This window comes from Dreissena polymorpha, chromosome 1 (genome assembly GCF_020536995.1).
Source record: "Dreissena polymorpha isolate Duluth1 chromosome 1, UMN_Dpol_1.0, whole genome shotgun sequence".
In the NCBI taxonomy this organism is placed as follows: Eukaryota; Metazoa; Mollusca; class Bivalvia; order Myida; family Dreissenidae; genus Dreissena; species Dreissena polymorpha.
The window spans coordinates 66142869-66431226 of record NC_068355.1 but is presented as its reverse complement, the minus strand read 5'-3'; the positions used below and the strand labels follow the sequence as shown (position 1 = coordinate 66431226).

General features: G+C 35.9%; 6 protein-coding genes, 2 long non-coding RNA genes and 1 pseudogene across 65 annotated transcripts; 6 read left to right on the top strand and 3 right to left on the bottom strand.

The window, feature by feature from the left end:
* The first annotated feature begins 7318 nt into the window (after positions 1 to 7318).
* On the top strand, positions 7319 to 15876 carry LOC127879345 (putative transporter SVOPL). The gene is made up of 8 exons (XM_052426157.1): positions 7319 to 7415; positions 10632 to 10709; positions 11485 to 11678; positions 13266 to 13355; positions 14810 to 14875; positions 14966 to 15031; positions 15122 to 15187; positions 15850 to 15876. Exons 1-8 carry the CDS (start codon positions 7319 to 7321, stop codon positions 15874 to 15876), a joined length of 684 nt encoding a protein of 227 aa, XP_052282117.1.
* Positions 15877 to 23617: 7741 nt separating this feature from the next.
* LOC127833437 (E3 ubiquitin-protein ligase TRIM37-like) lies at positions 23618 to 43228 on the bottom strand. The gene is made up of 7 exons (XM_052358707.1): positions 43128 to 43228; positions 42650 to 42690; positions 41730 to 41843; positions 39509 to 39622; positions 35645 to 35759; positions 30052 to 30194; positions 23618 to 24425 (listed from the first exon to the last, which is right to left on the bottom strand). The coding sequence occupies exons 4-7, from the start codon at positions 39560 to 39562 to the stop codon at positions 24291 to 24293; spliced, it is 447 nt and encodes a 148-aa protein (XP_052214667.1). The 5' UTR covers positions 39563 to 39622; positions 41730 to 41843; positions 42650 to 42690; positions 43128 to 43228; the 3' UTR covers positions 23618 to 24290.
* An 11754-nt stretch (positions 43229 to 54982) lies between these two features.
* LOC127879199 (uncharacterized) lies at positions 54983 to 59054 on the bottom strand (annotated as a pseudogene).
* Positions 59055 to 67597: 8543 nt separating this feature from the next.
* On the top strand, positions 67598 to 169274 carry LOC127833134 (E3 ubiquitin-protein ligase TRIM37-like). 3 transcript variants are annotated; one of them, XM_052358370.1, is made up of 25 exons: positions 67598 to 67751; positions 96654 to 96755; positions 97193 to 97233; positions 99789 to 99902; positions 101379 to 101466; positions 102176 to 102298; positions 106006 to 106129; positions 115145 to 115278; positions 127454 to 127645; positions 129485 to 129561; positions 130384 to 130614; positions 131118 to 131181; positions 133568 to 133625; positions 137724 to 137884; positions 144595 to 144677; positions 146033 to 146158; positions 146532 to 146635; positions 148806 to 149006; positions 150106 to 150303; positions 151207 to 151359; positions 155077 to 155259; positions 155405 to 155590; positions 156243 to 156474; positions 160571 to 160622; positions 164396 to 169274. In XM_052358370.1, exons 1-24 carry the CDS (start codon positions 67680 to 67682, stop codon positions 160593 to 160595), a joined length of 3072 nt encoding a protein of 1023 aa, XP_052214330.1. In that variant the 5' UTR covers positions 67598 to 67679; the 3' UTR covers positions 160596 to 160622; positions 164396 to 169274. The 3 variants fall into 3 exon arrangements, with proteins under 3 accessions (XP_052214330.1, XP_052214329.1, XP_052214331.1); XM_052358369.1 differs by lacking the exon at positions 160571 to 160622; XM_052358371.1 differs by lacking the exons at positions 155077 to 155259; positions 160571 to 160622 and having other exon boundaries at positions 155408 to 155590.
* LOC127833445 (uncharacterized) lies at positions 80639 to 82042 on the top strand. The gene is made up of 3 exons (XR_008027416.1): positions 80639 to 80832; positions 80995 to 81176; positions 81821 to 82042. It is a non-coding gene; the product is annotated as an uncharacterized LOC127833445 (long non-coding RNA).
* LOC127833468 (uncharacterized) lies at positions 122586 to 123675 on the top strand. The gene is made up of 2 exons (XR_008027428.1): positions 122586 to 122740; positions 123550 to 123675. It is a non-coding gene; the product is annotated as an uncharacterized LOC127833468 (long non-coding RNA).
* A 419-nt stretch (positions 169275 to 169693) lies between the features above and the next one.
* LOC127833244 (putative transporter SVOPL) lies at positions 169694 to 247197 on the bottom strand. Of its 50 annotated transcripts, none has more exons than XR_008027369.1 (17): positions 247103 to 247197; positions 237560 to 237719; positions 236493 to 236662; positions 235986 to 236084; positions 235002 to 235073; positions 226490 to 226528; positions 198747 to 198871; positions 197629 to 197692; positions 197205 to 197330; positions 194095 to 194226; positions 185680 to 185833; positions 182225 to 182302; positions 181182 to 181375; positions 178273 to 178362; positions 176041 to 176154; positions 174910 to 174998; positions 172976 to 173113 (listed from the first exon to the last, which is right to left on the bottom strand). XR_008027369.1 is itself a non-coding variant. In XM_052358575.1 (16 exons), exons 2-16 carry the CDS (start codon positions 237618 to 237620, stop codon positions 173176 to 173178), a joined length of 1545 nt encoding a protein of 514 aa, XP_052214535.1. In that variant the 5' UTR covers positions 237621 to 237719; positions 247103 to 247197; the 3' UTR covers positions 173154 to 173175. The 50 variants fall into 50 exon arrangements, 12 of the variants coding, with proteins under 12 accessions (XP_052214568.1, XP_052214535.1, XP_052214525.1 ...); XR_008027330.1 differs by having other exon boundaries at positions 173055 to 173113; positions 174910 to 175120; XR_008027368.1 differs by lacking the exon at positions 172976 to 173113 and adding an exon at positions 173147 to 173237.
* LOC127833232 (uncharacterized) lies at positions 202423 to 213702 on the top strand. The gene is made up of 3 exons (XM_052358404.1): positions 202423 to 202672; positions 208574 to 210300; positions 210572 to 213702. The coding sequence occupies exons 2-3, from the start codon at positions 208590 to 208592 to the stop codon at positions 210751 to 210753; spliced, it is 1893 nt and encodes a 630-aa protein (XP_052214364.1). The 5' UTR covers positions 202423 to 202672; positions 208574 to 208589; the 3' UTR covers positions 210754 to 213702.
* A 2928-nt stretch (positions 247198 to 250125) lies between the features above and the next one.
* On the top strand, positions 250126 to 282620 carry LOC127833171 (zinc finger protein Xfin-like). 7 transcript variants are annotated; one of them, XR_008027259.1, is made up of 7 exons: positions 250364 to 250461; positions 253893 to 254206; positions 255122 to 255385; positions 259443 to 259645; positions 267251 to 267436; positions 268864 to 280879; positions 281144 to 282620. XR_008027259.1 is itself a non-coding variant. In XM_052358373.1 (6 exons), the coding sequence occupies exons 2-6, from the start codon at positions 253896 to 253898 to the stop codon at positions 270840 to 270842; spliced, it is 2943 nt and encodes a 980-aa protein (XP_052214333.1). In that variant the 5' UTR covers positions 250126 to 250245; positions 253893 to 253895; the 3' UTR covers positions 270843 to 282620. The 7 variants fall into 7 exon arrangements, 2 of the variants coding, with proteins under 2 accessions (XP_052214333.1, XP_052214332.1); XR_008027258.1 differs by having other exon boundaries at positions 281045 to 282620; XR_008027257.1 differs by having other exon boundaries at positions 281012 to 282620.
* The last annotated feature ends 5738 nt before the right edge of the window (positions 282621 to 288358 follow it).

Genomic DNA, 288358 nt, shown 5'->3' with positions numbered 1-288358 from the left:
ACCAACAAAAACTGCATTTAAATCGGCGTTTTCTGACAAAATACTGATGAGATTTAGCTCCCTGTAGTAATCTGTATCATGTACAACGGCTCTCATAATATTGGCCCTTCTGATTGGTTGCTAAGATTTGTTATTATGCGCATGTGCTTGTTCTTATAATAGTATCTTAAAGGAAAAAGGTAAGTCTTGCTTATGTTGTTCTTAAAATATGTTTACATTGTCTTCTAAAATAAGCACCATATACAGTAAAACATTTGATAAAGCTACTGTTGATTCATGAACAAACTAACATAATTGTGTGTTACGTAATTTAAAAATCATAACATTACCCTGGAATAAACATGACCTAATCACCAATAAACATCGGATATCATGAGAATGATCGTCGTAATAGTCATGGATAACTCATCATCATAACCTTAAAATTAATTATTAGACTCTTATTCCCATTCATCTTGGAAATTTGGTAATGTCACGCCCATATTTAAGAAAGCTGACCCCTCCAAACCTTTTAGCTATCGGCCAATTTCCTTGCTGTGTTGCAAAGGAAAACTCATGGAGCGTTGTGTCAACAAACAAGTTTACAACTACCTTATCACAAACAACATTCTCACACACTTCCAATCCGGATTCGTGAAGGGCGAGTTTACCATAGACCAGCTAACTTATCTGTATAACGACATCTCTAAGGCTATTGATAATGGTAAAGAGGTCCGAGCAGTTTTTGCGATATATCGAAAGCATTCGACGGAGTGTTGCACCACGGTTTATTATCTGAATTATCTTGTGTTGGTATAAATGGATCTCTTCTGGGCTGGTTTTCTTTCTACCTCTCTAGCAGGAAACAACGAGTTGCCGTCGCGAATACATCTTCTTCCTTTCCGTCGGTTACTGCCGGTGTCCCACAACGATCCATTCTCAGTCCATTGCTCTGTTTCGTATATATCAACAACATTGTTAATGAGATCAGGGCCAACACCCACTTATTCGCTGACGAGTCTTAATATTATTGTTGAAAATCCGCAAATGTCTGCCCACGTTTTAAACACTGATATGTCGCGAATTATTACCTGGTTGGTCTCTTTTGTTCCAGCAAAAACAGAATATCTCCTATTTTCACGTTAACGTAAAACACACTAACACCCTGGCATTTTAATGGACGACGGTCCAGTTACGAAAGTCATGCTCCACAAGCATATTGGACTTACCCTTTCAGAGAATGTAAAATAGACAATTCATATCTGTATCATGGTTTACGTGGCAGCGAATCGGCATCCTCAGCTCCTTAAAGTGTTTCTTATATCGCAAAAGCCGAGAGCGCATGTATCTTTCATGCATCTGACCCCTCTTGGAGTATGGCGATGTCGTGTAGGACAATTGCTCTAATGAACTAAGTAACGAAATCGAGGCTGTCCAAAACGAGGCTGCAATGATCTTTATTGGCGCTACCAAATTATGTAGCCTTGATTGTCTCCTAATGGATCTTAAATAGGAATCCCTTGCCGACAGAATAAAAGAAAATCATAAATTAAGCCTCTTTTATAAAATGAAGAACAACATAACCTTTTCATACCTTAGTAACCTGATACCCGCACAGTCCGATCGCCCATATTCGCTTCTTAGTAATAACGATATTCCGGAAATATTCACAAAGACTCAGCTGTACGGGTCTTCAATTCCCTCAACTATCCGGTTATGGAATTCTCTTCCATCGCCCACACGAAACGCCACTACGATAACTGCACTCAAACATAATCTCACAAACAGAAAAAGCACAAGATCGCAAAATCTTAATAATATCGACCATCGAAAATCGCAGATCCACCCAAAGACATATATGTATTGATTGGTCTTTTATCCACCGCTGCCGTTTAGTCTAGGTTGAGGTACTCTAAACTACGACTCTAGCCGTAGAAGTATCACTAACATTCCTCTTTGCCCCTGTGTTGCAGAAGAAACGCCATCCCACTACTTATTGGAGTGCCCAAAGTTTGATAACTTACGTAACTCTTTCCTTTCAAATATTACGTGTCAATTGAGGCTAAACAATCTAGTATTTGGAGATTACCGGCTATCTTCTGAACACAAAACATATCTATTTAATTAATTTTTCAGCCTGCCCAAGGCTTCGTTGCAGCAACAAATCGCTTTGACACAAAGACAGTGGTTCGGAAAGATTCCCCTCCCCCTGATCCCCTATAGACCAGTTGACGAGTGACGTCACGCACACCTGCAAATATTAGACTCCGCCCACTGGTTGGCAAAAAGAGGTGAAACTCATATAAGCGCATATAGAGAAGGTTGAAATAATCATCGTTTTTATTGATAATCATGCACTATATCGAATATATATTATACTAACTATGTCTGAATAAAACATGAGCGTGCAAGGAAATGCATTTTTGGCACGATTATATTGTTGTTATTATTTGTTAAACTATAAACGAACTCGGGAGTGGAACACAATTTACGAACTCGGTATGTGGTTAACATAAAAGTTTCTACTTGGCACATCTTCGCGACCATTTTTTAGATACAAAATTCTGAGATATTGAAATTATTTCAGAATAAATCAACTTTAATGAACTAACACAAATAAGGATGTAAACAAACAGCAAATAGATCGACTCTATGTACGCAACATATAGTAACTGATTTGAACATTTAAGCCTGTAAAAACCTACCACATTAAATAAATTCTGTTGATAAATGTAATTATTTTTATTTAATTATTCACACCAAGTTTGACACCATTTGTTTCAGCGTTTTTAACCCGGTGTTTTAGTGCACCTTTGTTCATCATAAACCGATTATCTCGTTATGATCGGATACTGTCCAAACAATTACAAAGAACACATGGTGTCATACATCCAGGGACCTATTCTTGGGTCTCTGCATAAACCACATGTGGCATACAAGTGTCTGGTCATTAAACACAATTCATGATACCTCCATGTCATCTCTCGGCATATTGAGCGATCATCTTAGCAACAATTTAAAGCCAAAATACGAAACAGTTGCTTTAATAAAATATTTTAACATTTAAAAAAAATGAAGATATTTGTCCGAAATGGATTAACAGGAACTAGTGTGTATATATATATATATATATATATATATATATATATATATATATATATATATATATATATATATATATATATATCTTTTTTTTTTTGCAAACTCATCTGAGATATATATAAAACCAATCTTTTCACCAAGTTTCATGATGATTGGGCAAAAAATGTGACATCTAGAGTGTTCACAAGCTTTTTTTACTATATAAATATAAGAAAACTGCCCCCCTCCCACGGCAACCATGTTATTAAACTGACCTGAACCATTTTCGAACTCAACTCTCGTATCAAGGAAACAAATGTTCTGACCAAATTTCATGAAAATTGGGCCAAAAATGTGACTTCTAGAGTGTTCACGTGTTTTGACTATATACATATAGAGAAAAATGCCCCGCTCACTGGCGGCCATGTTTTTACACCGATCTGGACCATTTTCGAACTCGTCCAAGATATCAATAAAACCACTGTTTTGACCAACTTTCATGATGGGCAAAAATTGTGACTTTTAGAGTGTTTACAAGGTTTCTCTATAGCCAAATAAGGAAAACTGCCCCGCCCACTGGCCGCCATGTTTTTCAACGGACCGGAACCACTTTTGAACTCAACCTTTATCATTAAGACAAACATTTTGACAAAGTTATATGGAGATTGGGCAAAAAATGAGACTTCTACAGTGTTTACAAGGTTTTTCTTTTTCTTGACCTAGTGACTTTGTTTTTGACCCAGCATGACCCAGTTTCAAATCGATCAAGATATCATTGGGACAAATCTTCTGACCAAGTTTCATGAAGATTGGACAATAAATGCGGCCTCTAGAGTGTTTACGAACACATGTAGACGGACGGACGGCGGATGGACGACGGACAAAGACCGGTCACAAAAGCTCACCTGAGCAATCAGGTGAGCTAAAAATCCTGGTTATTATTTTTTCAGGATTTATTGAAATATGGCAATTTGAAGTCAACGGTGCAGGGATTTGTACCCTTATGAGCAATTTATTAACACATTTCTTTAAAGGTATGCCAGTGAAAAAGTTTTTGCACCGAAAATTGTATCAACTTTTTCAAGCACGTCCAACTTTTTACATCATCTTGAGTTTCCGGGGGTGTACTCAATTGAGTTGTCCAATATATGTTACAACATCTAAAACTTTCTAAGAACTTTACAGTTGGAAAATAGTAGAATCAATCAGAAGAATTTCATTAACGTCTTCTTTTAAATTTACACAATCAGACTATTTTATTTCAACAAAATCAACACATAAAAATTAATTATTGAGAAGTTGTTTATGCATGGTAAGTTCTTAATAGTAAAGGACATTTTAATCATTTTATTTAAATGAGCTCCATAATTTCTTGTAAAGAGATGCAAATTTGAATGTCATAGTGCATATTGTTTTATGAATTACATTATTTGCTAATATATCTTTTGTAAACACACTACAATTGTCAGTTCTGCGTTTTAATTAAAACAAAATCAATACTTTTTGTGTGTTAAATTGCTATCAGATATTATGCACTGTTGCACAGAGGATAAAATAATGCGTAGACAATCATGAATGGTCTCTGTTGGAATCATGTCATATCTTATTAGGGAAATTTTAAATGAGTTTTATTATAATTCAAATATAATTCTTAAAAAGGGCTGATAAATCAAGTGAATTGTTGTTTAATTGTATTATCTTTATTTCCCGGAGTTCTCATAATCTTTATTTCGCGGAGTTATCATAATAACATAACTATGCAATCTAAACAGATTGGTGATGGCAAATCATGGTAAATGAATCTAGTATGTACACTCATTATTTGTTCAATTCTTAAAGTAATTCCGTGCTAACTATACATCTCTTTTTATAACGAGATAGGGAGGCCCATATATATGGGATTTTGACGATTCAAATGATGAAATATTTAAAAAGCATTTATATCTGAGTAAATAAAATAAATTATAATAATTATGTCTACTTATTTAACGTGCTCTATCAGGCCTTTTCCGCCCTATGCCACGGGTCCGAATATTGGCCCCATTCCCAATGCAAATCTGATTGTTTTTCCCCAATAAAAAAAATCCCAATTCAAAAAAAAAAAAAAAAAAATATCTTTTGTAACCCTCAAAATATATGTTTACCTGATCCAGTGTAGAAAATAGAAAAATATTGCATAATTAAATTATCTAAAAATAAAAAATAATAATAATTTCAAAGCGGCGCAATAGGGGGCATTGTGTTTCTGACAAACACATCTCTTGTTTTTTTCAAACATGGTTAAAAAACACAAGTATTTATTTGAATTATTTTATTTTTGAAATACCGTCCAACAATCCCACCCAAGAATCCCCCCACCTTTTTTTTGTGCATTTTATGAAGATAATGTAATAAATGACCACACCCCCACACTCTACACCCCTCTCCACTCCACCCCTCCATCCTTTGTGATTGAAATTGAGATAGGTCCTTACACATTTAAAAAGAAAAATAGATGAGCGGTCTTTCCCCGCAAGGCGGTGCTCTTGTAGTAAAATGTTTGATTAATTAATTCACTAGTGTTAACTTTTGGAACCTTGGACAAAATCTTTTGATGATAGAAATAAATGCTCTAACTTTTCATTTAAAAGAAGGGAACTTATGTAGATATTCTTTGATTTTTCAGATTCAAGCTCATGTATATATCTCTTTAAAACATTAGACTATTAACACTCAGATACACGCTTTTACGCCTTTTTGACTCTTTTCCAATCTTATTTTGGACCTTCTTTTACTTGATTCAAGGTTTAAAGACTTCATTGCAAACCATGAGGTATTGATTTTACATTTTCAGTAAAATGTTAAAGAAATTAAAAGTGTAAACTTAAGCAACTTTGGAGAACACTTCATTTTAATTCAACACAACTTTGATTCTTATTCTACTCACAACTTTCACCACGAATCATTAGCTTATGCCATGGTCCAGTGTCCGTCGTGCGTGCGTCCGTCCGTGCGTCTGTGCGTTAACTTTTCCTTTAATCATCTTCTTCTCCTAAACTACTGGTCCAATTCTGATGAAATCTATCAGGAATGTTCCTGGGGTGAACGTTTTCAAATGTGTTCATATTATGCCCCTGGGGTCTAATATGACCCTACCCCGGGGGTCACAAAATTGAAAATTTGTTATTTTGTGAAAACTTTCAAAATCTTCTCGTCCATAACCATTGGGCCTTGGGCTATCAAGTTTGGTATGTAGTGACATCTAATAAACCTCTACCAAATTTGTTCAAATAATGCCTCTGCGGTCATCTTTGACCCTGCCCCGGGGGGTCACATAATTGAATAAAAGCTTATAAAGCACCTATTTTGTGAAATCTTTAAAAATCTTCTTGTCGAAAACCATTCGGACTATGGCTACCAAATTTGGTATGCAGTTACATCTTATAGTCCTCTACCAAGTTTGTTCAAATTATGCCCTTTGGGTCAAATTTGACTCTGACCCGCGGGTCACAAAATTGAACATTATATACGCTTATGTCTTGCTTATTTTGTGAAAATATTCTTGTCATTAACTCTAGGACCAAGGGCTACCACAGTTTTTATGTAGTGAGATATAGTAGTCCTCTACAAAGTTTGCTATAATTAGGCCCCTGTGGTTAATTTGACCCAGCCCAGGGAGTCACAAAAGTGTACATGTGCTAAAATAGGGCCTATATTTAAGTATTTGCACATGCCGAGAACATTTGTTTCAGACTTTTTTTCAGCAGTGGAGCGATACAGGACCATCATGGCCCTCTTGTTATTGATTGTTTTGTGTTTAAAATGAAATAACCATCACTATTTGTTAATATATAAAACTGAGGAAAGGAACCCTACCAGCTAAGCTAATGTTTCAATCTCACGAACCATGATGTTTGTAACTTACTGTATCTTGGAAATACATTCTGGAATATATATGTTTAAACCATTTCAAAACAAGGGAACCCTTAGACTTTAGAGCTTTTTTTCGATTTTGATGATTCAAGTTCGTTTCAACATTTGAAGCATATAGTCGTATACAGACTTATATTTAATGATAATTACTGTTAGGTACTTTCTTCATAAATTTCAGCCAAAACAGGCTTATACTTTATTATTATTAGCTAGCATTTTCTTAATAAATTTCATTCAATGAATCTTTATTTTATGTTGATATTTTAAGCATTTTCTTTACAAATTTTAGTCAAAACAGGGAAGCCCCAGAGACTTGTTTTCTTGCACGTACTGTGTAACGACCCTCATGGTATGGATTATGTGGTTTGGGACAGCCCTCTCCTACTACGGAATGGTACTGGCCAGTGCTGAAATCCTGCAGATAAAAAATGCCAACCAGTCGGGTGAGTACACCCAGCTTAATGCATTTGTGTAAAGTGTCATCCCAGATTAGCCTGTGCTGTCTGCACAGGCTTTTCAGGGACGAAACGTTCCTCTTTTGTGGTTTTGTATGCCCCCGGATCGAAAGATCGGGGGTATATTGTTTTTGGCCTGTCTGTCTGTCATTGTATGTGTCTGACTGTCACAAACTTAAACCTTGGTTAAACCTTTGCAATAACTTTTGCAATATTGAAGATAGCAACTTAATATTTGGCATGCAAGTGTATCTCATAGAGCTGCACATTTTTAGTGGTGGAAGGTTATCCTTCAAGGTCAAAAGTAAAAAACCCAATTCAAAGCGGCCCATTAGGGGGCATTGTGTTTCTGACAAACACATCTCTTGTTTTTGTTTACAGCAAGTCACTTCTAATCGAAGATCCAGTTAAGGTGGAAAATGGCATCTCTGATTAGTCAGTGTGGACTGCACTGGCTTATCTGGGACAACACATTATGTTCATGTACTTATCCCCATTTTGCCTGAGCTTGGCTCATTAAGGATATCTGGTGTGAAATAACATTACCTATTAATTGATTGAAATAGCACTCTTGAATGTGAGTCTTTAATTCTGACATGCTGGAAGAGGGGGTCAGTTTTGTTTTGTTGGGAAGACTTTGTGTACTTGCCAGTGAATCAGCAATTAAAACATTCTAAAACTCAGGTAATGTTGCAATTCAGAAAATCTTTTTGTCTGTAAAGCTGATCTGTCAAGTTAGTAAAAGAAGTTAATGTGACAATCTGAGGATGATTTTACAAAGCTAACCTTATTTTGCATTATTCATAGTGCCCTTGAAAGGCCCTTGCATAGATGGGAGTAGTCAATTAAGTGCTGTGATGTTACAAAGCAAAACTGCTGAAGTCTGTAATGAATGGACAGCTGTAGTATTTGTTTTTCATGTAATTTTGAAATCTAAATGATATGTAGGAATGATATTTAAAGCCTGAACGTTGTTGAAAGAATTTAACAGTCTCGAAGTTTCTTTGTTTTTTTTTACATTCTGAAGGCTCTTGGTCAAAAACACATTACTTGTTATCTTTAGGCACCTCTCATTCTAAGGAATAGTCCATGCTGTGTATGAACACATCGCTTTTTATCTTTAAGCACCTCTCATTCTATGGAATACTCCATGCTGTGTATGAACAAATCACTTGTTATCTTTAAGCACCTCTCATTCTATGGAATAATTCATGCTGCGCATCACTTGTTATCTTTAAGCACCTCTCATTCTATGGAATAGTCCATGCTGTGTATGAACACATCATTTGTTAACTTTAAGCACCTCTCATGCTATGGAATAGTCCATGCTGTGTATGAACACAGCATTTGTTAACTTTAAGCACCTGTCATTCTATGGAATAGTCCATGCTGTGTATGAACAGATCATTTGTTAACTTAAGCACCTCTCATTCCATGGAAAAGCCCATGCTGTATATAAACACATCATTTGTTAACTTTAAGCACCTCTCATGCTACGGAATAGCCTTGCTGTATGTAAACACATCATTTGTTAACTTTTAGCACCTCTCATACTATGGAATAGTCCATGCAGTGTATGAGCATATCATTAGTTAACTTTAAGCACCTCTCATACTATGGGATAGTCCATGCGGTGTATGAACACATCATTTGTTAGCTTTAATCACAACTCATACTATGGAATAACCCATGCTGTATAAAAAAAATCATTTGTTAACAATAAGCACCTCTCATACTATGGAATAATCCATGCTGTGTTTGAACACATCATTTGTTAGCTTTATGCACCTCTTATACTGTGGAATAGTCCATGCTGTGTATGAACACATCATTTGTTAGCTTTGATCACCTTGAATAGTCCATGCTGTGTATGAACACATCATTTGTTAGCTTTGATCACCTTTCATACTGTGGAATAGTCCATGCTGTGTATGAAACATCATTTGTTAGCTTTTGATGACTGTTCATACTGTGGAGTAGTCCATGCGGTGTATGAACACATCATTTGTTAGCTTTGATCAACGTTCATACTGTGGAATAGTCCATGCTGTGTATGAACACATCATTTGTTAGCTTTGATCACCGTTCATAATATGGAATAGTCCATGCTGTGTATGAACACAGTATTTGTTAGCTTTGATCACCGTTCATACTGTGGAATAGTCCATGCTGTGTACGAACAGAACGTTTGTTAGCTTTGATCACCGTTCATACTGTGGAATAGTCCATGCTGTGTATGAACACATCATTTGTTAACTTTGATCACCGTTCATACTGTAGAATAGTCCATGCTGTGTATGAACACATCATTTGTTAGCTTTGATCACCGTTCATACTGTGGAATAGTCCATGCTGTGTATTAACACATCATATGTTAGCTTTAAGCACCGTTCATACTGTGGAATAGTCCATGCTGTGTATGAACACATCATATGTTAGCTTTAAGCATCGTTCATACTGTGGAATTGTCCATAAGCGTGGAGAGATGCTGGTAAATGTTGCCTTGATCAGAAAAAAACAAGGTTAAATGCATATTCTTAAAGTGTTCTTGAAGATATATCTACACAGTTTATGGGAGTATATGCAAGTTCAATGTCAACTGTCTATTCTTGCAATACAAACCAACACATGGATTTGAAAATGGAATGTTATATAAAATTATGTAACATTCTCTATATGGCACTATCATCAAACATGTTTGACATCAGCTTAATTAATAACTACCAAGCTTACACAATCCTTACAACTCTACTTTTGTTTTGTTGAAGCATCAAAATTTTGTTTTCGATGTATGAACTGATCTGCACAGATTAATGAGGTTTTCCAAACAGTGTACATGTCATCTTGACATGAAGTCTTTTTTGCCGTACAGCAAAACACTATTTGCAATTTAATATAAACTATTGTAAATTTTAGCGTACTTTTTTTCTGAACTTTTATATAGTGGTGTTTATATATCAGAAATTGATTCTCACCGATTATCCAGATTAGCTCAGGCTAATCAGGGACAACACTTTTCGCATTTATGGTATTTTTAATAATTAAGGAAGTCTTTGCTTAGCGAAAATTTAGTTAAAGTGTTACGTTTAGTCTCTTATCAGCGTATGCAAAGGCTTATCTAGGAAGGCACTTAACACACATGCATTATGCCCTGTTTTCCCTGAGTGAGGCTCATTTAATGTGACAAGATAATCTTTAATTCAGGTGAAAAGTGCAAGTGTAACCTTCTCAAGAAAGATGACTACACCAGCATGATTGTCTCAACACTAGGAGAATTCATTGGTAAGTTTACAGCATGATTGTGTCAACACTAGGAGAATTCATTGGTAAGTTTACAGTATGATTGTGTCAACACTAGGAGAATTTATTGGTAAGTTTACAGCATGACTGTGTCAACACTGGGAGAATTCATTGGTAAGTTTACAGCATGATTGTGTCAACACTAGGAGAATTTATTGGTAAGTTTACAGCATGATTGTGTCAACACAAGGAGAATTCATTGATAGGTTTACAGACTTGGAATTGACTTGTACTCATGAAAAGTACTGGTTTGGTTGATAACTGCCTGTAACACAGGCAGCAGCTGAAACTTAGCTAAGCAGTTTGTATTGTAAAATTATACATTTCCGCAAAGTTTATAAAATCCCACAGGTACTTTGTTGTTAAAAAAAGTATTACCTATTGTGCTATTGTTATAAGTTTGTAAAACAACTAAACACATTATTATTTAAATAATTTGAAACTGCCAGCTATTCGAAGCCTGAACATTTGCATTGTGTTTTTGGAAAGACTAGACTAAATGCATGTGCCTAAAGTGACATCCCAGATTAGCCTTTGCAGTCTGCACAAGCTAATCAGAGATAACACTTCCCTCTTTTGTGGAATTTTTTGTTTATCCAGAAGACATTCTAAAGGAAAATCAATTGTAAACAGAGGGTGGTGCCCTGATTTGCCTGTTCGGACTACCCATCCAATCTGAGATGACGCTTTACACACAAGCTTAAAGCCCAGTTTTTCCAGAACGAACCTCCATTAATTTGATATGTAAACATTGCAGCCCTTCCACTGCACAAATGTCTCATTGATCTCGTGGGAATTCGGTGGACAGGGGCTGTCAACCTGTTTGGGTGCGGTCTTTTCTTCATTTTTCTTCAACTGCCAGTACCCATGACCGTGTTGACCGGCTTCATCTTCCTAGTCAGGGGTTGCTCTGCAGGGATGTTCAACTTTATCTACATTTACACATCTGCGGTAATCCTATAAGGCCCGTTCTGAAAAAACTGGGCTTAATTCATCTGCGTACAGTGTTGTCCCAGTTTAGCCTGTGTATTAATGGATTTTCGCTAAGGAAAGACTCTTTAAATAAACTATTGGAAAATGTTCTCCCTGATGAGCCTGTGCAGGCTACACAGCTATTCTGGGACGATATTTATGAGTAAATAATCCCAGTTTTCACAGATGAGACTCATTCACTCATTGAAGGTGATTGTTGAAGGTGTAATAAAAATGGTGCTGGAATTTATTTTCACTTACCGAAATTAATTTATATTTTGGGAATTTAAAAAAATTGTCCAAAAATGTAGATGCAAAAATATTCAGACATTACGGGTGTCAGCAAATTAAGGCATTGACAATCGGATGCGGGTTTGTAATATGTACATTGTATTAACAACTAATATCATCTGCTTATTAAATACCACGCCATATAGTATAATTTACTTTTACATATATTTGCACTTTATTAAAAATAATTTCTCATGCTCTTTTGTACAGAAAGTTACTCAATTGCTTGTTTTTACCAAACGTGTTCAAAGATGATCTTTTGATCGACCGATACTCCAGTAAGAACCCGTAATTAATGCACTTCAATAAAAAACTGAAAATGACCGATACTCCAGTAAGAGCCTGTAATTAATGCACTTCAATAAAAAACTGAAAAAGTATTAAATCTTTTTTTGCTCTTAAGTCGTAGTTTAACACCTTCAACTGTTTTTGTAGTAAAAGGGGTGCATAACATTCTAGTGCGTTTATTATTTGTCACAGTTATCACATTGGGGTGAAACCATTGTTTATTACCCATATACATGGTTATTTTTCCCAATGATGCAACTGATATGGTCCATTGTCCAAGTCATGCACGTGCTAGGTTTTATGACTATCCGGTCACACAACATATACCTTGTTTCCACTATAGAGGCCAAATTTAATGCTCACATTTGATGAAACATGGTCAGAATGTTTACATTGCCAGCACCTAGGCAATGGTAAATGTAGACCACATGCACCCTCAAACTAGTTCACCAGGTCAGATCTCGTTACCACTGTAGAATCCACATTTATGACTAAATTATTTTCAAACATTGTTGGTAAGTTGAATTCACTTCATTTGCATCCAAAAGCTAGATATCTCATGAAAAACATTGTTACCACTTTCATAGCTACATCTATGACCGAACTTATCTGACAAAATATATCTTAATGTGGGTCGAGTTAAGTGGAATACTAGTTCAATCCGTCATTTCTCTGACAATGTGTGTACATTATACTCAGGTGAGCACTCTTAGGCCATCATGGCCCTCTTGTTTTTTATTGTTTTCAGAAACATGGGTTTTGATTATTTTTGCTTTCACAGCAAGTAAAATTACATTATGTTAGAAGCGCATGATTCCACAAAAATCAAAACTAATTGACAATATTGAAATTACCAAACTCATATATATTTCTACTTAAGCCCCATTGTGTCACACCGGTCTTACTGACCATAACAATAACAATAACGTAGTGACGTAGCCATCTATGTATAGAATGACTAAAGCCCATCTTGCTTTCCCCCACCAGGTGTACCCAACCACTATACGAACTCTGGGCATAGGAGCCGCGTCTTCCTGGGCTCGAGTAGGTGCCGTGGTGACCCCTTTCCTAGCACAGGTACCTTGAGAATGCTTAGTTATGAATGATTTATTTTAACTCTTTTGTGCCCTTTTGTCATAGCTTCAGTGGACTAACCTGGTTTATATTTGAGTCTTGTTCTGGGAAAACAGGGCTTAATGCATGTGTGTAAAGTGTAGTCCAAGATTGGCCTGTGCAGTTCACATAAGCTATCAGGGACAACACTTTCCAATTCTATGGATTTCTTTTATTGTTTTAAGGAGTTCTCCTTTAACTAAAAACCCTGTCTAGGAAGACATTGTCATCCCTGATTAGCATGTGCCTAAAGTAGCCTGTGCAGACTTCCTGTTTTACCTGACCGAGAGTCATTCATTTTTTGCGAGCTTGAGTGTACTTAAGGACCAAAGCTGTGCATTGATTTGTCCCTTTTAATTTTATGTATGGTAAAGAACCAGTATTAGTGTATTTTGAAGTTAGTGAGATTTTACTTCAATAGATTTTTATACCCCCGCAAACAAAGTTTAGGGGTGTATATAGGAGTGAGCTTGTTTGTTTGTCGGTCGGTTGGTCCATATTAAGTGTCTGTTCTCTATATCAAGCAGTTTTCATCTGATCTTCACCAAACTAAGTCAGATATTGTATCTAGATGATGTCTAGGTCAAGTTCGAATATGGGTCATGCCGGGTCAAAAACTAGGTCACAGGGTCACTTATTGGGTTCTAATCATTGAGCATGGTGTCCACTCTCTAATTCTAGTATTTTTCATCCGAACTTCACCAAACTTGGTCATATGTTGTATCTAGATGATTTCTAGGCCAAGTTCGAACATGGGCCATGTCGGGTCAAAAACTAGGTCACGGGGTCATTAAGTGCGTTTTAAACATTGAGCATGGTGTCAGCTGTTTTTTGTGAAGATAACATGCAAAATATTCTGTGTCAATACAGCATGAGGTGGTATTCGTCACGTCTTTGACAAAACTCTAGTTATAAAATGACTGTTAGACTAAGAATGTGACATATTTAATTACATTTTTTCTAATCCTAGAATTTTAGCCCCTGTCGCATAAAGAGTTCCATCTTGCACAAAGATTCTATCTCATCAGGGAATGATCCTTTGCTGCCAGCTTTTAATGCATCACATATAGAAATATGTTTTTAGAAAGACAGTACATCAAACATTAAACTTAATGTGCCTCATTCTGGGAAAACAGGGCTTAATGTATATGCAAAAAGTGTGAAGTCCGCACGGCTAATTAGGGAAGACCCTGTCCGCTTTTATGTCATGTATCTCCTAGTGCAAATCCAAAAAGTGTCTGTGCGGACTGCACAGGAATATCTGGAACAACACTTGATGCTAAAACTAGTTTCCAAGAGCGAGGCTAATATGTGTTAAATATTCCTGCATGAATCTCTAGGTGCTGTTGGACACTTCCCTCACTGCTGCAGTATGGGTGTATGGCAGTATAGGCTTCATTTGTGCTGTATGTCTCTAGGTGCTGATGGACACTTCCCTCACTGCTGCAGTATGGGTGTATGGCAGTATAGGCTTCATTTGTGCTGTATGTCTCTAGGTGCTGTTGGACACTTCCCTAACTGCTGCAGTATGGGTGTATGGCAGTATAGGCTTCATTTGTGCTGTATGTCTCTAGGTGCTGTTGGAGACTTCCCTCACTGCTGCAGTATGGGTGTATGGCAGTATAGGCTTCATTTGTGCTGTATGTCTCTAGGTGCTGTTGGACACGTCCCTCACTGCTGCAGTATGGGTGTTTGGCAGTATAGGCTTCATTTGTGCTGTATGTCTCTAGGTGCTGTTGGACACTTCCCTCACTGCTGCAGTATGGGTGTATGGCAGTATAGGCTTCATTTGTGCTGTATGTGCAGTATGACTTCCTATAGAAACCAAGGGCAGAGAACTACCAGTATGTATAAGACTTCCGTTTATGCGCCTTTTTTTATGGAAACTTAAGGGACAAATCTCCTACTAACAAAATATGCTGTATGGACCAACAGTAATCATAGGACAAAAATGTGATTCAGTATAAATGATGTGTGTCATCTTAAAGAGCTCTTAAGAGAGGAGCTTTCCTAAAAAATGAATAATTTAGTGCGGGCGAAAACATAATTTTTTATAAATAATTGTATAAAGTAATACACTTGTGAAAATTGTTTCATGAATACTTCATTAAAACCTAACCACTAAGTGAGAATAATCTAAAATGTTGTTTAATCCCATCGATCGATTGATGATAACCTAAAATCAAGAAATCTATATTTGTTTCTTCCAGCAATCTGTATCAGTTGAAGTGGATTAGCTGCCTCAGTCATTGGGTATATTTGTTTCTTCCAGCAATCTTTATCAGTTGAAGTGGATTAGCTGCCTCAGTCATTGGGTATATTTGTTTCCTCCAGCAATCTGTATCAGTTGAAGTGGATTAGCTGCCTCAGTCATTGGGTATATTTGTTTCTTCCAGCAATCTGTATCAGTTGAAGTGGATTAGCTGCCTCAGTCATTGGGTATATTTGTTTCTTCCAGCAATCTGTATCAGTTGAAGTGGATTAGCTGCCTCAGTCATTGGGTATATTTGTTTCTTCCAGCAATCTGTATCAGTTGAAGTGGATTAGCTGCCTCAGTCATTGGGTATATTTGTTTCTTCCAGCAATCTGTATCAGTTGAAGTGGATTAGCTGCCTCAGTCATTGGGTATATTTGTTTCTTCCAGCAATCTGTATCAGTTGAAGTGGATTAGCTGCCTCAGTCATTGGGTATATTTGTTTCTTCCAGCAATCTGTATCAGTTGAAGTGGATTAGCTGCCTCAGTCATTGGGTATATTTGTTTCTTCAAGCAATCTGTATCAGTTGAAGTGGATTAGCTGCCCCAGTCATTGGGTATATTTGTTTCTTCCAGCAATCTGTATCAGTTGAAGTGGATTAGCTGCCTCAGTCATTGGGTATATTTGTTTCTTCCAGCAATCTGTATCAGTTGAAGTGGATTAGCTGCCCCAGTCATTGGGTATATTTGTTTCTTCCAGCAATCTGTATCAGTTGAAGTGGATTAGCTGCCTCAGTCATTGGGTATATTTGTTTCTTCCAGCAATCTGTATCAGTTGAAGTGGATTAGCTGCCTCAGTCATTGGGTATATTTGTTTCTTCCAGCAATCTGTATCAGTTGAAGTGGATTAGCTGCCTCAGTCATTGGGTATATTTGTTTCTTCCAGCAATCTGTATCAGTTGAAGTGGATTAGCTGCCTTAGTCATTGGGTATATTTGTTTCTTCAAGCAATCTGTATCAGTTGAAGTGGATTAGCTGCCTCAGTCATTGGGTATATTTGTTTCTTCAAGCAATCTGTATCAGTTGAAGTGGATTAGCTGCGGTATATTTGTTTCTTCCAGCAATCTGTATCAGTTGAAGTGGATTAGCTGCCTCAGTCATTGTTTATGAAGAATGCTCTTATACATTAACACATGCCTTCCAATTTGTGGTGCTCAACTTTCTAGAAACAGGACATAAGTAGAGCTGGAGAAATGACATTATCTTTGGTTATTGTAGCCTCAATCTGGGAAAACCTGGCTTAATGCATGTGCACAAATTGATGTCCAAAATCAGCCTGTGCAGTCTGCACAGGCTGATCAGACCCCCGTTTTGTATACGCTCGATTTTCATTAAGAAGAGACTCCCTTTAAACAAAAAATTACATAGAAGCGGAAAGAATAATAGTTAATTAGTCTGTGCAGAGTGCACAGGCTAATCTGGGATGATATTTATGCACATGTTTAAGCCCTGTTTTCTCAGATCATGGATAATTTGTAGTGCTCTACAATGATCCACTTCTGCAATAGTAAAGACATTCGGTGATACGAGAAAACTTTAGTACTACCATTTGCATGATTAAAACTGTAGAATGATTCTAGTCACGGTAAATTTCAAATTTAATTCTTAGGAAATTTAATTGTATTGTGGGGGAGATTGATTTGCCAGTGGCATTATAGATTAAAAGCATAAATGCTTAATGGCATAATGTGATGTGCTTGCATTAAAAATTATTGAATACAAAACTGTTGGTACATATAGTACAGTATTATATTAACAACTATTTATGTAAAGCTTTAATGGTTAATGGTATACTTTGATTTGCTTCTATTTGAACTTTTTTAATACCAAAACTGTGTGTACAGTACAGTATTATATATATAACTTCTTAGGTAAAGCTTAAATGTTTAATGGCTCAATCCAATTTGCTTTTATTTAAAATGATTCAATACCAACTTTGTTATAGTACAATGGTAAAACTATATATACAACTAGTTATGTTGATAACTGCCAAAATTATTGTTAAAAGGAGCAAAGACAACTATTCATTACAGAGCCTGATTTTGGGAGTTTATTGCACAACTGAAAATTAGCAAGTGTGTCTCTAGGAAAACTGGTCTTAATGCATGTCACTAACAATTAACGTCAAAATTAGCCTGTGCACTTCACCCAGGCTACTTAGGGACTACACTTTTCTCTTATAGAATTGTTAGTTTAAAAAAGTCAATTAATTTAAAATCTATAGTTTAGGCTTAAAGTTTTGGACTGTGCAGACTGCACAGGCTTATCTGGAATGATGCTTCATGCATTAAGACCGGTTTTTCCAGTGTGCAGCTTACATGTTATTTAATACTTGCATGAAGAATTCACATGTGTACGATATATTGAGAATTTCATGTTTTTACATACTGATACTTGCATGAAGAATTCACATGTGTACGATATATTGAGAATTTCATGTTTTTACATGCTGATACTTGCATGAAGAATTCACATGTGTACGATATATTGAGAATTTCATGTTTTTACATACTGATACTTGCATGAAGAATTCACATGTGTACGATATATTGAGAATTTCATGTTTTTACATACTGATACTTGCATGAAGAATTCACATGTGTACGATATATTGAGAATTTCATGGTTTTACATACTGATACTTGCATGAAGAATTCACATGTGTACGATATATTGAGAATTTCATGTTTTTACATACTGATACTTGCATGAAGAATTCACATGTGTACGATATATTGAGAATTTCATGTTTTTACATGCTGATACTTGCATGAAGAATTCACATGTGTATGATATATTGTGATTTTCACGTTTTAACATGCTGATACTTGCGTGAAGAATTCACATGTGTACGATATATTGAGAAATTAACGTTTTTACATGCTGATACTTGCGTGAAGAATTCACATGTGTATGATATATTGAGAATTTCATGTTTTTACATACTGATACTTGCATGAAAAATTCACATGTGTATGATATATTGAGAATTTAATATTTTGTCATGCTGATACTTGCATGAAGAATTCACATGTGTATGATATATTGAGAATTTCATATTTTTACATGCTGGTATTGATAATTATGTTAACACATCCTTGCATAATATACTAGTCAAAACCTTTGTTTCGTATAAAAACGACCAATGAGACCAGTTACATTAACATGTTCTGTATATGTGTGATCTCCAATTACTTGTTGCATAATTCTGTTTCTATATTTATCAATATTATTATTTTGTATTTTAAGTGGGTAACTTCGTTCGTCTCTTCTGTAAAACTTTTCCCCTATCAAGTCTGAGCTGTGGGATTGGATATCAAAAACTTATTTGTTGTGATTTTTTATATACTAGTGCAAATGTTTGTATAATGCATTTTATTCGTGAGTAAATGGCAATAGATTAAATTATACATGTATAGCATGTTCTTAGCCTTGGTTTTGCATGGTTTTGTTACTGACTTGTTGAATAAACATTTTATTTATGCTTCTTGTTTGATCTGTATTTTAAAACTGTTTGTTTTTAAATGCAATAAATATAACGGTGCAGTGTAAATACAGTAAAAACGAACACCTCACAATTATGACCAACACACCAACTTGCTAAGACCATTTTCCCTTCTATATTTCAATGGTTGTTACACTCGCTTAGCCAACCAAGCTCTTTAATCAGTTGTTGTTTGAAAAATAAATATTATCTTGATAAAAATTGCATAGAAGTTGTATAAACAAATCTTCAGAAAAATACATCAAAGTTATGTATTATCATGCAATTAGTGCACATTAATTCCAATTGAAATAGAAAGCATCTATAAATATTTTTTTTATTCCAGATAATAATCTTGTCTTGCTTGTTATGGGACCACGGGATATTATTGGCATTTTTGAAAACTAAGATGTGTTTTCCAAATTTTCTTCAAACAGAACAGAAACATGCGATTAGAATAAAAATAACAATAATCAAGGAGTACCAACAAGTGGAGATATGAATTTCGAATGCCCTGGCATGTGTGCAATGTTTTAACTTAAAATCTACGTTTAATAAAGGAATGAAAACAAACACAAAATAACAATATATATAAATCAAGGAATATAAACAAATCTGAGAAATAAAGTTCAAATGCCCATGCATTTATGCAATGATTTCACTATACATTTAAAGTAGAAATCTTGAAAACAATACAAAAGAACACTGATCATGTATGTACAATGAGAAACATTCAAAAGCTCAATTATAATGTAACAAACGATAAGAAACATTCAAAAGCACAATTATCATGTTACATATCACGAGAAACATTCAAAAGCACAATTATAGTTATGTATGATGAGAAACATTCAAAAGCACAATTATAGTTATGTATGATGAGAAACATTCAAAAGCACAATTATTATGTTATGTATGATGAGAACCATTCAAAAGCACAATTATTATGTTATGTATGATGAAAAACATTCAAAAGCACAATTATAGTTATGTATGATGAAAAACATTCAAAAGCACAATTATAATGTTATGTATGATGAAAAACATTCAAAAGCACAATTATAATGTTATGTCTGATGAAAAACATTCAAAAGCACAATTTTAATGTTATGTATGATGAAAAACATTCAAAAGCACAATTATTATGTTACATATCACGAGAAACATTCAAAAGCACAATTATAGTTATGTATGATGAAAAACATTCAAAAGCACAATTATTATGTTATGTATGATGAAAAACATTCAAAAGCACAATTATAGTTATGTATGATGAGATTTATTCAAAAGCACAATTATAATGTTATGTATGATGAAAAACATTCAAAATCACAATCATAGTGTTATGTACAATGTGTGTTCACAGTGTTTACAACATACCACATCTTAACAAACACATGAAATGTAGAAACGAAGAGAAACATACACCAAAACAAAGTATTATGATATATATACATGTATATATAAGGAAAATTACATGGCTCTTGTGCTCCGATGGTTTGTGTAGCACAAGTTTAATAAGTTACATTGTATTTCATAAGCCTGCAGTAGAATAGGAATAAATTTCCATACAATCAGCAAATGAGATACAAACTGTCAACACATCATAGCCATGAAATATTCTATTTATTATACACCTTCTTACAAAGAAAAACATTTCATGTCACTAGAGCAATAAATTATCACAGGAGTTTGAAATTCTATCCATAAAGCAAATCAAATGCCTAAATAATAAAAAAAATATACCTCAAAATAGGCCCATTTTTAGAAAACAGTTTTTTTTTCATTTGGTATTTTTTCACACGAAAAAGTACAATGATTTGGGAAAAACTAAATAATATATCACTCTTTTATACTAAATAAAAAGAAAAACAAGCACATTCATTTAATTGATATCCCCCGCCAATATACATCTGAACACGAAAGTTTTCTGGACAGATGGACAATGCCAACGTGCATCATCCTCTTATCCATATATATACTCATACCAAGTTTCAATGAAATCTGCCAAAGCACTTCCAAGATATGGCTTCAGACACAAAAGTGCCGGCCGGACGGACAGACGGACAACGCCAAAACAATATTCCTCCGCCTATGGCGGGGGATAAAAACATGAAGAGGGATTTTTTTAATTGGGAATATTTTTAATATCGCATAGGGTATGGGTCAATCTAACAGGAAAAGCCCTGGCTAATTGACTTGATTATATTTGAACCAATCAGGTCACTCAATTAGGAAAGGATATTTTATGGAGATCATGTCAATTGATCTCGATGATGCGATCATGCACCTTGAGACGGCCATCTATATAACTACGGTACCATAAATCCTTCACAATATCAAAATTGCGTCTCCTAAATGTGCACTCATACTGCTTAGAAGGCATTTACATAATAATTATCAGTTTTCAAACACTAAAAAAATATTCACAAAAAACAGCGTCCACAAATTTTGACAATATACTGAAAACATTAATGTTTATATAATCCATACTGTACCTAAAGTCACCAATGAAAATCAATGAATATTACCACACCAGTAAGTGGTAAATAATTACGTATAATTTTGCAATGAATTTAAAATAATTCGTTGTGTTTCATTTTGTAGTACAGAAAGATATTCGAAGGTTGTACTTTGACCACAGGGTAAAAGGTTTAGCATCTAATATACTGCAGCAATTTTGTTTAAATTTAACCCAAACAAAAACTGTGGATATTGAGATTTCAGTGTTTTTCACACATCAAAATATGGCACAAAAAATGTGTTCCAATTTTTTCACACTCTAGCATGAACATACATCTATAGATAATTGAACTGTAATTTGACACTTAATGAACAAAAATCAAAATCAAATGGTACATGTGTGGTACTAATGGATATTACCCAGTTTTTCCTTGCATGATACACATAAACAAGAGATGTGTTTGTCAGATACACAATGCCCCCTACTGTGCCTCTTTGAATTATTTATATATATTTTATTCATTATATCCCTTTAAAAAACATAACTTCCCTTGTAAAAATGATCTGTACCTGCCAAATGATAAATAGAAATTATCTCCCTTTAAAGCTTTCCTGTGACCTTGAAGGATGACCTTGACCTTTCACCACTCAAAATGTGCAGCTCCATGAGATACACATGCATGCCAAATATCAGGTTGCTAACTTCAATATTGCAAACGTTATGGCCGATGTTATAGTTTTCGTACGGACGGACGGACGGACAGACAGTTCAAATGCCATATGCCACCTTACCGGGGGCTTAAAAACAACGAATGCATTAAGCATTAAGCAAAACTTGTTGCTTCCTTACTATGACACCTCCATTAATCTGGTTGAGCCATTCATTGTCTTTACCAGTATACACGCCTATTTACCCAAATAGTGCATATGTTACATAGAGAATACTAGGTTAGCGTTGAATACAGAGAAGTTTATGTTGCGAGGCTTAGAACGCCGGAAGCGCGAGCCTTGAACTTTGCGATATGTGTATGGCTTGTTGTACATTCTTAATATTTAAGTTAAATGTCAAAAGTATATGCTTTGGTTATAAACAATGCACATTACACGAAAAAAGGAAAATGTGATAAATTGACAATTCAGATATGTCGACATACAGTACATGTAGAAAACATGTGAAATAAGTCGCGTTTATAATAAATCGTCCAAAAAAATGGGGAAAATGAAGCAATAAGTATGTCAATTTATGATGCCATCAATCAGCTGATTCATTATACGGATGGCGAAAAATTATGTCATATGACTAGATTTAAAGGTTGATGGTCGTATAATTTTGAGCTTAAAGGGGCCTTTTCACAGATTTTGGCATTTTTTAACTTATTCATTAAATGCTTTATATTGATAAATGTAAACATTGGATCGTAAAAGCACCAGTAAAAAATCAAGAATAAAATTAAAAAAAGGAAAAGAACATTGCCCGGAACAGGTTTCGAACCAGTGACCCCTGGTGTACTGCCAGAGTCCAGAAGTAAAAACGCTTTAGCCTACTGAGCTATTCCGCCTAGTACACATTCTTGACGTATTTTATTCCTTATATAAGCAATCTTCGTAGTTTCACAAAATTTAACGACAAAAACAGAACTCTCCAAATAATTCAATCCTTTCGCGTTGAAACGCTTTATAATTTTTAGGTTTTAAAATCGTCAAAAGATGCATATAATGGCTATATTAGAGCATGGTAAATGTTCAGTATTACTGTTTCCTCACAAATATCAAAACTAAAACGAAAATTTGCGGATCTGAAACAACTTTTTTCAATTTTGTCAATTTACCAAAGCGTGAAAAGATCCCTTTAAGTTTTGTCGACTATGTTTCTTATGAAAAACCATTCAGTGGTAAAGTAAATATAAATAAAAAATAACAAAACAAAAATCGTGTAATTTTATATTTTATTTCAACATTTTTTTTGGTGAATATGTCATATATATATTTTTCTGCAAAATATGCACATTTTCTTCTAATGGGTGACCTTATAATTCGATCAATGAACCAAACAATATCGACCTTATTTTAGCGCATATCGCATGACGTCATTTAAAAAGTAGTCCGTGCACGCGACAGGTATATTCCACAGTGTTGAATACAAGAAAGTATATTCCACAACGTGTTATACCGTCAATGTCGCGGTGAAAATGGGATAAAATCCAATGACTTTTAGAATTCATCTACCAGGTTTTATAACAGTCATAAGGTCGTTAAACACATGTGTGATGTGTCACTGGATTAATGCAAATAGGTTAATTACAGAAAATTAAGTGACATCAATGAAATAAGCTGGATATCCGGGTCTCCGTGGTGTAATGGATATGGTGTCCGCCTAGCGACCGAGAGGTCAATCCCCACCGTGGGAGCGTTCTTTAGATCTCTCCCAAAGACACTCAGTACTGGTTCTAGGCCCAGGAAACGGACTCGAGAGCGTTTATATAAGCCTAAGGCTTTCGATGCAATCAAGCTAAAATAAATAGGTATAGATGAAGCTGGATATCAAAAAAATTTAAGTCACACAAAATGATTATTTAACTTACAAAGAGGGTGAACACAAACTTACAAGTGTACAATAACTTAAACACATAATAACATACTTCAATAATTGTGTACCCAAAAAACCAAAACATTTAACTAAACAAAAATTATCCCTGTTCTAATCAATATTCAGTCCATAAATGATGAACACATTAAACAAGATAATTCCGCCGTACTTTTTAGCAGGGAGAGCTATAACTGGAGTGTCATGTTCTGGACTGGTTGCACTGCCCACTGGCCCCTGCCTCTCAGTCTGAAATGAAAACCAGTCTGTAAATGGAGATTCATAGTCCAATTAATATTGTGGCAGAGTTTCAAATATAGTTCTTGTTAATCGAGTATACAGTATGAAATAGAGTATGAAATAATGTTTAAGTTTTTTTTTTATTGAGAAAGAGGACAACCTTTAACATGAGCACCGCCTTGCGGGTGCAGACTGCTCATCTTTTTTCTTTTTAAAGGTGAAGGGACTCTCAATTTAAATCACAAAGGAGGGAGAGGTGGAGTGAAGAGGGGTGTATTGTGTGGGGGTGTGGACATTTATTACATTATCTTCCAAAAATGCGAAAAAATTTGTATTTTTTTAATCATTTAAAAAAAAAAATTGGGTGTGAGGTGGGGGGTATAGTGTGAGGGTGTGGTGGTCATTTGTGAGATGATCTTAAAAAAAAATTAAAAAAAAAATGGGGTGGGGGGATTCGGGGGGAAGGGGGGAGGATGGGCACGGGGGTTGGTTTGGGTGGAGTCTATTGTGGTATGTCAGGTAAGAGTAGTTTTGTCAAAGTATCAATCAAATCTAATCATAAATAAAGAAGTTATCGCAATTTTAGCAAAATTTAATATTATTTTACCTTGAGAGTCAAGGTCATTCAAAGGTCAAGGTAAAATTCAACTTTCCAGGTACAGTAACCTCATGATAGCATGAAAGTATTTGAAGTTTGAAAGCAATAGCCTTGATACTTTAGAAGTAAAGTGGATCGAAACACAAAATTTAACTATGTATTCAAAGTTTCTAAGTAAAAAAAGGGCCATAATTCCGTAAAAATGACAACCAGAGTTATGCAACTTGTCCTTTTACTGTCCCCTTATGATAGTTTGCGAGTGTTCCAATGAAAGCAATATCTATGATACTTTAGGGGTAAAGTGGACCAAACCACAAAACTTAACCAAATTTTAAAGGGCCCATAATTCCACCCAAATGCCATTCAGAGTTACATAACTTTGCCTGCACAGTCCCCTTATGATAGTTAATGCGTGTTGCAAGTATGAAAGCAATAGCTTTGATACTGTAGGAATAAAGTGGACCTAAACACAAAACTTAACCAAATTTTCAAATTTTCTATGTATAAAAAATGCACATAATTCTGTCAAAATGCCAGTCAGAGTTACATAACTTTGCCTGCCCAGCCCCTCATGATAGTAAGTAAGGGTACCAAGTTTGATTGCAATAGCATTGATACTTTCTAAGAAAAGTGGACCTAAACGCAAAACTTAACCGGACGACAACGCCAAGGTGATGACAATAGCTCATAATATTTTTTCAAAAAATAGATGAGCTAAAAACCTTCCAGCCAAGTGCGACAGAAGATGCCAAAAGCCTGTACATGACAGGATTAAAACACTGAAAGAGCTGGAGGAATTGAAACAAGAGCTTGTTGAGAAACACAATGTCCCCTTCTGCGCCGCTTTGACGCCATATATTTGACCTTTGACCTTAAAGGATGACCTTGACCTTTCACCACTCAAAATGTGCAGTTCTATGAGATATACATGCATGCCAAATATCAAGTTGTTATTTTCAATATTGCAAAAGTTATAACCAAGGTTAAAGTTTTGGGACACACACATACAATGACAGACAGGCCAAAAATAATGGAAAAAAAATGGAAGCTGACACAAAAGAAGGACAAAAGAAAGCCTGTGAGTTGAAGAAGCAATAAGGAGAAAAGAGACTCAGAAGAATTTCAAATAAAGAGAAAACATTGGAAGAAATCAAAGGAAATTGCGAGCAATTCAGAAAGCATCTTTGACTACCAGCATTCCATTCATGTACAACAAACGCCATGTCAATGAAGAAAGTTTTTTAAGTTCCTCCACAAAGGTGGCGTACTGTAAGTTCAAGTTTTCAAAAATTCAGGCAAGATGCATTTGTGTGCCCAAAATGTTGTAAATAGACTGTGTTATTTTAATAATTTGTTTTGTATTTAGACAACATGTTCTAACTTAAAAAATTCAACTATCAGAATATAATTAATAATTTTATAATACAAACAAATATATGTATTTTCAACGTTTCATACTTTTTAAACATATTTTTAACATATGATGCGTTAACTATCATGTGCTCAATTTTTTTTGTTTTAAAACACTTTTTTATGTAGAGGTATATTGATTTATTGCAGAATTGATAGTCTTTTTATTTAGTTGTTATTAAAACTTGATCAACAACGTTAAATATATGTTGATTAGAAATAGTTTATTACATAAACCAAGCATTTAATACGCAGTAAAATAGCCATGGTGACATTCGGGTTCTATAAGCCTGTAGACAATTGCTGATATGGGTCAATCATTCCAGACAGTGATCAAGTAAAAAAGTAATCCATTACCAAACTAGAGCTTTGTCACAGAAGTGACATATATTCCCACATGCCGCATTGACACAGACTATTTTGCATGCTGTCTTCACAAAACAAAAGAATCTAATTTATGGCGATTTTTTAGCATTATTATGCCATTATTATTTATGGCCATTCTGACCTTTGAACTCTTGAATTCTTTCGCATGACACGCCGTCCAATGACTGTGGACAAAATTAATGTACAGGTTCATTTTTAAATCTCACAATAAATGACACAGTTATGGCCTGGACAAGCTCATTTATGGCCATTTTTCACTTTTGAACTCGAAGTGTGACCTTGGAGATATTAATGTAATTCTTGTGTATGACACATTATCCAATGATTGTGCACAAATGTACCAAGACATTTTAAAATCTCACAATGAATGACATAGTTATGGCCCGGACAAGATCATTTATGGCCATTTTTGACCTTTGAACTCACAGTGTGACCTTGACCTTGGAGATAATGACGTTATTCTTTCGCAGGACACACCGCCCAATTATGGTGAACAAATGTGCCAAATGATTTTAAAATCTCACAATGAATGACATAGTTTTGGTCCGGACAAGCTCATTTATGGCCATTTTTGACCTTTGAACTTGAAGTGTGACCTTGACCTTGGATATATCAACGTAATTCTTTCGCACGACACACCGTCCAATGATGGTGAACAAATGTGCCAAATGATTTTAAAATCTCACAATGAACGACATAGTTATTGCCCGGACAAGCTCATTTATGGCCATTTTTTATCTTTGAACTCAAAGTGTGACCTTGACCTAAGGGATATCGACGTCATTCTTTCGCGCGACACACCGTCCAATAATAATGAACGAATTTGCCATATGATTTTAAAATCTCACAATAAATGATAAAGTTATGGCCCGGACAAGCATTTGACCTTTGAAATCTAAGTGTGACCTTGACCTTGGAGATATCGACGTACTTTTATACACGACACATCGTCCCATGATGGTGAACAAATGTACTAGGTTATTTTAAAGGGATCTTTTCACGCTTTGGTAAATTGACAACATTGAAAAAAGTTGTTTCAGATTCGCAAATTTTCGTTTTAGTTATGATATTTGTGAGGAAACAGTAATACTGAACATTTACCATGGTCTAATATAGCCATTATATGCATCTTTTGACGGTTTTAAAACCTAAAAATTATAAAGCGTTGCAACGCGAAACGATTGAATAATTTGGAGAGTTCTGTTTTTGTCGTTAAATTTTGTGAAACTACGAAGATTGCTTATATAAGGTATAAAATACGTCGAGTATGTGTACTCGGCGGAATAGCTCAGTAGGCTAAGGCGTTTTTACTTCAGGACTCTGGCATGACTCCAGGGGTCACTGGTTCGAAACCTGCTCCGGGCAATGTCCTTTTCCTTTTTTTAATTTTATTCTTGATTTTTTACTGGAGCTTTTACGATCCAATGTTTACAATTATCAATATAAAGCATTTAATGAATAAGTTAAAAAATGCCAAAATCTGTGAAAAGGCCCCTTTAAAATCTAACGATAAATGACATAGTTATGGTCCGGACAAACTCTTGGTTTAAAACAAACTAATTGACCCCGTGACCTAGTTTTTGACCTGGCATGACCCATATAAAAACTTGACCTATACATCATCTAGATACAACTTGTGACCAAGTTTGGTGAAGATCGGATGAAATTTCAGGACAGACCGACCGACCGACAAAGTGACTCCAATATAGCCCCCATTACCAATGGTAATGGGGGTATAACTAGTCCATATGTTACGTTTATTGCAATGGTAAAATCTAACTTATCAAATGAGTAGTTTGATAATATTTCTTTACAATAAAACCTGTTGTAGGTTTGTGTGAAGAACATTAATATGATCTCGAGCTATTGAGGCGAAACTGTTATTCTATTTTAAGAAGTGACCTTGATAGCCCCAATTTAATCTCATGCTACATGTAGCTATCCTTGTAAGATTGCTTCATACAAAGCGTCATTTAGATTGGTCCATACAAACTAAAGTTATTCCATGCCCTACAGCCTGCCATACACCAATCTAATATCTTCATTGAAACCTGGTTAATCATTATCGATGCATTAATTACATTAGCAATTCAATAATAAATGTAATTCATACAAAATTGTTTTAACACATGATATATGGTACAAAACCTAACCAGAAATTATCTCACTAAAATTGTTGTTGTCTCCTGTTTGGTCGAACACGAAACATGGAATATAACTAAAACACATGCAAAATTTGAATTAAAATTGTAATGGAAATCTGCCATGAGCAATTACCTAACAGCCCTTTAATTTTGCACATATTGACAAGGCTTTATTTGAACTCCAGAAGGAGGCAGTTTCAGTAGCCGTTTAACAAATATGTTAACAGGTGGCAATAGTGTAATAGAAATGGTGTCTGTCTTGCGATCAGGTTGTCATGGGTCTGATCCCCTCTGTGAGAGCGTTCTTTAGTTTTCTCCCATAAACACCAAGTACAGGTTCTAGTCTCATGAAATGGACTCGAGAGAGTTTCAAAAAAGCCTTACGCTTTCTATGCATTAGAGATAAAATAAATAGGTTCAACCTAACAAATATGTTCAATTTTCCATATGTTACACCTGGATTTCCCCACCCCACCCGAAAGATCCATTATCATTAAAATAAGGTGCAACGACTCCATTACCAAGATGAGAAACAAATCTTTGATACACTTTCAATCATCAATTATACCTCGTTCATTTAAAACTGGACATTATGCATGTGCTAAAAGTCTTTTCTCAGATTATCCTGAAAGGAGGCCACTTCCCACTTTATGGATGTTTTGTTTTAAAAGTCTCTTCTTTACGAAAAATTCATTAAATGCCGAAGGTGTTGTCCCAAATTAGCCTGAGCTGACTGCACAGGCTAATCTGGGACAATACTTTAAGCACATCCAATAAACCCTGTTTTCCCAGAGCAGGCTCATCTAGTTTCTATCATCATATTTTACTCGTCACTACCTGCCTGACGACCGTCAGGAACTCATCACTCTTGGCAATCGGGTTGATCTTGCAGGAGTGTTAAGTCTAAAACAGTCCGCACAGGCTTATCAGGGGCGACAATTTCTGCTTTTATGGAATTTTATGTTTAAAGGAAAGTCTCTTCTAAAAGAAAACACAGTCTTAGCGGAAAGTGTTGTCTCTGATTAGCCTGTGAATACTGCACAAGCTAATATGGGATAACACTTAACACACATCCATTATTTAAGTTTGTCACTACCTGTCTGAACACTGTGAGAAACTCATCACTCTTGGCTATGAAATCAGTCTTGCTGCTGTTGGCCACCTGACTCTCGATCTTTTGAATCGGGTTGTCCAGGACCTCCGTCTCCTGGGTCAGCTGTTGCCTCACAAATATCATAACTAAAACGAAAATTTGAGAATCTGAAACAACTTTCTTCAATTTTGTCAATTTACCCAAACGTGAAAAAGCCCCTTTAAAGTGTCGTCCCATATCAGCCTGTGAAATCTGCACAGGATTATCTGGGATTTTACTGCCTGCCTAGAATGGATTTTTTTTAGAAGCCAATTCCTTGTAAGGAAAAATTCCATAAAAGCGTAAAGTGTCGTCCCTTATTAGACTGTATAAAAGTGTAAAGTGTCGTCCCTTATTAGACTGTATAAAAGCGTAAAGTGTCGTCCCTTATTAGACTGTATAAAAGCGTAAAGTGCCTCCCTTATTAGACTGTATGGACTGAAAAGGCTTATTTTGAGAGACAATTTAAGCCCAATTGTTCTCAGATGGCACCTTAGTTGTTTGTTGTTGTTTGTGTATTTGTCAATTGAACTTAGCTTATGATTTAATCCGTTGAATGTGATTTACCATCCCTCAATGTCAGTTATTGACACTTGAAATAGAATAACGGGGAAAATGGCTGTAGAAATTATTTCAAGACCATAATACGTTATGTTGATAGGTCTGGGAATGAACTTGTAAACCCTATAATTGATATTTGTCTGCTTCGCCAATTGAGCTAGCCATCTAATTTTAATAATTATGTTAACAAACAAGAGCTGTCAGAGGACAGCGGGCTCGACTGTTCGAGTGCTTGACAGTGTAACGTAAGCCATCATGGGGAAATTGTTCATATTCTATAAGGTAAAGGTAATATAGTCATATTCTAAGTGGAAGAGGACCATAATGGAAACATATTGATCGCTTATGTTTTGAAGAAGTTGTACTTTATAGACGATTCTGAGTTCAGGTATATTTTCCACAATCTCTTGAACATTTGTACAGACATAAAACAAACTGATAAAATTTATTTCAAATTTGATAGCAGTAGCTTGGGTGGGATGGTTGGACGATCCTACAAAAATGAAGGAAATAAATATTTGTGGATTTTTTTACCATGTTTCAAAGAAGAAAACAAGAGATGTGTTTGTCATGAACACAATGCCCCCTATTGAGCCCATTTGAAGCCATATATTTGACCTTGAAGGATGACCTTGAACTTTCACAACGCAAAATGTGCAGCTCCATGAGATACACATGCATGCCAAATATCAAGTTGCTATTTTCAATATTGCAAAAGTTATTACCAAGGTTAAAGTTTTGTGACAGACACATAGACACGCAGAATGACAGACACACAGTTTGAAGTTTGAAAGCAATAGCCTTGATACTTAAGAAGCAAAGAAGATCTAAACACAAAATTTACCAAATTATTAAAAGTTACCAAGACAAAAAAGGGCTATTATTCCGTTTAAATTAGGGATGGTAACGATTATCCGGATATCCAAATACTGGTCAAGTATCCGAATAGTAAAAGAGGATCCAAATACTTGATTAAACGATATTACACCTTGTGTTATTCACACTATGTGCCTCATCGTTGACAGACTGACATTAATCCGTTAATTGGTTGTTGCTCAGCGAATGCCCCTGCCAGTTCCCGATCATCTGGGTGATAATGGTTGAGTTGCATAATTGCCAACTTGAGCCTCCGTTTTTTGTTGTATGGTCCTTCCTTCCCGATAAGTGACACCAATTGGCTACTTGGCTTCAATCGACGGGTGCAACAGTATGGAAAAATCATCTCTGCCCAATGAAATAAAAGTTTTTCAACTGGTTAATCATGATTTATCTGTTATAAAAAAAGAGTATAAAAAAGTTGTGTTTGTCATTATTGTTGTATCAACAATCTTTTGAACTGATTACTGAGAGATATTTTTGTGAATTTCTAAACGTTTATAATCGTAACGAATTGCGATTTCCCAATCTGATATATGTCGCCAGTTACAGCGAATGTTCGCTATCGTTCGCTATTGAACGCTCGGTTCGCCGCGAACGTTAGCGAACTGAAGCGAACCCTCTCGGGAGGTAGTTCGCTAGCGAAACCAATCGTTCAGTAAGACCGAATCGGAAACGATCGACCATTGGCGAACGTTCGTTGTAACTGAACACACTACCTAAGTATTCTGGCAGTTCCAGCAACATCGGTTCCGTCTGAGCGTGTATTCTCGTCGGCCGGATTGGTACTTACCAAGCAAAGGAACAGACTAAATAGCGACTTAGTTGATGCAGTTATTGTCACGAAGAAAAACCTTAGGTCAGTGAATCTTAGCGAATAAAAATGAAATTAAATTGAATGTATTAAATGAATGTAGAATTTATATATCGTTGTATGCTCGGTTTTGTGTTGTTGTTTTTTGACGCTGTAGTTTTTAAAAGAAATTACCGTGTACGTAATTTTCGACTTTGATATTGTGTCACGTAATTACACATTGTTCGTTGATAACACACAGTAACAACCAAAGTTCATTTCTGATTTCATCGCGATTTATTTATGTCGAATATTTCTTTTAACACAACGCTTGCTAATGTACACGAAATACAATTTTACAGCGCGGCAGCCAACATGGCCGCCACGTCAAGAAGACGTGACAACTCTCCAAGTTCTTTTCAAATCTAACCGCAGATCCCCCTATTAACTAAACACTGCATTTTATCACCAGGATAATTTACATAAAATCTACTTGTAATTTCCATTGGTCACCAAGGTCTGGGCTTATTACGGATTGGTTGACTTATTAGAATGTTCTAGAAGGAACAAACTATTCATGTATTTACTTGCTTGCCAAATTCACTAAAATCTAATCAATTTATATTGGTTAAGAGTAATCCCGTTACGTTCGTCAGTACTATAACTTTTGTACCCCAGACAATAGGTGACCTTTTCATCTGTGCTGTTCGTTGACCATGCGTGTTACTTATAATCTCGTATCTATATGCTGACTCTGGACTCATTGTGTTCTTATTTGGATTTAATTTTAAATCAGGTCTGACATTCCATTTTATTGATTCCAATTATACCCCACCCTGAGTGTAAACGCATTTGCGTTCTTACTTTAAATAAATCTTAAATCAGGCCTTAGTTTTGCAAATACCTCCCAAGATGTATTATTAAATTCTCAAACTTCATCTTAACATTGCATATACATATTATTGAAATATCCCCTTATTAATTTCCATCATAAAAATAAACTCATAAGAATAAACGATATGTTATAAGCTGTTACATGACAATTGCTCTCATTAATAAAATAATTTAAATAAAGAAATCATATAAATGGGTTATATTGTTTGTTCTTCCGTGAACAGAGCATATTAAATAATTTACAGTGTTGTGCTGATAGTAAAAGACTTTTGTTGTTTACTTACAAAAGAATACGGATATCCAGATATATTCGAATAGCGGATACGGTTATCCAAATACCGATTTCGGATACGATTCCCATCTATAGTTTAAATGCCAACCAGAGTTATGCAAATTGCCCTGTATAGTCCCCTTTCGATACTTAGCGTGTTTTCCAAGTCTGAAAGCAATAGCTATGATACTTTATGAGTAAAATGGACCAAAACACAAAACTTAGCCAAATGTTAAATTATCTAAGTATAAAAGGGGCCATAGTTCTGTCAAAATGCCAGTCAGAGTTACATTACTTTGCCTGCACAGTCCCCGTATGATAGTAAGTGTTGCAAGTATGAAAGCAATAGCTTTGATACTTGAGGAATAAATTGAACCCAAACACAAAACTTAACCAAATTTTCAATTTTCTAATTAAAAAAAGAAAACATAATTCTTACAAAATGCTTGATACAGTTGTCTGCTCTTGTTTATAGATTGTGGTCATGTTGGTAAAGAAGTATGCAAAATATAAAAGCAATATGACAAGGTACATAGAAAATCTTTGAGGTGGTACGCAAACTGTAACATAGATTTATCAATAATATGCATATTCTAAGTGGAAAAAGAGCCATAATTCTTACAAAATGCTTGTTACAATTGTCTGCTCTTGTTTATAGGTTGGGGTCATGTTGGTAAAGAAGTATGCAATATATAGAAGGAATATGTCAAGGGACAAAGGAAATATTTAAGGTGGTACGCAAACTTTAACATTCCAACGCTCACGGGAACGCCGACGCCAGGGTGAGTAGGATAACACCACTATATGTATTTCATATATAAAAGTCAAGCTAAAAACACACTAGAAATCAAAAGAAAAATCAATCTGAACATTCAATTTAAGATTAAAATTCCCTAACATACAAGTGTATTCAAGATATTTGCATACCATTTAATTACACATGTTATCATACAACTTAAGTTTAGATATTTTCATACAATTTTAGAAGAATATATGTTTAACAAGAGCATAACGGGTGCCACACTAGGCTGCGGGTGCAGTTTTGAATAAATGAAAGCTTGTCAGAATTATTTTTTTTAAGAGGTCACAGTGACCTTGACCTTTGACCTAATGACCCCAAAATGGGTGTGGCGTGTTGAACTCACCAAGGTGCATCTACATATGAATTTTTAAAGTTGTAGGTGGAAGCACTTTGATTTTAGAGCCAATGTTAAGGTTTTAGCACAACGATGGCGGACAACAAGCTGGCTCTGACAATACCTCGGGTTTCCTCCGAAAACAGCCGAGCTTAAAATAACCTCAATTGAAATCTTTTCATACCATTTAAGATATACAAATGCTCATATACAACTAAAGTTTACATCTTTTCATACCACTTAAGATGAGTACATGCAAACATATACCGTAATTTTCGGACCCTTAGTTTTCGGACACCCCTTTTTTTAGTCAATTTTGACATACTGGTTTTCAGCCATAATTAATGACTCTTATTTTTCAGACAGTATATTTTAAAGCGCCAATTTTCTTGATTTCTACCCTGTTTTCCCTTATCTGGGACCCTTGGATCATGGAGTTTTACAACCGGAATTAAGGTCATAAAAACCTTGCATAGAATGCCCCGAGGGCCATGGACCATAACAATTGCGTCATTGAGTAGATTACCATGTACGGTATACTGGTTATAAACAATTGTTTCCCCCAACAGAAATTATATTGTATTTAGGTATCAGTAAGGTTGTTTTTGAAAACGTTTTTATATACCATTTCAGGTAAAATATTGCAAATTAATGAACTTATTTATTTAAAGCAGAGAAAGGTGAGTACAGAACAATACAATTATTACAAATTTATTAATTGGTTTTATTGCAATATAATAATTAACATACAAACATAATATATATGTCTCTAAATTTTCAGACACTCGTACTTTTAAAATATTTTTTGGACACCAATTTTATTATTATTTTTAAGTGTCCGAAAACTTTGAGAAATTACGTAAACTTAAATTTAGATCTATTCAAACTTCTTAAGAGTATAACATCTAATCTACAACTTAAATTAAGATCTTTTCATACCACTTACAATGTAAACATGTTAACAGACAACTAAAATTAAGATTCATTTCAGAGATCTTAGTGAATATGGCCCAAGCTGCTTCTTACCCAGAAGAGTGAGCATTTTACGTGTACTCTTGAGTTGTGACTCCAGGCGGGCTATCATCAACTCGACTCGACAGCCCTCATCTCCTGGGCAATCTTCACACTCGATTTTTCGCTCCTGTCAAAGGAATAGGAAATCTGGGCTAAATGCATGTGCGTAAAGTTTTGTTCCTGATAATGGACGACAATCTCCGCGTTAAGGCATTTTTTATTTAAAATCTTTTCTTTGGGAAAATCCACTTAAGGCAGAAAGTGTCGTCCCTCATAAGGCTTTACAACTGCACAGGCGTATTTGGTACAACAGTTTACCCACATGCAATAAACCCAGATTTTCCAAAAGAGCTGAAATATTAAAAAAAAGTTGTGTTAATTAATTACTGCATAACATATCACATTTGCAAGCAAAAATTAATCAAAGATATTGTGGATTCTTTATGCTACTATGTTATAGTTTCAACCTTTCCTATGTATTCAGCTACCCACATATTTTGGATTTTAAGACATATGACTGATAAAACAAAAAACCGTCGGAGACGGGTGATGCTCCCCAAAGTTTTTTTTGTCACAATATTGCACTATATATTCAGATAAAAGGAAACGTCTTGAGGGGCATAACTTTGGACAAAATAATAAGATGGATGGTTTAGCAACTTAAAACTTTCAAAGGGCCATAACTCTCTAAATAAATCATCTAACCATAACCCACAAATAACATGCGCATCACCTCAAGGTAGTTAAGCTTCCCATAAAGCTTCATTGAATTCCAGTCAGTAGTTGGGGAGAAATAGACCCAACAAGAATTGCACTATATGTACAGTTTATAGAAAATTTCAAAGGGCCATAACTCTGCGAAAAATCATCCGACCATCACCGGCTGATAATATGCACATCTCCTGTTGGTAGTGAAGCTTTCCATTAAGTTTCATTGAATTTCCGTAATAAGTTGCTGGGAAATAGCTCGGACAAGAATTGCACTATATGTACAATGGAAAATTTCAAAGGGCCATAACTCTGTGAAAAATCATCCGACCAGAACCGGCTGATAATATGCACATCTCCTCTTGGAAGTGAAGCTTCCAATAAAGTTTAATTGAATCCCGGTCGTTAATTGCTGAGAAATAGCCCGGACAAAAATTGTGCACGGACGGACAGACACACGCAAAAACATTTTGGGGGAGCATAATAAATTATGTAATGGTTAAACAATATAGATGCATCATTTTTTAAATTTTGTAATTAGCAAAAATTGCTGCACATGTTGTGTTAGAGTCATTAATTGCCAAAATATTCATTCAGTTTAAACCTATTTATTTTTACTTGATTGCATCGAAAGCCACAGGCATATTGAAAGGCTCTCAAGTCCGTCTCCTTGGCCTAGAACCAGTACTTAGTGTCTTTGGGGGGGGGGGGGGAGATCTTAAGAACGATCCGACAGTGGGGATCAAACCCGTGACATCTCGATCGATAGGCATTCATCATAACCATTACACCACGGTGACTTTTATGAATTTATGAGAAGATGTATTGAAATATTGATATCACAATTATGACACAGTTTAGTATCTTATACCAAAAAGGATGACTCAACAGATTAATTGGAAAGATATGTAAAAGTTGTTGCTAGAGTGCCTTCTGTAATTGAGTCTGTTAATAATGAAATATCTTAAGAGTAACTTAATGAGCTTTGATTTTGCAGAAAAAAACACTTTATATTTAAAATTTAATATCTTACTAGTGTTGAAATTTTGTTCATTAAGTATTATGAGTAAATTAAGTTCATAAGGGGCTAATTATATTGACATTAAGTTTTGAGGATTCGTAAAAATTGACATTTAAGTTGGATCGTAATTTTGTTTCTCTTTATAATGCTTGATAAATAACTTCCGACACACCAAAATCCACAAAAGTTACTGTTCCTAAAGAATATTCATTTCAGAGTTTATTGACTGTTTTTTTTCCTGACTTAAAACTCACAGTAAATAGGCAGTAAATAGGCTTCAGCACCATAATCCCAAAGCCAGATATGATTTATTTTATTATGTGGAATATGAATTTAGATATACAGTAGACTCTCTGTAATCCGGACGGTCTGGGGACCGGCCTGATCGTCCGGTTTTCAGAGAGTTCCGGTTTACCAAGAGTAGACATATTGCCGAAAAATACATTGTGTACAAAATCATATAAAAATAAATAAAACCATATACATTAACATGTACCATGTGATAACTGTACTCATGTGATGTTTATGTTTAAAGTATTCTTCAAAAAATGTGTTTTTATTCGATTTAAAGCAAAAAAAACATTCCATACCGACTTGTTTTGATTCATCCCAAAGTGAGCGTGGTGCTTTATACATGTACGTATATGTACATGCTTACGTGATATTTGTCATATAGGCGAGTGAGTCGTGTTCGAGCTCGCTATAAATAGCACTGAATTAATTAAGTTTCATTTGTTACAAATAGGAAGCGCCAAACGTCATAGACAATTTTGACGAATTACGACACAAATACGATTTATTATTCAAGGCATAAAACATTTTACAAAACATACACACACACACAAATCTCAGCAAGTCTTGTCAAAAGCATTTAAGCGTTTAAAAATGGCTATAAGATCTTTTCAACTACCCGAGAAGATCACAAGAGAGTGATCGTCGCAACGGCATGCATTAATTTTGTAATTAAACTGTTTATCATAAGCTTAATAAAGCGATCGCCTCAATCACTTTTTGGTGTTTCCGCATGTCTATATTAGACATTCACAGGTTGTCTTACATTCTTTAATCGGACTTCAATAGCTCGTAACGAATTGACAACTTTATGGTATGTTTAATCCGATTATCGCTAAATGCGCGATCTGAATGTGTGACACCGCACGGGCCGTGCTGACTAGGTATTGTAATTTACACGCCTCGGGAATCTTGAGAATTTGGACCGTCCTATGTATTCAATGTATTTTACGTTAAAAATGACGAAATTCAAGGAGATATCCGTCTGGTTTCCGGTTTTGAGAGAATTCGGTTTATTCAACATTTTTTAACAAAGAAATAGAAGGCAAAAATACAGGAGTGGCCCGACTGTTCGGAATCGGGAGATTTCCGGTATTCGGAGAGTCCGGCATAGGCAGAGTCTTCTGTAGATAAAAACATCAAAACACCAACTTTTGGCAAGATTTACCAATTTGAAAAGTACTTTTCTTTCTTAAAATGATTTTAAAAACCTAATTTGCATCGTATGAAGTTCGTGAGTAGTGGAATACAATATATCATTGTATTTTTCATGAAATGGGAGTCTCTTCTAAACTAAAATCCAGTTTTGGCAGTAAATGTTGAACCAAATAAGCCAGTTCACTCTGCACAGGCTTAGTCGACCCTTCAACTTTCGTGAGTCTAAAATGAGTCCTGACATAATGCAGCCCCTGGCTGAGGGACCTCACAAACATCGAAATACACACACAACCTGAAAGGCCCAAAGTCCCTAAACTAAGACACAAAGGAATTGACCTGTTCTGTGCAGCCAAAGATATCATAAGAATCTTCAATGTTCTAACCAAATTGCATAAAGATTGGATATTAATGTGCCTTTGAGTGTTAACAAGGTTTTACAATCGCCATATAAAAATTAATGCCTCTCCCCCTGGCCGCCATGTTTTTCAACAGACCGGAACCATTTTGAAACTCATCCAAGATGTCATTGAAACAAATCTTCTGACCAAGTTTCATGAAGATTGGAAATTAATGTGTCTTCTAGAGTGTTAATAAGGCAAATGTCCACAATGCATGATGGACAAAAGATTATCACAAAAGCTCACCATTGAGCTCCTTGTGCTCAGGTGAGCTAAAATATACAGAAACTCGTCACATACCACGTCTTGTATGAGCTCAATGTTTCTACGCCTGTTTAAACTCAGTTTCTCCATCACCTGCCTCACACGCTCATTGTACTCGTTGTCCACTGGCTTGAACGTGTGACCTGAATGCTGGAGAAAGACAGTTCATTATAATTTGAGCGTTGTTCTGTTAAAACAGGGCTTCATGCATGTACGTGAAGTGCCGTCACAGATTACCCTCTGCAGTCTGCACAGGCTTATCAGGGAAAAACCCTTCCCTTTTAGAGTATATTTTTTTAAGGAAGTCTCTTCTTAGAGAAAATTTCAATTTAGACGGAAAGTGTCATTCCATATACTATGATAATCTGGGGTGACACTTTACAAACATGAATTAAGCCTAGTTTTCCAATAGCAAAGGCTCATACATAGATGATTTTCACATTATGTTAAGGTAAATTATTGTAAATGTATAAACTAGTTCAACCTTCAGCTGGACAAAAAAGCCCTCAACACACACACATACAGGCAAACACACAGACAGGGTATTTATCAGTATCGGTCAATTTGGCAATTATCATTGTAGACAAATAAAAATATGTATAGCATCAACTTGAACCTTAATAAACAGATGTCATATTAAAAATGACCATGCTAAATATGCTAGTCAGGAATGTTACTTTATGCTTTATGATATTTATCATTTACAGGCAGTCTCATCTTAGCAAAAATAAAGTGTATGCGGAAAATGTTGTCCCTGATAAGCCTGTGTGGACTGCATACGCTAATCTGGGACGACACTTTACACACACGCATTAAGCCAGGTTTGCCCAGTTCAAGGCTCACGTGTCTGACATTCACCTTGCCCTCCCACAGCGCACACTGATGACAGATGCACTTCTTACAGTTTACACAGAACACACTTATCTTATCCTTGTGTTCACTGCAGCTGAAATATGCAACAAAACACTACATTTCAATCGCATTCTTATCAGACTGATTATGTTAGCACTAATCACATGTTTTTTTTCTATCTTTGGACGGGTCCGGTAAACGAACCCGTTCCCAATGACCTACAGACCCGTTCCTAAAATAAATCAAACCCGTCTCAATTTCCAAAAAACATACAAAAAATCCCAATCAAAGTCCCGTCCCAATTTCCAAAAAACATAAAAAACAATCAAAATTGAGTAAGCAGTCCCCGAAAACGCCAACTTGACATATTTCAAGACCGTTTTAACTTGCGGTCGATTCGACTTCTCAATCATTGACTGGTTCAAACATTTAACGTTACTTTCGTACATTAAATACGTGTTTGTTATTGCAAAATATAAACCAGTCTGAATTTTCTTATGCTTTTGGCAATATTCGCCATTAGTCACAAAAGTAAGTATTACAGAAAGAAATAAAAGCCTAGTGAAGTCAAAAGCAAATTGTTAAGCGATTTTGGCTTTGAAAAAAGTTCGGCGTCTGTTTTTCCACCCATTTCACTCAGAACACTGCAACAAAAAATTGTCGAGATGACAGTAGCCAAATGCTGATTGACGACGAGTTATTTCTTCTATTTGATATTAAATTAATTTAATTTAATACTGAGAATGTGTTACGGTACGTTTTAACTTGCAGAGCTTTTTTTATTCAGGGAATGGGCAATGCTTTTGCAAGACTGTGAATAAAAGCTTAGCTTGCTTTCCTGTGTCATTAAAAGCTGACAGAAGTGAAACAAAGTCATTAAAATACCATTCTTCAATTGGTAGAAGTCAAACTTGATTTTTCCCAATTGAAAGATTTCGCGACTCTTTTTTCCCAATTTGGTGATTTCACGACGCAATAAATCCAAATGGCATGGGTACCGGACCCGTTCCCATTTGGGTGAACAAAATCACTGGTTACACATTAATATCAGGTCTGGACTGAGTTTTATTGAAAAGTTCAGATTTTTGCATTTTTTGCATTGTCAATTACTCTGCTTTCTAAAGTCAAATGGTATGTTTACAAGTATAACTCATCTATCCCTGTATAATAATTGAACTGCAATCTGAGAAAACTAGACATAATGCAGTTGAGGTCCCAAATCTAGAGCAAAACTTTTACCTTTATGGAAATATTTTTCAAAGAAAGTTTCTTCTAATCAAGCATCCAGTTTAAGTGGAAAGTGCCTTCTCTTATAAGCCTGTGCAGACTGCAGACTTACATCAATTAAGCTCAGTTTTCTCAGAACAATTGGCTCAAATAATTTTTGAATTATGAAGGTTCATACATGTCATTCTCTCCCTCGTTTTTTGGTGGAATCGTGTGCTGTAGCAGATCTAATTGCTGGGTCACTTCCTCCGCCCAGCGACAGTTCACGAGGTCAGTCATGTGCAGAGGTGCCCTGCAAACATAAGAAACTTTGGATTTTGACCCTTTAACACTTTCATACATATTTTTACACATTTGTAGTCCTTAGAAAGTTAAATTAAATTAAAGACCTTTCTTACTTGATTAAAGTTTAAAAGGCTTCAATTCCGACCTTTAGATACTGATGAGCAGCAAACAGCATACAACCTGAACAGACTGCGAGTTACTCACAGGCTGTTCTGGTTTTATGCTATTTGCACATAGCCATTTTCACATTGCCTCTGAGTGGGAAAGTGCTAAACACCATTAAAACAATGATTGGAAAAGTGTGAATGTGTACTGTTTTGGTTAAGAAAAAGTTACCTCACATACAATTGTTCTTTTTGTTGCAGGCAATTAATATTTGTTGGCTTGTCTATATTTTACATAAAATACAAATAACACTTGTCACAAATATACATGTATATTCATGCAAATATATTGCAATAAAAGTTACAAACAATTGTTATATGGACACAGTGAATAGATGTTTAATTCCCTTATGCAACCACATCTAGAGTTAATGTATACAATCGAATGGCACATAAACAGGGATGTAACACCATTAACCTGTCATCATGACAAATTGATTTATATTTCACAACAAGTTTATTTTAAAACAAAAAATAATTTTACACAACCATGATAATTAATTACAGTCTTCTTAGTGAGTAGCAATATAAAACATTGAATGGATCAAATTCTGTTATTCCAAATAAATGCAATTTTATCACAAGGTTCTCATGTATGACAAGTTGTCAAAACGTTTTAAAGAAGACTTTGCAGTATTTGTTTACCCACCTACAATGTGGACACTGCATTCTCGTCTCTGTAAGCCATCTCTGTAACAAACAAAAACAGTCATGACATTCATTTAACTTTTAATTTTGTTTGCTCCAAGTCAATATTATTTAGCAATGCAGATATGGCTTTGTAAGCAATTATAAATGTGTTCCCCTTTTTCAGTTTTGTCAATAATTTGTTCCCTAAAATGGAAGCCAGGTCCTTTGCCAAAATAAAGAAAAAAGCCCTGAGTAATATAGCATTTTAAGTTAATTTCCAATTAACACTTGTTATATCTAGAAACATATTCACAATTTGTAATCCATTTAAGTTGCTTTCAAGGCAAACAGTAATTCAGAGTTTTAATCTGAGCATCATTCTGAGAAAACTTGGCATAATGAATGAGAATAAAGTGTCGTCCCATGGATTGCATAGGCTACTCTGGGACAACACCCAGAACGTGGCCCCTTTTAACTCCCAACTGCGACATACATACCCTTATGCAGGCATAGCAGCAGAGTTTGGAACAATGAGGACACAGTCTGGCATCTCTCAATTTTTCCATACAGATGAAGCATCTGAACACTTCAGTCAAACTCTAAAATATATCAATTATATATTATAATAGGATAAGATTTCAGTCAGGCGTGACCAAAATATTTATATACTTATAATTAAATTTTATTCAATAGTATTTTAACTATAAAATACAACAAGAGCGCCGCATAGTGGGTGCCAACGCTCGGCTGCGGTTGCAGTTTTGAATAAATGAAAGCTTTATATAGGTTGTGGCATGAAGAACTCATTAAGGTGCAGCTACATATGAAGTTTCAAAGTTGTAGGTGGAAGCACTTTGATTTTAGAGCCAACGTTAAGGTTTTAGCACCACACCGACGTCGGACAAGCTGGCTATGACAATACCTCGGGCTTTCTCCGAAAACAGCCGAGCTAAAAATCATATGGAAATTAACATAACATACATGTAACCATAATAACTTTAATGCCAATTTAAATAATAAATCACAAAATAAACTTTTGTACTGGCTTCAAAACTTATGCAAAACACAATGATTCAAACAAAGTCACAACACACTAGAATACAATGTAGGCGTTTTTTAAGCAATTTTGGAAAATTGCTACTTCAGGATCAGGAATTGTTCTGCACAAAAAGTCAAATGATTTGGGAAAATATAATTTATTATAACACTTTTTAATAAGTCAAATTATAAGAACAAAATCATACAACTTTAATATAGTCACATACTTTGTTAGATGTAATAAAACAAGGGCTGTTTGTAAAACATGCATGCCCCCAAATGGGCTGTCAGTTGTAGTGGCAGCCATTGCGTGATTCCGTTTTTTGTCACTGTGATCTTGACCTTTGACCTAGTGACCTTAAAATCAATAGGGGTCATCTGCCAGTCATGATCAATGCACCTATGAAGTTCATGATCCTAGGCCTAAGCGTTCTTGAGTTATCATCTGGAAACCATTTTACTGTTTAGAGTCACTGTGAACATGCATGCCCCCAAATGGGCTGTCAGTTGTAGTGGCAGCCATTGCGTGATTCCGTTTTTTGTCACTGTGATCTTGACCTTTGACCTAGTGACCTTAAAATCAATAGGGGTCATCTGCCAGTCATGATCAATGTACCTATGAAGTTCATGATCCTAGGCCTAAGCGTTCTTGAGTTATCATCTGGAAACCATTTTACTGTTTAGAGTCACTGTGACCCTGTCCTTTGACCTAGTGATCTGAAAATCAATAGAGGTCATCTGCAAGTCAAGATCGATGTATCTATGAAGTTTCATGATCCTAGGCCTAAGCGTTCTTGAGTTATCATCCGGGAACCATTTAACTGTTTCCAGTCACTTTGACTTTAACCTTTGACCAAGTGACCTGAAAATCAATAGGGGTCATCTGCAAGTCATGATCAATGTACTTTTGAAGATTTATGATCCTAGGCCTAATCGTTCTTGAGTTATCATCCGGAAATCATTTGGTGGACGGACAGGACGGACCGACCAACCAACCGACAAACGGACAGACAGACATGTGCAAAACAATATACCCCCTCTTCTTCGAAGGGGGCATAATAAAATTGAGATAATAATCATCATTTATATAGAAAATCCTTTTTTTTTACAAATTGCGATATATTTTTTTTTAATTGGGATTTTTTTACCACATTGCTTTAAGAGAGGGTCAGTTTACAAATACCCTAGATTCATCTCATGGTCATGTGACCACCAAACCAAGAATATCAGCTTGGTATGTGGTCACAATCACCACAGATATGGCCTAGGGATCCAGTTTATATGGCAATGTGTATGCTGTTGTTTTTTTACTAACATGTTAAATGATTAGAGATATTACTTGCCAGCTTTAGGCTTATTCTGAGTAATAAGGAAGAGATCTCAGATTGGGTGTTTATGTCGCATACCGGTATGCAGTCATATGTAATTTAACTTAATTAGTCAGATTTTCAATGATTTTAATGCTTAAGATGTGTTAATTTACAAACAGCTATAATCTGTATTTGATGATATCTGATAAAAATCAAATGATTAACATGGAAATTCTTATATATTTAAGTGCCTTTTCAATCGCACTGAGATACTTTGAAGATGCCATAAAGTTTGAATGGCGTTTGAATGGCACCAGGGTTCTCGCTGGGTTAATAATTATGTTCTATAGCCAGCCATTTTTAAAATGTTGTCTCCAATCTAAAAGAAATAGAACCATAAGCAGCTATTCTTAAAATATAGTTTGAGAGATGGAATAGAAAATTAGTTTTTGTCACTTGTTTTTGAAAATTGAAAGATATTATCTCTACTTTTTTAACTTTTGCATTTGGCGACAATTGCAAATGGCGGAAGATGCCACTATCTTACCTATTATAAGGGTACTTTTATTAATATTTTCATCCTGTGTGCATTTCCCTTAACTCTCGATTTTTCGAGAAGTATGTAACTACTGAATATTACTTACTAATAAAATCAAATTATTATTTATTTATTTGTAGATGATTTTTTGGTTTACTAACGCTTTCACGATACAGTTGATTGGTGTAGAACGGATTTTATTCAGTGACGGATAGGTTAAAAGTGTTTTGCAAAATACATTTATTTATGATATTCTAACTGATAGTTTTCTTCGGATTGAAGCAATAAGGCTTTCATTTTCAGTCTATTCATGTTTCTGTTGATGTGTGTCAATTTCAACAACTTTTTCTTTTTTCGAAAGCAAAACAAGGTCACGTTATGTAGTACTCACCGTTTTTGTGACGAGACGTTAAGTGCAGACAAATGGTTTAGTGAATTTTGCAGATTTTGTTTGTAAATATAATGTTCATTGCTGTAATATTGTAGTAAAGTATGTCCTTTACAAAAGTAAGAATGCTCTCCTGTGTGTACCATAACAAGGGCTGTTTGTAAAACACGCATGCCCCCCAAATGGGCTGTCAGTTGTAGTGGCAGCCATTGTGTGAATCCGTGTTTTGTCAATGTGACCATGACCTTTGACCTAGTGACCTGAAAATCGATAGGAGTCATCTGCCAGTCATGATCAATGTACCTATGAAGTTTCATGATCCTAGGCCTAAGCGTTCTTGAGTTATCATACCGAAACAATTTTTCTGTTTCGAGTCACTGTGACCTTGACCTTTGACCTAGTGACCTGGAAATCAATGGGGGTCATCTGCCAGTCATGATCAATGTACCTATGAAGTTTCATGATCCTAGGCTTAAGCGTTCTTGAGTTATCATCCCGAAACCATTTTTCTGTTTCGAGTTACTGTGACCTTGACCTTTGACCTAGTGACCTGAAAATCAATAGGGGTCAACTGCCAGTCATTATCGATGTACATATGAAGTTTCATGATCCTAGGCCTAAGCGGTCTTGAGTTATCATAACGAAACCATTTTTCTGTTTCGAGTCACTGTGACCTTGACCTTTGACCTAGTGACCTGAAAATCAATGGGGGTCATCTGCAAGTCATGATCAATGTACCTATGAAGTTTCATGATTCTAGGCCTAAGTGTTCTTATGTTATCATCCCGAAACCATTTTACTGTTTTGAGTCACTGTGACCTTGACCTTTGACCTAGTGACCTGAAAATCTGTAGGGGTCATCTGCCAGTCATGATCAATGTACCTATGAAGTTTCATGATCCTAGGCCTAAGTGTTCTTGAGTTATCATTCGGAAACCATTTGGTGGACGGACCGACAGACCGAAGGACCGACATGTGCAAAACAATATACCCCCTCTACTTCGAAGGGGGCATAATAATATTAAACCTGTGGATCATAGTACATTTTGACAAGGGCTGTTTGTAAAACATACATGCCCCCCATATGGGCTCTCCGTTGTAGTGAGAGCCATTGTGTGAATATGTTTTTGTCACTGTGACCTTGACCTTTGACCTAGTGACCTGAAAATCAATAGGGGTGATCTGCCAGTCATGATCAATGTACCTATGAAGTTTCATGATCCTAGCCATAAGCATTCTTGAGTTATCATCCGGACACCATTTTACTATTTCGGGTCACCGTGACCTTGACCATTGACCTAGTGACCTGAAAATCAATAGGGGTCATCTGATTGTCATGATCATTCTACCTATCAAGTTTCATGATCCTAGGAATAAGCGTTCTTCAGTTATCATCCGGAAACCATTTTACTATTTCGGGTCATCGTGACCTTGACCTTTGACCTAGTAACCTGAAAATCAATAGGGGTCATCTGCGAGTCATGATCAATATACCTATCAAGTTTCATGATCCTAGGCATAAGCGTTCTTGAGTTATCATCCGGAAACCATTTTACTATTTCGGGTTACTGTGACCATGACCTTTGACCTAGTGACCTCAAAATCAATAGGGGTCATCTGCGAGTCCTGATCAATCTACCTATCAAGTTTCATGATCCTAGGCCTAAGCGTTCTTGAGTTATCATCCGGAAACCATTTTACTATTTCAGGTCACTGTGACCTTGACCTTTGACCTCGTGACCTGAAAATAAATAGGGGTCATCTGCGAGTCATGATCAATCTACCTATCAAGTTTCATGATGCTAGGCCTAAGCGTTCTTGAGTTATCATCCGGAAACCATTTTACTATTTCGGGTCACCGTGACCTCGACCTTTGACCTAGTGACCTCAAAATCAATAAGGGTCATCTGCGAGTCATGATCAATGTACCTATGAAGTTTAATGATCCTAGGCCTAAGCGTTCTTGAGTTATCGTCTGACAACCACCTGGTGGACGGACCGACCGACCGACCGACCGACCGACATGAGCAAAGCAATATACCCCCTCTTCTTCGAAGGGGGGCATAAAAAATAAGCGTTAGGGCTGCAACACGTGATTTAGTGAATAACGAACATGTGGTGACCCATTTTCAGGAATGTGAGGTCGTCTCAAACTACATATAACACCCCCCGAAACCCGATATGATGTGAAAAGTTGGACGTGCTTGGAAAAGTTTCCGATAAATTTTCCTGACTTTCGGTAGGGCAAGTAATTCAAGTTCTTTTATTGTTTAAAGGCATTTTTTCATTAAAATATATGTTGGCATATGCAAAAGAGGTATTATCGTGTATGTTAGAACAAGAGGGCCAAGATGACCCTAGTTCGCTGACCTGAGAGGAGTCGGTTCATTCAATGTTTACCTAAAGCCAAACTTGACCTAGATATTGACCAGACAAACATCCTGGTCAAGTTTCATCATTATTGAACCAAAACTCTGGCGTATGGAGCGTTTTTGTTTTTGTAAGATTTAAAATGGTGACCTATATTTTGAGTTGACCCCCCTTACCAAAAATCAAACTTTGCTTACAAAAATAAATATTATGACCAAGATTAATAAAATCTGAAACAAAATTGTGACCTCTGGAGTGTTAACAAGGATTTTGTATAATATAATAAAAATTAGGACAATCTAAGCGCAATAATTATGGCATTCATTATGTGATTTTGCTCATCATCAAACTTGACTGAGATCTTTCAGCAACTTTGATAAAGAATGCTTGAGAAATGTGAATGCTAAAGTGTTTACAAACCAAATGTGGACGGACGGACAGCGGACAAAAACCAATCCTAAAACCTCACCTGAGCAATCAGGTGAGCTAAAAAGTGTGTTTCACCGATCTGAGCCGTTTTCCAACTTGTCCAAGAAATCAATAAAACCATTGCATTGACTAAGTTTCACGATGATTAGGCAAAATATGTGACTTCTATAGTGTTTGATCACAAGGTTTCTCTCTATATACATGTAGTCACATATATAGGAAAACTGTCCTACCACCCTGGCGGCCATGTTTTTTGACCGATCGGGACCATTTGCCAATTCATCTGAGATATATATATAAAACCAATCTTTTCACCAAGTTTCATGATGATTGGGCAAACAATGTGACTTCTAGAGTGTTCACAAGCTTTTTTTACTATATAAAAATAAGAAAACTGCCCCCCCCCCCTCCCCAACGGCATCCATGTTATTCAACTGACCAGAACCATTTTCAAACTCAACTCTCGTATCAAGGAAACAAACGTTCTGACCAAATTTCATGAAAATTGGGCCAAAAATGTGACTTCTAGAGTGTTCACATATTTTCACTATATACATATAGAGAAAAATGCCCGGCCCACTGGCGACCATGTTTTTTTTACCGATCTGGACCATTTTGGAACTCGTCCAAGATATTAATAAAACCACTGTTTTGACCAACTTTCATGATAATTGGGTACAAATTTGGACTTCTAGAGTGTTTACAAGGTTTCTCTATAGCAAAATAAGGAAAACTGCCCCGCCCACTGGCCGCCATGTTTTTTAACGGAATGGAACCACTTTTGAACTCAACCTATATCATTAAGACAAACATTTTGACAAAGTAACATGGAGATTGGGCATAAAATGTGACTTCTACAGTGTTTACAAGGTTTTTCTTTTTCTTGACCTAGTGACATAGTTTTTGACCCAACATGACCCAGTTTAAAACTCGATCAAGATATCATTGGGACAAATCTTCTGACCAATTTTCATGAAGATCGGACAATAAATGCGGCCTCTAGAGTGTTTACGGAATGTGAGCGGACGGACGACGGATGGACGACGGACAAAGACCGGTCAAAAAAGCTCACCTGAGCAATCAGGTAAGCTGAAAATCCTGGTTATTATTTTTCAGGATTTATTGAAATATGGCTATTTGAAGTCGACGATGCAGGGATTTGTACCCTTTTGAGCACTTTATTAACACATTTCTTTAAAGGTATGCCAGTGAAAATGGTATCAACTTTTTCAAGCACGTCCAACCTTTTTACATCATATCGAGTTTCCGGGGGTTTACTTAATTGAGTTGTCCAATATATGTTACAACATCTGAAACTTTCTAAGAAATTTACAGTTGGAAAATAGTAGAGTCAATCAGAAGAATTTCATTAACGTCTTCTTTTAAATTTACACAATCAGACAATTTTATTTCAACAGAATTAACACATAAATTTTTTTTTATGAGAAGTTGTTTATGCATGGTAAGTTCTTAATAGTAAAGAACATTTTAATAATTTTATTTAAATGAGCTCCATAATTCCTTGTAAAGAGATGCAAATTTGAATGTCATAGTGCATATTGTTTTATGAATTACATTATTTGCCAATATATCTTTTGTAAACACACTATAATTGTCTGTTCTGCGTTTGAATTATAACAACAGCAATACTTTTTGTGTGTTAAATTGCTATCAGATATTATGCACTGTTGCACAGATGATAAAATAATGCGTAGACAATCATGAATGGTCTCTGTTGGAATCATGTCATATCTTATTAGGGAAATTTTAAATGAGTTTTATTATAATTCAAATATAATTCTTAAAAAGGGCTGATAAATCAAGTGAATTGTTGTTTAATTGTATTATCTTTATTTCCCGGAGTTCTCATAATCTTTATTTCGCGGAGTTATCATAATAACATAACTATGCAATCTAAACAGATTGGTGATGGCAAATCATGGTTAATGAATCTAGTATGTACACTCATTATTATGTTCAATTCTAAAAGTAATTCCGTGCTAACTATACATCTCTTTTTATAACGAGATGGGGAGGCCCATATATATGGGATTGTGACATTCAAATGATGAAATATTTAAAAAGCATTTATATCTGAGTAAATAAATAAATTATAATAATTATGTCTACTTATTTAACGTGCTCTATCAGGCCTTTTCCGCCCTATGCCACGGGTCCGAATATTGGCCCCATTCCCAATGCAAATCACATTGTTTTTTCCCCAATTGAAAAAAAAAATCCCAATTCCAAAAAAAAATAAAAAAAAAATTTTTTGTAACCCTTCAAATATATGTTAACCTGATCCAGTGTAGAAAATAGAAAAAATTTGCATAATTAAATTATCTTTTGCCTTGAATTTGTTTTAAAAACAGTAAAATATGTTAAATTGATTATTTAAGACTTTCCTTATTTTCCCCAAAATCCGGCGTTTCGTGCGATTTTTCCACTCAAAAAAGGCCAGGCCCTTTCCCCAAAATCAGATAAAAAAACCTGCACTTATCACACATGTTTATAAGATTTTGTAAAATTTTAATGATATGTTATCAAATAATTAAGTAACACAATACCTTAAAAGTAAATATAACATCATTTTACATGTACATGGGCTGCAGGGTATTACGGGACGCGATATTCTGCTTCAAATATGTATAAAATGCCCGCCAGGACCAGTCATATTTGTTAATTTGCGTCCCATTTGACGCACAATCATTTTGACGTATTGGTTTTTGTAGTATCAACTCTGAAAGACAACTGCAGTGCATAATTTTAAGGATGAACAAGTTGTCTCGCTTGTTGATTTATCTACCAATCGTGCATCTGCTGTTACTAGTTGCAAAGTTCCAAATTGAGATAACATTGCGTAAATGTGAGCTATTTATGTCGCTTTGAAAGACAAGCTTACCGAGGTTACGATAGCTTATTATCTGGCAAGCAAGATAAAACTGTAACAAGAGGGCCAAGATGGCCCTATATCGCTCACCTGAAAGGAGTCGGTTCATTCAATCTTTACCAAAAGTCAAACTTGACCTAGATATTGTCCAGACAAACATCCTGGTCAAGTTTCATCATAATTGAACCAAAACTCTGGCATATGGAATGATTTTGTTTTTGTAAGATTTGACCTGATGACCTATATTTTGAGTTGACCCCCCTAACAAAACATCAAACTTTGCTTACAAAAATAAATATATTATGACCAAGATTCATAAAATCTGAAACAAAACTGACCTATCAATAAAACCAATGTTTTGACCAACTTTCATGATGATTGGGCAAAAATTGTGACTTCTAGAGTGTAGAGGTTTCTCTATAGCCAAATAGGGAAAACTATCCCCCCCCCCCTGGCAGCCATGTTATTCAACTGACCGGAACCATTTTCGAACTCAACTCTCATATCAAGGTCACAATGTTTTGACCAAATTTCATGAAAATTGGGCCAAAAATGTGAATTATAGTGTTCACATGTTTTCACTATATACATATAGAGAAAAATGCCCCGCCACTGGCGGCCATGTTTTTTCACCAATCTGGACCATTTTCGAACTTATACAAGAGATTTAAAAAAAAACAATGTTTTGACCAACTTTCATGATGATTGGACAAAAATTGTGACTTCTAGAGTGTTAACAAGGTTTCTCTAAAGCCAAATTAGGAAAACGGCCCCGTCCACTGGCGACCATGTTTTTCAACGGACCAGAACCACTTTTGAAATCAACCAACATATCATTAAGACAAACATTTTGACAAGGTAACATGAAGATTGGGCATGAAATGTGATCCACAAAAATCAGTGAGGATGCAAAATTCAAATGATGGGAGTCCCAATGATGCCTCGAGATTTCTAACAAAATTTATTTTTTTTAATTTTGAAGATTGCAGAATAACTTACTGATAATCAGTATGCGGGTTTTCAACAGCTTAAGTGTAAAGAACACAGTTTTACGAATTTCTTTAACAGGTTACTTTAATATTTAAAAAAAATGTTTGGACTCCTTTCAATTTTCGAACTCGTACATTTGCAAGTCATCGAGTCCCAGAACTTGTTTATGGCAGTTTGTAAAAAATCAATGCTGACAATACAGATAAATTATTAAGTTAAACATTTCCAAAGAGTTTTGTATCAAGTAATGAAAATAAAATACCGTTTCAATGAATTCGTTTTTGCAAATCTACGAACAATATATATATTATCTATTGTCTGTTATGTAAGGTGATCATAGTCAATGATCGTCTATGATTTAAAGTTTCACTTAATTGTTACATGTACTTTTGTCTTTGCAATATGAATGCTGTTTTATGCATCTATATATGTCCATTATGTTAACTATATATATTGTCCGTGATATTAATTAACCTGTGATCCTAGTCAATGATTCTCTGTGATCTACTGTTTTTGTTTTCCCATTTTTTTTTGTCAGTGAAACCTCATTGAACCTCATATTTGCTGTTTTTTTGCAGTAATAATAATAATGTTAATTTTGTATCTGCTATGTTTGTCTGTGATCCTAGTCAAAGAATCTCTATGATTTACAGTATTCGTTTTGCCAATCATTTTTATCAATTAAACCTTATGAGCTCACAGAAAGTGTTTTTATCAAATGTATTCTTAATAGAATTTCCCAGTGCATTCAAGTTATTTCAGCATAAATCTTCGTGATGATTATGACTTCTTTTTTATTTAAACACTAAAACGTCGTCACTGAGTAAGATTTACTGAATGATAACCTATCTGTTGCTGTCTTACAAAATTCCAACGCACTTTTCACATATTATCAGATAAAGACCAAGATGATCTGGTAATGGCTGAATCAGTGTACCATGAAACTTGCACTGTAAACAAAGAATATTTGTCAGAAATTTTAAAAAGCTGGCATGCTCTTATAGAAAAGACATTTGTCTTTGAGGTTTAATGTTAAAATTACTGAATGCGTAATGTATACGTTGAAATGTGACAAGGAGTCCTTAGCTATCTGTTGTAAACCAAACAACTGTACACATACCGTAGTTCTTCATGAATGCTATGAGCTTTTTATGGGAAACATATGTACAGCTCAGTGTTCTTCCTAATTCAACGAAATTTCATTTCAAAAGAATATGTCTCAAGTTTGTCTATAAAATCGAATTCAATCAACCTAAAACACAATACCTGTTACCTTTGATATCAATTTGCAGATTGAAACTTTGGATTACTATCATTATAATCTGACCACTTAACATCAAATTAGTTGTCTTAATAAATTTTGCGCATTAGTTATATATCCTACCGCAACCCAAATTTGACGACACCTAAATTTGACGATGTTCTATTTGTGTTGATTAAATGGCTGATTATTGTCTAGGAATCATTTCAAAGTAATACAGCTGAGTTTAAAATTATTATTTTGTGCTTTTAAACATTTCATTATTTCTTTCATTATACGTTTGTGTATATTTATGCCAGAAAATTGTTTGTTGCTAATCTTATTGATTAAAGAACCACCCAGATTCCAGGCGGGAGACTTGACATGAAGAATGCCGTAACCAGTTGCAACTCCCAGCGTCACGGAGGGTCAAAAGCTGGGAGTTGGAATATTGCAACTACACATACCGAACAGGAACTATCCAAAAAGTGTTATCCGAATATTATAACATTGATCATATACCTCTATTGTATTGTGATCGTTTCCGTGAGCATGCATATTATTAGATGGATTACTCGAATTTCCAGATGCCATCCTTTATGTTATAATAACATTATGGTTCTCCAATCTTACTTTTGTTGGTTGTTGCTGGTTTTTTCAAGTTTTTTTCAAGTTATGTACTTGTGCAAAAGGTTTACAGTCAAAAAGGCCCCAGTCAAAACGGCATCTAGTAAAAAACAGTCAAAACGGCCCACTTTGGTCAAAACGGCCCCGAAGACAGCATTGTGTCACACCGGTCTTACTGACAATAACGTAGTGATGTCACCATCTATGTATAGAATGCGAAGACAGTTTTTAAGTTGGTCAAAACGACCCCATCGTGTAACAAACAACTTTGTTCAATATTGTATTTATTTGAAGATATGCATAATGAATAATCAAACATAACAATTGTTAAACATAATAAGTATCAAATAGTTTATAATAATTGTCAAGAAAGAATGAAAAATGAGGTATATAAGTAAGATTTCTTTGAAAAAATGAGTAAATTCTATTTGTATCAAGTACATTCTAACATAACAATTGACAAGAAAGATATTTATGAGTAAAAATATGAGTATTTTTTTTAGTAAAACATAATAATTATAAAATAGTTTCTAATAGTTGTCAAACATTATTATTGACAAGGAAGAAAAAAATAGAGATATATGTATGATTTCTGTGAAAACAATGTTCTATTTGTATCAATTACATTCTAATAGTTGTCGAACATAATAATTGACAAGAAATAACGAAAATGTTTCAGTTTTTCACACTAGCAACACTGTAAAACAAACACACAAACGCCCAGCTTAATCAATATCTTGATTGATTTCAGACATTAATATGTTCATAACTCATTCATTTCAACTTCCTCTGGTCTCTTGGGTAACACTGGTCTGTAGAACGTACTGCACCTCTTCAAGAGGTCACTCGTGGACAGCGTCCCGGCCCTGTATCTGAAATAACAACATTAAAGCCATGATACATTTCGTAAAACCATACTTGAAAGAATTAGCTACAAAGAAATAAGAATTATTTTTAAAGAACGAAATTACGCTAAATGAAATACTGTTATGTGTACCAAACTTTTATAAAAAATAATACATCAATAAAATTGTATTTTGATATCTTCTACTTACTCTTCCCAAGCAGCAAACAACTTGGCCTGAATCGACTGACTGGCTTTCCGCTGGATCCTCTGCAGCTGCTGCTCATTGACAAACGCAATCATGTTCTCTACTTCCATCACCTCTTTGTGGATGGTTCGGATGAGGGTATAGAGTGGTGGAGCGCAGCCAGTCCGACGATTCAGGCGTCTGTGCCAACCTAAAAATATATAACAGTTAATGAGAGTATGAGCATAATGTGTCCATACGTGATAATAATAATAATAATAATAATAATAATAATAATAATAATAATATGTAAAATAAAGAAAAAATTACCTTCCACTTCATTGTTGGTTCGCACTGTCTGTCCATATAAGGACCAGGACTTGACTGGCCACACCGTTGAGTTTATCCATGTGTTGGACATGTACTCTAACAATCGTGTGATGTGCGGCGCCGTGTTCAGTCCGCTCATCATGTCGAATGTCGGACGAATGTGTTCCGCTGGTAGAAGCGGCAGGCAGAGCATCTGTCGAATGAAGGCATAAGTGCCGGTCTCGCTCATGTACTCGGTAGTCAGCCCTAGGCTCTGTAATTTAATAAAATAAAAAAGTCAACACAACTAGACATTAGTGAATAATTCGAAAATGTGACATTAGAAGCAAACAACCGGAAATTATTTCATTTTAATAAACACCGAAATTATCCATATTAAGTGGTACTAATAAAATATGGAATTATTACCTGAACATGTCTGAACACGGCCTGGCCCCAGTGAAACGCACAGCCTTTCATCCGAACACCTGGGAACACCTCGCGACACGCCTTCCATATGGCAGCTTCAAAAATCAATCACTATCTGTTGCACAGCATTTACTTCAAGGAGGGACCGGATCGCCTACAATATTTGATGTAACAAACTTGAATTCAGATTTATTGGACTATGTTAGAAATCCATTAATCAATTTTCAACATACAGTCATTTTAAAATTAATGTTGTTAAATTTGTAAATATTAAAATAAAAAATTAAAAATATTTACATACAACGAGAACACTCGCATAATCCTTTGCCCGTTTACCTGACATCAGCACGTAGACGAGTGGTACCTGTTTGGTATTTGTGCTTCTCCGAACGAATGCATGGATCGTGAACAACATCTCAAAAGGCTTTCTCATGGACTGGAATGAAACAGAAAATTAATCATATAATATCAAGATTATATTCGTATCAATGTGATGCTAATTCGATTTTCAGTAATATTGTCTGGAGTAATGCTAATTTATCATTATTATCGTGTTATATACACACCTTAAATGTACCGTCCATGTACCACGTCTTCGATTCTGCTAACAGCTTCAGTTGTGTTTCTTTAGCAAATACGATGTGTCTACGATCATCGACGACGAGGTCTCTCTTCATAAAATCTTCGGGTATGGCGTCACTGTTAAGCTGAACGAGACAAAAATGCAACAAATGTATCTAGATGGTTCACTGCGTTCATAATAATAATTTACCTTATTCATTTCAGCATACACTTTTTACAGAAAATAAGTACCAATCGAATAATTTACCTCAAAGTTGAGATCCGTTGACTCTTCTGGTCGTGTTGCTTCTCTGGCACGGTTAACGCGTCTTGCTAGTTGGTCATTGTTTATCGGGTCAACGCATGGCCCTGCACCGCGAACGCTCTCTACGACTATAGTCTTCGCCGACTTGTATGGGTTTAGAACTCCTTCCGTTTTGGCCTAAAATGAAATAATCGCTTAATTAATGACATGCGTGTGCTTTCCATCTGACTGGCTAATCATCATCTGCAGAAAGTTCAATCTTTCGTTAGTGCAGATGTAACTTGTTTAGTCGCATCTGGGGGTGGCTATGCGCCTTGGTTGCGGGGTTGTACGTGCCACCCTTTTCTGTTTCAACGGCAACACACACTTGTGACTTGTTTTGCACCGAACACCGCCATCTGGTCGTCGCATTCCTGCGTTCCTGAATGTCAAAAACATCGCAGTAAGTAATAATTAAATTACCATATATATGAACTTTATTCGAATATTGTAATTCAATTAATTAAGGTGCGCACTATACAACCATTTTTAAACGTGCAAAACGTGAAAGTAAATTATGTATTTATTAACATACCAATTAACTTTAATTGAATAATGAATGGCAATTAATTTAAGTACATGGTATATAACACCTTTCACACATATTACATACAGATATATTACCCCTGAAATAAACCGACAAAGGTGTGAAAGAGACGTTGAAAGTGACAACCGTATAATCAGATAATGAAAAATAAGACATTAATGCTTAGCTAACTTCCGTTTTTTCTGTATAAACATAAAATATGTTTCATCATTTGTTTATGTACGCATACCTCCAACACATATGAGTATCCGTGGCTGTCCTAGAGGAGGTCTTTCCCCTTCTGGGAGCCACCGGGTATCAACGTGAAGGTTACTGCCACGTCCTCAACATGGTCCCTCGGTACTGGGGGATCAAGTAGAGACAATTTAGAATTATTATATAATAAGGCGCAATCAATATTTGTATGATATGTTTGTATGTACGTAAAATAAAAATTAAATCCTTTAAAGTTGTAATTGCAGACTTTACTAAGAAAATAACAGAAGTACATTTCATATATATTTTTTCTTCTGATTTTCGAATTCGTTTTGACTATATGTGGGGCCGTTTTGACTAAATGTGGGGCCGTTTTGACTATCTGTGGGCCGTTTTGACTAAGAGTGGGGCCGTTGTGACCAAATGTGGGGCCGTTTTGACCAACTTAATAACTGTCTTTGGGGTCGTTTTGACCAAAGTGGGCCCGTTTTGACCAAATTTGGGGCCGTTTTGACCAAGTTTTCGGTCATTTTGACTAGGCGCTGTTTTGACTAGCCTCCGTGAAATACGGATCAGTGTAACCTTCGGCGCCCGAAATTAAACGTTTTAGCTTAACGCGTCCCACAACAAGGTTTATCGAATATTAGTTAAACATATTTATAGGTTTAGAACAATACATTATAAAAGTCATGTGCACATCAAGACATAATTTAACCAATCATGGATAAGAAGACTAGCATCTTCAATGTTAATTTTAGTTTTCCACCATGCTGGAGTTACAAGAAAAAAAAGTAATATGGATAGTTAACGATGATATTGTAAAGCCAAACCATTAATTGGCGTCGCACTGAAGTGCGGAGACTCGTATGTAATACGTTTTTTTCGCTTATGGGAGGAGAAGTAATTTTACGGATCAATGTATATATTTTTGGTGTCAGAATATCTTGCATAGTGGTGATTTTTTGTGTAAATTAGGGTAAATACCGGTAAGTACTGCATTTGTGCCTATTACATTTACTACAACATTTATTGCCAATAATGCAAAGCTAATTCGTTTAGTTAATAACTTATCACAGGGACTGGATAATAATAAAATATCACAGGGACCGGGCAAATACGCGAACCGGTGAAACTTTCTGGTTTTGTATTAAAACAAAACATAATCAAACTATATTTATTTTGTGGTTTTTCTAACAATAGTGCAGACTTTTGCTGATCGAGTTTTTGGTTAACGCGTATTTTCTTTTCTAAGAATTACAAGACAACAGCGATTTCACGGTTATATATATATATAACCGTATATATTAGCCAGTTTATATATATATATATATATATATATATATATAACATATAACAAAGTCTCTATTAGCCTTGTTGTATTTAAACAAAAACGCTGTATTATTTTTTGCCGAAGCTTTCGACCTCACGGTCTTCATCAGCGGCCTTTTTTATTTTCAGATGTTTTAATATGAACGGAAATGACGTCGTGCATTTCCGGCGTCAACGTTGTTTACGCGCCCTTTTATTAACGTTTATTCTTGCACGTTGATGCCATATGGTCGGTATGTCCTTAGTTTTGACTTCCACAATTGTTCCATGGTTTTGCGGTACTCGTCCGACCCGCTGAGTTTTTCGAGTCCCATTATTTGGAAATCATCCATGGAATGTCCGTCAGTGTAGAAATGTTCAGCTACCGGGTCACTGTGCTGTGTGCGAAGACGCGACAGATTCAATAGATGTCGCTGGTACAGAGTTCCGCCGGTCTCTCCCACATACACGAACCTGCGACAGCGACGACAGTTGACCGCGTACACAACATTGGATGATTTGCAATCAACATTGTTTCTGACGCTGTACTTCCTGCCGCTGGGATCTGTGAAATATTCCGCCTTCATCATGTGCGCATCTCTGCGCCCCACAGGGCCCGCTCATATTGGGTTTTCGGAAGAACATCCTATTGTGTTTTTTGTGCACTAGGATGTCTTGCAGGTTGCAATCCAGCCTTTAACTGTCAGGGAAACATCACTTTTACAGCAAAACAACAAAAGTAAAGTAAGAAGATGCACACTTAAAGGAGTAAGCAATCATGAAGAAAAAACCATTTATCTGCGGCCTTAAACTGTCATACAACATAGGAGATATATCTAACAAATAATGGCTTTAATAAACAGCCTTGTTAAAAGGTGAAACGTTTGCTTGCAGCCTAAAACTGTCAGTTAAACATAAATTGTACGGCAAAGCAACACACGATAAAATAAGACAATGTACCGGTAAAAGAGTAGGCAATCAATAATATAGTATAATCCACGATCCGCGCACTAAACCGCCAGACAACATAGGAGATATAAGCAACAGATACTTGCCTTAAACAGCAGCCTTATTAATAGATGAAAAATTACCTGCAGCCTTAAACTGTCAGGTAAACATAAATTGTCAAGCAAAGCAACGAAAATAAATATAAAAAAGATGTACCGGTAAAAAGTTAGCAATAATATAGTAAAACAATGGATCTGTGGCCCTAAACCATCATGCATAGGAGATATATACAACAGATATGGCCCTAATTACAGGCCTTTGTTAAAGGTGAAAAATTACCTGTATAAATAAGAAAGTAAACAATAATATGTTATACAATGGAGCTGCGGCTTTAAACCAACAAGATGACCAAATAGATGTATACAACAGATTTTGGAATTAAGACCAAGTACAGGTACCTGTTAAGAGGTGAAAATGAATGTGCAGCTTTAAACTATAAGGTTAACCTTAACTGTACAAAAACCTGATGAAGCAAAATATCAAAATGGAATGGTTAAGTAGTAAGGTATCATGAACCCAGTGTAAAACAATGTAGGGGCTGCCTTTAACCATCAGACAACATATGAAAAGTATTTAACACATATTGGCCTTAATAAAGGGTATTGGTAAACTTTTAAATACAATCTGAACCCTTTACCTATCAGGTAAACATAGATTGCACAGCAGAACAACAAAAGTAAAAATATGTACCCATACAGGAGTAAGCAATCATAAAGTAAAAGAATGGAACTGCATTCTTAAACTATCAGACAATGAGATAAAAAAAAAACATTGCCTTAATAGCAGACCTTGGTAATAGGTAAAAGGTTACCTGCAGGGTTAAACTGTTGGTTAAACATAAACAGTGAAGCAACACAACAAAAGCAAAGTAATAATTGTAACACATAAACAGGGAAAGATATAATGTACCGTGTAGTACAACTATGGAGCTGTGGTTTGGAACCGACATACAACCAGCATTGGCATGAAGTACAGGTACCAGTAAATGAGAGAAAGACCATTGGAACAATAAATTGTCAGTTAACATATATACATAATATGAAAAACCTTGACAAAAGTAAGATTCAGAATGTACTTGAAAAAGAGCGACCAATCAAAAAGTAATAAACAATTGGGCTGCAGATGTAAACTGGCAGACAGTTAAAAAGACATATACAACAAATACTGTCTCGGAATACAGGCAATGACGAAAAAGGTTAAAGACTACCCGCAGACGTTGGATGTTGGGTAAATTTTGAAAAGTCAATTGACACAACAGAAATGAAATAAAACAGTGGTAAATATAGCTATCGTGCAGTGAGTGTATAAAGAGAATTGGTATGAGTAGCGCCAGTCCCAGACTGGAAATATCCTTTGATGGAATAAAAGAGATATGGGAATAGTGGTACATTTAGCATAGAAATGATTGTCAAAATGTATTGTAACAGCCGCCGAAGATTCATGCCAACTCCTGAACGGGTGTACCGATGTACCAATAATCCAGAGGAATAGCTGTGGGAATAACCATATGGAACAGCTCGGGTAACAAGCCCGTGATTTAAAACGTGAAAGAACTGGGCTAACGAGTATCGCTTACGAGTAAGCAAAGTAAAAAGGGTTATGGATTATGATGGAAAATATATATGTAATTGTTTCGAGGACAAAACCTAGGAAACGTATTGATCTTATTTGGTGCTACTTAGTGGAGCATGATTATTTACATATGGGTTGTGGCAGATCCCTGTGGGGCGACATTCCCTTTAACTCAGAGATATGAAAAACTAATATGCCCAACAGTAGCTTCAAAATCTTAGACCCAGAAGCATCTTTTGGGAGATGAAGATTATCGGGCAGAAGGCAATTTTATTCGTATAGTACGCCAGCACACAGGTTTATGAACCCCAGGAGTATCATCAGGGTATTAATCAAATGAATTGGTATTTTAACAAGTACCAATGGGAAAGATGTGTTGACACTAGATTTGTTAGAATAACTACCCGTAAAGATTTGCATATACGGTAAAATTGGCACATACCAATCAGAAAAACAGGGAAAATAAGTTAAAAACTTTGGTCATAAGAAATAGAAATAAGTTTAGTTAGAGGGGTAGAGTAAACCCCAACGATGCCTGACTGGGCAGAAATAAAAAGATAAATATATGCATGGCATGTCCAGATATCTGAATCAGACGGAACATGTAAGAAGTACAAGCATGGCCTGATCTGGTACCCAACTTAGGTAAAATAGCTCCTTCGTAAAAAAACTATAGAACAATATCGGCCTAAACTGAATAACTAAAATCCTGCAGAATATTGAAAAATATAAGCATCTACTGAACTGAATAACTAAAATCATGCATAAATTTAGTTCCTTCGTAGAGAACTATAACCTCAATATCGTCTGAACGGAATAACTAAAATCAGAAAGAATACTGAAAAATATAAGCAAGGGTTGCATAAAACATAGTTCCTTCGTAGAGAACCATAACATCAATATCAGCCTGAATGGAATACTGAAATCAGTTTGTTTGAATATAGAAAAATATATGCACAGCCTAAATAAATATAGTTCCTTCGTAGAGAACTAAAATCTCAATATCGGCCTGAACGGTCCAACTAAAATCAGGCTGAATATTGTAAAATATAATAAGCAAAGCTTGCATAAACATAGTTCCTTCGTAGAGAACTAAAATATCTATATCGGCCTGAACGGTCCAACTAAAATCAGGCTGAATATTGGAAAATAATAATAAGCAAGGCCTGCATAAACATAGTTCTGCGTAGAGAACTAAAATATCAATATCGGCCTGAACGGTCAAACTAAAATCAGGCTGAATATTGGAAAATAATAATAAGAAAGGCCTGCATAAACATAGTTCTGCGTAGAGAACTATAACATCCATATCAGCCTGAACGGTATAACTAAAATCAGGCTGAATAATGGAAAATATAAAAGCAAGGCCTGCATAAACATAGTTCTGCGTAGAGAACTATAATATATTGTTCTGCGTAGAGAACTAATAATAACAATATCAGCCTGAACGGTATAAGCAAAATCAGGCCAAATATTGAAAAATAAATAAGCAAGGCCTGCATAAACATAGTTCTGCGTAGAGACCTATAATAACAATATCAGCCTGAACGGTATAAGCAAAATCAGGCCAAATATTGAAAACTAAATAAGCAAGTCCTGCATAAACATAGTTCATGCGTAGAGAACTATAACAACAATATCAGCCTGAACGGTATAAGCAAAATCAGGCCGAATATTGAAAAATATAATCAAGGCCTGCATAAAAATAGTTCCTTCGTAGAGAACTATAACATCAATATCAGTCTAAACTGAAAAACTTAAATCAGGCATATACATACTTACCGGTACTTCGGAGAGAACTAAACCATTAGTATCAGCCTGAGCTGATAACTATAATCGAACATAACATTAAAAATGTATAAGTATGAAATGAGAACTAAAAAACTGAAGTTCACTAGATAAAACACAATGTTCTGAAGAGTGAAATCTTCCTGTTTCTAGCCGTAATTGTTCGTTCGAGTCCTTCGTGGTTTAATGTAGTGTTCAATAGGAAGGGCTGGAAACGTGCCTTATCGCCCCATTTTGTAGTACTTGTACAGGAAGTGCCAGCCAGTGGACAGGTCCTCTGTATTGGGGTGTTGAGAGGTAGGCAGGTTTAATGTAGTGTTCAAAGAAAGGGCTGAAAACATGCCTTATCGCCCCTTTGTAGTACTTGTACAGGAAGTGTCAGCCAGCGGACAGGTCCTTTGTATTGTGGTGTTGAGAGGTAGGCGTGGCCTGAAATGATAACTAACAGCATGCAAATATTATAAAACCAGCAGCATACAGAACAGATGATTAAAATCATTTAAACTTGGTATAATATTGAAAATATAATAACAGATTACAAAAATTACATTAATATTGCAAAGAGATTATAAATAATTGTCTCCAAATCCTATTGTAAAATATACTGTGAGTCGAAAACATAATCAAATGTTAAGAAGAGCCGCTTTTTCATAATTCATACAGTATATAACCCATGAGTTCAAGATTGTGAATATGATTCACATTGTTCATGACTAAAGTACATAAAGACACATACCGGTAAATGATAGTATATTAAATAGCGAGCATGGCTTTTAGTGACAATAACACTTGAGTGTGTTTTAGAGATAGATACAAATACATATGTCTTGCTTATAATGAGCACAAATGTTATACGTACACAAATACTTGAAACCTGAAACTTGCTAATTTGATGAAACACCTATATATATAATTATATAAATCAAAATGTGTTTACAAAACATATACTTGTACATACAATTGATATTAAAAAAAATAAAGATTGATAGATATTACTCTTATGAAGCATTAATCAAAGTATAATAATGGAAAATAGTTTGATAAATAAAAATGTAGAAAGAAACTTCAGCAAGGTTTTGGCATCATAAAGACACGGTTTTTCATTAATTGAAGGATACGTGAAAGGATATTTCTGTTCTCTGGCTCGGGCTGTGGGATTCCGCAGCTACCCGTCACCTTTACGGACACTCGTTGGGTATAACCTTATGTGAACTATTGTGACTACAAGTCACAAATAGACTGACCCGATGTGACTACAAGACAAAACTTGAAGGTTAAAATTACAGTGTGACTATAAGACACACCACACCACATACAAATAATATATATATATATGAATATGAAGCTTTTATAATATTAAAATTACTTATAGTTTTTAGTAGTTACAGACTTTACAAGGATATGTTAATGAAAATATTACAACCAAATAATTGCCATAAAGAAAACATTAACAAAAATAGCACAACAAAACACATCACAAGAATTTTAAAATACACACGTTGACCATATAAAGGAGGTATGGTAATATAGACTAAAATGAAAGGGTGTTTTATTGTTTATTTCATAAAAACGTGATGACATGTGTTAATGTGACAGTGGGAACCCCAGCTAAACTGATATAACAAATGTGTCGTAAATATTCATAAAGTATAAGCCCAGGCTGAACTTAAAATTAAATAAGCCAATAATAAATATACAAGATGTATAGAGCTGACCCGAATTGATCATCATTCTTAAAAAGGCAGAAAAATAATAATTTAAACAGCCAGAACTTAAAGTCAGGCACAAATGTTAACACGATATTTGAATACTTATCTGAACAGAATCAGTATGACTGATACAGGGCAGCGACAACTGTGTAGCTGACCAGCATAAAAAAGTGACTGGCGATATGCGCTTATTACGCTGTGGGCGTCGCCATCTTGGAAACCTTTCACGGTAGACTGCGTAAACGTCGCAAAGTTTTCTGCACACGGCACTGATAAGCATGTATACTCGTTCAACTGCCCTTTAAACTTAGTATCACACGGGATAACACCATTGGTGTAAGTCTTCGTACAACGAGAGATGATCCTTCACATCAACGGAATGAAACGGCATCATATCATATTAAAATTAATCCTTGGAAGTATCGCTTAAAAGCGTTATTGTTAATTTCGACCATATTGGATTGCCACGTTAGTCTAGAAGGATCCAAAGGGCCACAATGGCCAACACTGTGACCCCACACTGAGGTTATACACAAGTAATTAAATATAAGGCTTGAACCAATATAATGTGCAACCATTAAGAAATCGTAAAATGACATAAAATCTTTTATGTGTGCATAAAATATTATAAAATTAAATGTCTACATCAAAGCAAAAAGTTAACATAGAACACAAATAAAATAATTTGATTCTACTGGGGCTCGAACCTTGGGCCTCTAATATGTGAAGCGAGCGTGTAGCCACTACACTACGGAACCGCTTGAAAAATCACCTTCTAACTAAGATATTAATAAGTGACTGTAGTGTAACGGTTATCATTAAAGCAATAAACCGTGAAATCGCTGTTGTCTTGTAAAATTGAAGAAAATACGCGTTAACCAAAACTCGAACAGCAAAAGTCTGCGCTATTGTTAGAAAAAACACAAAATAAATATAGTTTGATTATGTTTTGTTTTTATACAAAACCAGAAAGTTTCACCAGTTCGCGTATTTGCCTGGGCCCTGTGATCTTTTATTATTTCCCAGTCCCTGTCACAGGTGGAAGTAACGTACCCTGGATAGTATTTTTTATTTTTTTTATTTTTTTTTGGAGCCCAATATATTAAAGGGATCTTTTCACGCTTTGGTAAATTGACAAAATTGAAAAAAGTTGTTTCAGATCCGCAAATTTTCGTTTTAGTTTTGATATTTGTAAGGAAACAGTAATACTGAACATTAACCATGCTCTTATATAGCCATTATATGCATCTTTTGACGATTTTAAAACCTAAAAATTATAAAGCGTTGCAACGCGAAACGATTGAATAATTTGGAGAGTTCTGTTTTTGTCGTTAAATTTTGTTAAACTACGAAGATTGCTTATATAACGTATAAAATACGTCAAGAATGTGTACTCGGCGGAATAGCTCAGTAGGCTAAAGCGTTTTTACTTCAGGACTCTGGCAGGACTCCAGGGGTCACTGGTTCGAAACCTGCTCCGGGCAATGTTCTTTTCCTTTTTTAAATTTTATTCTTGATTTTTTACTGGTGCTTTTACGATCCAATGATTATATTTATCAATATAAAGCATTTAATGAATAAGTTAAAAAATGCCAAAATCTGTGAAAAGGCCCCTTTCAAATAAATATATAAAATCATGTTTAATGAGAAAAAAAATGACAAAGAGCCATGAAAAAAAATCCCCACCCTCTGATATTGGAATCGTTATGATTCCAATATCAGAGGGTGGGGATTTTTTTTCATGGCTCTTTGTCAATTTTTTCTCATTAAACATGATTTTATATATTTATTTGAATACATTGGGCTCCTAAAAATATATATATGAAAAATACTATCCTGGGTACGTTACTTCCACCTGTGGTCCCTGTGATCAGTTATTAACTAAAAGAAATAGCTTTTCATTATTGGCAATAAATGTTGTAGTTAAAGTAATAGGCACAAATGCAGTACTTACCGGTATTTACACTAATTTACACAAAAAAATCACCACTATGCAAGATATTCTGACAACAAAAATATATCCATTGATCCGTAAAATAACTTCTCCCATAAGCGAAAAATAAACGTATTACATACGAGTCGCCGCACTTCAGTGCGACGCCAATTAATGGTTTGGCTTTACAATATCATCGTTAACAATCCATATTACTTTTTTTCTTGTAACTCCAGCATGGAGGAAAACTAAAATAAACATTGAAGATGCTAGTCTTCTTATCCATGATTGGTTAAATTATGTCTTGATGTGCACATGACTTTTATAATGTATTGTTCTAAACCAATAAATATGTTTAAACTAACCTTGTTGTGGGACGCTTTAAGCTAAAACGTTTAATTTCGGCGCCGAATGTTACACTGATCCGTATTTGGCACAAGTACATAACTTGAAAAAACTTGAAAAAAACTAGCAACAACAAACAAAAGTTATAAAATAGGTTGATTGGAGGACCATAATGTTATAATAACATAGGATGGCATCTGGAAATTCGAGTAATCCATCTAATAATATGCAGGCTCACGGAAACGATCACAATACAGTAGAGGTACATGATTCGAATATACTATCCAATGTTATAATATTCGGATAATACTTTTTGGATAGTCTTGTTCGGTATGTGTAGTTGCAATATTAGAACTCCCAGCTAATGACCCTCCAGGACGCTGGGAGTTGCAACTGGTTACGGCATTTTTTATGTCAAGTCTCCCGCCTGGAATCTGGGTGGTTCTTTAATCAATAAGATTAGCAACAAACAATTTTCTGGCATAAATATTCACAAACGTATCACATACATATATATCACCAATACGCAAAATTACAGGGCTTTTTTTCCTTCTTTGAAACTGCCCGTGGACGGATATTTTGACATTAAGACACCCACAATTCACAAATGTAACATGGACGCAATTTTTTTACAAGAAAACAGACTTTTTGTGCTCAAAACTGTCAACAACAGACATTTCACAATTTAAATAAGTTTCGTTTCACAGTTTTTCATTGCGATTTTGCAATTTTTGTTTATAAATCGTTTAAATGGTGTCGTTTCAATTGATTACAATCGTGAATGGATTAAAATGTTAAAACCAGTGTATATTTGTTTACGCGCGGCCGATCAACCTCACTATTATCCAAACAAAATTGCGTCGCGCAACTCGCGGTACTATGCAAAAATGATAAAAAACACACCAACTAATCCAGATTAATTGAAATTTGCGATAACCATAAAAAAGCTGAATACTTCTAGAGAAGGGTAAGTGTTTTATTATGAATTATTAAAACGGACATGGATTAAATTATGAGAAAAGTAATTCGTTTGCAATTATTGTAAATATTGGTTCAAAAAAAGTCTAATTGTGATCCATTCACATGAACATGTTCAACAGTTTCATTATTATAATGTTCTGGGAACGATTTATTTTAATTACGATACCAACAATTTCTTAAATGAAAGTAGGTTTGTCACTCGATATACTATATTTCGGATATGTTAAATTTCGGACATCTAAAGAAAGTGATATTTATGTGTTGATTTGTTGTTGATAGTTTGTAAAAATAAGTTTTGTGTTATTTCAGACAACAAGAATGAATGGTGGCAAGTATCCTGGGCCTTTCTGTCAAGAAATGGATGTGAAGATTCAGCGATTTTTTTTGTCCAATACCCGTACCGGTCCAATTGGGAAAAATTGAGCTGTGAAAATCTGAAAATTGGGAAAAAATCGAGTCGTGAAACGCTCAAATTGGGAAATTGGTGTATTTGATTTAATGGTCCCAAATCCTTTAAAATTGATTCTAAGTGTTTTCAAGCTGTCAATATTATATTTACCTAGGTTCAAATCACAGGTGGTTAGCGTGTTGCTATGATATTGCCCAGTTCAATAAGTGATTAGCCTCCCCTGATGAGTTGTCGTTCTTAAATTGATTCAACTTCCGGTTAGCAAAGAATTCCAAGATAGCGACGAACAATGAAGTAGAGTGTGACATAGTTTTTGAACGGTTATCAGTGCGTGAATTACGATTATATCTGAAAGATCGAGGCGAAAATGTATCAGGAAATCGACCTGAATTGATCAAAAGAGCCAGGGGGCTCTTGAAATTAGGAAAGAGGACGCTAAAAGAGATTGAAATCTCGGACAACGTAGATCATGATGTTCGTCAATGTCAATTATTTACAACGCCGCTCGGAGAGAAATTACCCACACCGTCGGATATAAAAGAATTCTGGGATGAGAATTTAGATAAAGTTCCAAATTTTCGTAAAGAGGACTTGTATAACTATTTGGTATAAAGCAAATCAAGGACTCATGACAAGGAAAATAGGAATGCCAAGCGTCAATTGAAAGCGGCTGTGTTTTACGAAGACAGACACCAGATTACCCCAGAGTGTTCACATTGCTATGTCCGAGCAAAGGTTATACCATCCCTTCCAACAGACAATAAGAAAAAAGATTACGATGCTTGGGTCTGTCTGGCTAAGATGTCAGGAATGGTTCATGCTGCTGGCTGCAACTGCACTGCTGGGTAAGAACTAGGATAGAGTAAGAGTTAGACTATCAGATTCATGTAAAAACCATTAAGATTCGAAAACATATATATACCCATGTAGTTTGCATAAAATATATCTTTGTTACACATTGCTTTAAACAGTTAAAAGTTTTATGAAACAACTTACAACATACATGTACATGTAGATGCGAACTATATTTATTTGAAACTTTAATATAACCTGAGATATATTGTTTTAAATGCAACTATCTGGCCACTGACGTTTACATGTGATGATTTAATTTTTTCAATTGACAAGAGTTAGAGAAAAGTAAGAAATTGATAATAAATATTATGTTTAATTTCATTTCAGAGAGGGCGAATCATGCAACCATGTGGCAGCGCTGCTATATGCATTAGTTGACATTACAGATAAACAGAAAGATGGAACAGGAGCATCAACCTCAAAACCATGTAAGTGGAATAGGCCTCGGAAACGAAAACTCAGTCCTCAGAAGTCGCAAAACATTCCTTTCAAAAAAATTAAATATGAAGAAAAGACTACTGAACGTGAACCCAAACACAAGCAACAACTGAATACATGTACAATGGACTGTGTAAAACCGCTGAATCTTCATTTGCTATGTCTTAAATTAAAGAGCTGTGCCCCGAATGCAGCATTGCTGCTAAGTATGGAGACTGGAAAAGAAATTGTGCAACAAGCAGAGGATTTAAAACTTCCAAATTTGCATACAGTCCCATATATGTATCGTGACAGTGTAAGCATAGAGAACCCAGTCTGTAAAGAAGTGTTCCGAAACCATATGCAGAGCTCCAGATAAGGTTTTGTGAAATTCTTAAATTACTACCAGATTTTCAAAAAGAATTCTTAACTCTGAAATTTTATTCTTATTGTTACTTAGTTTTGGAAAATAATTCTTATTTTTTATAAATGACCTAAAAATAAATAATAATGGTTATTTTCATGCAAAAAAAATAAAATAAACATACTAGCAACTTTATTTATACGAGTTCAACAGTGTCTTCAGTAGTATACAATTTTATTTTTCAAATACCTTCATATTCCCAAACTGTGCTTAGATTGCATGGCTTAGATGAATTTTTACATATTTCACAATTAAAACGGGTCTCCCCTTCAATCTTTTCAACGATTAGCCACGGGACTTGTCCCTTCCACTCGTTCAATGTTTTTGTTTGTGTTTAAATTTGAATCCGTCGTGTCACGTTTTTGTTTAGCTTTTCCGACTGTGTCGAAAACTGAACATACAACATCGTATAAGATCATTTCTATAATTTCTTACTAAACATTTAACTTCGGCTCACTTTGCGTACAATATGTTAAAAGCGTCTTTTTTGGACGCTTTGCAGTTTTTTAGGACGCTCTCTGGGCGCCGCCATTAATTGTTTTTTGACAGATAGACTGTATACGCCGCTTTTATTGGAAAAAAAAGCGCTTTGTTTAACAAACCCGATAACCATTCTATATAAGCACCACAAAGATCTTTAATACGCGAAAAGAACTCAATAAAAATCGATACGAACCGATGTAAAAATAATATTCGTAACTTGATTTTGTAATTCTTTATGGTAAAACAAGATTTTAAAATAAATACGTAACGGACTTGAAAATAATTCGTTATTACGAAAATACGACCCTTATCTGGAGCTCTGCATATGTCATCATTACATATAACAAGCGAGGACTGTGTACGAATAGAAAAAATGACAAAAGGTCAAAGCAAGAACGACACATGGATGGAAGCTAGGATAGGGCGCATTACAAGTTCTATGTTTGGGACTGTATTCAAGAAGAGAGTGGATACAAAACCTGATACTATCATAAAGAACATCATGAACTATTCTTCATTTGATACTGAAGCTACAAGGTGGGGGAGAAACCATGAAGCAGCAGCACGTCGAGTTTACCAGAATATCATTCAGACATCACATCCTGGATTGAAGGTTTTTGGATCTGGACTTGTTATTAATGTAGATCACCCACATTTAGGGACAAGTCGTGATGGTGTTGTGGACTGTTGTGAGAAATGCCAGGACAGGTGTGGTGTTTTGGAAATTAAATGTCCATACAAACATAGGAATGCTTCTGTTTATGAGGCCTGTCAAGACAAATCCTTTTGTTGTTCTGTGCACAAAGGAAAGATTTCATTAAAAAAGACACATTCTTTCTATTACCAAATCCAAGGTCAGATGGCATTGACTGGACGACATTGGTGTGACTTCTTTGTTTGGACATTGAAAGGACATTATGTTGAAAGAATTCCCTTTGATGCTAGTTTCTGGAAAGAAATGTCATCAAAGTTGAATTTGTTTTACGAACACTATGTTGTTCCAGAATTCTTTACGGAGCGTATTAAACGCAGAAAGGAACTTGTGTGAATGGATTCTTCGACCAATAATGTGAATATTCAAACTGTGCGAATGGATTGATTCATTCATTGAATTCATATTGCTTGTGACACTAAGAGTTGAATTTGATAAAAGACAGTAAATAAGACAATTGATCATTCATTCTTCATATGTCATTTGAATATATTGGGGTCCATTTATTAAATATATTCTGATTTCTATGTATGTTTTCAACACATAATGTGTTGTTGTTTAGATTTTGTTTTTAAATGCTGGAAATAAAAGTTGGTATGTCCTAATGTGTGCTTTTATCTTGCGTGAATACAACATTCATCTTAATATCATAAGGTTTTAACCTTTAGCATACACAGATGGCCAAATAAAAAAAAGTATGTGTTACACGCAGGTTTTGCAAGGTTAAGTCTTGAAATGTAGCATTCCATAAAAGCACTTATAATAATTTAAGTTAAACTCATAACAAAAATCCCAGCTTAGCACAGATATCTTTAATTGCATGAAACACATAACTTTTTGTTAGAGCCTAATCACAAAATATCCAAAGAATGGTACTTGTATCTTTATTCATTATCAATGCAAGCAACAAAAAATAAATTAACAAAACATATATAGCGCGTTAAATATTCAAACACACAATGAAATGTTGCGAAATATCACAAGCATGATTAGAATACTTCTTTAACCCTTTCCCACTCAGAAGCGAAGATAAAATCGCTATGTGCAAACAGCAAAATACCAGAACAGCCTGCGAGTAACTCACTGTCTGTTCAGGTTTTATGCTGTTTGCTGCTCATCAGTATCTAATGGTTGAAAATGAAGACTTGAAAACTTGAATCTAGTAAGAAAGGTCTTTAACCCTTTGCATGCTGGGAAATTTTTTGTCTGCTAAAATGTTGTCTGCTGAATTTCTAAAATTAGCATTTTCTTCGATTGTTTTTTAAAGAATACTATCAGAATAGCAAACAGTTTGGATCCAGATGAGACGCCAAGTCTGTGGCGTCTCAATCACGATCCAAACTGTTTGCAAAGGCCTTCAAAATTCGGTTCCCGCACTGAAAGGGTTAATTAAATGTAACTTTCTAAGGGAATACAAATGCGTCAAAATATGTATCTATTAAAGTGGTAAAGGGTTAATTCATTTTTTTTTAAATTTGATAAAACTTATGATTTTACAACCAATTATTTTGAATAATCATTGTTTTATTGTCTTAAGGGGATATCAACAGCTAGAAACTGTATTTTATTTTCTGAAAGTAATACATTTAAAAAAAACTCGATAAGATTTAATTGAGTGTTGTTCCTTGATTTTTATTAATTGTGTTCGTTTTTGACTACTTGCTGTTACACTGTTGATATGCTCCTTAAAGTTTTCACACAATTCAGAATTTAATCCCTTGGAACATCCCTTCATTAAGAACTAAATCAAAGAATTAAAAGACTTGCAATAGTAAAACAAGTGTTTATGAACTTTTTAACTGTGTCAAAGCATTTAAGTCATTGAATGCAGATTTTTACACATGCCATTACAGAATTTCTCATTTGGTGATCCTGTATCAAGGGAGGGTGAACATTTGACAAGGCAGCACATATCTTGAGTATATGCGATGCTTGTCTTGACATTGTAATCGGCATAACCCCTTGAAGTATGCGGAAATTCTTTAATCTTTCCATGGCATGTTCCACATCTATGCGAAGATTGGCAATTCTTCTTGTTTCTTCCACCTGTCGGCGATTAAAGCGCTGAAATTTCATGGGTGGAATTATTAGGTGTAGCCCCCTTGGGGTTGTCAAGTCCGATATTAAGAATCCTTTGTCCGCCATAACTGCATCTCCAGCCTCACAGAGTTCCAGCAGACCACTTTGAATAGTGATTTGTTTGTCACTTATACCACCACTCCACAAATCTGATACAAATGTTATCACACCAGTGGGACTAATTCCTATTAAGGCCTTCCATGTCATGTGTGATTTGAAGTGTGAGTACAGTAATGTTTTGGCAGCCAATGATTGTGGATTTTGCGTGTAAAATTCTGTACAGTCTATTATTACTCTACAGTTTGGGTACTTCTTAAATTTAGCTGGCATATTCTCTCTTATAAATCTTCTAGATATCCATGGTATCATTGATGCCAATTTCACACTTACATGTAGATACATGATCCACTGCTTATTAATGTTTCTGCAGGTTGCTTTTGAAATGCGGAATCTGTAGGCCAAGTCTTCTAAAAGCAAACCAAGTCGCAAGCGCATCAGAACTAGCAAAAATTCATCCACCAGTCGAAGCGTTCTAGGCCATCCCTTGTTCTCCCCATTTCCTGATCGGTTGGTTCTTTCCTCTGCATCGTCCAGTTCGCTAAATATTGCATCGAAAGCTGCCTTGTTTGGCAAGCCGGTGTAAAGCATACACATGTCGTCACTTACAATGTCTTCAGCTACCAATTCCGGTTTGTTGCACTGAATCCCAATGTCTTTTTCAATACTACAGTTATTCATATCAGTCTGTGAAGATGTGTCACATGTCAGTTTTTGGAACAATGATAAGCTGAGATCTGTCTGTGTAGCCATGTCACACATGATCCAATCAGTTTGTATAAGCTTTGGAAGAGTCTGTGTCACAGTACATGTTTCCTTCACAGAACTAGTTATATAGTCATGCATTTGAACTGACACATGCTCTGACACAAAACAGGAGTTCAGGGAAGTGTTTTCATAGCAATCACTATCCCGGCTATCTTCGTTTTCTTGCAGGATTGCAGATGCCTCTGTTGTGTAACTTTCTTCCTCAACCTAAAAATATAAATATAAGTAAAAAAATAAATTTCATGCTTAGAATTTCAAAAAAGCATTCAATATTAATGTATCTTTATTTCTTCAATGTGTTGAATGTCAAATTATTCTTAGTTCATGTGTGATTTATACCAGAACTTAATGAAAACACATAATGCTTACAGTGCAGCGGAACAAAATACATAGTAAATTTTGTTATCCTAGTGTTCCATCTATTTTTTAACACTTGCAAAAGCAAAAAGCATGTTACTGGTGTCGGTTTTATACACACTGCGGCCAATCTTACTTGTGACCCTTTTGGTCTGCCCCCTTTTTAAAAAAGCAATAACATTTAAAAAGAGTATTAAACTAGCAAAACCTTTTTTAAATGATTAAGATTTTGATTCAGAAATTTTGAAAATTATTCTAAACAGAACTATTTAAAGAGAGATTATACAATTTTTATATGTGTTAAATTGTAATATATTGATACAAATATGTTATAATAACACACAATAGGCAAGAAAATGATACATTAAAGAAGAATTTCATAAAATGCAGCAAATACAAAATAATGCCCCAAGCCGATTGCGACGAAAATATTTTGTAGATATTTTCCTACAATAACCGAAGCATTTGTCTTTTTAGTTAGTGTTCGTGTGTCGTATGAATCGATATCGCTGCAAGAATTTTAAATGAACTGTTAAACTAAATTTAGATTCACATTGTACATGCATGATATACATGCTGGCCAATTTGCCTGTACAGTTGTTTTCGATTTCAGAATTAAACATCTACCTTATTTCGCATTTTTGACACATGTTATTCTTATCTTATATTTTAATTTAAATTCAAAAATGTGTATAATAAGTTTTTTACACATTTCATATAAATTCATGAATATTTGACAAAATAGTTTAGTCCCTATTTTTTTCAAACATAACATATCTTTGTTTTTAAATTTCCAAATAATTACATAATTTATTGAAATAAAGCCGGTTTCTCATAGAATGCATTTTTTGATAGACATAGTCCCTTTAATAACCATCAGTCTGGTCACTGAAAGTAAAAACAATTTGAAGAATAAGAATTCACATACCTCCGATGTTTTAAAGATCTTCTGCTTGTTGATACTGGGAATTTGGTTCTTGCTGTTGTAGACCCCATCGACAAAATGTGCTGAACACAGCCGATCGTTCTTGATCTTCAAAACGAAGCCAGTGCTGACAGTTTTCAGTCTTTTGATCCATAGTTTTCTCACTTTTTCGTCGGCTGGAAATCTATGCAACCTCACTTGTTTCCCATCTACTAATTTTCCCCGAAAATTACTGCAAATACAGCAGTAATTCCGTTTCTTCTCGGTTGATTTGTGTTCTAGATTCGATAAGTCGTCCATTGCGCAATAATTTGCTAACCACCGGAAATTGATGATTTATCTCCTCAGCGAAGAGCAGTAAAGGGGGGTAATTTTCAGGGGCGGTAACAACAGTTATTGAACTGGCTAATTAATTAGTGAAAACATCATTTTGAATGATAAATAATTTCACAATCAAATATATATATAACAAGGTATGCAACTCAAAATCACCCCAAAACGGGGTGCATCGCTTTGAACAGCCATATCTTCATCAATTGTGCAGCGATTTTCACGATCTTGGTCTTATTCAACGCAGAAATGAATTTCCTTTCTGGAACTGTATATGTCCTGCAATATTTTTACAAATGCTGGTTCAACTTTTAAGAAATAATACGATACACAACTCGCATGACCCAGTTGACAATGATCATGCAGTCTTTATGAATGAAATCTCCAGTTGTAAAGACACACCTCCACATTGGACCAATGAAATCACTCGTTTGTTTAAAATGTCAGTAAGTTGAAATGTATGTAAACAAAGGTTTCAAACAGCGCTAGACAGTAGTTAGTCTTGATGCATAATGTAACGACAAGAACGGTAATAATATTTTTTCATACGTTTTATTGAATTATGGTATCGAGGTACATGAACTTTGGAGGGAAGATGCCCTTTACTCTGTGAAGATTTCAGTCTTAAAGACTGCATGATCATTGTCAATTGGGTCATGCGAGTTGTGTATCGTGTTATTTCTTAAAAGTTGACCCAGCATTTGTAAAAATATTGCAAGACATATACAGTTCCAGAAAGGAAATTCATTTCTGCGTTGAATAAGACCAAGATCGTGAAAATCGCTGCACTATTGAAGAAGATATGGCTGTTCAAAGCGATGCACCCCGTTTTGGGGTGATTTTGAGTTGCATACCTTGTTATATATATATTTGATAGTAATTTTTTTTCATAAAATTTAATTTTTCATTATAATATGATTATTTATCATTCAAAATGATGTTTCCACTAATTAATATCATAGCCACACGCTAACCACGTGTGGTTCAAACCATAGAGCTGCACAGGGAAACTAACAAAATGTTGCATTTTCCAAAAAAAATAAATATTTGTTTAACCTTAAATTGGGAATTTTTTTTGCCGCAATTGGGAAATTTGTAGTTTTTTCGTAATTGGGAAAGTGCCGTTTACTGGTACTTTATAAAGAAGGAAAAAAATCGCTGCAGATTATTCATTTCATTGAACCTTATTCATTTCATTTAACCTGTAAGTCAACCCCCACAGCTGACAGAAAACCTTCTAACAATAGGTGTTGTTTTAAAATTTGTGAAATTTGATAATAAGCAGAAGTTGATTTATAATTATACATATGTACAAATGACCAAATGTAACTTTTAAATAATTTGAATTTAGATGCTTTATTTTTAACCAGGTTTTTAACCAGGTTTTCCGAAGGAAAAAACTGGTTATTAGATTGGCGAATGCGGGCGGGCTGGCTGGCGGGCGGGCGGAACAAGCTTGTCCGGGCCATAACTTTGTCGTTCATTGTGAGATTTTAAAATCATTTGGCACATTTGTTAACCATCATTAGACGGTATGTCGCGCGAAAAAATTACGTCAATATATCCCAGGTCAAGGTCACACTTTGAGTTCAAAGGTAAAAAATAGCCATAAATGAGCTTGTCTGGGCTATAACTATGTCATTCATTATGAGATTTTAAAATCATTTGGCACATTTGTTCACCATCATGGGACAGTGTGTCGCACGAAAGAATCACGTCAATATCTCCAATGTCAAGGTCGCCATGACTAAAAATAGATTTATTTTAAAACAAACTTACAAAGGGGGTTAATTTTGTTTGTTCATTTAAAAAGTTCAGTTTGAGTTGTCTCCCTTTATCAGATTTTTTTTCACAATGAAAACCTGGTTTTGTGACAATTTTGTCCCTTGTCTTATGTTTGATTTATTTTTCCTTTTAGATGATATACATTTGTGTGATACTAGGTTTATATATAAATAATTCTGGAACATTTATGCAGCATACTCAGCGTTTTCATTAGGATTTTTTGTAGCAGGCTTTTGAGTTATTTGAGGAGGCCAACTTGTGCGAGCACCGAAGGTGCGAGTTGCTAGGGGGTCCGGGGGCATGCTCCTCTGAATTTTTGTTAAATAAAGGTGCCAAATCATGGCCTCTGAGCGATTTTGGGCACATACTGTACATGATTTTGCTCATTTAAAATAAGAGGATATTTATGTGAATGGCAAAGAAAACATAAAGTCCTCAGTTTACATCAACTCTGCAATTATCAAGATTTTAATTAAAACAGATATAAATGTATAAAAAAAACATTAAAAAGGTAACACCAATTCGACTTTTAATAATTAATTTTACAAATAAAACAGAGTTTGATGTAATTCTAATCTGATTCTGGGTCATATTCCTTTGATGCCAGGTTAAGTTTTTGTATGGCTATATCGACAGCTGTCTTAATCAGGCTCAGACCATCATTCCCCTCAGTAACATCGGTTTGGTCCCCAGCATCCACAAGTGTAAGAACTGGTGCTGATGCTGAGGCCCTTGGCTGCTTCGGGGGAATCTTCCGCCTCTATTTTATGTCAAGCCACAGCTTGACTGCTGAAATAATCAATATGGAAATGTAGCATGTTTTTTTTAGATTGAATTTTACTTTTGAACTTAAATTCAGATTAAATTTTACTTTTGAACTTTATTTGTTTTTAAAGAAGAGTATAAATGGCCCATTTACTATAGAAGACAATGTGCAAGACCATGGATGACATTAATATTTTGTCAGAAGCCCTCTGGAAAAGATGCATAAAAATTGGGCATAGGTTCTCCTAGCATAGCAATTTTAAGAAAGATTTGACAGTTGCAGATTTCCCCCCCCCCCCCCCCAAAAAATCGAGCATAGGTTGCCCCAGCTTAGGCAATCGTAGGATTTAAATATGTCGCAGAGGAAGCTTCTTTTGGTCAATATTTTCCAATACAAATTTGGACATAGCTAAACATTTCAGTGCCAATCTAATATAATTAGCAAACTCCAGCCTTAATCATGACAATATCAGGAGAGTTTGGGGCTCGAGATTTTCATTTATCCTAATGAAAGACTCTTCTCCTGTAAAATGTGGTTATAAATAAATCCACTTACCATTCGGAGGTTAAAAACTCTGCGGAGAAACCAAACATCGGCATGATCGGAACCATCAACGAAATTTGTCGAAAATAAAACCGAAATGTAACAGGAAAGTGCATTCATCCGGAGGTGCCGGTAAATGATAAACGTTAACAAAACTGGAACAAAATAACTTCAACAGCGAACTATCGTTCTTACTCGAAACACAAAAGAAAAAGTCATTTTTTTATATTTTTTTAGACATGTTGACATTGTCAATTCGTGACCTTTAATCAAAGTCTTACACTCATGTTTCCCGCTTCGCGATTGGACAATTATACCAAAACGATCAATGAGAAAACAGTTAACATATATCGGTTACGGTTGTTTACTTCAATTTCAGACAGTTAGTTTATAAACGAATACTTAATATCTTGTCATCGTCGTGAGCATTCAGGGCTCCCCCTGGCCCAAAAATTTCTGTAGCAAACATTTTAGCCAAATGGATTTTTTTGTAGCCAAATTTTAGAAACTGTAGCCAAAGTATTAGCAAAGCATTCGGAACCGCTCGTTGTAATTATAGGCTACAGTAGTGTAAAAGAAGAAACTAAACAAAGAAGCTTTAATATGTTTATTACTATAATCATCATGTGTGCATAACAAAAGAAACACAGTTGTGCATCAAAGTACACATTAGTCATAGCCGACACTACAGCCGCTTCACTTTTGGATATTGCTGCAGCCTGCGCATTTGTCATGGATGTTTTCAAACTAGACGCTTGTGAGGCCTCTTTGTGATCTGAAATAAACAAAATCAAATATGCTAAATTTCAAAACAAAAAGCTCATTTTGAAAAGTGTCAATATATATTTATTATGAACATAAATTATTATTGTTATTTTTAATATATTATTAATAATATAAAAAATATTCATGTATATACATTTTAATATTAATGATTGTCATTCTTTTTTATTACATTTAGATTTTTCGTGTTTTGAAATGTCTTTTTTCAACATACTACACCCAGAAGTGAATGAAGTTGATATTTGAAACTGTATGCATATTTTGCAATACATAGTTTTTGATTTTGCATTATAATCTAACCACATGAATTCCTAAATCCAAACATCTTTAAATGATCTTTAATCAGATTTGGTTTTTTTTTTAGACTGCGTCATTAGATTCATCAGAGTCCAAAGGACGCTTATTGCCTATGGTCGCCATTATGGCAGTCACAATTTCCAACACCTTCGCCGTAAATGTCAAGGGTTTTTAACCAGGTTTTCCGAACTAAAAAACTGGTTATTAGATTGGCGAATGCGGGCGGGCTGGCTGGCGGGCTGGCGGAACAAGCTTGTCCGGGCCATAACTATGTCGTTCATTGTCAGATTTTAAAATCATTTGGCACATTTGTTCACCATCATTGGACGGTGTGTCGCGCGAAATAATTACGTCGATATCTCCAAGGTCAAGGTCACACTTTGAGTTCAAAGGTCAAAAATGGCCATAAATGAGCTTGTCCGATCCATAACTATGTCGTTCATTGTCAGATTTTAAAATCATTTGGCACATTTGTTCACCATCATGGGACGGTGTGTCGCACGAAATAATTACGTCAATATCTCCAAGGTCAAGGTCACACTTTGAGTTCAAAAGTCAAAAATGGCCATAAATGAGCTTGTCCGAGCCATAACTATGTCGTTCATTGTCAGATTTTAAAATCATTTGGCACATTTGTTCACCATCATTGGACGGTGTGTCGCGCGAAATAATTACGTCGATATCTCCAAGGTCAAGGTCACACTTTGAGTTCAAAGGTCAAAAATGGCCATAAATGTCCCTTGAGACATAACCTTCATATTTGGTATGCATGTGTATATGGACAACGCCTTTCCATACGCACACAAATTTTGACCGTCCGTCCGTCCGTCCGTGTGTCCGTCCGAAAACTTTAACGTTGCTCATAACTTTTGCAATATTGAAGATAGCAACTTGATATTTGCCATGCATGTGTATCTTATGAAGCTGCACATTTTTAGTGGTGAAAGGTCAAGGTCATCCTTCATGGTCAAAGGTCAAAAAAAATAAATTCATGTGCATCTCATGGAGCTGCACATTTTGAGTGGTGAAAGGTCAAGGTCATCCTTCAAGGTCAAAGGTCATTTTTTTTTTTTTTTTTTTTCACCATCAAATTACCAGTCTGCCAAAGGCTACAACAAACCTCTACTTACAAAGTTCTCATTTTTAACCAGGTTTTCCGAAGGAAAAAACTGGTTATTTGATTGGCGAATGCGGGCGGGCTGGCGGGCGGGCGGAACAAGCTTGTCCGGGCCATAACTATGTCGTGCATTGTCAGATTTTAACATCATTTGGCACATTTGTTCACCATCATTTGACGGTGTGGCGCGCAAAATAATTACGTCGATATCTCCAAGGTCAAGGTCACACTTTAAGTTCAAAGGTCAAAAATGGCCATAAATGAGCTTGTCCTGGCCATAACTATGTCATTCATTGTGAGATTTTAAAATCATTTGGCACATTTGTTCACCATCATGGGACGGTGTGTCGCACGAAAGAATCACGTCAATATCTCCAATGTCAAGGTCGCCACGACTAAAAATATATTTTTTTTAAAAACAAACTTACAAAGGGGTTAATTTTGTTTGTTCATTTCAAAAGTTCAGTTTGAGTTTTCTCCCTTTATCAGATTTGTTTTTCACAATGAAAACCTGGTTTTGTGACAATTTTGTCCCTTGTATACCCCTTCATCTATCGTCATTCACAATTGTAACGCATTAAGCCTTTAATCATTACAAACATTACGAACTTCTCGAAATTAAAATCAATTATTAACTTCTTTACTTACGTTCATTGTGTGACTAAGTTGATAATTCGCTAACGGCTTTTACTCAAATTGATTGGAATCGGCAGCAATCTTTAATCAGATGTTATTGTTTATTTAAGCTGATAAGATCGACGGTTACACCAGTCAGTTTCCTTTGTCTCGATATCCGGTTTCTGACAGGTGTTAATGCAGACTGCGAATCAATTTTGCGGGTCAATAATACGGCGATGTATTGAAGCACACAGTCTAAAGCTGAAAGAGTTTACTATCTGGAATGGCATTTGTCAGGAAAATAATTGTTTGGCAAAAACGTCCAGCAAACAATTTTTTTCCTGACAAAAATCGTTCACCGTACGTTTTCGCCAAACGATTATTTTATTCGCCGAATTTGCTAAATTTTCGCCATTGGCGAATCTGGCGAACGGCAGCGGAAGCCCTGAAGATTTTTTTTCCCGAATTTGAGCCGGCCCAAATAACATTTGAGGCGGTCAAATCGGCCGCCGGCCGCCTCCTAATGAAAACGCTGCATACTGTTAAATTACTGTTAACATTATTATATTATGTTGGTAATCTGGTTAATCAAGTGGAAAAAATGTTATTTATATAAAAATTAATCTTACTAAGACTTATGAAGGTACTTATTGTTATTTATGTATTAACATACTTCAAGTAATAAAAATATAGTCAATGCCATTATTCATTAATGAAGTAAGGTTCCTTAAGTGATTGTTCTTATTAATAAAGTTGGAATAATCGGCCTTTTTCACCGCAATAAAGTGGCGACAACTTTTGTTAGGCCAGTGAAAACCCTGAATATAGTATCAATACAAGGAAAACATTATTTTATTACATTATTATGCCCCCCTGCGAAGAAGAGGTGGTATATTGCTTTGCTCATGTCGGTCGGTCTGTCGGTCCGTCCACCAGGTGGTTGTCAGATGATAACTCAAGAACGCTTGGGCCTAGGATCATGAAACTTTATAGGTACATTGATCATAACTCGCAGATGACCCCTATTGATTTTGAGGTCACAAGGTCAAAGGTCAAGGTCACGGTGACCGGAAAAAGTAAAATAGTTTCCGGATGATAACTCAAGAACGCTTAGGCCTAGGATCATGAAACTTCATAGGTACATTGATAATGACTGGCAGATGACCCCTATTGATTTTCAGGTCACTAGGTCAAAGGTCAAGGTCACAATGACCCGAAATAGTAAAATGGTTTCCGGATGATAACTCAAGAATGCTTATGCCTAGGATCATGAAACTTCATAGGTACATTGATCATGACTCGCAGATGACCCCTATTGATTTTCAGGTCACTAGGTCAAAGGTCAAGGTCACGGTGACCCGAAATAGTAAATTGGTTTCCGGATGATAACTCAAGAACGCTTATGGCTACGATCATGAAACTTCATAGGTAGATTGATCATGACTGGCAGATGACCCCTATTGATTTTCAGGTCACTAGGTCAAAGGTCTAGGTCACGGTGACCCGAAATAGTAAAATGGTTTTCATATGATAATTCAAGAACACTTATGGCTAGGATCATGAAACTTCATAGGTACATTGATCATGACTCAAAGATGACCCCTATTGATTATCAGGTCACTAGGTCAAAGGTCAAGGTCACAGTGACAAAAAACATTTCACACAATGGCTGTCACTACAACGAGAGCCCATATGGGGGGCATGCATGTTTTACAAACAGCCCTTGTTTAGTGAAATTTGCATATTATTTAAGTGTTATACATGCTTTTACTAAACTTATGCATTGAGTTCTGAATTTCACAATTTGTACAAGTTCGCGACTCGTTTTTCACAATTTTCAGAAGTTCGCGACTAATTTTTTTCACAATTTTGAAAAGTTCGCGTCTCATTTTTCACATAGTGAGGGGGCCATAAAAACAGGACTGCTTTTTAAAATCAGGAAAAAAAGCCCTGAATTAAGACAACTTATATGATGTGTGGTCACATAACAATGATAGTAATCCAAAGTTTCAAACTGCAAATTGATATCAAAGGTAACAGGTACAGTACAGCCAAAGCGGCACAAACATAATCCGCGGCTACGCCACGGCCAGATTATTAGTCCGCGGCGGCCGAATCGTGTGTTCACGCGGCGTATCGCCGTGGCACTCGGCATCGATCCGCGCAACGACGCCGAGTCTGTATTAACCTCGCGTACTTTCGCGGAGTAAATCCGCCGCATACGTACGCGGCGGATCGAGTGAAAAGATATCCACCTACATGTACATACATGTATGTGTAGCGTAGAATTAATTACGCGCAACTGTTTATGTTTCGTTCGATTATCATTATTAAATTTGTAATCCGAAACACACTTCCGAATTTTAATGCCAACGCGTCCTTTGGCAAATTCTAGCGTCAAATAAACAGTCCTAAAATATCCTTTGTTTCATAAAAAGCGCGCAAAAATTATGCAGACATGTAGAACGTCGTTTGGAAAGTTTTGGTGTATTTTGTGTTGTATAAATACATGAACATCACAATCGCGTGTTCAATGGAGAAAAAAAACGCCCTGATTAGACGTTATTTCATCATCTCTATAAATAGTAACAAATGCCAAAATGTATTTGATACTTAAGGAAATATCGAGAATGTTTGTGTATCGTAAATATTTATCAGCATTTGCTTTAAAACTGGAATATACGGGATTATCGGGTAATTAGTAGCGATATTAACTGTATAATATGAACAAAATAAAACGTGTTTATATACGCATATTTAAACAATAGTTATAAAAAGCTGATAATTAACAAAACTACAAATATGTCGTCACCGTCTTGATTATTGATGTGGCTTCAAACTGCTAATTTTCTCAGCTAAAATATAATAGCGGAATCAACATGCAATTTATTTATAAATCCACCATATGCTGGAGCCTTGACCACTTGTATGTGCGAAAACATAATTACATGACCTTGTTTATGTGTGAAATACATACGCTACGGGCGGGAAACAAACTTAATAATTGGCCAGATACATTAACTATGCTTACATGTATATGCTTATACAATCCGCGCACAATAAATTTATTATGATTTTTATTATTATTATAATTGTTCTTTCAAAATTTGTTAACTACATGTAACTAATAATTTTTAAAAGATTTTTTATTTCATGATGCGCATCGACTCGGCATCATGTCGCGGATCGCGGCATGCCTCGGCGGACAGATGCGAAGTTTCGCGGCGAAATGCGACTTGCCGCCGCATACTGACGCGGCTTCAACGACTGACGCGGCATCGACTCGGTTCGCCTTGCCGCCGCGGATCGCGAAATACGTTTGTTCCGCTTTGGCTGTACTGTATTGTGTTTTAGGTTGATTGAATTCGATTTTATAGATAAACTTGAGACATATTCTTTTGACATGAAATTTTAATCAGGAAGAACACTGAGCTGTACATTTGTTTCCCATAAAAAGCTCAGAGCATTCATGAAGAACTACGGTATGTGTACAGTTGTTTGGTTTACAACAGATAGCTAAGGACTCCTTGTAGTATTTCAACGTATACATCACGCATTCAGTAATTTTAACATTAAACCTCGAAAGACAAATGTCTTTTCTATTAGAGCATGCCAGCTTTTTAAATTTTTTGACAAATATTCTTTTTTTACAGTGCAAGTTTCATGATATACTGATTCAGCCATTACCAGATCATCTTGGTCTTTATCTGATTATATGTGTAAAGTGTGTGGGGTTTTCGTAAGACAGCAACAGATAGGTAATCATGTAGTAAATCTTACTCAGTGACGACATTTTGGTGTTTAAATAAAAAAGAAGTCATAATCATCACGAAGATTTATGCTGAAATAATTTGAATGCACTGGGAAATTCTATTAAGAAAAAAAATTGATTAAAACACTTTCTGAGAGCTCATAAGGTTTAATTGATAAAAATGATTGGCAAAACGAATACTGTAAATCATAGAGATTCTTGAACTAGGATCACAGACAAACATAGCAGATACACAATTAATATTATTATTATAACTGCAAAAAACAGCAGATATGAAGTTCAATGAGGTTTCATTGACCAAAAAAAGTTGGGAAAACAAAAACAGTAGATCACAGAAAATCATTGACTAGGATCACAGATTAATTAATATCATGGACAATATATATATAGTTGACATAATGGACATAATTTATATATATATATATATATATATATATATATATATATATATATATATATATATATATATATATATGCATAAAACAGCATTCATATTGCAAAGAAAAAAAAGTACATGTAACAATTAAGTGAATATATATATAGTTGACATAATGGACATAATTTTTATATATATATATATATATATATATATATATATATATATATATATATATATGCATAAAACAGCATTCATATTGCAAAGAAAAAAAAGTACATGTAACAATTTAGTGAAACTTTAAATCATAGACGATTATTGACTATGATCACCTTACATAACAGACAATAGATAATATATATATTGTTCGTAGATTTGCAAAAACGAATTCATTTAAATGGTATTTTATTTTCATTACTTGATACAAAACTCTTTGGAAATTTTGAACTTAATAATTTATCTGTATTGTCAGCATTGATTTTTTTACAAACTGCCATAAACAAGTACTGGGACTCGATGACTTGCAAATGTACGAGTTCGAAAATTGAAAGGAGTCCAAAATTTTTTTAGCTCATCTATTTTTTGAAAAAAAATTATGAGCTATTGTCATCACCTTGGCGTCGGTGTTGGCGTCGGCGTCCTGTTAAGTTTTGCGTTTAGGTCCACTTTTCTCAGAAAGTATCAATGCTATTGCATTCAAACTTGGTACACTTACTAACTATCATGAGGGGACTGGGCAGGCAAAGTAAGATAACTCTGGCGTGCATTTTGACAGAATTATGTGCCCTTTTTATACTTAGAAAATTGAAAATTTTGGTTAAGTTTTGCGTTTAGGTCCACTTTTCTCAGAAAGTATCAATGCTATGGCATTCAAACTTGGTACACTTACTTACTATTATGAGGGGACTGGGCAGGCAAAGTTAGATAACTCTGGCGTGCATTTTGACAGAATTATGTGCCCTTTTTATACTTAGAAAATTGAAAATTTGGTTAAGTTTTGTGTTAAGATCAGAGCTCCAGATAAGGATTTCGTCTAAAGGGTATTTCACCCCCTGATATTATTGTCAATGCGTATTTTACTCCTTTGTTTCAGCCATAAAGGGTTAGAAATATTTAGGGGTATTTTCCATTTCCATAGAAAACGGAAAAAGTAAAAGGCGTGTTTAATCTAGAAATAGTATTATTATTTGTTATTTATATTTTTAACTGCAAACAGAATATATTTAAAAAGACGATATGAACAGACTTTTTTTTATAAATATTCCCGCAAGTTGCTTAAAACGTCCCTTTTCGATCCACAAGCATGATGGGCCGCCATTTTTATTACAAGCTTATTTTGATTGACTTACTTTTGATTCAAAGGTTACCTTACACTAAAAACTTAACTGGATTATTGTTAAACCAGTTACGCACTTTAATCGATTTAAAATACGTACCAAGATTTGTAAAGCGTTTTGTTACGTACTGGGCCGATTTTTAATGCGTTTTTTTATTTTTTCAATGCGTAAATACGCAGATACGCCTCTTATCTAGAGCTCTGGTTAAGATCCACTTTATTCCTACAGTATCAAAGCTATTGCTTTCATACTTGCAACACATATTAACTATCATAAGGGGACTGTGCAGGCAAAGTAATGTAACTCTGACTGGCATTTTGACAGAATTATGTGCCCTTTTTATACTTAGAAAATTGAAAATTTGGTTAAGTTTTGTGTTTTGGTCCACTTTACCCCTAAAGTATCACAGATATTGCTTTCATACTTGGAACACTCGCAAACTATCATAAGGGTACAGTAAAAGGACAAGTTGCATAACTCTGGTTGTCATTTTTACGGGATTATGGCCCTTTTTTGACTTAGTAACTTTGAATATATGGTTAAATTTTGTGTTTCGATCCACTTTACTTCTAAAGTATCAAGGCTATTAAGGCTATTGCTTTCAAACTTCAAATACTTTCATGCTATCATGAGGTTACTGTACCTGGCAAGTTGTATTTTACCTTGACCTTTGAATGACCTTGACTCTCAAGGTCAAATTATTAAATTTTGCTAAAATTGCCATAACTTCTTTATTTATGATTAGATTTGATTGATACTTTGACAAAACTACTCTTACCTGACATACCACAATAGACTCCACCCAAACCATCCCCTGTGCCCTCCCCCCCCCCCTAATTTTTTTTTTTTTAAGATCATCTCACAAATGACCACCACACCCTCACACTATACCCCCCCCACCCCACCCCCCCCCAATTTTTTTTTTAAACGGTTAAAAAACACAAATATTTATTTTTATTATTTTATGTTTGAAATACCGTCCAACCATCGCACCCGAACCCCCCCCCCCCTCCCCCCCCACTCCCCCCCCCCATAATTTTTTTTGTTTTTTTTTTCGCATTTTTGAAAGATAATGTAATAAATTCCACACCCCCACACTATACACCCCTCTTCACTCCGCCCCTCCCTCCTTTGTGATTGAAAATGAGAGTCGCTTCACCTTTAAAAAGAAAATAGATGAGCGGTCTGCACCCGCAAGGCGGTGCTCTTGTTTTAAATATTAAAGTAACCTGTTACAGAAATTTGTAAAACTGTGTTCTTTACACTTAAGCTGTTGAAAACCCGCATACTGATTATTAGTAAGTTATTCTGCAATAACTCAAGAAAAAACTTGTCAACACTGTAGAAGTCACATTTCATGCCCAATCTTCATGTTACCTTGTCAAAATGTTTGTCTTAATGATATGTTGGTTGAGTTCAAAAGTGGTTTCGGTCCGTTGAAAAACATGGTCGCCAGTGGGCGGGTGGTTTTCCTAATTTGGCTATAGAGAAACCTTGTAAACACTCTAGAAGTCACAATTTTTGCCCAATCATCATGAAAGTTGGTCAAAACATTGGTTTTATTGATATCTCGGACAAATTCGAAAATGGTCCAGATTGGTGAAAAAACATGGTGGCCAATGGGCGGGGCATTTTTCTCTATTTGTATATAGTGAAAACATGTGAACACTCTAGAATTCACATTTTTGGCCCAATTTTCATGAAATTTGGTCAAAACATTGTTTCCTTGATATGAGAGTTGAGTTCGAAAATGGTTCCGGTCAGTTGAATAACATGGCTGCCAGGGGGGGGGGGGGGCAGTTTTCCTTTTTTGGCTATAGAGAAACCTATACACTCTAGAAGTCACAATTTTTACCCAATCATCATGAAAGTTGGTCAAAACATTGGTTTTATTGATAGGTCACAATTTTGTTTCAGATTTTATGAATCTTGGTCATAATATATTTATTTTTGTAAGCAAAGTTTGATGTTTTGTTAGGGGGGGTCAACTCAAAATATAGGTCACCAGGTCAAATCTTACAAAAACAAAATCACTCCATATGCCAGAGTTTTGGTTCAATAATGATGAAACTTGACCAGGATGTTTGTCTGGACAATATCTAGGTCAAGTTTGACTTTTGGTAAAGATTGAATGAACCGACTCCTTTCAGGTGAGCGAACTAGGGCCATCTTGGCCCTCTTGTTATAGTTTAATCTTGCTTGCCAGATAATAAGCTATCATAACCTCAGTAAGCTTTTCTTTCATAGCGACATAAATAGCTCACATTTACGCAATGTTATCTCAATTTGAAACTTTGCAATTAGTAACAGCAGATGCACGATTGGTAGATAAATCAACAAGCGAGACAACTTGTTCATCCTTAAAATTATGCACTGCAGTTGTCTTTCAGAGTTTCTTGTTGATACTTCAAAAACCAATACGTCAAAATGATTGTGCGTCAAATGGGACGCAAATTAAAAAATATGACTGGTCCTGATTGGCATTTTATACATATTTGAAGCAGAATATCGCGTCCCGTAATACCCTGCAGCCCATGTACATGTAAAATGATAAGTTACATTTACTTTTAAGGTATTGTGTCACTTAATTATTTGATAAAATATAATTAAAATTTTACAAAATCTTATGAACATGTGTATAAGTGCAGGGTTTTTTATCTGAGTTTGGGGAAAGGGCCTGGCCTTTTTTGAGTGGAAAAAAGCGCACGAAACGCCGGATTTTGGGGAAAATAAGGAAAGTCTTAAATAATCAATTTAACATATTTTACTGTTTTAAAACCAATTCAAGGCAACAGATAATTTAATTATGCAATATTTGTTCTATTTTCTACACTGGATCAGATTAACATATATTTTAAGGGTTACAAAAAAATATTTTTATTATATTTTTGGAATTGGGATTTTTTTTTTAATTGGGAAAAAGACAATCAGATTTGCATTGGGAATGGGGCCAATATTCGGACCTTTGGCATAGGGCGGAAAACGCCTGATAGAGCACGTTAAATAAGTTGACATATTTATTATAATTTATTTTTATTTACTAGATAAAAATGTTTTTTTAATATTTCATCATTTGAATTGTCAAAATCCCATATATATGGGCCTCCCCATCTCGTTATAAAAAGAGATGTATAGTTAGCACGGAATTACTTTTAGAATTGAACATAAATAATGAGTGTACATACTAGATTCATTAACCATGATTTGCCATCACCAATCTGTTTAGATTGCATAGTTATGTTATTATGATAACTCCGCGAAATAAAGATTATGAGAACTACGGGAAATAAAGATAATACAATTAAACAACCATTCACTCGATTTATCAGCCCTTATTAAGAATTATATATCAATTATAATAAAACTCATTTAAAATTTCCCTAATAAGATATGACATGATTCCAACAGAGACAATTCATGATTGTCTACGCATTATTTTATCATCTGTGCAACAGTGCATAATATCTGATAGCGATTTAACACACAAAAAGAATTGATTTTGTTTTAATTACAACGCAGAAGTGACAATTATAGTGTGTTTACAAATGATATATTGGCAAATAATGTAATTCATAAAACAATATGCAATATGACATTCAAATTTGCATCTCTTTACAAGGAATTATGGAGCTCATTTGAATAAAATTATTAAAATGTTCTTTACTATTAAGAACTTACCATGCATAAACAACTTCTCATTGCAATTAATTTTTATGTGTTGATTCTGTTGAAATAAAATTGTCTAATTGTGGACATTTTAAAGAAGACGTTAATGAAATTCTTCTGATTGACTACTATTTTCCAACTGTAAATTTCTTAGAAAGTTTCAATTGTTGGACATATATTGGACAACTCAATTTAGTACACCCCCGGAAACTCAATATGATGTAAAAAGGTTGGACGTGCTTGAAAAAGTTGATACCATTTTCACTGGCATACCTTTAAAGAAATGTGTTAATAAAGTGCTCAAAAGGGTACAAATCCCTGCATCGTCGACTTCAAATAGCCATATTTCAATAAATCCTGAAAAATAATAACCAGGATTTTTAGCTCACCTGATTGCTAAGGTGAAGTTTTGTGACCGGTCTTTGTCCATGGTCCATCCGTCGTCCGTCTGTCCACATTTGTTCGTAAGCACTCTAGAGGCCGCATTTATAGTCCGATCTTCACGAAACTTGGTCAGAAGATTTGTCCCAATGATATCTTGATCGAGAGTGATACTGGGTCATGCTGGGTCAAAAACTAGGTCACTAGGTCAAAAAAAGAAAAACCTTGTAAACATGTCTCTCCATGTAACTTTGTCAAAATGTTTGTCTTAATAATAAAGGTTGAGTTCAAAAGTGGTTCTGGTCCGTTGAAAAACATGGCTGCCAGTTTTTTAATTTGGCTATAGAGAAACCTTGTAAACACTCTAGAAGTCACAATTTTTGCCCAATCATCATGAAATAAGTCAAAACAGTGGTTTTATTGATATCTTGGACGAGTTCCAAAATGGTCCAGATCGGTGAAAAAACATGGCCGCCAGTGGGCGGGGCATTTTTCTCTTCATGTATATAATGAAAACATGTGAACACTAGAAGTCACATTTTTGGCACAATTTTCATGAAATTTGGTCAGAACATTTGTTTCCTTGATACGAGAGTTGAATTCGAAAATGGTTCCGGTCAGTTGAATAACATGGTTGCCGTGGGGGGGGGGGGGGGGGGCAGTTTTCTTATATTTATATAGAAAAAAAACTTGTGAACACTCTAGAAGTCACATTTTTTGCCCAATCAGCATGAAACTTGGTGAAAAGATTGGTTTTATAGATATTTCAGATGAGTTTGCAAATGGTTCCAATAGGTCAAAAAACATGGCTGCCACGGGGGTGGGGCAGTTTTCCTTATGGGACAGTCCGACTACATGTATATAGAGAGAAACCTTGTGATCGAACACTATAGAAGTCACATATTTTGCCTAATCATTGTGAAACTTAGTCAATACATTGGTTTTATTGATTTCTTGGACAAGTTGGAAAATGGCCCAGATCGGTGAAACACACTTTTTAGCTCACCTGATTGCTCAGGTGAGATTTTAGGATTGGTCTTTGTCTACTGTCAAAGTTGCTGAAAGATCTCAGTCAAGTTTGATGATGAGCAAAATTACATAATGAATGCCATAATTATTGCCCTTAGATTGTCCTAAATTTTATTATATTATACAAAATTCTTGTAAACACTCTAGAGGTCACAATTTTGGTCATAATATTTATTTTTGTAATCAAAGTTTGATGTTTGGTAAGGGGGGTCAACTCAAAATATAGGTCACCATTTTATATCTTACAAAAACCAAAACACTCCATATGCCAGAGTATTGGTTCAATAATGATAAAACTTGACCAGGATGTTTGTCTGGTCAATATATAGGTCAAGTTTGGCATTAGGTAAACATTGAATGAACCAACTCCTCTCAGGTCAGCGAACTAGGGTCATCTTGGTCCTCTTGTTCTAACATACATGATAATGCCCCTTTTGCATATACCAACAGGTATTTTAATAAAACAATGCCTTAAACAATAAAAGAACTTGAATTACTTGCCCTACCGAAATTCAGGAAAATTTATCAGAAACTTTTGCAAGCACGTCCAACTTTTCACATCATATCGGGTTCTGGGGGGTGTTATATGTAGTTTGAGACAACCCCACAATCTTGAAAATGGGTAACCACATGTGCGTTATTCACTAAATCACGTGTTGCAGCCCTAACGCTTATTTTTTTATGGTACACACAGGAGAGCATTCTTACTTTTGTAAAGGACATGCTTTACTACAATATTACAGCAATGAACATTATATTTACAAACAAAATCTGCAAAATTCACTAAACCATTTGTCTGCACTTAACGTCTCGTCACAAAAACGGTGAGTACTACATAACGTGACCTTGTTTTGCTTTCGAAAAAAGAAAAAGTTGTTGAAATTGACACACATCAACAGAAACATGAATAGACTGAAAATGAAAGCCTTATTGCTTCAATCCAAAGAAAACTATCAATTAGAATATCATAAATAAAAGTGTTTTGCAAAACACTTTTAACCTATCCGTCACTGACTAAAATCCGTGCTATACCAATCAACTGTATCGTGATAGCGTTAGTAAACCAAAATATCATCTACAAATAAATAAATAATAATTCGATTTTATTAGTAAGTAATATTCAGTAGTTACATACTTCTTGAAAATCAAGAGTTAAGGGAAATGCTCACTGGTTGAAAATATTAATAAAAGTACCCTTATAAAAGGTAAGATAGTGGCATCTTCCGCCATGCTTATGGTTCTTATTTTTTTAGATTGGAGACAACATTTTAAAAATGGGTGGCTATAGAACATAATTATTAACCCAGCGAGAACCCAGGTGCCATTCAAACGCCATTCAAACTTTATGGCATCTTCAAAGTATCTCAGTGCGATTCAAAATGCACTTAAATATATAAGAATTTCCATGTTAATCATTTGATTTTTATCAAATATCATAAAATACAGATTATAGCTGTTTGTAAATTAACACATCTTAAGCATTAAAATCATTGAGAATGGCTGACTAATTAAGCAAAATTTCATATGACTGCAGACATTCCCAAAAGTGTCGGACCGTCGGACCTGACCAAGGTTTTAAAGACAGGTCCGATTGAAAATGCCATGTTGCCGGTCCGAATGTCCGGGAAATAATTCAAGAAGAAAAGTTGATTTATTTTTATAGAATTAGTTCCAGTGTGAGATCATTTGAGAACGAATATTCCTGGGCATTCCGGAAATTTGCGCTTGGTACCAATTTCGTTCGGTCTTTTATTTATCGATTTCTAATTGGTTAGCGGCTGGCAAAGAATGAACGGTAACTGACGAAACCTCTTCGCTACTTTCTGAAAATCTTACGATTCTGCGAAATGCTGCTAATGTCCGCCATCTTGAAATTTTAAGTGATCGATTTTTAGCAATGTTAAGCACTGCAGTAGCATATTGTAAAGCATTATGTTAACCAAATTATATATTGATTACATATTTGCTAGGTTACTGGTTACTCGTTTACATTTTCTACAATCAAACGATATGTATAAAGCACATTTTATTATATGTGCAAAGCATGTACATGTTATCGGACTGTCGTATTCGGATACAGTATGATTAGTCAATTTTAATTTATTTTCGACGTTCTTTATAACATTTTTATAGAATTACGATACACATGCGGTGATACGGATGGTATGGTTTATAATATTTCGCATTGTAGTCACCAGAAATTGCAACTTGAAATACTACAAAAAAAGTACAATATAAAGCTAGGTCACGGGGGTGTCCCCCATCGGGACCCGTTGGGGTCCTGCGGTCCCAGACCCCTAGCTTAATTTTCCGGATTTCAAATTTGGGTCAATTGACACCCCTGGAATTAAGAAAACAAATATGTAACCATACAACTTATGGACTTAGGAAAACAACCAACACTTAGTATTAATTGAGCATCTGAGTTGTTGCCGAACGACATAACACTTAACTTCGCAAATATATAAATACGATATATATGTTTGTACATTGATGTTTCGGTCCTATGAATCCCAGTCCAGTCCTGCAAGTTATCTAAGACTACCGGATGGATGTCCTGAGGACTTAAAATACTTTTGGAAATGTCTGTGACTGCATACTGGTATGCGACATAAACACCTAATCTGAGATGTCTTCCTTATAACTCAGAATAAGCCTAGAGCTGGCAAGTTGTATCTCTAATCATTTAACATGAATGTTAAAAAAACTTCATACACATTGCCATATAAACTGGATCCCCAGGCCATATCTGTGGTGATTGTGACCACATACCAAGCTGATATTCTTGGTTTGGTGGTCACATGACCATAAGATGAATCTAGGGGTTTTGTAAACTGACCCTCTCTTAAAGCAATGTGGTAAAAAAAAATCCCAATTAAAAAAAATATATATCGCAATTTGTAAAAAAAAGAGGATTTTCTATATAAATGATGATTATTATCTCAATTTTATTAGGCCCCCCCTTCAAAGAAGAGGGGTTATACTATTTTTGCACATGTCTGTCTGTCCATCGGTCGGTTGGTCGGTACGTCCTGACGGTCCACCAAATGGTTTTGGGATGATAACTCAAGAACAATGCCTAGGATCATAAATCTTCAAAGGTCAGGTCACAGTGACTCTAAACAGTAAAATGGTTTCCAGATGATAACTGAAGAACGCTTAGGCCTAGGATCATGAACTTCATAGGTACATTGATCATGACTGGCAGATGACCCCTATTGATTTTAAGGTCAAAGGTCAAGGTCACAGTGACAAAAACGGAATCACACAATGGCTGCCACTACAACTGACAGCCCATTTGGGGGGCATGCATGTTTTACAAACAACCCTTGTTTTAATTACATCTAACAAAGTATGTGACTATATTAAAGTTATATGATTTTATTCTTATAATTTGACTTATTAAAAAGTGTTATATTAAATTATATTTTCCCAAATCATTTGACTTTTTGTGCAGAACAATTCCTGATCCTGAAGTAGCAATTTTCCAAAATTGCTTAAAAAACGACTACATTGTATTCTAGTGTGTTGTGACTTTGTTTGAATCATTGTGTTTTGCATAAGTTTTGAAGCCAGTACAAAACAAACTTAGTTTTCAGCAAATACTTTTTTTGGTGCAAAAGTTTATTTTGTGATTTATTATTTTAATTGGCATTTAAGTTATGGTTACATGTATGTTATGTTAATTTCCATGTATACATGTATATATATATATATAAGCTTTCATTTATTCAAAACTGCAACCGCAGCCGAGCGTTGGCACCCACTATGCGGCGCTCTTGTTGTATTTTATAGTTAAAATACTATTGAATACAATTTAATTATAAGTATATAAATATTTTGGTCACGCCTGACTGAAATCTTATCCTATTATAATATATAATTGATTTATTTTAGAGTTTGACTGAAGTGTTCAGATGCTTCATCTGTATGGAAAAATTGAGAGATGCCAGACTGTGTCCTCATTGTTCCAAACTCTGCTGCTATGCCTGCATAAGGGTATGTATGTCGCAGTTGGGAGTTAAAAGGGGCCAGGTTCTGGTAGTTGTCCCGGAGTAGCCTATGCAATCCATGGGACGACACTTTATTCTCATTCATTATGCCAAGTTTTCCCTGATTGATGCTCAGATTAAAACTCTGAATTACTGTTTGCCATGAACGCAACTTAAATGGATTACAATTTGTGAATATGTTTCTAGATATAACAAGTGTTAATTGGAAATTAACTTAAAATGCTATATTGCTCAGGGCTTTTTTCTTTATTTTGGCAAAGGGCCTGCCTTCCAAATTAGGGGACAAATTATTGACAAAACTGAAAAAGGGGAACACATTTATAATTGCTTACAAAGCCATATCTGCATTGCTAAATAATATTGACTTGGAGCAAACAAAATTAAAAGTTAAATGAATGCCATGACTGTTTTTGTGTGTTACAGAGATGGCTTACAGAGACGAGAATGCAGTGTCCACATTGTAGGTGGGTAAACAAATACTACAAGGTCTTCTTTAATACATTTTGACAACTTGTCATACATGAGAACCTTGTGATAGAATTGCATTTATTTGAAATAACAGAATTTGATCCATTCAATGTTTTATATTGCTACTCACTAAGAAGACTGTAATTATGCCCCCCTTCGAAGAAGAGGGGTATATTGCTTTGCTCATGTCAGTCGGTCTGTCGGTCGGTCGGTCGGTCCGTCCACCAGGTGGTTGTCAGACGATAACTCAAGAACGCATACGCCTAGGATCATGAAACTTCATGGGTAGATTGATCATGACTCGCAGATGACCCCTATTGATTTTGAGGTCACTAGGTCAAAGGTCAAGGTCACGTAGACCCGAAATAGTAAAATGATTTTCGGATGATAACTCAAGAACGCTTTTGCCTAGGATCATGACACTTCATAGGTACATTGATCGTGACCCGCAGATGACCCCTATTGATTTTCAGGTCACTAGGTCAAAGGTCAAGGTCACAGTGACAAAAATCGTATTCACACAATGGCTGACACTACAATGGACAGCCCATATGGGGGGCATGCATGTTTTACAAACAGCCCTTGTTTATTATTACTTTGACAAAACAACACCTGAATATCACAATGGATTCCACCCAAACAATACCCCCACGCCCCTACCAGAATCCTTTCCCCCCCCCCCCAACCTCACCCCCCCCCCAATTTTTTTTTCAAACATCCCACATGATACTCCCCCCCATCACTCCCCCCTACCCCCCCCCAATTTTTTTTAAACATCTAATAAATTGGCCCCACCCCACATTATACCCCCCTCTCACTCCCCCCTACCCCCCACCCCCCTTCCCCCCCCCAACCCCCTACCCCTCCATCCCCCCACCCCCCCTCGCCCCCCCCCCCCCCAATTTTTTTTTAAAACATCTTATAAAGAACCCCACCCACATTATACCCCCCTCTCACCCCTACCCCCCCCCCCACCCCCACCCCCCCCCCCTCAAAGAAATAATTTTTTTAACATCTTATAAATTACCACACCCCACATTATACCCCCCTCTCACCCCCCACCCCTACCCCCCCCACCCCCCCACCCCAATTTATTTTTAAACACATAATTAATTACCACACCCCACATTATATCCCCCTCTCAACCCCCCACCCCCCTCTCAACCCCACCCCCACTACCCCCCCCACCCCCGATCCCCCCCCAAAAAATACTCTTTTTTTAATTAAACATCTAATAAATGACCACACCCCATTATACCCCCCACCCACCCCCACCCCCCTCTACCCCCCAACCCCCCAAACATAAAAAAACAACATCTTATCAATTACCACCACACCCCACATTATACCCCCCCCTCTCACCCCCCAACCCCCCCCCCCCCTCACCCCCTACCCCCCCACCCCCTACCCCCCCAATTTTTTTTTTAAACATCTAATAAATTACCACCACCCCACATTATACACCCTCTCACCCCCCACCCCCACCCCAACCCCCCCCCCCTTTTTTTTAAACATCTTATAAATTACCACACCCCACATTATACCCCCCCTCCCACCACCCCTTACCCACCATTCTTTTTTTTTTAAACATCTAATAAAATTACCACACCCCACATTATATCTCCCTCTCAATCCCCCTACCCCCCCCCCCCCCCGGCCCCCCCCTTCAAAAGAATAAAAATATACCCCCCTCTCACTCCCCCCTTGATCATGACTGGCAGATGAGCACTTTTGATTTTCAGGTCACTAGGTCAAAGGTCAAGGTCACAGTGATTCGAAATAGTACAATGGTTTCCGGATGATAACTTACATTAGGTCAAAGGTCAAGGTCACAGTGACAAAAAACGTATTCACTTAATGGCTGCCACTATAACTGACAACCCATATGGGGGGCATGCATGTTTAATTATTATGGTTGTGTAAAATTATTTTTTGTTTTAAAATAAACTTGTTGTAAAATATAAATCAATATTAGTTATGATCTCACGTTAATGGTGTTGCATCCCTGTTTATGTGCCTTTCGATTGTATACATTAACTCCAGATGTGGTTGCATAAGGGAATTAAACATCTATTCACATATAACAATTGTTTATAACTTTTATTGCAATATATTTGCATGAATACACATGTATATTTGTGACAAGTGTAATTTGTATTTTATGTAAAATCAAGACAAGCCAACAAATATAAATTGCCTGCAACAAAAAGAACAATTGTATGTGAGGTAACTTTTTCTTAACAAAAACAGTACACATTCACACTTTTCCAATCATTGTCTGGTGTTTAGCACTTTCCCACTCAGAGGCAAAGTGAAAATTGCTATGTGCAAATAGCATAAAACCAGAACAGCCTGTGAGTAACTCGCAGTCTGTTCAGGTTGTATGCTGTTTGCTGCTCATCAGTATCTAAAGGTCGGAATTGAAGCCTTTTAAACTTCAATCAAGTAAGAAAGGTCTTTAATTTAATTTATCTTTCTAAGGACTACAAATGTGTAAAAATATGTATGTAAGTGTTAAAGGGTCAAAATCCAAAGTTTCTTATGTTTACAGGGCACCTCTGCACATGACTGACCTTGTGAACTGTCGCTGGGCGGAGGAAGTGACCCAGCAATTAGATCTGCTACAGCACACGATTCCACCGAAAAACAAGGGAGAGAATGACATGTATGAACCTTCATAATTAAAAAATTATTTGAGCCATTTGTTCTGAGAAAACTGAGCTTAATTGATGTAAGTCTGCAGTCTGCACAGGCTTATTAGGGAAGGCACTTTCCACTTAAACTGGATGTTTGGTTAGAAGAAACTTTCTTTGAAAAATATTTCCATAAAGGCAAAAGTTTTGCCCTAGATTTGGGACCTCAACTGCATTGTGTCTAGTTTTCTCAGATTGCAGTTCAATTATTATACATGGATAGATGAGTTATACTTGTAAACATACGATTTGACTTTAGAAATCAGAATGCAGAGTAATTGACAAATAAACCTTTAATCTGGCATTTTGATGTCACACCTACATATACATCTGTTGTATCGTTTGAATGGACATGTATACTTGAATTATGTACATTGTATTATTAGGAATGCCAAGTAAGTACACCGAGTACATGTAGCAAATGTGAAAATGCAAAAATCTGCACTTTTCAATAAAACTCAGTCCAGACCTGATATTAATGTGTAACCAGTGATTTTGTTCACCCAAATGGGAACGGGTCCGGTACCCATGCAATTTGGATTTATTGCGTCGTGAAATCACCAAATTGGGAAAAAAAAGAGTCGCAAAATCTTCCAATTGGGAAAAATCAAGTTTGGCTTCTACCAATTGAAGAATGGTATTTTAATGACTTTGTTTCACTTCTGTCAGCTTTAAATGACACAGGAAAGCAACATAAGCTTTTATTCACAGTCTTGCACAAGCATTGCCCATTCCCTGAATAAAAAAAAAAGCTCTGCTAGTTATAACGTACCGTAACACATTCTCAGTATTAAATTAAATTAATTTAATATCAAACAGAAGAATTAACTCGTCATCAATCAGCATTTGGCTACTGTCATCTCGACAATTTTTGTTGCAGTGTTCTGAGAGGAATGGGTGGACAAAACAGACGCTGAACTTTTTTCAAAGCCAAAATCACTTAACAATTTGCTTTTGACTTCACTAGGCTTTAATTTCTTTTTGTAATACTTACTTTTGTGACTCATGGCGAATATTGCCAGAAGCATAAGAAAATTGCAATAACATACTCATATTTAATGTACGAAAGTAACATTAAATGTTTGAACCAGTCAATGATTGAGAAGTCAAATCGACCGCAAGTTAAAACGGTCTCGAAATATGTCAAGTTGGCGTTTTTGGGGACTGTTTACTCAATTTTGATTTTTTTTTGGTATGTTTTTTTGGAAATTGGGACGGGATTTTGATTGGGATTTTTTGTATGTTTTTTTAAATTGGGACGGGTTTGATTTATTTTAGGAACGGGTCTGTAGGTCATTGGGAACGGGTCCGTTTACCGGACCCGTCCAAAGAAGGAAAAAAAATCACTGGTGTAACATATTCATTATTTTTGCAACATGTGATAAGTGCTAACATAATTATTCTGATAAGAATGCTATTGAAATGTAGTGTTTTGTTGCCTATTTCAGCTGCAGTGAACACAAGGAGAAGATTAGTGTGTTCTGTGTGACCTGTAAGAAGTGCATCTGCCATCAGTGTGCGCTGTGGGAGGGCAAGGTGAATGTCAGACACGTGAGCCTTGAACTGGGTAAACCTGGCTCAATGCGTGTGTGTAAAGTGTCGTCCCAGATTAGCCTATGCAGTCCACACAGGCTTATCAGGGACAACATTTTCCGCATACACTTTATTTTTGTTGAGAAGAGATTGCCTGTAAATGATAAATATCATAAAAGCATAAAGTAACATTCCTAACTAGCATATTTAGCATGGTCATTTTTAATATGACATCTGTTTATTAAGGTTCAAGCTGATGCTATACATATTTTTATTTGTCTACAATGATAATTGCCAAATTGTATGATACTGATAAATACCCTGTCTGTGTGTTTGCCTGTATGTGTGTGTGGAGAGCTTTTTTGTCAAGCTGAAGGTTGAACTAGTTTATACATTTACAATAATTCACCTTAACATAATGTGAAAATCATCTATGTATGAGTCGTTTCTATTCGAAAACCAGGCTTAATTCATGTTCGTAAAGTGTCACCACAGATTATCAAAGTATATGGGATGACACTTTCGGTCTAAATTGAAATTTTCTCTAAGAAGAGACTTCCTTTAAAAAAAATATACCCTAAAAGGGAAGGGTTTTTCCCTGATAAGCCTGTGCAGACTGGAGAGGGTAATCTGTGACGGCACTTCACGTACATGCATGAAGCTCCGTTTTAACAGAACAAGGCTCAAATTATAATGAACTGTCTTTCTCCAGCATTCAGGTCACATGTTCAAGCCAGTGGACAACGAGTACAATGAGCATGTGAGGCAGGTGATGGAGGAACTGAGTTCAATCAGGCGTAGAAACATTGAGCTCATCAGTCTCATACAAGACGTGGTATGTGACGAGTTTCTGTATATTTTAGCTCACCTGAGCACAAGGAGCTCAATGGTGAGCTTTTGTGATAATCTTTTGTCCATCATGCATTGTGGGCATTTGCCTTATTAACACTCTAGAAGACACATTTAATTTCCAATCTTCTTGAAACTTGGTCAGAAGATTTGTTTCAATGACATCTTGGATGAGTTTCAAAATGGTTCCGGTCTGTTGAAAACATGGCGGCCAGGGGGAGAGGCATTAATTTTTTTATATGGCGATAGTAAAACCTTGTTAACACTCAAAGGCACATTAATTTTCAATCTTTATGCAATTTGGTTAGAACATTGAAAATTTTTATGATATCTTGGGTTGCACAGAACAGGTCAATTCCTTTGTATCTTGTTGAGGGACTTTGGGCCTTTCAGGCTGTGTGTGTATTTCGATGTTCGTGAGGTCCCTCAGCCAGGGGCTGCATTATGTCAGGACTCATTTTAGACTCACGAAAGTTGAAGGGTCGACTAAGCCTGTGCAGAGTGAACTGGCTTATTTGGTTCAACATTTACTGCCAAAACTGGATTTTAGTTTAGAAGAGACTCCCATTTCATGAAAAATACAATGAAATATTGTATTCCACTACTCACGAACTTCATACGATGCAAATTAGGTTTTTAAAATCATTTTAAGAAAGAAAAGTACTTTTCAAATTGGTAAATCTTGCCAAAAGTTGGTGTTTTGATGTTTTTATCTACAGAAGACTCTGCCTATACCTGACTCTCCGAATACCTGAAATCTCCCGATTCCGAACGCTCGGGCCAGTCCTGTATTTTTGCCTTCTATTTCTTTGTTACAAAATGTTGAATTAACCGAACTCTCTCAAAACTGGAAACCAAACGGATATCTCCTTGAATTTCGTCATTTTTAGTGTTAAATACATTTAATACACCGGACGGTCCAAATTCTCAAGATTCCCGAGGCGTGTAAATTACAATACCTAGTAAGCACGGCGTGTGCGGTGTCACACATTCAGCTCGCTCATTTATCGATAATCGGATTAAACATACCATAAAGGTGTCAAGCCTTTACCACTCTATTGAAGTCTGATTAAAGAATGTAAAACAAACTGTGAATGTCTATTAAATATGTGCGGTAACACCAAAAAGTGATTGAAGCGATCACTTTATTAAGCTTATGATAAACAGTTTAATTACAAAATTAATGCATGCCGTTGCGACGATCACTTTCTTGTGATCTTCTCGGGTAGTTGAAAAGATCTTATAGCCATTTTGAAATGCTTAAATGGTTTTGACAAGACTTGCTGAGATTTGTGTGCGTGTATGTTTTGTGAATGTGTTATGCCTTGAATAATAAATCCGGTGTCCACAACAATCGTATTTGTGTCGTAATTCTTCAAAATTGTCTATGAAGTTTGGCGCTTCCTATTTGTAACAAATAAAACTTAATGAATTCAGTGCTATTTATAGCGAGCTCGAACACAACTCACTCGCCTATATGACAAATATCACGTAAGCATGTTCATGTATGTACATGAATAAAGCACCACGCTCACTTTGGGATTAATCAAAGCAAGTCGGTATGGAATGTTTTTTTGCTTTAAATCAAATAAAAACACATTTTTTGAAGAATACTTTAAACATAAACATCACATGAGTACAGTTATCACATGATACATGTGAATGTATATGGTTTGTTTTATTCTTATATGATTTTGTACACAATTTATTTTTCGGCAATATGTCTACTCTTCGTAAATCGGAACTCTCTGAAAACCGGACAAACAGGCCGGTCCCCAGACCCTCCGGTTTACAGAGAGTCTACTGTATATCTATATTTTATATTCCACATAATAAAATGAATCATATCTGGCTTTGGGATTATGGTGCTGAAGCCTATTAACTGTGAGTTTTAAGTCAGGAAAAAACAGTCAATATACTCTGAAATCAATATTTTTTAGGAACAGTAACTTTTGTGGATTTTGGTGTGTTCACCCAACCATGAAATTAAAATTTTCAACAAACATTTGTGTTGGAAGTTATTTATCAAGCATTATAAAGAGAAACAAAATTAAGATCCAACTTAAATGTCAATTTTTACGAATCCTCAAAACTTAATGTCAATATGATTATCCCCTTATGAACTTAATTTACTCATAATACTTAATGAACAAAATTTCAACACTAGTAAGATATTTAACTTTAGATATAAAGTGTGTTTTTTTTCTGCAAAATCAATGCCAATTAAGTTACTCTTAAGATATTTCATTCTTAACAGACTCAATTACAGTAGGCACTCTAGCAACAATATTTTTTACATATCTTTCCTATTAATTTGTTGAGTCATCCTTTTTGGTATAAGATACTAAACTGTGTCATAATTGTGATATCAATATTTCAATACATCTTCTCATAAATTCATAAAAGGTCACCGTGGTGTAATGGTTATGATATATGCCTATCAATCAAGATGTCACGGGTTTGATCCCCACTATCGGAGCGTTCTTTAGATCTCCCCCAAAGACACCAAGTACTAGTTCAAGGCCCAGGAAACGGACTTGAGAGCGTTTCAATAAGCCTAAGGCTTTTGATGCAATCAAGCAAAAATAAATAGGTTTAAACTGAATGAATATTTTTGCAATTACCGGGGTAATGACTTTAACACAACATGTGCAGCAATTTTTGCTTATTACAAAATTTAAAAAATGATGCATCTATATTGTTTAACCATTACATAATTTGTAATGCTCCCCCATAATGTTTGGGGGGAGCATATAGTCGCTGCTTCGTCTGTCCGTGCGTGTGTCCGTCCGTCCGTGCACAATTTTTGTTCGGGCTATTTCTCAGCAATTAATGACCGGAATTCAATTAAACTTTATGGGAAGCTTCACTACCAAGAGGAGATGTGCATATTATGAGCCGGTTCTGGTCGGATGATTTGTCACAGAGTTATGGCCCTTTGAAATTTTCCATTAACTGTACATATAGTGCAATTCTTGTCCGGGCTATTTCTCAGCAACTAATGACCCGAATTCAATGAAGCTTTATGGGAAGCTTAACTACCTTGAGGAGATGTGCATGTTATTTGTGGGTTCTGGTTAGATAATTTATTTAGAGAGTTATGGCCCTTTGAAATGTTTAAGTTGCTAAACCATCCATCTTATTATTTTGTCCAAAGTTATGCCCCTCAAGAAGTTTCCTTTTATCTGAATATATAGTGCAATATTGTGACAAAAAAAAACTTTGGGGAGCATCACCCGTCTCCGACGGTTTCTTGTTTTATCAGTCATATGTCTTAAAATCCAAAATATGTGGGTAGCTGAATACATAGGAAAGGTTGAAACTATAACATAGTAGCATAAAGAATCCACAATATCTTTGATTAATTTTTGCTTGCAAATGTGATATGTTATGCAGTAATTAATTAACACAACATTTTTTAATAATTCAGCTCTTTTTGAAAATCTGGGTGTATTGCATGTGGGTAAACTGTTGTACCAAATAGGCCTGTTCAGTTGTATAGCCTTATGAGGGACGACACTTTCTGCCTTAAGTGGATTTTCCCAAAGAAAAGATTTTAAATAAAAAATGCCTTAGCCCGGAGATTGTCGTCCATTATCAGGAACAAAACTTTACGCACATGCATTTAGCCCAGATTTCCCAGAACAAGGTTCAAGTATTAAGTTCAACATCAATTTCCTATTCCTTTGACAGGAGCGAAACATCGAGAGTGTGAAGACTGCCAAGGATGAGAGGGTTAGGGAGATACGGAATGCTGTCGAGTTGATGATAGCCCGCCTCGAGTCACAACTCAAGAGTAAACTGCTCACTCTTATGGGTAAGAAGCAGCTTGGGCCATATTCACTAAGATCTCTGAAATGAATCTTGATTTTAGTTGTCTGTTAACATGTTTAGGCCAGCATTATTTTATTATCTGTTTTACAGGAGCGTCCGACCCTATTTTTCGACAAATACAAATTAAAAAGTAAAAGTCACTTTCATTTTTAGCTCATCTATTTTTTGAAAAAAAATTATGAGCTATTGTCATCACCTTGGCGTCGGCGTTGGCGTCCGGTTAAGTTTTGCATTTAGGTCCACTTTTCTCAGAAAGTATCAATGCTATTGCATTCAAACTTGGTACACTTACTTACTATCATGAGGGGACTGGGCAGGCAAAGTTAGATAACTCTGGCGTGCATTTTGACTGAATTATGTGCCCTTTTTATACTAAGAAAATTGAAAATTTTGGTTAAGTTTTGCGTTTAGGTCCACTTTTTTCAGAAAGTATCAATGCTATTGCATTCAAACTTGGTACACTTACTTACTATCATGAGGGGACTGGGCAGGCAAAGTTAGATAACTCTGGCGTGCATTTTGACAGAATTATGTGCCCTTTTTATACTTAGAAAATTGAAAATTTTGGTCAAGTTTTGTGTTTAGGTCCATTTTATTCCTTAAGTATCAAAGCTATTGCTTTCATACTTGCAACACTTACTAACTATCATAAGGGGACTGTGCAGGCAAAGTAATGTAACTCTGACTGGCATTTTGACAGAATTATGTGCCCTTTTTATACTTAGAAAATTGAAAATTTGGTTATGTTTTGTGTTTAGGTCCACTTTATTCCTACAGTATCAAAGCTATTGCTTTCATACTTGCAACACTTATTAACTATCGTAAGGGGACTGTGCAGGCAAAGTTATGTAACTCTGACTGGCATTTGGACGGAATTATGGGCCCTTTATACTTAGAAAATTGAAAGTTTGGTTAAGTTTTGTGTTTTGGTCCACTTTACCCCTAAAGTATCATAGATATTGCTTTCATACTTGGAACACTCGCAAACTATTATAAGGGTACAGTAAAAGGACAAGTTGCATAACTCTGGATGTCATTTTTACGGAATTATGGCCCTTTTTTGACTTAGTAACTTTGAATATAATGGTTAAATTTTGTGTTTCGATCCACTTTACTTCTTAAGTATCAAGGCTATTGCTTTCAAACTTCAAATACTTTCATGCTATCATGAGGTTACTGTACCTGGCAAGTTGAATTTTACCTTGACCTTTGAATGACCTTGACTCTCAAGGTCAAATTATTAAATTTTGCTAAAATTGCCATAACTTCTTTATTTATGATTAGATTTGATTGATACTTTGACAAAACTACTCTTACCTGACATACCACAATAGACTCCACCCAAAACCATCGTCCGTGCTTCCACCCCCCCCCCCCTATTTTTTTTTTTTTTTTTTTTTTTTAAGATCATCTCACAAATGACCACCACACCCTCACACTATACCCCCCCCCCCACCCCACCCCCTCCCCAATTTTTTTTTTTTTTTTAAACGGTTAAAAAACAAAACTATTTATTTTGATTATTTTATGTTTGAAATACCGTCCAACCATCGCACCCAAGAATCCCCCCCACCCCCCCCCTCCCCCCACCTGAATCCCCCCCCCCCCCCTAATTTTTTTTTTTTTTTTTTTTTTTTTTTTAAGATCATCTCACAAATTACCACCACACCCTCACACTATACCCCCCCCCCCCCACCTCACCCCCCCCCCCCCATTTTTTGTTGTTGAAACGGTTAAAAAACACAAATATTTATTTTTATTATTTTATGTTTGAAATACCGTCAAACCATCGCACCCAAGAATCCCCCCCCCCCACCCACCCCACCCACCCCCCCCCCCGATTTTTTTTTCCCTTTTTTTCGCATTTTTGGAAGATAATAAATGTCCACACCCCCACACAATGCACCCCTCTTCACTCCACCCCTCCCTCCTTTGTGATTGAAAATGAGAGTCCCTTCACCTTTAAAAAGAAAATAGATGAGCGGTCTGCACCCGAAAGGCGGTGCTCTTGTTTTTATTTACATTTCACCCGCCGACCTAGTATTTTATCCAAAACTAGAAAAAACAATTGTGTAGATTGCCGAAAGTGTTGTTCAAAATTTGTTTATAATACGGGTTGTATGGTTGTGCCAATTTGACTTGTAAAGCGTCAGCGATTTTAATTGGCTATTGCAGCCAATACCACACGCTATTAGCCAATCGGTGAGTACCGGTATTTAACAAATGATTTTCATATTGCATTTCCGAAATGGCGGACATTAAAATAAACGAGACAAATGTAGCATATTTTAAAATCAAATTAATTAAAAACGGAGCAGAAACAATTTCAATTAGAAAAGATAATCTTCAGAACACTATTGTTGACATCATGCCCATATTATGTGATACGAAATTCAAAATAATAATGAGTTTTTGCAGATGATGCAGAGGTGTCACCATCGATAACTTTCGGTGTGTTTAAAAGTTTTGGGTAGGTTTAATAAATATGCGTATTTATTAAAATGCATATCCTGTAATATTTTTATAGATAAAATTCAGCATCCCGAAAATGTCCAAGAAGTACTACTTTACGTTTCGTTATAATGAACATGAGGACTGAACCACAGGTACTTGCATCAATAATCCCATTCCCCACCCACCCATATATATTCTTATTTAGAAAAAAAGTATGCAACACAGCTTCTGAAGAAAAAAACATTGGGTCCCTATGTTTGTATGTCGGTCAAAGTCACAAGAAAGTTTTATTTATTTTTCTTGGCATTATTTTTCAAAAATGAGTTATTATTTAGCAGAAATATGACGTTCTGTCAACTGTAAATAATGTTTTCATACTGCCAGATTTGTACTGTAAGGAATGAAAATAATTTTATCACACCTCAGGCTCTGTTGATAAATGTGCTCAGAGCCCTCGTTTGGCCGTTTTTGGGGCCAAAATTCGGCCCCAATCCCACCTTAAAATAGTATACTTTTTTCCCCTATTTCACCTAAACATTCCCCCCCCCCCCCCCAAAAACATTTTTTTTCAACTTTTATACCTATGTTGCCAGCTGGTATCTTGCTATAAACCTTTATTAAATGTATATTTATGTAAATTACATTAAAATAGAGCAATATTAAGTGTTGAATGATTGGTGAAAAGATCTTGTAAAATTCCCCCTTTCGCTGAAAACGCCGTGAAATTCCCCCCTCTAAAGGCCCGACCCCAATTCCTCAAACTTTAGCAAGGGCCCTGGTGCTCAATCGGCTCTATGTATTTGTTCCAAGGGTTATTATTATCTTCACTTTTATATAGCTCTCTCTGTTTATTAAATATCCAAAACATGTTATTGCTGTTTTTCCTAAAAATAATACAGACAACACATTCCATAGAAATTTTCATTTGAACTTAAACTGTGAATAAGAGAATAACAAAATAATATGTGCACAAGTTTACACCATTTTATTTTGACAATACTGTGAGTCTTTTACGAAATTTTTAAAATAAAATACTATTTTAAAATATACAATTACATAGTTCAAAAGTTGTGTTCTATATATAATTAATCTTGAGAGTAAGTTATATACAGTCAGCAGAGTCATTCTACTAAAACAATTTTAATCCCTGCTACATGTGCTATTTAATTCTTTATACGGCTTTCAGTTAAGAAAATGTTCAATGAAATAAATCTAGGTTTCTAGGTATATTGTGTCTTTTACCTCAATATTTTGTTGTGGCTAATGTGAAGCCAATGGACATGATACAAAACCTACGAAGATTACCGCCATACAATGTCACATACAAAATAATTAATACCTAACCCATGCGTTTTGAGAGAATAATATTGTTTAACTCTTTATTATATAAGTAAATATTAAGCATGTGAAACAAGGACAAGTTATTTTTAACTCCAAATGTATGATTTGATCACACCTAGAAGAAGAAAACATTAACATGTTACACACCAAATATTGAACCCCTGACCCTTGCGGTGTCTGTGTTGTTAGGGATTATCAAAGACATTAATCTATATAAATCAGTTGACCCCTGAAGCGCAAACAGTTTTGACCACGGAGACATGCTTTGAGGAAACTAAGCAAAGAACCACTATATGGTTGCCATGCAACGCAACAAACCAAAGGGCATTGCGGTTTCAGAGAATGATTATATTATTTATATTTATAAGCAAAACAGTAACCCCTAGGGAGGGCAAATTTTCTGCATGATTTGAACAAACTTCAAAGAGAACCCCATAACGATGTTACACACCAAATATTGTAGTCATGCCTCTTGTGTTCACTTTACATATATAAACACTATAACTCTCTCTGAATATAAAATGAAATGCAGCACATGTTTTTATAAGTCTGTAACTCACGGTTTCTTAAATAAAATATTCACATTTTATGTACTAGAACTTTCACTACACAAAGTTTGGATCAAGATCAATTCAAGCGCAGTCTGATCAGGATCCAAAGTGTTCGCTTAACATCTTTAGAAGTACTGACTGAATGACAATTATGTTGAACAGTTTGGATCCTGATCAGACTGCTCTTTTGGAGCCAAAATGGTCGCAATCGCCCTAAGGTCCAATTTCCTGTTATGTGGCTCATTTTTTCTCATGATATAAAGCAAGTCTGTTGTATATTAAATAGTATTTTTTAGTGTGCATATTCCATCCATGGATGAAAGTTACAAAGTTGGTTGTTATTTAAAGCTTAAACAATTAAAAAAGTTTTCAATTCTTTTTTATTTAAGTCAAATGCATGCTATATTTGTTATAAACATACATATGATTAACACTCAACAAAAGCTTAACGATCACTATAATACACTACACACCTGGCATGGTTAATGGTCTCTTTTGAAGCAATATAGTATAATACATGCGAAAGGTGCTTTTACATATAAATATATATAAAAATATGTTTACTATTATTATAAAAAGCTTCTACAACAGTGTAATAAGATATATAAAACACTTAAAGGTTAATGCAAGTATACATAAGGTTAAATTGGCTTAATTTTAAATTTTCAAAAATAAAACAAATCAGTCTAAACAGTTTTATTTTTATTATTTTGGTAGACTGCTCACTTTTCATGACTTTATTTTTATTTATTCCCCCGAATATGCTGGCCTAATACATTGTAAGTGGTTTAAAAGATCTTAATTTAAGTTGTAGGTTAGAAGTTATACATCTTAAGTAGTTAGAATAGATCTAAATTTAAGTAACCGTAATAACTCAAAGTTTTCGGACTCTTAAAAATAAAATTGGTGTCCAAAAAATATTTAAAAAGTACAAGTGTCCGAAAATTGAGAGACATATATATTATGTTTGTATGTCAATAATTATATTGCAATAAAACCAATTTATAAATGTGCAATAATTGTATTGTGCTGTACTCACCTTTCTCTGCTTTAAATAAATACAACTTCATTAATTTGCAATCTCTTACCTGAAATGGTATATAAAAACGTTATCAAAAACAACCATACTGATACCTGAATACAATATAATTTCTGTTGGGTGAAACAATTGTTTATAACCGGTATACCGTACATGGTAATCTACTCAATGACGCAATTGTTATGGTCCATGGCCCTCGGGGCATTCTATGCAAGGTTTTTATGACCTTAATTCCGGTTGTAAAACGCCATGATCCAAGGGTCCCAGATAAGGGAAAACAGGTCAGAAATCTAGTAAAATAGCGCTTTAAAATATACTGTTTGAAAAATTAATTATGGCCGAAAACCAGTATGTAAAATAATACAGAGTCACGAAAAATAATTATTTTGACTAAAAAAGGGGTGTCCGAAAACTAAGGGTCCGAAAACTTAGAGTAATTACGGTATATGTTTACATGTACTCATCTTAAGTGGTATGAAAAGATGTAAACTTTAGTTGTATATCAGCATTTGTATATCTTAGATGGTATGAAAAGATCTTAACTGAGGTCATTTTAAGCTTGGCTGTTTTCAGAGGAAACCCGAGGTTTTGTCACCACCGTCGTCGTGCTAAAACCTTAACATTGGCTCTAAAATCAAAGTGCTTCCACCTACAACTTTGAAAATTCATATGTAGATGCACCTTGATGAGTTCTACACGCCACACCCATTTTGGGGTCATTAGGTCAAAGGTCAGGTCACTGTGACCTCTTAAAAAAAATAATTCTGACAAACTTATTTTAATCAAAACTGCACCCGCAGCCGAGCGTGGCATCCGTTATGCTCTTGTTTAACATTTATTCTTCTAAAATTGTATGAAAATATCTAAACTTAAGTTGTATGATAACATGTGTAATTAAATGGTATGAAAAGATCTTGAATTAACTTGTATGTTAGGGAATTTTAATCTTAAATTGAATGTTCAGATTGATTTTTCTTTTGATTTCTAGTTTGTTTTTAGCTTGACTATTATATATAAAATACATATAGTGGAGCTATCCTACTCACCCTGGCGTCAGCGCCCTCGTGAGCGTTGGAATAAAGTTTGCGTACCACCTCAAATATTTCCTATGTCTCTTGACGTATTGCTTTTATATTTTGCATACTTCTTTACCAACATGACCCCAACCTATAAACAAGAGCAGACAACTGTAACAAGCATTTTGTAAGAAATATGGCCCTTTTTCCACTTAGAATATGCATATTATTGATAAATCTATGTTAAAGTTTGCGTATCACCTCAAAGATTTTCTATGTACCTTGTCATATTGCTTTTATATTTTGCATACTTCTTTACCAACATGACCACAATCTATAAAGAAGAGCAGACAACTGTGTAAAGCATTTGTTAGAATTATGTTTTCTTTTTATACTTAGAAAATTGAAAATTTGGTTAAGTTTTGTGTTTGGGTTCAATTTATTCCTCAAGTATCAAAGCTATTGCTTTCATGCTTGCAACACTTACTGACTATCATACGGGGACTGTGCAGGCAAAGTAATGTAACTCTGACGGGAATTTTGACAGAATTATGGCCCCTTTTATACTTAGATAATTTACATTGTAACATTTGGCTAAGTTTTGTGTTTTGGTCCATTTTACTCCTAAAGTATCATAGCTATTGCTTTCAGACTTGGAAAACACGCTTAGTATCGAAAGGGGAACTATACAGGGCAATATGCATAACTCTGGTTGGCATTTTAACGGAATTATGGCCTTTTTTGTCTTAGTAACTTTGAATATTTTTTTAATTTTGTGTTTAGATGCACTTTACTTCTTAATTATCAAGGCTATTGCTTTCAAACTTCAAACTGTGTGTCTGTCATTCTGCGTGTCTGTGTGTCTGTCACAAAACTTTAACCTTTGTAATAACTTTTGCAATATTGAAGATAGCCACTTGATATTTGGCATGCATGTGTATCTCATGGAGCTGCACAATTTGGGTTGTGAAAGGCCAAGGTCATCCTTCAAGGTCAAATATATGGCTTCAAAGGGGCTCAATAGGGGGCATTGTGTTTCTGACAAACACATCTCTTGTTTTCTTCTTTGAAATATGGTAAAAAAATCCATAAATATTTATTTCCTTCATTTTTGAAAGATCGTCCAACCATCCCACCCAAGCTATTGCTATCAAGCTTGAAATAAAATCTTATTAATTAGTTTTATGTTTTTACAAATGTTCAAGAGATTGTGGAAAATATACCTGAACTCAGAATCGTCTATAAAGTACAACTTCTTCAAAACTTAAGCGATCAATATGTTTCAATTATGGTCCTCTTTCACTTAGAATATGACTATATTACTTTGACCTTATTGAATATGAACAATTTCCCCATGATGGCTTACGTTATACTGTCAAGCACTCGGATAGTCGAGCCCGCTGTCCTCTGACAGCTCTTGTTTGTTAACATAATTATTAAAATTGGATGGCTAGCTCAATTGGTGAAGCACACAAATATCAATTATAGAGTTTACAAGTTCATTCCCAGACCTGTCAACATAACTTATTGTGGTCTTGAAATAATTTCTACAGCCATTCTCCCCCTTCTTCTATTTCAAGTGTCAATAACTGACATTAAGGGATGGTTAATCACATTTAAAGGATTAAATCATAAGCTAAGGTCAATTGACAAATACACAAACAACAACAAACAACTAAGGTGCCATCTGAGAAAAATTGGGCTTAAATTGTCTTTCAAAATAAGCCTTTTCAGTCCATACAGTCTAATAAGGGAAGACACTTTACGCTTTTATACAGTCTAATAAGAGACGACACTTTAAGCTTTTATACAGTCTAATAAGGGACGACACTTTACACTTTTATACAGTCTAATAAGGGACGACACTTTACGCTTTTATACAGTCTAATAAGGGACGACACTTTACTACGCTTTTATGGAATTTTTCCTTACAAGGAATTGGCTTCTAAACAAAAATCCAATCTAGGCAGGAAGTAAAATCCCAGATAATCCTGTGCAGATTTCACAGGCTGATATGGGACGACACTTAAAAGGGGCCTTTTCACGTTTGGGTAAATTGACACAATTGAAAAAAGTTGTTTCAGATTCTCAAATTTTCGTTTTAGTTATGATATTTGTGAGGAAACAGTAATACTGAACATTTACCATGCCCTAAAATAATCATTATATGCTTCTTGTGACGATTTAAAAACCCGCAAATTATAAAGCGTTGCAACTGGAAACAAATTAATAATTTGGAGAGTTCTGTTGTTGTCGTTATATTCTGTGAAACTACGAGGATTGCTTATATAAAGTATAAAATACAGTAGGCATTGTATTCTGAAGGATGGCCGAGTGGTCTAAGTGGATACTACTTTTACTCCATGACCCCAGGGGTCAGTGGTTCGAGCCCTGCTGAGGGTTACCTTTTTTTCTTTTTAAAATTTTATTCTTGATTTTTTACTGGAGCTTTTTATATCTAATTTTTAAATTTATCAATATAAAGCATTTTATGACAAACTTCAACACATGCCAAAATCTGTGAAAAGGCCCCTTTAAGCATATACAATAAGTCCTGATTTTGAAACTGCACGACTCAAATGTGTTTTCTGCCTCAGGCCAGCGAGGTCAGCTGACCCAGGAGACGGAGGTCCTGGACACCCTGATTCAAAAGATCGAGAGTCAGGTGGCCAACAGCAGCAAGACCGATCTCATAGCCAAGAGTGATGAGTTTCTCACAGTGTTCAGACAGGTAGTGACAAACGTAATGGATGTGTGTTAAGTGTTATCCCATATCAGCTTGTGCAGTATTCACAGGCTAATCAGAGACAACACTTTCCGCTAAGACTGTGTTTTCTTTTAGAAGAGATTTTCCTTTAAACATAAAATTCCATAAAAGCGGAAATTGTCGCCCCTGATAAGCCTGTGCGGACTGTCTTAGACATAACACTCATGCAAGTTCAACCCGATTGCCAAGAGTGATGAGTTCCTGACGGCAGGTAGTGACGAGTAAAATATGATGATGGAAACTAGATAAGCCTGCTCTGGGAAAACGGGGTTTATTGGATGTGCTTAAAGTGTTGTCCCAGATTAGCCTGTGCAGTCAGCTCAGGCTAATTTGGGACAACACCATCGGCATTTAATGAAATTTTCGTAAAGAAAAGACTTTTTTAAAACAAAAAATCCATAAAGCGGAAAGTGGCCTCCTTTCAGGATAATCTGAGAAAAGACTTTTAGCACATGCATTATGCCCAGTTTTAAATGAACGAGGTACAATTGATGATTGAAAGTGTATCAAAGATTTGTTTCTCATCTTGGTAATGGAGTCGTTGCACCTTATTTTAATGATAATGGATCTTTCGGGTGGGGTGGGGAAATCCAGGTGTAACATATGGAAAATTGAACATATTTGTTAGGTTAAACCTATTTATTTTATCTCTATTGCATAAAAAGCGTAAGGCTTTTTTGAAACCTGTACTAGTTGTATATGGGAGAAAACTAAAGAACGCTCTCACAGAGGTGATCAGACCCATGACAACCTGATCGCAAGACAGATACCATTTCTAGTACACAATTGCCACCTGTTAACATATTTGTTAAACGGCTACTGAAACTGCCCCCTTCTGGAGTTCCAATAAAGCCTTGTCAATATGTGCATAATTAAAGGGCTGTCAGGTAATTGCTCATGGCAGATTTTCATTACAATTTTAATTCAAATTTTGCATGTTTTTTAGTTATATTCCATGTTTTGTGTTCGACCAAACAGGAGACAACAACAATTTTAGTGAGATAATTTCTGGTTAGGTTTTGTACCATATATCATTTGGTAAAACAATTTTGTATGAATTACATTTATTATTGAATTGCTAATTTAATGCATCGATAATGATTAACCAGGTTTCAATGAAGATATTAGATTGGTGTATGGCAGGCTGTAGGGCATGGAATAACTTTAGTTTGTATTGACCAATCTAAATGATGCTTTGTATGAAGCAATCTTGCAAGAATAGCTACATGTAGCTTGAGATTGAATTGGCAAGGATAGCTACATGTAGCTTGAGATTGAATTGGCAAGGATAGCTACATGTAGCTTGAGATTGAATTGGCAAGGATAGCTACATGTAGCTTGAGATTGAATTGGCAAGGATAGCTACATGTAGCTTGAGATTGAATTGGCAAGGATAGCTACATGTAGCTTGAGATTGAATTGGCAAGGATAGCTACATGTAGCTTGAGATTGAATTGGCAAGGATAGCTACATGTAGCTTGAGATTGAATTGGCAAGGATAGCTACATGTAGCTTGAGATTGAATTGGGGCTGATCAGGTTAATATCAAGGTCACTTCTTAAAATAGAATAACAGTTTGGACTCAATAGCTTGAGATCATATTAATGTACTGCACACAAAACTTCAACAGGTTTTATTGTAAACAAATATAATTAAACTACTCATTTGATAAATTAGATTTTACCAATGCAATAAACGGTAACATATGGACTAGTTATACCCCGATTACCATTGGTAATGGGGGCTATATTGGAGTCACTTTGTCGGTCGGTTGGTCTGTCGGTCTGTCCCGAAATTTCATCGGATCTTCACCAAACTTGGTCACAAGTTGTATCTAGATGATGTATAGGTCAAGTTTGAATATGGGTCATGCCAGGTCAAAAACTAGGTCACGGGGTCAATTAGTGTGTTTTAAACCAAAAGTTTGTCCGGACCATAACTATGTCATTTATGGTTAGATTTTAAAATAACTTGGTACATTTGTTCACCATCATGGGACGGTGTGTCGTGAAAAAAAAAGCACGTCGATATCTCCAAGGTCAAGGTCACACTTGAAGTTCAAAGGTCATATGCTTGTCCGGGCCATAACTTCATCATTTATTGTGAGGTTTTAAAATCATATGGCAAATTTGTTCATCATCATTGGACGGTGTGTCGCGTGAAAAAATGACGTCGATATCTCCAAGGTCAAGGTCACACTTCTGAGTTCAAAGATAAAAAATGGCCATAAATGAGCTTGTCCGGGCAATAACTATGTCGTTCATTGTGAGATTTTAAAATCATTTGGCACATTTGTTCACCATCATTGGACGGTGTGTTCCGAGAAAGAATTACGTTGATATCTCCAAGGTCATGGTCACACTTTATGTTCAAAGGTCATAAATGGCCATAAATGAGCTTGTCCGGGCCATAACTATGTTGTTCATTGTGAGATTTTAAAATCATTTGGCACATTTGTTCACCATCATTGGCCAATGTGTCGCGCGAAAGAATTACGTTGATATCTCCAAGGTCAAGGTCAAACTTTGAGTTCAATGGTCAAAAATGGCCATAAATGAGCTTGTCCGGACCAAAACTATGTCATTCATTGTGAGATTTTAAAATCATTTGGCACATTTGTTCACCATCATTGGATGGTGTGTCGCGCGAAAGAATTACGTCGTAATCTCCAAGGTCAAGGTATCACTGTGAGTTCAAAGGTCAAAAATGGCCATAAATGATCTTGTCCGGGCCATAACTATGTCATTCATTGTGAGATATTAAAATGTCTTGGTACATTTGTGCACAATCATTGGATAATGTGTCAAGCAAAAGAATAACATTAATATCTCCAAGGTCACACTTGGAGTTCAAAAGTGAAAAATAGCCATAAATGAGCTTGTCCAAGCCATAACTGTGTCATTAATTGTGAGATTTAAAAATGACTCTGTACATTATTTTTTTTTACAGTCATTGGACGTCGTGTCATGCGAAAGAATTCAAGAGTTCAAAGGTCAAAATGGCCATAAATAATAATGGCATAATGATGCTTAAAAATTGCCATAAATTAGATTCTCTTGTTTTGTGAAGGCAGCATGCAAAATAGTCTGTGTCAATGCGGCATGTGGGGGTATATGTCACGTCTGTGACAAAGCTCTAGTTTGGTAATGGATTACTTTTTAGCTCACCTGAGCGATAGCTCGGGGTGAGCTATTGTGATCACTCACCGTCCGGCGTCCGTATGTCCGTCCGTCCGTCCGTCTGTCTGTCTGTCTGTAAACAATTTGTAAACATCTTCTTCTACTAAACCATTGAGCCAATTTCAACTAAATTTCATGTGGAGCATCCCTAGGTCATGGGACAAAAGAATTGTTAAAAAAAATTTGATCACATAACCAAGATGGCCGCCATGACCATATATGGTAAAAACCTTAAAAAATCTTCTTGTCAGAAACCGCTCATCAGATTTTCAAAAAATTTCACAGGGATGACCTTTGAAGGCTCCCCTGAAAAAATTGTTCAAAGAAATTTGATTCGTCAAAAAACATGGCCGCAGGAGCTCGTTGAACTTTGCATGTTTATTCGTTTTTGCCTATTTTGTGAAAACTTTCAAAAATCTTCCACATTTTTCATGCAATCTGTATGAAATTTGGTCAGAATGTTTATCTTGAAGAAATCTGGGTTGGGATTGTATTTGGGTCATCTGGGGTCAAAAACTAGATCACTAGGTCAAATAATAGAAAAACCTTGTGTAGACAATAGAGGTTACATTTTACATCCAATCTTTATGAAATTTGGTCAGAATGTTTGTCTTGATGAAATCTGGGTTGGAATTGTATATGGGTCATCTGGGGTCAAAAACTAGGTCACAAGGTCAAATAATAGAAAAACCTTTAACAGCATAAATAATTGTTTTTCACTAAGTGTATTATAATAATTTAAAAATCAGATTAAAGAGAATAAAATTTTCTTTATTATGGTTTTTATTTCATGAAAATCCATAAAGGATAAGTGTTATTAATCGTTGCTTAATTATTGAACAATGCGAAATATCGGTATTGATTTTTTTCCTGACATGCAGTCCCAGATATTAACCGCTTTCAGCTGTAGACTGTGCTTCAATACATCGCCGTGTTATTGAGCTGAAAAATTGATACGCAGTCGGCATACACACCGGTCATCGAGACAAATTACTGATGTGAAAACAAATTGTACATGGTAGCGGCTTAATTAAACAATTACATCTGATTAAAGATTGCTGCCGATTTAAATCAATTTGAGTACTTTTTGCATATATTTAATGCCGAATGGGAAGCTGTGTTTAGACTCAAGTTGACAAAAATGGCAACGAGATACTTGCCTGTTGGATATAAGGTGAAAGATCTTGAAGGTGCATAAAATAAGTGGCGCTGGGAATGGTTAGAGTAACCCTGGGTTATATCGGACACGCGGGGTTTATCGGACAACCACAAATAGTCGAATATTTACATACAATACGACCTCGCATTCAACCGTTTGAGCTTTGTTTACATTCTATAAATACATTTTCATAGAATTATGTAACCAATTATCCGATTGGGTGATAGAATAAATCGGCAATTTTGATTGGAAGATGAGAGTTTGTTTGGAGAGACATCTCCTCTTCACCTTGGCGAAAATCCGAGAATCGGGAACATTTAAAACGGTCATTTTACAAGTAACGGTACGCTGTGAAATGTGTGAATCAATACCGTTGTGAGAAAACGAAATATTTAAACGAATATATTTATCTTCTGAAAAACATAATAAAACTTTTACAATCATTACGTGTATTGAAAAAAAACACAAAAAAACTTAAACTGTCCGATAATCCCCAGGTAGTAAATGCTTCGAAAAATGCTATCGGGGTTTATCTGACACCAAACTTTGGCATGACCTATAGAACTGAGGTCTGTTTTCTATAGTTTTATTAGATGAGCTCAAGAACCATTATGGCTTCGTTGAAAAATAGCGACATTGGAAGAAACAGACCATTAACTAAAATACAAATAAATAACAATGTATATTGTGTATATGCGCACTTTTCAGATATGCCCAAACATGGAAAAGATATGCGATGTAAATATGCCGTAAATTCGCAAATATATACATAAAGTATCACTACAAAATACAAATTCACCGATGTATAGACTTTTCACAGCTTATCATCACCATTAAGCCCAAAAACGTAAATACATACAACCAACAACTGTCCGATTTAAGCTTTTAAAGGTGTCAGATACAAGCCTTAGGACGTCCGGTTTAACCCTAATGCGTTGATATTTATAAAGTGCAATCTCATTGGTTGACTAAAAGGTTAAAAATACATTTGAACATTCCATACTGTTGCATGACAGCTATCGTACCAAGAAAACAATAGCATTCCGCTTCGAATAGTGAGTCATCGAGATTACGCTCTCTTTTTCGGCGTAAGCTGTATTAAGCCAGCTTTTCACCTCTCCTGACCTTTGTAAGTGCCCAATAAAATTCAAATAAAATTACCCGCGGCTAGGTACGAATGAATACACTTCATTTATTCCATTGGCTGATTTGAGTATTCCACCAGAACATTGGAAACATATCCGCGTCTTTGTAACACTGATTTACTGCATGAAACAATTTTATTTCTAAGGAAAAGGCTTAATAGATAGAACAGTTTTACACTCAATTCTCGACATCAATACAGTTTGTGCGTTCACCTTTTATTTTCAGAGAATTACCAGCGCAACGCGTTTATATTTAAAGGCTATGTTCTCATATTTAGTACTTTCTTCCATATTCTTGTCAACATGTTAACATGTAAAAGTATAAAGAGCAGTGGAAGCGAGGCCTCACTTTAATACATTGCATTTCAACCCGGGTCAATTCGCGGCCAGTGTATGAATGTCAGAGTTTATAACAGGTCATCACCGGAGTTCGCGGCCAGTAAAATAATAGTTATATAATAAATACGCTATCCGTGAACTAGGTGACCTGGAATTTTCTTTAGACCAGAAATATGTAGATTCTTAATGTGTTTTCAACAATACAATGATAAATATTATTTTTGATTAATTTAACAATAATTATTCCACCATATTGACCAATGTATTAAGCATGAGCGCGATGATTATCGATACTGTTAATAATCGAATCAAATAGCAATGCCCGACAAACAACTGAAACAGATTTGTTCGAAGAAAGCGCCTATAAATACGGATACTTCTCGTGTGGCCGGTTGACTCGGTCAGCTGCTGAAGTGTGCGCGTCGCGACCGAGGCGAGAGTCGCCCGCAGAAGATTTTCTCACCTGTACATATTTCCTTATAGAGGGGAACTTCTGCGGGTGGCTCTGCTAATCCAGCAGAGTCCGTCACCCTCGAGCCGGACGTCTTCCACACTGCTGGGATTGCTGTCTTCTCCAAGATGCAGCGGACTTGTCACCCGCTGTTTATCGTCGAGAGTTCGCCGGCCCGGACCTGCCAGAGGTCCCGTCTGAAGAGGGCCGGGGACGGCGGGACAGCGAGACCACCAGTGTGGGGGACATACGGGACGGACCTGGGCCTGACATACACCCAAGAACATCGAGGGGGTGGCTTTAAAGAGGGACCCCGGGACAGCGGTACTCAGTACGCTCAACGCACTGGGGAAACTGTCTCGGGGATGAAGACGACGGCTGATGACAACAAGTGGGCCATAAAGGCGGAGCTGTGTGCTGCAGCGGTGCTGCGTTCAGACATGAATTTGTCTTTTGAGATTGTCTTACTACCAGTGCACATTAAGGTCTCATTGGCCACCGTGCACTGGTCTATTTGGATCTAAATTATTTCTTTGGCGAATACCCGGGAAGCCGGGGTAAATTTGACCTACTTTGGCTCTAAATTAATCTTTCTCCCCTGAAAGGTCACAGGGGCAGGTCGGGCTACTATAACCTCGTGAAGAGGCCAGTAGGACCTGTAAATAAACTCTGAAATACACACAGTGGCCGGTTGACTCGTATGTTTTAATTTCACTTCCATTCTTCTTTTGGTTTTCTGTTTTGTATCTATAGGTTTATGACCAGCAATATGTAATAATGTAAAATAAGCCGCGAAAACTCCGCGAAACATCCCGTACTGCGTGTGATGCAGCTAAGAACTGCACAGAAAAAAGACATTCGCTATCCTTGATCTCATTCATTAAACTATCAACGCCGTATATCTTTTTTTGAAGATATTTCTTGTTCCTGGATGTGTCCGATATAACCCAGGGTTACGCTACACGAGAAAGACTACGCTGTAGTCTACAGGCGGGGAGTGAACTGGTTGAGAAAAGTGGAAGCTTGTGGAAAAGCGATTTGAGAAGTTTGTAAGAAAATCCTAAATTATCAGTCTTGTGGGAAGAAGGCATTTCGTCTCCACGCAGAGGACCCTAATCACATAAAGAATATAAGAACCATCAAGACCAACCAGGTAGGGTTTTTACTTTTTTTAAACTAACACCCCGAATTTGGTCGTATTTTCTGTTGCTAAAGTTTATTGTTTAGTTTTTTTTGCATCAAAAATCGGCAAGATAGATCTAGCAAATTTGCCAATTTTTTTTATTAATAACGTTTGATTCATTGATTGTGAGCTTTTAAAATATTTTGACCTTTGAATAAAGCATAAAACAGGAAAAGAATTTTAACAGTAATTGAAAATACGATCAAATACGCCATTTTTGCTGACTGGGACAGGTGTTTTTTAGTTAAATAAAATGTTTTATTGTCCCCAACATATGAGCCCAGCAGCAAGAAATGTTTTTTTTTACTTTTTGTAAAACAAATATGGGCAACCTGCCGTAACCCAAATTCGACGATGTTCTATTTTTATCGATTAAATGGATGATTATTGTCTTGGAATCATTTCAAAATAATACAGCCGAGTTTAAAATGATTATTTTGTGCTATTTAACATTTCATTATTTCTTTAATTATTTGCTAAATATTGCTTCATGTATCCATTACATCGTCGAATTTGGGTCACACCGGGATACAATTATTTAGCATTCAAACAAAACGATTGGGATAAAAACTAGGGGAACCCATGCTGAAATTTTCAATTTTAACTGTTGAGCAGAAGCCACCATACCAGATTTTCTTAGGTGAATGTGGAGGCTTCTGGAAGCATGATTCTGTGAATATAAATGGTGACAAACATTTGATTCTGCATTTATTAAACATGTATTATTGACTTTTTAAAGTATGTGTGAAAAATATAATAATTTGTAACGACTGTTACAGGTTTGACCGGGTTCTTCAAAAGCAACACCTGCAGTCGAGTCCATGCCAGACAGTGGGTGCATGTGAATGAATTGCCTTTTGACTAACTTTTGTGTGTTCCTTATCAAATACATGAAGATTTTCAAATATATGTGTATGTTGTTTTTTTTAAGAAAATAGAATCACCAGAACAGGTACAGGCACCCTTTTAATGCGTCGAATCCAGGAGCTTCCGGGGGCCTCCGGCCCCCTTGTCCCCTGGACCCACTGAGGGCCCTGCGGCCCCCTGGCCCGCAGCTTTAAGTTCAGGATTTTCAAAATATCCAACTTTGACCCCTGCAAATGCTTTGCTAAAACTTTGGCTACAGTTTCTAAAATTTGGCTACACAAAATTCCATTTGGCTAAAAAGTTGGCTACAGAAATTTTTGGGCCAGGGGAGCCCTGTTTGGATTGTATTTGGGTCATCTGGGGTCAGCAACTAGGCACTAGGTCAAATAATAGAAAAACCTTGTGTAGACTATAAAGGTCACAGTTTTCATCAGACCTTAATGAAATAGAGTCAGAATGTTTGTCTTGTTAAAATCTGGGTTGGGATTGAATTTGGGTCATCTAGGGTCCAAAACTAGGTCAGATTTAAAAAAAACTTTTGTAGACAGTAGAGGTCACAGTCATTAAATCTTTATGAAATTTGACCAGAATATTAATCTTGATGAAATCTGGGTTGGGATTGTATTAGGGTCATCTGGGGTCAAAAACTAGGTCACCAGGTCAAATCATAGAAAAACTTTGTGAAGACAAAAGAGGTCATAGTTTTCATATGATCTTAATGAAATATGGTCAGAATGTTTATCTTGATAATATCTGATTTTGGATCGTATATGGGTCATCTGGGGTCAAAAATTAAGTCACCGGGCCAATTCTAGTAAAACCTTGTGTAGATGAAAGAGGTCACAGTTTTCATCACGTCTGAATGAAAGTTTGTCAGAATGTATTAATTAATGAAATTTGGCTTGGGATTGTATATGGGTCTAATAAAATTTAAGTTTATGAAGCAAGGTTAGTCAGGTGAGCGATTCAGGGCCATCATGGCCCTCTTGTTTACTTGATCACTGTCTGCAATTATTGACCCATATCAGCAATTGTCTACAGGCTTGTAGAACCCGAATGTCACCAAGGCTATTTTACTGCGTATTAAATGCTTGGTTTATGTAATAAACTATTTCTAATCAACATATATTTAACGTTATTGATCAAATTTTAATAACAAATTGATAAAAAGACTTTAAATTCTGCAATATATCAATATACCTCTACATAAAAAAGTGTTTTCAAACAAATAAAATTGAGCACATGATAGTTAACGCATCATATGTTAAAAATATGTTTAAAAAGTATAAAACGTTGAAAATACATATATTTGTTTGTATTATAAAATTATTAATTATATTCTGATAGTTGATTTTTTAAAGTTCGAACATGTTGTCTAAAAACAAAACAAATAATTTAAATAACACAGTCTATTTACAACATTTTGGGCACACAAATGCATCTTGCCTGAATTCTTGTAAACTTGAACTTACAGTGCGCCACCTTTGTGGAGGAACTTAAACAACTTTTTTCATTGACATGGCGTTTGTTGTACATGAATGGAAAGCTGGTAGTCAAAGATGCATTCTGAATTGCTCGCAATTTTCTTTGATTTCTTCCAATGTTTTCTCTTTATTTGATATTCTTCTGAGTCTCTTTTCTCCATATCGCTTCTTCAACTCACAGGCTTTCTTTTGTCCTTTTTTTGTGTCAGCTTCCATTTTTATGCACCCAGATCAAATGATCGAGGGTATATTGTTTTTGGCCTGTCTGTCTGTCATTGTATGTGTGTGTCCCAAAACTTTAACCTTGGTAATAACTTTTGCAATATTGAAGATAACAACTTGATATTTGGCATGCATGTATATCTTATGGAGCTGCACATTTTGAGTGGTGAAAGGTCAAGGTCAAGGTCAAATATATGGCGTACAAGCGGCGCAGTAGGGGACATTGTGTTTCTCAACACAGCTCTTGTTTCAATTCCTCCAGCTCTTTCAGCTCTTTCAGCGTTTTAATCCTGTCATGAACAGGCTTTTGGCATCTTCTGTCGCACTTGGCTGGAAGGTTTTTTAAATTAGCTTAAATTAGCTGCAAGAACGAACAACAGCTGAAAATCAGCCGGGTCTACCTTCCTGCCAATTTTCATTAATCATCAAGACCAATCCATTGTCAGCATTCACCTTTACTTGGGTCAAAATTGAGTTGATCATTAAATGTAGATTCTTCGGCTACCATCCATTAGAAGTAATGATGCTGTTCTGGGGAACAAGTGCTGATGAACCAAGTTTTGTTGTATCAATTTGCCACTCTCTGGTAAATGTTTTGTAAGAAACTCACATAAGCAGTGGAACCCATCCAGCCATTTGGCATCACAGTGTAAGTGACATCTGGTAATCCTGAAAACCTGACATCCAGAATTCTTTACCTGGAAATAATAGCATTGGCAAAAGGTATTCACCATAGGCATTGAACCCTGCCATTACGGTAATCTGAATCGTATTTGATGTCACCACTTGATAAACATGAATCTCACCTGTTAATGCTAGTTACAGTACTCTACCAGTATTGGCAGCCAGTGGAAACCCAGTTTCATCTGCATCGTAAATTCAAAAAAGGTTCTTGAGGAGGTCTTTGTAGTCAAGGATTTCTTTCTCAACGTAGTTTTCTACACCTGTAAACCAACTTTCACCATATCCAGTGTGAAACTGACTCGCTGTTGTCGCAAACTTGCAAAAGGACATTTCCAGATGGCGTCTTAGAAATTCTTTCTTCATTAACAGATAACCAATATGATACATCCAATAAGCGTATTTCACAAGAAGTTGTTCCTAGTCACCTGGTAGAACTGTCTTTTGTCTCACAGGTGTCGCCTGGTCTGGACCCACCACAATATTGTGTTTAGCTGCGTTGTTTTCAGTATACAATACGCGTTTAAAGCTGCCTTTGGACCCATCTTACGGATTCGAAAGCTTTCCAGTGCCATAGCCATTTATTCCAGGGCATACTTTAAGTGTTTTCTTTAGTGATTTTGGGTGGACATCTAAAAAAATAAGATTTATATTATTACTTGAAATCCCTGATGTATTAGTTTAAGGATTTATTTTTATTTGATTTATGGTGAAGGGAGAGGGAGGGGAGGCGAAATTAGACGCACCTCATTTTTTTAGTGTGTAAATATAGATCTGTGTTAAATGTTTAAACCACTGTTTTTAATGTAATTTATTTGCTGTTGGAAAACTTAAAGTATAATTTTGGCGGTAATTTGTTTCTCTTTTCACTTGAATGTACTTCATGAAAGGACCAAACATGGGATGCCTACCTTTAAACAACAGGTGAATAATCACACCAAAATATTGATGGGAGAAGCTGTCAGTTGTAAGCAAACAGTAGTGGTAGGACAACAAATTGTAAATTACATCATCAATGACATCATACAATTCAAACTATGATGACATACATTAAGTGCTTACATCACTTTAACATTTAATTTCATATCAGAGGTTCAATAATACAATAAGGTTAATAATATCTTTGTTTCAAATAAGAAGAATACTTAATTACTTGATAGTTAAAATAAATTATGTACATCACAAACGGTTTGGTTTAGAAAAAAAAAACAAATATCGCAGACAAGAACAAACACCTGAGGGTGCTGTCCTTCGACTGCTTGTGTTTTAATTAAAGTAAATTAGTAAGTAAAACAATTTAAACCTAGTTTCATGGTGATGGCATGTTTTTTGTTATAATAATTGTCAACAGTCATGTTCATCATTTGTCAGGCAGTTTTCATCACGTTATTATTAAAAATAAGCTTGTTTAAAATGAATATTATTTCAGATGCACCGACGCCCCATGGCGTCCTTTGTCACTGCCCCAGTTCCCACAGATTTCACGAGTGAGATCGTGCCACCATACGACTTAAGCACGTTTGTTATGAACAACTTCAGCGCCCTACAACAACGTGCTGACCCGGTTTACAGCCAAGCCTTACAAGTCAATGGTCTTAGCTGGCGACTCAAAGTCTATCCAGTAAGTCAAGATTTTTTGTAAATCTAGTTTTTTGAAACATTGAAACTGTTTATTGTCCCCTACCTGTTGTACCGGAGGGGACTTATGGTTTGCGCTCTGTGCGTCTGTCACACTTTTGGATCTTGCGATAACTTTTTAAGTTCTTCATATTTTTTTCATGAAACTTGAAACATGGATAGATGGCGATATGGAAATTATGCATGTCATTTCATTTTGTTCCTACGTCAAAAATTCTGGTTGCTATGGCAACAAATGAAAAAAAAAATCTGACAATGGTGGCGCCGGTAGGGGACATATATTGCTTGGCAATAGTCTTGTTTTAATCGAGTTTTACTCTGCTCATATTGTAATTACTGATAACATTTACCTCTCTGTATTTACCTCTCTGTATTTACCTCTCTGTATTTACCTCTCTGTATTTACCTCTCTGTATTTTACCTCTCTGTATTTTACCTCTCTGTATTTTACCTCTCTGTATTTTTTTCTTTGCACTAAGGTTGTAGTAAGAAATTATGTACAGCTTTGTTTTTAAGTATTTAAGAGTACATAAACAAGGGTTTTGTCAAGAACAGTTTGCCTTTTTTTTATAACGGTTGAAAGTATTGTCCCTGATAAGCTGGTAAAGACTGCACAGTCTAATCCAGGGCTTAACACTAAGGCATGTCCGAACGACATTCACTGCCTGTACCTAGGTCCGGGCTAGCCAATGTCCCAGTAACATGCCCGACCGGTCGTGTGTATTTTGGACTGGATTATGAGTTCTATATCAATAAACTGCGTTTTAAATAAGCTTTTGAAAGATGCAAAAATCTTAATACAGTATGATCAGATGACAATTAAATCCCAGATTGAAGTCCGAGACTACAAACAGATCATAACTCGAAATAGATTTGGAACCTCCTGATTGCAATCAAAAAGAGGCCGACAATTCAGAAAATCCCCGGCGGTTTTCCTGGTAAAACACGTCAGTACCTATTTTTAAACGGAATTCCGATAGATACGGTTTTGATTGGTTACTTGAAGTGACGTGTTTTCTCGATAAAAATACGTTTTAAAGTAAAAGCCGGGATCGCCCAGGATTGTCCGGGATCGATGAAGGTATAAAACTCGACATAAACACAAAGTTAATATAAAATTATTATTTTTTTATCAATTTTAAATAATTGTAAAATGTTTGATTGATTAGAAGTGTTTTGGCAATCTTTTTTACACAATTCAATTAGCAAAACTAATATTAATGGTAGATCCCGGCTTTTAGTAGAGAGTTAACCTTGTACAATTGTTACGACTACCGTAACACGTTATTTGTTATTTTGCGACACCTAAGATTCACTCACGGTTTGTTGTCGGACGGCAACCGGGGCAATCTATGTAAAAAGGTTTTAACATTCATGTCATTGTTTAAGTTTGGCTTTACGGATGGAGATGGGGGTTCCTCGGATAAGAAAAAAAAGAAAGGGAAGGAGGAAAGTAAGAAAAAGTATGAGGAAAAAAAAACAAGGAAATTTCTCCCGAAATGGCGTGAAGATTACAAATAGATGTCTTAAGTAGATGAATATTGAATTCATAAGCATTAGTAAGGCAAGCTAATAAGAATGATTGAATCATAATTGCGCATCTCCACGCACAAGAAAATACAAGTTAAATGATAAATATAAAGGTTTTGATAATACTTTGGTCGGGGCACATGAAAGATTGGTCAGGGCTAGTAGGTTCTGCATTTACTAGCCCGAATGGGCTAGTTTAAAAAAAGTTAGTGTTAAGCCCTGTTATCTGGGATGAAACATAACGCACATGCATTAAACCCCATTTCATGCAAGTTTGACTCATACGTTTCAGGACGGCAATGGTGTTGTCAGGGGAAACTACCTGTCTGTGTTTCTGGAACTGTCAGCTGGTTTACCGGAGACTTCCAAGTAAGTGCACACTTGAGGCTTGTTCTGGGAAAACTGGGCTTAATGTACATGCGTAAAGGTTTGTCCCAGTTTAGCCTGTGCAGAATGCATAGGCTAATCAGGAAAGGCTATTTCCAGTTTTGTGGAATTTTTTATTTTAAGAAAGTCTCTTCTTAGCAAAAATCAAGTTTAGATGGAAAGTTTAGTCCCTGATTAGCCTGTGCAAACTGCACAAGCCAATCTGGGATGACACTTGAGATGCATGCATTAAGCCCAGTTTTCTAAGAACAATGGCTCAGTTTTACACTTGATCAATGATCAGATACATTATTTCCATAATTTTATCCTGTTCCCATGTGGTGACTGAACATCAAACTTACTCTAAAATAATCTTTACAGTGGTTTAAAATATTAAAAGAATGTCTTTTTCAATGTTAGATTCTTGTCCAAGAAAAAAATTAAAGGCTTCTTTACTATAATCAGTACACAAGATTGATACCCAAATCGAAATACAGTTAATGTAACCCCCGGTTGTTGCATGGCTGCCCTTTATTAAGTGTATTTTGTTCATATACATGTTTATAGAACACAAATAAAGCATGTGATGATGACTTATGGAAGGTGATACATGAGTTGCTGAGTAAATTTTTACCACAGAGTCTTAATTTGGGAGCATCCAACAGTTTACTGATATCCTTGACTCCATGTGTGTTGTACCGTGGCATGAAATTTAAGTGTTTATGAACATGACTCTGACTATGTCATCTATCTGATGGCATTGTCATGCAGATATGAATTAACTTTCCTCTTATTTACCCCCTTCCCTATATCAATGTCATTCAGATATGAATACCGTGTTGAAATGGTGCACCAGTCGTCAAGAGATGCCAGTAAGAACATCGTCCGTGAGTTCGCCTCTGACTTTGAGGTGGGAGAATGCTGGGGATACAACAGATTTTTTCGCCTCGACCTGCTTGCTACTGAGGGCTACCTGAACACGGAAGTTGATTCCCTGACCTTGAGATTTCAAGTGAGACCTCCAACCTTCTACCAGAAATGCAGGGATCAACAGTGGTGGGTGCATTTTAAAGTTTTTAGCGCACCTGAGCACAACGTCCTCATAAAAATGGGCATAAAATATGAGCCTAGACATTAATAATTAAAATACTTTTGTAATCTTCTATGAATAATTTAGTTCCTTCAGGCCTCAAGTGAGCATCTTAGGGCCCATGGCCCTTTTGTTTTTGTGTGTGATCTGAGCTATGAGTGAGTTGCTTCTGTGTTTCATAACTGCATTGATTTGATGTGAAAGTTTGCATTCTGTTCTAATTTATCTGATTTTGCCAAGTTTCTAAGTGTTTGTAGATAAAGTGTTAGGCATCTAAGGTTGAGTAAAGAACTGTAGTAATTGCAAAACAATTCTGTATTACATATTAGAGTATACTTTCGCACTTTAGTTAAAGTATCATTATTGAAATGCTGCAGTTTGTGTTGATTTAATACAGTCTACAGTGTTTGCATGTTGTGTTTTTTTTCATTTCTAAATTTGATTTCATGTGTCTTTAATTCATATCCAGGTACATACATCAGATAGAAAATACGAACTCCCAACTGCAGAGTCAAAACAATGAGCTCAAAGAGGTAATGTACATTTGAACCCCCAACTGCAGAGTCAAAACAATGAGCTCAAAGAGGTAATGTACATTTGAACTCCCAACTGCAGAGTCAAAACAATGAGCTCAAAGAGGTAATGTACATTTGAACTCCAAACTGCAGAGCCAAAACAATGAGCTCAAAGAGGTAATGTACATTTGAACCCCCAACTGCAAAGTCAAAACAATGAGCTCAAAGAGGTAATGTACATTTGAACCCCCAACTGCAAAGTCAAAACAATGAGCTCAAATAGGTAATGTACATTTGAACTCCCAACTGCAGAGTCAAAACAATGAGCTCAAAGAGGTAATGTACATTTGAACTCCCAACTGCAGAGTCAAAACAATGAGCTCAAAGAGGTAATGTACATTTGAACCCCCAACTGCAAAGTCAAAACAATGAGCTCAAAGAGGTAATGTACATTTGAACCCCCAACTGCAGAGTCAAAACAATGAGCTCAATGAGGTAATGTACATTTGAACTCCCAACTGCAGAGTCAAAACAATGAGCTCAAAGAGGTAATGTACATTTGAACTCCAAACTGCAGAGCCAAAACAATGAGCTCAAAGAGGTAATGTACATTTGAACCCCCAACTGCAAAGTCAAAACAATGAGCTCAAAGAGGTAATGTACATTTGAACCCCCAACTGCAAAGTCAAAACAATGAGCTCAAATAGGTAATGTACATTTGAACTCCCAACTGCAAAGTCAAAACAATGAGCTCAAAGAGGTATTGTACATTTGAACTCCCAACTGCAAAGTCAAAACAATGAGCTCAAAGAGGTAATGTACATTTGAACTCCCAACTGCAAAGTCAAAAAATGAACTCAAAGAGGTAATGTACATTTGAACTCCCAACTGCAAAGTCAAAACAATGAGCTCAAAGAGGTAATGTACATTTGAACCCCCAACTGCAAAGTCAAAACAATGAGCTCAAAGAGGTAATGTACATTTGAACCCCCAACTGCAGTCAAAAAATGAACTCAAAGAGGTAATGTACATTTGAACCCCCAACTGCAAAGTCAAAACAATGAGCTCAAAGAGGTAATCTACATTTGAACTCCCAACTGCAGAGTCAAAACAATGAGCTCAAAGAGGTAATGTACATTTGAACCCCCAACTGCAAAGTCAAAACAATGAGCTCAAAGTGGTAATGTACATTTGAACTCCCAACTGCAAAGTCAAAACAATGAGCTCAAATAGGTAATGTACATTTGAACTCCCAACTGCAAAGTCAAAACAATGAGCTCAAAGAGGTATTGTACATTTGAACTCCCAACTGCAAAGTCAAAACAATGAGCTCAAAGAGGTATTGTACATTTGAACTCCCAACTGCAGAGTCAAAACAATGAGCTCAAATAGGTAATGTACATTTGAACTTCCAACTGCAAAGTCAAAACAATGAGCTCAAAGAGGTATTGTACATTTGAACTCCCAACTGCAAAGTCAAAACAATAAGCTCAAAGAGGTTATGTACATTTGAACCCCCAACTGCAAAGTCAAAACAATGAGCTCAAAGAGGTAATGTACATTTGAACCTCCCTCTGAAAAACACTGTTTTTTTTTGCATTTGCTTTAAGTGTGGTTACTGATTAGCTTGTGCACTCAATACAGGCTAATCAGGGACAACACTTTCAGCTTAAACTGGAGTTTTTTCTGAGAAGAGACTTGCTTGAAATTGAAGAAATTATGAATATGCATTTACTATTCATCATGTTAAAGAGTGTAGTCCCAGTGAAGTAAAGAAATTCATCTTCAAATGTGCTTGGAAAAAAGCTATATTCTAATGCTTGGTAGAGTGCTGACTATACTTTGATGCAGGTTAGGCAAGAATTTTATGTATTTGTTAGCACCCCTTCAAAGAAGGCAGCAGATAGCAGTTGACTGTTACGTCTCTACGCCTCACAAGTCAATGTCACACTTCGAGGTTAAAGGTCAAGTTTTACCATAAACAGCTGAGACATTCATGTCTTAGTAATAACTTTACCAATTACTGAAACATCAATTTATGGTCAATATATTGATGTTTTTTAAATAAATAGCCACTAGTAACCACCATCACAAGACAAAGTGTCCCCTGTAATACCTGACTCCCAACCTCAAAGACCAAGGACACTTTTAATACAGGAACATTGAATACAAGTCCAAAGTTCTTACTTACAACAATGACTTTTTAATGAAGATATTATATGACTGTTCAAACAAATCACTAGATATATATTTTAATGGAGTCACAAATAATGATTTACAAAATTCTATTTTCCTTTCTGCAAATTTTATGAAGAACATTTTTTTAGCCCAGATAAGGGGAAACTCTCCTAAAAAAAATAAATAAATACTGTTGCTTTATACATATAAATGGTTTGTATTGTAGAGAATCACCCTCGAGGTCCTCAGGAACAAACATTCCAGCAAAAGAGGAACAAATAGAGGTACCAACACAAACTGGGCTTAATGCTTTGTTGTGAAGTGTCATCCCTACTTAGCCTGTTTGGACTGCACAGGCTTATATGGGATGGCACTTTACCAGGCCAATAACCAGATGACAATTTCTGCATAGATTTGATTTGCTTTGAGAAGAGACTTTCTTAAAAAGAAAAATTCCATTAAATCTGAAAGTGTTGTCTCTAATAAGCCCTTTGTACTGCACTGGCAAATCTTGGATTACTGACACTTTAAGAACATACATAAGCCAGATTTTCTTAGAAGAAGGCTCATCTGAATACAGTCAAACCTGAATTCAGCGGTCAGTCAAGGGAAATGACCAAAGTGACCATTGTCCACAGGTGACCGTTGAATTCAGATCACAATTTTAAGATGGTTGGTCAGTTTTTAGCTCACCTGTCACGAAGTGACATGGTGAGCTTATGTGACCGTGTGATGTCCGGCGTCCGTTGTGTGTGCATGTGTGCGTCCGTCAACAATTTGTTTGTGTAGACAGTAGAGGGCACAGTTTTCATCCAATCTTTATGAACTTTGGTCAGAATGTTTATCTTGATGAAATCTGGGTTGGGATTGTATTTGGGTCATCTGGGGTCAAAAACTAGGTAAAAAAACTAGGTCACATAATAGGTCAAATAATAGAAAAACCTTGTGTAGACAATAGAGGTCGCAGTTTTCATCCAATCTTTATGAAATTTGGTCAGAATGTTTATCTTGATGAAATCTGGGCTGGGATTGTATTTGGGTCATCTGAGGGTCAAAAACTAGGTCACTAGACCAAAAACTAGGTCAAATAATAGAAAAACCTTGTGTAGACATTAGAGGTCACAGTTTTCATCCAATCTTTATGAAATTTGGTCACAATGTTAATCTTGATAAAATCTGGTTTAGGATTGTATTTGGGTCATCTGGGGTCAAAAACTAGGTCAAATAGTAGAAAAACCTTGTGTAGACAGTAGAGGTCACATTTTTTATCCAATCTTTATGAAATTTGGTCAGAATGTTTATCTTGATGAAATCTTGGTTGGGAATGTATTTTGGTCATCTGGGGTCAAAAACTAGGTCACTAGGTCAAAAACTAGGTCAAATAATAGAAAAACCTTGTGTAGACAATAGAGGTCACATTTTTCATCCAATCTTTTTGAAATTTGGTCAGAATGTTTATCTTGATGAAATCTGGGTTGGGATTGTATTTGGGTCATCTGAGGTCAAAAACTAGGTCACTAGGTCAAATAATAGAAAAACCTTCAACAAGTTGTTTGTGTGGACAGTAGAGGTCACAGTTTTCATCTTATCTTTATGAAATTTGGTCAGAATGTTCATCTTGGGTCATCTAGGGTCAAAAACTAGGTCACTAGGTCAAAAACTAGGTCACTAGGGCAAATAATAGAAAAACCTTGTATAGACACAGTTTTCATTAGAGCTGCAACGATTCACCAACAGCTAGATTCGATTTCGATTTCAGACACTCCGATACAGATTTTTTCGATTCGATTCATCTTCAAAACGAGTTTTATCATATATTCACTCTTCTGCCTCAAAATAAACATTTCTTTTCAAAAGTGTCGCATACCAATATATCTTGGGCATTTGTCAAATTGTGTGTTTGTTTGATACATTTTGGTTGGTTCAACAGTGTTTTAAAAACTGTTGAAAGTGTGTAAAGTTAACATTTGTAAGGAATATTTTGCAAGAAACTGCCAATTGTTGTCAATATTTCAATAAAACACATAAAAAAGAATAGCAAATTAGTACTCAATTTTAATATAAAAAATCTTCTGACTAGAAGATTGTGTTGAATACACAATAATATAAAATTAAATAAATAATCATAAGAACATCTGCAATCAGTGGAGTGACAGTACTATCACTATTATACTTATATCCAAAACCGCTACAAGCATGCCTACCATTTAGCTGTGACAGCATCATCTGTTACCTGTAGGACAAAGCACATTCTCTAATAAACTTAAAAAATTCCCAACAGAAACAGAAGTACTTTTTTTGCTGGCGACTTGAGTAGTTGCACTTGTGCTACCTCTTAGTCTTGCTCAATTAACATTATGTTTGCATCCGTGAAGCACAGTTTACACTTTGCTTTATCGGGAGGGCTACCATCCCAAAACCCAAAATACTGCCACACTTTTGATTTTAGCTTCTTAGGCGCATCTGATAATTTCAATTTGTCGGCCACAACTTGTTCAGCCATTTTGACGCTTTTTCCGAAAGTAGACCGTAACGCGCTTATTGATTGGATGACTTAAGTAATAAGCAGTCAATCGCGCGGGTCGTAATTACAGGTAAAGATAAAACCTACAACTTCCTGTATCAAATAGTCAGAATACAGCGAGCTTTACGTATCTATGTATATATTTGTCTATATGTAAAAGAATCAAATCGAATTTGGTAGGTTTAGTATCGTAATCGAATCGACGCATTTCGAACCGATTTTCGATGCATCGGTTCGAATCGTTACTGCTCTAGTTTTCATCCAATCTTTATGAAATTTGGTCAGAATGTTTATCTTGATGAAATCAGGGTTGGGATTGTATTCGGGTCACCTGGGGTTAAAAACTAGGTCACTACGTCAAATAATAGGAAAACCTTGTGTAGACAATAGAGGTCACAGTTTTCATCTTATCTTTATGAAATTTGGTCAAAATGTTTATCTTGATGAAATCTGGGTTGGGATTGTATTTGGTTAGTCAGGTGAGCGATTCAGGGCCATCATGGCCCTCTTGTTATTATTGCTTCGTCGTTACCCCACCCAGTCATTTGCATACAGTGTAAAACAAATGCTTATTGCCGTTAACTAAGCATAATAACAGAATTAACTTACATTGAATAATACAGAATAATATCTTATAGATTGATTTAATTTCATATTGTTAAACTAAAGCAATGACTTTATCAACACTAGTATAATTTACTCATGCATCTCGTTCATTCAGTAAATAAAGCTTGTCACATGCCATTGACGTCACGTCCGTTTAAGTCTAAAAAGCGGATTCGCTGTCATAAACTGATAGTACAGTCTAACTGTACCGTTCTCATTCAAAGAAAAAGACCCAAAACTGTTTTTAAATTTATTCGTTCGCACACATCACACAAACAGCATTTTCATTCAACAACCTCATACAAAATACAAACATTCATTCATTCTTTATAAAAAAAACAACATAGCAACATCATGCACAAAACGCAAGATAACTTATCACGCTAAAAACTTCAAAACACACACAACCGTTATCACTCGCAACAATCAAAACAAATCACTCCACGCTAAAAAAAGTAGACGGACAAATAATGTGCTGTATATTTCATTTTCGCGACTTGAGACGACCGACGCGTGACTGTTGATTTCAGTTCAAACATGAATTTCGGAATGGAATATAGTGGCCATTGGCCGTTATGGACAGGTTGCCGTTATTTTCAAGTGTAATATATATTTTTTTTTGTCGGGAGATTCCAGACTGACCGTTGTCTGTAGGTGGCCGTTAATTTCAGTTTCAACTGTACATAATAATCTTATACACTACGTCAAACACAAATATTTTGATCTCCATGTTAGTTGCTCAATGTTGTGATATTACAAAGGTAGGCATCACATCAACATGGCATCACAGGTCTACGCAAGAGTTGCATAGTTGGAAATATGTGGTCAACCATGATGATGGCATGAATTATGATATGAAGCAGAGTTGCATTTAGCATTCAGCATATACATACTGATATATTTTCCCCATCAACGTTTACCTTTGTGTGGAGTAAACCAATCCAAAGAGCAGATACACATACAAGCATAAGAAAATATATGTGATTATTTATTGAAAAATATTGTTTGTTATCTTCATTGATAGGAAAACCTGCTGGCCAAATACAAATTGGCTTCAAACACTGCAAAATATGCTACTACTAGCCTACTAGTCTAGTTTAGAAAATATTTGACAATGAAGCATATGATAAGAATTTCTTATAAAAGCAATACTAAATAGCATGTGTTCCTGCGAAAATTCAAACTGCCAATTTCATTGTAATGTTTTGGCTCCTACCTAGATTTAAAATGATGCTTGTTTTGCCAATCACAGATTCACCCATTCCTGTGGACGCCAATTTCGTGGAGAGTCTGTACACAAAGTATTGCCATGGCAACCAGCCTGTTGCTGAGGGAGGGGGCTCAGAAATCGAGATTGAGCACCTTGCAGATGAAACCGACAGCGACTCTGAGGGGTCAGAACAGAGTGAAGAGGTATTGTGAATGTTTAATGCCCACCTGAAATATATGTTATTTTAGTGTAAAGATATGCGCTGTGCTCTGTGAAAAGGGGGTTTTAATGCATGTGCGGAAAGGGTTGTCCCAGATTAGCCTGTGCAGTCTGCATTTAGTCATTTTATTGGGTAAATCCTGTTCTTGGTGTCTTAGGGGGATCAAAGGAATGCACCCATTCTAGAATCATACTCATGACCTCCTGATCGTTGAGCATTATTACAAAATGATAAATAGATCTAACAGTGTCATGTGCAATCGGATATTAAATCATTTAGGTAAAAGAATTTTTGTAAAAAATATTTTGTAGCATTATCATTAACAGATTGTCTAAGGTAATGGTATGGGTAGCTGTGTTTTAAGCTCATCTGACCACAACAATTTCAAATTTGGTCACATGATGTCAACAAGTATGTCAAAAGCTTCAATTAACAATTAAGAAAAAAAATCTTGTGAACAATGAATCAACATGAATTGCTTGAAACATGTTTTTCCCCCAACAATGGTGAAGGGATGTAGAATTTGGTGTTTTCAGTTCGTTTGTTGGTCACAAACTTTTCGCAGCTGTATCTCAGAAACTGTTCAAGATTTAATCATGAAACTTCATGGGTGTATACATATTCACGAGGAGAAGTGCCATGTGTAAGAATTTTAACCCTACACTTTCTTAAATACAAGTTATTGTCATTTGTTGGTTTTAACTTTTGTATTACACATGTATGTAACTTTTCAGGGCTTAGATACTATTGAAAATTTCAACATGAAACTACCTGTTTTTTAGGATTATACCATACATCAAGGGGTTTGCACCCATCAATTAACAATATGTATTTGGTTGGGGATATCAATTCAAGGAATTTGCTTATTCTCTATGATATCTTGACCAAGTTTGAAAATTGTTCTGGTTTGCTGAAAAACATGACATGACAACTTGAAAGTGTTGTAATGGATGTGAAATGCACTTGTCCCCTTAGGATTTAAGTCTGCCTTGATTGATGTAAGTTATGATTGTCTCTTTGCAGATTTGATCTGTGTGATGTGTGATTTTTAACCAGGTTTTTAACCAGGTTTTCCGAAGGAAAAAACTGGTTATTAGATTGGCGAATGCGGGCGGGCTGGCTGGCTGGCTGGCTGGCTGGCGGGCTGGCGGGCGGGCGGAACAAGCTTGTCCGGGCCATAACTTTGTCGTTCATTGTGAGATTTTAAAATCATTTGGCACATTTGTTTACCATCATTAGACGGTGTGTCGCGGGAAAGAATTACGTCGATATCTCAAAGGTCAAGGTCACACTTTGAGTTCAAAGGTAAAAAATGGCCATAAATGAGCTTGTCTGGGCCATAACTATGTCATTTATTGTGAGATTTTAAAATCATTTGGCACATTTGTTCACCATCATGGGACGGTGCGTCGCATGAAAGAATAATGTTGATATCTCCAATGTCAAGGTTGCCACGACTAAAAATAGATTAATTTTCAAACAAACTTACAAAGAGGGTTAATTTTGTTTGTTCATTTCAAAAGTTCAGTTTGAGTTGTCTCTCCTTTATCAGATTTTTTTTCACAATGAAAAACTGGTTTTGTGACAATTTTGTCCCTTGTTTAAATAGGGCTGGAGCCTGTTATGATTGATGTAATTTGTGACTTTCTCCTTGGTGATTTGTATTATGTGATTACAGTAATAACTCGAAGTTTTCGGACACTCTAGGTTTTTGGACACCCCGTTTAGTGACCAATAAATATTTTTTGTGACTCTTACCTTTCGTACATCAATCATTATTTACTCTAAAATTTTTGACAGTATATTTTACAGCGCTATTTTGCCAGATTTCGGCACTGTATTCGCTTATCTTGTGAAACTTGGATCATATATTTTTATGCCCCCCTTCAAAGAAGAGGGGGTATATTGTTTTGCACATGTCGGTTGGTCCGTCTGTCGATCCGTCCACCAGATGGTTTCCGGATGATAACTCAATAAGGCTTTGGCCTAGGATCATGAAACTTCAGGTACATTGATCATGACTGGCAGATGACCCCTATAGATTTTCAGTTCACTAGGTCAAAGGTCAAGGTCACAGTGACTCAAAACAGTAAAACGGTTTCAGGATGATAACTCAAGAATGCTTAAGCCTAGGATCATGAAACTTCATACTTTTTAGGTACATTGATCTCGACTGGCAGATGAGTCCTATTGATTTTCAGGTCACTAGGTCAAAGGTCAAGGTCACTGTGACTCGAAACAGTAAAATGATTGCCGGATGATAACTCAAGAATGCTTACGCCTAGGATCATGAAACTTCATAGGTACATTGATAATGACTGGCAGATGACCCCTATTGATTTTCAGGTCACTAGGTCAAAGGTCAAGGTCACAGTGACTCGAAATAGTAAAATGGTGTCCGTATGATAACTCAAGAATGCTTACGCCTAGGATCATGATACTTCATAGGTACATTGATCATGACTTGCAGATGACCCCTATTAATTTTCAGCTCACTAGGTCAAAGGTCAAAGTCACAGTGACTCAAAGCAGTAAAATGGTTTCCTGATTATAACTCAAGAATAAATAGGCCTAGGATCATGAAACTTCATAGGTACATTGATTATGACTGGCAGATGACAACTATTGATTTTCAGGTCAGTAGGTCAAAGGTCAAGGTCACAGTGACAAAAAACGTATTCACACAATGGCTGCCACTACAACTGACAGCCCATATGGGGGCATGCATGTTTTACAAACAGCCCTTGTTACAAACGAATTAAGGTCATTCAACCTTGGAGACGCATGCCTGAGGGCAATGGACTATAAACTTTGCGTAATTGGGTGAATAACCATGTATACCAGTAAAAATAATCTCTTCACCCAACAGCATTTTAAATGATAGCTTCCTATTGAGGAAGGGGTATGTTTAATTGTTTTACTTTTTTGTTCTGTATCATTTCAGGCAAGAGTTAACAAAGCTGTAAAGTTGTATTTATTTCAAAGTAGAAACTCTTTTGTGAATTGATTTCTTGCTTTTTATGCCCCCGGTAGGGTGGCATATAGCAGTTGAACTGTCCGTCAGTACATGTATGTCAGTATGTCAGTCTGTCCGTCAGTCCGAAAACTTTAATGGTCATAACTTTTTCAATATTGAAGATAGCAACTTGATATTTGGCATGCATATGCATCTCATGGAGCTGCACATTTTAAGTGGTGAAAGGTGGAGGTCAAGGTCACCCTTTAAGGTCAAATGTCTAATATATTGCGTCTGTCCGTCCTTACGAAAACTTAAACATTGGCCATATGTTTTTATTGTTGAAGATAGCAACTTGATATTTGGCATGCATGTGTATCTCATGGAGCTGCACATTTTGAATGGTGAAAGATGAAGGTCAAGGTCATCCTTCAAGGTCATATGTCAAATATATGGCGTCTGTCCGTCAGTCAGAAAACTTTAACATTGGCCATAACTTTTTCAATATTGTAGATAGCAACTTGATATTTGGCATGCACGTGTATCTCATGGAGCTGCACATTTTGAGTGGTGAAAGGTGAAAGTCAAGGTCATGCTTCAAAGTCATATGTCAAATATATGGCGTCTGTCCGGCCGTCCAAAAACTTTAACATTGGCCATAACTTTTTCAATATTGAAGATAGCAACTTGATATTTGGTATGCACGTGTATCTCATGGAGCTGCACATTTTGAGTGGTGAAAGGTGAAAGTCAAAGTCATCCTTCAAAGTCATATGTCAAATATATGGCGTCTGTCCGTTGGTCCAAAAACTTTAACACTGGCCATAACTTTGTCAATATTGCAGATAGCAACTTGATATTTGGCATGCATGTGTATCTCATGGAGCTGCACATTTTGAAAGGTGAAAGGTCATGGTCATCCTTCAAGGTCAAAGGTCAAATATATAGCATCCCTCCGTCCGAAAAGTAACATTCGCCATAACTGTTTTATGCCCCCAAAGGGTGGCATTTAGTTTTTTAACTGTCCGTCAGTCCATCTGTGTGTTCGTCAGTCAGTCTGTCCATCCGTCAGTCTGTCTGTCCGTCCGAAAAATTTAACATTGCCCATAACTTTTGCAATATTGAAGATAGCAACTTGATATTTGGCATGCATGTGTATCTCGTGGAGCTGCACATTTTGAGTGGTGAAAGGTCAAGGTCATCCGTCAAGGTCAAAGGTCAAATATTGCAATATTGAAAATAGCAACTCAATATTTGGCATTCATGCTTATCTCATGGGGCTGCACATTTTGAGTGGTGAAGGGTCAAGGTCATCCTTCAAGGTCAAGGTCAAATTTTGCAATATTGAAGATAGCAACTTGATATTTGGCATGCATGCGTATCTCATGGAGCTTCACATTTTGAGTGGTAAAATGTCAAAGTCAAGGTCATCCTTCAAGTTGAAGGTCAAAGGTCAAAATTGTTCAATATTGAAGATAGCAACTTGATATTTGGCATGCATGTTTATCTCATGGACCTGCACATTTTGAGTGGTGAAAGGTCAAGGTTATCCTTTAAGGTCAAGGACAAAGGTTAAATATTGCAATATTTAAGATAGCATCTCGTTATTAGGCATGCATGCAAATCTCATGGAGCTGCACATTTTGAGTGGTGACAGGTCATGGTCATCCTTCAAGGTCAAGGTCAAATTTTGCAATATTTAAGATAGCAACTCGATATTTGGCATGCATTTGTATCTCATGGAGCTGCACATTTTGAGTGGTTAAAGGTCAAGGTCATCCTTCAAGGTCAAAGGTCAAATATATGGCTTCAAAGCGGTGCAGTAGGGGGCATTGTGTTTCACAAACACAGCTCTTATATTTCAATTTAATACAAATTTTCTGACATTTAACTTTCGTGTATAAATTTTCAGACACCTGTAATTTTTAGCTCACCTGAGCACAACGTGCTCATGGTGAGTTTTTGTGATCGCCTTTTGTCCATTGTGCGTTGTGCGGCGTCAACATTTGCCTTGTTAACTCTCTAGAGGCCATAATTTTTTTTCCAATCTTCATGAAATTTGGTCAGAAGATTGGTCTCAATTATATCTTGGATGAGTTTGAGAATGGTTACGTTTGCTTGAAAAACATGGCTGCCAAGGGGCGGGGCATTTTTCCTTATATGGCTATATATGGCTATAGTAAAATCTTGTTAATACTCTAGAGGCCACATTTATTGTCTGATCTTCATGAAACTTGGTCAGAAAATTCATCCCAATAATATCTTGGACGAGATCCAAAATGATGCCGGTTGGTTGAAAAACATGGCTGCCAGGGGGCGGGGCATTTTTCCTTATTTGACTATAGTAAAACCTTGTTAACACTCTAAGAGGCCATATTTATTTTCCGATCTTAATGAAACTTGCTCAGAAGATTTGTCCCAATGATATCTTGGATGAGTTTGAAAATGGTAACCTGTGCTTGAAAAACATGGCTGCCAAGGGGCGGGGCATTTTTCCTTATATGGCTATTCATGTATATGGCTATAGTAAAATCTTGTTAACACTCTAGAGGCCACATTTATTGTCCAATCTTCATGAAACTTGGTCAGAAGATTCATCCCAATAATATCTTGGAAGAGTTCGAAAATTGTTTTGCTTTCTTTGGTTGAAAAACATGGCTGCCAGGGGGTGGGGCATTTTTCCTTATATGGCTATAGTAAAACCTTGTAAACACTCTAGAGGCCACATTTATTTTCCGATCTTCATGAAACTTGGTCAGAAGATTTGTCTTATTGATATCTTGGATGAGTTTGAAAATGATTACGTTTGCTTGAAAAACATGGCTGCCAAGGGGCGGGGCATTTTTCCTAATATTGCTATAGTAAAATCTTGTTAACACTCTAGAGGCCACATTTATAGTCCGATCTTCATGAAACTCGGTCCGAAGATTCATCCCAATAATATCTTGGACGAGTTCAAAAATGATACCGGTTGGTTGAAAAACATGGCCACCACGGGGGCAGGGCATTTTTCCGTATATGGCTATAGTAAAACCTTGTTAACTCTCTAGAGGTCACATTTATTTTCCGTTCATCATGAAACTTGGTCAGAAGATTTGTCCCAAAGATATCTTGGATGAGTTCGAAAATGGTTTTGGTTGCTTTAAAAACATGGCCACCAGGGGCAGGGCATTTTTCCTGATATGGTTATAGTATAACCTTGTTAACACTCTTGAGGCCACATTTATTGTCCAATCTTCATGAAATTTGGTCGGAAGATTGGTCTAAAGGATATCTTGGATGAGTTCGAAAATAATTATGTTTGCTTGAAAAACATGGCTTCCAAGGGGCGGGGCATTTTTCCTTATATGGATATAGTAAAATCTTGTTAACACTCTTGAGGCCACATTTACTGTCTAATCTTCATGAAACTTGGTCAGAAGATTCATCCCAATAATATCTTGGACAAGTTCAAAAATGATGCCGGTTGGTTGAAAAACATGGCTGCCAGGGGGCGGGGCATTTTTCCTTATATGGCTATAGTAAAACCTTGTAAACACTCTAGAGGCCACATTTATATTCCGATCTTCATGAAACTTGGTCAGAAGATTTGTCCTATTGATATCTTGTTATCTCAGGTGAGCGACTCTGGGCCTTTCAGGCCCTCTTGTTTTATATTCTCCATTTCTTAATTTTCGGACTTGAAAAAAAAAATGTCAGAAAACGTAGAGTTATTACAGTAATAATTTTCTCTTCAGAGATTGAGCATGGTGGAGAGCCAAGAAAGTGAGCTGGAGGAATATTCTATCATTGAGGAGAATGACGTTGATGAAGAAAACATGTGAGCTACGTGTTGTGTAACCCTTTCCTGCGCAGAAGAAAAGTGGAAATGGCTATATTAAAACAGTATAAAGCCAGAATAGTCTGTGAGAAACTTGCAGTCTGTTCAGGTTTTATGTTGTTTGCTGCTCATCAGTTTCTTGCGGCTTGAATTGAAGCCTGTAAACTTTGACATTTTGATAAATCCTTTACCACACAGATTGGCACTTTGATGCCTTTGTAGTCTCATAGAAAATCTAATTTAATTTAAGACCTTTCATAATATATTAAGCTTTGAAGGCTTCATTTGAACCATAATTAACTAATGAGCAGCAAACAGCCCAACACCTGAACAGACTACTAATGAATCCTAGGCTGTACTGGTATTATGCTGGTTGCATCAAGCCATTTTCACTTTGGTTCTGAGAGGGGAAAGGTTGAGGTTGTCTGCCAGTAATATGAGAAGTGCACACACAATTAGGAGACATATTTAAGTCTATACCATGGTTTTATACTGGTGTATGGATAGAAATGATCCTATATGGTTTGATACTGATGTATCGATAGAAATGATCCTAAATGGTTTGATACTACTGGTGTATGGATAGAAATGATCCTATATGGTTTGATACTGATGTATGGATACAAATGATCCTAAATGGTTTGATACTGGTGTATGGATAGAAATTATTCTTTATGGTTTTATACTGGTTTATGGATAGAAAATTTAATGATCCAATATGTTTTTACTGGTGTATGAATAGAAATGATTCTTTGATACTTGTGTATGAATAGAAATGATCCTATATGGTTTTTACTGGTGTATGAATAGAAATTATTCTATATGGTTTTGATACTGGTGTATGAATAGAAATGATTCTATATGGTTTGATACTGGTGTATGGATAGAAATGATCCTAAATGGTTTGACACTAGTGTATTGATAGAAATGATCCTATATGGTTTGATACTGGTGTATGGATAGAAATGATCCTAAATGGTTTGATACTAGTGTATGGATACAAATTATCCTAAATGGTTTGATACTGGTGTATGGATAGAAATGATTCTTTATGGTTTTATACTGGTGTATAAGCCTGTGCAGTCCTCACCGGTGAATCAGGACACTTTACTTCTAAATGGGATTTGTGCTAAGAAGAGACTTCCTTTAAATGAAAATGCTGCCATAAAAGCAGAAAGTGTTGTCCTTGCCTAAGCATGTGGATTTAAGTTAGCCTGTGCTGCCTCCACAGGCTAATCTGGGACAACATGTTACACACATTCATAAAACCAGTTTTAACAGAACGAGGCTTATATTATTTGAATCCACCATAAAATCTTCTATACACAGTGTTGACATACTGGCATGCTCTGTAGGTGCCTGGATAACGATGTTGATGACATACAGGAGGGTCATGAGGTCAACAACCTGGACCGGGAGACTGGGGCAGCCCACCTTCCCCTCAACAGTGCCATGAACATCCTGGAGAACAGGGCCTCCAGGTGAGGGATAAATGCATATGCAGAAAGTGTCATCCCAGACTAGACTGTGCAGTCTGCACAGGCTAATCAGGGACAACACTTTTCCCTACTATGGTATTTTTGTGGTGCTGCCAAAATGTCCCTCAATAGTATTATGAACATTCTGGAGAACAGGGCTTGAATGTGATTGAATTTTGCTGTTGCCATGTAGTTGTTCTTCTACACGAGTCACATTGATTAATAAGGTTTTAAAGGAAGTTGAAAATCATGGTTATCAGATTTGAGCGGTACTTTCTGCCTTTGTGAATGCTTATATGACCTAATAAAGAATATAAATCAGCAAAGAATAAGGCTTGTTAAAGCATATTCAGCATATGATAATCTTGTCTGTCAGGAGTGATGATGAGACGATGCTGCTACAGTTCCTTCAGGAATCTGAGAACCCCTGGCCCCGCGGCAGACGGAATGTCCTCATGAGACATAATCCCTCCAGTTCAGGTACGTCATGTCCTCATGTACAGAATGCTGGACTACAGGCTCAATTGGGGCTTTGCCAGCTAGTACAGATGTACAGAGGGTTTGACTACAAGTCCAAGGAGTTGGTGTTTTATTTGTGTAGATTTTTATGTCCCCCACTATAGTAGTGGGGGACATATTGTTTTTGCCCTGTCTGTTGGTCTGTCTGTTGGTCTGTCTGTTTGCGCCAACTTTAACATTTTGCAATAACTTTTGCTATATTGAAGATAGCAACTTCATATTTGGCATGCATGTGTATCTCATGAAGCTGCACATTTTGAGTGGTGAAAGGTCAAGGTCATCCTTCAAGGTCAGAGGTCAAATATATATGGCCAAAATCACTCATTTTATGAACACTTTTGCAATATTGAAGATAGCAACTTGATATTTGGCATGCATGTGTATCTCATGGAGCTGCACATTTTGAGTGGTGAAAGGTCAAGGTCATCCTTCAAGGTCAGAGGTCAAATATATGTGGCCCAAATCGCTTATTTTATAAATACTTTTGCAATATTGAATATGGCAACTTGATATTTGGTATGCATGTGTATCTCATGGAGCTGCACATTTTGAGTGGTGAAAGGTCAAGGTCAAGGTCATCCTTCACAAGTTCAAGGTCATCCTTCAAAGTCAAACATAATATAGGGGGACATTGTGTTTCACAAACGCATCTTGTTATGATTTGTAAGCTCCAGAAGGGAGGAATATAGTACATAAAGCACATTGTCGGTCTTTTCTTCTGTCATTCTGTCCTGCTTCATGTGAAGAACATAATTCTAGAAGTATTGACAAGATTTAAATGAGACTTAATAAGTAAAAGGATAAAGTTCATGAACCATAACACTATCATTATCTAATTAGGATTAATAGACTTACTGCCGATTCGGCAATTTTCTTTTAAGGAACGCTTCCTTAGAATTGAAGGTATTTAAATGAAACTTTGTACATTGATAGGGGACATTGAGAAGAAATACAGAGTGGAAGAACCACAACTCTTATTTGTATTTTTTTAAAGTTATTGTCCTTGGTTTTAATTTGTTATAGCCCATATCTTGCGTGGTGCATAAATGAATAAAAAATTGACCATTTTAGGCTGAAATGGCCTCGGAAAAAGTCATCATTTTTAACCTCCATTTTACAGGAATTGTAATGGGATGCTGATATCTCTTGAGTTCAAGTTGTAGTGCTCACAGCTGAGTTAAATTGATTTTTCTGTTTTTTGGGGAAAAAGGGGCGTTCTGGTATTGTACAGGTTGAAGACATCTTATTTAACTTATTACTTGTAATTAAGGATGGCAACGAATACCGATTTTGGTATTCAAATATTCGGTCATCCTTCCGAACGAATATTCGGATATTCGGTAAACATCTGTTGGAAAAAAAATCAACAAAATCAACTTTGTTTACCGTACCATTACTCCATGAATTCTACTTTCGTTTTTATCGTTTTTTAAACATTTCTTTAAGTAATGTACCTGATAGAATATTGAACAATTAATTAAAGTGTGGACCATACGATACGCAAATACTCATTAGAGGTTTAGTAAAATATTTTCTTAAAGCTTTTTTGATTGGACAACGTGATTGTAACCATACGATACGCATTTGCTAAATTTAATTAGAGCAAAAAAACAAAAACATTTTCGATTGGAAAACGCAATTTACGTCAATCTTTTTTTTTTGCATAAGTTCTTATTTGTTTTTTACACCAAGTCGGCTTTTCCTTTACTCATTTAATCTTTGATGATTTTAAATGTAATTTGAGTCATTAGATCAAGTGCAGGTCGGTGTTCTAATTGCCGATGCGATTTGCACCTATCATAATTTTGTCTTTGGTCAATTGAAGTTTTCTAAAGGTAGGCAATAATCGGGATTTATGGCAAGTATACTAGCTATCATCACTATAGCGACGCATTATTGCGCGCACCGGAACAAACACTATGACACGAGGAACAACTTTTTTACCAATTTTTTAGCAAATTTCACAAATACAAAGTCTTTAAAATTACTTGATTTTTTTTATCTATTTCTTCCGAATATTCGATTCGGAAAATAGTATTTGAATAATGGTGCAGGACCGAATATTCGAATATTCGTTGACATCCCTACTTGTAATTGAATGTATATATTATTCCCCTCACCCTTTTCACAGAGCTTCTCCTGAATCTCGATCTGGGACTGTACTTACCACGACCCCCGTCATCATCAGCTGCTTCTTCATCATTATCATCAGGAGCAACACCAGTGACAACAGTGGCCGAGTACCCAGGCAACCTTTTACCCCTTCTTTCCCCTTCGTCCTCGAGCAAGAAAACTTGGGGGAAGCAGCCAACACGCTGTGGCGAGAGCTCAAGTAGGATATTTTGAATAATCATTCATCATCAAATTGGCCACATCAGGCAAAAGTGGGTTGTATATCGTATGCAGCTAGTGTAGCTCTGAAGCTTTGCATAGGCACAGTCTGATCAGGAGTTACACTGTCAGCTAATAAGCCTTTAGAGGTCTGTGTGGCGATGTGAATATGATATCCTTAGCAACTGCAAGGTCAAAGGTTCAATGCCCACTGGGAGGGTTCCTTCAATCTCCCCCAAAGACACAAAGTATGTGTTCTATATCAAGGAAAAGGACTTGAGGGCGTTTCAATATGCCTTAGGCTTTTGATGCAATCCAGTTAACCCTTTGCATGCTGGGAAATTTGTCGTCTGCTAAAATGTCGTCTGCAGAACTTCTAAAATTAGCATTTTCTTCAATTTTTTTTTAAGAATACTATCAGAATAGCAAACAGTTTGGATCCAGATGAGACGCCACGTTCTGTGGCGTCTCATCTGGATCCAAACTGTTTGCAAAGGCCTTCAAAATTCGGTTCCCGCACTGAAAGGGTTAAAATAGATAGATTTAGATAGATAGACTTTTAGCTGTAGAGTCTCAGAAGGTTATGTAGTCTCTTTAGAGGACAGGTTGGCTCCAGACCAGACTGTCAGATGTGCATGCCGGGTTGAAGCTGCGCTGGCCCACATGAAATAAGACCCTTTCTGACATTAAACTGCTAAAATATGCGTTTTGGTCAAGCAGGCCATATTCCAATATAAATATAGCTTGAGATCTTGAAAAATCATGAATTCTGTCCGTGTAAATCTGAAAAACACTTAAACTGACCGAATTTATCAATTAAGGGGCTTTCAATATTTTGACCACTGCTTTAAGCTGCTATATTGCTATAGATACATATGTCTGTTTTTGTATGTGATGTGATGTATGTGTGTCATTTGTTTAACATACCAAACCTGAAGCTATCAGCATTCTTTCACCAATCAGTTGTTCAATTTACATTGGTCACAATTAAACAGATTTTTTTTGCTTTTTAATTTTTTTATTTGCCTTTATCTTTAATTTGCCTCGGTCTTTCATAGTGTAAATAACAATAAATATTTGCTTAATCATGTTCTCTGCAGGACAGGGGATGCCCTGTTCGTCCCAGTCTCTACAGGACATCCACTCAAGGTGTCGCATGACCGACGCTGATACACTGGAGCACATCCAGGCACGCTTCAATGAACTTGCTGCCACCACATTTAGCACCCTTGCTGCGGCCAACGCTGCTGTGTCCAGCGAGATAGAGGCCAGGGCCCGGGCCTCCCAGGAAAAGTCAGGTCAGTCCACATATCCCCGTATGAGACACAGTCTGGGAAAAGTGGGCTTAATGCTTGGTCTTTAAGTGTTGTGGCAGATAACATGTGCAGTTTGCAAAAGCTTATTAAGGCTTTCACTTTATCTCTACACTTATATTTTGTTCAGAAAATTCCATAAAATCAGAATATGTTGTCCCTGATAAGCCTTTGGGGACTGCACAGGCTATTCTGGGACAATACCTGAAGACCATTCAAATTAAGCCCTGTTTTCCCAAAATGCAACCATTTCTGCCATGTCCAGTGAGATAGAGGCAAGGGCCTGGGCCTCACAGGAATAGTCTGATGGGTGGGTGGTTGCTGTGGATATAGATCTAAGGTATAGAGCTATATTAAAAATCAAGGACAAATGATAAAACTTAGTCCTGAGTTAATTAAGGATTTTGAAATGATATTTCATAAGTAACATGCATGCTGAGAAGCACTTATTATAACCCAGTCTCTATGTCAAAGGTAAAATAAGAGAAATCAATACAAACTTTGTCCTATTCTGAAAAAAAGGACGAGCAAGCAGGGTTAATATTCAAAGGCTTATATAATCTTTGCTTCATTTATCACTGTCCCAACTCAGCATAAAGTAATAGCTAGTTAAACAGATGTTAGCCATATACTCTTTGCTTCATTTATCACTGTCCCAAATCAGCATAAAGTAATAGCTAGTTAAACAGATGTTAGCCTAAGAGAAGTTCATGCTTGCAAATAGAACAAAATGTGCCTTCAAAGTTAAAGTATGGTAAATTTAAATTACTTTTTTGAAGAACTGGATCCAGCTGGATAAGCTATACAGGCCAATCAAAACCAGCCTTTTGTAAAATCAAGAACCCTGACAACTTATCAAGAAATATAATAGCACCTACCTGATTTCAGAGAAGAAGAAGGGATCAGGGGCCGTCACTAGTCACACCGGACATTGGAGCAAGGGAGACTTGGGCTCAAAGGGCCATAAAGGGAGAGAACCAGGTCGGGAGTCTGATAGGAGCCCCCGTAGGACCCAGTCTGTAGGGGCTTTGTGTAAACTGGGTGAGATTTAGCTTTAAGGCATATTCCGCCATTTTGTGGGGTCAGAAACTTAAAATGTGCTGATCTCTAAGGTCAAAAGAAAACAAATGTTAGCTTATATGTGTTTATATTAAGTGGTTTACTCAATATAATAAATGTTATTTCCTCTGTTTGTGAAAACTAATTGTCCGTTCCATGTAAACAATAATTTTGTTTATTGATTTTGTATATATTTTCTTTTATTACAATATTTGTATGCCCCCGGATCGAAAGATCTGGGGTATATTGTTTTTAGCCTGTCTGTCATTGTCTGTGTCCCAAAACTTTAACCAAAACTTTAACCTTTGTCATAACTTTTGCAATATTGAACATAGCAACTTGATATTTGGCATGCATGTGTATCTCATGGAGCTGCACATTTTGAGTGGTGAAAGGTCAAGGTCATCCTCCTTCAAGGTCAAAGGTCAAATATATGTGTCCCAAAACTTTAACCTTTTTCATAACTTTTGCAATATTGAACGTAGCAACTTGATATTTGGCATGCATGTGTATCTTATGGAGCTGCTCATTTTGAGTGGTTAAAGGTCAAGGTCAACGTCATCCTTCAAGGTCAAAGGTCAATAAAAAAAAATCAAAACTTTAACCAAAGCTTTAACCTTCTTCATAACTTTTGCAATATTGAACCTAGCAACTTGATATTTGGCATGCATGTGTATCTCATGGAGCTGCACATTTTGAGTGGTGAAAGGTCAAGGACGAAGCAAATATATGTGTCCCAAAACTTTAACCAAAGCTTTAACCTTCTTCAAAACTTTTGCAATATTGAATGTAGCAAATTGATATTTGGCATGCATGTGTATCTCGTGGTGCTGCACATTTTCAGTGGTGAAAGTTAAAGGTCAACGTCATCCTTCAAAGTCAAAGGTCCATAAAAAAAATCAAAACTTTAACCAAAACTTTAACCTTCTTCATAACTTTTGCAATATTGAACGTAGCAACTTGATATTTGGCATTCATGTGTATCTCATAGAGCTGCCATTTTGAGACTGAGGTGAAAGGTCAAGGTCAAAGTCATCCTTCAAGGTCAAAGGTCAATATAAAAAAATCAAAACTTTAACCAATACTTAAACCTTCTTCATAACTTTTGCAATATTGAACGTAGCAACTTGATATTTGGCATGCATGCATATCTCATGGAGCTGCACATTTTGAGTAGTGAAAGGTCAAGGTCATCCTTCAAGATCAAAGGTCAATAAAAAAAATCAAAACTTTAACCAAAACTTAAACCTGCTTCCTAACTTTTCCAGTCAAGGTCAAGGTCATCCTTCAAGGTCAGTTTTCAAATATATGGCTTCATTTATTTAGTAACATTGTCTTTTCTCTGACGCATCTAACTTTAACCAAAACTTTAACCTTCTTCACAACTTTAACTTTTTTATGCCCCCTTTTTTTCGTATATAGTGATCGGATCGTCTGTCTGTCTGTCCGTCTGTCTTTCCGTCACACTTTGCGTTTAGGTTTCGAAAAATGCTCATAACTTCTATGTCCCTTGAGATATAACCTTCATATTTGGTATGCATGTGTATATGGACAAGGCCTTTCCATACGCATAAATTTTTTTACCCCTGTGACCTTGACCTTGAACTTAGGGTCCGCGTTTAGGTTTCGAAATCTGCGTTTAGGTTTCGAAAAATGCTCATAACTTCTATGTCCCTTGAGATATAACCTTCATATATGGTATGCATGTGTTTATGGACAAGGCCTTTCTATACGCACAACTTTTTTTTCCCCTGTGACCTTGACCTTGAACTTAGGGTCCGCGTTTAGGTTTCGAAATCTGCGTTTAGGTTTCCAAAAATGCTCATAACTTCTATGTCCCTTGAGATATAACCTTCATATTTGGTATGCATGTCTATATGGACAAGGCCTTTCTATACGCATACAAATTTTTACCCCTGTGACCTTGAACTTAGGTTCCGCGTTTAGGTTTCGAAATCTGCGTTTAGGTTTTGAAAAATGCTCATGACTTCTATGTCCTTTGAGATATAACTTCATATTTGGTGTTCATGTGTATACAGACAAGGCTTTTCCATACGCTAACAAATTTTGACCACTGTGACCTTGACCTTGAACTTAGGGTCCGCGTTTAGGTTTCGAAATCTGCGTTTAGGTTTCGAAAAATGCTCATGACTTCTATGTCCCTTGAGATATAACCTTCATATTTGGTATGCATGTGTATATGGACAAGGCCTTCCATACGCACAAAAAAAAATTGACCTCTGTGACCTTGACCTTGAAGTTAGAGTCCGCGTTTAGGTTTCGAAATCTGCGTTTAGGTTTCGAAAAAAGCTCATAACTTCTATCAAGCGTTTATAGGGGGCATAAGTCATCCTATGGTGACAGCTCTTGTTCATAACTTTTCCAATATTGTATGTAGCAAGTTGATATTTGGCATGCATGTGTTTCTCATGGAGCTGCACATTTTGATTGGTGAAAGGTCAAGGTCAATGTCATCCTTCAAGGTCAAAGGTCAAATATATGGCTTCATTTATTTAGTTACATTGTCTTTTCTCATCTAACTTTAACCAAAACTTTAACCTTCTTCATAACTTTTCCAATATTGAACCTAGCAACTTGATATTTGGCATGCATGTGTATCTTATGGAGCTGCACATTTTGATTGGTGAAAGGTCAAGGTCATCCTTCAAGGTCAAATATATGTGTCCCAAAACTTTAACCTTCTTCATAACTTTTCCAATATTGTACGCAGCAACTTGATATTTGGCATGCATGTGTATCTCATGGAGCTGCACATTTGGATTGGTGAAAGGTCAAGGTCATCCTTCAAGGTCAAAGGTCAAATATATGGCTTCATTTATTTAGTAACAGTCTTTTCTCTTACACATCTACCTTGCCTATTTTAGTGAAATGAAAACTCTTGGGTCTTTGGGTCTGGGACTATGTTCTTTAAACTTCACATGAAGGTCAAGGTCATCCTTCAAGGTCAAAGGTCAAATATATGGCTTCATTTATTTAGTAACATTTCCTTTTATTTTCATATTTGTTTACATCTGCAATCATACATGGTTTGAGTTTCATTTCTTTTTATTGAGGTCACTAGGTCAAAGGTAAAGGTCACTGTGATCTTTACATTCCAAATTAGAAAATGAAAATTCTGTTGACTAGGTTCCTACATGTGCATGCATCTGAATGACATCTACAATCCACACCAGTTTTTATGCCCCCGGATCGAAAGATCGGGGGTATATTTTTTTGGCCTGACTGTCATTGTATGTGTCTGTGTGTGTGTGTCCCAAAACTTTAACCAAAACTTTAACCTTCTTCATAACTTTTGCAATATTTTACAAAGCAACTTGATATTTGGCATGCATGTGCATCTCATGGAGCTGCACATTTTGAGTAGGGAAAGGTCAAGGTCATTCTTCAAGGTAAAAGGTAAAAGAAAATCAAAGCGGCGCATTAGGGGGCATTGTGTTACTGACAAACACATCTCTTGTTTCTAAATGATTTTATTTATATAGAATTTGTTACTTGATAAAGATCTGCCTTAAAAGAGTGATGATCCAGCATTAAATATGTCTATATTTAGGGGGAAATACTGTCAATTTTGCTCTTAGCATCGTCAACATGAAAAATACTCCCTTGTCAAATTTGAGCCATCTATCAAATATTATTTTCATTTTTTGCAAAAGTTGTTCTCATGTTTAATTGTTTCAGAACGCCTTACCTTTCAAACTCTTGACTTGTCGTTGGAGGAAGGGCCCTTGTCGGACTGCGACCTCACTGTGTCAGAGGCCACGGAACACCACACCTCACATGATGCAAGTGATTCACCATTCACCGTTTCTCATGTCAGCAAAAAGACTGCAGCTGGGGCCAGGAACAACATGAAAACTACAGGTTTGTCAAAAATGTCAGCAATATCTGCCTTGTTTTTAAGTGTGTATCACTTTATTTTTACAAATCTCAAACAATAAAGAAAGCCAGTAGCATTTAGCCAGTTTAATTTTTTGCAAAAGGTGTTCTCAATGTTTTATGGTTGCAGAAGAACGCATTACCTTTCAAACTCTTGACTCGTCGTTGGAGGAAGGGCCCTTGTCGGACTGCGACCTCACTGTGTCAGAGGCCACGGACCACAACACGTCACATGATGCACATGATTCACCATTCGCCATTTCTCATGTCAGCAAAAAGACTGCAGCTGGGGACAGGAACAACAAGAAAACTACAGGTTTGTCAAAAATGTTATAAGGCTATGCCTGCCTTGTCTTTAAGTGTTAATTACTTTATTTTTACACATCTCAAACAAAAGGGAAGGGGTAGCATTTAGCCAGTTTAAAATTTATCTGAGGCCGTGTTGCAGCTATCTGAGTACCATATTTTATTGTCCCCTACCGGTGAAACTGGAGGGAACTTATGGTTTGCACTCCGTCTGTCTGTCTGTCAGTCTGTATGTCTGTCAGTCAGTCCGTCACACTTTTCTGGTTCTGCGATAACTTAAAAAGTCCTTAATATTTTTTCATGAAACTTGAAACATGGATATATGGGAATATGGAGATTATGCACGTCATTTCATTTATTTATTTAAAAAAAATTTTTTTTACTGACAATGGTGGAGTTTCATCGGTAGGGGACCATATTGTTCATTCTCATTCGTATATCCCCAAATTTCAATGTCAAAAGTTTGTTGGCTTGGACAGTTTCCCTTTTTAGAAAGCTTTTTTTCCTCTATTTTTGCATTATTGATAAGAGGCCTGTTAAAAATGGTTGCATGTTATAAATTGCAAAGACAGGTAGTTGATTGCATACAGTGTAATTATTAAAGTTAAAAAATTGAAGTTTGAAATAACTGTATGTAACAGTTATGTTTATATAATCTGCAGCTATTCCACCAAAGTCTAGCAAGTCGAAGCCAAAGTCGAGGTCCGACAGGCCGAAATCTGACAAAGATCGCAAAAACGCCAAAACAAAGGAGGAGTATGCTGAACCAGTCTCCAGTGGGGAAGAGTGCTCTTTGGAGGTAACCAGTCCAGAGGCAGGGGAGGCAACTAGTACTGCTGACTTGGATGGCAGGCAAGAACCGCAGGTGGAGTTTACCGGGGCAAATAACTCAAGGTAGTTCCTTGTTGATTTTTTTCCTGTCGAAAAATAATGTTATTTTGTGTGCCGTGCTTTTAAATGTATCTCTGAAAAATTGACATGACATTTGTGCGGTTTTAGAATGTTATACTTTTGTAAATGTTGCACTTACTGTCAAGTGAGTTGGTTGATATTGTCAACATTGTTGATGCTAGTATTTAAAATTAAATCAGATATACCATAATGGATCTTCTTTCCCTTTTGTTATAACTTTGAATCTTTGTACTATTTCATGCAAAAGTTTTTTATATCCTTGTGTACAGTCATGTCAATGTTTCCCTAATCTACTGGTATACTAGCAGAGTAGAGTAGACAATAATCATTGACCTGTACAATTTGAATCATGCTGTCACTTCATGTTGGATGTTGTTTTTAGCTCACCTGAGCAAAACGTGCTCATGGTGTGCTTTTGTGATCGCTTTTTGTCCGTCATACGTTGTCGGTTGTGCGGCGTCAACATTTGCCTTGTTAACTCTCTAGAGTCCACATTTATTGTCCAATCTTCATGAAATTTGGTCAGAAGATTGGTTTCAATGATATCTTGGATGAGTTTGAAAATGGTTACGTTTGCTTGAAAAACATGGCTGCCAAAGGGCGGGGCATTTTTCCTTATATGGCTATAGTAAAATCTTGTTAACACTCTAGAGGCTACAGTTATTGTCTGATCTTCATAAAACTTGGTCAGAAGATTCATCCCAATAACATCTTGGACGAGTTCGAAAATGATGCCGGTTGGTTGAAAAACATGGCCGCCAGGGGGCGGGGCATTTTTCTTTGTATGGCTATAGTGAAACCTTGTTAACACTCTAGAGGCCACATTTATTTTCCGATCTTCATGAAACTTGGTCAGAAGGTTTTTCCCACTGATATCTTGGATGAGTTAAAAAAAATGGTAATCTTTGCTTGAAAAACATGGCTGCCATAGGGCGGGGCATTTTTCCTTTTATGGCTATATATGGCTAAAGTAAAATCTTGTTAACACTCTAATGGCCACATTTATTTCCAATCTTCATGAAACTTGGTCTGAAGATTCATCCCAATAATATCTTGGACGAGTTCCAAAATGATGCCGGTTGGTTGAAAAACATGGCCGCCAGGGGGCGGGGTATTTTTCCTTATATGGCTATAGTAAAACCTTGTTAACACTCTAGAGGCCACATTTATTGTCCAATCTTTTTGAAATATGGTCAGAAGATTTGTCTTAATGATATCTTGGATGAGTTCGAAAACGGTTACGTTTGCTTGAAAAACATGGCTGCCAAGGGGGGGGCATTTTTCCTAATATGGCTATATAAGGCTATAGTAAAATCTTGTTAACACTCTAGAGGCCACATTTATAGTCCGATCTTCATGAAACTTGGTCAGAAGATTCATCTCAATAATATCTTAAACGAGTTCAAAAATGATGCCGGTTGGTTGAAAAACATGGCCACCACGGGGGCGGAGCTATTTTCCTTATATGGCTATAGTAAAACCTTGTTAACACTCTAGAGGTAACATTTATTTTCCGATCATCATGAAACTTGGTCAGTAGATTTGTCCTAATGATATCTTGGATGAGTTCGAAAATGGTTTTGGTTGCTTTAAAAACATGGCCACCAGGGGCGGGGCATTTTTTCTTATATGGCTATAGTAAAACCTTGTTAACACTCTAGAGGCCACATTTATTGTCCAATCTTCATGACATTTGGTCAGAAGATTGGTCTCAATGATATCTTGGATGAGTTTGAAAATAATTATGTTTGCTTGAAAAAAATGGCTTCCAAGGGGCGGGGCATTTTTCCTTATATGGCTATAGTTAAATCTTGTTAACACTCTTAGAGGCCACATTTACTGTCTGATCTTCATGAAACTTGGTCAGAAGATTTATCCCGATAATATCTTGGAAATTTTCAAAAATTATGCCGGTTGGTTGAAAAACATGGCTGCCAGGGGGCGGGGCATTATTCCTTATATGGTTATAGTAAAACCTTGTTAAAACTCTAGAGGCCACATTTATTTTCCGATCTTCGTGAAACTTGGTCAGAAGATTTGTCCCAATAATATCTTGTTATCTCAGGTGAGCGACTTTGGGCCTTTTAGGCCCTCTTGTTTGTTTTGCCGGTTAAAAATTGTGGCGTATTTTTCAGGGATGGGATTTTACGTTGGACCTGGTTTGCCCAGAGTTCATTTCAGAGTTTTGTGTTAATTAATAAACAAATTGGAGTGAGAAGAGAGGTACATGTACAATCAATTCTACTGCATATTTCATAAGGAGCCTAAAATTTGGATTCTGAAACCTCTCAGTATTTTACTCTTGCAGCATTATCCACATGCAAAAGAACTTTTTTGTAACAAGCTTTAGTATTGGCTGTTGTTTGCCATTCTTCCAATTGGTATTGGAAATGTGTTGATTTGTTTGCTAATTGTTTTGTTCTGATGAAAATGAAGGTTGTCCAAAGGACCAATGACTCACAAAAGCGATTTTTTTTTTCAAAATATTGTTTGCCTATATTTTATAGATTGTCCTTTAAAATAATGAATTTAAATAAATTCTGTTATAAGGCATATTTCAATCCTTTGTTATTCTAGCCTTTTATGAAAATCAAACAGAAAAGAGATCGGCTAGAAACATCTCTGAATATAATTAGAAAGCAGTCCAAGTGTCTGAACTGTTAAGAAGATGGACTGTCCTTGTTTGCAAGTTTAATTTTTTTTAAATTGTGACCTACAGATACCGTGGCAAAGTGTTTTTATTTGAAGTTCTGTTAATGACACTGTAAAGTGATGACCATAGTGAGAAAGTGATAACCTTCAGCACAAATAAAACATAGCCAGCATTATTCACAGAAATATAGAAACACAATGTCGGCCATAATGGAATTCACCCCAATGAACACTGTTAAATATGCATCCGATAATATCTAGTATGTGATGTTAAAAAAAAAAGCTTTTGGAAATGTGAAATGCATCTTTTGTAAAGTTGAAAATGGTGAACATTTCTATATCTGTTATAACTCTTTCAGTGCTGGAACCAAATTTTAAAGGCCTTTGTAAACAGTTTAGATCCAGATGAGACACCACAAAATGTGGTGTCTCATCAGGATCCAAACTGTTTGCTATTCTGATAGTATTCTTTGAAAAAAAATCGAAGAAAATGCTAATTTTAGAAATTCAGCAGACAACATTTTAGCAGACGACAAATTTCCAAGCATGCAAAGGGTTAAGAGATTTGTCACCCTGTTATGCACATCTTGTTGCTCAAAATCAGTCCACAGAATGTTCCTCCCTTCTGACATCTCAGTCACAGGCCTATCTATAGAGACATATCAGTATATTTACAGGTTATAATAAGTCATCACATTTGGAGATGCTTATATCAAGATGATAATTTCAAGTAACATAAATACTCAAATTCAAGGAATATTTTTGCAGAATATTTCGTAAAATAAAGTAAAATCATTATAAATCAGTGTTTCTTATAGCAATAGCCAAAATTTCAAATGCAAGATGGAGTGTGGTAAAATAGATTCAACTAAATACGAAATGCTGATTTATATTTTTTTGCGATAATATATTACTTGTTTATTTACCCCCAGGATATCCAAAAGTTTGAATGGCTTTGGGCAGCTTCTTAACAATGACGTATTCACAATAATACTTTATTTAATATCATGTTTACTTTAATTTTTGAAATATTGTACGAAATATTTCATGATGTTGAGTATTTAAGGGTTTTTTAAGTGGAATGAAAAAAATGGATATAGTAGTGAATGTTATTGTGTTTATTCTCTTAGTTATTTTGCACATAAGGTCTCTTCATTAAATGTGTTCAATATAGACTATATTTCACCAATGTGTTCAATATAGACTATATTTAACCAACATGATAAACTTACTTGAACTTCATTGTTGGACCTTAATTCAAACAGTTATGGTATTTTCAAAACAGTTGCATTCAATTGATATGATTCTGAAAATGTCTTTTGTACGGGCATTTTATAATATTAGCGGCCCTTAGAATGAATTTATTTAATGCTGAAATGTTTTCTTTAAGGCACCGCATTTTTATTAATGATACCACTTGTTATAGATACAGAAGTTCATGTAAGAAATAATGAGCCACTTGGGTAGAGGGAATGAATGTAAGTTAACAGATAGTGTATTTTAAAACAACATTTTGTTTTGGTGTCGGCTCTGATGCAGAGAATAGGCTTTTTATTTAAAAAGTATTCTAAAATAGTAGAAGCAATTGTTCATTAAAAGCAGTACACAAGTGTATATAAACACTAACTATTCATTATCAAAATTTTGCATAAAACACCTTATTTGCTGATAAGTGCCCAACCTTTGCCAAAAAATTAAGAATTAAGATGTCCAATTATTTGCACAACGTGATTTTGTATCCATTGTATAGGAGCTGCGCTCTTGGAAAAAAGGGGGCTTAACCCTTTACCACGGAGATACATATTTTCATGCATTTATAGTCCCTTAGAAATCTAAATTTAATTAAAGACCTTTCTTACTTGATTGAAGTTTTAAAGGCTTCAAATCCAACCCTTAGATACTGATGAGAAGCAAACAGCATAAAACCTGAATAGACTGAGAGTTTCTCACAGGCTGTTCTGGTTTTATGCTGGTTGCAAAAGCCATTGCCACTTTGCTTTTAATGGGGTAAAGGCTTAATGAATGTGTGTTAAGTTTTGTCCCTGATTAATCAGGCTATTCAGAGAGACACTTTCTGCCTTATTGAAAATCCAGTTAGGTGGAGGGTGTTGTCCATGATTAGCCTGTGTATGTATTATATGTGCATGGATGGCCCAGTGGTCTAATTGTTAGACTTTTACTCCAAGGTCAGTGGCTCAAGCCCAGTTAAGGGTTACTTTTTTTTTTTTCTTTAATTTTTATGCCCCCCTTAGAAGAAGAGGGGGTATATTGCTTTGCTAATGTTGGTCGGTCCGTCCACCAGATGGTTTCCGGATGATAACTCAAGAACACTTACGCCTTGGATCATGAAACTTCATAGATACATTGATCATGACTCGCAGATCACCCCTATTGATTTTCAGGTCAAAGGTCAAGGTCACGGTGACTCGAACCAGTAAAATGGTTTCCGGATGATAACTCAAGAACGCTTACACCTAGGATCATGGAACTTCATAGGTACATTGATCATGACTTGCAGATGACCCCTAGTGATTTTCAGGTCTCTAGGTCAAAGGTCAAGGTCACGGTGACTCAAACCAGTAAAATGGTTTCCGGATGATAACTCAAGAACGCCTATGTCTAGGATCATGAAACTTCATTGGTATATTGATCATGACTCGCAGATGACCCCTTTTGATATTCAGGTCACTAGGTCAAGGTCAAGGTGACTCGAACCAGTAAAATGGTTTCCAGATGATAACTCAAGAACGCTTACGCCTAGGATCATGAAACTTCATAGGTACATTGATCATGACTCGCAGATGACCCCTATTGATTTTCGGGTCACTAGGTCAAAGGTCAAGGTCACGGTGACTCGAACCAGTAAAATGGTTTCCAGATGATAACTCAAGAACACTTACGCCTAGGATCATGAAACTTCATAGGTACATTGATCATGACTCGCAGATGACCCCTATTGATTTTCAGGTCACTAGGTCAAAGGTCAAGGTCACAGTTACTCGAAATAGTAAAATGGTTTCCGGATGATAACTCAAGAATGCTTACACCTAGGATTATGAAAATTCATAGGTTCATTGGTCATGACTGGCAGATGACCCCTATTAATTTTCAGGTCACTAGGTCAAAGGTCAAGGTCACAGTGACTCAAAACAGTAAAATGGTTTCCTGATATTAACTCAAGAATAATTAGGCCTAGGATAATGAAACTTCATAGGAACATTGATCATGACTGGCAGATGACCCCTATCGATTTTCAGGTCACTAGGTCAAAGGTCAAGGTCGCAGTGACAGAAAACGGATTCACACCATGGCTGCCACTGCAACTGACAGCCCATATGGGGGGCATGCATGTTTTACAAACAGCCCTTGTTTCTTGTTTTTTACTGGAGCTTTTTAGATTCAGTGTTTACATTTATCAATATAAAGCATTTAATGACAAACTTCAATACATGCATAAATCTGTGAAAATGTTCCTTTAACTGAGAACAAGTGTTCATCTGTGTACCAATTGAAGATAGAAGAAAACTGTTATCTCTGATTGCATTTTCATAACATTTTTGGGGGAAAAATGCTTCACCTACTGACAGTCAAATATAATCGCAATATATCCTTCTGTTAACTTGTACCATGTGACTTTGTTGGTCTTTTGATACTCAAACATTAGTTTTTTTATAAAAGACTCCAGTTTTGCTTATGTTTTATTTAGATCTGTGCATAGTATACATTTAATTTTGCATGTTGTGGTTTCCAGGATTTTAATAAGTCACATTATAATTGTGAAAGCATTTTTTTTAAGGATATGTTATATAAATTTCTTAAAGTCTACTCAAATATGTTATTACCAATAAACTCATAGATGTTACGTTTATGCAAGCCCCTGATTGTTTTATTCAAACACACTAGACCTGAAAATAATTATAATACCCCCTGTGAGCAAAATGGGAGGTATACTTGAATCAGCATGGTGGTTGTAATGGTTGTTTTTGCAATAGACATTATATTGCAAAAATATAATTCTGTGAATCATCCAGATGTGTTGTATTGCATATGTATCATGGTACATTAACCCTAGGATGAAAGCAAGCAATCTATGGGGTAAGATTATTTATATGGACTTGTATAGCAAATAATTTCAAAAATTGTTTTCTTTGAAACAGCAAGGCCCAATTGTTCAACATTTGGTATAAAAGATTGTATCATGTTTTTGAGCAACTTTGTTATAAAGAATCCCCTTGGTGTCAAAGGGTCTAAATGTTATTGCTTCTTATTACATGTACTACATTTGGACTATTCACCACTACTGTTCTACATTAAGCTCTATTTTATGTTATTAATGATCAATAGTTAAATATGATGCCATCTATGCATGTAGAGATATTAATCACTCATTCTATGCATAAAGTGTAGGAGAGTTGTATAATATTTGAACATTATAACTAAGGTTGTCTTTGGGAAAATGGGATGTAATGCATAAGCTTAACGTCAAGTGTTGCCCCAGATTGCATTTGATAGTCTTCACAGCCTAATAAGGGAAAACACTTCCCGCCTTGACATGATTTAGTCTTCACAGGCTAATAAGGGAAAACACTTCCTGCCTTGACATGATTTAGTCTTCACAGGCTAATATGGGAAAACACTTCCCGCCTTGACATGATTTAGTCTTCACAGGCTAATAAGGGAAAACACTTCCCGCCTTGACATGATTTAGTCTTCACAGGCTAATAAGGGAAAACACTTCACGCCTTGACATGATTTAGTCTTCACAGGCTAATAAGGGAAAACACTTACCGCCTTGACATGATTTAGTCTTTACAGGCTAATAAGGGAAAACACTTCCCGCCTTGACATGATTTTCGCTTAGAAGAGCATTCCCTTTCAAAGAAAAAAGGCCATAAAGGGGGAAAGTGTCACCCTGGATTAGCCTCATCTTGGACGAACAGAAAAGCTTATCTTAGACAAAAAAAATCCCACTTGCATTAAAACATTCAGAGTGGAACCGAATTTTAAAGGCCTTTGCAAACAGTTTGGATCCAGATGAGACGCCACAAAACGTGGCGTCTCATCAGGATCCAAACTGTTTGCTATTCTGATAGTATTCTTTAATAAAAATCTAAGAAAATGCTTATTTTAGAAATTCAGCAGACTACATTTTTGCAGACTACAAATTTCCCAGCATGCAAAGGGTTAAAACATTTTTTTCCAGAGTGCGACAGAATTAAAACTGTAAATGATGAAAAAATTTCCATTGCAGGGATGACAACAAGGAAACATCTGTGTGAGATCTCCACAGGGTAGAAGTCCTGATTGCAAGAAACAAGAATATTGAGCAAATTGTATGCTATATTTAGTTACTGTTTATTATGAAGATTGTTGTGTAACAAACATAGGATGTTTTTTTAAGTAAATCAAGGTGTTTGGGTTGTGAATCTGAGCCGCCATCTGCATTTGTTATTTTTCTAGACATTTTCAATTGATGTAAGTTTGTCCAGAATATGGTCTTTGTGTGATGATTTTTTTGTATCACCGCATTTTCTGTTGCATTGAAAATTGTGAATGCATGTTTATAGTATACTATGTCTATAGTATTAATAGATCACTAGCGTTACAATTCATTTATTGGAAACATGTTTATTTATTCTACATCTCCATAATTTCTTTTTTACCAAATGCAAGATCCAAAATGTAGCATAGAACATTGTTAGAAGTGCTTAATTGATAAGAAATTATTTCTGGAGTTACTTTCAATTTTACCAGGGTGCCTGTCATTTGATTACAAATACTCTTACATTGTAAGGTATGTCTCATCTGATATAAGCTCATCAGGACATAGCCTCAACAGTTGAGTTGGCTGCATTGATCTCTGGTAGGCTTACATACCCTCCGGCCTCGCCTTGTTTCTTTTAAGCTGTTGGGCTGTCAGGGGTAGAGTTCACTGCCATTGATGATATAAGTGAATTTATCACTTGGTTAATGTGAATTTCATTTGTACTTGCTTTATGAATCAAACTTCTGTATGTGTGTGTGTGTTAATTGTAATATTTTGAAGGTTTCATTTATATTATGCTGTGATCGAAAGATTCTGAATACCTAGATCTTAAATTTGCAAATTGTTTTCCTCTTCCACTGCCTGACTTCTACATTCTCAAGATGCACAGGTCCAGTGTGATTGGATTTTGTTCAAGAAGCCTCTCATTATTGACTGTCTTATTTCATGTAAATACTTGTCATAGCTGCTCTTGCATTTGATTATTTGAGTCTCGGTCTGGGAAAACTGGGCTTAATGCATGTGCGTAAAGTCAGCACAGGCTAATCAGGGATGACACTTTACGCCATGTGCGTAAAGTGTCATCCCAGATTAGCCTGTGCAGTCAGCACAGGCTAATCAGGGATGACACTTTACGCTTTTATGGCATTTTTCGTTTAAAGGAAGTCCCTTCTTACCGAAAATCTTGTTTAGGCGGAAAGTGTTGTCCCTGATTAGCATGTGGTGACTGCACAGGCTAATCTGTGACGACACTTTACGAACATGCATTACGCCCAGTTTTCTCAGAACAAGGCTCAAGTAATGGGCTGAAATAAATATGCATATACCGGTATGTATGAAATGCAATGTATAGACATGTATTTGAGTATAGTATTATACCTGTATTTTAAGTATTATATCCATGTTATACCTGTATGTTAAAGCAGTATGTGAATTGATGCAAGCTTTATTTGACTTAATAATTACCTTTCATTCGCCTCAAAAACGTCCATCATTATATAATAGGTGCCAACAGCAGCAACTTTACAATCAGATCAAAGTTATGCTAAATTGTTTTGTTTAACAAAATCAGGAACCAAACAAACACGGGGGTTCAACTTGTATTTTAATATTATTTGTTAACAAAGTCTTACAAATTTGGGGAAAGGTGCATAGCTGCGTTTGGGAACCTTGTTTTTAAAATTATGATAAATCTAGTTTTCATATATCACATGGACTTATAACGATAATAAATAAACTTTTGTCAATTTAATCTATATGCTCAGTATTTCTTTGATGTAGAGTTGATTTTTAGCTAGGCGTTTTCCAATAAAACCCGAGGTATTGTCATAGCCAGCTCATCGTGTCGTCCGCCGTCTGACGTCTGCGTTGTGCTAAAACCTTAACATTTTGTTAAGGTTTTGAAAATTGGCTCTAAAATCAAATTGCTTCAACCTACAACTTTAAAACTTCATATGTAGATGCACCATGATGAGTTCTACACGCCACACCCATTTCGGGGTCACTAGGTCAAAGGTCAAGGTCACTGTGAACTTTAAAAAAAATATATAAAAATTAAATTCTGACAAGCTTTAATTTATTCAAAACTGCACCCGTAGCCGAGTGTGGCACCCGTTATGCGGTGCTCTTGTTAATGACATGAGGTGGTATAACTTACATTTAGGGAAAGTAACAGTTATATTTTGGAAAGTCCTACTCACAAAAGCAATAGAACAGGGACTTTTTATCGCTTGTAAACATGTACGTCTATCACATTTGGTGTTGTATATATGTTCCATTTTGTGTTGTGCTATGTTCCACTTCGTGTTGTGCTATGTTTAAAATCACTGTGATATCACATTTTTGTCGAGACCGTTTTGGAAAGCTTGATATAGCATTCAAAAGGGTAGAGTGAATTTGTGTCTTGCATATCGTAACTTTTATTTAACAATTATTTAACATCATAGGGCCACGTTTTGCATCCAACAATCATCTTCCTATCTCAATGGTCAAGGTCACACTTAGATACCAAAGGTCATTGTTCGCCATAAAGTGGCATGTTTAAACTATACTTTGTAAGACACCAAGCAATGTTAAAATTAACTATCACCAATGACTACTATGATGAGATGGCAGTTTGTATGTAACATATTGCTCCTTCAGAATATTATTTTTCAATAAAACAACTTGTCCAAAATAATAGCATTCTTCATGCACTTTTAACCCTTTACCACATAGATACCTATTTTCATGCATGTGTAGTCCCTTAGAAACTTATATCTCCAAACCTTAGATACTGAAGAGCAGCAAACAGTATAAAAGCTGAACAGACTGCAAAGTTACTTGCAGGCTTTTCTGGTTTTATGCTGTTTGCAAAGCCATTTTCACTTTGCTTCTTTTAGGGGAAAGGGTTAAATAATATATAAACAGGTAGTGATGTGGGGAAGTTGTGTCAAACCTGGGTCAAGGGTCAAACTAAAGGCAAAAGGTCGAACATTAAATGGTTTTTGTTAATTAATTACAAGCAGTTTTGACAATGGGCTCGATATGTTGGATTCGGACATCAAGTATTTGTATATCTACATATAATTTCACTGAAATACTATTATATTTTTGGTGTCAATTCATAAGTCTGTATCAGTATTTATTCTTACATCACTTGACGATATGATCATGTTTGTAGTCAACAAATAAAAAGTGCTGTTGCATGAATATATAAATTCTAAATATATACTTGCCCAATTTTCCTGTTACTTGCCCAAGGCTTGTACATATTGATTAGCATAAAGTCTGCTCTGTCTCATATCATTAAATTGGTTCGGGTTTAAGATTACTGGATAAGCTTGACTTTTCACAGATGTCATTTATGTACACAATGACATTATCATGGCATGTAAACAGTAAGCTAGTTCAATTTCACTAATGTTCAACTTTTATGCATCATTTCACAGGAGTTTGAAATTCTATCCATAAAGCTAATCTAATGGCTAAATAATAAAAAAATATACCCCTATATAGTATAAAGTCTAAAGCCATTTGTTGATTGTATGGAAATTTATTTCTCTTCTACTGCAGGCTTATGAAATGCAATGTAACTTATTAAACTTGTGCGATACAAACCATCGGAGCACAAGAGCCATGTAATTTCCTTATACATACATGTATATACAACATAATACGTTGTTTTGGTGTATGTTTCTCTTCGTTTCTACATTTAATGTGTTTGTTAAGTAGTGGTATGTTGTAAACACTGTGAACACACATTGTACATAACATTATGATTGTGATTTTGAATGTTTTTCATCATACATAACATTATAATTGTGCTTTTGAATGTATCTCATCATACATAACTATAATTGTGCTTTTGAATGTTTTTCATCATACATAACATTATAATTGTGCTTTTGAATGTTTCTCATCATAAATTACTTTATAATTGTGCTTTTTAATGTTTCTCATCATACATAACTATAATTGTGCTTTTGAATGTTTCTCCTGATATGTAACATGATAATTGTGCTTTTGAATGTTTCTCATCTTTTGTTACATTATAATTGAGCTTTTGAATGTTTCTCATTGTACATTCATGATCAGTGTTCTTTTGTATTGTTTTCAAGATTTCTACTTTAAATGTATAGTGAAATCATTGCATAAATGCATGGGCATTTGAACTTTATTTCTCTGATTTGTTTATATTCCTTGATTTATATATATTGTTCTTTTGTGTGTTTGTTTTCATTCCTTCATTAAACCTAGATTTAAGGTTAAAACATTGCACAAATGCAAGGGCATTCGAAATTCATATCTCCACTTGTTGGTAATCCTTGATTTCTTGTTATTTTTATTATAATGGCCTGTTTCTGTTCTGTATGAAGAAAATTTGGAAAACATATCTTAGTTTTCAAAAATGCCAATAATATCCAGTGGTCCCATAACAAGCAAGACAAGATTATCTGGAATAAAAAAAATGAAGATGCTTTCTTTTTCAATTGGAATTAATGTGCACTTATTGCAAGAATATATATTACTTTGATATTTATTTCTGAAAATTTATTTATACAACTACTATACATTTTGATCAAGATAATATTTATTATTCAAACAACAACTTTATGTTTTGCTTTATTTGTTTATAAGTTCTAATAGTTATTTTTATTTAAAGTATATGATATTAAAAATATTTGAAAGAACAATGTAAAGTTCCATAACGCCTTTGGAGTGTGTGCTTGGTTTTATGCAATGTTGATATATTCTTTAATTTAAATATAGTGTTTGATGTTATTTAGTTTATTTCCAATAGTACATGTAAGATGTAAAAGTTGCACATGGTTTTGTGGAGATTTGAAAAATTGATCTGAAAAATAAAAGGAATCTTTGTTCTGAAGAGTGGTTCCTTTTCCCTTTCATTTTTTGTTGTAGATTTACACATAGAAATATATTTGTACATCTAAAAATAGGGTTGAAATGCAAAGCAACAGTACATTCTGGTATGAAATCTTATTCAGGGGTAACAGTTCACTATGCAATTTTTAGATTATTAAGTAAGCTCTTTCCGTGTGTATTTCAAATGTACTACATGTTGTATTTAATAAAATTAGGAAGAAAAGGAATGTCATGTCTCATTTTAAAGATAGGCATATGAAATGACTAGTAAACTAACATTTAATTATATTTGCTAATGTATTCTTATAACCCACGCGGTGTGTAGAATTGCCAATAGTGCAACAAGACAACTCATCAGAACACAAGTTATATAAGATACCTTATTACAACAAATATTATTAATTGATAACAAACCAGGTCCACATTCTCAGGATTTAATGATGTAAATATCTTACACGTATTTATATCACTGACATGAGTCAATTAAAAGTCCTTAAAGCTGCATTTCATTTGAAATAGTTGGAAAGTTTAGATTACCGTTAAATCTTCTAGAAACCAGCTGTTACTGGTGAGGCAGTGTTTTGCCTTATATAAACCACATTGGTTTATTTACTTGTGAGCATTTCAGGGTTCAACTTCACTGAACAAATTAAAAAGTAGTATGATTTTTTTCAATCTATTGAATACAGTTTGTTTTTTTCATATTGTGAACTATGACAACCATTACTCCTGAAGACATGTGCGTTTCTCAATCAAAAGACCTCAGTGAAGCAGTACAAGCACATTATAAGATGACATATATCTATAGGTAGATTAAAAGTACATGTCTATTTCAAAGAACATTGGTGATTGATAATAAAAATCAACAAGAGATTGCCAAGCAATATGGTCTCCTACCGGTGAAACTCCACCATTGTCAGTATTTTTTTTATGTACTTGTTGCCATAGCAACCAGAGTTCATGACATAGGATCAAAATGACGTGCATAATCTCCATGTAGCCATCTATCCATGTTTCAAGTTTCATGAAAAAATATGAAGAACTTTCAAAGTTATCACAGGATCCAGAAAAGTGTGACAGACAGACAGACAGAGCGCACACCATTACGTCCCTTCCGGTTTTACCGGTAGGGGACAATTATTTACATTTCATTAAATTGTAATACGGTTTTAAAATAAAGCTAAAACATGTAAATAAACATTCCTATCCATCCAAAACAGTAATGAAACTATGGAATAACATTAGGCAAGGTTTAGAACATGTCACACATATTTAATTCCTATGCAGTGGAAGGTAACAATGAATTCAAACACAAACCCCATCGAATTAGGACATCGAATCAAGCAAGGTATGAAATTGTCAATTTAGAGCAATTTTGTTGATTGACACTGATTAAAGAGCTTGGTTGGCTAAGCGAGTGTAACAACCATTGAAATATAGAAGGAAAAATGGTCGTAGCAAGTTGGTGTGTTGGTCATAATTGTGAGCTGTTCGCTAAGAGTTTTTACTGTATTTACACTGCACAATTATATTTATTGCATTGAAAAAAAAACAGTTTTAAAATACAGATCAAACAAGAAGCATAAATACAAAGTTTATTTACTTATATTCAACAAGTCAGTAACAAAACCAAGGCTAAGAACATGCTATACATGTATAATTTAATCTATTGCCATTTACTCACGAATAAAATGCATTATACATTTGCACCAGTATATAAAAAATCACAACAAATGAGTTTTTGATATCCAATCTCACAGCTCAGACTTGATTGGGGAAAAGACGACCAAAGTTAACCACTAAAAATACACAATAATAATATTGATAAATATAGAAACAGAATTATGCAACAAGTAATTGGAGATCACACATATACAGAACATGTTAATGTAACTGTGAAATAATGCACTGGTCTCATTGGTTGTTTTTATAGGAAACAAAGGTTTTTACTAGTATATTATGCATGGATGTGTTAACATTATTATCAATACCAGCATGTAAAAATATGAAATATATCGTACACATGTGAATTCTTCATGCAAGTATCAGCATGACAAAATATTAAATTCTCAATATATCATACACGTGTGAATTTTCCATGCAAGAATCAGTATGTAAAAACATGAAATTCTCAATATATCATACACATGTGAATTCTTCACGCAAGTATCAGCATGTAAAAACATGAAATTCTCAATATATCGTACACATGTGAATTCTTCACGCAAGTATCAGCATGTAAAAACATGAAATTCTCAATATATCGTACACATGTGAATTCTTCATGCAAGTATCAGTATGTAAAAACATGAAATTCTCAATATATCGTACACATGTGAATTCTTCATGCAAGTATCAGTATGTAAAAATATGAAATTCTCAATATATCGTACACATGTGAATTCTTCATGCAAGTATTAAATAACATATAAGCTGCACACTGGGAAAACCGGTCTTAATGCGTGAAGCATCATTCCAGATAAGCCTGTGCAGTCTGCACAGTCCAAAACTTTAAGCCTAAACTATAGATTTTAAATTAAATTGACTTTTTTAAACTAACAATTCTATAAGAGAAAAGTGAAGTCCCTAAGTAGCCTGGGTGAAGTTCACAGGCTAATTTTGACGTTAATTGTTAGTGACATGCATTAAGCCCAGTTTTCCTAGAGACACACTTGCTAATTTTCAGTTGTGCAATAAACTCCCAAAATCAGGCTCTGTAATGAAGAGTTGTCTTTGCTCCTTTTAACAATAATTTTGGCAGTTATCAACATAACTAGTTGTATATATAGTTTTACCATTGTACTATAACAAAGTTGGTATTGAATCATTTTAAATAAAAGCAAATTGGATTGAGCCATTAAACATTTAAGCTTTACCTAAGAAGTTATATATATAATACTGTACTGTACACACAGTTTTGGTATTAAAAAAGTTCAAATAGAAGCAAATCAAAGTATACCATTAACCATTAAAGCTTTACATAAATAGTTGTTAATATAATACTGTACTATATGTACCAACAGTTTTGTATTCAATAATTTTTAATGCAAGCACATCACATTATGCCATTAAGCATTTATGCTTTTAATCTATAATGCCACTGGCAAATCAATCTTCCCCACAATACAATAAAATTTCCTAACCATTAAATTTGAAATTTACCGTGACTAGAATCATTCTACAGTTTTAATCATGCAAATGGTAGTACTAAAGTTTTCTCGTATCACCAACTGTCTTTTCTATTGCAGAAGTGGATCATTGTAGAGCACTACAAATGAGCCATGATCGGAGAAAACAGGGCTTAAACATGTGCATAAATATCATCCCAGATTAGCCTGTGCACTCTGCACAGACTAATTAACTATGATTCTTTCCGCTTCTATGTAATTTTTTGTTTAAAGGGAGTCTCTTCTTAATGAAAATCGAGCGTATACAAAACGGGGGTCTGATCAGCCTGTGCAGACTGCACAGGCTAATCTTGGACATCAATTTGTGCACATGGATTAAGCCAGGTTTTCCCAGATTGAGGCTAAAATAACCAAAGATAATGTCATTTCTCCAGCTCTACTGATGTCCTGTTTCTAGAAAGTTGAGCACCACAAATTGGCATGTGTTACTGTATGAGAGCACTCTTCATAAACAATGACTGGGGCAGCTAATCCACTTCAACTGATACAGATTGCTGGAAGAAACATATATACCCTATGACTGAGGCAGCTAATCCACTTCAACTGATACAGATTGCTGGAAGAAACAAATATACCCTATGACTGAGGCAGCTAATCCACTTCAACTGATACAGATTGCTGGGGAAACAAATATACCCAATGACTGAGGCAGCTAATCCACTTCAACTGATACAGATTGCTGGAAAAAACAAATATACCCAATGACTGAGGCAGCTAATCCACTTCAACTGATACAGATTGCTGGAAGAAACAAATATACCCAATGACTGAGGCAGCTAATCCACTTCAACTGATACAGATTGCTGGAAGAAACAAATATACCCAATGACTGAGGCAGCTAATCCACTTCAACTGATACAGATTGCTTGAAGAAACAAATATACCCAATGACTGAGGCAGCTAATCCACTTCAACTGATACAGATTGCTGGAAGAAACAAATATACCCAATGACTGAGGCAGCTAATCCACTTCAACTGATACAGATTGCTGGAAGAAACAAATATACCCAATGACTGAGGCAGCTAATCCACTTCAACTGATACAGATTGCTGGAAGAAACAAATATACCCAATGACTGAGGCAGCTAATCCACTTCAACTGATACAGATTGCTGGAAGAAACAAATATACCCAATGACTGAGGCAGCTAATCCACTTCAACTGATACAGCTGGCTGGAAGAAACAAATATACCCAATGACTGAGGCAGCTAATCCACTTCAACTGATACAGCTGGCTGGAAAAAACAAATATACCCAATGACTGAGGCAGCTAATCCACTTCAACTGATACAGATTGCTGGAAGAAACAAATATACCCAATGACTGAGGCAGCTAATCCACTTCAACTGATACAGATTGCTGGAAGAAACAAATATACCCAATGACTGAGGCAGCTAATCCTTCAACTGATACAGATTGCTGGAAGAAACAAATATACCCAATGACTGAGGCAGCTAATCCACTTCAACTGACACAGATTGCTGGAAGAAACAAATATACCCAATGACTAAGGCAGCTAATCCACTTCAACCGATACAGATTGCTGGAAGAAACAAATATACCCAATGACTGAGGCAGCTAATCCACTTCAACTGATACAGATTGCTGGAAGAAACAAATATACCCAATGATCGAGGCAGCTAATCCACTTCAACTGATACAGATTGCTGGAAGAAACAAATATACCCAATGACTGAGGCAGCTAATCCACTTCAACTGATACAGATTGCTGGAAGAAACAAATATACTCAATGACTGAGGCAGCTAATCCACTTCAACTGATGCAGATTGCTGGAAGAAACAAATATACTCAATGACTGAGGCAGCTAATCCACTTCAACTGATACAGATTGCTGGAATAAACAAATATACCCAATGACTGAGGCAGCTAATCCACTTCAACTGATGCAGATTGCTGGAAGAAACAAATATACCCAATGACTGAGGCAGCTTATCCACTTCAACTGATACAGATTGCTGGAAGAAACAAATATACCCAATGACTGAGGCAGCTAATCCACTTCAACTGATACAGATTGCTGGAAGAAACAAATATACCCAATGACTGAGGCAGCTAATCCACTTCAACTGATACAGATTGCTGGAAGAAACAAATATACCCAATGGCTGAGGCAGCTAATCCACTTCAACTGATACAGATTGCTGGAAGAAACAAATATACCCAATGACTGAGGCAGCTAATCCACTTCAACTGATACAGATTGCTGGAAGAAACAAATATACCCAATGACTGAGGCAGCTAATCCACTTCAACTGATACAGATTGCTGGAAGAAACAAATATACCCAATGACTGAGGCAGCTAATCCACTTCAACTGATACAGATTGCTGGAAGAAACAAATATACCCAATGACTGAGGCAGCTAATCCACTTCAACTGATACAGATTGCTGGAAAAAACAAATATACCCAATGACTGAGGCACCTAATCCACTTCAACTGATACAGATTGCTGGAAGAAACAAATATACCCAATGACTGAGGCAGCTAATCCACTTCAACTGATACAGATTGCTGGAAGAAACAAATATACCCAATGACTGAGGCAGCTAATCCTTCAACTGATACAGATTGCTGGAAGAAACAAATATACCCAATGATCAAGGCAGCTAATCCACTTCAACTGATACAGATTGCTGGAAGAAACAAATATACCCAATGACTGAGGCAGCTAATCCACTTCAACTGATACAGATTGCTGGAAGAAACAAATATACCCAATGACTGAGGCAGCTAATCCACTTCAACTGATACAGATTGCTGGAAGAAACAAATATACCCAATGACTGAGGCAGCTAATCCTTCAACTGATACAGATTGCTGGAAGAAACAAATATACCCAATGACTGAGGCAGCTAATCCACTTCAACTGACACAGATTGCTGGAAGAAACAAATATACCCAATGACTGAGGCAGCTAATCCATTTCAACTGATACAGATTGCTGGAAGAAACAAATATACCCAAGACTGAGGCAGCTAATCCACTTCAACTGATACAGATTGCTGGAAGAAACAAATATACCCAATGACTGAGGCAGCTAATCCACTTCAACTGATACAGATTGCTGGAAGAAACAAATATACCCAATGATCGAGGCAGCTAATCCACTTCAACTGATACAGATTGCTGGAAGAAACAAATATACCCAATGACTGAGGCAGCTAATCCACTTCAACTGATACAGATTGCTGGAAGAAACAAATATAGATTTCTTGATTTTAGGATATTATCAATCAATGGATAGGATTAAACAACATTTTAGGTTATTCTCACTTAGTGGTTAGGTTTTAATGACGTATTCATGAAACAATTTTCACAAGTCTATTACTTTATACAATTATTTATAAACAATTATGTTTTTGCCCGCACTAAATCATTCGTTTTTTAGGAAAGCTCCTCTCTTAAGAGTTCTTTAAGAAGACACACATCATTTATACTGAATCACATTTTTGTCCTATGATTACTGTTGGTCCATACTGCATATTTTGTAAGTAGGGGATTTGTCCCTTTAGTTTGTATAAAAAAGGCGCATAAAAGGAAGTCTTATACATACTGGTAGTTCTCTGCCCTTGGTTTCTATAGGAAGTAATACTGCACATACAGCACAAATGAAGCCTATACTGCCATACACCCATACTGCAGCAGTGAGGGAAGTGTCCAACAGCACCTAGAGACATACAGCACAAATGAAGCCTATACTGCCATACACCCATACTGCAGCAGTGAGGGAAGTGTCCAACAGCACCTAGAGATTCATGCAGCAATATTTAACACGTATTAGCCTCGCTCTTGGAAAACTAGTCTTAATGCATCAAGTGTTGTCCCAGATATTCCTGTGCAGTCCGCACAGACACTTTTTGGATTTGCACTAGGAGATACGTGCCATAAAAGCGGACAGGGTCTTCCCTAAATAGCCGTGCGGACTTCACACTTTTTGCATATACATTAAGCCCTGTTTTCCCAGAATGAGGCACATTAAGTTAATGTTTGACTTACTGTCTTCCTAAAAACATATTTCTATATGTGATGCATTTAAAGCTGTCAGCAAATGGATTATTCCCTGATGAGATAGATTCTTTGTGCAAAATGGAACTCTTTGTGCTACAGGGGCTTAAATTATAGGATTAGAAAAAATGTAATTAAATATGTCACATTCTTAGTCTAAAAGTCATTATATAACTAGAGTTTTGTCAAAGACGTGACGAACACCCCCTCATGCTGTATTGACACAGAATATTTTGCACGTTATCTTATCAAAAAACAGCTGACACCATGCTCAATGTTTAAAACGCACTTAATGACCCCGTCACGTAGTTTTGGACCCGGCATGGCCCATGTTCCAACTTGACCTACACATTATCTACACATTAATGACAAATTATCTAGATACAACTTCTGACCAAGTGTGGTGAAGACTGGATGAAAACTACTTGAATTAGAGAGCAGACACCATAATGAATGTGTAAAACGTACTAAGTGACTCCATGACCAAGTTTTTGATCTGACATGGCCCATGTTCGAACTTGGCCTATATATCATCTAGATAAAACTTCTAACCAAGTTTGGTGAAGATCGGATGAAAACTACTTGAATAAGATAGTGGACACCATGCTAAATGTTAAAAAACGCACTCAGTGACACCATGACATAGTTTTTGGCTCGGCATGGCCCATGTTCAAACTTGGCGAAAAGATCATGTAGATAAAACTTCTGACCAAGTTTGGTGAAGATATTGGATGAAAACTGCTTGAATTAGAGAGCGGACAACATGCTGAATGTTTAAAACACACCAAGTGACCCCGTGACCTAGTTTTTGACCCAACATGACCCATATTTAAACTTGACCTTGACATCATCTAGATATAACTTCTGACCAAGTTTGGTTGAGATGAGATGGAAACAACTTGAATTAGAGAGCAGACACCATGCTCAATGTTTAAAAGGCACTAAGTGACCCGTGACCTTGTTTTTGACCTGCCATGACCCATGTTCGAACTTGGCCTAGACATCATCTAGATACAACTTCTGACCAAGTTTGGTGAAGTTCGAATGAAAAATACTAGAATAAGAGGGTGGACACCATGCTCAATGTTTAGAACCCAATAAGTGACCCTGTGACAGAGTTTTTGATTGGCATGACCCATATTCGAACTTGACCTAGACATCATCTAGATACAATATCTGACTAAGTTTGGTGAAGATCGGATGAAAACTACTTGAATTAGAGAGCAGACACTTAATATGGACCAACCGACTGACCGACCAACAGACAAACAAGCTCACTCCTATATACCCCCCTAAACTTTGTTTGCGGGGGTATAAAAATCTATTGAAAATAAAATCTCATTAACTTCAAAATTTACTAATTCTGGTTCTTTACCATACATAAAATTAAAAGGACCAAATCAATGCACAGCTTTTGTCCTTAAGTACAATCAAGCTCGCAAAAAATGAATGACTCTCGGTCAGGTAAAACAGGACAGTCTGCACAGGCTACTTTAGGCACATGCTAATCAGGGATGACAATGTCTTCCTAGACAGGGTTTTTAGTTAAAAGAGAACTCCTTAAAACAATAAAAGAAATCCATAGAATTGGAAAGTGTTGTCCCTGATAGCTTATGTAAACTGCACAGGCCAATCTGGGACTACACTTTACACACATGCATTAAGCCCTGTTTTCCCAGAACGAGACTCAAATATAAACCAGGTCAGTCCACTGAAGCTATGACAAAAGAGCACAAAACAGTTAAAATAAATCATTCACAACTTAGCATTCTCAAGGTACCTGTGCTAGGAAAGGGGTCACCATGGCACCTACTCGAGCCCAGGAAGACGCGGCTCCTATGCCCAGAGTTCGTATAGTGGTTGGGTACACCTGGTGAAGAAAAGCAAGATGGGCTTTAGTAGAAATACTTACGAGTTATGTTATTTCAATAATGTCCATTAGTTTTGATTTTTGTGGAATCATGCACTTCTTACATAATGTAATTTTACTTGCTGTGAAAGCAAAAATAATCAAAACCCATGTTTCTGAAAACAATGAAAAACAAGAGGGCCATGATGGCCTAAGAGTGCTCACCTGAGTATAATGTACACAAATTGTCAGAGAAATGACGGATTGAACTAGTATTCCACTTAACTCGACCCACATTAAGATATATTTTGTCAGATAAGTTCGGTCATAGATGTAGCTATGAAAGTGGTAACAAGATTTTCATGAGATATCTAGCTTTTGAATGCATATGAAGTGAATTCAACTTACCAACAATGTTTGAAAATAATTTAGGCATAAATGTGGATTCTACAGTGGTAACGAGATCTGACCTGGTGAACTAGTTTGAGGGTGCATGTGGTCTACATTGACCATTGCCTAGTTGCTGTCAATGTAAACATTCTGACCATGTTTCATCAAATGTGAGTATTAAATTTGGCCTCTATAGTGGAAACAAGGCTTTTCTAAGATTTGAAAAAGTGATGTATTATTTTTGAATGCATATGACCCTGATTTGAATTCTGCCAATATTATTTCAAATGTCTAATTATGAGAACTGTGTGCAAATGTAAACATTCTAACTAATTCAACTTAAGTTTTAAATTTGCCTTTACAATGGTAACAAGGTTTTTATCAAGATCTGCTTAAACCTAATAATTAAGGTTCATTGCATTGAAAACCTAAGGCTTCTTTGAAATGCCCTCAAGTTTGTTTTCTAGGACTAAAATCAGTACTTGGAGTCTATTAGGGAGATCTAAAGAACGCTACCACAGTTGGCATTGAACCTGTAACCTCCAAGACACTAAGCAGACACCATTATCCACTACGCAACAGCGACCTCATATAAGATTTGACCAGTTGATCTAGCCTAGATAATGTCAAGATGAACATTCCCACAAAGTTTCAAATACATTGAGTAATAAATGTGGCTACTAGAGTGTTAACAAGGGTTGTCTGACATCCTGAATATATTTTTGATGCCTGTGACTGAGATTCAAATTTTCAACTAGATAATGTCAAACTAAATATTCAGATCAAGAAGTTTCAATGATATTGACAAATAAATGAGGCTCCTTAAATGGTTACAATTTTATTTTTCAGATCTTACCCAGTGACCTAGTTTTTGGAAGCTCATGAACAATACTTGGTCTATATAATATTAATTCAAACAATCCTACCAAGTTTTACTGCATTTAAGTAATAAATGTGGCTTCCAATGTGGAAACAAGGTGTTTCTAATAATTGACATTGTGACCTAGTTTTTAGACGGATGTGACTCACATTCGAACTTGGCCTCAATATCTTCAGATAGTATTTTAGACCGATGCCATCATGACTGAGCAACAAATGCTGCCTCTAGAGCTGTAACAAGGTGTTTCTAAGATTTGACCAGTCGACTGAAGATTTCACTCACATGAAACTGGTTCAAACTTGGCCTTTATATTGTCAAGAAAAACATACTGACCAGGTTTGATCAAAATGAAGTCATAAATTAGGTGTATTTAAGTGGTAAACAAGTGCTTCTATTATATTACCTACCAACCTATTTTTTCATGCCTTTGACACAGATTCATACTCCACCTAGATATTGTCAAGACAAACATTATTACCATGTTTTCATGAGGATTTAGTGATAAAAGTCGCCAATTATCTACCGTAAGTGCTTTTTCGAACACTCAATAAAATTTTGACACCCTTTTTTTCATAATTATTTGCAGACGTAAAGGTTTTTTGTCAATGATTTATTATTCTAAATTTTCGGACAGTACATTTTACGGCGATATTTGACTAGATTTCTTCCCTGTTTACGCTCATCTTGTGTCACTTTCATCATGTGTTGTGTGACCGGATAGTCATAAAATCTAGCACCTGCATGCCTTGGGCAATAGACCATATCAGTTGCATCATTGGGAAAAATAACCATGTATATGGGTAATAAACAATGGTTTCACCCCAAAGTGATAACTGTGACAAATAATAAACGCACCAGAATGTTATGCACCCCTTTTACTACAAAAACAGTTGAAGGTGTTAAACTACGACTTAAGAGCAAACAAAGATTTAATACTTTTTCAGTTTTTTATTGAAGTGCATTAATTACAGGTTCTTACTGGAGTATCGGTCAATCAAAAGATCATCTTTGAACACATTTGGTCAAAAACAAGCAATTGAGTAACTTTCTGTACAAAAGAGCATGAGAAATTATTTTTAATAAGGTGCAAATATATGTAAAAGTAAATTATACTTTATGGCATGGTATTTAACAAGCAGATGATATTAGTTGTTAATACAATATACATATTACAAACCCGCATCCGATTGTCAATGCCTTAATTTGCTGACACCCGTAATATTTGAATATTTTTTGCATGTACATTTTCGGACAATTTTTTTTTATCCCAAAACTTTAATTAATTTCGGTAAGTGAAAATAAATTCCAGCACCATTTTTATTACACCTTCAACAATCACCTTCAATGAGTGAATGAGTCTCATCTGGTAGAACTGGGATTATTTACTCATAAATATCGTCCCAGAATAGCTGTGTAGCCTGCACAGGCTCATCAGGGAGAACATTTTCCAATAGTTCATTTAAAGAGTCTTTCCATAGCGAAAATCCATTAATACACAGGCTAAACTGGGACAACACTGTACGCAGATGAATTAAGCCCAGTTTTTTCAGAACGGGCTTCATAGGATTACCTCAGATGTGTAAATGTAGACAAAGTTGAACATCCCTGCAGAGAAACCCCTCACTAGGAAGATGAAGCCAGTCAACACGGTCATGGGTACTGGCAGTTGAAGAAGAATGAAGAAAAGACCGCACCCAAACAGGTTGACAGCCCCTGTCCACCGACGTCCCACGAGATCAATGAGAAATATGTTCAGTGGAAGGGCTGCAATGTTTACATATCAAATTAATGGAGGTTCGTTCTGGAAAAACTGGGCTTTAAGCTTGTGTGTAAAGCGTCATCTCAGATTGGATGGGTAGTCCGCACAGGCTAATCAGGGACACCACCCTCTGTTTACAATTGATTTTCCTTAAAAATGTCTTCTGGATAAACAAAAAATTCCCAAAAAGAGGGAAGTGTTATCTCTGATTAGCTTGTAGTGTTATCTCTGATTAGCTTGTAGTGTTATCTCTGATTAGCTTGTAGTGTTATCTCTGATTAGCTTGTAGTGTTATCTCTGATTAGCTTGTAGTGTTATCTCTGATTAGCTTGTAGTGTTATCTCTGATAAGCTTGTAGTGTTATCTCTGATTAGCTTGTGCAGACTGCAAAGGCTTATCTGGGATGTCACTTTAGGCACATGCATTTAGTCTAGTTTTTCCAAAAACACAATTCAAATGTTCAGACTTCGAATAGCTGGCAGTTTCAAATGATTCAAATAATAATGTGTTTGGTTGTTTTACAAACTTATAACAATAGCACAACAGGTAATACTTTTTTTAACTACAAAGTGCCTGTGGGATTTTATAAACTTTGCGGAAATGTATAATTTTACAATACAAACTGCTTAGCTAAGTTTCAGCTGCTGCCTGTGTTACAGGCAGTTATCAACCAAACCAGTACTTTTCATGAGTACAAGTCAGTTCCAAGTCTGTAAACTGACCAATGAATTCTCCTAGTGTTGACACAATGATGCTGTAAACTTACCAATGAATTCTCCTTGTGTTGAGACAATCATGCTGTAAACTTACCAATGAATTCTCCTAGTGTTGACACAATCATGCTGTAAACTTACCAATGAATTCTCCTAGTGTTGAGACAATCATGCTGGTGTAGTCGTCTTTCTTGAGAAGGTTACACTTGCACTTTTCACCTGAATTAAAGATTGGCTTGTCACATTAAATGAGCCTCACTCAGGGAAAACAGGGCATAATGCATGTGTGTTAAGTGCCTTCCTAGATAAGCCTTTGCATACGCTGATAAGAGACTAAACGTAACACTTTAACTAAATTTTCGCTAAGCAAAGACTTCCTTAATTATTAAAAATACCATAAATGCGAAAAGTGTTGTCCCTGATTAGCCTGTGCTAATCTGGATAATCGGTGAGAAACAAATTCTGATATATAAACACCTAGAATAAAAGTTCAGAAAAAAAAGTACGCTAAAATTAACAATAGTTTATATTAAATTGCAAATAGTGTTTTGCTGTACAGCACAAAAGACTTCATGTAAAGATGACATGTACACTGTTTGGAAAACCTCATTAATCTGTGCAGATCAGTTCATACATCAAAAACAAAATTTTTATGCTTCAACAAAACAGTTAGAGTTGTAAGGATTGCGTAAGCTTGGTAGTTATTAATTAAGCTGATGTCAAAAATGTTTGATGATAGTGCCATATAGAGAATGTTACATAATTTTATATAACATTCCATTTTTAAATCAATATGTTGGTTTGTATTGCAAGAATAGACAGTTGACATTAAACTTGCATATACTCCCATAAACTGTGAAGATATATCTTCAAGAACACTTTAAGAATATGCATTAAACCTTGTTTTTTCTGATCAAGGCAACATTTACCAGCATCTCTCCACGCTTATGAACTATTCCACAGTATAAAAGGTGCTTAAAGCTTACATATGATGTGTTCATACACAGCATTGACTATTCCACAGTATGAATGGTGCTTAAAGCTAACATATGATGTGTTCATACACATCATAGACTATTCCACAGTATGAACGGTGATCAAAGCTAATAAATGATGTGTTCATACACAGCATGGACTATACCACAGTATGAACGGTGATCAAAGTTAACAAATGATGTGTTCATACACAGCATGGACTATTCCACAGTATGAACGGTGATCAAAGCTAACAAATGATGTGTTCATACACAACATGGACTATTCCACAGTATGAACGGTGATCAAAGCTAACAAATGATGTGTTCATACACAGCATGGACTATTCCACAGTATGAACGGTGATCAAAGCTAACAAATGATGTGTTCATACACAGCATGGACTATTCCACAGTATGAATGGTGATCAAAGCTAACAAATGATGTGTTCATACACAGCATGGACTATTCCACAGTATGAACAGTGATCAAAGCTAACAAATGATGTTCCATACACAGCATGGACTATTCCACAGTATGAAAGGTGATCAAAGCTAACAAATGATGTGTTCATACACAGCATGGACTATTCAAGGTGATCAAAGCTAACAAATGATGTGTTCATACACAGTATGGACTATTCCACAGTATGAGAGGTGCTTAAAGCTAACAAATGGTATGTTCATACACAGCATGGACTATTCCATTGTATGAGAGGTGCTTAAAGCTAACAAATGATATGTTCATACACTGCATGGACTATTCCATAGTATGAGAGGTGCTTAAAGTTAACAAATGATGTGTTTATATACAGCATGGGTTATTCCGTAGTATGAGAGGTGATTAAAGCTAACAAATGATGTGTTCATACACAGCATGGACTATTCCATAGTATGAGAGGTGCTTTAAGATAACAAATGATATGTTCATACACTGCATGGACTATTTTATAGTATGAGAGGTGCTTAAAGTTAACAAATGATGTGTTCATACACAGCATGGACTATTCCATAGAATGAGAGGTGCTTAAAGATAACAAGTGATGTGTTCATACACAGCATGGACTATTCCGTAGAATGAGAGGTGCTTAAAGATAACAAGTGATGCGCAGCATGGACTATTCCATAGAATGAGAGGTGCTTAAAGATAACAGGTGATGTGTTCATACACAGCATGGAGTATTCCATAGAATGAGAGGTGCTAAAAGATAACAGGTGATGTGTTCATACACAGCATGGACTATTCCTTAGAATGAGAGGTGCTTAAAGATAACAAGTGATGTGTTCATACACAGCATGGACTATTCCTTAGAATGAGAGGTGCTTAAAGATAACAAGTAATGTGTTCATACACAGCATGAATTATTCCTTAGAATGAGAGGTGCTTAAAGATAACAAGTGATGCGCAGCATGAATTATTCCATAGAATGAGAGGTGCTTAAAGTTAACAAATGATTTGTTCATACACAGCATGGACTATTCCTTAGAATGAGAGGTGCTTAAAGATAACAAGTAATGTGTTCATACACAGCATGGACTATTCCTTAGAATGAGAGGTGCTTAAAGATAACAAGTGATGTGTTTTTGACCAAGAGCCTTCAGAATGTAAAAATAAATCAAAGAAACTTTGAGACTGTTAAATTCTTTCAACAACACTCAGGCTTTAAATATCATTCCTACTTATCATTTAGTTACAAAATTACATGAAAAACAAATACTACAGCTGTCCATTCATGACAGACTTCAGCATTTTTGCTATGTAAGATCGCAACACTGAATTGACTATTCCCATCTATGCAAGGGCCTTTCAAGGAAACTATGAATAAAGCAAAACAAGGTTGGCTTTATAAAATCATCCTCAGAATGTCACATTAACATCTTTGAATAACTTGACAGATCAGCTTTACAGACATAAAGATTTTCTGAATTGCAACATTACCCGAGTTTTAGAATGTTTTAATTGCTGATTCACTGGCAACTACACAAAGTCTTCCCAACAAAACAAAACTGACCCCCTCTCCCAGCATGTCAGAATTAAAGACTCACAGCCAAGAGTGCCATTTCAATCAATTAATAGGTTATGTTATTTCACACCAGATATCCTATATGAGCCAAGATCTGGCAAAATGGGGATAAGTACATGAACATAATGTGTTGTGCCAGATAAGCCAGTGCAGTCCACACTGACTAATCAGAGATGCCATTTTCCACCTTAACTGGATCTTCGATTAGAAGTGACTTGCTGTAAACAAAAACAAGAGATGTGTTTGTCGGAAACACAATGCCCCCTAAAGGGCCGCTTTGATTTGGGTTTTTTACCTTTGACCTTGAAGGATGACCTTGACCTGTCACCACTCAAAATGTGCAGCTCTATCAGATACACTTGCATGCCAAATATTAAGTTGATAAAGTTATTGCAAAAGTTTAACCAAGGTTAAAGTTTGTGACAGACAGACACATACAATGACAGACAGGCCAAAAACAATATACCCCCGATCTTTCGATCCGGGGGCATACAAAACCAAAAAAGGGGAACTTTTCGTCCCTGAAAAGCCTGTGCAGACAGCACAGGCTAAACTGGGATGACACTTTACACAAATGCATTAAGCTGGGTGTACTCACCCGACTGGTTGGCATTTTTTATCTGCAGGATTTCAGCACTGGCCAGTACCATTCCGTAGTAGGAGAGGGCTGTCCCAAACCACAGAATCCATACCATGAGGGTCGTTACACAGTACGTGCGAGAAAACAGGTCTCTGGGGCTTCCCTGTTTTGACTAAAATTTGTGAAGAAAATGCTTAAACAAGGGCTGTTTGTAAAACATGCATGCCCCCCATTTGGGCTCTCCGTTTTAGTGACAGCCATTGTGTGAATATGTTTTTTGTAACTGTGACCTTGACCTTTGACCTAGTGACCTGAAAATCAATAGGGGTCATCTGCCAGTCATGGTCAATGTACCTATGAAGTTTCATGATCCTAGCCATAAGCGTTCTTGAGTTATCATCCGGAAACCATTTTACTATTTCAGGTCACCGTGACCTTGACCTTTGACCTAGTGACCTGAAAATCAATAGGGGTCATCTGCGAGTCATGATCTATCTACCTTTCAAGTTTCATGATCCTAGGAATAAGCGTTCTTCAGTTATCATCTGGAAACCATTTTACTATTTCCAGTCACCGTGAACTTGACCTTTGACCTAGTGACCTCAAAATCGATAGGGGTCATCTGCGAGTCATGATCAATGTACCTATGAAGTTTCATGATCCTAGGCATAAGCGTTCTTGAGTTATCATCCGGAAACCATTTTACTATTTCGGGTCACCATGACCTTGACCTTTGATCTAGCGACCTCAAAATCAATAGGGGTCATCTGCAAGTCATGATCAATGTACCTATGAAGTTTCATGATCGTAGCCATTTGCGTTCTTGAGTTATCATCCAGAAACCATTTTACTATTTCAGGTCATCCTGACCTTGACCTTTGATATAGTGACCTGAAAATCAATAGGGGTCATCTGCAAGTCATGATCAATGTACCTATGAAGTTTCATGATCGTAGCCATTAGCGTTCTTGAGTTATCATCCAGAAACCATTTTACTATTTCGGGTCATCCTGACCTTGACCTTTGATATAGTGACCTGAAAATCAATAGGGTACAACTGCGAGTCATGATCAATCTACCTATCAAGTTTCATGATCCTAGGCATAAGCGTTCTTGAGTTATCATCCGGAAACCATTTTACTATTTCGGGTCACCGTGACCTTGACCTTTGACCTAGTAACCTGAAAATCAATAGGGGTCATCTGTGAGTCATGATCAATGTACCTATGAAGTTTCATGATCCTAGACATAAGCGTTCTTGAGTTATCATCTGGAAACCATTTTACTATTTCGGGTCACCGTGACCTTGACCTTTGACCTAGTGACCTGAAAATCAATAGGGGTCATCTGCCAGCCATTATCAATCTACCTACGAAGTTTCATGATCCTAGGCCTAAGCGTTCTTGAGTTATCATCCGGAAACCATTTTACGATTTCGGGTCACCGTGACCTTGACCTTTGACCTAGTGACCTCAAAATCAATAGGGGTCATCTGCGAGTCATGATCAATGTACCTATGAAGTTTCATGATCCTAGACCCAAGCATTCTTGAGTCATCATCCGGAAACCACCTGGTGGACGGACCGACCGACATGAGCAAAGCAATATACCCCCTCTTCTTCGAAGGGGGGCATAAGAATCAACATAAAATGAAGTTTCATTGAATACAATTTATTAAGAAAATGCTAGCTAATAATAATCATAAAGTATAAGCCTGTTTTGGCTGAAATTTATGAAGAAAGTACCTAACAGTAATTATCATTAAATATAAGTCTGTATACAACTATATGCTTCAAATGTTTAAACGAACTTGAATCATCAAAATCGAAAAATAGCTCTAAAGTCTAAGGGTTCCCTTGTTTTGAAATGGTTTAAACATATATTTTCCAGAATGTATTTCCAATATACAGTAAGTTACAATCATCTTAAGTTCATGACATTGAAACATTAGCTGAGCTGGTAGGTTTCCTTTCCTCAAGTTTTATATATTAACAAATAGTGATGGTTATTTAATTTTAAACACAAAACAATCAATAGCAAGAGGGCCATGATGGCCCTGTATCGCTCCACTGCTGAAAAAAAGACTGAAACAAATATTCTCGGCATGTGCAAATACTTAAATATAGGCCCTATTTAAGCACATGTACACTTTTGTGACCCCCTGGGCTGGGTCAAATTTAACCACAGGGGCCTAATTATAGCAAACTTTGTAGAGGACTACTATATCTCACTACATACAAAATGTGGTAGCCCTAGGTCCTAAAGTTAATGACAAGAAAATTTTAAAAGTTTTCACAAAATAAGCAAGACATAAGCGTATATAATGTTCAAATTTGTGACCCGCGGGTCAGAGTCAAATTTGAACAAATGGGCATAATTTGAACAAACTTGGTAGAGGACTATAAGATGTAACTGCATACCAAATTTGGAAGCCATAGTCCAAATGGTTTTCGACAAGAAGATTTTTAAAGATTTCACAAAATAGGCGCTTTATAAGCGTTTATTCAATTTTGTGACCCCCCCGGGGCAGGGTCAAAGTTGACCCCAGAGGCATTATTTGAACAAATTTGGTAGAGAATTATTAGATGTCACTACATACCAAATTTGATAGCCCTAGGCCCAATGGTTATGGACGAAAAGATTTTGAAAGATTTCGCAAAATAGCAAATTTTAAATTTTGTGACCCCCGGGGCAGGGTCATATTAGACCCAAGGGGCATAATTTGAACAAATTTGAAAAGGTTTACCCCAGGAACATTCCTGATAAATTTCATCAGAATTTGACCAGTAGTTTAGGAGAAGATGTTTAAAGGAAAAGTTAACGCACAGAGGCACTGACGGACGCACGCATGCACTATGGACACAGGACCATGACATAAGCCCCGCTGGCCTTTGGCCAGTGGAGCTAATGATTCGTGGTTAAAGTTGTGAGTAGAATAAGAATCAAAGTTGTGTTGAATTAAAATAAAGTGTTCTCCAAAGTTGCTTAAGTTTACACTTTTAATTTCTTAACATTTTACTGAAAATAAAAAATCAATACCTCATGGTTTGAAATGAAATCTTTAAACCTTGAATCAAGTAAAAGAAGGTCCAAAATAAGATTGGATTTTCTAAAAGAGTCAAAAAGGCGTAAAAGCGTGTATCTGAGTGTTAATAGTCTAATGTTTTAAAGCGATATATACACGAGCTTGAATCTGAAAAATCAAAGAATATCTACATAAGTTCCCTTCTTTTAAATGAAAAGTTAGAGCATTTATTTCTATCATCAAAAGATTTTGTCCAAGGTTCCAAAAGTTAACACTAGTGAATTAATTAATCAAACATTTTACAACAAGAGCACCGCCTTGCTGGTGAAGACCGCTCATCTATTTTTCTTTTTAAAGGTGAAGGGACCTATCTCAATTTCAGTCACAAAGGATGGAGGGGTGGAGTGGAGAGGGGTGTATAGTGTGGGGGTGTTGTCATTTATTACATTATCTTCATAAAATGCAAAAAAAATGCAAAAAAACCCACAAAACCCTCCGATTCTTGGGTGGGATGGTTGGACGGTATTTCAAAAATAAAATAATAAAAATAAATATTTGTGTTTTTTAACCATGTTTGAAAAAAACAAGAGATGTGTTTGTCAGAAACACAATGCCCCATATTGCGCCGCTTTGAAATTATTTGGGTTTTTTATCTTTGACCTTTAAGGATGACCTTGACCTTGAACTTTCACCACTCAAAATGTGCAGCTTTATGAGAAGGCCTCTTTTAAATAATATTTTTTTGACCTTTGACCTTGAAGGATAACCTTGACCTTGAAGGATGACCTTAAACACCCGCCACTCAAAATGTGCAGCTTCATGATAACGCCGCTTTGAAATTATTAATTTTTTTACCTTTGACCTTGAAGGATGACCTTGACCTTGAAGAACGACCTTGACCTTGAACTTCCATCACTCAAAAAGTGCAGCTTCATGTGAAGGCCGCTTTGAATTAAAAATATTTTTTTTGAACTTTGACCTTGAAGGATGACCTTGACCTTGAAGGATGACCTTGACCTTGAACTTCCACCACTCGAAATGTGCAGCTTCATGAGAACGCCGCTTTATTTTTTATTTTTTTATTTTTTTACCTTGAAGGATGACCTTGACTTTGAACTTCCACCACTCAAAATGTGCAGCTTCATGATAACGCCGCTTTGATTTTTTATTTTTTTTTACCTTGAAAGATGACCTTGACCTTGAAGGATGACCTTGACCTTGAACCTACACCACTCAAAATGTTCAGCTTCATGATAACACCGCTTAGATTTTTTTTTACCTTTGACCTTGAAGGATGACCTTGACCTTGAAGAATGACCTTGACCTTGAACTACCACCACTCAAAATGTGCAGCTTCATGAAAATGCCGCTTTGAAATGTTTAATTTGTTTTTTGACCTTTGACCTTGAAGGATGACCTTAACCTTGAAGGATGACCTTGAACTTCCACCACTCAAAACATGCAGCTTCATGAGAACGCTGCTTTGAAATTATTTTATTTTTTTTACCTTGAAGGATAACCTTGAAGGATGACCTTGACCTTGAACTTCCACCACTCAAAATGTGCAGCTTCATGAGATACACATGCATGCCAAATATCAAGTTGCTATCTTCAATATTAAAAAAATAATAGCCAATGTTAAAGTTTTCAGACGGACAGACGCCATATATTTGACATTTGACCTTAAAGGATGACCTTCACCTTCACCTTTCACCACTCAAAATGTTCAGCTCCATGAGATACACATGCATGCCAAATATCAAGTTGCTATCTTCAATATTGAAAAAGTAATGGCCAATGTTAAAGTCTTCGGACAGACAGACACCATAAATTTGACATTTGACCTTGAAGGATGACCTTGACCTTTCACCACTCAAAATGTGCAGCTCCATGATATTCACATGCATGCCAAATATCAAGTTGCTATCTTAAAAAGTAAAAAAGTTATGGCCAATGTTAAAGTTTTTTTTGGAATGACAGACAGACTGACTGACATACTGATGGACAGTTCAACTGCTATATGCCACCCTACCGGGGACATAAAAATTATTTTTTTGGGGTGGGGGTGGGGTATAGTGCGAGGGTGCGGTGGTCATTTATTAGATGATCTTTAATTTAAAAAAAAATAATGAGGGGGATTGAGGGGGGTTGGGGGGGGGGGATTCGGGGGGGGGGGGCGTGGGGGATGGTTTGGACAGAGTCAATTGTGGTATGTCAGGTAAGAGTTGTTTTGTCAAAGTATCAATCGAATCTAATCATAAATAAAGAAGTTATGGCAATTTTAGCAAAATTTAATAATTTGACCTTGAGAGTAAAGGTTATTCAAAGGTCAAGGTAAAATTCAACTTGCCAGGTACAGTACCCTCATGATAGCATGAAAGTATTTAAAGTTTAAAAGCAATAGCCTTGATACTTTAGAAATAAAGTGAATCTAAACACAAAATGTAACCATGTATTTAAAGTTACTAAGTCAAACAAGATGTGTTTGTGAAACACAATGTCCCCCTATATGATGTTTGACCTTGAAGGATGACCTTGACCTTGTGAAGGATGGCCTTGACCTTTCACCACTCAAAATGTGCAGCTCCATGAGATACACATGCATGCCAAATATCAAGTTGCTATCTTCAATATTGCAAAAGTATTCATAAAATAAGCGATTTGGGCCACATATATTTGACCTCTGACCTTGAAGGATGACCTTGACCTTGACCTTTCACCACTCAAAATGTGCAGCTCCATGAGATGCACATGCATGCCAAATATCAAGTTGCTATCTTCAATATTGCAAAAGTATTTATAAAATAAGCCATTTGGGCCACATATATTTGACCTCTGACCTTGAAGGATGACCTTGACCTTGACCTTTCACCACTCAAAATGTGCAGCTCCATGAGATACACATGCATGCCAAATATCAAGTTGCTATCTTCAATATTGCAAAAGTATTCATAAAATGAGCGATTTTGACCACATATATTTGACCTTTGACCTTGAAGGATGACCTTGACCTTGACCTTTCACCACTCAAAATGTGCAGCTTCATGAGATACACATGCATGCTAAATATGAAGTTGCTATCTTCAATATAGAAAAAGTTATTGCAAAATGTTAAAGTTGGTGCAAACAGACCAACAGACCAACGGACCAACAGACCAACAGACAGGGCAAAAACAATATGTCCCCCACTACTATAGTGGGGGACATAAAAAGGGCCTTAATTCCATAAAAATGACAACCAGAGTTATGCAACTTGTCCTTTACTGTCCCCATATGATAGTTTGCGAGTGTTCCAAGTATGAAAGCAATATCTGTGATACTTTAGGGATAAAGTGGACCAAAACAAAAAACTTTACCAAATTTTCAAGTATAAAGGGCCCATAAATCCGTCAAAATGCCAGTCAGAGTTACATTACTTTGCCTGCTCAGTCCCCTTACGATAGTTAGTAAGTGTTGCAAGTATGAAAGCAATTGCTTTGATACTTTAGGAAAAAAGTGGACCTAAACACAAAACTTAACCAAATTTTCAATTTTCTAAGTATAAAAAGGGCACATTATTCTGTCAAAATGCCAGTCAGAGTTACATAACTTTGCCTGCACAGTCCCCTTAGTTAGTAAGTGTTGCAAGTATGAAAGCAATGGCTTTGATACTTAAGGAAAAAAGTGGACCTAAACACAAAACTTAACCAAATTTTCAATTTTTTAAGAATAAAAAGGGCACATAATTCCGTCAAAATGCCAGTCAGAGTTACATAACTTTGCCTGCACAGTCCCCTTACGATAGTTAGTAAGTGTTGCAAGTATGAAAGCAATGGCTTTGATACTTTAGGAAAAAAATGGACCTAAACACAAAACTTAACCAAATTTTCAATTTTCTAAGTATAAAAAGGGCACATAGTTTTGTCAAAATGCCACTCAGAGTTACATAACTTAGCCTGCACAGTCCCCTTATGATAGTTAGTAAGTGTTGCAAGAATGAAAGCAATAGCTTTGATACTTTGGGAATAAAATGGACCTAAACACAAAACTTAACCAAAAGTTTCAATTTTCTAAGTATAAAAAGGGCACATAATTCTGTCGAAATGCAAGCCAGAATTATCAAACTTTGCCTGCCCAGTCCCCTCAAGATAGTAAGTAAGTGTACCAAGTTTGAATGCAATAGCATTGATACTTTATGAGAAAAATGTACCTAAACACAAAACTTAACCGGACGCCAACACCAACGCCAAGGTGATGACAATAGCTCATATTTTTGTTTTTAAAAATAGATGAGCTAAAAAATGTTTAAAAAAAACAGGACCAAAGTCAAAATCATAACAATTTACAGCAAAACAACAAGGAGTTTACAATCACTGGTACATGTATATGAGCTGTGTTTTGGGAAAATTGGGCTTAATGCATGTGTGGAGAGTTTCATCCAAAATTTACCTGTGCAGTCCGCATAGGCTAATCAGGGACGACACTTTAACATGGTATCGAATTTTGTGTTAATAGGAACTCTCTAAGTGTTGTACTTTATAGCCTGTGTGGACTGCACAGGCTTAACTGAGTCAACACTTGCCCAGTTTTCCCAGTACTACGCTCAATAGTTTACTGGTACAGCAGGGCGAGGCTCAATAAAGAGTTTACAGGTTCATGTATACTCTTACCTGTAAGGGAGGGTTGGTGATGGTCCCAGCACGGCGAGGCTCAATAAAGAGTTTACAGGTTCATGTATACTCTTACCTGTGAGGGAGGATTGGTGATGGTCCCAGCACGGCGAGGCTCAATAAAGAGTTTACAGGTTCATGTATACTCTTAACCGTGAGGGAGGTTTGGTGATGGTCCCAGCAGGGCGAGGCTCAATAAAGAGTTTACTGGTTCATGTATACTCTTACCTGTGAGGGAGGGTTGGTGATGGTCCCAGCAGGGCGAGGCTCAATAAAGAGTTTACTGGTTCATGTATACTCTTACCTGTGAGGGAGGGTTGGTGATGGTCCCAGCAGGGCGAGGCTCAATAAAGAGTTTACTGGTTCATGTACACTCTTACCTGTGAGGGAGGGTTGGTGATGGTCCCAGCAGGGCGAGGCTCAATAAAGAGTTTACTGGTTCATGTATACTCTTACCTGTGAGGGAGGGTTGGTGATGGTCCCAGCAGGGCGAGGCTCAATAAAGAGTTTACTGGCTCATGTATACTCTTACCTGTGAGGGAGGGTTGGTGATGGTCCCAGCAGGGCGAGGCTCAATAAAGAGATTACTGGTTCATGTATACTCTTACCTGTGAGGGAGGGTTGGTGATGGTCCCAGCAGGGCGAGGCTCAATAAAGAGTTTACTGGCTCATGTATACTCCTACCTGTAAGGGAGGGTTGGTGATGGTCCCAGCAGGGCGAGGCTCAATTAAGAGTTACAGGTTCATGAACACTTCTACCTGAGAGGGAGGGTTGGTTATGGTCCCAGCAGGCAGGCTGTTCCTGTTCAACTTTGCCGCTTTCTCAAGTACAACTTGTGCCTCGTACTCCCTGCCTGCCGCAACCAGGTACCGTGCTGACTCTGGTAGAAACTGCAATAGTTTGTGTTGCTGCGTGAGAAAATTGTGCAGCCAGTCAGGGACTCTAACCTTGCATCCTCGTACTAACAGGGCTATCTGCTCTCCAAACTAAGCTAACAAAACTCGCATTGTGGGAAAAAAGGGCTCAATGCATTAGCAAACAGTGTAGTCCCAAATTAGCCAGTGCAGTCTGCACATATTAATTTGAGATGACACTTTACTTTTTATATAAATTTTTGTTCAAAGACAGTGTCTCCAAAAGAAAACCAGTTTAAGCGGAAAGTGTCATCCTAGACAAGCCTGCGTTGACTATGCATTAAGCCTAGTTTTCACAAAATGCGGCTCAATAACTCTCTTTCAGTGACAAAGTGCATGCAGACATTTTTAAAAATATTTGTTTGCCGTTTTCAACAGTTATTCAATCATGCCATGGCATTCAGGATACCTAAAACTAAACTTAACTTTTCCTGGGTAAGCTGGTTTACCATTTCTATGTGCACATATATATGCCAGTAACTGACAACTGCTTTACTTGTCAAAGAGGCGAAAGGCAGTAGAAAGGACTTCATCACAAATCCCCACAACGTTATTGCCTGACCAGGGATTGACCACGTGGTCATCAGATTTGTTGTCTCTACCAACTCACCTAGCTGTTTTTTGTATCAGGGGCCATTAAACCAGAAAAACCTGAAGTTTATTTTACATGATGTTCAATTAATTTTAATTTTAGCAGTGAAATGTTCCTTTAACTTCCAAAAAAAAAAAGAAATTCTGAGTAAATTTAATTATCAGGTACTATTTTACATTAGTTGCAAGATGAGAAGATCTTTAAACATGTATGCTCACGACTTGTATGCAGCAGTCATCAATTATGTGCAATTATCCCCCTTAAGTTATCCTAAGTGAGCTAAATATATTATAGAATTAAAAATTGCATTTAATACATCAATTGTTGCAGAACACCAATTGGGTCAATGCATCTAATAACAAGAGAGGACAGCGCGCTCGACTATTCGAGTGCTTGACAGTACAACGTAAGCCATCATGGGGAAATTTTTCATATTTAATAAGGTCAAGGTATTATAGTCATATTCTAAGTGGAAGAGGACCATAATTGAAACTTATTGATGGCTTATGTTTTAAAGAAGTTGTACTTTATAGACGATTCTGAGTTCAGGTATATTTTCCACAATCTCTTGAACATTTGTAAAGACATAAAACAAACTAATAAGATTTTATTTCAAGTTTGATAGCAATAGCTTGGGTGGGATGGTTGGACAATCCTTTAAAAATAAAGTAAATAAATATTTATGGATTTTTTTACCATGTTTCAAAGAAAAAAAATTCTTTTTGGGTTGGGGGTGGGGGTGAAGAGGGGGTTATAATGTGGGGGTGTGGTCATTTATCAGATGATCTTTCAAAAATAAAAAAGGAAAAAAAAAAATTTTTTTTTTTTTGGGGGGGGGGGGGGGGGTAGGCTTCTGGGGTGGGGCGTGGGGGATGGTTTGGGAGGAGTCCATTGTTGTATGTCAGGTAAGTGGAAAGTGTTGTTATGTCAAAGTATGAATCAAATCTGATCATAAATAAAGAAGTTATGGTAATTTAATTAAAATTAATTAATTAGACCTTGAGAGTCAAGGTCATTCAAAGGTCAAGGTAAATTTCAACTTGCAAGGTATAGTACCCTCATGATAGTAAGAAAGTATCTGAAGTTTGAAAGTAATAGCCTTGGTACTTAAGAAGTAAAGTGGGTCTAAACACAAAATTTAAAATATTCAAAGTTACTAAAACAAAAAAGGGCCATAATTCCGTTAAAATGCCAACCAGAGTTGGCAACTTGCCCTGTACAGTCCCCTTACGATAGTTAGTAAGTGTTGCAAGTATGAAAGCAATAGCTTTGATACTTTAGGAATAAAGTGAACCTAAACACAAAACTTAACCAAATTTTCAATTTTCTAAGTATAGAAAGGGAACTTAATTCTTACAAAATGCTTGATACAGTTGTTTTCTCTTGTTTATAGATTGTGGTCATGTTGGTAAAGAAGTATGCAAAATATAAAAGCAATATGACAAGGTACATAGAAAATATTTGAGGTGGTACACAATCTTTAACATAGATTTATCAATAATATGCATATTCTTAGTGGTAAAAGGGCAATAATTCTTACAAAATGCTTGTTACAGTTGTCTGCTTTTTTTTATAGGTTGGGGTCATGTTAATAAAGAAGTATGCAAAATATAAAACCAATATGTCAAGGGACATAGAAAATATTTGAGGTGGTACGCAAACTTTAACATAGATTTATCAATAATATGCGTATTCTAAGTGAAAAAAGGGCCATAATTCTTACAAAATGCTTGATACAGTTGTCTGCTTTTGTTTATAGGTTGGGGTCATGTTGGCAAAGAAGAATACGAAATATAAAAGCAATATATCAAGGGACATAGGAAATATTTGAGGTGGTATGCAAACTTAACCATAGAAATTTAAGTGAAAAAAGGGCCATAATTCTTACAAAATGCTTGACACAGTTGTCTGCTTTTGTTTATAGGTTGGGGCCATGTTGGTAAAGAAGTATGCAAAATATAAAAGCAATATGTCAAGGGACATAGGAAATATTTGGGGTGGTACGCAAACTTTAACATTCCAACGCTCACGGGAACAGGAACGGCGACGCCGGGGTGAGTAGGATAGCTCCACTATATATATTTCATATATAAAAATCGAGCTTAAAATATATTGGCATAATTGTGGGGACCTATAATCAGCACACAGGTCTTTTCTACATGATCAAATTCCATTAGTACAAACAAAACTTGTTTGCCACTGTATACAATTATAATTGTTTACATGTTTTGGTACCACCTCTTCTAAACTTTCATAAACTGTTTTTCTAGTTTTCTATTCATCCACATTTGATCTGTTTTAAAACAAAATTGTTATGATCATATATATACTCGCTTTGAACACAAACCTGTCAACAGCCCACCTTTAAGAGAATCAGTATGAGGAATGATGGTATGGCGGACAGCACCATTAGCCACCTCCAGCCCAGGGTTGGTATCACAACGGAGGCCAGCACGATCTCAAACATCGTACCAAACGCCCAGCTGATCTGAAAACAACAGCAAAAAAAGCGACATAAAAGTTGACTTTAAGGAATTTTTGGTCTTAAGGAAGTCTCTTCAGGCAAATATCCAGTTAAGGAGTAAAGTGTTGTCCCTGATTAGCCCTAGTATTGCATAGGCTTATCTGGCATGGAACTTATAAATGCACATGCAGCCCAGCTTGTCCAGAACAAAGCTAAAATTATGTCCTTTGTTTTGAATCCTGACAACTTTGACACAACCATTCTGCAGATCCTATTTCATATATAAATGAAGCTAAACCTGAACCCTACACCATATACTTACACCAGTGACATTTAACAGTTTGGCCCTGTATTTAGATGGCAAGTATTCTGTTAACAAGGTGAACCTGCAATCAGAATGAAACAAGCATGAACTACTTATTGAATGAAACAAAGCATGAACAATTTTCTGAACGAAACAAAGCATGCACTTCTTTCTCAATGAAACAAAGCATGAACAATTTTCTGAATGAAACAAAGCATGAACAATTTTCTGAATGAAACAAAAATTAACTACTTTCTCAGTGAAACAAAGTATGAACAACTTCTGAATGAAACAAAGCATGAACAACTTTCTGAATGAAACAAAGCATGAACCAGTTTCTGAATGAAACCAGGCATATATTACTTTGTGAATGAAACCAAGCATGAACAACTTTCTGAATGAAACAATGTATGAACTGCTTTCTGAATGAAACAAAGCATGAAGGTCTTTGTAATACTCTGTCATACATACTTTGCCAGTTGTCACACTCTTTTTGTCTAAGGTTATTTGTTCACGGATTTCTCATAAATTGATTGGATTACTGTTGATTAATTAACATACTCAAAAACATGGTGAACTATATCATTGAGAAATATTATTTCAACATTACCACATTATTTTACAAAGGCACCATATGTCTAATGCCATTCTCAAGTGAACTGTTCAAGGAAATCAATGGCTCATAAGGGATTTCATCTTTTGTGATCAGCACAAATGACAAAGACATGACATCTTTAGTTTCATAGGAGATGGTTTCCACAACTATGTTGAAAGAGTACAACAGTGATCATACTAAGATATTCTGAGAGAACATTTCTCTTATGCCATATGAAGCCAGAGTAACTCCATACCAGCCTGCTCAATTAAAGTCTTGTATGGAACCACCCTGTCTGCTATAATGTCACGCTAGGTTTCGTGCTCTCACCACTTGACACAGTAGCTCCTGACCAGACTGCACAATTGGGCAGGCTGGTCTTGGGCTATGTTGGCCGCATGAACCCTTTTTCGCATAACAAGTCTCAGATTATCTTATATAATGGAATGACATGAAGCTAGTATGATCACTTGTGTCTTTAAATAAAGGAAATGACGTCAACTACTTTGATACTCTATGTGTGTGACAAGGCCCATCTTACGCTTGTGGTGATCCAGCCATTCCCCCACCCACCAGACCTCGAAGGATCAGGATCCACTTGTACGAGGGGCTGAAGGACGTCAAGAGGCCGAAGTACCCGATCCATATTGCCACCATGTACAGGGTCTGAAAGGGTACACAACAGTGTGAGTCTACAAACACTTTTAGACAGGGAAATGATGCAAAACATACTTGAAAATTTATATGTAGATGATACAATTATGCAAGGAAATGTCAGAAAGTTAATTGAGACCTTGACCTTGAATCTAGGGACCTTGAACTTGCTTTCAACATGCAATCTGATTATCTGACCATTATATTAACTTCATTTAAATAATTCAATTATCCAAATAAGGTCTGACAGATATGCTATAGATCAATTGATAAACATTGATTTCTTATATTCAACCTTTGATTGTGATTTTATTTTATTATGAAGTTATGCAGCATCTATCAATTGTGAACGCATGTTCAAGACAGAGTAGGAAGGCACGGATTTTCGACTTTGGGACTTAAATTGGATCTTGAACTTGGATCCATTTAAATAAACTTGTATGTTAACTTATTCTTGGGTATATTATGGTTATAACTTCTGCCAATATTTATTTGAAGGTATATTATGGTTATAACTTCTGCCAATATTTATTTGAACATCCATCCATGGTTGGCAAAGTAATGGCCAGTAGAGATTTTCTTGACCTCTTTTCATCAAGCATTATGAACATTTATTTTAATACATTATTTAAATGAAAAACTTTGTTTTTCAATTATAAAAAATAACTATGGAAATAAATGTTTATCAGACAGTTATGGAATGTTCATGGAAAAAGGCAACAGTTCAAAGTGATCGGCAACAATAGTCTTGTAAAATGGTAATACAACATGTATTTCCAAACACAACAAAAGTATTTTTAAACCAAATTATGTCCAAAAACTCCCAATAGATTGTTAAATCTTTAGATGGTTTGTAACAATCGACAGGTAGACAGTATAAAAATAAAGATATTAATTTTCTTTACAGTTTATGTTTGGAATTAAATGTCTTATGTAAAATATAGTTCCAAATATATAAATCAAACCATGAATTTCTTTTGAAATTTTATGAACATTCAATCTAAAATTCCAAAGTATAGAGGTACAGGTTGCAGTCAAAATGATGAGAAAAAGCCCTGACCTAACATGCTGAATGACAGCTGAAAGCTCCACAAGGTGACAAGAGAAAGAGTAATACCAGTAGTTTAAAGTGTGGATAACACACAAAGAAGCTTTGCAGAAGGCTTTCTAATGATGCCCTGAATTACTAGCAACAGGCCCCAGTGCATTCTTGCTATAAATTGTTAACCAATCAACATGGAGCTTTCTGCTGTCATTCTGCATCCTGCAGGAACTTCCAAAGTGAATGACTATATTCTTGCAAAAGGTTCTCAAAAGAGCGGACTCACCAAAAATAAAATAATGCCAATGAAGAGTTGTTTGTTATGTTTCAAAGACCTGTAAATACATCTCTTGAGTGATTTATCTTAAAAGAAAGTGAGTCATCACAGCAGTGTCATATTCCTATCTCTTACAAAATCAACTTTGAGCATAGTGTCACCATTGATTGCATCATGAACGATTAACTTAGTTGGCAACCTTGCTTGAAATTCAAAAAGTATGCATCCCCCCAAACACACACATTTCCCATAAGACCTGTAAATGTTCAAATATAAAGCTTAGGTAAAAAAAAAGGTCCGTTTCGGGTCCCCCGATCGTCCCGTATCAAATTTTGGGGCCGATTGGGACGGAAATGAGGCGGAAATTGGGACGGAAACTATTGTTTCCGGGCGGACTAGAGGCGGAAATTGATTTCCACCTCAAAAAGACCATGTCCTTTGATTTTTTTCCAGGAGGAACTCATAAGCAATTCCGGGCGGAAATAAGACTCAGGCGGAATTTCATACTTATAAATTTCACTGAGGCAGAATGTTGGACTTAGAGTTCTGATTTCAGTTTCTTAATGTTTATTGTAGGAAACATTTGCTTTACACAATAACAACAGGGTTTGAAAGGCCCGAAGTCGCTCACCTGAGATAACAAGATATTATTGGGACAAATCTTCTGACCAAGTTTCACGAAGATCGGAAAATAAATGTGGCCTCTAGAGTGTTAACAAGGTTTTACTATAGCCATATAAGGAAAAATGCCCCGCCCCCTGGCAGCCATTTTTTAACCAACCGCCATCATTTTTGAACTCATCCAAGATATTATCAGGATGAATCTTCTGACCAAGTTTCATGAAGATCGGACGGTAAATGTGGCCTCTAGAGTGTTAACAAGATTTTACTATAGCCATATAAGGAAAAATGCCCTTCCCCTTGGAAGCCTTTTTTTTCAAGCAAACATAATTATTTTCATACTCATCCAAGATATCATTGAGACCAATCTTCTGACCAAATTTCATGAAGATTGGACAATAAATGTGGCCTCTAGTGTTAACAAGGTTTTAATATAGCCATATATAGCCATATAAGGAAAAATGCCCCGCCCCTGGTGGCCATGTTTTTAAAGCAACCAAAACCATTTTCGAACTCATCCAAGATATCATTGGGACAAATGTTCTGACCAAGTTTCATGATGATCGGAAAAAAAGTGACCTCTAAGTGTTAACAAGGTTTTACTAAAGCCATATAATGAAAAATGCGCTGCCCCCTTGCGGCCATATTTTTCAACCAACCGGCATCATTTTCAAACTCATCCAAGATATTATTGGGATGAATCTTCTGACCAAGTTTCATTAAGATCAGACAATAAATGTGGCCTCTAGAGTGTTAACAAGATTTTACTATAGCCCTAAATAGCCATATAAGGAAAAATGCCCCGCCCCTTGGCAGTGATGTTTTTCAAGCAAACGTAACCATTTTCAAACTCATCCAAGATATCATTGAAACCAATCTTCTGACCAAATTTCAAGAAGATTGGACAATAAATGTGGCATGTGATAAATATATACATGTATTTCTTATTATAAGCTTTAGTAGGCTTCCATTCTAGTACCAGAAAAAAAATCCCTACCTACCAACCCTGTTTTTTTCCAAAGAGACCAGAAACAGACTTTTTGTTTTTGGCCTTATGTATCTGGAGAGTCTTGCATCAGATATTATACTTTCAATATTTGTTTAGGTTGCTGGGGGAAACTCCATCATTTTCTGAAAATGCAGGTTTGAACTTATTATTGATTGACCCAGTTACTGGATACAGCAGTGAGCTGTTCAGGATGCTCATGTCTAGCCAATCTTCAGTGTCAGCTATTGAAGTTGAGATCACAAGTTATCATCTTGCAGTTACAATTGATATGGCAAATCATTATATAGGTTAAAATGTGTATATTAACTGCTTCAAGGTGATGTTGTATATAAGTCTTGCTTATTCACTTACTTGCCACATATTCTCAATGTCACAAAATTGTCAATTCTAGTGTTTTGTAATTACTAACAATAAGATGGAAATAATGTTCAGGTTAATAGGTTCATAATCAAAACAATACAATTACAGTATATCAATAATGATATAGTTATTCTATTAAAAAGACTACATTCAAAAATATACATAATTGTTTATTCCTCATTTAAACTTGATTGCGACATTATTCATATGAAATAACTCAACATATGTAATGCAAATATCAACAACTTATAAGGATGTAACCAATACATGTATGTGTTGTTGTTTGTTTACTAAATATTGAAGTCAAGTGAGGTGTACACAGATATCTAAAAATACAATGTTGGGATTCCAATGATAATGGTTAATATCTAAACAAGGCCAAGCTCGTGTTTATAAGGCGGCCTGATAATTTTAAGGAGTTTAAAAGTGTGCAAAACAGACTGGCAGTTGCGTGGGGATAATAGAGGGCTGACAGAAAAGCAAGAGAGTATAATAGCTAAAGTTGTAAGTAAACACCTCTTTTATGCATTTAAGAGTTGTACAATTTATTCATAATATAAAGCATGTAGCATTATGTCTTCAAATTTAATGATATTACTTTCATTTATAACTGTTTATTAAACAAAAATAATTTTGTTTGGTAATTGTACATTGGTCAAATTTCTATGATTTGGATTTATGATGCATAGAAATAAAAAGTTATTGTTTAAATTTATAAAGATTATGAACGTGCAAAAATTGTTTTTATTATAACATGAATAAACAATAATTTGCATGATAAAAATAATACCTTTTTTTTTACAATGCTGTACTTGTTTTTGGAATTTCTTTCTGGATTGTTTTAGGCCACTAATAAGTTAATTGTCTACATACGGGTGTCATTATTTTTTGCCAAATTAGGAACCAAATTCATTATTCACCATGCCAGCCAAATGTATATATTTTCCACCTTACTGTCAAAAGATAAGCAGATAGATTAATCAAACCTTTAAATTAAGTTTTAATGCAATAAAAACACTACTGGTCGTGTATGTAATTCAGGCCACTTTTGGGACTATTTTAACAAAATCTTTTGTTTCAGGCAACTGGTTGAAACTAAACTTCACATATATAATCCTGGGTTCAAAACGCACCTAGCATGAAAATTTCAATAGAATTAGATCAGTGTATGTTACTTTTATGAAAAGAAATTAATGACATATAAACTATCAATTTTCATAGGACAATTGTATCTAAAAAATCAGCCACTTTTCAGTTTAATCTGCACGTACAATTACAAAGCAATATCTTTAGACAAATGTCCTCATTTTAAGAGTTTTAATAAAGGTTTACACACAAAAAAAATTTGACTTGAAATTTAAAATATATGCGACATTATTATACCAGATACTCCCCCTACCTATTTTAATCAATATAAACAGGCACTGTTAATGGGGAACTACAAATTCATAAAAAAACCAAACTATTTTTAATCGTTTTTATCAATTTTTTTATCATTTAACTCAGAAAGTAAAAACATTTTGTTTAAAAAGTTGACTTGATTGTCGATTTTTAGTAAACGCTTATGCTTAATTTTACAACATATAACCTATTAATATTCTAATCAAGGGAGGTAATTTATATGTTAAAAGTTTATATTTAGATCCTGATTTTTACGTTTTTAATGTATGTTTTTATACAATTAATTGAAAAGACCTTAATTAGAGTTTATCAGATAGAAATAAAAATAATTTTATCAAACAGATTTGTTTCTTATAAGAATATAATTTTCGCAATGGATGATAAAGTTACTTTTGCCAGGTGAGAAATATTTCATGTTATTTTTGAGACATTTTAATGCAAACGTTTACAGTGATATGCTTCTTTAATTTGCAAAATATTGAGAATAGGATTGGTTTTCAAGTTGATTGTTCTAAAAATAATCAAAATATGTGTGTTTAGATCATGAAAATGATTAAACACAGGTGGCCGATTTTTTACGTACAGGCCGGAATTACGTACACGACCGGCTTCCTCATATTTTACTTTCAATACTTGAAAATATTTAAAGCAAAGATATTCAGAATTAATAAAAAAAATTATATATATTTCCCCCTGTCCAGATTTCCTCAAAGATTAGAATATGCGGAGTTATTATATTGGTGTCCAAAAGAAGTATGATGTTTTTTAAATCATAAAAAGGCAACTTGTTTATTTAAATTGATTGAAGTATCTGCAAATATGTTCAAATATTCAAATTGCATACAAATAAAAGGTCACATGATTTAAAGTCACATAAATAATGAAAATCAACAAATATTTTGTAAAATATTTTGTAAAATAAAGTTAACCCATAAAAATCAGTGTTCCTTATGGTAATAGCCAAAATTTCAACTCTTGATGTGGTCTGGTAACATTTAACAAGATACAAATGCTCGTTTTTATTTGTTGTGTGACAGTATATTCCATGGGAATTTCTTGCGATAAAAAATTCCTAACAGTTACGGTTTAAGTGTTTAGGAATTTTGAAAACACAAGTGTCCGCCGTTGTAAGGAACTGTACAGGAAGTTTGTAAATCGGAACAAATCAGTATTTCTCAGAAAATCATAGATAAATGTATTCGTCTTTTAAATGCTTCGGGGTAGTAATTATAGCAAATAGGAGATCATTTACTTGCGTAAAACACTTGCTCAATTAACCTTTAAAGTCCACCTCCGTTCTCTGCAAAAGATTCGAAAGTCGGAGCTATGCACGTGCTATTATTTAATTGGGCGATGGCCATTGATAAACACATAATTGGTTAACCAAAATGGCATGTTGATTGCTAGACAAAGGAAGCCTATTTCGTCGGCAAAAAAAAATTGTGGCCTTTTGGCTTCAGACAGGAAGCGGCTATCCTTTGATGACGTCAAAGTGTCAATTCACACAGAGTGCAACTTTTCTGCAGACGTTTACTGACTCTTTGTTTACAATTCATGTAAAAAAAAACACTTGCTGACATTAAACTTTGGATTAAAATATCAAAATAAAGCAACAGTGAAGTTGAAAAATATTATTAAATTAATTCATGTCAGTTAAAATAAGACGTTTTGCGATGTAAATTAACAAGTTTTCATGACAACAACAACAATCATTACCGCGATGCGGGGAATCAATCTACCTCAATTAAAAAATAATAATTTATAAGTCTAGACTATAATTTTAATCCATTTTTGGAGGAAAAAAAATCTCTTCTTATGACTGCATTTTTACGGTACAGTAGACTCTGCCAATAACGGACTCTCGGAATACCGGAACTCTCCCGATTCCGGACGGTTGGGCCAGTCCCGTATTTTCTCCTTCTATTTATTTGTTAAAAAATGTTGAATAAACCGAACTCTCTGAAAACCGGAAACCGGACAGGTATCTCCGTAAATTTGGTCATTTTCAACTTAAAATACATTGAGTATACGGGACGGTCTAAATTCTCAAGATGCCCGAGGCGTGAAAATAACAATACCTAGTCAGCACAGCGAGTGCGGTGTCACACATTTTGCTCGCGCAATTATCGATAATCGGATTAAACATACCATAAAGGTGTCAAGTCGTTACCGCGCTATGGGAGTCCGATTAAGTAATGTAAAACAAACTGTGAATGTCTATAATAGACGTGCGGTACCACCAAAAAGTGATTGACTCGATCGTTTTATTAATTATTTATAATCGCCTATGATAAACAATTTAATTAAAAAATTAATGCATGCAGTTGCGATGATCACTTTCTTGTGATCTCGGGTATTTTAAAAGATCTTATTGCCTTCTTAACATTGCAGAAAATAAGATCGTAAAGGAGAAATGTGCTTTCAAGCAGAGAGTGATATTGGACTTTTTCGTGAAATCGTAAACTTCAAGAATTAGTAGGTTTTGAGATTATTAATATCTAACAAAAATAATTATGACGCTGTTTTTTGCTTGTGTGTATGTTTTATGAAATGTGGTACATGTATGTATTGAATAATGAATCGTGTATCTACAACAATCTGTTTTGTGTCTTCACTCGCCTATATGACAAATGCCACGTACGTACATGTATAAAGCACCACGCTCACTTTGGGATTAATCAAAACAAGTCGGTATGGAATTTTTTTTGCTTTTAATCCATTAAAAACACATTTTTTAAGAATGCAATTAACATCATCAGTACCTGCGAACAGTTATCACATGGTACATGTAAATGTATATGGTTTGTTTTATTTTTATGTGATTCTGTACACAATGCATACCATGTAAATTTCGGCAATATGCATACTCTTGGTAAACTGGAACTCTCTGAAAACCGGACGATCAGGCCGGTCCCAAGACCGTCCGGTTTACAGAGAGTCTACTGTACTACATTCTTGTTTCAACATCACAAAAAAAAATGTTTGTTTTTGTTTTAAATATTACAACAAATAACCACATTCTGTTCGCAACTGATGAATAGCTTGTACTGTTAGGTATGATTGACATTATAAAATGGAAGCATCAATTGCCCTGAAACCTTAACCTGACTTTTCAAAAGTACAAAAAGGTATAGTTTTGCTAATAGGCTGATCACAGTAACTGTTATAGGTTTGGGTCATTTTTAACTTTATCAAATTTACCCGATAACAACCTTTTTATTAAAATTTACTCACTATTCATTAAATAATTTGAAAATTCGCATCAATGTTTCAGAATTTTAGAACAAAATAATAACAATCATGATTAATTTACTAATTTGAAATTCTTGAACATCATAAACATGGTAACTTTTTTAAACAGTTTTATTTAAGTAATCTTTGCCGTTAATTGTCTCATTCAAAATTTGTTGGTATAATATAGAACAAGATATGTGTTTGTCAGAAACACTATGTCCCCTTTTGAGCCGCTTTGAAGCTATATATTTGACCTTTGACCTTGAAGGATGACCTTCACCTTTCACCACTCAAAATGTGCAGCTCCATGCGATACACATGCATGCCAAATATCAAGTTGCTATCTTCAATATTGCAAACATTATTGCTAATGTTAAAGTTGGGGCAAACAAACACACAAACAAACCAACAGACAGGGCAAAAACAATATGTCCCCCACTATAGTGGTGGTGGACATAAAAATCAATTTCTGTCAATAACAATTAAATATGTGAAGCAGAGAAAAACAAGAGTTTGTCACAGTACTGCGTAATCCCCACTGAAATGTGTTTGCTAGTATGACAACATTTGTTTTAGAGAGTAGAATAATATTTGTAAAACATGGCAGCTGTGTCATCTATTTATATTTCAAGGATCAATTATTTATATAGTGTTGGATTTATGCTGTAGATTTCTAGTTTCAAGTAAATCCCTTCAATAGATTAAGAGTTATGCTCCAGACAAAAATTTACTTTGAAATTAACTTAAGGGAGATAATTCAAAAACTAAGGTAGATAGAGTTATGGTTCTTAGTCATTGCACTTCTTCTACTTGCCATCTGTTAATATTTCAAGTTTCAAGTAAATCTTTAGAGTAGATTTAGAGTTATGCTCCGGACACAAATTTACTTTGAAATTAACTAAAGGGGGATAATTCAAAAACTAAAGTAGATAGAGTTATGGTTCTTATTTACTGCACTTCTCCTACGTGCCATCTGCTTATATTTCAAGTTTCAAGTAAATCCCTTCAGTAGATTTAGAGTTATCCTCCGGAATTTTTTTTACTTTGAAAATAAATAAAGGGAGATAATTCAAAAACTAAGGTAGATAGAGTTATGGCTCTTAGTTACTGCACTTGTCTTACTTGCCATCTGTTTATATTTAAAGTTTCAAGTAAATCCCTTCAGTATATAAGAGTTATGCTCCGGACAAAAATTTACTTTGAAATTATATAAAAGGGGAGATAATTCAAAAACTAAGGTAAATAGTTATGGTTCTTGGTCACTGCACTTCTCCTACTTGCCATCTGTTTATATTTAAAGTTTCAAGTAAATCCCTTCAGTAGTATTAAAGTTATCCTCCGAACAAAAATTTACTTCGAAATTATATAGATTATTATTATTATTAGATTATTATTAGATTTCGAGTTATGCTCCGGACAAAAATTTACTTCGAAATTATATAAAAGGGGAGATAATTCAAAAACTAAGGTTGATAGAGTTATGGTTCTTAGTCACTGCACTTCTACTACTTGCCATCTGTTTATATTTCAAGTTTCAAGTAAATCCCTTCAGTAGATTTGGAGTTATGCTCCCGACAAAGTTTCGGACGGAAAGACGGATGGACAGGACCAATTACTATATCCCCTCCGAATTTTTTTTCGACGGGGATAAAAATGCAGATCATATCTCTAAAACATTGTACATATCAACCTCCCATCTGCTAAGCCATTTTAAATGTTGCTTTATTTGCATTATTATCAAAATTCTAGAACCTACTTTTTTCCTTACAGCTTAATCACAAGCAAGATGGCCTCCAACACCCTTGGTTGCTCTGTTTGCCATCAAGCAGCACTTGTGGGCTGCATGAATGATAAACAGTACTTCTGCCAATCACATTTGGATGCACACAACATGTTTTCTTGCAACCAAAGTCACAAGCTTATAGAGATCATGCAAAAACCTGAAAATCCACACAACTGTGTTCATGTCCTCGATCAAGGCATTTACTGTATGAAACATGGTGTGCTGTGCTGTGAAAACTGCAAAGCAACCATGCACAGTCAATGCAATTGTGAAATCAATGTTGGAGACCTTTTGAAGGAAAAGCCAGAGGTAATTAGAACGTGCTTCAAACAGCAAGATATTCTTAAAACACAGGCCAAAGCTGCCACAAATGGGTACAAAGCGCTTGAAAATCAATTTAAGACTTGGGAAATGACACTGCAGGAATCAATGAACCATTTAAAACAACTGGTTGGTGAGCTAGAGCAGAAAATTGACAGCAAAATCCTAAAAGAGAAGGACATTATAACAAAAAATGCCAAGACTTTAAAAATGTTGCAGCAACAACTCGGTGAAGGAATTCAAGGTCTGGAGATAGCCCATGAGCTGAAAGAGGATCAGCCAAAGTTAGATGTAGTAAAAGCATTGCTTAAGGCCAAAGGACATTTGAAAAAGTCTGCTGAACAACTCAAAACTTGTATTGTTAATCCATACACACATTGCTTGCAAGAGGAACACAAATTTGAAGCACAGCATTATGTGGATGGCACTTTTCAGAAACTTGCTCAAAGTGTTGAAAAAGTTAGAAAAGACTACGAAGAAATTATGAAGTATCACTTGCAAAACAGCCAAAGTCACAATGATCATGATTCAATGCCATTACCGATCTGCTGTACGGACCTTGAAACAACCGAAGACAAAAGACCAGTTCAAGACGAGACAACCAGGAAAGAAGAAATAACCGAAACTGGACAAAATAGAAGCCAACAAACAATACCTAGAATCCGAAAACAAAGCTCAAACCTTGATGTGTCTCACTTGCAAAGAATGTTCTCTGAAAACTACGAGTCAATGATGAGTCAAAATGAAAGAGATCAATACCAAAGTATTCCCACACTGACTCAGTGTTGCATGAAGGTACGGACAGAAGAAGATAAACATGTTTCAGCCATAACTGGTTTATCTGCAATAGAAAACAATGCTTATCTTGTTATGGCAGATTATCAGAACTCCACACTAAAACTGTTTGCCACCTGTGGAAATCTGGAGTGTGAAATCAGGTGTGAAGAAATACCAAGAGATTTGGCAAAAATTGATGACAGCACAATTCTTGTAAATTTTCCAATGGCAAAGAAAGTCAGAATACTAAAGATTCAGTTTGAGAAGAATACTGGAAAAAAGCAAATGGTTTTTGATGAGCAAATCATTCAAACTCATGCTAAGTGCTGTGGAATTGCTTACTTCAATGAGAAGATCTACATTGCTACACAACTTCCCCATCAGGTTTTAATTATGAACCTGTACGGAAAACTCCTTTATACCATTGAAGGCAAAGAGTTGTTCGATCGAGCCACCTACATAGCAATAAATCCAGAGACTGGTGTTATCTACATTTCAGATCCAAGTAAGAAAAGTATCATAGGAATTGATGACAAAGGCACGAAAGTGTTCCAGTACGCAGTTGATGCACCACACGGACTTACATACGCCGGCAATAACAAGCTGCTTGTTGCAGGTATAAATAAGATACACAATGTTCCATGATAGCCTGTGACCCTGTCACATAAATATTGTATAAAAATGTGATTTTGTTCAAAACGACTGTCATGTATTACATTAGATTGTTATATGTTCACATACTTATTATTGTATGATCACTTCCTCTTCACATCATCATTTGAATATGTGTGTACAGTCAAGATTGACGATGTACTGGTAGTCAAATTCTGCTCTGTTCAATGGCAGTCTAAATTGCATAAATACTCCAAAAAAGAACTCAATTTCAGACTGGACAAGCGGAATACACCTAGTGGACCTCTCCAATGCCGCGGGAAGCCATGTTGGCGATTTGAAGCTTAAAGACTGTCTCTGCCCCCAGAAGATTGTCTATGATCTAAGTAACAAGAAGCTGTTTGTCACTCAGTGGGATTGCAGTGTGGTGAGGACCATATGCCTTGGAAACTTTTGAAGTGCACGAGTGATGTGTTAACAATAAAAGTCTACTTTAAACAACATTTAATTGAGCAAAACTCTATGAAAATGGGGTTAACACATGACTGTGTTACACACACTTTACACATTGTGTGTAAAGTGACTTCCCAGATAAGCCTGTGTAGTTAGCACAGGCTATTCAGGGACAACACTTTTTGCAGAGACAGGATTTTCATTTAGATGAGATTTACTTAAAAAGAAAGATTCCTTAAAAGCATAAATAGTTATTCTACATTAGCCTGTGTGTGTTGCACAGGCTAATCTGAGCGCCACTCAATGCTATTGCATTAAGCCATGTTTATCAGAGCGCGCCTCAAATGGTTTCTGCATGACAAGTTTACATGACCTTCTTGCACAAGCTGGTTAGGCCTGGTCCTTTATGTTTAATTCAGATGTTAAGACAATTTTGGAGGAACAGGCCATAGTTTTATATAACATAACTTTTTAACTTCTAATAGACCTTTGATACTTAAAGAGCACTGACTGGTTGATCATTTTAAAAAGCAGTTGTTTCACAACAAACATGTGCATTTCTTCAAGATTTCCCTTACAGTGTGCTGCAGCCCGTCAGAAAGTAAGGTTATCTGAGTTAGTTGTAGACTGAACTGGAAACAGGCATTGGACTTTCATGATACAAACAAACAAGAAATATCTTTAAGCAAGAATATGGCCAAGCAATATATGTCCCCTACCGGCTCCACCATTGTCAGATTTTTTTTTTGACGTATACATAGGAACAAAATGAAATGATGTGCATAATGTCCATATTGCCATCTATCCGTGTTTCAAGTTTCATGAAAAAATATGAAGAACTTTTTAAGTTATCGCTGGATCCAGAAAAGTGTTACAGACAGTCTGACAGACGCACAATGCGCAAACCATAAGTCTCTTCCGGTGAACCCGGTAGGGGACAAAAAGATGTACGGCGTTGATTGTGGTCGATGTTGATGAATGATCAAAAGTTGTATCTATGAGATCAAAAATGCCTTTTTTCTGCGCAGTTCTTAGCTGCATTACACGCAAATCAATTACGGGATTTTGTGCCAGATATTGTGGCTTATTTTTCTTCATTAGATATTATTGATCAGATATCTATATTTACAGAATAGAAAAACATAAGAAGAATGAAAATAAATGAAAGCACATAGGTCAGCCGGCAACACACGAATCAGTCGTACATATATAACATATTTATATGCGCGTTCTTCGAACAGACCTGTTTGTGTGGTTTGTCGGACATTGTTATTTGATTCCATTATTATTATAGTATTGTGAATCATCACGCTCATGATTAATAAATTGGTCTATATGGTTGAATATTTATAATAAAATTAATCAAAACTGGTACTTTAATCATGCAATTGTTGAAAACACATGAAGAATCTATGATTGAAATACCATAATAATATCTACAAATATCTTCATTTAATATCTTTCCTTTTAGTTCACCCGATAGCGTTTATATAACGATTTCTGTAACTGACCGCGAATTGACCTTGATACCTTGCGGGTTGGAATGCAATGCATTAAAGTGAGATTATGTTTCCACTGCTGTAACGACGGCTTGTTTAAAGCTTGAAACATTTACTTGTTTAACGGTCAATTTCGAAAACAATTTTAAATATTTTCAAAGCGTGTATCAGGTTATTGAACAACAATACTTATTTGATATAAAATTTATGAGTGCACATACTGCAATATTGTAGTAATTACCAAATATGAGAAAACAGCCTTTAAGTACAAACGCTCTGTCGCTGACTATCTTCTAAATATAAAGGGGCATGCACAAACTGTATTAATGGCGAGAGTTGAGTGTGAAACTGCTCTATCTCTCAAGCCTTATTATTAGAGATACAATTGTTTCATGCTGAATACCCAGTTAACATCTTTGCTAAACTAACTGCAGTATCACTTTTCATACCATATACTTCCCAAAAATAGAAAGTTGATTGAATAACATATTAATGTAAATGTGAAAACTGTTTGTAGAAAGCATGTTTTCTACTGCAAAAAGATTCAGGCCTACTGGCAGGAAATTTTATATTCAAATTGATTGGACACTTACAAAGGTCAGGTGCAGGTGAAAAGCTGGCGTATAAAGCTACGCCAAAAAACTTTGAGTGCAGCAAAACATAAGCACAAATAAGCAATGACACTATTCCAACCTTTCTTCATTGGACCAATCTTGTTTTTATTTAAATCTATATTTAACACTATTATGTAAAACTGGAATCAGACAATAACCTTGGAATCAACTGTGTTTGCAACAAAGTATTATGTGCAGTTTTACCAGTTGTATTTACTAATGTTAACCAATTATGAGTAAAATAGACACTAGTATAATATGATTGCATCATTTAAATTGATTTTAATACAAAAAAGGACACTTGATTGGATTATTTTAATTCACAACAAAATGTAACAGCATGCATGTTATTTAATAATACAGTTAAAATGATACCAAATACAATCACCATAATAAATGAAAAGACATTTTAAAGTGCTTGTGATACGAAAAGTATTGACAAAATATTACAAAAATACCTTCAAAACATAAAATGAACAGTTTTGTTTTCCGAAAAATCCCCAACATGATGTTCAAGTTTGATGTCTTATTCCATATTCACTTAATGCAATATTATCAAAATATGTGTTGTATTTGTTTATGTATTTTCTTATAAACATGACACACTGTGTACAGAATTTGCCTTTTAAACTTGTTATGTTAATGTGAGGACAATGATGATGATATTTTAACACTGAACTGAACTTATATTTAAAAGTTTCAGTTCACAATGTTTATGTTATTGTGTACACAATTCATGACACAAAACGATAATATATGACTGTAATAGTTATTCAATAATTGTTTATGTCTTTTAGTGTATTTGCTTCTTCTGGAAAATAAACAACAGTGGCATTGTAATCATATCGAATTGTAGTGCAAGAAATACTACTGTCATATCTCAAATTCTTGGCTTCATGCAGTGGCAAAAAAGCTCTGAGAGCGCAACTACAAATACTTTAAACTAAAGCTTTGTCACCGACATGACATATACCCCCACATGCTGCATTGACATATTTTGCATGCTGTCTTCACAAAACAAGAGAAGCTAATTTAATATGGCGAATTTTAAGAATTATTATGCCATTATCTTTTATGGCCATTTTGCCAGTTAAACTCTTGAATTCTTTTACACGACAAGCCGTCCAATGACTGTGAACAAAATTAATGTACAGTCATTTTAAAATCTCAAAATGAATGACAGTGTTATGGCCCTGACAAGCTCATTTATAGCCATTTTTGGCTTTTGAACTCCAAGTGTGACCTTGACCTTGGAGATATTGACATAATTCTTTTGCATGACACATCCTCTAATGATTGTGAAATGTACAGAGTAATTTTAAAATCTCACAATGAATGACATAGTTATGGCCCAGACAAGATCATTTATGGCCATTTTTGATCTTTGAACTCAAAGTGAGACCTTGACGTTGCATATATCGACGTAATTCTTTCGCATGACACACCATCCAATGATGGTGAACAAATGTGCCAAATGATTTTAAAATATCATTATGAATGACATAGTTATGGCCTGGACAAGCTCATTTATGGCCATTTTTGACCTTTGAACTCCAAGTTTGACATTGACCTTGAAGATATTGATGTAATTCTTTTGCATGACACACTATTCCAATGATGATGAACAAATGTGCCAAATGACTTTAAAATATCACAATAAATGACAAAGTTATGGCCTGTACAAGCTCATTAATGGGCATTTTTACCTGTTAACTCCAAGTTTGATCTTGACCATGGGGATATCAACGTACTTTTTACGCATGACACACCAACCCATGATGGTGAAAAACTGTACCAAGTCATTTTAAAATCTAACGATAAATGACATAATTATGGCGCGGACATACTTTCGGTTTAAAACGCACTAAGTGACCCTGTGACCTAATTTTGACCCGGCATGACCCATATTGAAACTTGACCTAGACATTATCAAGATTCAACTTCTGACCAAGTTTGGTGAAGATGTGATGAATTTTTTTTTGGGACAGACAGACCGACCAACAAAGTGACTCCTATATAGCTCCCATTACAAATGGTAATCAGGGTTTATTAACAGACTATCAAACTCAATTTTGCTCTTCAAAATTAAAGTTATACTAAACTGGGTACAAGTCTTAAAAAGTTATAACTGAACTGCTCAACTATAACCTTAGTTGAGTTAAACTTTGAGGGTCATCTACTGAACAAGGCCAATGTGCATGTGAAGTATAAAGCCAATTAGTCAATTTATTGATGAGTTATTGATCGGAAACAAGTTTTACACTTATTGTGACAGTAACCTTGACTTTTGACCTAGTGACCCCAATTTCGATAGAGGTCATCTACATTCAAAGGCCAGTGCCCATGGGAAGTATCAAGCCAATTGGTCGATTCATTGAAGAGTTATTGATCAGAAATACTTTTCCCACTTATTGTGCCAGTGACCTTACCTTTGACTTTGTGAGCCCAATTTCAATAGGGGTTATCTACTGTCCAAGGCCAATGCACATGTGAAGTATCAAGGCAATCGATCAATTGCTTGACGAGTTATTGAACAGAAATTGGTCTACCGACATTCAGGCTAGTCTACCGACAGGCAGACCAAAGGACCGACATCCAGAAAAAACACTATACCCCTTTTTCTTCGAAGGGGAGCATAAACAGTGTAGATGACATAAGCATTCTTTCTTTTGTTTCAAGGTAAATATTTTTGATAGTTGACTGAAATGTATAATTCAGATTATTTATGCATGTACAATTTACTTTTTTCTTACTTTTTACATTTACAAAATCACAAGCACTCAAAAATTGGTATATGTATTCTATTGTAGACCTATGCATCAATGCTTTGGTATTTTAAATAATCATTAATTATTTTTACAAATGAGTAGTGAAAGATTTTATTACATGCAATGTGCAAGTATAAACATGTAATACTCATTATGTGGAATCCCATTTTCAGAAATCTTCAAATGACATCATAAGTTGACTTGATAAAGTTACTGGTAAATAATTTTTGTTTACTAGTTGCTGATTTCAAACAAGAATGATAACATGATATTTTGAAATAGGCCGTTTTTCTAATCAAACTTTCTGACGTGTTGCAAAATAAAATTCCTGAATGCCTGACTGGCTTTATTGAAAAGGATTTAATGTAGACTTTGACTTTCAAGTTAAAAATATAACACAAAGGTGACCTATTGGTTTCAAAGTGGAAGTTTGCTCATTAAAAAACTTTTTCAAAGTGGAAGATTTGCTCATTAGAAAACCATCATGTTTACACACAACAAATTCTTCTTTAAATAGAGCACAAAGCAAAGTTGAGTATCAGTTCCATTGATAATGTGAATTAGCGAAGGCTGAAATATTTTTTTAATAGCATTCAAAGAAATTTGTAAACAGATTGTTTTCTTTTCAACAACAACAGCTGAAGCTGAACAATTCAAATTTTGTGTTCGTAAAATATATTAACAATGGACAAAATTGTCACAAAACCAGGTTTTCACTTGAAAAAGTCTGAAAAAGGGAGACAATCCAAAATGTGAATTATTACTGATTGTTCCTAGTTAACCCCCTTGTGTCAAATTCAATCTTTTTTTAGACGTGGCGACCTTGATTTTGATGGAAGCATAAAATTCAGACAAAATGCGCCAGGACACTTGGTGACGATCATATTGTGAAAGTTTCATTGAAATTCTATGAGAAATGAAGGAGGAGTTGCGCTCAGAAGAATTGTTCCGAAAAGATCATTTATGGCCATTTTTGACCTTTGAGCTTAAACTGTGACCTTGACCTTGGAGATATGGACTTAATTTTTTCACATGACACACCGTCCAATGATTGTGAACAAATGTACCAAGTAATATTAAAATCTCACAATGAATGACATAATTATGGCCCGGAAAAGCTCATTTATGGCCACTTTTGTTCTTTGAACTCAAAGTGAGACCTTGACCTTGGAGACATCGACGTAATTCTTTCGCATGACACACCTTCCAATGATAATGAACAAATGAACCGAGTAATTTTAAAATCTAATGATGAATGACATAGTTATGGCCTGGACAAGATCATTTATGGCCATTTTTGACCTTTGAACTCAAAGTGTGACCTTGACGTTGCAGATATCGACGTAATTCTTTCGCATTACATGCCGTCCAATGATGGCAAACAAATGTGCCAAATGATTTTAAAATTAAATGAACATTTAAAGTGCTGGCTAATGTGATTTTTCGTTTAATGGTCTTATATATTAAAAACCTTCGGCTATGTTATTTAAAGCTATTGCTGCATAAAATAACAAGGGCTGTTTGTAAAACATGCATGCCCCCATATGGGCTGTCCGTTGTAGTGGCGGCCATTGTGTGAATACGATTTTTGTCACTGTGACCTTGACCTTTGACCTAGTGACCTGAAAATCAATAAGGGTCATCTGCGGGTCACGATCAATGTACCTATGAAGTTTCATGTTCCTAGGCAAAAGCGTTCTTGAGTTATCATCCGAAAATCATTTTACTATTTCGGGTCACCGTGACCTTGACCTTTGACCTTGTGACCTCAAAATCAATAGGGGTCATCTGCAAGTCATGATCAATCTACCTATGAAGTTTCATGATCCTAGGCGTATGCGTTCTTGAGTTATCATCCGGAAACCATTTTACTATTTCGGGTCACCGTGACCTTGTCCTTTGACCTAGTGACCTCAAAATCAATAGGGGTCATCTGCAAGTCATGATCAATCTACCCATGAAGTTTCATGATCCTAGGCGTATGCGTTCTTGAGTTATCATTCAAAAACCATTTTACTATTTCGGGTCACCGTGACCTTGACCTTTGACCTAGTGACCTCAAAATCAATAGGGGTCATCTGCGAGTCATGATCAATGTACCTATGAAGTTTCATGATCCTAGGCCCAAGCGTTCTTGAGTTATCGTCTGACAACCATCTGGTGGACGGACCGACAGACAGACCGACATGAGCAAAGCAATATACCCCCTCTTCTTCGAAGGGGGGCATAAAAATAAAACAAGATGTGTTTGTGAAACACAATGTCCCCCTACATGACGTTTGACCTTGTAGGATGACCTTGACCTCGTGAAGGATGACCTTGACCTTTCACCACTCAATATCAAGTTGCAATCTTCAATATTGCAAAAGTATTCATAAAATAAGCGATTTCGGCCACATATATTTGACCTCTGACTTTGAAGGATGACCTTGACCTTTCACCACTCAAAATGTGCAGCTCCATGAGATGCACATGCATGCCAAATATCAAGTTGCTATCTTTAATATTGCAAAAGTATTTATAAAATAAGCGATTTGGGCCACATATATTTGACCTCTGACCTTGAAGGATGACCTTGACCTTGACCTTTCACCATTCAAAATATGCAGCTCCATGAGATACACATGCATGCCAAATATCAAGTTGCTATCTTCAATATTGCAAAAGTATTCATAAAATGAGCGATTTTGGCCACATATATTTGACCTCTGAACTTGAAGGATGACCTTGACCTTTAACCACTCAAAATGTGCAGCTTCATGAGATACACATGCATGCCAAATATGGAGTTGCTATCTTCAATATAGCAAAAGTTATTGCAAAATGTTAAAGTTGGCGCAAACAGACCAACAGACCAACAGACAGACAGGGCAAAAACAATATGTCCCCCACTACTATAGTGGGGGACATAAAAATACATTTTTGTTTGAATCATGCTAGTGAAATGTGCTGCTTTTAAAAGTTTGAAAAACAAAATAAACGCAAATTTCCATTTTCAGAAATTCTGGAAGAGAGCCAACATGATCATGATGATTGTGACGTAAGAGACAACAAAATGAATGTGTTTACCTTTTTCAACTTCCCACTTACATTTATGTATAAGGATTTCTACAAGAAAGACACTTGCAGAGGCGTAGAAAACCACATTTGTTGTTACTCAAAAAATAAAATATCTGTCATAACTTTTCATTCATATTTAGGGGGTGTTAATTAAGTCTTTGCTCTCAAAATATACATGTAAGCTCATGTTTAGATATTTTTATTGTTTTAAAGCATATAATTCCAATGTGACATTAAACCTTATCCATTCACGTTTATAATAATGTTACTGTTATTATTAAAGCTTTCTGATGAAAGGGAGTACACATCACTTAAGTATGTTAACAGCATTATTCAGTACATGGTGTGAATGTGCAATTTAACAAAGTGACAATATAATAGTCAGTACGAAGATATAATGTTACCCACCATAACGTGACATTTGCTGCTAGTCCAAACAGATTAATATTTATAACAGAGAGTTTTGAAATGTCACAGTGAGGTTGGGTGACATAAGTTCAAGGTCACAGTAAGGTTTGGTGATATTAGGTAACAGTCACTGAAGTAAGGTGATATTAAGTTTTAAGGTCACAGTAAAGTTAGGTTATATAAAGTCAAGTTCACGGTGAGGTTGGTTGACATTACCAGGTAGGTCAAATTCACAGTAAGGTTGGGTGATATTTGGTCAAGGTCACATTTAGGATGAGTGATAATAGGTCAGGGTCATAGTGAGGTTGGGTGATATTTGGTAAAAGTCAGTAAGGTTAGGTGATAAAAGGTCTATGTTACAATGAGTTTTTGTGATATTAATTCAACATCACATAGAGGATAGGTGATATAAAGTTAAGGTCATAGTAAGGATAAGTGATATAAGGTCAAGGCCATTGTAGGGTTGGGTGATATTTGGTCAAGGTCAGTGAGGTAAGTTGATAAAAGGTCTACTTTACCATGAGTTTGGATTATACAAGTTCAAGCTCACATAGAGGATGGGCGATATTAGGTCAAAGACATAAAACGGCTGTGGGCTTTAAGTTCAAAGTCACAACGAGGCTGAGTGACATCAATTCAAGGACACAGTGAGGTTCGGTGATATAAGTTCAAGGTCACATTTAGGATGGGTGAAAAAAGTTCAAGGTCAAGGCCACAGTAAGGTTGGAAGCAATTAGGTCAAGGTCACAGTGAGGTTGGGTGATATAAGGTCAAGGTCACCATGAGGATTGGTGATATTAGGTCAAGGCCAAACTGAGGTTGGGTGATATTTGCTGAAGGACTGTGAGGTAAGATGCTTATAGGTCTAGGTTCCAATGAAGTTGTGTGATATCAGGTCATATTGATGATGTATGATATTAGGTCAAGGTCATCATGGTTTGGATGATATTAAGTTAAGGTCACAGGGAGGTTTGGTGATATTTAGTTAAGTTCACTTTGATGATTGGGGATATAAGGTCAAGGTCAGTGAGGTTGGGTGATACAAGTTCAAGGTCACATTAAGGATGGGTGATATTAGGTCAAGGTCATAGTAAGATTGTGTGATATTTAGTTAAGGTCACAGTGAGGTTGGGTGATATTAAGTAAATGTTACAGTGGGTTTATGTGATATAAATTCAATCTCACATTTAGGCTGGGTGATATTAGGTCAAGGACATAGTAAGGTTAGAGTGATATTAAGTTAAAGTCACATTGAGGTTGGATGATATAAGTGCACTGACACATTGCGGATGACTGATATTAGGTCAAGATCAAAGTTAGGTTGGGTGATATTAAGTTACGGTCACAGTGAGGTGGGATGATATAAGTTCAAGGTCACATTGACAATGGGTGATAATTAGTCAAGGTCATAGTGAGGTTGGGTGATATTTGGTCAAGGTCAGTGAGGTTAGGTGATAATAAGTCTGCATAACAATGAGGTTTGGTGATATAAGCTCAAGGTCACATTGAGGATGGATGATATTAGGTCAAGGTCACAGTGAGGTTGGGTGATATAAAGTAAAGGTCACAGTGAGATTAGGTAATATTAGGTCTACATTACCATGAAGATGAAAGATATTACATCAAGGTCTCAGCGAGATTGGGTGATAATAGGTCAAGGTCACAATAATTTTTTGTGATAATCAGTCTATGTTACAATGAGGTTGGGTGACATTTCAAGGTCACATTTAGGATGGGTTATATAAGGTCAATCTCATAGTGAGGGTGCGCAACATCAGTTCAAGGTCACAGTAAGGTAAGTTGAAATTAGGTCAAGGTCATAGTTAGGTAAGGTATATTAGTTAAGGTCACAGTAAGGTTTGGTGATATAAGTTCAAGGTCACAGTGAGATTGAGTGATATATGGTCAAGGTCACAGAGAGGATGGGTAATATTAAGTAAAGGTCACAGTAAGTTTAAGGGATAATAGGTCTACGTTACCATGAGGATGGGTGATATTAGGTCATGGCAAAAGTGAGGTTTGGTGATATAGGTCAAGGTCACAATGAAGTTGGCAAATAATAAGTCTATGTTACAATGAGGATGGGTGATATTAGGCATACATGCCATACGTCCCGGATTGTCAAGGATTGTCCCGCAGTCCCGGAAATCTGTCAAATGTCCCGGATTTTACAAAATCCAAATATACATGTACATGAACCTTATCTTACACTTAACTGCACCTCAAACCGCAGCGCCTCCATGACAATGCCTATCCGAATAGGTGACTACGCTACGTGGCAAAATCTATCAATTAACAGGGGTCCTATTATCATATCGATTGTCTCAGGTTCGTAGTCAAACCGAAAAGGCGGCATTGTTTAATGTGGTAGTTGTTAATTGGTTTTAATATACTGATTTTATGGCAGTTTGTTGGCGCACGCTTTGAATGAGCGACAACACTAATGCAGACGACGAGTGACATAATTTTCATTAGTGTGTGATTTTTATGGCAGTTTGTTGAATTAATTACTCACAACTCTAAATGTTTCATTCGATTCTTAAATGAGCAATATTCAATTTGTAATCCAAAACACACTTCAGAATTTTAATGCTTACGCGACATTAACAAATTCTAGCGTCAAATAAACAGTGCTTTGTCTCAATCAAAAGTGCGCGAAAATTATGCAGACATGTAGAACCTCGCATGGAAAGTGTGGGTGTATTTTGTGTTGTACAAAAACATGAACATCACGTCAGGTGATTTACGCGTGTTCAGTGGAAAAAAAACGCCCTGATTGGACGTTATTTCATCACATCTTTAAATAGTAACAAATATGCTAAGAAGCTTTTTATGCGGATGTGGATACGCCCACACGTTTCCTGCAGATATGTGACATGTACACAAAAGCAATTTGGTGCTCTTTTTTAACATAAAAAACACGTGACTTGTATCTAGTAACGGAAGTAGTCATGTTTAATTTGACGTCAATAGATCTTGTGTATTTCGGATAGTCTTTCGAACTTAGCAATTTATGATGTGAAAAAAATGCGTATAAAAATGCATATATGTCTATATATATAACTAAATGTATATCGGCAAAAGTCCCGGAAAATTGAGCTCAATGTCCAGGAATTGGTCTGAAAATTTATGGCATATATGTATTAGGTCAAGGTCACAGTTAGGTTGAGTGAAATAAGATATTAAGGTCACATTGAGGATGGGTGATAAAAGGTCAAGGTCACAGTGAGGTTTTGGTGATATTAGGTCAAGGTCACATCAAGGATGGGTGATAATAGGTCTATGTTACAATGATAATAGGTTTTATTAGGTCAAGGTCACAGTGAGGTTAGCTGATAATGGGTTTATGTTACAATCATGATGGTTAATATAAGGTCATGGTCACAGTGAGGTTGGGTGATTCAAGTTCAAAATCACATTGAGGAAAGATTATAATAGGTCAAGGTCAAAGTTAGGTTTGGTAATAATAAGGTATTAGCACTCTAATGAACTTTGTGAAATATTTCGTACATATTTGTCACTCCGAACATTTTCCAGGTATATTCAGAAAACAATGAATATTCGATAAATATTGCTATGAAATACTAAATTTAGGATCCGCAAGGTACATTAAATGACAACAAATATGGCTGACATTGTACGTGACAGGTTGGGTCATTATAAGGCAAAGCAAACAGCCATCTCTAAAAAGAAAGATTCATAGCAGTGTTATTTTAATTATAACTAATTATAATATATATATAATATATATTTAAATTATTGTGACTGCAGTTACACTACGTCTAGCGTGATTTCTACCATCCACAACACATCACCTTGATTCAGCCCAGAGTGGACAATTACTATCTCACCACGATACACCGTTGAACACAGTGATTTCGCCATGGCAAATTGCGGTGTCAGTCTTGGCGTTATCGGGAAATTGATCTCACGGTGGACCACCACGGTCTAGGTGGTCTGCTGTGAAATACATGTGCAACAACAACATTAAACAAATGTACGGTCTGCAATATCGAAATGTACAATGTTGTTTTTTTAAACTTTGTATGTACATGTATAACATGCACTTCATAATAAAATCACCGAATGTTCAACTCTTTTCTCTCGTGTTTGCCCTCTTGACAGAATCAATTGTTTCTGCATGAAGTTTCCCTTGTTGTTCTTAATTAAAGATTTGTTTTTTGTTAACCTTTCGAAAACCCTTGCTCGTTTGTGTACATATATAGCTCGCCAACAATTACATACAAACATGTTACATGTACATGTATTTTAATATCAGACTATTTTTGTGATTTCCTGTTTCTTTTGTTACATGTATTGGATCGAATAAATGTACATGTACAAATTCGAGACATCAGCAGTAAGTATTAAATTCCGCGATATTTTAATATCATAGTCATGCGAAAAAGATCAGTTGTCATGTTGGTGAGTGACTATTTGTATACCTGTTCTTTGTTCAATAACAAGTTCATTTTGAAACATACACTGTATGTAAAATAACGTAAAAAAAGAAATCGTAATATAAGGGTAAATATTGATTTACTTACAAAAAAAAGTTACAATAATGTTGTGCATTGAGCAAATACAATGTATATCAAATTTATAAAGTATCGATAAGAAGTGTTTTTAAGAAATCGCGGTGAATTTAACGAGTCGTAATTTCACATTTAGCTTTTTTTAAACTGGTTTACTCTTTTATTTCAGATACCACCAAGAATATGGTTTTTCGGAAAATAATGAACATAGTAACAACGCTGACGAGTTTTTTTATTATTAATATTATACACATGCATTTAAATACTGATTATATTATAAATATGATTTTGTTATACATGTATATGTATGTCTATTTATTGTACATGTGCCGTATTACAATACGAATAAAACGCTTGTTTTCTAACGAAATAATGATGGAGAATGTGATGTCTACATTCATTTACTATATCGAATAAAATGGAGAATTTGATGTCTACATGAATTTACTATATCGATTTAAATGGATAATTTGTTGTTTACATCCATACGTTTTTAAAATATGTATTGAAATGAACTTGTTATTGAACAAAACAGATCATAGTCACTTGAAAACATAACAACGGATCTTTTCTCATGCTTATGTTCTTAAAATATCACTGAAGTGAACACTTACTGCCGATGTTTCCAATTTATATTCGAATCAATACATGTAACAATATAAACAGGAGGAAGTCACTAAAATAGTCAGAATCAAATTACACGTAACATGTTGATATGTAATTATTGGCAAGCTATATGTACACAAATGAGAAAGCATTTCCGAAAGTTTTACAAAAACAAACAATTCTTTAAATAAACAACAAGTAAATCTTCACTCAGAAACTGTAGAAACAAAACATAAAGTACATCACACTTGATGTATGACATGTCAAATGATTCTGGAACGAGGGTAAACAATAGAAAATAATGACAATTGTTAACAATCAAGTTACAATGTATACAAATGTACATACAAATGTAACAAAACATTCTAGAACTTTGCAAACAACAAAACTTTGTCACAGACGTGACATATACCCCAACATGCCGCATTGACACAGACTAGTATGCATGCTGTCTTCACAAAATAAGAGAATCTAATTTTTAGCAATTTTTAAGAATTATTATGCCATTATCAATTATGGCAATTTTTTACCTTTGAACTCAGAGTGTAACCTTGAGCTGGGAGATATCAACATAATTCTTTCCTGTGACACACCGTCCAATGATAATGAACAAATGATTAGAAAATCTCACAATTAACGACATAGTTATGGCCCGGACAAGCTCATTTATCACCATTTATGCCCTTTGAACTTAAAGTGTGGCCTTGACCATGGAGATATGGACCTAATTCTTTCTCGTGACACACAATCCAGTGATGGTGAACAAATGTGCCAAATAATTTGAAAATCTCACAATGAATGACATAGTTATGGCCCAGACAAGCTCATTTATAGCCATTTTTGAATTTTGAATTCAAAGTGTGACCTTGAACTTGGAGATATCGACGTAATTCTTTCGCGCGACACACTGTCCAATGATGGTGAACAAATGTGCCAAATGATTTTAAAATCTCAGAATGAACTACATAGTTATTGCCCGGACAAGCTCATGTATGGCCATTTTTGACCTTTGAACTCAAAATGTGACCTTGACCTTGAAGATATCGATGTTATTCTTTCGCCCAACACACCGTTCAATTATGGTGAACAAATGTGCCAAAAGATTTTAAAATCTCATAATAAATGACAAAGTTATGGCCCGGACAAGCTCATTTATGGCCATTTTTGACCATTGAACTCAAAGTGTGACCTTGACCTTTGAGATATCGACATAATTCTTTCCCGCGACACACCGTCCGTTGATGGTGAACAAATGTGCCGAATGATTTTAAAATCTCACAATGAACAACATAGTTATGGCCCAGACAAGCTTTTGGGACAGACTGACAGACCGACTGACAGACGGACAGACAGACCGACCAACCGACAAAGTGACTCCTATATAGCCCATATTACCAATGGTAATGGGGGTATAATTATATGGTCTGCAATATCAAAATATACATGTTCATTCACATTTGCCTGTATTTCACTGGGAACCACCGAGGCGGCTGTGGTCCACCACGAGATCGATTACCCGATAACACCTGCGGTGTTCAGCCACTGTCAACAAGATCTATCATGATGGAAACACCTACAGATCGCCATGATTTTCCACGCTCACAAAAAATTGTCCACGGTGGGAGTGTGGTGGATGGCAGAAATCTTGCTAGACGTAGTGTAATGAGAAAAGTCAACTATTGGATGGATGGCAGTGTTGATAATTAAAAAGAAAAGGATTCATGGAAATATGGTTGCCGAGTGGTTGAAAACCAACTCTGCTTGAAAATTGATTGGCCTACTGTCAAGAATGTCAATAAGGATCATACCACAAACAAAATTTAATCTTGATGGTGAGCAGAAAGAGGGGATTAAGTGGATTTTTATTTCTGCATTGTCAGAATGTTGACTGTAGCCATGTGAACCTGGTAACATATGGAAAACCCATCACGTAAAGAAGAGCCTTCAAGAGAGGAATGTCCGATTTTGATATCAACACTTAGCTCGGAACAGGCAGGTTCATCGATTAGGCTTTTTTTTTTCCAAGTATAAAATAGTTTAATTATTCATAATTGGAGTAAAGTAGATATTGAAGAAAAAGTGCATCCAGTCAGGGATTTTTTCGTATATAATCAGGCTAATATTTGCTCACATTTTGTTTAAGAAAAGATGTAAGGGAAGAGTTCTATTGTAAATGCATGGAAATCAAGGACAGTATGTTTTAATTTTATGACAAAGTGATGTTTGTTTCCTCAAATAATCATACTTAACCAAAAATAAATACAACTTCACAGCTTTGCTAACTCCTGCCTGAAATGATATAGAACACAAACGTAAAAGCAGAAAACATTCTGCTTCCTTAAAAGGACAAAATTGTATCAAATGCAGTTGGGTGACTCCATTACTTTCTACCAGTATACATGGTTATTTACCCAATCACGCAATGTAATGCCAGTAATGGTCCATTGCCTTTAGGCATGCATCTGTCAGGTTTTACGACCTTAATCCGGTTGTGAAAAAACATGATCGAGGTGTCACCAAATAAGCGAAAACAAGACTGAAATCTGTAGAATAGCATTGTAAAATATTCTGTCCAAAAATTAAGAGACATTAATTATGGACAAAAAACCCATATGTCCAAAAATTAAGTCAAGAAAAATAATTATTTTTGCTAAAAAAGAGGGTGTCCAAAAACATTATGTCCGAAAACTTATTATGGTACATATCATAATGGATTATGTCACACTTCCCATGAAAAACTAATGTCAGTTGATACTTATGTACAAGTGCTTGTGTATTTGACATCAGTATATAATGGTTTTGTTAAATAACATGAAGAAACAGTTGTCAATTTACAGATACAACAAAGGAAAAGCTTATTTAAGCAAAAAATATCAGAAAAGAGCGTATATGTTTCTGTTAAAGGGGCCTTTTCACAGATTTTGGCATGTTTTGAAGTTTGTCATTAAATGCTTTATATTGATAAATGTTAACATTTGATCTAAAAAGCTCCAGTAAACAAGAAACCGTCTGAGACGGGGGATGCTCTCCAAAGGTTTTTTTTGTCACAATATTGCACTATATATTCAGATAAAAGGAAACGTCTTGAGTGGCATAACTTTGGACAAAATAATACGATGGATGGTTAAGCAACTTAAAAATTTCAAAGGGCCATAACTCTCTTAATAAATCATCTAACCAGAACCCACAACTGACATGCGCATCTCCTCAAGGAAGTTAAGCTTCCCAAAGCTTCATTGAATTCCAGTCAGTAGTTGGGGAGAAATAGCCCGTACAAGAATTGCACTAAATGTACAGTTTATAGAAAATTTCAAAGGGCGATAACTCTGTGAAAAATCATCCGACCATAACCGGCTGATAATATGCACATCTCCTGTTGGTAGTGAAGCTTCCCATAAAGTTTCATTGAATTCCGGTCATTAATTGCTGAGAAATAGCCCGGACAAGAATTGCACAATATGTACAAATAATGGAAAATTTCAAAGGGCCATAACTCTTTGAAAAATCATCTGACCAGAACCGTGTGATAATATGCACATCTCCTCTTGGTAGTGAAGCTTTCCTTAAAGTTTAATTGAATTCCGGTCATTAATTGCTGAGAAAAAAAACGGACAAAAATTGTGCACGGACGGACGGACACACGCACGGACAAACGAAGCGGCGACTATACGCTCCCCCAAAAATTTAGGGGGAACATAAAAATCGAGAATACAATAGAAAACAAGAGCACCGCCTTGCGGGTGCAGACCGCTCATCTATTTTCTTTTTAAAGGTGAAGGGACTCTCATTTTCAATCACAAAGGAGGGAGGAGTGGAGTGAAGAGGGGTGTATAGTGTGGGGTTGTGGACATTTATTACATTATCTTCCAAAAAAGCGAAAAAAAAAAAAAAAAAAAAAATCGGGGGGGAGAGGGGGGGGGGGAGGGGTTGGGGGGCGATGGGGGGGGGGGGGTTTGGGTGCGATGGTTGGACGGTATTTCAAACATAACCGTTTTTAAAAAAAAATGGGGGGGGGTATAGTGTGAGGGTGTGGTGGTAATTTGTGAGATGATCTTAAAAAAAAAAAAAAAAAAAAAAAAAAAAAATTGGGGGGGGTGGGTGGGGTGGGGGGGGGGGGGGTGGGGGGGGTGGGGTGGGGGCATAGTGTGAGGGTGTGGTGGTCATTTGTGATATGATCTTAATAAAATAAAAAATAAAAAATAAAATAGGGGGGGGGGGAGGGGGGGGGGGAGGGGGGGAGGGGGGGAAGGGGGAGGGCACGGGGGATGGTTTGGGTGGAGTCTATTGTGGTATGTCAGGTAAGAGTAGTTTCATCAAAGTATCAATCAAATCTAATTATAAATAAAGAAGTTATGGCAATTTTAGCAAAATTTAATAATTTGACCTTGAGAGTCAAGGTCATTCAAAGGTCAAAGTAAAATTCAAGTTGCCAGGTACAATAACCTCATGATAGCATGTAAGTATTTGAAGTTTGAAAGCAATAGCCTTGATACTTAAGAAGTAAAGTGGATCGAAACACAAAATTTAACAAGTTAACAATGACAACCAGAGTTATGCAACTTGTCCTTTTACTGTACCCTTATGATAGTTTGTGAGTGTTCCAAGTATGAAATCAATATCTATGATACTTTAGGGGTAAAGTGGACCAAAACATAAATCTTAACCAAATTTTCAATTTTCTAAGTATAAAGGGCCCATAATTCCGTCCAAATGCCAGTCAGAGTTACATAACTTTGCCTGCACGGTCCCCTTATGATAGTTCATAAATCTTGCAAGTATGAAAGCAATAGCTTTGATACTGTAGGAATAAAGTGGACCTAAACACAAAACTTAATCAAATTTTCAATTTTCTAAGTATAAAAAGGGCACATAATTCTGTCAAAATGCCAGTCAGAGTTACATTACTTTGCCTGCACAGTCCCCTTATGATAGTTAGTAAGTGTTGCAAGTATGAAAGCAATAGCTTTGATGCTTAAGGAATAAAATGGACCTAAACACAAAACTTAACCAAAATTGTCAATTTTCTTAGTATAAAAAGGGCACAAAATTCTGTCAAAATGCATGCCAGAGTTATCTAACTTTGCCTGCCCAGTCCCCTCATGATAGTAAGTAAGTGTACCAAGTTTGAATGCAATAGCATTGATACTTACTGAGAAAAGTGGAACTAAACGCAAAACTTAACCAAAATTTTCAATTTTTTAAGTATAAAAAGGGCACATAATTCTGTCAAAATGCACGCCAGAGTTATCTAACTTTGCCTGCCCAGTCCCCTCATGATAGTAAGTAAGTGTACCAAGTTTGAATGCAATAGCATTGATACTTACTGAGAAAAGTGGAACTAAACGCAAAACTTAACCAAAATTTTCAATTTTTTAAGTATAAAAAGGGCACATAATTCTGTCAAAATGCATGCCAGAGTTATCTAACTTTGCCTGCCCAGTCCCCTCATGATAGTAAGTAAGTGTACCAAGTTTGAATGCAATAGCATTGATACTTTCTGAGAAAAGTGGACCTAAACGCAAAACTTAACCGGACGCCGACGCCAACGCCAACGCCGACGCCAACGCCGACGCCAAGGTGATGACAATAGCTCATAATTTTTTTTCAAAAAATAGATGAGCTTAAAATGAACCCTCAACAGGGCTCGAACCACTGACCCCTGGTATCCTGGAGTAAAAGTCTACCACTTAATAAAATAGACCACTCGGCCATCCGTCCTCATACAAGGGCTGATGTATTTTATACTTAAGGTAAGCAACCCTAGTAGTTTCACAAAATATAACGACAACAACAGAACTCTCCAAATTATTCAATTGTTTTGCGTTGCAACGCTTTATAATTTTCCATACATGCCAGACGTCCCGATCTTGGCGGGACAGTCCTGCTTTTGGGGTGTTTGTCCCGGTGTCCCGATGTGACACAATTTGTCCTGACATTCGTACAAAATGACATATGTTCTATAAGTTCACATTAAAATTCGCTATTCAAGCTACGTCTGGCTTAAATTACCATCTCTAATCCCTTTATTGCCCCCTAACTAACAAACCACATCTACTAGTCGAGTGATCCAGTGTTGTTTTTGACACCTTATCAGTGCTCTATCGGCAAATTATTGATTTTATTGGACATTCACACCATGGTGTTTGTATGATAGGAGTCGCTAATTGCTAGCGATAGATGCATCGTAGTGAATTAAACGCAGACTGCTTTAGTATTTTATGGCCTACATCAAATCCAAAGATTCTATAACGCAATATTCTGTGTATTATACCACCAGAGGCAAAAAAAACTGTCAAAACACCAGTTGTGTACATCAAAAAAAGGGAGCGCTGACCAATACACATTGATGTTTCATATAACTTTACTTTCATTTTTTGACCGATTTTCAGAAAATAATTTGTACCTATTGCATCAATCTAAATTTAGAGCTAATTGATGGTTGGTTGAATAAAAACAGTGCTCGTTGCGCGCACATCGCGTTGAACGATTACACATGCCTCTGTCTCAAATATAAGTCAAATAGCGGCATGCCCTACATTTCACGTTATGGATTCATCCGCATAGTGCACGTGTGTGTTTACTTCCGGAAAATGGTGAACGTCTGTGTTCATGAAATTCGTACACACATTTGTCGTCAATATTTGCCCGAAATTATGAGGTTTTGTAATTAATATACTGATTACTGACTACAGTAAAGGTGGCAAGATAGATCGTTTTAGGTGTCCCGCTTTTTGGTCAAATGTCTCGATATTTTTAATGGAATGTCCCGATTTGGACCTGAACATTTCTGGCATGTATGAATTTTCAGGTTTTCAAATTGTCAAAAGATGCATATAATGGCTATTTTAGAGCATGGTAAATGTTCAGTATTACGTTTTCCTCAAAAATATCATAACTTAAACGAAAATTTGGGAATCTGTCACAACTTTTTTTTATTTTGTCAATTCATCATAACTTGAAAAGGCCCCTTTAATAAATAAAATGGTTAAAATTCTTGATATACAATTTGTTATTTTGCATATAAAATATTTTTGACTGAAACTTATTGAAGTACTTATGAACCTACCTGAATATAACTAGTAGTCATATTAGAGTGCTTATACCTTAAGTACAGGTTACAGTGAGGTTGGATGATATGGATGATATGGATGATATGGATGAATAGGGACAGGCCATAAGCACCAACAATGTACCGGTAAGTATCAAATAGCTATAGCAATAGTTTGTTGGTGCAAGGCAAAACAGTCAAATCTGAATTGAACTAGAGCCTTTGTCACAGACATGCCGAATACCCCCACATTCCGCATGGAACACAGAATATTTTGCATGTTATCTTAAAAAAAATTCAAAATACAACTTCTGAATAAGTTTGGTGAAGTTGGATGAAAACTACTTAAATAAGAGAGCGGACACCATGCTCAATATTTAAAACGCACTAAGTGACCCAGTGACCTAGTTTTTGACCTGACATGACCCATAATCGAACTTGGCCTAGACATCATCTAGATACAACATCTGACCAAGTTTGGTGAAGATCGGATGAAAACAACTTGAATTAGAGAGCGGACACTTAATACGGACCGACAGACAGACAGACAGACCGACAGACCCACAGACAGGCTCACTCCTATATACCCCCCTTAACTTCGTTTGTGGGGGTATAAATACAAATCATGAGGAAATTATGGTGAGTAAATGAATGATTCTTAAGACTATCTCAAGTCAATTATATTCGTTAAAATAAAAAATAAAAACAGACTAAAAACAAGATGCGTTTGTGAAACACAATGTTCCCCTATATGATGTTTGACCTTGAAGGATGACCTTGACCTTGTGAAGGATGACCTTGACCTTGACCTTTCACCACTCAAAATGTGCAGCTCCATGAGATACACATGCATGTAAAATATAAAGTTGCTATCTTCAATATTGCAAAATAATTCATAAAATAAGCGATTTGGGTCATATATATTTGACCTCTAACCTTGAAGGATGACCTTGACCTTGACCTTTCACCACTCAAAATGTGCAGCTCCATTAGATGCACATGCATGCCAAATATCAAGTTGCTATCTTCAATATTGCAAAAGTATTTATAAAATAAGCGATTTGGGCCACATATATTTGACCTCTGACCTTGAAGGATGACCTTGACCTTGACCTTTCACCACTCAAAATGTGCAGCTCCATGAGATACACATGCATGCCAAATATCAAGTTGCTATCTTCAATATTGCAAAAGTATTCATAAAATGAGCGATTTTGGCCACATTTATTTGACCTATGACCTTGAAGGATGACCTTGGCCTTGACCTTTCACCACTCAAAATGTGCAGCTTCATGAGATACATATGCATGCCAAATATGAAGTTGCTATCTTCAATATAGCAAAAGTTATTGCAAAATGTTAAAGTTGGCGCAAACAGACCAACAGACCAACGGACCAACAGACAGACAGGGCAAAAACAATATGTCCCCCACTACTATAGTGGGGGACATAATATGAAACCGTCTGAGACGGGTGATGCTCCCCAAAGTTTTTTTTTGTCACAATATTGCACTATATTTTCAGATAATAGGAAACGTCTTGAGGGGGATGGTTAAGCAATTTAAAAATTTCAAAGGGCCATAACTCTCTTAATAAATCATCTAACTGGAACCCACAAATAGCATGCGCATCTCCTCAAGAGAGTTAAGCTTCCCATAAAGCTTCATTGAATTCCAGTCAGTAGTTGGGGAGAAATAGCCCGTACAAGAATTGCACTATATGTACAGTTTATAGAACATTTCAAAGGGCCATAACTCTGTGAAAAATCATCCGACCATAACCGGCTGATAATATGCACATCTTCTGTTGGTAGTGAAGCTTCCCATAAAGTTTCATTTAATTCCGGTCATTAATTGCTGAGAAATAGCCCGGACAAGAATTGCACTAAATGTACAAATAATGGAAAATTTCAAAGGGCCATAACTCTGTGAAAAATCATCCCAACAGAACCTGCTGATAACATGCACATCTCCTCTTGGTAGTGAAGCTTCCCATAAAGTTTCATTGAATTCCGGTCATTAGTTGCTGAGAAATAGCCCGGACAAGAATTGAACTATATGTACAGTTAATGGAAAATTTCAAAGGACCATAACCCTGTGAAAAATCATTTGACCAGAACCCGCTGATAATATGCACATCTCATATTGGTAGTGAAGCTTCCCATTAAGTTTCATTGAATTCCGGTCATTAGTTGCTGAGAAATACCGCTAATGGAAAATTTCAAAGGGCCATAACTCTGTGAAAAATCATCCGACCAGAACCCGCTGATAATATGCACATCTCCTCTTGGTAGTGAAGCTTCCCATACAGTTTCATTGAATTCCGGTTATTAGTTGCTGAGAAATAGCCCTGACAATAATTGCACAATATGTACAGTTAATGGAAAATTTCAAAGGGCCATAACTCTGTGAAAAATCATCCGACCAGAACCCGCTGATAATATGCACATCTCCTCTTGGTAGTGAAGCTTTCCATAAAGTTTCATTGAATTCTGGTCATTATTTGCTGAGAAATAGCCCGGACAAAAATTTTGCACGGACGGACACACGGACGGACACACGGACGGACACACAGACGGACACACGGACGGACAGACGAAGCCGCAACTATATGCTCCCCCCAAATTTTTTTGGGGAGGCATAATGAAGTATTGACAATAGCATTTATATTTATAAATCTTTGCTCATATTCAAAACTGACACGTCATTAACAAGAGTGTCAAACTGTTACAAGATAAGCCCGTTTGAAGGTTTTGGACAACAATGGTGATTGTTTTCAACACACTAAGTGATCCTGTGACTTTTTTTTGACCCAGCATGACCCATATTTGAACTTGACCTAGATATCATCTAGACACAACTTCTGACCAAATTTGGTGAAGATTGGATAAAAACTGCTTCAATTATAGAGCGGACACCATGCTAAATGCTTAAAATGCACTAAGTGACCTCGTGACCTAGTCTTTTGACCCAGCATGACCAATACTAGAACTTGACCTAGATATCATTTAGACACAACTTCTGACCAAATTTGGTGAATATCAAATGAAAACTACTTCAATTAGAGAGCAAACACCATGCTAAATTCTTGAAATGCACAAAGTGACCCTGTGACCTAGTTTTTGACTCTGCATGACCCACATTCGAACTTGACCTAGATATTGTCTAGATACATCTTCTGACCAAATTTGTTGAAGATAGGATGAAAACTACTTCATTTAGAGAGCAGACACCATGCTAAATGCTTGAAATGCACTAAATGACCTCGTTACCTAGTATTTAACCCTGCACAACCCATATTTGAACTTGACCTAGATATCATTTTGGTGCACTTTCTGACCAAATTTGGTATAGATCGGATGAAAATTACTACAAATAGAGTGGACAACATGCTAAATCCTTGAAATGCACTAAGTGACCATGTGACCTAGTTTTTGACCTGGCATGACCCATATTCGAACTTGACCTAGATATTGTCTACATACAACTTTTGACCAAATTTGGTAATGATTGGAGGAAAACTATTGGAATAAAAGAGCGGACACTGCTGTGGACGCTGCCCGCCCCTTGCCGCCCGTCAAGGGTGATCTTATTATACGTCCCGTTTTCATAGGGCGTATAAAAAGCACTATCATTTATTGTAAACTAACATAAAATTGTTTGAAAAACAGGCAAAAAATAATACTACATTACACTAAAGCAGCAAATGGCTTACTGTTTGTCGGCCATATTTGTCGCCCATAAATCCCCAGACGGGGGCCATAATGCACATTCCTATGAAAACCACCTGAAAGCAGTCAGTATTAATCATATCAAACACTTTGTAACATACTTGTTGCACATTATTATTCTGTATTTATGTATCATGATAAGGTGAATTTCCTACAGATGATAAGATCAGCTGATGTCATTCTTATTCACTTTGTGTAATAACAATAAACATACATTATCAAAAGGTGACCCTAAACCATAAACTTAAGGGAACAAATGTGCAAAACGCAAACATGTATGTAAGATGTTTAAACCCATTCCCACTCAGAAGCAAAGTGAAATAGCTATGTGCAAACAGCATAAAACCAGAACAGCCTGTCTGCGAGTAACTCGCAGTCTGTTCAGGTTTTATGTGGTTTGCTGCTCATCAGTACCTAAGGGTTAGAAATGATGCCTTCAAAACTTGACTCTAGTAAGAAAGGTCTTTAATTAAAATTAACTTCCACAGGGACTACAAATATGTAAAAACATGAATCTAAGTGGAAACGGGTTAAGCTATAATGTTCTATTCATATGAATGGTTAATTAATGAATGAACAATGATTTGAAGTTGTCTTGCAAAGAGGTTTAACCCTGTGATCATGAACAAAAGTGGTTTCACAGCAATACATGAGAACACTTGAATTTTATTGAGCGTTAAACAAACATACAGCAAACATAATTTAGATTCCAACATAATCTGACAAATATCATAATGAGACAATCAACACAGAATTTGTGCTGTTTATCGGCATGCTTAACAACAACAAATGTGTTTTTTGTGTATGTAAAGAAAAGTGTGTACCATTTAACATAAATGGAAAATATATATTGTTGTTATTCTGTCAATAATCAGCAACTTGGGAGTTCTTAACAACAGTAAATTTATTCTTTCTCTATAGTAGCAAATATATGAAGTGTTTTCCTTTAACTGCAATGTAATGGTTACCGTGGTGATGAAGGCAACTTGGAACTGTTCAAGCTGCCACTCACAGCGCAGTACTGGGGATAACACAGCCAGCAGCATCATCTCCAGAGAGTCTGCAGCCTGTGATACAACATACAGGAATTGAGCAATCCAGCCGCATTCAACGAGAACAGGGCTTAATGTATGTGCTTAAAGCGTCGTCCCAGATTAGCCCATACAGTCCTCACTGGCTAATCAGGGACGACACTTTACGCTTTGACTGGATTTTCATCTACATGACGCTTCTTTTTAACAAAAAATGTGAGTAAAGCAGAATTGTTGTCCTTGATTAATTAAGTTATTCAACAAAAGCTAAGAAAACACTTACCACAAAGCCTAACTTTTATTACATTAAAAGGGTTTAATAATGCATTAAGAAACACACCATCCAAGTAATTGATATACAAAATGAATAATAGCAATTTATTAGCCATAAATATTAGAAAGTTGTTTTCTGTATTTATTTCAACACCTGAAAAGATTTATTACCGTAAAGAGTCCACAGATAATGTAGAGACGAATTTGGAAGAGTCCGAAGCCAATAGCCTCAACCCCCTCCTCAGCTGTAAAAGTGGTCTTGGCCAACCCAGAAGTCCTCTGCTTATAAATCGCCACTTCATCATCTGAGTTTTCTTTGATGAGGGCCACTGATTCAAGTTCTTTGAAGTTGTAAAAGACGATGAGAAAATGGATAAAAAATACTATTCTTTAACCTTGCTCTGGGAAAATGGGGCTTTATGCAGTCCACACAGGCTAATCAGGGACAACACTTTCCCCCTAAACTGGGCTTTCACTAAGAATTAACTTCCTTTAACCCTTTGCATGCTGGGAAATTTGTCGTCTGCTAAAATGTCGTCTGCTGATTTTCTAAAATTAGCATTTTCTTCGATTTTTTTCCAAAGAATACTATCAGAATAGCAAACAGTTTGGATCCAGATGAGACGCCACGTTCTGTGGCGTCTCATCTGGATTAAAACTGTTTGCACAGGCCTTCAAAATTCGGTTCCCGCACTGAAAGAGTTAAATAAAAAATATCATAAAAAGCACAAACGATGTCCCTGAATAGCCTGTGCGGACTGCTTAGGGTTAACCAAGTCAATACTCAACACAGCAAGCCCCCTTTTTTCCTAGGCAAGGCTTATTTATAAATTGATGGTATGAAATTAATATTAGACAAATATACATGCATTGATATTGTACCCATTTAGAATCAGTTTGTAAATTGTACATCCCCAAATTGTACAAATTGTATTAATTGACATACAGTCCACTCTCGTTATCTCGACATCGGATATCTCTATATTCTTGATATGTCGAAGTAAGCTCAATGTCCCATTTTTTTCCTTCTTTATCTATATAAATAAACATCGCTTATCTCGATTTTCGTTATGTTGAATAATTCGATATGTCGATAAAAAAATTTGTCCCGAGTCCCGATTTAACATGTATTTACTGTGGTTTATCTCGAAGTGCTTGCGCAAATCAACTTTAATGTTTAGCAAACCTGTTTAGTCTGGAGGGATATACATGAGTAGATTAAACCCTCCAAAACTTACCATCTTGGAAATCTGGTGATGAACCATCAACTTTTGAATATCTGACTCTGCTTTTCACCATTATTCCTTAATGGTCTAGTGCAGTGTGCCGCCTTTTCAAAGGTCAGATTGCAGCAGCTACAACATTTAATCTGCTTACATCTGTCTTGGATAAATGTGTCTAAAAAAAAATTCAAACTTCAATTCAGTTGAAGACAAGCTTGAAGAGCCCTTGTATGGACCTGTAGTAACAGCTATAAAAGGTCTGCTGTATGTCATGACCTTAATCACAATTTGAATGAGGCTGCTGCAGGCACTACATTAAGCAATTAAAAGCCTATAAACACTCAAAATCAACGAATATTTCTTACAATATTTCAAAAATGAAGTTAACACATAAACAATAAATGTTCCTTATACAGGGTCCAGGATCACATGACTTTATGGGGTTCACCCTTGAACTTTAATGGATGTAAACACACTGGTAAGTGGTGCTTTTTTTCAAATAACTTTTTAAAACAATTTTTCTGAAGAATTTGAACTAGTGCATAAAAGACCATTTTTTATGCCGCTTTTAGCAATGTAAAAAACTTGGCAATTACTTTATTTAATAAGCCTGTGTCTTTGGCAAACAATTCGATGTGGAATGATTTCATATACACGGTTGTGCTGCATGCAACATGAAATTTTGGCACCAATTTCAGGCATATTTAATAACATATTCTAAAATCTTAAGATATCGGCACTAACTGCAAGAAAAACTGTCTTTTATGCACTAAAGATTTTTGCAAACATATTTCAATTACTTGAGATATTTGCAAAAACAAAGTTCTTAACAGTGTGTTTTCATTCTGTCCAGTCCGTGTGTAAACCACTGTGAACCGTTGATCCTGGGCCCTGGTATAGCAATAGCCAAAACTTCCACACTAGATGTTCCATCGTGGTCTGGTAACATAGAATTAACTCGATACAAAATGCTTGTTTGTATTTTTTGGTATTCCAATATATTCCATGTGAATTTCCGGATTTGATATCTGAACATTTATGAGCGAACACGAGATTTGCTTAAGGGCAGCTTTGGAAGCACAATGTAGCTCACATGAATACGTTGTTCTGTCATAATCAATCAGTTTAATATAAAATGTATTTATTTACTAAAGGGCTTGTGCTGCCATTCACCAAATTAGCCAATTGCTACAATATGTAAAATTCAACTAAAGAAGCTTGCATTTGGCATCAATATTTTTTCATACCCAACCCCCAAAATAGCCACTTGAAGTGAGTTGTATTTCTACGTCCTATGATCAATTTGGCTCCAGAAAAGTGTATGCCAGGGGTAAATTACTGGTAAATGATGAGCCATTGCTTAATTTGAAATTACAAAAGTAAAAATCAGTAAGCAAAAGTTACTGCTTTAATTTCTAAACAAGGGCTGTTTGTAAAACATGCATGCCCCCCATATGGGCTGTCAGTTGTAGTGGCAGCCATTGTGTGAATACTTTTTTTGTAACTGTGACCTTGACCTTTGACCTAGTGACCTGAAAATCAACAGGGGTCATCTTCCAATAATGGTCAATGTACCTATGAAGTTTCATGATCCTAGGCGTAAGCTTTCTTGAGTTATCATCCGGAAACCATTTTACTGTGTCGAGTCTTTGTGACCTTGACCTTTGAACTAGTGACCTGAAAATCAATAGGGGTCATCTGCGAGTCATGATCAATGAACCTATGAAGTTTCATGATCCTAGGCGTAAGCTTTCTTGAGTTATCATCCGGAAACCATTTTACTGTGTCGAGTCACCGTGACCTTTGACCTAGTGACCTGAAAATCAAAAGGGGAAATCTGCGAGTCATGATCAATGTACCTAGGAAGTGTCATGATCCTTGGCATAAACATTCTTGAGTTATCATCCGGAAACCATTTTGCTAGTTTGAGTCACCGTGACCTTGACCTTTGACATAGTGACCTCAAAATCTATAGGGGTCATCTGCAAGTCATGATCAATGTACATATTAAGTTTCATTATCCTAGGCGTAAGCCATCTTGAGTTATCATCCGGAAACCATTTTACTGTGTCGAGTCACCATGACCTTGACCTTTGACCTAGTAACCTGAAAATCAATAGGGGTCATCTGTGAGTCATGATCAATGTACATATTAAGTTTCATTATCGTAGGCGTAGGCGTTCTTGAGTTATCATCCGGAAACCATTTTACTGTGTCGAGTCACCGTGACCTTGACCTTTGACCTAGTGACCTGAAAATCAATACGGGTCATCTGCAAGTCATGATCAATGTACCTTGGAAGTTTCATGATCCTAGGCATAACTGTTATTGAGTTATCATCCGGAAACCATTTTTCTGTGTCAAGTCACCGTGACCTTTGACCTGTGACCTGAAAATCAATAGGGTTCATCTGCGAGTCATGATCAATGTACCTTTGAAGTTTCATGATCCTAGGCATAAGCGTTCTTGAGTTATCATCCGGAAACCATTCGGTGGACGGACCGACGGACGGACGGACGGACAGACTGACCGACCGACCGACATGAGCAAAACAATATACCCCCTCTTCTTCAAAGTGGGGCATAATAATTGTATTTGTATAACATAAAGAAAATTTACAGCATACACAGAAAGCGTTTTTAGTTATAAATTTTAACTGGTTTGACAACATCAAACATAATTAATTAAACAGGTTTTTGGTAGTTTGTCATCTTTGGCTTTTGGTCCTCAACAAGTATTCAATACCAATGCCAAAAGCAAATGTTAACAAAAACACTCCCAATAAGAAAAAAACCTCCAAATTAAAAAAATGTTCAAAAAGTAGTGTCTAATGATAATTTTATCTCAAGTTTATTTAAATTACATTTTAAACAGTTTTTGACTATAATTTACAAGATTTTTTCTTATCATTTTAATTATTATTAACAGTAGCGTCTAATATTATATCATTTTTTAATCTGACAGTGGACATTTCACACCACAAATTTACAATTTTGAAATTGCATTTTTCCCAAAATGGCCAGGAAAATGCCTGTACAAGAGTTAACAATATTGAAAGAAGAAACTCAAACCTGTTGTATTTCTTTTTCAGTAAAATGCACATTAGCAATATAAGACCGTTACTTGTGCTATTTTCCTTATTTTCCTTTAGTTAAATCACAATTGATCCTGAACCAGTGCTGCCCATTAATCTTCTTTAAATGTAAAGACTATTTTGATTTGATGATTATCAAAATGTGTGTAATATTATGGCTAAGTGATTATTAGATCATTTCGTAAAGCTTAGAGAATCAGTCAAATTTATGCACAGATGTTGAGGCTGTTATTTCATATGTTTTTACTGAGTTATGGCCTTGAAAATGTTTGAAATAAAATTGTGTTTTTTTCTAAAAAAATCTTTTTTAAAGATGCACATGTTAACAGGGCATATGACTATAAAGAGAAAAATTATCCAGGCAAGTGTGGCTCGTAAAGGATGTTGTCTCCTAGCCCCCCCCAGGCTCCAAGTCAAAGTCCCATTTTACATGACTTGTTCCTGCATGTTCTACCCTCCCATATGAACAGGGAGGCACGCGTATACGGGAGCTTACCGCGTTTAAGTGAGAAAGTTGTTGCAAAACTTCAAAGATGGCGTCGTTTAAGTGTATTTCGTGAAGGAGAAGCGGATATTTTCACCCGGTAAGCCAGTTTATATTTATATTTCTTTTAAATGAATAAGCCCTTTCGGCTCTACGGTGTTTGTGCTCCCCTCGGTTTTTTGTTTCAAAACCGTAGACGTCGGAATAAAAAAGTTATTGAAGCAAAACCGCCGACAAATATGTTGATCTTCGAGATGTTGGATGTTCGAATATCATTTTCTCTCATAATAAACAGTATTTGTGCATGTGTACAGTAAAATTAACATAAATCACGAATATTTTATTATCTCGACGCGTTGCTATGTCTAATAATTCATTTAATGCCAAATTATAACGGGTTAACCCTCATTTTTGGAACTAAACTTCCTTTTAAGCACATTTTGGGACCTGACTTCCAATTGATTAACAGCTCTTTCCTATGTTACAAGGTTTTATGCGAAATAACTTTTGTGAATGAATTCCGCATTGGTGCGAATGTCTTGGAAAACATTTTCACTTGAAGAAATCAAGAGTCTTCTTTTTTCTATTAATTGTTTTATTATTAATTTGTATTATTATATGTTTTATCGCGTACTTAACGCTAACATTTAGTGTGTGTAATATAAGACATTCGACGGTATCATAAACACAGTGTAATTCTTACCTGTTTATTTTAACACATATGGACATACTTATGTTTGAATATGCATTCAACGGAATACTATGCTTACTTTTTCCAGATATCAAGACGCTAGTTATATATGTTGAGGATGCCAAGATTAAAAAAGACGGCGTAACGAAGTGTGTACCGCTCTAGAATGCGAAAGGTACATAAAAACCCACCAATCAAACAAAAAAGATTACGTCGAAGTACCTTGCCAAACAATCACATATACGTGCAATAAAAGTGTAATGAAAACAGAAGAGGGTAAAGCCGGTTTGATACTAGTATAAGGTTGATGTAACAAAATACTGCCATTGTTGCGATTTGGAATACATGAAGCAATTTGGAATACCTGACATCTGCTTAGAAGATGCATATCTGTGGATGTTTTTTTTATGATACTTAAATATGAATTGTTTATTTAATACAATGACATTTGACGCGTTTTACCATAACGATACTGATACATGTATGTGACTTTGATGTAACACATTTTGGACGACCTTTTAAACCAGTTCTGAGTTGGTCACTATATTATAATCGCAAAAAGTGAATTTGTATTGGATAGAAAGATCTGTGCAAATGCAATACACGATATGATTTCAGTAGAAGTGATCAATATAATTTTTATACATGTATGTTTTTTCTCTTTTATACCTATGTGAATACATATTATTTATGACTGTTGTATTGAGGGAATAAAGTATTGGTTCACTTAGAAAGATTATTTCGTTTGTTCCTATCATTGCCTTCTAATCGTTAGTAATGTTAATATAATGTCATATGCATAACGATTTAAATCCGACCCAAATCTTTTTTTTATCATGTATGTAAGTGCTGAATACAATTGAAAATTTATGCAGAGACATCATAGGAAGAAATGACGTAACACAGATAATGGTTTATTTACATAACAAAGTGAGAAACTAGCATCATGACATATACGGAATAAAACGTGTAAGTAAGTAGCACTCATAGCAATTATATGTCAGACGTGTCTATGTAGACTTTAGAAATAAAACAAAAACACTACAAACATCAGCTGTACATGTTTTGTTATGTTCGTGTTTTTTATTTGCTGTTTTAGTCCGGCTCTGTTGAAGGATTCTTTCTTGCATATTCTACATTTAAACTCATGTGGTCCATGAATGGGGCATGATATCTCAATCCTCCCCTGATGTAAAATTCCTGATTACATATACTGCAACGAAAGATGCACTTATTTTCACCCTTTAACCTGCATCATCTGAAAAGACAGTAAAAGAATGGTTAAAAAAAGTTCATAGCAGAATAAGGTCGACACGTCATAAAATACATGGAATTAATTATAATATAACTGAAAGATAAACGTTCAATTATCTCGTACATCAGCAACCACACAACCCATCTTCTTGTAAATAGGTGAATTGTTTCAATTGGTCGGCAGGTTTTTCGAACAGCATTATTATTATTCTACAGTAAGTAACGTGATTAAGAAAACACTTATATTGCACCACGTAACATGCTATAAAACTATAATATTGAAGTACACATATACACTTTATTTAAGATGGGTAGGTATATCATGTCAAGCTCTTTTACATATGAAAGAGCTGTTTGTCATTTGGAAGTCAGGTTCCAAAATGTGCTTAAAAGGAAGTCAGTTCCAAATAAGGGGGTTAAACCAATAATGTTTGCCAATAAATTAATTATCAGTGATAAAACGGCGTCGGTAAAATGAAATAATCATGGTTTTATTTATATTTTACTGTTCAGGTGTGTCAATACTGTGTATTATAAGAGAAAATGATATTTGTACATCCAATTTCTCGAACATCCCGTAAGTAGACAACAGATTTGTGGACGGTTTTCCTTCAATAACTTTTTTATCCCGACTTCTACGATCTGGAAACAAAAAACCAAGGGAAGCACACACACCGGAGAGCCAAAACATCGTATTCATTTAAAATAATTATAAATACAAAGGGGTTTACCGGGTGAAAATATCCTGCCTTCCTTTAAGAAAATCCAACAAACGACGCCATCTTTGAAGTTTTGCAACAACTTTCTCACTTAAACGCAGTAAGCTCCCGTATAAGCATGCCCCCCTGTATGAAGAAAGACTAAAATTCCTTAGTCTACCAACTCTGGAGTACCGAAGAGATAGGAGTGATATGATTACACTGTACAAGTCTATTTACGGATTGGACGACCTAAAATGGAGCAATATATTCAACTTGGCTCAAGGGAATTTGAGAGGTCATCACCTAAAATTCATCAAAATAAAGTGCCATCATAATGTAAAGCTATATTCATTTGGAGCTAGGACAGTGAACATGTGGAATGCACTTTCAGAAGAAACAGTCTCTGCAACATTCCTGAATGTGTTCAAATTGCATTTGAACAAAGAGAACTGGAAAACGAAAAAAAATTAAACAATTGTGTAGCGCACTCTATGTCGCATATAAACATTTTTCAGAAGAGGGGCCACGATAGACTTTGTCTAATATTACGGCCCGAAGATCAAGGTAAATCATGTTGATGTCTGAAGTTATGAGAGCAAAAAACAAAACCGAAAAAATCCCTGTGACGCGGTATCGGGTCCGTTCGCCCTAGTTACACGTTCGCCCTGGGTCCGTTCGCCCTGGGTTTGTTCGCCCTATATTATCATTTCCATATCGGGGTATGAACACCTTGTACACAATATAAAGTGCATCATTTATTATTTTATATATAAGCTGTATATATTAAATTTATAAATTATTTGTACATTAATATGTGTATTATAATCATTAAGATTATGAGATTTTGAGTGTAACTTCTTGCGTTGTTTATGGTTCTTTCATTCAGCAATATATAACCACCGTCTGTCGGAGTATCTATATTCTTGTAATCTTGTCGATCCCTGCATAGGCAAATTAATTTAAAATTCATATAAACATCATTAAATCTCAATAAAAACATCATCAATATTCAATTTACTAAACTGATCAATTTCCAATAATTCTCGCGTGTATTGCGCTGTGTGAAGTAGCAACTGGCCTTTATTGATCGTTGTCGATTAATTAAGAGATTAAAGAGATAATGGTCTGTGTTAATTGATTGATTGAGTGTCGTTTTAAAGGGATCTTTTCACGCTTTGGTAAATTGACAAAATTGAAAAAAGTTGTTTCAGATTCGCAAATTTTCGTTTTAGTTATGATATTTGTGAGGAAACAGTAATACTGAACATTTACCATGGTCTAATATAGCCATTATATGCATCTTTTGACGATTTTAAAACCTAAAAATTATAAAGCGTTGCAACGCGAAACGATTGAATAATTTGGAGAGTTCTGTTTTTGTCGTTAAGTTTTGTGAAACTACGAAGATTGCTTATAGAAGGTATAAAATACGTCTACTAAGTGTACTTGGCGGAATAGCTCAGTAGGCTAAAGCGTTTTTACTTCAGGACTCTGGCAGGACTCCAGGGGTCACTGGTTCGAAACCTGGTCCGGGCAATGTTCTTTTCCTTTTTTTAATTTTATTCTTGATTTTTTACTGGAGCTTTTACGATCCAATGTTTACATTTATCGATATAAAGCATTTAATGAATAAGTTAAAAAATGCCAAAATCTGTGAAAAGGCACCTTTAACCTAATTTAGTTAACATTGAGAACAATTACTAAAGCATATAGAAATTAGTTATGTAGAATATGATTATTAAGTTAAAACTAATATCCTAAAGAGTATACTAAATATTGATGAATGCATAAATCATGTTTATAAAACAGAACTGTTATTATTTTTTTTTTTTGAAATTATCTTTAATATGATTATTAGCGTATGATTAAGTAAATAAAAAATGAAACATAGCGGTATATTTTACATTGTGTAGAAATTGGCCTCAAAGAAAATGTTCAATTATAATAAATACATTAAGGTATAAGATTATTATTATTTAATTATATCAATATTAAAATGGTAAGCAGCGCAACTTAAAGGCCAATTTCGTAAATTATGTAAACGGTCTCCAAATGGAGAGATAAAATGTCAATTTATATTATAACCTTAGTCGATTTCGTCCGCCTTTTCAATTAAAAAGACCATTTATTGTATAAGCAAACCAAAAAGACCGATATATATGATAAATGACGTCTTCGGTGATAGGTTTCTCTTCCGCAATGAGGCCTATCATCAGGCCCAACGGAATGATGGTTTGCATTTCATATGCAAACAGTGTGAGGAAAGAAACTGGCCAGAAATCACCGAAAACGATGCGGATGAAGATGAAAGAGCACTCACCAACACTGACCAACAATCGATGGGCAACTCAATTTACGAGAACGCTTCATTAATGATTATGAATTTCATAAAATGTGCTTAACTATATTATACCCGATTGCCATGTAAGATAATACACATATTTCCAGAATGCTAACAAGAGTTCCACATTCTGGCGGTGTAGCGTGCGAAGTAAAAAAATGCGTTGTCACGCGACAGTCCTACATAAAAGGCAGTGACTTCCGTCTATGCTCCAATGCGCATGTGCACCCAGCTGACCCGAAGCTTCCTCTTCGAGCGAAGTCTTCCACCATTGTAAGTTATTGTAAATGAAACGTAATGTTTTAACATATTTAAATTATTCATTAAAACATGGGACGACAATTTCAGCTCTTATAGAAATTTTCGTTTAAATGATGTCTCCAGTTAAGTTAAGGCAGATAGTGTAGTCCCTGATTAGCCCGTGCGAACTGCACAGGCTAATCTGGAACGACACTTTACGCACATGCATAATTCCCAGTAAAGCATTATCGTATTTATGTTTTGTTATGATCAAACAGCGTATCAAGGAACAGCCTCATGCCCGGGCAATAAAGGTGTAACATAAAGTTTTCATTAATTAATATAATAAACAATTAGAGAAAATTACTGGCCTTTGACGGCTTTGTTACAAACACGCTTACACGTTAAAGAGCGCCGTCTTGATTTTTCACACATGTTGGCAAGTATGTAGCTTAGTTGTCATTTATTTATTAAAATGTTTAAAAGATAACAAATTTCGTTATATGTATTGCTTCCCTACTTTGATAATAAAATTTAGGGCGAACGGACCCAGGGCGAACAGGATTTAGGGCGAACAGAAATTAGGGCGAACGGACCCGGATTCCTGTGACGCTGTGTTTCTTCTTTTAACATAATTGTTTAGTTATATTCGCTAAGTTTGGGTGGCATAAATAACAAAAGTGCGAACAACTTTCTTTCATAAATTTATCAAGAGGAACCACGATTTATTTAACATCAAATGTGTATTAATACCATATGTTTATAGCAGATGATCTCTGTGCCACACAACCGTATGTATAACCGACGCTTGTAATGCTCCTCGATGATAGGGGCGGTCTCAAACCTATCAAATATCATGGTTTTACGCCGCTTTTAAAGCGAAAGTATCAAATCTAAAAAATGAAATTGTGGGCAAGCCCAACAAAACATATTTATTTATATAAATAGAAGTTTAAGTATATTCTTTATTCAATGTTAAAGCTGACTGATTCATAATGCATGAAGAATTTGAAAGATATTAGATGGAAATCAGCGTCGTGATTGTTAAAATTACAAAATATCACATATTCAACTAAAAAAATCGTTTATCAAGAAGCAAAAGAAATATTAATGAAGAAAACTGATACTCAAGATACACGTTCGTTAATGAGTAATCAATAGAAACCGATGCAGTCATAAAGCGAAACGATCAATTAATTTCGAGTACTTCTGTCTCTTTTAGGTAAAAAAATGCTACAAAAAAGTGGATCCAATACCAAGTTTAAAAGTCATGATGGAATATATAAGTCCCTATGATTGAGTGGTTACGTTGATCGTGCAAATTATGAGAAAGGAAACTGTGAAGAGTCCCGTTGAGGATAAACTTTTTTGTTTCTTTCTTAAAGGGGCCTTTTCACAGATTTTGGCATGTATGGAAGGTCGTCATTAATTGCTATATATTGATACATTTAAACATTGGACATAAAAAAAATCTCCAGTAAAAAAAAACAAGAATACAATTAAAAAAGGAAAAAAGTAACCCGCGACTGGACTCGAACCAGTGACCCCTGGAGTAAAAAGTCTACTGCTAGGAGCCTTAGTCCAATCGACAAGATAAGATAAGATAAGATTTATTTTGAGTCGGCAAGACATAAATAGACAACATGAGCCATTAAGGCTATTGAACCGACTATATAAACATGTGTATAAATGTAACAAGTATAAAACAGCTACAATATGGAAATAATCGACCACCCATACTCATGTTATGAGCGGATGTATTTTTTATTTAAATAAGCAATCCTCGTAGTTTCACAAAATATAACGACAACAACAGAACTTTCCAAATCATTCAATCGTTTCGCGTTGCAAAGCTTTATAAATTTTAGGTTTTCAAATCGTCAAAAGATGCATATAACGGATATTTGAGAGCATGGTAAATATTAAGTATTACTATTTCCTCACAAATATCATAACTAAAACGTAAATTTGCGAATCTGAAACCACTTTTTGTAATTTTGTCAATTTACCAAAACGTGAAAAGGTCCCTTTATATAATATTATGTGTTCATTCCGGAACTCTATAGTCCCGTTATTTAAATATTGCCATATACCGTAAGTCGTTAAACTGCACGCTTGAATAATGATAAAGTTGACGAAAACGTTCATTTTTAATCCTTCGCATTTTAAAAATCGAGTGACAGACAAAGAACGCATGGTAAGTGTCAACACATTTTTCAATCGATACACAATTCTCTTGGTAATCTCGATTCCTTATACAAAATGGAGTTGGATATCTTTAATTAAAGAAACAATTCGATTGAAGGTGCATTGTTATTTCCCGCCCGCCCCATCCCGATGGGCGTACAGATACGGTACGTGCAGGTAGGCGTCATTTCGCACGTGCAACGCAGCTATCATCCATCCTCTTATGTGCTTTGCTACTTTATCTTGTATGAGAAACCAAACGATTGTAATTATACTTGTACATAATTATTATATCCAAGCTCTACACCGCATATTGTAAAAGTTAAAAAAGGTACGTACAAAATCTTCACTATACCTACAAGATAAGCGTAAGTTCCGTCAAAATTTAATAGAATAATTATCTGAAAGGCTAAAACGCAAATTGCCATTTTTTCACGACTGCGTTCCTTTTTAATGAGTTATTGTCCTTTTTTAAATTGCATCTGAAATCTCTTGTTTGAAACTCCAACATTTTACCTGCGATTTTCTTCAAACTTTTACAAAATACATGTACCGTGTATGTGTATGCAAGTGCTGTAGCGCATATCGTCGAGGCTTATCAAAGATTTTGGCATGTATTGAAGTTTGTCATTAAATGCTTTATATTGTTTCATGTGGACATTGGATCTAAAGAACTCCAGTAAAATTAAAATAAAAAAATACAATTAAAGAAAGAAAAAAAGTAACCCTCATCTGGGCTCGAACCACTGACCTTTGGAGTAAAAGTCTAAGGCTTAGACCACTAGCCCGTCCGTGCTCATAAAATTAGTGATGTATTTTATAATTTATAGATGCAATCTCGTAGTTTCACAAAATATAACGACAACAATAGAAGTCTCGAAATGATTCAATGGTTTCGCGTTGCAATGCTTTTTAATCTTCGGGTTTTTAAATCGTCAAAAGATGCATAAAGTGAATATTTTAGAGCACGATAAATGTTTAGTAGTACTGTTTCCTCACAAATATATTGACAAGAACGAACAATTGCGAATCTGAAACTTTTTTAACTTAATTAAATTTTTAAAAAAACGTGAAAAGGCACCTTTAACCACGGCGTTATTTGAAGATTAGGAGTGATATCACCTCGTTTATAATACTTATAAAAGCTTCCGTCAATATACAATTTTCGACTTTCTGTATAAATCAATAATCGATTTTATGTCTGCAATAAATCGTTGTCGTTGTTTGTATATATCAAGAATTGATTTCCAGATAAAGAGACAAACATATTTTATATAAATACAAATCGGGATAAAAGCGTCTTTAATAACAGTAAAACGTTACATATCTTCGAGCCATAAATTTGATATTAAATAGGTCAATGCCGCGAAAATGAAATTTAAATTTATGCGAAGCTATGCTTTGTGACATAGCTTTTTCATGCGCATGCTACAGCGATCGCATTTCTATGTCCCTTTATGCCACTAATACTAACTTCTTTCCAATTTGAAATTAAAATTTTGAGAACACCCCTTAATCACAAGAGACGCTTTTACCCATGTCGATTATAGAGCGTCCAAGTAGCATTGATGAATGTCCTAACCTACCTTATTTCACAAAATGGTTTGGTCCTCTGAAAATTGGGGCTTGAGATAATTTTTTTGCATGGCAATCTTTATTGATTTCATCGCAATTCTTTTTTTTCGCGAGGAAAATATTACACTGATAAGGTTAGTAAACCGAAAGATTTTTATTTAGTATTTTTATTAAAAATATCGATAATTTGTGTGCATTTCAGAAAAAAGGCTAAAAACATTGCGTAGGCCACCTTTATGTTTTCTTCCTGCGTCTGTTTTTGTCTGTGATTGTTGATTAAAGTAAGAGCCACACCTCCAGAATGAGAAAGTATATATGTGTTCCATAGGTCATTTTAATGGCATAAATAGGTGAAAAAAGCTTTTTTAAATGTCAGTTTTCGGCTAGATTAATCGTTGTTGCTAATGAAATATTGATTTTTACGTGCCCTGGCAAAATTCGGTATTCAAAATGGCGAGTTTAATTTAAACAGGCGGTTCCATTCTTTTAAAATGGGGAGGATTTGCCTTTTTCGAATTAAAAACATATTTAATTGAAAATAGATGCTGCATACAAATAGATACCAATTGCATTTATAAAGAAGATTGGAGATGAATATGTATTTTATTTGCAAACTAATTCAGTAAATGTTATTAACTAAATTAAGAGAAATTTTTGTGTTAAATGTTTATTTTAATATATTTATATGTTTATGTTACTTATTTTAGCATTTCAAAAATCATGATTTCTGAATATATTTTATTTAAATGAACATTACTTTCAAGTTATACAACTTTGTACTTTAGTGTTGAGTTTAAACATCATTTAACAAGATGTGTGCCTTGGGTTTCATTTTTTAAAGGTTTTTTTTTAACTTGTATTTTTTTTTAAATCACATTATATTTCGAGATATTGAATTGGTCATTTAAGGTCTATGACTAGCCCAATGAGTGGAGTGGAGCAAACATATACAAGTTAGAATGGTGCTTCTAGTTTAACCCTTTCCCACTTAGGGCATTCCCACAAATTGAAATGGCTTGTGTATGTGCAAACAGGATAAAACCAGAACAGTAACTTGCAGCCTGTTCAGGTTTTATGCTGTTTGCTGCTCATGAGTATGTAAGGGTTGGAACTGAAACCTTAACAACTTTAATCTAGTAAGAAAGTCCTTTAATTAATTTTAAATTTCTAACTTAAGGGACAACAAACATGTCAAAATATGTATTTAACTTTTTAAAGTGGTAAATGCATTTTTTGTGATATTAAAGAGTGGTCTTGGTTCAAATAAAAGGTACATGTATAGCACTATTTTTTTCTTCTTTTTAAAGTACCAGAAAACGGCACTTTCCTCATAGGGAAAAGCCTACAACTTCCCAATTTCTGTCTTAAAAATTCCCGATTAATGTCCCCCCCCCCCCCACACACACACACACACAATGAATGGTCTGGTGCTGGTACTTTTCCCATTAGGGCAAAAAAACCGCTAATGTTATGCCAACTTATTATCATTTTCAGAGTTAGACAACAATTGAAACAAAGCATATACTCACCCCAGCATCTGAGCAATGTGTATTGTCCCCTACCGGTTTCAACGGAGGGGACTTATGTTTTGTGCTCTGTGTGTCTGTCTGTCTGTCACACTTTCCTGGATCCTGCGATAACTTTAAAAGTTCTTAAGAAAAATCATGAAACTTTAAACATGGATAGATGGCAATAAGGATATTATGCATGTCATTTCATTTTGTTCCTATGTCAAAAATTCTGGTTGCTATGGCAACAAATATATATATTAAAAAAATCTGACAATGGTGGAGCCGGTAGGGGACATATATTGCTTGGCAATAGTCTTGTTCTCTTCTCATTTTAATATGAATGGCTTCCGCAAAGGAATTTTCGCTAAACACATTTTTTCTTCTAATATAAAATAAATTCATAGGCAATGTTTGCTATAACTAGTGATTTTAAAGTTTGCAAAACCATTAGTGCCTTTTTGCGCCTAGATATTTGTTTTGCTAGTCAATAAATGTACTTAAATGTTGCTAATTTGTTAGAATGCCAAATAAGAATTTTACATGACAGTTTGAAAAAAGACGTTTGAGGTTACTGCCTGCTCTGAAGGGGCTTTTGGCGTCCAGGACGCAAATTTCCACTCTATATTTCACCTTTTTTTAATCGGAGCATCAGGAACCTTGGTGATAATATTTTGATAAGAAGCCATATCAGTTTGATCATGTCAAGCACTTTTGAAGTATTTCCCTTGAATTGAAAAAATGCCATGTTTTTAAATAGATATAAGTGTATCATCATAAAACTTGGTGATAGTGTTTGTGGGCATACTATCCCATCCATGTTGATAAACATCAAGACAGCTTGAACGACTTCAGAACTATTGCCCTTGAATGATAAAAAACATTGGCCAAATTAAACTTGTCCGACCTGTTACTCAAATTATTATCAAAGTCGTATACATGTATTGACAATTCTTTGGGGAATAAAATCTCCACAAAGTTGAAATAAGAGGCAGGTCACCCAAAGCTATAATGAATTATGGCTTTTGAATTAGCAAAGATTTGCCACATGTATTATTAATGTTGCATGCTCCTTAACTCAAATAGTTTTTATCCAATCATGATTAAACTTTTTGTCTGTGCTAATTTTTAGATTGGCTGTTTTCGGAGAAAACCCGAGCTCGTCTTCCGACGTCCGCATCGTGCTAAAACCTTTACATTTTGTTAAGGTTTTGAACACGGGCTCTTAAATCAAAGTGCCTCAACCTAAAACTTTGAAACTTCACATGTAGCTGCACCTTGATGAGTTCTACATGCCACACCCATTTTTGGGTCACTAGGTCAAAGGTCAAGGTCACTGTGACCTCAAAAAAAAAATTCTGACAAGCTTTCATTTATTAAAAAATGCACCCGCAGCCGAGCGTGGCACCCGTTATGCGATGCTCTTGTTTTACCACAAATTATACATCCTTCACTGATAAATGTGTAGTGTCCGAAAATAATAAGTAATGAAGGATGAAACCCTTGCTACTGTGTATACTATACAGGCAAGTTAAAGATTTTTTGTAAGCTAGTTTCTCCAGAGATTGGCTTGAGAAATCTCATTCAAACCCCTTTATGGAATTCCCAGGCCCCATTCTCTCAGAAATTAGAAATTGCCAAGGAATGTTAAACCCTTAGTGTCTTTCCAATCTATAGGTCACCATTCAATTTCAAAAGTAAACATTGATTATTTCATGTGTTTACCTTACACAGCACTTTGCTTTAAACAAAATCCTATTCTTTTGTATTTCTAATTTGGATTTAATGACATTATGAAGAAAAACTTGTAGCAGAACTTCCTTAAGCCGAATATGGAAATGTGTAGCCATTTGCTTTTTTGGTGTATTTTTAATTTTATAGTTTTTAAAGTCGTGATGTTATTAATTTAGCTTCATTCTGTGAATATTGGGCTGAATTTAAGCATGTGCTTAAATTAATCTGGAGTGACAATTAACCTTTTCCCACTCAGAAGCAAAATAAAAATGGCTATGTGCAAACAGCATAAACCAGAACAGCCTGCGAGTAACTCGCAGGTTTTATGCTGTTTACTGCTCATCAGTATCTTAGGGTTGGAAATGAAGCCTTTAAAACTTGAATCTAGTAAGAAAGGTCTTTTAATTAAATTTAGCTTTCTAAGGGACTACAAATGCGTAAAAAAAGTATCTAACTGCTAAAGTGGTAAATGGTTAAAGCACTCTTGCAATAAGCCCATCCTTCCCATAACACTGCTCAATTTGTTATCCAATACTTAGGTGATGTCAGACATTATAGACATTGGTCCCCGAAAGCGGGGGCGACCCTCCAAGCTCTCAAAGCTAAAGGGAGTGGCACAGTTGGCACAGATGGCACAGATGATGAAACGTCCCATCCTGCCAATAATGGCCAAGCGCCGCCCTATTCGGCAGGTTGGCCGGCCACGAACAAGACATATCGTGGAAGGTTACGATGAGCCACGCACAAAGACAGCACTGAACATTGGTCAGGAGTATGAGCGATGGCAAGAATTGATGGAAAGACAGGAGATCGACAGTCAGGAAGCGATGGCAAAAATGCTTCTGGATTCTTGGTAGTACTTGAACATTTTTTATGCAAAATTTGGTTGCTATGGCAGTCATGCTTTGTAGAATCATGTAGCCAACATGAATAAACATTTCTTAAGCCAAATGAATCAATTTGTAGTAATTTTCTCATTTGGCATATGGCAAAAAGCCCTGATATTTTGCAAAAATGTATATGTATAAAGTTTTATGTTTATGCCCTTAGTAGGGTGGCACATACAAATGTAGCAGTTGCACTGTCTGTCTGTCTCTCCAGTATTTTGTTTTCCAGAGAATTTTTACGCATCGCTTTTAGATATTGAGCTGATTTTTATGCCCCCTTTCGAAGAAAAGGGGTTATATAGTTTTCGCACTGTCCGTCAGTCTGTCACACTTTTCGTGTCTGCTCTCTAATTCAAATAGTTTTCATCCGATCTTTACCAAACTTGGTCAGAAGTTGTATCTAGACCATATCTAGGTCAAGTTCGAATACCGGTATGGGTCATGCCGGGTCAAAAACAAGGTCACGGGGTGCATTTCAATAACTTCTATCAAAGCGTTTATTGGGGGCATATGTCATCCTATGGAGACAGCTCTTGTTGGTATTTGACTCTAGCAGTAGCTACATGACCTACAGATGAAGTGTAAATTTATCGGTCCATTGATTTTCGGCAAAGTTATGTGCCTTGTTCATGTACCTTTTTTCTATAATAACCATTTTCTGGAGGTTTTGAATGCATTGCTTTCAGATATTGAGCTGATTTTTGGTATACATTACCTACAGCTTAATTGTGAGTTTTGCTCTGGTCCATTGCTTTCCGGCAAAGTAATGGGCCTTAGACTAAGAAATTTTTTCACGACTCTTAAATAATAATGTTGGCAAATTATTTATTTATTTATAAACTGAGAATGCAAATTCGTTGAATTAAAATTTCTTTTTTTAGGGAATCCAAAGAAATCATTAAGGAACCGTCAGGAATTCAGGTCTCTACTTCCACACTGAAGGATTTCGAAACATTACGAACCCGCCACAAGAAGTCTGCAGATGAAATGATACGATCCCTCGTTAAGGGGGACGGTGAGCAAGGATCAACAGTGGTTGTGCTGTCTGACGATGTAGCAAGATCGTTTGACATGCTGAAACAGGGCCTGAAGACAAATGCTATTAATTGCATGAAGCATCTGCTGCATGTTCGCGAAAAATATCAGTAGGTAGTTTGTGTCAGGTGAAAACTTCTCCTCTGAAACTGCTATGCCGAGATGTTGAGTATTTTGCGTGTAACATTATATGGTGGTCCTTTACCAAGTTTGTTCAAATCATGCCACTGGGGTTAAAATTGGCCACACACAGGGGTCGCAAGATAAGTTTGTTACTGTCAGGAATGCTTGCACAACATCCAAAGCCTCTTTAGTAGTAAATGAATATAATGCATGCAAATGTCCTCAACCATCAAGTTCCCCTAAAATTTCAGTTGATTGTATCTTTAATTGATGTGTATAAACCCTAAATGAGTTCATATCCCGAAGCTCGTGTGTTATTAGCTTACCTGAGCGCAATGTGCTAATAGTGAGCTTTTGTCATCTCCTTTATTCATCGTCCGTCGTGCGGCAACAACATTTGCCTTTTTTTGCGCACCTTCATATTTAAAAAAAAAAATTATTGCATAGCCCAATTTATTATCATGTACATTTTTTAAAAATATTATGGAGCGTTAATCAAAACGTATTGCTGCTAGAGGGCTGAAATGTTTTATTTTGGTTTGCATTTTTCTTCCCACCTAGAGGTATGGCCCATTTATATAAAAAAAAAGACATCTTTACATTGTTGTCTCACGGAACTCCAAAAATAAGGTTTCTACAATACTTTATCATAAATTAGCCAGCATATGAAATTGGGAATCTCTATATTTTTTCACTTATATTTATTAAACAAATGATCTTTTTTGTATGCAACAACATTTACTCTTTTCCAAATTGTGTTGCAAGTTGCTCAAAAAGCTCTGATGCTAAAGAGCTGACATTTTACAATGATATTTACCAGCATGTAAATGTCCTTATCGCCTTGTTTTGTTTGGATACTTTATAAACAATTTTGACCCATTTTGTAGCAAAAGTAAGTTGTTGTTTTAAGCTCACCTGATTGCTCAGGTGAGCTTTTGTGACCGGTCTTTCTCCGTCGCATGTCCGTCCGTCCGTTAACATTTGCTCTTTAACACTTTAGAGGCCACATTTCTTGTCCCATCTTCAAGAAACTTGGTCAGAAGCTTTGTCCCAATGAAATCTCGGCCGAGTTCGAAACTGGGTTATGCTTGGTCAAAAACTAGGTCACTAGTTCAAAGAAAAGAAAAACCTTGTAAACACTGTAGAAGTCACATTTCATGCCCAATCTTCATGTAACTTTGTCAAAATGTTTGTCTTAATGATATCTTGGTTGAGTTCAAAAGTGGTTCAGATCCGTTGAAATATATGGCCGCCAGTGGGCGGGGCAGTTTTCCTTATTTGGCTAAAGAGAAACCTTGTAAACACTCTAGAAGTCACACTTTTTGCCCAATCATCATGAAAGTTGGTAAAAACATTGTTCAATTGATGTCTCGGATGAGTTTGAAAATGATCGAGATCGGTGAAAAAACATGGCTGCCAATGGGCGGGGCATTTTTCTCTATATGTATATAGTGGCAGTTTTCCCCATTTGGCTATAGAGAAACCTTGTAAACACTCTAGAAGTCACAATTTTTGTCCAATCATCATGAAAGTTGGTCATAACATTAGTTTTATTGATATCTTGGACGAGTTTCAAAATGGTCTGGATCGGTGAAAAAACATAGCCGCCAGTGGGGGGAGGGGGGCATTTTTCTCTATATGTATATAGTGAAAACATGTGAACACAGTAGAAGTCACATTTTTGGCCCAATTTTCATGAAATTTGCTCAGAACATTTGTTTCCTTGATCCGAGAGTTGAGTTCAAAAATGGTTCCGGTCAGTTGAATAACATGGCTGCTGGGAGTGGGGCAGTTTTCTCATTATGCCCCCCCCCCCTTTCGAATTTATATATTGTTTTGCTCATGTAAGTCTGTCCGTCCACCAGATGGTTTCCGGATGATAACTCAAGAGCGCTTATGCCAAGGATCATAAAACTTCATAGGTACATTGATCATGACTCGCAGATGACCCCTATTGATTTTCAGGTCACTAGGTGAAAGGTCAAGGTCACGATGACCCGAAATAGTAAAATGGTTTCCGGACGATAACTCAAGAACACTAATGCCTAGGATCATGAAACTTCATAGATACATTGATCATGACTCGCAGATGACCCCCTATTGATTTTCATGTCACTAGGTCAAAGGTCAAAGTCACAGTGACCCAAAGCAGTAAAATGGTTTCCGGATGATAACTCAAGAACGCTTATGCCTAGGATCATGAAACTTCATAGATACATTGATGATGACTCGCAGATAACCCCTATTGATTTTCAGGTCACTAGGTCAAAGGTCAAGGTCACGATGCCCCTAAATAGTAAAATGGTTTCCGGATGATAACTCAAGAACGCTTAGGCCTAGGATCATGAAACTTCATAGGTAAATTGATCATGACTCATAGATGACCCCTATTGATTTTCAGGTTACTAGGTCAAAGGTCAAGGTCACGGTGACCCGAAATAGTAAAATGGTTTCCAGATGATAACTCAAGAACGCTTATGCCTAGGATCATGAAACTTCCTAGGTACATTGATCATGACTCGAAGATGACCCATATTGATTTTCAGGTCACTAGGTCAAAGCCAAGGTCACGGTGACCTGAAATAGTAAAATGGTTTCTGGATGATAACTCAAGAACGCTTATGCCTAGGATCATGAAACTTCATAGGTACAATGATCATGACTTGCAGATGACCCCTATTGATTTTCAGGTCACTAGGTCAAAGGTCAAGGTCACGGTGACCTGAAATAGTAAAATGGTTTCTGGATGATTACTCAAAAACGCTTATGCCTAGGTTCATGAAACTTCATAGGTATGTTGATCATGACTCGCAGATGACCCCTATTGATTATCAGGTCACTAGGTCAAAGGTCAAGGTCACAGTGCCAAAAAACGTATTCACACAATGGCTGTCAAGGTCACGGTGACTCAACTTAGAAAAATGGTTTCCGGATAATAACTCAAGAATGCTTAGGCCTAGGATCATGAAACTTCCTAGGTACATTGATCATGACGCGCTGATGAAATTATGATGAAACTTGACAGGATGTTTGTCTGGACAATATCTAGGTCAAGTTTGACATTTGGTAAAGATTAAATGAACCGACTCCTCTCAGGTGAGTGAACTAGGGCCATCTTGGCTCTCTTGTTTTTAATTGTGTTACATGTCACTCATAAAGTATTCCTGCCAGAGGGCTGAAACTTAATAAACGCAGATACCAGCATATGAACTTGCGCAAGTAATACAACATATTTTTGTTCAGATTTTATCAACATAAGTGTATTTTTTTCATAGACCAAAGTGGATTGGTGCGACCAACACATTTCTTGTTATATTGTTGCTTTCGAAGAGCTCTAAACATGTATGAGAATTTAACACCTCTTGCAGAAACAAGCACTCTGATTTCTAGCTAATAATGCCCACAGATTTCATTTTATCTTATCAAAATTGAAAGCCAAGGGCCATTAATTAATTTAGTTCCTTTTCCAAATTATTAAAAAATTACATGTTCAATTATATATCCCACATGGATTGTGTAATTGTTGGTGAAATCCTCACTGTTCAAATAAAGCACAACATATAAACGACTTAGCAATGAGTTAGGCCTTCTTAGCAATGTTCATGCTAGTTAGGAAAGGCAAGTTTGTTGGCAAACTTGTCATGTGGTTGAGTGATTATATAGTCAAACATTTGCTAGTTATTGTGTCATAACATTTTTATCCCCGGTCTGGTAAAAAGGGACTTAGTGCATGTGCATAAAGTGTCGACCCAGATAAGCCTCTGCAGTCCGCACAGGCTGAAAAGGGACCACACTTTCTACTTTAATGGAATTAAATGAAATATTTCATTTAAAGGAATACTCTTCATAGCCAAAATCCCTTAAAGGTGGAAAGTGTCATCCCAGATTAGCCTGTGCAGAATGCATAGACTAATCTTTTTCAAAACTATGCATTAAGCTTGTTTTTCCAACAACAAGGCTCGTTTAATCAACAGGAGGTAGGACACACAATTAGCAAGTTATTGTGTCAAAACATTCTAATATAGTCTTTACTTAATACCCTAGGACCCAGAAAGGCAAGGGGCTGGTGAAGCCTGATATGGCCATGTCTGTCAAGGCTGCGGTGAGAGAGGAGATTACAAGACTGGCAGCTGAGGGGATGTTCTCTCCTTCCTCTGCTGCCAAGTGTGGCTGTAAACTCAGTGACAGATGTGAAAAGGTGGAGAAGGTAGAGAAGGCTGAATCTAACAAGAATGGAGATAAGAATGGTAACTATATATATGCCCCCCTTCGAAGAAGAGGGGGTATATTGTTTTGCTCATGTCGGTAGGTCGGTCGGTCAGTCCGTCTGTCCGTCCACCAGATGGTTTCCGGTTGATAACTCAAGAACGCTTAGGCCTAGGATCATGAAACTTCATAGGTACATTGATCATGACTGGCAGATGACCCCTATTGATTTTGAGGTCACTAGGTCAAAGGTCAAGGTCACAGTTACTCGAAATAGTAAAATGGTTTCTGGATGATAACTCAAGACCGCTTACGCCTAGGATCATGAAAATTCATAGGTACATTGATCATGACTCCCAGATGTCCCCTATTGATTTTTAGGACACTAGGTCAAGGGTCAAGGTCACAGTGACTCGAAATAGTAAAATGGTTTCCAAATGATAACTCAAGAATGCTTACGCCTAGAATCATGAAACTTCATAGGTACATTGATCATGACTGGCAGATGACCCCTATTGATTTTCAGGTCACTTGGTCAAAGGTCAAGGTCGCAGTGACTCAAAACAGTAAAATGGTTTCCGGATGATAACTTAAGAATGCTTACGCCTAGGAACTTCATAGGTACATTGATCATGACTGGCAGATGACCCCTATTGATTTTCAGGTCACTATGTCAAAGGTCAAGGTCACAGTGACTTGAAACAATTAAAATGGTTTTCTGATGATACCTCAAGAATAATAAGGCCTAGGATCATTAAACTTCATAGGTACATTGATCATGACTGGCAGATGATCCCTATTGATTTTCTTGTTACTAGGTCAAAGGTCAAGGTCACAGTGACAAAAAGCGTATTCACACAATGGCTGCCACTACAACTGACGGCCCATATGGGGTCACAGTGAATCATTGTGTTTGTCCAAAACTTTAACCTTGGTTAAAGTTTTGCAATATCTAAAATGGTTTCCGGATGATAACTCAAGAATGCTTATGCCTATGATCATGAAACTTCATAGGTACATTGATCATGACTGGCAGATGACCCCTATTGATTTTCAGGTCACTAGTTTACTATATAGCCTTGCATCATGCATAGATTAGTGTACAAGTAGCACTGCTTTGTTAGTTGTTAAATATTATATGTTAAAGAATAAAAGAAACATTAAATGGGTGGATTTGGTCAGCTGTATCGGGAGGAGGAGGCTGAATATGTCTCGAAATTAGTCAGTGAAAACCAAGATTTGGTCAGGGAAATGTCAGTGATAAGTCAGGGAATTTTATTTCATCAGGTTGGTGGCAACCCTGATAAACTACATAGCAACTTTATATTTGGCTAACTGGGGGGCTTTGTGTTTCTCAAAGAAATCTTGTTTAGCTTGCTCTGGAAAAATAGGGCTTAATGCGTGTGCTGAAATTTTCATTCCAGATTAGCCTGTGCATACTGCACAGGATAATTAGCGACGACACTTGCCTCCTTACCCAGATTTATGTTAGGAAGAGGATTTCTTTAGATTGAATCTTTTATTAAAGTGCAAAGCAGACTGCACCTGTAGACTAATCTTGGATGACACCTTATGCACATTAATGACTGATTCTGAACTTGTCAAGAGCAAGATCATTTGAAATTAAGTTATATGAGGGTCAAACTTGAAGAAATGTTGAGCTAATAGAATGGCTTTGTGCTTATCCTCTTGTGTTCTTATGCTAGCTCGGCTGAGTTAAAAAAATGGTTCTGGTCCGTTGAAAATAATGGCCGCCAGGGGGCCGGGCGGTTTTCATTATGTGGCTATAGTAAAATCTTGTTTACGCTTTAGGAGTTGCATTTATACTCCAGTCTTCATGAAACTTGGTCAGAGTAGTCTTTCTAATGATAAGTCAGCTGAGTTCTAAAATGGTTATGGTTCGTTGAAAAACATGGCCACCAGGAGGCAGTTAATTTCCTTATAATGGCTTTGTTAAAACCATGTTAACAATGTAGTAAAGATTTGTTAAAAAACTATTACATGAATAATCAATCTATTTAAACAATACAGTAGTTTTAAGTATTAAAAGCTGTTCTTGCAAAAACAAGTTGTAACTAGTCATCCCATTTAACATCCGAAGATGCTGAGATGCTTATCTCATGATTTCAAAGCTTGACTACGATTTGTAAAAAAAAATGTACTTTCATTTCCTGTTGCTGATTATGCTCATTATTAAATTACTGTCCTCAAATCACTTTTATCAGAAATAAACCTTTGTCGCAATGGAAAAACAATGTCTATTTAAAAAATATAAACAAACACAAAAAACTACTTATAACTCATATATTTATATATCTGCCAAAACAACGAACACTTTCTTTTCCCAAAACAACGTTAACAACCCTTGCTTAACGTTACTTTTTCTCAGGTGCCACCATTGCCCACTTGTTTACTGTTAAATATGAAAGCAATTTGAGGAAAAATGGATTGATTTCGAAAAAATTCAATAACAGAGGGGAAAAAGGGCTGTTTTTCAGGAAATATAAAAGAAGGAAAGAAAAACGAGGGCCTGTGTTCACCTAACTATTCTTAGACTAAACTCTAAGAACATTGAATATTCTTTAAATCTGAATATTTTAGAGAAAAAAAAAATTGAGTCAAACTTGACATTAATTGCCTCTATATACATCAACAGTGCTCCAGCTAGGATTTGAAAAGGGCAGGGGGGCTTTTTTGTCAAAGGGCACTTTTGACGCGCAGTATTTTGTGAAAAGGGCACTTTCGACGCGCAGTATTTTGTGAAAAGGGCATGTTCGAGCGCGCGGGTGTTTCTGGAATGCTTTCTATTGCATGTTCATTTATATGTTATAAATAATTGTAATAATCCCATTATTATTAAACCATTCAAATATAATGTCTACAATGAGGATTAAACTAATTACAATGTAATAAGAGATTTATGAATTATCATATGTAAAAAAAAAGGGGGGGGGCAGGGCGGAGGTTCGGGAGGGCAGGGCGCGGCGCCCTCGATTTAGGCCTAGCTGGAGCACTGCATCAATCTTCATGTAAAACTTTTTGTTAAGTATGTCTATCACCAGTGCTACCTGTATATATTCAAACGCTGGACCTATTTTTCTTGACTCTATTGTTAATTGAGTCGCGTTCTGAGAAAACTGGGCATAATGCATGTGCGTAAAGTGTTGTCCCAAATTAGCCAGTGCAGTCCGCATAGGCTTATCAGGGACGACACTTTCCGCTTTTATGACATTTTTCGTTTAAATGAAGTCTCTTCTTAGCAAAAATCCATTTAGGCCGAAAGTGTCTTTACTGATTACCCTGTGTGGCTTGCACAGGCTTAACTGGGATGACACTTTACGCACATGCATTATGCTTAGTTTTCTCAGAACGCGACTCAATTGTTTATTCTTAAAGTGGCCTTTTCACAGTTTTTGGCATATTTTGAAGTTTGTCATTAAGTTCTTTATATTGATAAATGTAAACATTGAATCTTAAAAGCTCTAGTAAAAAATCAAGAATAAAATTTACAAAAAGGAAAAAAAAGTTGAACCAGTGACCCCAGGAGTCCTGGAGTAAGTCTGAAGTAAAAACGCATTAGCCCTCTCGGCTATTCCGCCGGGTATACACAGTTGAAGTATTTTATACCTAATTTAAGCAATCTTCATAGTTTCGTAAATTTAAACGACAACAACAGAACTCTCCAAATTATTCAATCGTTTCGCGTTTCAACGCTTTATAATTTTAAGGTTTTCAAATTGTCAAAAGATACATATAATGGCTATATTAAACTATGGTAAATGTTCAGTAATACTGTTTCCTCACAAATATCATAACTAAAACGAAAATTTGCGAATCTGAAACAGCTTTTTTCAATTTTGTCAATTTACCACACCTTGAAAAGATCCCTTTAAGTCTAACAATAGTTTGGTGAATACAGGGCCTGCTTTTACTGGGAAAAAATGCAAAACGGTTCAATAACTTAAGTCTCAAGAGATATATTGTGCTGTAATTTTCTGTGTATGAAGCTAAAATGCTGGTCTTGCTTGTTAATTTATATCAGCTAAATTAATTGGTAAACTTAAACATGTAAAGATCTTCTTTTTTTTTGGCAGGGTCACACTCAGTGATACAATATTTTAGAGCAAAGGCAATTTTAGGCTTTAGCAACGGGTTTCATAGCCTGATAGTCCCACAATTTATTATGCAAAATAAAGAAAAATGTTTGCTTTAAATGTAAATTCTTTTAAAAAGATTACCAATAAATCGAAAGAGCATTATCTCTAGATTTCCTATATACTCACCATATTCAACTGAAATTGTTTAACTTTAAGTAAACAATGAATTATTACAGAAATGTTTGTTACTTTTAGGAATGCATGTAAACAAACTAAATTGCTTAATGAGTATATAAGTATAATGTATGCAAGTGTCCTCACAAATCGCATAAAAAATTATTTTATTTAATTATGGACAAACCCCCAAATGTCCACAAATTTAGAGTCTCCGTAAAAAAGGATGTTAGCTTTTAAGAGGATGTCCGAAAATTAAATGTCTGAAACTAATTACGGTACTGTGTGTATCTTTTGGGTACTGATTTTTAAACACCTGTTTTAAAAAATCGGGACGTATTATAGTTTCACCTTGGCAGCGGGCAGGTGGGCGGGCGGCGTCAACAGCAGTTTCCGCTCTCAAATTCAAATAGCTTTTATCCGATCTTCACCAAACTTGGCCAGAAGTTGTATCTAGACAATATCTAGGTCAAGTTCGAATATAGGTCATGCCGGGACAAAATCTAGGCCACAGGGTCACTTAGTGCATTTCAAGCATTTAGCATGGTGTCCGCTCTCTAATTGAAGTAGTTTTCATCCAATCTTCACCAAACTTGGTAAGAAGTTGTATCAAGACAATATTTAGGTCAAGTTCGAATATGGGTCATGCCGGGTCAAAAACTACGTCACAGGATCACTTAAACCATTTCAATCATTTAGCATGGTGTCCGCTCTCTAATTGAAGTAGTTTTCATCCGATCATCACCAAATTTGGTCAGAAAATGTGTCTAGACAATATCTACATGTAGGTCAAGTTCAAATATGGGTCATGCCAGGTTAAAAAATAGGTCACGAGGTCATTTAGTGCATTTCAAGCATTTAGCATGGTGTCCGCTCTCAAATTGAAGTAGTTTTCATCAGATCTTCATCCACTTTGGTCAGAAGTTGTGTCTAGATGATATGAAGGTCAAGTTCAAATATGGGTCCTGGTAAAGTTATCAAGTCGTTCAAAGCCTTAAGACGGGCGTATCTTGTGACAGTTTGGCACTCTTGTTACTCATGGTTTGCACTTGATGGGAAACATGGCTTATTCATTAATATGAAGTATCAAAAAGAAGCACTAATTCATAAATTCAAGACAGCCTAACAAGTATCGATCTAATGAATAATCAGGCTGACAGAAAGTTCCAATGATACTTTACTTTACCAATAAAAAAAATGCATCTTTTTTTTCCACTTACCAACCAAATAGGACAAATCATTTAAATTAGACATAATTTGTTGACGTATTATGCATATCTTACATAATACAGTAGATTTCGCTTTATTGAATAGCACATTTGTCAATTTTGAATATTCAATTATCCAGAGTATTCAATTATACGGAATCAGTTTATTGAACTTTGTTATCACTGTTCATCCAAATACTGATGATGTTTGTAAATACGCTTCTACGTCACAGCACGCGCATTTCCATTTAATAAATAAATAATGTCTTTTCTTCTGGTAAGTAGGTATTATTATCGTGTTTTTAACCTATTTCAACACTATATTGTTAAATATATTGCGAAATAAACTTATTTTGTTCAATAAACGCATAGAAAAGCGCAGATAGTCGTTTGTTATTCATTATACGGTGCATTGAAAATAATCCACTCGTAATATTCACTCACCGGTTACATTACATACTACATTGTGTACATTGGCACTGACAAGTATACTGACAAGAAACACATACAAATGATTTAAAACAATATTTTGTTGTTCTTGTTTATTGATGGATACATGCACATTATAATCATTAGCATTAGACTCGTATTCCTCCATTATTTTGGCTCGATTGGAGGATATACGAGACACTTGACCTTGGGAGCATCCCATCTTCTACGCTATTTGTGTCTGCGGCATTTTCTGGTCTAGCAGTTTGATGACTTCATATTTGTCAGCAAGGCTGAGATCGTTGCGTTTTCGTTTGTTCGACATCATGTTTAGATATGATTTACTGTGACACAGTCGTGAAGGTTTATATACACGAACTGAGAATATAGTGTCACATTCCATCACCTTTTGCAAACTGTCGAGCAAGACACGTCAACAGTTTGTTTTTGGCAATACACTCTTTATTAATAATTGTTTCTAAGCGACAGCAAACTGTTGAAATGTGTTACTCGACAGTTTGCATTCGAAAGTTTGCGTCTGAATGCACACCGGAGACTCCAGTGTTTGCATTGAACTTGCTCGCATACTTCACCTGTTAGTCACGTGACGCTTGACAGACGCTGCATACATGCATGGTGTGAAATGAAAACAAAGGCAGTCAATTGAGCGCGTCTGTCAAAATCGTCGATACGATGTGTATCCTTGGAGATTTATGACATTCTTTGCTGGAAATTGGCTATTCAATTAACCGAATTACACCATTTTTCCTATCAGAATATGTGGAGTTTTTACAACAGGAAGAGATGCAAATGGTTTGGTGTTTTCAATTTCTATTCAATTAACCGAACTATTTGATTATTCAATATTCAATTAAGTGGAATCTACTGTACAAAAAATGATGTAGTATGAGCGAATAATTTAGTCTAAAACTGGCTTTATCTCAAAACCATTGCCATAATTTGCACACGCCCGTCAGGCCTTTGATTTTGCAATTTGCATTAATTTTTTATACCTTTTAGAATGTGCCTTATTCTGCAGATTGGTCTCATGTCTAATTTCAATTTATACTACCGATATTTGACTTCAAATAAGTCATTGTGGTTTTTAGCTTTTCTGTTTTCAGAGAAATCCCGAGGTATTGTCTTAGCCAGCTCGTCGTCGGGCGTCTGCCGTCAGCCATGCTAAAACCTAAACATTGGCTCTAAAATCAATGTGCTTCCACCTACAACTTTGAAACTAAATATGTAGATACACTGTGACCTATAAAAAATAAAATAAAGAAATAGTCTGATTAGCTTTATTTATTCAAAACTGCACCGGCAGCCGAGCGTTAGCACCCGTTATGCAGTGCTCTTGTTACATTAAGTGACTGACTGAATAAAAATAGACATTATACTATTAAAGCCGAATATCAGTTGAGTTGGCTTTGTTTAAAGAGCCCTTGTTTTTTGTAAAGTGCACCAAAGTTTAGTAAGTTGTTACTATAATTTGCAATACAAATTTTTCAACACAAATTTAATATTTCCTTGAATTTTTGCTGGGGTTTAATGCATAGGCTAATCTGGGATAACACTTGGCAAAAACTGTATTTTATCTTAAAAGTGGAAAGAGTCTTCACAGATAAGCATATGAAGATAGCAGTTGCTTATTTGCAATCACTCTTTACACATGCATTTAAACCAAATTTGTCCCAAAGCGACGCAGCTTATATTGTTTATTTATATTTTATCTCCTCAGTTTTTCCATATATCAACAATCTGGTGGCAGAGAATTCCCCTGAGACAGTTAAGAAACGCCCTAGGAAAACGCTCCCTCATAGAGTCATCGTCAAGGTCAACGATGGGGAGTCTGAAGATTCTGACAATGATTTGAAGATATTGGAGCCAAACAGCATGCAGACTGGTGCTCCCACAGACAGTCAAGGTAGTAAATTACATAAGTTTCCAGTGATTCTAATGACCATTGCATCCCATCAATTGATGAGGTGGGGGAATACAACTGTACATCACATCTGTCCTTTGGTCTGTCAGTAGATGATTCGCTTCAGGTATGTTATCCAGAAAACGCTTTGACTTATGGCCATGCAAACTGATAAAGTGATTTCTTGGAAGAAAAGAAAAATGGGTATGTATTTTCAGTGTGAATTTCGAGGTCAAAGGTGCTTGTTACAGGACACTGGTTTCTGCACCTCATTTTGCATGGGTTCCTAATATAAAATGAGAAAAGTCCATATGATATAGTCATTTGAAGTACTATCAATACTCGTACAAAACATCCCTGTCAATTTATATATTTTAAGCAATAAATTATCATGTATTGAATGCAGCAATTGCGTTCAAGCATGAAATTTTCTTTATCCAAATTTCAGCTAGTTTCAATATTAATACTGGTATATTGATTTTATTGCTTCGATGTCTAATGGTGGTGGTTTAAACCTTTTACATTTATGTAAGTTAGTTGAAAGGGAGACATACATTTTTAACATACATCCCTTGTGTTTATTAAGAAACTTGATATCAAGACCTCACTTGGGGTTTGTTTTGTGATGGATGGGATGAAGGTCTTGGTCACTTTTAATCAAAGTAGCAAAATGATTCCAGCTATATATTAAAAAATGAAATAAAATAAATGAAACTGCAAACATTGCATACATTATATCCAGACAGAGCTTGAGATGGCATAAATGAGAGATAAGATCACTATAATCAAATAGAAAACTGGTTTCTGCCTAATAACTCAATAAGAAACACATTAATTCTGATAATACTTAATACATGTAAACTGTGTGTCCAGACCTTTTTTGGGGTTTGCACTTTGGTGAGAAAAAGCATTGAGGATATAGGAAATATATTTGGGTGTTATATTAGTTCCATCTGCCTTTTTATATTTCTACATGCATCTTGTAAACAAAACACAAGTTGAAGGACAAATCAAATAGTAAAAGATATTAAACAAAAAAACAGTAACTAAAATCATGAGCTTTTATTTTGCCCCATTTCCATCATCAACAATTATGTATTCTTCCCAAATGAATTCCTTAATTCCCAATTGAAGGTTTCAAAAAGGAAAACTAATAATTAAAATAAAATTAACATTTAGTACATTTCTTTATCCAGCTGTATATGTTGAATTTATGTAATAAATGCAATGTGGATAAATACTTTGAATCTTATTTTTAAGTATTAATTAGGAAATCACAACAACATTGATTTCCCAATTTTAGTCTTAATCCAAAGGGCTGGATAAAAAAATACTGGGACTTTCCTTTGTTATACAAGGTTGCAATCTTTTGTAAAGTCGCAAGTGGCCTCAAGGATGTTTTCAAGCTCTTCCCTGACTTTGCATTTCAGAGAATTCATTGATTAGCTACAACTACGTGATAAAGCCACCAATCTCTTCCCAGCAGAATACGAGCCACTCCTCCTCAGGTCTAGCCGTGCAGACTTCTCCGCCACAGTTTCCAAACTTTGTTCAGCTTGTTGGAACCCCCCAGGTGCTCATGCCGACAGGTTCCAACTCCTTGTTCTTACAGCCAGGCACCACACTCATGTACACTTCGGGAAATCCAAGCTCGCATCCGCAGCAGACGAGAAATATTTCTACACCAACCCAAACTACAGCAGCGGTCAATTCTCCTATGGTTTATAAGGTGCGTGGGGAAACTGTTGTTCCAAATGAGAACGGACTGCTGAAGTGTCCGTTCTGTTCATTTATGGCTGGGAGCATCGGTAGCCTGCGCACACATTGTAGCCACCATCCTGTCCCTGCCTTCAAGTGCGTTTTGTGCGAAAAAAGTTACCTTGATGAAAATAAACTAAAGGAACATTTTGAAACACGACATGAGCATAGCGTTCACTTCCTGTGTCAAGTCTGCAGTAAGGAGTTCACGTCAAAAGGAGGTCTTAAGTACCATCTGAAGTCGACGCATGTGAAAGATTTCAAGTACTTTTGCGAGGAATGTTGCAAGGGGTTTAATACGGAGAACATGTACATTAACCATTGTCAGAAGCACGATCGTCAGTACCAGTACAAATGCAGCCACTGTTCACGGGAGTTCAACACTTGGACCACATTTACCAATCATAGAAACAGCTGCATGCAGACTGGTTCACTGTCTGAACATGTGTGCAGCATGTGTGGAGACGAGTTTCAAAATGAGGCAGAGTTAAATGAGCATATAGATTACGAGCATTGTGATGTGTCACGATTCAGGTGCATATGCAGTCAGGAGTTTCGTTTCAGAAAAGCGTTTGAAGATCACAAGGCATTCTGTGCGAATTCGATGCACAGTAAAAAGATGTCTGCTGCTGCGGAGATGCAGAATGTGGAAAGTGTGAATGCGGAAGATGGACTTAGCAATCTTGCCATTATCAATGTGGAGAGTCTGTTTGACTCCAACAACAAAGGAACGGATATTGATTTTGATGATAATTCATCTGATTCTATTCAGATCACGAATTTGGAGTCTGGGGAGCTCTACACATGTTCCCTGTCTTCGCAGGATGGCATAAAGCTTGAACCAGAGGAGAACAGTCCTTCTAAGTCCCCTAAAGGTATTCGCATTCATGCCTGCAAATTATGCGAGTATAAAACACCAAAAAAATCACATCTCAAAAGGCATGAGTTGACGCATTTTCGGAAAACAGGTAGACCAAAACTAATATTTCCAAAACCTGTTGTACCGGTCTCTTCAAAAAGTGATCATACCGCTTCGATAACAGAGAAGCGAGGTACCAAGTATTACCATGCTCGTTACAAGTGCGACAAGTGTACGCGAACATTTTCTTCCAAAGGCGGTATAGCATACCATCAACAAACAAAGCACAACAATGCCTACAAGTACAAGTGTGAAACGTGCGACAAAGGATTCAATACGTACCAACACTATGTGGGCCACAAGAACACCCACACAGGCGTGCGTCCGTACGTCTGCCCGATGTGCAATGTGGGATTCTCCTATCCCTCAGTCCTCTCTTCCCATAAGAGGGTCTGCAAAGGGAGCGGAATGAACGGCCACTTGGACTTGTTCCCGTGTATACATTGTAAGGAGAAATTCGCACTGCCCAGTGCATTGGAGAACCACATTCTAGAGACTCACTTTGATGTAATAAAATCAAGCTTTTTGTGTGTCTGCGGGCAAGAGTTTCAACTGCAGGCCCTGTATGACTTCCACAAGAGGTCGTGCAATTTGAGCGAACCAAACTCTTCCCTTATTATAGAGTCGGCTCTTCATGATATTGAGATGGGCAATGGCTATAACCATGACAATGGGGAGCCGGTCTTGGAAAGCATGCCCGCTTCCTTTAGCCAACCAGTGTTCCCTTCATAATCAGTGTGCTTACCATGATGTGGACATCTCTGTAAATTTTTTGTGGGTATTAAGAAATGTATTTGTTGTGAAGTTTGTACTTTATTTAGTTGGTGCTTTTTAGGTATGTACATCATATACAATATTCATGGTTTTGATGTGTTAAACTGTTGATTTAATTACATTTATTATATCTGAGTTATATCAATGAACATTTGTTTTATTTTCTTAATGCATGCAAACAACATAAAAAAAATGTTATCTTGCAATACATATAAAACGTACATAAACTTCTGTCACATGTGAACATTATTTTTAGCTGACCTTTTAACCCTTTCAGCGCTATAACTGAATTTTGAAGGCCTTTGAAAACAGTTTGGATCCAGATGAGACGCCACAGAACGTGGCATCTCACCAGGATCCAAACTGTTTGCTATTCTTATAGTATTATTTGGAAAAAATCAAAGAAAATGCTAATTTTAGAAATTAAGCAGATGATATTTTAACAGACGACAAATTTCCCAGCATGCAAAGAGTTAATCAAATACTACTTGCCCATGCACCAGCGTAATGCCCTGGTCATAGTTTGTATTCTGTTCTATGTTGGTGTCATCTGTTGTGGGTCATCATGCCCTTGTACATAACTTCCAATGCACATTACGCTCAGCAGTGATTAACCCTTAATCATTTAGATACTTATTTTGATGTGTTTGATGTCCTTTAGAAAGTTAAATTTCATTTAGGACCTTTTTTACTAGATTCAAGTTTAAAAGGCTTCATTCCCAACCGTTAGATACTTTGAGGCCAAAATAAAAAATAGGTCCGTTTCTGGTCTCCTTGAAAAAAACAGCAGGGTCTGTAGGTAGGGATTTTATTTAATTAACCAGGTTTTCAAAAGGAACAAACTGATTATTAGATTGGCGAATGTCGGCGGGCGGGCGGAACAAGCTTGTCCAGGCCATAACTTTGTCGTTCATCGTGAGATATTAAAATCAAATGGCACATTTGTTTACCATCATTAGACGGTGTGTCGCGTGAAAGAATTACGTCGATATCTCCAAGGTCAAGGTCACACTTTGAGTTTAAAGGTCAAAAATGGCCATACATGAGCTTGTCCAGGCCACAACTATGTCATTCATTGTGATATTAAAAATCATTTGGCACATTTGTTCACCATCATTAGACGGTGTGTCGCACGAAAGAATTACGTCGATATCTCCAAGGTCAAGGTCACACTTTGAGTTCAAAGGTCAAAAATGGCAATAAATGAGTTTGTCTGGGCCATTACTATGTCATTCATCGTGAGATTTTAAAATCATTTGGTACATTTGTTCACCATCATTAGATGGTGTGATCACCCGAAAGAATTACGTCAATATCTCCAAGGTCAAGGTCACACTTTGAGTTAAAAGGTCAAAAATGGCCATGAATGAGCTTGTCTGGGCCATAACTATGTCATTCATTGTGAGATTTTAAAATCATTTGGCACATTTGTTCACCATCATTAGACGGTGTGTCGCACGAAAGAATTACGTCGATGTCTCCAAGGTCAAGGTCACACTTTGAGTTCAAAGGTAAAAAATGGCCATAAATGAGCTTGTCTGGGCCATAACTATGTCATTCATTGTGAGATTTTAAAATCATTTGGCACATTTGTTCACCATCATTGGACAGTGTGTCACACGAAAGAATTACGTCAATATCTCCAAGGTCAAGGCCGCTACAACTAAAAATAGATTTATTTTGAAACAAAGGGGATTAATTGTAAACAATCAGTTCAGTTTGAGTTGTCTCTCTTTATCAGACTTTTTTTAGCTCACCTGATTGCTCAGGTGAGCTTTTGTGACAGGTCTTTGTCCGTCCATCCGTCCGTTAACATTTGCTCATAAACACTCTAGAGGCCACATTTCTTGTCCCATCTTCATGAAACTTGGTCAGAAGCTTTGTCCCAATGAAATATCGGCCGAGTTCGAAACTGGGTTGTGCCGGGTCAAAAACTAGGTCACTAGGTCAAAAAAAAGAAAAACCTTGTAAACACTGTAGAAGTCACATTTTATGCCCAATCTTCATGTAACATTGTCAAAATGTTTGTTTTAATGATATCTTGGTTGAGTTCAAAAGTGGTTCTGATCCGTTGAAAAACATGGCCGCCAGTGGGCGGGGCAGTTTTCCTTATTTGACTAGAGAAACCTTGTAAACACTCTAGAAGTCACACTTTTTGCCCAATCATTCATGAAATTTGGTCAGAACATTTGTTTCCTTGATACGAGAGTTGAGTTAAAAAATGGTTCCGGTCAGTTGAATAACATGGCTGCTGGGAGGGGGGCAGTTTTCTCATTATGCCCCCCCCCCCCCTTTGGAAGAAGAGGGGGTATATTGTTTTGCTCATGTCGGTCAGTCCATCCACCAGATGGTTTCCGGATGATAACTCAAGAGCGCTTATGCCAAGGATCATGAAACTTCATAGGTACATTGATCATGACTCGCAGATGACCCCTATTGATTTTCAGGTCACTAGGTCAAAGGTTAAAGTCACGGTGATCCAAAGCAGTAAAATGGTTTCCGGATGATAACTCAAGAACGCTTATGCCTAGGATCATGAAACTTCATAGATACATTGATCATGACTTGCAGATAACCCCTATTGATTTTCAGGTCACGATGACCCGAAATAGTAAAATGGTGTCCAGATGATAACTCAAGAACGCTTAGGCCTAGGATCATAAAACTTCATAGGTACATTAATCATAACTCGTAGATGACCTCTATTGATTTTCAGGTCACTAGGTCAAAGGTCAAGGTCAGGATGACCCGAAATGGTAAAATGGTAAAGAGGGGGTATATTGTTTTGCTCATGTCGGTCAGTCCGTCCACCAGATGGTTTCCGGATGATAACTCAAGAACGCTTAGGCCTATGATCATGAAACTTCATAGGTACATTGATCATGACTTTTAGATGACCCCTATTGATTTTCTGGTCACAAGGTCAAAGGTCAAGGTCACGGTGACCTGAAATAGTAAAATGGTTTCCAGATGGTAACTCAAGAACGCTTATGCCTAGGATCATGAAACTTCAAAGGTACATTGATCATGACTGGAAGATGACCCCTATTGATTTTCAGGTCACTAGGTCAAAGGTCAAGGTCACAGTGACCTGAAATAGTAAAATGGTTTCTGGATGATAACTCAAGAACGCTTATGCCTAGGATCATGAAACATCATGGGTACAATGATCATGACTCGCAGATGACCCCTATTGATTTTCAGGTCAAAGGTCAAGGTCACGGTGACCTGAAATAGTAAAATGGTTTCTTGATGATAACTCAAGAACGCTTATGCCTAGGTTCATGAAACTTCATAGGTATATTGATCATGACTCGCAGATGACCCCTATTGATTATCAGGTCACTAGGTCAAAGGTCAAGGTCACAGTGCCAAATACTGATTCACACAATGGCTGTCAAGGTTACGGTGGCTCAACTTAGAGAAATGGTTTCCGGTGATAACTCAAGAATGCTTACGCCTTGGATCATGAAACTTCATAGGTACTTTGATCATGACTTGCAGATGAAATAATGATGAAACTTGACCAGGATGTTTGTCTGGACAATATCCAGGTCAAATTTGACATTAGATAAAAATTTAATGAACGGACTCGTCTCAGGTGAGCGAATCTTGGCCCTCTTTTTTTTTTTTTATTGAAAACCTGGTTTTGTGACAATTTTGTCCCTTGTTGTTTTTTTTTTTCGTTTTTTCTCCAGTACTTGAATAGAAGGCTACTTAAGCTTATAATGAGAAAAAACGTGTATATACATGCTTTGTTTGCTTGATATTACATCTTAAATGAAAGAAAATGAACAAAAACAAATGTTTTTAATTTTATTTTTGGTGACCCCAATGAAAGTTGAGGGTCGGCGCTGATTCGGGAGACACGTTCGGGAGACCCAAAACGGAGCTTTTTTTTTGGCCTGAGCAGCAAACAGCATAACACCTTAACTACCTGCGAGTTTCTGGCAGGCTGTTTATGTTTTTTGCTGTTTGAACACAGCCATTTTCACTTTGTCTCGAAGTGGGAAAGTATTAAACAGAATTATGCATCTTTATACTTAGAAACATCAGGTAAAGGTGAAGGCAACATTTGCATATCTCTGTTACAACTACAGATAGTCAATTAAAACTTCAAGCCTGACTCTTGTGATTCTAATCATTGTTAGATCAAATAAAGAAGATGTACAAAATATCAAATAGGAAGAATTGTCAAGCACTCTAGCCTTGGACAGCTCTTCTTTTATGTTTTACGATATTAATGTTCACTTTTGTAAATATAATTTTATTTTTTGATTTACATAAATTACTGTTTTTTATTACAATTTTAATGTTATATTCAGCATTTATCATATTCATTTTTTGTGGTTCTTAATTAAAGATTGTATGCTTAGTATTCCTAGAAACATATCTCTATTCTGCACATTGAATATATATCAGTGTTCTAAATGGAAGAAGTTAATATCTTGAGTAGAATTTTTGTTCCAGTCGTGAAATTGTAAGTAATGCCTTGCCGAGAAGCATTGGCATGATTTCCTTTTGGGGGCAAGCCAACCAAGCATGAATTGTCTTTGAAACTATATACCAGTGCACATTAAGGTCTTATTGCCCACGGTGCACTAGTCTATTAAGATCTGAAAATAAATGACCTTCTAGTATTTGGCTCTAATTAAAAGTATCCCCTGAAATTCACAGAAGGAGGTCCGTCAATACATGCAGTCTTGAAGACTCAGAAGTACCTGTCAATCAATTATGAGATATGATTATGATAGCATTTATATGATATGTTTTCTTCTCTTGAGTTTTGTATTAGTCTCTGCAAAAAGAAAAACACCTGAACTCTGTACATTTTGATGTTCATTGATATGGACAATTCATGAAAAAGCTTCTTTTTAAATGTGAAAAATGACTTCTATAAAGCAGCTGTAAAAATTGTTTATTCCCACATGTATGCTTTCTTTATATTTTATTATATAGTGGGCAATTTATTTATAAATCATTTCCATTGCTTATGTCAATATAATTGAGTGCAGAAGGGAGCTTATATCAAGAAGTGTGCAAGTTCTTTCTGTTTTAGGAGAATGTCTTTTGCTTTTTTAACCAGGTTTTCCGAAGGAAAAAACTGGTTATTAGATTGGCGAATGCGGGCGGGCTGGCTGGCTGGCGGGCTGGCTGGCTGGCGGGCTGGCGGAATAAGCTTGTCCGGGCCATAACTATGTCGTTCATTGTCAGATTTTAAAATCATTTGGCACATTTGTTCACCATCATTGGACGGTGTGTCGCGCGAAATAATTACGTCGATATCTCCAAGGTCAAGGTCACACTTTGAGTTCAAAGGTCAAAAATGGCCATAAATGAGCTTGTCCGAGCCATAACTATGTCGTTCATCGTCAGATTTTAAAATCATTTGGCACATTTGTTCACCATCATTGGACGGTGTGTCGCGCGAAATAATTACGTCGATATCTCCAAGGTCAAGGTCACACTTTGAGTTCAAAGGTCAAAAATGGCCATAAATGAGCTTGTCCTGGCCATAACTATGTCATTCATTGTGAGATTTTAAAATCATTTGGCACATTTGTTCACCATCATGGGACGGTGTGTCCCACGAAAGAATCACGTCAATATCTCCAATGTCAAGGTCGCCACGACTAAAAATAGATTTAAAAAAAAAAAAAAATTACAAAGGGGGTTAATTTTTTTTGGTTATTTCAAAAGTTCAGTTTGAGTTTTCTCCCTTTATCAGATTTTTTTTTCACAATGAAAACCTGGTTTTGTGACAATTTTGTCCCTTGTTGGTAATTAAAATGGGAAATACCACGGAAATTAACTGTTTGAAAGTAGTCGAAATTACCAGTGTGATAATGGAAAATGTCAGAAAAATGTTTTCACCAGGAAGTGGAATAAATCCAAACTGCTGAGATATTGAATGGAGTCAAGTAGAAAGGTTAATTACTTGGTTTTGATTGAATATTGATGTTCGATTCTCATATTATCATACACGATATATATAGTTTTAACTTGACAGCTGATAATGAAAATAAAAATGTTTAGGATTTAGTGTGTATCAAAAAGCTATATTCTAGCAAGTTTAGGATTAAGAGTGAATCAAGAAGCTATATTCTAGCAAAACCAACAATGGTGTCAACAAGTACCATAAGTCTTTTACTTGTTCTTGATGATATGCTTGATGGTTGCACAGATAGAAACTTAAAAATCCATGTGCCAAAATATTGTGTATTGATTGTGTATTGTTGTTGTACATGCTGGATTCCTTTTTGTCATGGCAGAGAGTGCCACATGCTGGATTCCTTTTTGTCATGGCAGAGAGTGCTACAGCATGGCAGAGAGTGCTACAGTAGTAACAGGCTTATGCACTTTTATTTGTCAGATTTTAATAATTGTACATCATTTGTCATGTAGTACTCTGTATACAATTTCAGTTTAGATGGTTAATCATCATTATACTGTCATTATTGTTAGTAAATCCAAGTTTTGTGTAAAGAATATGAACTATGTTTTAGGTTGAAGTAAAAACGGTAAAGCAACTGTCAAGATTTGATTTTAATGAAATGTATACATGTACATAGTTGTTTTATCCTTTGTCTTGTGTAGTCATTTTAGTGTCAGTTATCTTTTTATTGATTTGAAAGATTGTTAGTATAATTCTTTGCATGAACTTGTTGTCTTTTCAACTTTTAATTTTATAAAGATATTTTAATTCTATGGTATTAAGTAATATGGTTTAAATTGGTTAATTAGTAAGTGTCAAAATAATATGTGACATTTTATGTCACCGGATCGAAAGATCGGGGGTATATTGTTTTTTGCCTGTCTGTCATTGTGTCATTGTATGACAAAACTTTTACCTTGGTTAAAATTGATAAGTTTTGCAATATTGAAGACAGCAACTTCATATTTGGCATGCATGTTTACTCATGGAGCTGCACATTTTGAGTGGTGAAAAATCAAGATCAAGGTCATCCTTCAAGGTCAAAGGTCTAATATCATTGTATTTTTCGTTCCTAAAAATTTAACATTCGTTAAAGTTTGGTCATAACTTTTTGAATATTGAAGATAGCAACTTGATATTTGGCATGCATGTGTATCTCATGGAACTGCACATTTTGAATGGCTAAAGGTCAAGGTCATCGTTCAAGGTCAAGGTAAAATTTATGGCGTCAAAGTGGCGTAATAGGGGGCATTGTGTTTCTGACAAACACATCTCATGTTCAGGTTTATGTATTTACAAACATTTTCCATGGTAATTAGAAAAAACATTTTCCATGGTAACAATGTTGAGTTTGTCTGAAAGGTTTGATAAGGCTTTTCTGCTTGTAATGAAATAAGGTTCAGTAGGTATTATCAATGTAGAATAGAGATGCTGACTGGATTTAAATTGAGTGTTATAGCATACAGACATTCCCAAAAAACTTGCAAGACCGGACTGGGATTGATATGACGGAGATTTCAATAACAAATATTCCCAGGTCCCGAAATTTTATAAAAACTCAGAATTTAACTACATATGTCAACAAACTGGCCAAAAATGATACATAAATCAATGAAAAAGCGCTATTAAGTGTAAGGTCTGACGGTCCGGCACTAATGGGAATATCTGAGCATAAGTATTGTCCAAAACACTTGCTTATGATAATCACATATGTGTGGGATGATGGCTATGTTTCAAAATACCCTGTTCTTAGCCATGGACATTGTTTCATTATTCCTTGTTCAGATGTAATGACCTGTGTTAGTTATTAATTATTTCATGGTGTTTCTTGTTATTTTGATTGTATTGCAGTTTTCTGTGTATTATTGAACGAAACTATGTTTTACTGTTTATTGTAAAGTCATTTTACACAATAGTTTTAATGAACTGATAGTATAGATAGTATATTAAATGTTTAAAAAGAAATCAAATAATAGTTTTTATCATTATAATTCTTTATTGATACCATATATAAAATGTTTACATGGTAAAAAATATATAAGATTATATGAATTTTATAATTGTTATAAAGAAATGCAAATCTGTATAGGCTGTCAATCATAAACTGTGTTGTTTCCCTGAGGACAAAAATCACAAATCCTTACCTCAGCATTTTTGAGTTGTGTTCTGAGAAAACTGGGCATAATGCATGTGCGTAAAGTGTCGTCCCAGATTAGCCTGTGTAGTCCGCACAGGCTAATCTGGGACGACACTTTACGCACATGCATTAAGCCCAGTTTTCTCAGAACACGACTCATTTGATTGATATTTGAGCCTGATATTTGATCCTTCTTTTGGACAAATCTTACATTAACTAAAATGTTCCATTGGAAGTTATTACACAAAATGTTTGCCATAAAAACTAAGATATTGTTTGAGATGTAGAACTTTTGAAGTATAACCTGGGCAAAGTTCTAAAGATGTATCTTTAATAACTAAAGATTTATTCACATGAAATGTTCAGATCCAATTTTCTATTAGAAATTCAATGTTTCTGTTTACGCATGGCTATATTTGGATTCCTGAAGTAACAATTACTAGATACAATCATAGGGTTGAGTGTTAAACTGAAAAGGGCAATAATTAGTATGTACAATATTATCACACTCAGCCGTATAATTACTCACAAAACATCGAGAAATAATTGAACAAATTTTAGATTAAAGAGATGTCCTAACGTGCTTTGTGAATACTGTACCTGGAGGTTTGCATGAGACTGGGCAGTCATTATACATGTAGCTGGCGGAGTAAGCTGGATGTGCATTTGTATACACCATATTTTGTTCACCCAATTCCCTCTCAGAAGGATGCAACCAGCAACAACCAGAACAGCAAGCGAGTAAACCGCAGTCTGTTCAGGTTTTATGCTGTTTGCTGCTCTTTGTTTGCCTCTCTTTTGTATCTTAATGCTGGATATGAAGTCTTTAAGACTTGAATAAAAAAAAAATATTTTTAAAATCAGTAATTTAATTCGTTTATCTAATGGACTAAAAAATATGAAAAATGCAACTTTGAGAGGTAAAAGGTTAAGAGAGGGAAATAACTATGTAAGAGCCAGTGTTGATTAAAAGTGTGAATTCATTTTCTTATAGAAAATGCTCCTGTATGATCAAAACAACAGGAAAAGCAAAACAAATCTTAGTGGTCTAGGGAGGTATAACTAGAATGTATTTGTCATAGATGTGTTGTCAATGTTGTCATTGCTAAACTTTCATCGTTTCATTGTTTGGTTGATTGCAGTTTACTACATGCAGTTGGCTATTTCTCTTGGAATTAAGTATACATTTAGTGTAGAAAATGATTTTATATAGCTGACATGAATTTATGTTTATGTGATTTATGCCAATGTCAACGTTAATCATACATCATGCCATTGTTTGCTAATAACCCTCTCAAAAAGGATTAGAAACCAAGCATCAGCAACCGTTATATTATGAACCTTCTTCTGGGAAAACTGGGCTTAATGCATGTGCCTGAAGTGTTGTCCTAGAGTAGCCTGTGCAATGCACACATGTGCCTCAAGTGTCGTCCTAGAGTAGCCTGTGCAATGCACACATGCTTACCAGGAACTACAGTATGTAAACTGGATTATTGTTAGGAAGAGACGTCCCTTTTAATCATGAACACCTTAAAGCAGAAAGTGTTGTTCCTGATTGACCTGGGCAAAGTGCACAGGCTTATCTGTGACGACACTTGACCCACATTATCTGCGACGACACTTGACCCACATTATCTGTGATGACACTTGACCCACATTATCTGTGACGACACTTGACCCACATTATCTGTGACGACACTTGACCCACATTGACCTGGGCAAAGTGCACAGGCTTATCTGTGACGACACTTGACCCAGATTCAAAGTGCACAGGCTTATCTGGGACGACACTTGACCCACATTCAAAGTGCACAGGCTTATCTGTGACGACACTTGACCCACATTCAAAGTGCACAGACTTATCTGTGACGACACTTGATCCACATACAGGCTTATCTGTGACGACACTTGACCCACACACAGGTTTATCTGTGACGACACTTGACCCACATACAGGCTTATCTGTGACGACACTTGACCCACATACAGGCTTTTCTGTGACGACACTTGACCCACATACAGGCTTATCTGTGACGACACTTGACCCACATACAGGCTTATCTGTGACGACACTTGACCCACATACAGGCTTATCTGTGACGACACTTGACCCACATACAGGCTTATCTGTGACGACACTTGACCCACAAACAGGCTTATCCGTGACGACACTTGACCCACGTACAGGCTTATCTGTGACGACACTTGACCCACATACAGGTTTATCTGTGACGACACATGACCCACATTCAGTTTACCCAGACTGAGGCTCTTATGAAATTCTTTTCACTGTTTTATGCATTGTTTGCCAACATGTTTCCATATTGCACTGTAATATGCATTTTTGCCAACATGTTTCCATATTGCACTGTAATATGCATTGTTTGCCAACATGTTTCCATATTGCACTGTAATATGCATTGTTTGCCAACATGTTTCCATATTGCACTGTAATATGCATTGTTTGCCAACATGTTTCCATATTGCACTGTAATATGCATTGTCTGCCAACATGTTTCCATATTGCACTGTAATATGCATTGTTTGCCAACATGTTTCCATATTGCACTGTAATATGCATTGTTTGCCAACATGTTTCCATATTGCACTGTAATATGCATTGTTATCCAACATGTTTCCATATTGCACTGTAATATGCATTGTTTGCCAACATGTTTCCATATTGCACTGTAATATGCATTGTTTGCCAACATGTTTCCATATTGCACTGTAATATGCATTGTTAGCCAACATGTTTCCATATTGCACTGTAATGTGCATTGTTAGCAAACATGTTTCCATATTGCACTGTAATATGCATTGTTATCCAACATGTTTCCATATTGCACTGTAATATGCATTGTTTGCCAACATGTTTCCATATTGCACTGTAATATGCATTGTTTGCCAACATGTTTCCATATTGCACTGTAATATGCATTGTTTGCCAACATGTTTCCATATAGCACTGTAATATGCATTGTTAGCCAACATGTTTCCATATTGCACTGTAATATGCATTGTTTGCCAACATGTTTCCATATTGCACTGTAATATGCATTGTTAGCCAACATGTTTCCATATTGCACTGTAGTATGCATTGTTTGCCAACATGTTTCCATATTGCACTGTAATATGCATTGTTAGCCAACATGTTTCCATATTGCACTGTAATATGCATTGTTAGCCAACATGTTTCCATATTGCACTGTAATATGCATTGTTAGCCAACATGTTTCCATATTGCACTGTAATATGCATTGTTAGCCAACATGTTTCCATATTGCACTGTAATATGCATTGTTAGCCAACATGTTTCCATATTGCACTGTAATATGCATTGTTAGCCAACATGTTTCCATATTGCACTGTAATATGCATTTCATAAAAATCTCATGACTGATAATGTGTACATTCATTAAATGTAAAATGTGTTCTTTATTTACATGTAAAACATATTACATTTGTTCAGTTGAAGTGTTAAAACTTTATTTGTATTGTAAAATATACAACTGTAATGTGGGTTTTTTCCTAGGTATATGTACTTTTATTTTGCTATTCCCTTGCCCTGATGTGCTTTTATTCACCTGTAGCATAATGCTTTTTTTTTACTTAGTGTTATATGTGAGTGAATACTTAAGATAAAATAAATTTAAAAAGAGAATTATTATTGTTGTCCTTCTGTGTTGAAAAAAATTGAACCTAATGCTTGTTGACTTTTGTATCCCTTTTTAAGATAATTTTCAGCATTAAATATAAGGAAAATATAAATAGTTTCTCTTGATTATACGTGAAAGCAGAACAACTTCTTGAAAAAAAACTTCCTCTGTGGAGGTTGAATCTAATAAAAATAATCTTCATCGACTGCTAGACCACTTGTTTCTTCTTAGCTCATCTGAGCACAACATGTCAATGGAGATGGAGAGTTGTTGTGTTGTATCCATTGTTTACTTGTTCATGGAGTGTTGTTGTGTTGTATCCATATATATATATTGTTTACTTGTTCATGGAGAGTTTATTGTGTTGTATCTATTGTTTACTTGTTCATGGAGAGTTGTTGTGTTGTATCCATTGTTTACTTGTTCATGGAGAGTTGTTGTGTTGTATCTATTGTTTACTTGTTCATGGAGAGTTGTTGTGTTGTATCTATTGTTTACTTGTTCATGGAGAGTTGTTGTGTTGTATCTATTGTTTACTTGTTCATGGGGAGTTGTTGTGTTGTATCCATTGTTTACTTGTTCATGGAGAGTTGTTTCGTTGTATCCATTGTTTACTTGTTCATGGAGAGTTGTTGTGTTGTATCCATTGTTTACTTGTTCATGGAGAGTTGTTCTTGTATCTATTGTTTACTTGTTCATGGAGAGTTTTTGTGTTGTATCCATTGTTTACTTGTTCATAAAGATTTGTTGTGTTGAATCCATTGTTTACTTGTTCATGGAGAGTTGTTGTATTGTATCTATTGTTTACTTGCTCACGCAGAGTTGTTGTGTTGTATCCATTGTTTGCTTGTTCATGAAGAGTTGTTGTGTTGTATCTATTGTTTACTTGTTCATGGGGAGTTGTTGTGTTGTATCCATTGTTTACTTGTTCATGGACAGTTGTTGTGTTGTATCTATTGTTTACTTGTTCATGGAGAGTTGTTGTGTTGTATCCATTGTTTACTTGATCATGGAGAGTTGTTGTGTTGTATCTATTGTCTACTTGTTCATGGAGAGTTGTTGTGTTGTATCTATTGTTTGCTTGTTCATGGGGAGTTGTTGTGTTGTATCCATTGTTTACTTGTTCATGGAGAGTTGTTTTGTTGTATCTATTGTTCACTTGTTCCTGGAGAGTTGTTGTTGTGTTGTATCCATTGTTTACTTGTTCATTGAGAGTTGTTGTGTTGTATCTATTGTTTACTTGTTCATGGAGAGTTGTTGTGTTGTATCCATTGTTTACTTGTTCATGGAGAGTTGTTGTGTTGTATCTATTGTTTACTTGTTCATGGAGAGTTGTTGTGTTGTATCTATTGTTTACTTGTTCATGGAGAGTTGTTGTGTTGTATCCATTGTTTACTTGTTCATGGAGTCATGTTGTGTTGTACCCGTTGTTACATGCTCATGAAGACTTGTTGTGTTGTACCCATTGTTACATGCTCATGGAGACTTTTTGTGTTGTTTCTGTTGTTACATGATCATGGAGAGTTGTTGTGTTGTATCCATTGTTACATTCTCACATAGAGTTGATGTGTTGTTTTCATTGTTAACATGCTCATGGAGACTTGTTGTGTTGTATCCATTGTTACATGCTCATGGAGACTTGTTGTGTTGTATCCGTTGTTACATGCTCATGGAGAGTTGATGTGTTGTATTCATTGTTTACATGCTCATGGAAAATCGTTGTGTTGTATCAGTTATAACATGCTCATGGAGAATTGTTGTGTTGTTTCTGTTGTTACATGCTCATGGAGACTTGTGTTGTATCCATTGTTACATGCTCGTGGAGAGTTGATGTGTTGTATCCGTCTTTACATGCTCATAGAGAGCTGTTGTGGTGTATTAGTTATTACATGATCATGGAGAGTCATTGTGTTGTATTTGTTGTTACATGCTCATAGAGAGTTGTGGTGTTTCCGTTGTTACATACTCATAGAGACTTGTTTAGTTGAATCCGTTGTTACATGCTCATCGAGAGTTGTTGTGTTGTTTCTGTTGTTACATGCTCATAGAGACGTGTGTAGTATCCGTTATTACATGGTCATGGAGAGTTGTTGTGTTGTATCCATTGTTACATGCTCATGGAGAGTTGTTGTGTTGTATCGGTTGTTACATGCTCATGGAGACTTGTTATGTTCTATCCGTTGTTACATGCTCATGAAGAGTTGTTGTGTTTTGATTCCGTTGTTACAGGGTCATGGAGAGTCATTGTGCTCATGGAGAGTTGTTTTATTGTATCCGTTGTTACATGCTCATGGAGACTTATTGAGTTGTATCCGTTGTACGTCGTCAACATTTGCCATGTGCAGTTTCTACAGGCCGCATGTTTATTGCGGTATCGTCATGAAATCAGTTAGGCCACGACTTTTTTTTTTATTGGTTTACAAAAATTATTTTGAAAATGGTCCATCGGGCGGTCGAAAAAAAAAAAAAAAAAAAAAAAACATCATTGGAAAAAAAGTTAATACTAATAACATCAGAACAAAGACAACATATCTTTTATAACCTTAACACAGAGACAAATTATGCAATGAAACACATCTATATCTTCAAATGAAATGAGTCCTAACAGCACCTTATGTAACATCAGGCAATTTTAAACACTCCATTACATGACATGCGTTCTTCTCCCATTAAAACAAAAAACTGCGCTTCATTTCCATAATTGGATGCGCACCATTACGCAATGCGATGCCCGTAAACTACTCATACACAAATTACCCGGTATGTGTTTGCTCTTACTCGACTTATGAGATCGTACATGAAAAAAATAATCGAGGTAGATCGATCCATGCGTCGTCGCGGTAATGTTTGTCAAAGTTGTTGTTGTCATGAAAACTCGTTGATTTACAACGCAAAACGTCTTATTTGAACTGACGCGAATTAATTTAATCATATTTGTCAACTTCGCTTTTGCTTTATTTTGATAATTTAATCCAAAGTTTAATGTTAGCAAGTGGTTTTTTTACTGGAATTGTAAACAAGGAGTCAGTTAAAGTCTTCCGAAAATGTGCAGTCTGTGTGAATTGACAGTTTGACGTCATCAAAGGAAAGCCGCTTTCTGTCGGAAGCAATAAAGCGACAAATTTCGCGCCGAAAAAATTGGCTTCCTTTGTCTAGCAATCAACATGCCGAACCAATCGTGTGTTTGTTTCTCAATTGCAATCCTCCAATTTAATAAAAGTACGTGCATAGCTCCGCCTTCGAATCTTTTGCAGAGAACGGAGGCGGAGTTTAACGGTTAATTGAGCTAGTGTTTTACACAAGTTGAGTTCCGATTTGCCGAAATTACTCGGCCCTAAGCATTGAAACGACAAATACATTTATCAATGATTTTCCGAGATAAACCGATTTGTTCCGATTTCCAAACTTTCTGTACAGTTCCTATAAACTATGGCGGATGTGTTTACAAAATTCCTAAACACATATATCGTAAATAATGGCAGTGTTTTATTGGATTATTTATACTTATTATCAAATACTATCGGGTTTGTTTAATATAATTAACATGTTAAACAATATAGTTGCGTCACAGACACGGAAATAAATTTTGATGGGGTCGACATTTGACTGACGCTGATTTTCTTATTGTCTGTAATTTTTACCCGAAATAAATTTTGAGAAGTGCCCATAAAAGGACTGGTACATAATGTGTCACATTTAAAAATATCCCGATCTCTGCAATATATGTGAACCAATCGTTGATTGTACTTACTTGATTTTATTCGCAACCGTACTCAAACCGGATCGTTTTTTTTTCTCATTTCGCTCATTTTGCAGTGCGGTCGGGAATAAAATATTTAAAAAAAAGACGAATTTCCGATTTTATTTTTTTTCCCATTTTCCAAAAATTAGGGTCGGCGGTTTTGTAAACCAAGAAATATAAAAGTCGTGGCCTTAGCATAGTATCCCCAAGTTCATACATTTGTATTTGATGACTTCAAAAAGTGTTTATGTGGGGTCAACAACTATGCCAAATTAAAGAAAAAGGCTTATGAACTCAAGAGGCCACATATATTGCACACTCTTTATGAAACTTGGTCCGAACGTTCAACCAAATAATATATCGGCCAATGAAACTGTTTCACAATTGGTAAATGGGTCAAACTTAAAGAGCTCGTGAACACTATAGATCAACCACTTACATCTCAGTCTTTATGAAACTTTTATGACAATAATATCTCGGCCGAGGTCAAAACTGGGTCAAATTGGGTTAAATACTAGATCAAAGAAATGATATCAAATTAATTTGTCAAATTAAAAAAAACAAGCTATCGAACACTCTTGGTCATACTTATCTCCCAGAGACACCCCTGTCTCTTTCTAACCTTTTTTAAGCTCGAAATGATCTTTCGTATTATTCTTACTTCTCTCTCATGTTCTGTCTTTATGTCTTTACCGCGGTTATTGTCGTGAACCTTGACTTTGCAGCAGTAGCTTCCATCTGCATCCTATGCGTAGAACATTGGAGTGTCGCTCATAGGGAAGGTAAACCCCGGAAATGTTTCGCAAACTACTCGCAGGTGTTAACCTTCCTTGTTGATAAACGCGCATAGCTTTTCTCAGGAGGTTGGAATTATAAGATAAATTTGATTATTTAAGTATGCGGTAATCCATTTTTGTGTGCGATCTTGCAGTCAACTGACGGTTTTAGCGGGATTCATGTATTTATTTAGTTTACATTTGTATTTTAAATGATATCATTCACAGTCTAAGCTTGTCAGTTTAAAGAATACGAACTAAATGATCAATTTAAATCACCATCAAACTTTATATGTTTTTAAATAATAAGAAAAATTGATCAAACTGAGATTCGTACCCGGATCCTCTGGATCTTAGGATTGACGCCTAAACTAATTAATAATGTTATTTATTTACACTTACGAAATTCGCAACGACTATTTATACATCCTGTACAAAAAAGTTAAACACAGTGGACAAAAGTATAAATGATTGAAAATACATTTATGAACTCTATTTACAAGGAAAATCAAAATGTTATGTCAAATAAATAATAAGGTTTCCAACGGCCGACGAGTTAGATATATTTAGTCAAGGTTTAATAAAAGTTAGACATGTATGTGAACCAAATGTATGATAACATAAAAATTATCATTAAGGACTTAGTACAATACAGTGTACCTAGACATAACATCCGCAAGTGAAGAATTTTCCGAAAAGAGAGGATCCACTCGAATGTGATTTTGCTTTTACATACATGTCCCGAGTTCTATAAATACGGGCATGGAACCATAAGGAAACCGGTAACTTAAGTGTTAGAATAATATATATTTCCCATATGCCTCGAAAACTTTTTAACTATGTTGTCGTCACTAACAAACCTTAGGGTGTGCGTCCGCGCGTCGGAGCGTTTCGCACGCAGCGGACATAATAACCGATCAGTATTGACATTATCAAGTCACCTAATACGTCTCGTATTAATGATGAGCTACGATACTATTCGCAGTCAATGCGCGTTAATTTGGATTTAAAAAATGTTGTTATGACCCAAATTAATCAACTTAGTGTGTAATTGATTCAATCAACGTTCAATCAACGTTACGGAAGCATATGAGTTTGGCTGGTAGTCACCATACCGGACAGCTGTGTGGGCAGGGAAAAGAGGGCTTAATACAAATGTGTAGAGTGCCGTCCCAGATTAGCCTGTGCAGTCCCCGGAATTTTTCGTCGAAGGAAGACTAATCCA

Coding starts and splice junctions, on each gene's coding strand:
- LOC127879345 (XM_052426157.1), top strand. CDS start 7,319: ATGGTATGGATTATGTGGTTTGGGACAGCCCTCTCCTACTACGGAATG. Junction 11,679..13,265: donor TCTACATTTACACATCTGCG/GTAATCCTATAA, acceptor TTCCCCCACCAG/GTGTACCCAACCACTATACG. Junction 15,032..15,121: donor GTATAGGCTTCATTTGTGCT/GTATGTCTCTAG, acceptor GTATGTCTCTAG/GTGCTGTTGGACACTTCCCT.
- LOC127833437 (XM_052358707.1), bottom strand. CDS start 39,562: ATGGAGAAACTGAGTTTAAACAGGCGTAGAAACATTGAGCTCATACAA. Junction 30,195..35,644: donor TAAAATGCTCACTCTTCTGG/GTAAGAAGCAGC, acceptor TTTTCGTTTTAG/TTATGATATTTGTGAGGCAA. Junction 24,426..30,051: donor TTCTCACAGTGTTCAGACAG/GTAGTGACAAAC, acceptor TTTTCATTTCAG/ACTGAGAGGCAGGGGCCAGT.
- LOC127833134 (XM_052358369.1), top strand. CDS start 67,680: ATGGCATCTGGAAATTCGAGTAATCCATCTAATAATATGCAGGCTCAC. Junction 129,562..130,383: donor GGTTTACCGGAGACTTCCAA/GTAAGTGCACAC, acceptor AATGTCATTCAG/ATATGAATACCGTGTTGAAA. Junction 149,007..150,105: donor ACGCTGTGGCGAGAGCTCAA/GTAGGATATTTT, acceptor TGTTCTCTGCAG/GACAGGGGATGCCCTGTTCG.
- LOC127833232 (XM_052358404.1), top strand. CDS start 208,590: ATGGCCTCCAACACCCTTGGTTGCTCTGTTTGCCATCAAGCAGCACTT. Junction 210,301..210,571: donor TAACAAGCTGCTTGTTGCAG/GTATAAATAAGA, acceptor ACTCAATTTCAG/ACTGGACAAGCGGAATACAC.
- LOC127833244 (XM_052358575.1), bottom strand. CDS start 237,620: ATGGTGAAAAGCAGAGTCAGATATTCAAAAGTTGATGGTTCATCACCA. Junction 197,331..197,628: donor AACTGTTAAATGTCACTGGT/GTAAGTATATGG, acceptor TGTTGTTTTCAG/ATCAGCTGGGCGTTTGGTAC. Junction 178,363..181,181: donor TCTACATTTACACATCTGAG/GTAATCCTATGA, acceptor TTTCTTCACCAG/GTGTACCCAACCACTATACG.
- LOC127833171 (XM_052358373.1), top strand. CDS start 253,896: ATGTCAGACATTATAGACATTGGTCCCCGAAAGCGGGGGCGACCCTCC. Junction 254,207..255,121: donor AAAATGCTTCTGGATTCTTG/GTAGTACTTGAA, acceptor TTCTTTTTTTAG/GGAATCCAAAGAAATCATTA. Junction 259,646..267,250: donor CAAGAATGGAGATAAGAATG/GTAACTATATAT, acceptor TTATCTCCTCAG/TTTTTCCATATATCAACAAT.